The sequence below is a fragment of the Triturus cristatus genome, chromosome 7 (assembly GCF_964204655.1).
Source record: "Triturus cristatus chromosome 7, aTriCri1.1, whole genome shotgun sequence".
NCBI classification, from domain to species: Eukaryota; Metazoa; Chordata; class Amphibia; order Caudata; family Salamandridae; genus Triturus; species Triturus cristatus.
This window is the reverse complement of record NC_140590.1, coordinates 1103106143-1103394500: the sequence shown is the minus strand read 5'-3', so window position 1 is coordinate 1103394500 and position 288358 is coordinate 1103106143. Positions and strand designations below refer to the sequence as shown.

At 43.3% G+C, this 288358-nt stretch overlaps 1 protein-coding gene across 1 annotated transcript; it reads left to right on the top strand.

Annotated features, from left to right (window-relative positions):
• Positions 1 to 70839: 70839 nt before the first annotated feature.
• LOC146811159 (uncharacterized) lies at positions 70840 to 254419 on the top strand. The gene is made up of 9 exons (XM_085618220.1): positions 70840 to 70985; positions 73989 to 74074; positions 88340 to 88405; positions 97897 to 97956; positions 142210 to 142260; positions 150968 to 151021; positions 180653 to 180715; positions 200068 to 200137; positions 254224 to 254419. The coding sequence occupies exons 1-8, from the start codon at positions 70937 to 70939 to the stop codon at positions 200092 to 200094; spliced, it is 456 nt and encodes a 151-aa protein (XP_085474346.1). The 5' UTR covers positions 70840 to 70936; the 3' UTR covers positions 200095 to 200137; positions 254224 to 254419.
• The last annotated feature ends 33939 nt before the right edge of the window (positions 254420 to 288358 follow it).

The following is a 288358-nucleotide window of genomic DNA, read 5'->3' as shown; positions in this document are numbered from 1 at the left end:
AGATGCATTTTAACATTTGAGTTCAGGCATACTAAATTGTATTTTCTACCTTGTTCCTAGGGTCAGTTATGTTTATAGGATGTTATAAACAAGCTCCCCATTCTGTCCAGTGAGGGCAAGGTTGACTTGCAATTGTGAAAAACGGAATTGGCAGTAATTCACTATCAAGACATGCCACACACACCAGGGCCTGTCCTACCTTTTACATACACTGTACCCTGCCCACAGGGGTACCTTGGGCCTACCTTAGGGGTGGCGAACACATTGAAAAAGGATGGTTTAGGGACTGGCAAGTGTGTGCACTTGCCAAGTCGACATGGCAGTTCCAGACTGCATACAGGCTCTGCAATGGCAGGCCCGAGTTACATGTTACAGGCTGCTTCTGAGGGTGGCACAATCAGTGCAGCAGCCCACTAGCAGTATTTGATTTACAGGCCATGGGCACACACAGTGCACTATATTAGGGTCTGATAAGTAAATCAAATATGCCAATCATGGAATCACTAATCCATAACAACAATTTACAAAGGGAGCACTTGTACTTTGGCACTGAACAGCAGTGGCAAAGTGCCCAAAGCATCCAGACCAGCAAAACGGAGTACAACACACTGCAAAAACACAGGAGTTAACAGCAAAAAACGGAAGGGAGACCCACACCAATGGTGCCAGGTATAACAAGGATCTTGGTGATCAGCATTATGAGGAGAAAGAAGAGGAAGTTACGTGCCTGCCCATTGATGATCACTTCTGTCAAGTGATGAAATCTTCCATCCTCAAGGCGGTCTCAAAGGTGGTAGCGCCCTTAGAGAGGAAAATCAACCAGCTTCTGGCCCAGTGCCTAAAACCCCTTGAACCGAGGGAAGACCAAACTCTGGCCCAAATCCCTCCTCCTCCAGGGCAGCCTTCCACCACCACCACTGACCCCAAAAGGAAGCATGCCGAGGATGCTGGCATAGATACCGACACATTTGTGTGCATGAAAAAGGCTTATTTAGATGCCCAAACCCCCTACCTTACTCGACCCTCTGAGCACCTGGCAGAACCCTCTGGATACCCCAATACTTGACCGGTATGGGAACTGGACGAGTCCCCGCAGACCTCAGATGGTGATGGTGACTCGGGCAATCCTTGGTACCCAGCAAAGGTGATTCAGGTAACGGATCCCGATGCAGGCAGCGACATGTTGAACCCGGATGAGCTACTGCATCCCAGGTCAGCGGAATGGGTTCAGGCCCCAAAAGTTGCAGCGTACATGACTGCCAGGCTGCGTAAACTACTCGACAAGGAGTTTAGGAGTTGCCGAAGAGCGGAATGCCCGAGACCTACTTTGGAGGGAAAAGTTGCTCTCACACCAGAGGTAGACCCTAAGATGGCTACGTTCCTTGCCAAATTTATCAGAGACCCTAGGAAGGCCATAGATCGTTCCTGGAGATTGTGCCAGGATAAAAACCTGGACATGGTGAGCCCCTTAGCAAAAATTCTAGATATGGTGGAAGATGCCAAGTCCTCAGGCACGATTACATTCACTTCCTCAGGGACCTTCTCCAGAAAGAAGACTGGATGGTCTGCCTGGACTTCAAGGTTGTGTATCTTAGGATTCCAATCTTTCCCCCTCACATACGCTTTTCTTCATTTCCAGTGGAATTCACAGATTTTTGAGTTTTCATCCCTCCCTTTTGGTCTATCATCTGCTTTGAGGTGTTTCACCAAGGTGATGAAGCCGGTGGTGGAGCGCCTCAGATCAGAGGGGATCCGGCTGATAGTTTACCTGGACGATATCCTCAGAATTAATCAGTGTCCTCAATGCTTGATTGTCCCGCTACAGGTTTGTGATCAATGAAGCCAAGTCAGATTTCAATCCCTCACAGAGGATGCAGTTCCTGGGTTTCTTGGTAGATTTGGTCGAGGTGACTCTAAGCCTTCCTTCTTGCAAACTGGCCGAAATCAGGCATGAACTGAGACGAACTCTAGCCAAGTTCACGATATCTCTTCGCCAAATAGCCAGAGTGGTGGGCCTCCTATCGTCATCAATTTAGGCCATACACTACAGGGCCCTTTAATGTCTCAAATGCTCTCACCTTTACAAGGGCCTTACTTACTCACAGGTTTTGCCTCTATCGGAGGAGGTCAAAACCAAGTTGTGATGGTGGATCTCCCACATGGAGGCATGAAACGGTCGGGCGATTTTCGGATCTCAACCTGACCTAGTGATAGAATCCGACGCCAGCGGCTCAGGCTGGGGTGCCCGGTGCAGAGCTATTTCTACTGGCAGAAAATTGTCCTCCGTGGAGCAGGCTCTTCACATAAACGTCTTGGAGCTGATGGCTGGGTCCTTCATGGTGAAATGCTGGACCAAGGACAGGACCCATTGCTGTGTCGTTCTCAGTAGAGAATCACGTAGGGTGTGCTGCAGGGCAGTGGGGCTGGGTGGGGGAGGGGCAGGGTGGGGTGGTAGCAAACACGGACATAGGACAGACGGAGGAAAGTACCTATTACATTCCTCCGTCCCATAGTATGTCTGTTTTTGCTACCCCCACCCAGCCCCTCCTCCACCCTGCCCACCCCCCTGCAGGAGGCCCTATGCGGGCCGCTACTGGTCCTTCTCAAGATGGACAATGTGGCAGCAATACGTTATATCAATCATGTTGGGGTAATAAGACGCAGAGCTTTGTTGGATCTGGCGTGAGACCTCTGGGAATACTGCCTGTCCAACTAGATTACGCTATCGGAGGAACATCTTCCTGTCATGCCCCGCGGTCCGCGCTCCTCGACGCTGCAGTATTTAAAGAACCCCGAGGCAAGTAAACGCGCTTAGCGTTCTTGCCTCGAGATTCACTTCTGTCCCAACGCTTAGCTGCCTTACTTCCGTCAAAGCATTTCCTGTTTCCGGCTTCGTTCTAGTGAACGAAGCCGGCTTGCTGTATCTTCGCCGCTTTCTCCATCCTACGCGGCGTTCCGTCCTGCCCTCCGCCACACCACCACTATCTGGGCGGACATTGCCTCTCTCCCCTTCGAGCATAAGAGAGAGAGATACTCCAGTGTTTCTGTCTTTTTGTAGCGCTTGGGGATTGTGGTCCTCTTTAGGGGTGGGCGGAATTTGCGGAATTAACCTTCGCAAATTATCGCGAGAATGTTTAAAATTATCGCAAACAAGCAGAAATATCGCGAAGATGCGGAAGTTTTTTTCCGGCATGTTCGCGAGATTTTCTGCATGGTTGCGGGTCGCCAACTTACCCATGTGGTTGCTTGCGGGCGCGGCCATCTTGTTTTGAGTTGTTCTCGCGGTGCATGATCGCGAGAAGAAAGACGTGATCGCGCGACGCATGACGTCACTGCGGGCGCGAACTGTCGCGAGACAGCGCAAATGGCTAAAAACAATACAACATCTCATGGAGAACGCGACCGGATCAAGAAAACTTGTCGGCGAACGCAGGGATTCAGGTAAGGCGATCGCGCGCGCGCGAGAATGTATCATTTTACAGCGCGAGCAAGAAACAAATTATCGCCAAGCTGCGGAAACCGGAATTTTTGACATTTTCGCGCTCTCCGCGGAACGCAAAAATGTCAAATTATCGCAATTTCCGCGAACGGAACGAAATTTTTGCCCAGGCCTAGTCCTCTTCGGTACTCCTGGCGCCATAGCTGTGCTGAAATCCAAGCGCTTGCTGTCCTATCATGCCGGGCGGTTTCCAGTGCACTCCACGTTTTCTAGGGAGTGTCTTGCTCCGCATATCCCAGCACCTATTGTATTAGTTTTTCCCCTTCTTATTTTCTCCCATTATTCCCTTCTTGTGACACGCAAACCATTGGCTGATGCTGCTCTTTCTACCGGCCAGGCGTGGTTCAGTATATTTGCATCCTGATAGTGTTCTTTTGAGTGGCCCACGCTTGTGGGGGTGTTTCCATTCCCTCTCCTCTTACAATAGTATCCTGTCGCTCCCTTGGGATATTTGCATGGATCACTGTGCTGATTGTCCTCACGACAGAATCACGAACAACTACCTTCCACAGTGGTCACAAGGCAAAGTAGGACCTGGGGAGTTGGTGGTCCCTCAACAGAACTACTAGGGGACATTACAGTAAACCTCTTGACGCCTTCTCGCTACAAGATTAGAAGCCACAATACAGGGGGTGTGTGCCAGGTGTGAATCCCCTTATCTTCAGAACCAGACGCCAGTCACGCCATTAAAGTGCGAACCCACCTTCCCTTGTTTTGTTTCCCTGTTTTCCCCTGTCGAGTCTTCCGAATCTCTAGAGTCTGATAGAGTCGGAAAACCGCTGGGGAAGGCTGAGGTATTCTCATCAGGTTCCTGATGCTCCTGCGGAACTTCTGGCAGCCCTTACACTTCCAGGAACGTCCAATCATGTTGTGGATTGGTGCTCCCATCACTGGAAGGACACCAGCCTATGGAAACTACATCCGGGGTATTCCACAAATTTCAATCTCTTTAGGGCCCCTTCTCGACATACCTCTTTGCCTCCTCACTGGATACCTAGATACAGAGGTATTACAGTTGGCACCCAGATGCAGAGGCATTGGCGCTAGATGCGTTCCTGCAGGACTGGAGTTTGGAACAGGGTTAAGCCTTCCCCCCATTGTAATGATAATGAGGGTGTCCACTCAACTGAGGAGACAGCGGGCCGATCTAGTGGTGATCACCTTAACCTGGTGGTCGCAAGCAAGGTTTCCAGTTCTGATGGAACTTTCTTGGGATTTTTCAATCGTCTACCCCAGTTTCCGGATCCCCTCAGAGATCACCAAGTGAATCCCCATCATATCCTTCTCACAGGCAGTCTTCACCTGATGGCCTGGCAGGTTACAGGCAACGTTGGAAGGTGTCAGGCCTATCGGCAGATGCTGCCTCGCTACTTGCGAAGTCTTGGGCAAACAGCACTTACAAGAGATACCGCTCAGCTTGGTCTAGATGAGGGAGTTGGTGTCTTCGACAACAGGTGGATCCGATGGGGGCCGAGGTTGTCTATGTCCTAAATCTTTTAGCCTCCCTGGCAAACGAGGGCTTGGCCTACAGAACAATCAACACCTTCCGATCGGCAATATCGGCAGGTCATATGCCAGAGGATGGTCATCCAGTAGGGGAACATCTACTAGTCTGTAGCTACTGAGAGGCATCTGGCTATCCATTTCCCCGGAACCTCAGTATTCCCCTCTTTGGGATGTTAACAAGGTTTTAACCCTGTTCCGATCTAGGCCATCAAATAAGTACTCTCCTAGGTTTGATATCCTGCCGCAGGGTGTCCGATGTATGGGCTTTAGATCTCACACGCCGAGTCTTTACTCCAGAAGGAGTTACATTTCATATTTCCAGAAGAACTAAATGCCATTCAAAGTTAGTGTCCTATCCTGCATTTCTGAATGTCCCCAAAAATGTATGGTCAGAGCACTTTAAGCCTGTGAAGTGGCAACGGGCGAGAGAGGTCCTCAGGGCATCAGGCAATTATTTATTGCTTTTACTAAGCCACACGGGGCAGTTACTTTCCATACCATTGTGAGATGAGTTTGATGGGCTATGCAGGAAGAAGGGATAGAAACCTCTCATTCTGGAGCTCATTCTGTCCAGGGTAGAATGGCAATAAAAGCCTTTTCTCTAGGGGCGCAGCTGGAGGATATCCTTAATGATGCAGACTTGTCTTCAAACTTCACCTTCAAGAGATTCTATTTCAAGCCAGTGCTATCACTGGCCTCCCTGGTGGTAGACAAGCTATAAACTAGCCAAATCTGAAGCCTACGGTCCTGACATAGAATATAAAATGTCCTAGTTATAGTAAAGGATAGTTTAAATTCTATTAAGGATGCGGAGGCAAGGATTAGCCCTCCCGATTTGAAAACCTCCCAGAACACCTACGTAGGCATGGTGAGTAGCTTGTTTTGAATTCCTATGGTTATTCTTGGTTAACCTGCTTGTTTTCTTGATTTGCGCTGGTTGTGAACATCACCGCTGTTTAATGATGTATATGTTGTACCATATTCTGGTATTACAACACATCCTTATTTGATTTAGGTTTGTACGCCAACAGCAAGGAATAACTCAAAGACTTGCAGGCTGAGGTAGCACGAATAACGAGGAGGATAGAGCGTCCTCAAGGGGAAGTCATAGGTGATCCTGGACACTTCTGTTGGACTTTTTTCTCTCTCCATTGTCCGTGGCATCATGGGAAATGTAGTTTTGTTTATGTTATTTATAATGGCTGCTGAAATGAATAAAGTAGAGAAAGAGCAGCCTAATCCTCGCCTCCGCGTCCTTAATATAATTGAAACTTTCCTTTACGATAGCAAGGACATTTTTTATAGTGGTCTTGAAACCAATATTATGGCCTACAATAACAATATGATTTCCTCTGAAACATAAAGAAGCATGAGTTAGTCTCATGACAGTCTGGGGATTGATTGTGCTATCTACCCAAATGAAATCAGAAATATTTTCATCCTGGATATGTGATCATTTCCCTATTGCTTCTTGACTAACATCAGAACCTTTCCATAAAGACATAACCCTGCAGGAATTTTCAAAATTGGGATGCCATAAGTCATTGGGAAAGACTGGCCAGGTGACTCTAAATCCTGGCCTGTGAACACATCTGGGAGCAAAGGGTTCACAAAATACTTGTCACACTCGATGGACAGACTTGTCACTCCTTTTCAGTTTGGAAACATCATTATATGCTCGTAAGGAGAAAATATTTTGGAAAAGAGGGGAGCAAGTATGGGATCATCCCTTTAAATGGAAACAGGGACAGCAATAATTAGGCAAGGAATAAATCATTGTGAGTTGCTAAGAGAGGGTCATTGATGTCATTGAGACGGGTGTAACTAGTAGGGTTTAAAGGAAGGCATTACACTTTGTTATTGCTGTATTACGATGGTATAAAATGGCACCTTTGAGGGTATATTTATTGTTTAGGTAATAATACTCCAATGATTTATTTAAATAACAATATGGATGTTCATTCTTAAAGGAATCTTTTCTCTCTGTGTAACAGGGGAGGGGGTTCGGGACAGGGGGGAACTCTTGTCAATTTTAATAAAATAGATTTACATCAATAAAGGAAGCACAAAAAGCATGCAAGTGATCCTATGTGCTAAAACCATAAATATTTTTATACTTGCTAAACATGAGTTAGCTTTCAACTGAAAACACGTTCAGTTATTTATTCCACTGTGTCCACTAGTGACCTTTTCATCTTACCCTTTTCAGCGCAAGGCATGGGCTTAAACTGTTCTCTCCCCATGTACCGTTGTGTATTTTCTACTGGTGTCCTTTGTTGTGCTATGTTTTCACTGTTTACATTTTCTTAATTGTGTTCATGTTTTACCTTTCCTACACCATTCCCTAGTTGACATTTTAACTACTTCATGCAAACCCTGGTCTGTTCTTGGCACTAGGTGATACAAGTTGCCCTGGGAATCTACTACTTGTGTTGGTGTCCTAACTGAAAACATCCCTCTCACGTTTGCACTTATTTCCTAAAACATGCTAGGATTATTATAAAACAATGTTTCAGCAATAAGACCATAATTGTTGGAATCAAGGCTCCCAAGATTTACAAAAATCTGGATGGCAGTGATAAAACACAACCACGAAACCAATTGTCTTGAGCACCTGGTTTATCTGCCATTTTCCATTGTAGATTATGCAATATCTGTATAGCCTCTGACAAATTTCCATTATCTGCATTAGATAAAAGTGCAGCACACTTTTCCAATTTTCTTGAATACTACTCCTGCAATTACCACCGCAAGTTTAAGTACATAATGGTGCTGCGTTATCATAATTCTTATGGCACACAGTTTTTCATTTGTGACAGTAAATCAATTGTTGGTAGTGTTGAGGACCTTACTTGTTTTGGTATTCACAGAAGGCATTTAGTAGTAATAAAGTTAGTTTTCTACTACTAAATGCCTTCTGTGAATAACAAAATTAGTACGATTAACCAAAAGTAGTAAGTTTAACCAAAAGTAGAAAGTGTAACCAAAAGTAGTAAGTGCATTCTGTGAATACCAAGAGTAGTAAGTTAAGGATTTTGTCTCAGATTAGTTCTGAGAACCGGGCCCCTTCTCCTTGGTTACCTGTTTAGAGATAAGTCTTGCACATTTCATGAGTTCACAAAGCTACATATGCATGTCATTGTTTAGGACCTCAGCAAAGCGTTCTCACTGTACATTACGTCTAGCGGTAGGGACTTGAGTATTTATGGATCTCCTTTCACTATTTGATGGAGTGTCAAGTGATGGTCAGATCTAGGTGTATGCCTAAGTGAAAAAAGTGCTATTGGTATGCAGTACAACCATTTCTAGTGCAATGTCGCACATAACTTACTGTTGTTATTCTTCAAGAGGCAATTCAGACACTCATAGATGTCATTACGTTGAGGATGGTACACAGAGGACAGTTTATGTTTTATCCCTAACAGTGTTGTGATATGCATAAATATTGTGTTTACAAAATGAGTTCCGTTGTCTTTTTTGGTATTCCCCATTTTCAAATTACTATTTAGAAATGTAACTACTGCTTTAACATCACAATAAATGCATGGTCCTGCTTCAATCCGTTTAGGAAAAGGACAAACCACATCTATGAGGTACCTGTAGTTACTGCACCTACCTATTGTATCTACAAATTCCATGTGAAGTAACTAAAAAGGGATCTTGTTGTCGTGGGATGGTAACACTTATTACTTCCAATGTGGGGTTACAGGAAAATTGCTGAAAAACAATGCAGTTATGAATAATATTATCAAAAATAATAATAGTAATAATAATAATAACAATAATATTTTCATATTGGTAAAGCGCAAACTTATCACCCTTAAGGATATCCAGGCACTGGTGGTGGTCAGAGATATTAAGAAAGCTATTGCCCAGAATCACATGATGCTGAACTGTGCTGCCACCGGTGATTGAACCGTGAGCCCTGCACTCCGGAGTCAGCCGCTCTGGCTGCTGCACCATGGTAGGTGTTCCGTGTAAATTGGGAATAAGACAGTTCTGTTCTATTTGCATAGACATTTTCTTGAAGTATGAGCTGGTAAATGGAACTGATCAAGAGCTCTCGTAAGCAAAGCCTGTGGCATCACTGGTTTACCGTTAGATTGTCGTCTATACGTAAAGTCATTCCCTGACTAGGCACACCCTCTATCCTCCCATAACTGTTTTTCATGTGGGGGAGCAGCTTTTTGCAATTCTTGCAGATGTAAGCACGTTGTCTCGGCGAAATTAGATGTGTCATTGTCTATGGTAGTTTTGGGCTCAGAATCAGGTGGTGAGGCAATCTTGGCCAGTAGAACAGGGACATGTTCTGAACTAGATTGCACAGACGGAGGTGTGCACCTCACTGCATCTTTAGCTGCCTAATCTGCAAGTGCATTAACCTGAGAAACCAAATCCTGTCCACTTCTATGTGCTGCACAGTCAGTCATTCAAAATCACTATATTCGGTTAATTAAAACCATAAAAGCATACTAAAAATATTTGTTTTCAAACTGTAATGAAGCATAGATAAAAAATGAAATATAAAAAAGACATTCATAGTACATCAAATAGACCAACAGTTCAGCATTGCAATAATTTTAAATATATTAAAAATGAGATTTATTAAATTATTCCAGATCAAGGTATCCTTCTCTTCCTTTTCCTTATTCTCACAGCCGCAGTTAAAAAACTAGCTATGTTAAAAATTTCTAAAATATTGGTCATCATCTGTAAATATATGAGCTGGCCTCACCTTTAAAAAACCTTTGCCCATTAAAATTGGAAGTATAAAACGTTTTTGAATGTACTAAAAATGCTCTCAGAGCAAAACAAAGTGCAATGTGTCCTGGGTGGAGACATCATTGCATGTACAGGGACCTAAATCCTCCACCTTACTCCATCCCAGGTGTTCAGCAAGTAGAAAGTGCAACTGATGCAATCTAAATCTTACCAGAAGGAAGCGATGATGCGATTTGGTAACTATGTTTAAATAGGGTTCAATGGTATCTGTGGTTTTTAATAATTGATGGGCTCGCATCATGGGTTTCATCAGCTCCCTGGCCTCTCTGTCTGTATGTGTCATCTGTTGGTAAGATTTCTTGGTTAACAACTGTTCTTCCTTCCGCAGCTTTTCTGGAGAGTTAAATAGCTTGGGCGTCCTGATTGCACTGCTAACCTTTTGACATAACTCAGCCAGGGGATACTATTTGCTCTGTCAAGCGCTATGCAATCACACATACATTTATGGTTAATTTCTAATTCTGGATTTATCCAGGTCGCTATCCATTTAAGTAGGGGTGCCATTCCAATTAAATTAGACACAAAACCTCTGCCAGTTTTTTTGGTGAATAATATAGGAAGATGTTGATTGTGGCACCGATATCAAATTTCTTTAAAAAAGACTCCACCACTTGGATGTCTTTAACATCTCTATATCCCCATATATTAGAACCATAGTTAGAGATAGCAACACATTTGGCTCTATGTATTTTTAACATGGCTTGTATTGACTTTGCCCCTAACCTGCATGCAAAGTCAAGAAAAGCTACAGTAGATTTGGCCATAACATTTCTTTTGGCCTTCCTTTGCGGGCCCCACATGCCCCTCTCATGAAATAGGACACCTAGGTAAGAAGATGTTGTCACCCTAGCTAATTCATTCCCTTCACAGTACTGCATCTTGATTCTTCTGGGTTCAATACCCAAAATCATTATATGAGTTTTACAAAAGTTTACATTTTAGTCCAATGATTTCATAAAATTGACAAAGGTGCTTCAAAGACACTTTAGGCCAATCACTGTTCTAGCTAACAAAGCATCATCATCAGCGTATAGGAGAGCTGGGATCAACCGTTCCCCCACACGTGGAATGTCCTTGCTAGCACCCCCTAAGACTGAATCCAAGTTTTTAATATATAGAGTGAACAATAGGGGGGCTATAATACATCCCTGTCTAACTCCTTTTATGATGCGTATTCTCTGAGCGTGGTTAGCCCTTTGATCAATTCTCACTGTAGCTGTTAAATACTTATGAAGGTCAGCCAGGAAGTTTACAATATTCTTATCCATGCCAAGATTTAATAATAATGCCCATAGCTTAGATCTGTTTACCTGATCAAAAGCCGAGCGCAGATCCATGAGCGCCAAATGTAGCTTCCCTTTCTTGGCGATGGTATATTTCCCTACTAACAGATGCAAGTTGAGAAACTGATCCGTTGTGTCCCTCCCTTTCCTGAACCCATATTGTAGGCCTGAAAGTATGTTATACTCATTGAGCCAATCAGTGAGTTTACTGAGGACCACTCTACCTAGCACGTTAACTGCTGAATCAATCATCAAAATTGGCCTATAGCATCGAGGATCTCCTCTCTCCCCTTTTTTAAAAACTGGGATGATGGTTGACTGAGACCATGATCTGGGCGGGCCATATTTACAGGCCATGTTCAAAACATAGGCTAGTAATTTTTACCACAATGTAACATTCCATTTAAAAAGGTCTGACTGAACGCCATCCGGCCCTGGGGCCTTGTTACTAGTCATTTGTGTAATGGCCATGGATACTTCTTAAACAGTAAAGGCCAGGGTATAATCCTCGACTACAAACGGAGTACCTGGATCTCCTTGGTCTTCCTGGATACCATATATACGTTTAAAATAGTTTACCCACTGTTCCTCAGGGATATTACATTCCAATATTCTACACTTGGTATCAGAAAAGAAAGATTTGTTTACTATTTCCCAAAATGTTGCACTGTCTTTAATAACATCTATGGACAATAGATTGTTCCAGGCATCATGTTTAATTTCAGATTTACGTGTATGTATAGCCAATTTATATGATTTCCTAAGGGCGGCTATTAACATTTTATCTTGTATTTTTTGCTTCAATGCAATAAGTAGCTTGTGGTGGTCAACTGTAAAGGCATCAACTGACAGGTTGCTCCTGTTGAAATATAACAGGAAGGTATTTGAGATCACACTTGAAACATGTCCTAATTTTTCTTTCTACAGCACTAACCATAATTCCTATGACACAATGAACCCCATCATTATGTTCCTTTTTAAATTAAATGTTTTAAGTGTTACCAGTTTATTCCAATCAAGATGGCTTCAGGTGTGCCATACTTTTGTCATAGGTAAGTCTGTTATCGCTCTAGTTGTTCTTTAGAACACTCTGAGAAGCTGCAGTAGAATACAAAGGAATCAACTGACAGTCTCTGCCCTTGTTGGATGTACATGATTTACTGAGAATGACAGACTTCATTCTCACATGACTGAGAAAGATAATGTGAATTTACAGAAAATATGCTCTCATTTTAGCTTCAGTTTTATTTCAAATATTATTCATGATATCCCAGCAGAAGTTTTTTCACAGGGAATAATCACCTTAGAACGCACCACAATTCCTGAAATTAGTATGGTACCATCAACAAATGAATTCTAATGTAACTAAAGTCTGTTATCACCCTTTATATTTCTCCTTTTGGTAACCCTCAAAATCTTCGATTCACCACAATGCCTTTCAATGGGATACTGTCATGTATATCGGTCCCAAGATGGCTGCCAGCAATTCCAGGATGAAGTGCTGACAGCCAATCAGATCTCACAAAGAGATGTGTCATTAGGCTCCGCCCAGATATTGAAACCTTTTCTTTTTCTAATTTCTCATGAACTACTGAACGGATTTACACCATTTAACAAAAATGGATCTTTCTGAACCCCAGGGCTATCTTCTCGCCAAATTTGGTGTAATTCCGTTCAGCAGTTCGGGCTGTAGCTGTGTCTAAAGTTTCCTATGGGAATTAACATGGAGAAAACTCTTTTTGGGACCCCCCTTTTTATTGGCCCCTGCTTGCGGAATCACCCTGAAACTTTTAAGATAGGAGAGGACCGGAGCGCCACACGAGTTTTGAAAATTTCGCGAGGATTTGTCAACCTACGCCAAAGTTATTGGGAAAAGAATGTTACGATTTTCCTATGGCTAATAGGTCCTAACTATAACTACCTTCTGGCGACCGCCAGTAGGTAATATATATATATATATATATATATATATATATATATATATCCACAGACAAAAAATGCACCTTCTGGAAATGCTGGGACCCGGGAGAGGTGGCGCACACGCCGGCGGAGCACGCCGGCAAAGACGATATTCACGTGAACAAGGTTCTGTACCGAAACGCGTTGTGTGAATTAAACACTCAGATTTATACTACCTCGCTGGCTGCCTGAGTCTCACTGAGAGTGCACGTTCTATTTGCTTTCTCGTTTGGATATATATATATACATTTCAGAAAGCTGCTGATCCAGCCTGCTACTGACGAGTGTCCATAGATAGTTATAGTTAGGACCGTGTTTCCATAGGAAATCTGAAAATTCTATTTTGAATAACTTTGGCGCCGGTTGACGAATCCTCACAACATTTTCAAAACTAATGGGGCGCTCCGCTCAGCTCCTACCCTGAAAGTCTCGGGGTGATTCGTCAAGCGGGGGTTGAGAAAAAAGGGGAGTCCTAAAACGCGTTTTCCCCATGCATTTTCCCATAGGACCTTTAGTCGAAGGTACAGCCCGAACAGCTGAACAGAATTACTTGAAATTTGGCAAAGAGGTAGTCCTCAGGTCAGGCATGTGCCTTTTGCATATATGGGGTCAATCTGTTCAGTAGTTCCTGAGAAAATTGCAGTTAAAAGCACATAAATATCTATAGCCGCGCACCATGCGCGCACCGTACGCACACGGTGCCGTGCGCGAGCGTAATTCTGATTGGTGGATTCATGTCAGTCAACATTCGAATCGGTCGAAATCGGGAAATATCGACCGCCATTTTGTGTGTGACAGTGAACAAGAAAGGTTGAGAACGTGAAAAGGGGGCAGGGTACAGAGTTCCTGACCCCTTAGCTTTTGTCAGGTGGTCACTGAAGGACCATGAAGGGTAAAAAAAACATTTTTTTTTTTTTTTAAACGCGAGGTGTGCGTACGGTGTGTCATCAGTGATGTCATTTGAGATGTCATCAGTGATGTCATGAGTGATGTCACTGACCATGTCATGAGTGATGTAATATGTGACGTCATCAGCAGTGGATTGCGGGCGTGCGAGTTATAGTTAGCTGAACTAACTATAATGGGGGAATTTCATTAGTTTTTTACGAGTGAAATGTCCAGCTAACTATAACATGTGTGAAACCTAGCTCACACTTCTCCATCAAAAAAGAAGATACTGCACTCTCGGGTGTTTATTCAACAAAAAGTGGGAAACGTTTCGGCTTGTGTCTTTTTCGACCACAATGATTACCTTAATGGGTTGCGCCATTTTTATTTTACATTAGCGCATGTGCTATATATATATATTCACTGAAAAAACCATGGGTTTCACACACGTTATAGTTAGGAATTAGCATTTTAAAAACCTTAGAAATTCAATGAAAAAACCAAAGGTTTCACACATGTTATAGTTAGCTGGACATTTCACTCGTAAAAAACCAATGAAATTCCCCCGTTATAGTTAGTTCAGCTAACTATAACTCGCGCGCCCGCAATGCACTACTGATGACATCACATATTACATCACTCATGACATGGTCACTGACATCACTGATGACATCACTGATGACATCATCCAGTGAATGTGTATTTTTCAGAAAATTAAATATGTTTTATATATGTATATCTCAAGGTCAATGGAAGAATAAATGGGTATATAAGTGTCTAAATGGATGATTTGTTTTTGAAAAATTGATTGTGTAACTGACTGATTAAGTGTTTCATAGTGAATACATGGCTTACTGAGTAATGTTTATATATGTAAAAATCTGTATTAGTCTCTCACTTTGTGTATAAGTGGCTGCATGGGTTGGTGAGTAGCTTCATGGGTGTCTATATAGGTTATTAGTTGTTTTTTTAAGTATCAGTCTGAGTGTCTGTATGGTTCGGTGGGGGGTATTATGTAGTGCATAGGTGCATGAATGAGTGACTCACTCTTTGTATGTGTTGAAGACAGCATGTGTGCAGGACTGTATGGGTGGATGAGTGTGTGTATGGGTGTATTAGTGAGTGAATGACTGTCTCAATAGTGTCTTTATGAGTAACTACATATCTATTTAACTAGTAAATGTGACTATTGGTGTATATAAGTGAGTATATGTAAGAGTGAGAGATTGGAAGAGTTCCTGTATGAATAAGCATGTGTTTCTATAAGTTATTGTTTAAAAGAGTAAGTATATGTAAGTTTCTGTAGAAGTAAGTGTGGTGGTGTGTGTATAACTGTATAAGCTAATAAATGGATGTTTGATTCTTTATTAGCATGAGTGACTATGTGTGTGAGTAACTCTATGGATGAGTGGCGTTGTGTAACAGGATGTATAGGTGTATGAATACATATGATGAGTGAGTACATGTATGAGTGACTGTAGAGGACTGTTGGTGAATGACTGTATGTGTATGTGGTTCTTAGAATTACTGAATAGGTTGTTGTAACTGATATTGATATGTTCATTATTTTGAACATTTTAGTTTATATTTTTGAATGTGTGTTTCAATGGTTATATTAGGGGAAGAGGAGGTCTGCCACTCTATCACAAGGATGATGTCATCAGTGATGTCATCAGTGATGTCATTTGAGATGTCATCAGTGATGTCATGAGTGATGTCAGTGACCATGTCATGAGTGATGTAATATGTGACGTCATCAGTAGTGCATTGCGGGCGCGCGAGTTATAGTTAGCTGAACTAACTATAACGGGGGAATTTCATTGGTTTTTTACGAGTGAAATGTCCAGCTAACTATAACATGTGTGAAACCTTTGTTTTTTTCATTGAATTTCTAAGGTTTTTAAAATGCTAATTCCTAACTATAACGTGTGTGAAACCCATGGTTTTTTCAGTGAATTTGCAAGGTTTTTTAAATGCTAATTCCTAACTATAACGTGAGTGAAACCCATGGTTTTTTCAGTGAATTTGCAAGGTTTTTTAAATGGTATTTTTTTTTTTTCTTCTTTTTTTTTTTACATATTTTTATTTTAATTGTCTATTCTTTTTTAAAGACTATGGTTAAATTTTAAAAATTCTACAATATGTTTTTATTTTACAATTTTTTTAAAATAAACAGGTAAAATTTATTAGCAATACGTTTTTTTTTTTTTTTTACCGTGCGCGTACCGTAAGCGCACGTCGTGCCGTAATTACGCTAGTTTTCTACGCTGTTTGCGTTTAATTTGCGTAGACGCGCGTCACGCGCGCACAGCGCGTAACGCGTACGCTGCACGCGCACGTTACGCGGAAGTGAAGGGGCGTGCCAGTTTTGCGCATGTGCGCGTGAGCGTGTCTTTTTTACGCGCATGTGTACTTTTTGCCGTAAGCGCACCGTAAGCGTACCGTAAGCATACGGTAGGTATTGTGATCATGAAACACAACTTTTGATTGGTTGAAACTACTTTCAGTTCTAGAACTCTCCTACACCACACCCATTCCCCTCATTTCTGCTTGTGATCCCTTAGGAGAAGGAGCTGGGTTGTCTTTGTGATACGATGGCAGAACAGCAGAGCTCTTCTGAGAGTGAGGCTAGCAGCACTACCTTGAGGCAGAGAGCGAGGAAACAAAAGACCTCTTATGTATGGGAGTATTTTACTTTTCCAGAAGGCCAGCAAAAGGTAAATGCACCCTTAGTGACTTGTAAGCTGTGTAAGCGTGTACTTTCAAGAGGGAATCCTGACAGGAAGTATTCCTTTGGGAATCATACCATGATGAGACACCTTAAGGATGTACACAGAAGGACACATGCTCGACTTACTGGAGGTAACCCTTCAGTAAATCAACCAAGCACATCCACAGCAGCTCAGCCTGGACCATCATCTGCAGGGCCGAGTCCTTCTTCTGCAGGTCAGGTGAGCCCTTCATCTGTGGGGGGAGCATCTCCTTTTTCTGGCCCTCTGGAAATTAACCCTCGGTTTCTGAGGGTTGATATACGGTGCGCCACTTGTCATGATCTAATTTGTCATAGGGAGACCAGTATTTCCCTAGTGAACAATAAAATAGATCAGCACATTTGTCGTAGAGACTAATATTCCCAATCTTTCTTTCCTCTGTCCCTGCATGAACACAACGGCTCTTTTAGGAGCCAACCTTACCTTTCATCTATTTTTTATATATGTTTTTTAAAACTTTTTTTAATTTTTTTTTTACCGTACGCGTACGGTACGCCTAATTTTTTTTTTTTTTTTTTTTAAAAACACTAAAAATCAATTATCACATTACAAGGTCCTTGAGAGACTACAATTAAAAACTGAAAATGTGATTTTAGAGAAGTAGAAAAAAAGGAACCATGATATTATTGACTTACCATACCCACTCAAAAAAATATTTATTCATTCATTTTTTTTTTAAATTGCTTTAAAAATGGTTCTAGTTTTCGAAAATTTTCTATATCAATCTGAAAAAAAAGAAAAAAGTATTAATATTTTTTAAAACATTTTATAATACAGTACACATATTTACATATTTATCAAAAAATATTTTTGCCTTATTTTTGCTGTTTTCAGAATATATTGCATTTAACTATAAATTGTGAAAGCAATTGCATTCATCATTTAACAGCGGGCAAAAAAAAAATAACAATCTCAAAGATTGTATTAAAAAAGCCCAGAATCTCTTTTTACTTAAACATAACATTATAGAAATGCATAATATTCTAAAAAAATATCATCTAATATCAATACTTATTTCTTTAAAATACCGTCTGATATTTTTGTTTCAGAAGTATAATCACAATAATATATCTCAAATAACTCCACAATACATCTGGTTCCATTTCCTTTAGGCCAAATAGTAATTTTAAAATTCTTTTTTGATTAAATTTCCAATGGTAATCCAATAAAATTCTAAAGTTTAAATTGTACAGATCTCACCGATTCTCTGTAACATTTTGGTTTCGGAAAAATGTATTAATAATTAAATAAGTCCACAATAGAATTGTTTACTTTTCCTCATGGCCAAATAGTAATTTTAAAAATCTTTTTTGAAAAAATTTCCAAAGGCAATCCAATAACATTCCAAAATTTTAATTGTGCAGATGTTACCGTTTTTTTCTAAATTTTTGGTTTTCCAAAGTTTCCTTAAAAAATGGAAAAATTCCACATTACAATTGGTTACCGTTCCATTAGGCCAAATGATAATTTGTTAAATCGTTTTATTTGTAAATTCCAAATGGTAATCCAATAAAATGGTAACATTGTTTTGTCCAGATGTTGCCAAGTCTCTCTAAAATTTAGGTTTCAGGAAGATTAGATAGGAATTTGCTAAATCAAAAGGCAAACGTTGCTTAAAAATCAATTGGGAATCATTACACAGTGTCCAGCCTTTTTCACATTTAAGATAAACTGTGTAATGACCAGAAGCTACAGTAGGTCCATCATGGAAAATTATTGCAACTGTTTTTCCTGAAATTGATAATTGCTGTCCTGTAAACTTCTTTATTAAAGTATCCAATTTTGAACCATCAGCTCTACATCGTTGCATCATTAAAATTACATACTGTCCGTATTCCTTTAAAATTAACGTTGAAAACATTTCAGATTTACACTCACCGCATTGCATGCTATGATTAGCATCTTTAACTAATTTAGCAAAAGTGACTGTTTTACTCTCTGGCAATGTTAAATAAATAAACCTTTCATTATCAACATTAGAGCCACATATATTATAACAGTTTTCACAACTATGTTCCCATTTATAAGAGAGACCAAAAACATTTTCAATGGGAACCCCTTCTTCTTCCAGTACCTGAAGAAAATACATCAAGAATTCCTGTGCGTCTTGCTGTACATTTTGAGAAAACTGTGTTCGTCCTGAACATACATCTAAAAGTTTTCTAATTTCAGTAGCACTTTCTATTTGAGTTTTATCATTACTCAGCTTTTGAAAAAGGAGACTCAGCACAGAACACAATCTTTTTCCCTGATTTACTATTATCTGCTCTTGCACACTTTCCAGATAAAATGCAACATTCAGCACTACATTAGCGTAGCAGTTGACACCAGAGCTATTTTCAAAAGGACATCCTACAACCTCTTCTTCATTTTCCTTTTTCTTTTTGCTTGCAATTACATCATTCCTCTTTTTTTTCTCCTCTCTATATCTTCATTACAGATATTCTCATTTCTCATTTTACGAGAAACTACACGTTTCTCCAACACAGGATACTGACCTAAATGAGGAGCATAGCTTCTTCTTAATCTATTATACTCCTTTACACACTCCAGCAGGGGCAACCAGCCTTAGTGATGCTGAATGTATTTGCATTACTGACTGAAACCTCAAACCCCAATCGCTTGTGAATACTGTGCATGATTCCACATGGTAACCAGCTGGGTGTGTGCTAAGAGTCTGCTTCTGCACCAAATAATGGCTCCCCCTTTCCTTCTAATGCAACTGTGAAATCACCATAGCAATACGCAATAAATCTCTGCCTGTAATTTCTCTTTGCACACAGAGTCATGTTTTCACATTAGTCACAAAACGTAATTTCTTTGCCAATTTGAAAGCACACTTACTACTCTTTTTTTTGGCAAGTGATAATCACTTTTACAGACTGACACATTATGAATCCACTTTTCAGTTTTTAAAAAAGCACATGTCCAAACTGCTTTTTCACACCAGTACCATTTGTAACCTGGGTGACTGCCTACACTCCAGCAGGGGCAACCAGCCTTAGTGATGCTGAATGTATTTGCATTACTGACTGAAACCTCAAACCCCACTCGCTTGTGAATACTGTGCATGATTCCACATGGTAACCAGCTAGGTGTGTGCTAAGAGTCTGCTTCTGCACCAAAAAATGGCTCCCCCTTTCCTTCTAATGCAACTGTGAAATCACCAGAGCAATACGCAATAAATCTCTGCCTGTAATTTCTCTTTGCACACAGAGTCATGTTTTCACATTAGTCACAAAACGAAATTTCTTTGCCAATTTGAAAGCACACTTACTACTCTTTTTTTTGGCAAGTGATAATCACTTTTACAGACTGACACATTATGAATCCACTTTTCAGATTCTTAAAAAAGCACATGTCCAAACTGCTTTTTCACACCAGTACCATTTGTAACCTGGGTGACTGCCTACACTCCAGCAAGGGCAAGCAGCCTTAGTGATGCTGAATGTATTTGCATTACTGACTGAAACCTCAAACCCCACTCACTTGTGAATACTGTGCATGATTCCACATTCTAAGCAGCTGGGTGTGTGCTAAGAGTCTGCTTCTGCACCAAAAAATGGCTCCCCCTTCCCATCTAATGCAACTGTGAAATCACCATAGCAATACGCAATAAATCTCTGCCTGTAATTCCTCTTTACACACAGAGTCATGTTTTCACATTAGTCACAAAACGTAATTTCTTTGCCAATTTGAAAGCACACTTACTACTCTTTTTTTTGGCAAGTGATAATCACTTTTACAGACTGACACATTATGAATCCACTTTTCAGATTCTTAAAAAAGCACATGTCCAAACTGCTTTTTCACACCAGTACCATTTGTATCCTGGGTGACTGCCTACACTCCAGCAAGGGCAACCAGCCTTAGTGATGCTGAATGTATTTGCATTACTGACTGAAACCTCAAACCCCACTCGCTTGTGAATACTGTGCATGATTCCACATTCTAAGCAGCTGGGTGTGTGCTAAGAGTCTGCTTCTGCACCAAAAAATGGCTCCCCCTTTCCATCTAATGCAACTGTGAAATCACCATAGCAATACGCAATAAATCTCTGCCTGTAATTCCTCTTTGCACACAGAGTCATGTTTTCACATTAGTCACAAAACGTAATTTCTTTGCCAATTTGAAAGCACACTTACTACTCTTTTTTTTGGCAAGTGATAATCACTTTTACAGACTGACACATTATGAATCCACTTTTCAGATTTTTAAAAAAGCACATGTCCAAACTGCTTTTTCACACCAGTACCATTTGTTACCTGGGTGACTGCCTACACTCCAGCAAGGGCAACCAGCCTTAGTGATGCTAAATGTATTTGCATTACTGAGTCCAACCTCAAACCCTTAAACTATTCTTTTTTTATACCAGTACACCTTAATTTATCATGAAAACATAGTCCATATTATTTTACATGTTCCTCACATTTAAATTTCTCCCAAAACAGAAAATAATAAACACAACTTCAACAAAAGGAAATCCATTTCTATTATTCATTTCTTAATTTACCATATACATCCCCTCTCAAACTCTTAACTCACCTTTAAAATTAGTTAGTTGTGAAAGAAATGTGGCACTCAAACAGCAGATTATCAGAGCCAGGATCTCTGTTCTTTACACCTCTCTCCTCTCAGCAGAACCAGATAATGGCAAACTTTCCCTCTCTTTTTCCACACTTATACATGTTAATTTCAAATCTCAGTGCTTCCCCCTTTTTTTCAAATGTAATCACACATTTCTATTGGTTGAAAACCAACCCTTTTCCAAAAGTACCCTTCCCCCAACTTGACTTCTGCCTAGTACCCTTCCCCCAACTTGACTTCTGCCTGCTACCATAGCAACAGCTCATGGAACACTGCTGTGTGGAGTTAGGTCAGAAGTTCGCCAAACAATGTTTCAATTCCACAGAGCAAGAGTGCTTGACTTTTCAAACCTAACAGCAAATCCATAGTACTGTTCTTTGGTAACACATTTTTCTGTACCAATACAAAACATGCTTCTATAAATTTACACATACAGCCTAGTTTTTATTCTAGAATGGTATGAAACAGCCAATCAGTTCTTTTTTTTATGAAAAAAATATGTATGCCTCCATTTCCAAACTGTCTTTCATTTCTTTTTACCATTCTACTGAAATACACCTCCTGAGTGCATCCAGATCTCCTTGAAAGATGTTCACAGTGTGGATTGTAGGGCACAGCTATGTCTTCTGGAGTGAAAAGTACACAGAGAAAACAGGTATGGTGAGAGACCTTGCTTTGCCAAATGTAGACATTAAATGGATTGGTCAGAGAGGGTTAAAGTGGCACCAATTGGTGAAATCCTTCATGCAAAACCAACACCCTGACCTCATAATAGTGCACTGCGGTGGCAATGACCTAGGCACTTTGACTGGGGTAGGTCTGGAAATGCTTATGAAGGACACCTTTGCACAACTGTTTTCACTTTTCCCTAAAACCGCCTTTGTGTTTTCTAACATATGCCAAAGGCAAAAATGGAACTGGTCCAATCTTTTCTGTCCACAGATTGACAAAGCAAGAAAGCACGTCAACAAATCTGTTTCTGCTTTCCTCCGTGACTATGGTATGGGTTCCATTTACCACAACAACTTGCGTTACGACATGCAAGACATTTATAGAGGAGATGGTGTGCACTTCAATGATGAAGGGAACAGAGTCTTCCTCTTGAACCTTAGACTCTGCATCGGTACTTACTTGTAGGTACCACTAAAAAATAACTTCATAAACACAACGGCTCTTTTTAGAGCCACATAATATATAAACTCTTAAATCTGCATTTCATTTCATTTTTTTTATTTTTTTTTACCGTACGCTTACCGTACGCGTACCCCGTGATTTTTTTTAAAATCAATAAATGTTTTCTTTGTACTTTTCTGTCCTTCTTTGACCCCCTTACAAATGTTAGGGGGTCTGTAACTCTCCTCCTTGCCCCCTTTTCTTGTTATCACTCTTTTTTTTCTGAGTGAAACACACGAAATGGCGGCCGCCACTTCCTGGTTTCGGCCGATTCGAATGTTTACTAAGATCTAAGAGCCAATCAGAATCGCGCTCGCGCACGCCACCGTAAGCGTACGGTAAGCGTACCATAAGCGTACCGTAAGCTGGCTCAGATATATATATTGATTTAAAGGCTATTTTCTCTGAATCTACTGAACAGATTTACACCAAACCTACAAAAGGCACTTCCTTGACCTGAGGACTACCTCTCTGCCAAATTTCAAGTAATTCTGTTCAGCCGTTCGGGCTGTAGCCCTGTCTAAAGGTCCTATGGAAAAATGCATGGGAAAAACGCGTTTTGGGACCCCCCTTTTATCTCAGCCCCCGCTTGACGAATCCCCCCGAGACCTTCAGGGTAGGAGCGGAGCGTAGCGCCCCACCTATTTTGAAAACTTCGCGAGGATTCGTCGACCGGCGCCAAAGTTATTCAAAATAGAATGTTGCGGATTTCCTATGGAAATGTGGTCCTAACTATAACTACCTACTGGCGACCGCCAGTAGGTAATATATATATATTATCTACTGGCGGTCGCTAGTAGATAGTTATAGTTACAACCTAGTTTCCATAGGAAATTTCAAAATTCTATGTTGAATAACTTTGGCGCCGGTTGACGAATCCTCGCGACATTTTCAAAACTAATGGGGCGCTCCGTTCAGCTCCTACCCTGAAAGTCTCGGGGTGATTCATCAAGCAGGGGCAGAGAAAAAAGAGGGGTCCCAAAACGCGTTTTCCCCATGCATTTTTCCATTGGACCTTTAGACACAGCTACAGCCCGAACGGCTGAACACAATTACTTGAAATTTGGCAGAGGTAGCCATAAGCTCAAGGAAATGCCTTTTGCAGGTCTGGTGTAAATCTGTTCAGTATTTCCTGAGAAAATAGCATTTAAAAGCATATATATATGTGGGCGGAGCCTAACCACACATCTCATCCTGAGATCTGATTGGCTGTCAGCACTTCATCCAAGAAGTGTTGGCAGCCATCTTGGGACCAATATACATGATAGCACCTCATTAAAAAGCATTGCAGTTAATAGAAGGTTTTAAGACTTTAGTTACATTATAAATCATTTGTTGATGGTACCATACTCATTTTAGGAATTGTGGTATGTTCTAAGGTGATTTCACCATGTGAAAAAGCCTTCTGCTGGGATATCATGATTGAGAGAAAAATATTTTCTCATGCTTTTACCACAGAGGTTTGGAAGGTGATCTATAAGCTAAACTGAGTGCTTATTTTCTGTAAATTCACATTATCTTTCTCAGTCATGTGAGAATGAAGTCTGACATACTCAGTAAAACATGGACATCCAACAAGGGCAGAGACTGTCAGTTGATTCCTTTGTGTTCTACTGCAGCTTCCCAGAGTGTTCCAAAGAACTACTAGAGCGCTAACAGTCCTACTTATGATAAACGTATGGCACACCTGAAGCCATCTTGCTTGGATTAAAGTGGTAACACTTAAAACATTTAATTTAAAAAGGAACAAAATGAGGGGGTTCATTTTTCCATAAAAAGTCTGATTAGGGCTGCAGAAAGAAAAATTAGGGCACATTTTGAGTGACTTCTCAAATCCTCTTCTATTTAATTAAAACATTCTGACATGCAGACTGAAACATGCACTTTCAATACCAGCAGCAGTTTTCGCTGGTGAGCAGTAGCTTTACTACAGTGATCTAATGAGCAAAAAGAGTGCTAACATTCTGAATTTATGGCAAATGTGTGACACATCTGAATGCCTTCTTGATGGAATCAAAGTAAAAAACTGAAAGTATTTCCTACTGAGGAGACTGCAGTAAATGAGGAAATTAGGAGACTTCATAACAAATAAGTCTCCCAAGATGGCCACCAGAGACAAAAGAGCCCAAATGTAGCCCAAATATCACCCAGATGTAGCCCAAGTATAGCCCAATGACAGAATGTCCCAGAATGTTCTTAAAAACCACCAGAGCGCTTACTGTCTTCATTGTGACAAAAGTATGGCACACCTGAAGCCATCTTGATTGGAATAAACTGGTAACACTTAAAACATTTAATTTAAAAAGGAACACAATGAGGGGGTTCATTTTGCCATACAAATAATGATTAATGCTGAAGAAAGAAAATGAGGGCACATTTTGAGTGACTTCTCAAATCCTCTTCTATTTCATTAAAAAATTCTGACATGCAGACTGAAACATGCACTTTCAATACCAGCAGCAGTTTTCCCTGGTGAGCAGTAGCTTTACTACAGTGATCTAATGAGCAAAAAGAGTGCTAACATTCTGAATTTATGGCAAATGTGTGACACATCTGAATACCTTCATGATGGAATCAAAGTAAAAAACTAAAAGCATTTCCTACTGAGGAGACTGCAGTACATGAGGAAATTAGGAAACTTCATAGCAAATAAATCTCCTAAGATGGCCACCGGAGACAAAAGAGCCCAAATGTAGCCCAAAATCACACAAGAACAAATTCATTTTGGTTGTAGACATGGGGAGACTAAGTGATTTGACCAGAATCACAGAATGTCGAGCTGAAGCAGAAACTTCAACCTGGTTCCCCAGATGCAAAGTCTGCAGTTCTGGAAGTAACACCACATCCTCTCCCCTAAGTGCAACATTTAATCAAGTGGTCAACTGGATAAAAAAAACATAAAGATAACAAATAATTTAAAAGTGCTTTGTCGCTATTTGAAAACTCAGAAAATCTGTCCTTATTTTAGTCTTTTAGAGCACTAACCATAATTGTGATGCCAATAAGACCTTCTCATATATGTAATTTCTAAAGGAAATGCTCTAGGTATTACAGTTTTGATTACATCAAGATGATGTCAGGCGTTCCACACTGTTGTAATAAATATAGAATGTTAGCAATCTAGTTGTTCATTAGGATACTGTTGAGAGGCAGAGGCCAGGGGCACAGACTCTGAAAATTGAAGGCAGGTAGGAGGGTGCAAAGGCAACAATTTAACCACACTGAGCAGGCAGGAAGGACCGTGGAAGCACAACAGACTATGGAGGGCAATGGAAAGGGGGGCAGGGGCAACAAACCAACAATACAGGACTTACAAGAGAGGCTGTGGCAATGTAATAGTTTGGGCAGAAGGAAGAGGCAATGGTAGTACAACCATACATGCCAACAGACCCGATTCAGCCAGGAAACGTCCAATGTTTTTAAGCTCAAATGGGCTTTATTTGATCTGTCTCCTGTCAACAATCTCCTCTTTTTCAATGTAACTCAAAGGGGAAAATCAATACGCCAGTTTTTTTTCACAATCTCCCTCTTACCAAGTTCAAAATGTTCGCAAGTATGGTACATTGGATCATGGAAGGAAATGGGGTAAGGACATGGACTTGGATAACAGAGGACAGGAGGGACATGGAGAGGTGCACCAAACTGACCCTGCAGGGCAGGCATCAGGGTTTGCTGCAGCACAATACACCACACAGGGCATGCAGGACGGGAGTGCAGCACAACAATCCATAGAAAGCAAGAGGGAGGGGACAGGCCCATGCACATGGACAACAGAGAACAGAGGGGCAAGAGGCAATGGTAGCTAGCTGACCATAATGGACAGACAGGAGAGAAAGCTGCAGCATAACAGACCATAAAGGGCAGGAGGGACGGATCAGGGGCATTACAATGGAACTGACAAGCCAGGAGGGAGGGAGTAGGGGTCTGCACATGTAAACAGAGGGCTGGGGGCAAGAAGGCAGGGCAGGAGCAGCAAGATAGCCATGGAGGTCAGGCAGGATGGGCACTAGAAGCAAGACACACCATGAAGAGCAACAGTGAGACTGTGATGGCATACACACAGACCATGGAGGGAAGGTGGGAGGGGGTCAGGGGCAGCTAACTGACCACACAGGGAAGGTGGGAGGGGCCATGTCAGCACAGAAGACCATGCATGGCAAGTGGGAGGGTTAGTGGCAGCACAATGGCTATGATGGGCAAGAAGGAGGGTGCAGGGGCATGCACAAAGGACGATGGAGGATAGAAGGGAGGGTCAGGACCTGTGCACAGACAAGAAAGTTCAGGGGAAGGGGCCTCACAACAGACCACACGGGGCAGGCAGGAGGAGGAGTTGCAGCACAACAGACCAGGGAGAGCAGAAGGGTGTGGCAGTACAATGGACCATGTAGGACAGGAGGAAGAGGATAGGGGCATGGCATGTGGACAGGCAGGATGGAGGTGGCAGGGACAGGTTACAGTCATCTGACAATGCTAGGCAGGTGGGAGGGGAGTGGCAGCTCAACAGAACACTCAGAGTAGATAGGAGTGGCAGGTCCATGGAACATGGTGGGCAAAAAGGATGGAGCAGGGGCATGCACAAAGACATCGGAGGGCAGGGGGAAGGAGAATAGGGGCAGCAAGGTAAGCTCAGAGTTTAAGCAGGAGGTCAATGATTGGGCATAGAATTGGGCAATGGAGGGCAGGAGGAATGGACTGGTACATCATACTAAATTGAGGGCAGTGGCAGCACATCAGACCATGCATGGCAGGAGGGAGGAGGCTAGTCCATGGATTCACACAACAGAGGATAGGGAGGAGGGGGATGGGGCAGCAAGCTAACTGTTCAGAGAAGGCGGGTATTAGGAACTTTATTGTTTTTAAAACATTGTGTCTGTGCGAACTACTTAAAATATGAACAAGTATGCAGCATAATCTCACTTTTATTCAGGAAGAAGAGGACGTTTGTGACTGTGACTCTGGGCTCACTTGGCAGAAACACCCCCTGACCCTCCACCCCCTATCGCAAAATGTAATGTCCGTGAAAAGGGTAGGTGAACACAGTGTTATATAGAACATAGTCCTGAGAGCACGATTGAAAATGAAATCTAGATATAGTGTATGGTATAAACTATGCACCAAAAAGGGTGATATAAGATGAACCGGGCGTGAAATATAATATGCAATACATTGTGCGCAATGACAGATTCATTGGAGAGTGCGAGATAGCACAGGCACTAGCGCGTGCTATGCGATATGCGCCTTGGAGTGTAATATGCACAGGGCAGTATTGTGTAACCTAACTAGTCTCTAAAGTTGTAATATAAAATATGTGCTGGGGAGTGTAACGTTACATATGCACTGTGACAAAGATATGGATCCCAGATTGTAATATGTATGGCATAGCACTGTGCGTTATAACATAGGCATCGAGGAAGGGCAATATAACCCGTGCGAAGACAAGTGTGGCATGACATATTCACGGGGTGGTGTTACAGTGCACATGGGCTAGAGAGTGTCATAGCATATGCACTAGCTAGTGGAATACAACACAGAGGTGTGTGGCACTCGGCAGGCAATGGCGGGTGTAACACAGCATTGGGCTCTGTCAGGAGCGCGCTGTGACTCTCAAGTGATGTTCGTCCCCTTTCCAGAGAGTAAAATAAAAAGTATTACACATCCGGCAGTGAATGTGTGTTTTATTAACCGTGAGGAGGGTTTCTTGCGTAGTTTTGGTCGAATTTTTTTCGAATCCCCTTTGAATGTCTTGGTGTGCATGTGTATTAAATGTGCCCGTCAATAGCTACCCATGTTTGTATAAATAAACGACAAGGGTGTCTACCGGGATTAGGAACGGTAGGGCATCAGACATGTCAGAGCTTCACTAGTGGTGTAAATACATTCCACGTGGATTCATTGTATGCATAGTCGCCTTTTAATGAATATCACGCAAATCGTCATGGTGATAGGTACGTACGGTTTGTCCAGCATGTCCTAGGTGTGTCTATAAATATATATTTTTTAAAAATAATAAAAAACAGTGGCCGGCCCTGGGGATTGGGGTCAAAAAAATATAATTAGGAGACAGGCCCTGGGGGATGGGGTCATCAGGGCCAATACATTAGAATAAGAAGGGGAACCGCACAGCCCCCCTTCTTAAAAAATTCAAATAAATAAAAGACTGGCATCGTGCCGGAGGCCATGCCCCCTCCGTGCAGCACTCTGCAAACGCGCCCCCAACAGGCATCTCCAGTATGCGCCAGGGAGCTGCGCTGCAGACAGGTGTTCTGAGGCCAAGCTCCTTTTTACACCTCTCTGCAACGCAGCTCTGTGGCGCTTACTGGAGGTACCTAGTGGTCTAGTTTGACCCTAGGGACCCTTAGGATGCAAGAGGACTTAATCTCTCAACTTAGAACAGCCACAGGGCGCGTTTACACAGTGGTGAAGGGAGGGGACGGGGCCTGAGGTGACGTGTGCAAACACGCACTATGGCACATTTTGAATTGGGGATATAATTTCCCTTCAATACTGAGGGCCCCTGGGGGCTAACTAGCCCACCAAGTGCTTCCAATAAGCGCCACTGAGCTGCATTGCAGAGAGGTGGTCCAGGCCGTGCCACTTTTTACACTTCTCTGCAACGCAGCTCTGTGGCACTTACTGGAGGTACCTAGTGGGCTAGTTGGACCCTAGGGACCCTCAGGATTCAAATGAACGTAATCTCCCAACTAAAAACGGACACAGGGCGTGTTTACACAGTGGTGAAGGGAGGGGACGGGGCCTGAGTTAACGTGTGCAAAAACGCCCTGTGGCCTGTTTTAAGAGGTAGTTTTAATCCCCATGCCCTATTATATACTAGGGGCTTACAGAGGAGGTCATGCTAATCAGAGGGGGACCCCAACGCATAATGTTCCCTAGTGTATGTAGGTGTTTTCACTGTATTCTAAGTGTCTTTTAACATAGCACTGGCTCTAGGACTGGTTAGTCAGACTCAGTTACCACCAGTATCCGTCTGAAAAAGTTGAGGGTACAGGATGAGTTTGCAACAAGGCTTCGTTCTGCTCTTCTTTTTGTTCTTTCTGCACGTTATCCTTCTTCCTGCACTTTTCTTCATCTTTGAGGACTTCTGTTGCTTCTTTCTGCACTTCTTTTGTTTCTTTCTGTGCATTTTTTCTTCTTTCTTCACATGTCCTATCTCTGTAGGCATAGTTAGAAATTAGCATTTAAAAAACCTTTGAAATTCACAGAAAAAACCAAAGGTTTTAGGCACGTTATAGTTAGGAATTAGCATTTAAAAAACCTCAGAAATTCACTGAAAAAAACATAGGTTTCAGGGGTGTTATAGTTAGCTGGACTTTTCACTTGTACAATACCATTGAAATTCCCCCGTTATAGTTAGTTCAGCTAACTATAACTCGCGCGCCCACAATGCACTGCTGATGACGTCACATATTACATCACTCATGACATGGTCAGTGACATCACTCATGACATCACTGATGACATCTCAAATGACATCACTGATGACATCATCCTTGTGATAGAGTGGCAGACCTCCTCTCACCCTAATATAACCTTTGATACACACATTCAAAAATAGAGACTAACATTTTCAAAACAATGGACATACCAATACCAGTTACAACAACCTCTTCAGTAATTCTAAGATCCACATACACATCCACTCATTCACCAACAGTCCTATACAGTCACTCATACATGTACTCACTCATCATATGTACTCATACACCTATACATCCTGTTACACAATGCCACTCATCCATAGAGTTACTCACACACATAGTCACTCATGCTAATAAAGAATCAAACATACATACTTGCATATACAGTTATACACACACCACCACACTTACTTCTACGGAAACTTACACATACTTAGTCTTTTAAACAATCACTTATAGAAACACATACTTATTCATACAGGAACTCTTTCAATCTCTCACTCTCACATATACTCACATATATACACCAATAGTCACATATACTAGTTTAAAACATATGTAGTTACTCATAAAGACACTATTGAGACAGTCATTCACTCACTAACACACCCATACACACACTCATCCACCCATACAGTCCTGCACACATGCTGTGTTCAACACATACAAACAGTGAGTCACTCATTCATGCACCTATGCACTACGTAATACCCCCCACCGAACCATGCAGACACTCAGACTGATACTCAAAAAACCAACTAATAACCTATATAGACACCCATGTAGCTACTCACCAACCCATGCAGCCACTTATACACAAAGTGAGAGACTGATACAGATATTTACATATTTAAACATTACTCACTAAATATATTCACTTAAAAAACCATAGGTTTCACACATGTTATAGTTAGCTGTACATTTCACTCGTAAAAAACCAATGAAATTCCACGTTATAGTTAGATCAGGTAACTATAACTTGCGCGCCCACAATAAACTGCTGATGACGTCACATATTACATCACTCATGACATGGTCAGTGACATCACTCATGACATCAATGATGACATCTGAAATTACACATTGTGGATTGCGGTCGCGCAAGTTATAGTTACCTGATCTAACTATAACGTGGAATTTCATTGGTTTTTTACGAGTGAAATGTACAGCTAACTATAACATGTGTGAAACCTATGGTTTTTTAAGTGAATTTGCAAGGTTTTGTAAATGATAATTCCTAACTATAACGTGTGTGAAACCTATGGTTTTTTCAGTGAATTTGTACGGTTTTTTAAATGCTAAGTTATGTATTTTTTTTTTTTTCTGGTTTTCACCGAGCACCCACGTTGCGCAGTCCATGCTGTGCGCGCCTCGCCTTTTTTTACAAAGTAACATTTGTTTTTTTCTCCCTTGTGGGTCCTTTAATTTATTTAATAAATGTGATTGTTACTTCTTTATTTTTTTTTTTATTTTTTTTTGCCGTGCGCGTACGGTAAGCTTACCGTACGCGCACTCCGTGATTTTTTTTTTAATTATTAAATGTATTTTTCGTACTTTTGGGTCCTTCTTGGACCCCCTGACAAACACTAGGTTTGTCCCCTTTTCACGTTCCCCACCTTTGTTTCTCAGTGCGAGAGACAGAAAATGGCGTCCGACACTTCCTGATTTCGACCGATTCGAATGTTTACAGTTATGTAACCACCAATCAGAATTGAGCTCGCGCACGGCACCGTACGCGTACGGTAAGCTTACGGTAAGCGCTCGGAGCGCGCCCATAGATATATATATTGATTTAAATGCTATTTTCTCAGGACCTACTGAACAGATTTACACCAGACCTACAAAATGCACATCCTTGACCTGAGGACTACCTCTCTGCCAAATTTCAAGTAATTCTGTTCAGCCGTTCGGGCTGTAGCTCGGACTAAAGGTCCTATGGGAAAATGCATGGGGAAAACGCGTTTTGTGACCCCCCTTTTTTCTCAGCCCCCGCTTGACGAATCCCCCCGAGACTTTCAGGGTAGGAGCGGAGCGTAACGCTCCATTAGTTTTGAAAATTTCGCGAGGATTCGTCGACCGGCGCCAAAGTTATTCCAAATAGAATGTTGCGGATTTCCTATGGAAACACGGTCCTAACTATAACTATCTACTGGCGACCGCCAGTAGATAATATATATATATATATATGTATACCAGGATACCAGGGGAGTATTAGAAAAGATGTGCTGATCCAGCTGAATTTCTTTTTTGGGGGCCTCTGAGACCCCCCCTAAGATTCCTATGGGTTCATGGTATTCCTGCCCTGACCACTTCTAATTTTTTTACTGTTTGTTGTGGGACTCGGCTCAAGCCAATTCCTAAGATGTCTGACTGCACATCCTGGTTTGAAGTGTTGGCAGCCAATCAGATTTAGGCACGGGGACTGTGGGTCCCCAGAGGATTCACATTCCTCTACATAGAAATTTGGATTTTGCTTAATATTTCCAAAATTACTGGACGGATTTACTCCAATTGATAAAAAGTTCGCTTTCAGGTGATGTAATTCCATTCAGCGGTTTGGGCTGTAGTCGTGTCTAAATTTCCTATGGGAATTTTTTTATCCCACACCCTTTTTCTCGTGCCCTGGTTGACGGATCACCACAAAGCGTTCCTTGCAAAAAAGAATCACAAGTGCACTTTTTGGTGAAAAATGTATCCACACGAAAACTCCTGTCGGCCACTAGATCTGACAGAACCACCAGGCACGAACCTAAGGCATCCTCAATGAAATTGCGATTTACAACGCAACGTTGGTGGATAGGGCAGTGAATTTATTGGTAAATAGTCCACAAAGATAAAACAGGCATAATGCCTGCCATGACACGTTTCACTCGACACTGCAAGCTTGGTCACATATAAATATATATATATATATATATATATATATTGTAACAAATCCTCCCTACGGAAGAAGTAGGTCGCACTCCAACAGCTTTTCCTCCTTGCCATTCCATACAATTAAAAGGTCGTCTATGAACCGAACCCATGTAACTATGTGTTTGGTATATCGATGGTGTTACTGGCAAAAGAAACAGAAGGACAATAACTAACAAAAAAATTAAATGTTAAAATGTATCTCTGTTGAATGTTCTAATGCGAACCACAAGACCCATAAACCTGTGGGGTATCACAAGGGTGGGAACAGGAAATTGGTGTCATGGGACTTCCTTCAAATATCTTTATTTAAAACAGTTTGTTTAACATTTGTAAAAACGACGACCGTGAGCAAGGTAGCAGAGCTTACCGAACCGCGTTGGTCAATCTATTGGTTTTGCTAAACTATGGATTTTTGGAAATAAAGAAAAGTAAATTGGAAAGCTGTTGGAGTGCGACCTACTTCTTCCGTAGGGAGGATTTGTTACAATATTGGCGGTTTGGTTCAACCGCGAGGCAACGCACCCGCCGAGTAGCGCCCGGAGCAAAGTAAAACGGAACCACCTGTGAGGATATATATATATATATATATATGCAAATCCCTTACGTCTTGCAACAATAAGGTAAAGCCGCACCCAGGATTGAATTGTAGAGAGAAGTTTTATTGACTGACGCATTTCAACCACACGGTCTTTGTCAAAGTCACTTCCAAAACCGGAAGCGGCTGTATTTAAGTGTTTCCAAAAAACAATGCATGTCCTAGCATATATATATATAGACATAAAAGAAATACACCAAAGTTAGAGTCCAAAATAACATGAAGACAGACTCCAGTCACGTTATTCCTGCAAATGTAATAAGTATTAACAGAGACCTTAATGCAACATATATATGTATATAACGTAAAACAGCAATTAAGAACATTTTTAAAATTAAAAGTAAAATATACAAATTGAGAATGATAATGAACCATCTGTAAAGCGCAGGCATTGACTGATAAACTCAAAAGACGCCTCCCAGGAGTACTAAAAAACCAAGTGGTACTAAATAAAGGTGTAGGTTGATAAAGCCATCCACATGCAGTAGCAGCGGCAAGTGGCTGTGAGTATCAAAGATAAGGGGAAACAAAAGGTTTCACCCCTAATTATATGGCATTTATTAAAAGTAATAGCCTGTAGGTAAAGCAGTACTCTACTGGTAACGGCTGCCTCGGTATGTCTGCTTTACAGTCCTGCTACAAGATGGAACAAATAAAATAAAATAACAGTGTGAATAAAGAATAAGGAAAACAAAAATATTACTGGCCTACACTTTGAAAATCCACACCCGGTGCTATACATATAGAACCTGATGATGTGTACACTACTGGTCCAAGGAGCCGCTTGAAAAGAATTGCAGTCCCATAGTGTTAGAAAAAGTCTATAAACAAACGGGGGTAAGGAAGGGAATTACAGCGATACACTGAGGGTAAAACAGAGACTAATATTAAAGATATCAGTATAAACAGTGTCCAAGGGGGTGTTAGGGCATCATTTGTATATAGTATCTTCTCTATCCTAGATGGACATGAAGGTCTTCCTCACGATTGAGGTCTCCGGGAGCCTTGCTTTGCAGGTGAATGATGTACTCTGATTCCAGGCATCGCAGGTGGCATTCACGGTCACCTCGACGGGGATGCACTGCAATCCTGTCAATTCCAAAATAAGAGATTTTAGAGCTGATATCAGTAGTTTCCCCATGCTCCAGCGTGCAATGCTCAGCAACTGTGTAAGTCAAATACCTGTTCCTAATGGCGCACAGGAGTTGTAGTATACGATTTTCTCAGAGGAAACACAGTGCTACCAACATAGTTCAAGCCACAGATCCAGATCAGGACATAAACAACAAATTCAATGTTGCAGTTGATAAATGGAAGTATTTTCTCGCTTCTTCCAAGGGGCAGTTGATAGCTTTTCAGATTGTGACTGTTGGCGCAGGCCTTTCACAGGCCACATTTGTGAAAGCCAGGGAGTTCTCTTAGCCATGTGCCTGTTCTGCTGCACTGTTGCGTGAAATGACTGTGCACTAGTGGATCTTGTAAGGATTTGCATCTGCGGTATGTGATATGAGGTTTTGGACTGAATAACCTACCTATGACCACATCTTGTCTAACTAGGTGCCAATGTTTGCTCACAATTTCGTGGAGTGCCTGAGAAGCGTTGGAAAAAGTGGTGATGAGTCTCACTTCCTGTTTGCTCTTGTTATGTGTCTTGGGGGTCAGGAGACTATCCCTGTCCCTTGTGGAGGCCTTCCGTATTGCCATTCTAATGGTTTTCCCTGAATAGCCTCATGCTTTAAAGTGGCCAATCATGTTCCCTTGCTCCCTAGATAGTGTCTGTGATGAATTGCAATTGTGTTTGGCTCTGAGGAGTTCTTCATAAGGGATACTCCTCTTAAGTCCATCTGAGTGATGGCTCGGTGCATGTAACAGGCTGTTCACGGCTGTAGCCTTTCTGAACAGACTTTCGAACCTCCACTAAGACATCCAGGAATTCAATTGTTGTTGTATGGACTGCGCTCATGAATCTAAGATTTAAATCATTGGTAGATAGTCCTGCAATGAAATTGTGTAGCGAATCCTGTGGGCCATCCCAAATCAGAAAAATGTCATCAATGTAGCGAGTCCACAGGATGAGGTTATCTGAATAACACTCATTGCCTTGATGTCAGAGGTGCTCCGCCTCCCAACACCCCATAAATATACAGGTGTAGCTGGGGGCGAAGCAACTCCTTATTACAGTACCTGTGTACTGTTTGTACCATGTATCTCCAAAGAGAAAACAGTTGTTGTGCAGGCAGAAATGTAGCATATCTAGCAGTAACACAGTGTGGTCAAACATAGAAATAGATCAGTCACAGCTAAAGTATTTACATGCCTCCAAGCCTAAGTCATGTTTGATGCAGGTGTACAGGTACACCACATCTACTGTTGCAAGGACATATGAGGCTTTCCATGGAATGCCCTGTATTTTTTTTTTTAATCCATGGTGTCCCTGCAATAAGAAGGTAAGTTAAAAACATAATCACAGATGAAGTAGTCAAGGTATATGGAAGAATTTTCTAGAAGGCTTTGGTTGGCTACGATGATCGGTCTTCCTGGTGGTTCAGTGACACTTTTGTGCACTTTGGGGAGCATGGAAAACACAGGGGCAACCAGCTTTTTCACCATCAGTAACAGAAATTCGTTGTGTCTCAGTGTCCCTTGCCTGTGCCACGTCTCTAAAAGTTGGTGATTCTGGTCAATGGTTCTGCTGTATTCCTCTTGGCTAGACCTCAGATAGCTACCTGAGTATTCTAGCTGCCGTGTGGCTTCCACCCTGTATTTATCAATATCCCATTTGTCGGAGGGCTTTACAATAAAGGTGTCGGCCTGTTGGAGAGATTGTAAGCCCACTCTCTGTGCAGGTGTCAAGTTGCTAGCAAAAGAATTGTTTTGTTTCTCCCAGAGTTCCATTAACTCAGTTAATACTGTCTCATGGTATGTGTCTATGCCATCATGTAGTGTGACAGGATTGAACCTGGATTTAGGTTTGAAGTCATTTCTAGACTTCTGATCGGTAGTAATCCCCATAATTGTCAGAAGTTTGCGATCCGTGCCCCAGTCCTTGCTACCCTGCTCAATCTCTCTGATTGTAGTGAGTGTCTCAATGTCACACATAGTCAAAGGGTTGTCATCCCCACTCACGGCACTGGGTTGTGGGGTCACCATATGGGTGATACCACCTTGTTTCAGAGTGTGCACTTTGAGGAGCTTTAGTTTCCTTGTAAACGAGAATATATCAATATGGGCTCTTGGAAAGTTAAAATTGGCAGTGGGGCAAAAAGACAAACCAAGTTCTAAAACTGCGCGCTCCTCAGTCGTGATGTTGTGTGAGGAAATGTTAATAATAGAATTTTTTTTATTGTTTTGCTCACCCATTATTTGTTGCGCTTGGATTGCCATTGTCCTATCCCATAAGGCGTCTCGTTGTCTTTGGCTTTTGCCTCCTCTCCTGGTTTGTCTTTTTCTTGTGCGTTGCTTACGCCTCTTCCTCTTCCCCGGGGTGGTTTCTTTTTGCCACTCACGGTTTCCCATAAAAAATTGTATAAAAGCGGCACCCTGCCCCTCGTCCAGGTCGGGTGGGGCATCTGAGCTGGACACCAAGGTTTCAGACTCCTGCATTCATGCTGTCTTGGTTTGTAGGAAATCCATCCTCATACTTCCGACCAAAGGTCAATATGTGTCCCTGCGCATAGTTGTTGCGGTCCCTGATAAATTTGCAGCATTTCTTGGACTTGATGCCTTCTTCCTACTTCAGTAGTCTTGCATCCATATCCTTTAAGAAGGATGTGATCTCACTCTGGGACTCATGCTTGTCTAGCATCTCATGGAGCACTTTGATCTCTGATTCGACCTGTTCCAACTCGAGAGATGCATATTTGGCCAAGAGATCCAACATCTGTCTGCACATGGATGCCATAAGAGCTGGCCATTCCTCAAGGATCTTAGGGTTCAGATTTTGGTAGGTAGGTGTTATCAGGATACCAAGCCCTCGTGGGACCCGCTCAACCTTGATGTAATTATTGAGCAAAATAACTTCCCAACTCCTGTTAATTTCCTTCTTATACAGCTTTTCCAGCCTGTATAAGTCTTGCATTAATGTTGTTGTACCTCCGCTGGCTGAAATGCCTCCTCCGCTCCCACTTTGGTTTGTTTCACCGTTGGTCACAGTGAAGAGCCATTTTCTAATTGCCTCACACTTGGTTGGCAAGTCGTTGTATAGTCTGCTTTGGTAGTGACAAAACCAGCCACGTTCTCATAAATCAAAAACTCTGTCATGCAATCCTCCTCCGTAATCACGCCTCTGCCCAGTCAAACACAACTGAGCCGGACAATGAACAGAGCACCCCTGCCGCTTTCAAATGTAGACACGGGACATACCAGACGTGTTTGTGCTTGTGTAACAGGAGAGCCAGCAGCCGCTACTTCCGGATTTCCTTTGCTTCCACAAAACGCCCCTGTAGCAAGCTCCTCACATTGCCTGGCAACCAGTGCCGGTGCCTCAGTTCAAATATATATAATATACTTGTGGTCACCAGTAGGTAGTTATAGTTAGGAACTAGTTTCCATAGGAAAAGCATTTTTTGTTTTCCCAATAACTTTGGCGCCGGTTGACGAAACTTTGCAAAATTTTGAAAACTAGTGGGGCGCTCCGTTCAGCTCCTGTCTTGAAAGTTTTGGAGTGATTCGGCATGTGGGGGCTGAGAAAAAAGTGGGGTCCCAAAACGTGTTTTTCCCCTGTAATTTTCCATAGGAAACTTTAGACAAAGCTACAGCCCGAACCGCTGAACTGAATTACACCAAATTTGGCGAAAAGGTAGCCCTTGGTTCAGAAAGAGTCCTTTTTGTCAAATGGTGTAAATAAGTTCAGTAGTTGTTGAGAAATTTGAAAAAAAAAAGTTTTGATATCTGGGGCAGCAGTGGGTTCACCTTCCGAGCACAAGCTTCACTGTGATTGGCTGCCAACACTCCAAACCAGGCTGTGTTGGCAGCCATCTTGAGCCTCGGTGGAACCGAGTCACAAGAAAACAGTGAAATAACTGTTTACAAACAAGAAAAGGGGGCAGGGTAGAAACACCCTGACTCTCTAGACCTGCTCAGGGGGTCCAACAAGTACCCCCAGGGCCACAAAAAGCATTTTTTTAAAATAATTTCTGGGGTCACGAATACCGCCAAAGTTATTTTAAAAAAATGAAGCACGGGCTCCCGCGCTTCATTTAAACGGGGCCCTGGGTGGGCCGGGTCCCGAGGGCAAAGCCAAAATGAAATAGCTGGGCTATGATAATTATGACAGGGCCGCAAGGAGAGACAATATGGTGCCTGTAGCTCTGAAATAAACTCCCAGAGTGGGAGTTACGGATAGACCCCTAGGCAGAGAACAGTCAGCGGGGACGGAATCGGACCGCGGGCCGGTCAGTGGAGCCCCGAGAATCAGTGCACGGGCTAGAGGAACATGCCTGCAGTGTGTCGAGTTGAGGAGTGTTGGGCGACAGCGGCGGCGATAGCCAGAGTGCTGTAAAAGTACCGGAAGACAGCAAAGGTGCAGGTATAGATCTCACACAGAGACAGTGCAAGGAGCAACAAGATGGCACTAGCGCCAGTGAGGTGAGCATGGAGTGCAGCCCCTAAGGCCCCCGGGCAGTGGCCAAGTGCAATCCACCAGAGATCCACAATCAGGCTCCAATGCCAAAGACTATATGGAAATCTTACCATGTTATAATGATGCATCATTTACATCCCATTTAAGAGACAAGTGCCTCTGATTGTTTGCTACTTGCTTATCGTTATTATGATTGCAAGGATAAGGCATACTTATATGACGATCTTCTCGAGGGACAATGAGCTTCATATTGAAAACCTGAGCATCACTAATGTTAATGTTTGGAAACACTTTAACACTTCAAGGGATGTTTCATGGATTATTAGGGAAATATATCTCAGAATTTCTAAAGTTAGTATATGAACTTTAGGCAAAGTAAATCGGAAACGGTGAGCAGAGATTGGGTCTCTCTCTGTCTGTAATGTCTAAAGTTCATGCATTAACTCGTAGATATTCTGAGGTATATTTGTGAACTTTAGACACCTCAGACTTCAAAAATGGGCATTTGACTCTGTGCTGAGCCGGCGCATCTCATCATGATCGGGCCCCAGGTTGTGGCATAGTTATACTTACGTACTATATGTAATTGACTTTTTAATTCTCTGCTCGATTATTGCATTGGTGAGTGGATAGAATGGAATAAATATGGTTAATTCATGTATTTCCAAGGGTTAAAATATTTGTCATTTGAATTCATAAATGTATATCTGCGTCTTTCAAAGTAGGACTCTGCAATCTGGTGTCAACAGTGAATCTAATTTAAATGTACCTCTGCAAGTATGGTAAGAGAGATTCCAGACTTTGCTACCAAAAAGGAGTAGCAATAGTATTATTGTTGTATTTCCCTTGCCGAGCTCTTTGTTTCATGGTGTTAAGAACATCCCTATCTACAGTGCATCCAAAAGGCATCTCCAGGGAAAGAGACCTTGAAAGACAGAACCTCTGGGAGCCTGAAGGGAATGTGCTCTTTCGCTCAGAGTGAGATAGATTTGGTAATCGTTACTCCTTGGAGGATGTGTTTTTCATTTCAGTTTTAAAACAGGATTGCTGCATAGAAAAAAAGTTCAGTATGTTTATTATACAGACATACTTTTAATAAACCTCAGGTATAATATATGCATGTAATTAAGGAATGTGTGTACACAATGGAATTAAATTTAAATTGCATGCTATTACCTGAAATTGCCTTTAACAGCAAAACTGCTTTCCTGCACATACATTCAGACATCTCCAGCCTTATATGCATCCTACTTTAAATGGAATACCTCCAAATCTGGCAAATCGCACTTGACGATTTAGCCAGCACCAAGGAGCAGATATAAAGTGCATTACTTGTTCTGTTTTCTAGGAACCACGTGGCCTAATTTCACCATTTGGAGCCTGATGTTTGAATGTGACTTCACCCGCACAAGTCTCTATTGAACCAAGTGGCATATTTTGTCATGGTTAAAACACAAAATGTACCAAACAGACATTGCGAGTTGCAAACACGTTTTCAACTTACAATGTCAATATTTAGTTTCCTTGAGAATCTCAACGAAAAGGTGACAGCAAAGGCATGTGCCCCTCACTTCGCAATTCACAAGGAAATGTGTTAATTAATGATATGCAATGGTTCTGCCCCTAGCAAAGCAGTGTAACTCTGTGACCATAGTCACAGCGGAAGCTGTCTGTGAGGGAGAACAAATGCCTCGGTGTGGGCACACAGAGGAAGCGATGGAGCATGACCAAAGCCTCTTGGCCATTAAGGCCTTCATTTTGAAACGTTGCAGAAGCAGAGCAGTCAAGAATTTGAGTAGCTCGGGTTGAAACGTGGTGGGATTTCTCTGACCCATTGTGTTCAAGGTGCTGTGCATGGAATCCTAAATCATTTTATGGAAATATTTCTCTTCCAGGTTTATCGTTTCAGTTTGTCTCCCAGACCCTCCATGCTCCTTCGTGCATTGCAATTCTTCAAAGCCCCCTTCTTTCGCTGTTGCACCTTCCCTTCGAACCTGGATAGCTCTCTTTCCTACACTTGCACACCTCACACTACAGCTGGAGGTCTTCAAACTGTGGGGCGCGCCAGCCCCTGCAGGGTTGTAGGTGTATTTCCGAAGGGGCACAAATGCCTCAGCAATGCCTAAAACTAAAGAGGCCTGGAAGCGCGACCTTGTTTATTTGCATGTTTCCAGGCAGTCTTCATGTACAAGCAGAGCTGAAGTTTATGTAATAGGGTAATGGAACTGTGACCCTCAGTTCAATGGGGGTTAGTTCAGTGCATTTGATGATGGGATCAAAAGAACAGAATTTTTTGTGACTATTTTGTTGCTAACACACACACCTTAAACAAAAAATAAATGCACGTTAAATTAATGTTTAGGAAATTAACTCCTATCTTAGAAAACCTCAATTGGCTCATGCGATCACTGCAGATGTCTGTGTGTGTGACCAGAGAGTCACCGAAGTGAATCCAGAATTGCTCTTTGGGAAACCGTGACTTGGATATTTGTTACAGAAAGCACTATGAATTTGAAAGTCATCGTTTTGAAATTTTATTATACACAGTTTAATATGGGCTGCTACAATATGATGTAGTGTTTAGGATACAAGTGTTTTCAATAAATATGTTGTAGTAAAACACAATCAGGCTGCACCTAGTGCAAACATTTTCATGAGTGCCCATTAAAAGGACACACTCCGGAATTCTGCTGGTAGCACACTTGCATTACCTCTAAAAAGGAATAAATCTTTGTGACTCCATCAATTGAACCTCTATAAGCTCATTAGCAGACTTTGCATTTGCTGATTAATAAATTGCACACACATACATTTCTTTTAGACAGCAAGCAAACTGGTGAGGTCTGTCTTTTTTTTTGGTCTCTACCCCTTCCACACAGCCAGGAGCCCCTCTCTCCTTTCACTTTCAGGCAGAGGCACTACAAGGTGAGGCCCGGCTGTATTTTTCACAAAAAATACAGGGAACTGTTTTTGGAAAATTACAAAAGCATGGACTTGGGTCCGCCCAATATAATCTCTATTTATATGCAGATTTCCTTTCAGGTGATTAGAGTGGGTGGCAGGGAGGAGAAGTAGTGGTATGGAGGATGGCAGCAGGGTTGATATTGCGGACAATTTATGTTTTTTTTATGCATGTGCTCTTTTATAAGTCTGATGTTTAGTGTGGATTATGAGCTACATGAAATGAACTCCTGAAATTATCTGAAAAAACCCATTCCTACACTCAGCACTGTCCCTTCCGCTTCCACAATCCTTTCCATAAAGCTTTGAAGGAGGCTTTACATAAAAAAGAAAATATATATATATATATATATATTCACTGAAAAAAACATCGTTTTCACGGACGTTATACTTAGAAATTAACATTTAAAAAAACATTGAAATTCACTAGAAAAAACCATAGGTTTCAGGCACATTATAGTTAGAAATAAGCATTTAAAAAACATTGAAATTCACAGAAAAAACCATAGGTTTCAGGCACATAATAGTTAGAAATTAGCATTTAAAAAACCCTAGAAATTCACTTAAAAAAAACATAGGTTTCAGGGAAAATTATCGTTAGTTGGACATTTCACTCCCATCCGATAACTTATCTTCCAGCGATTCCGAGGAACACAATATTGAAAGTCTGTTCAGTGGGACTCCATTTGCAGGTTAGACCAACACAGAGTGCAGGCAAATGCCACAACAAGCACAGATGGAGTTCTCTCTTGGCAGCCCACCAATTTCGTACTCCCCAAACTTTATCTTTCACTGGCGACACTTTATGTAGGGCTGATACACCCAACAATTTGCTAATTGACAATGTCCATCTCTTTTGGGAAGTTGACTTCCTTGAGCAAACTGTGTATCAAACAAATCTGCGTGCAGAACAATTTTTGAAGGAGTGTAGAGGCATTCTAGGACCTCGTTCTGGGGCTCATCAGTTGACTCTACTTCGCTTGAGGTGTTAAAGATTTTTTGAGGTCTTACACTCAAAATAAGATTAGTGCAAAAACCAACCTTGCAGTCCTACTCATATACTTGCATGGTTTGGGTAAGCCCCATCTTTGCACCGTACATGAGCAGAGATTGGTTTTTTGCTATTGCAGTGCATGCTGCATTTCAATGACAATTCTGCTGCATTACCCCAGTACCTATAAACAATGACAGGTTGTTCAAAATCTGACTAGTCGTGGAACTTTTGTATAACTGGTTTCCAGAGATTTATATTCCTGGAAAGACTATAGCCATTATTGAGTCCTTGATTATGTACAAAAGGTTGGCTACTATTCAGGCAGTACACTGCAAGCAAAAGAGCTCACTATAGCATCAATCTGTACAAGCTGTGTTAGAGCTCTACTGGGTATGTGTTAAACTTTCAGAGTGAGTTCAGGGAAGGACTCCACTCTAAACCCTGTAGAATAAAGATCTTTAAACTTAAAAATTAAAAAAAACTGTAGGTTGCCCTTCCAGTCTAGGAGTGAAAGGTAAGATTTGATGGTGCTGTCCAGTCACTCCTTCACAAAGGTTATAGCATTTATGGGGATGATTTCTATATGGGGTTAGAGCTGTTCGGTGAGCTGTACAAGTTGGCACTGTGGCCTGTGGTACAGTTCATTGTCACTGCAAAGCATTTCCACAGCAGCTTGTTTGTAAGAAGCTCCATAAATCCCAGAACACTGTGTTGTGCTCCAACAAACGACATGCAGTCAAGTTCTTGGATAGGCGTGATGTGTACATGTTCGCTACAATTCATGATGAAAGCACTTCCCCTGTCACAGTTTGGGGTCAGGTGGCTGAAGTTCACATGCCCACCCATATGCTTGATTGCAACAAGTGCATGGACAGAGTGGATAAGAACAACCAGATTCTTTAGCCATAAAATGCAAGTCGTAAAGTTTGACTTGGTACAAGACACTGTTTATCCACCTGATCCAGATGGCAACACATAATGCATATGTTGTTTATCATCAGAATACCACAGGAAGACTCATGTATTTTTTTTTACTTTAAATTGTCTTATATTGAAAGTTGTACTTGTATAGAAGCAGCAGCCGCCACTTCATGTGTTCTGGAGGATGTGGAAAGGCTACAGGAGTGACACTTTGCTGATTGCCTTCCTGCAACACCAAAAAAGGTTCAACCATGTCATCATTGTAAAGTCTGCTCTAAGCAGCGAAAGAGGCAGGAGATTCATGTTTACTGTCCCTAGTGCCCATCTTAGCCAGCCATGTGTTTTTCTGCTTGTATTATGGGGTATCATACTAAAGTGAAGTACTGGGAAATTGATTGAGGTGGAGCTGCCATTAGGTAAACCGTTCAATGGCTGTGAATGGATACCTACCATCCATAGACAACTACTTTTTCTAAGCAAGCATCCACGGAATTTTAGTTCCTCTACTGCAGGAAATCACAGATTTCCTTATGGCCTGCTAGACACCTTTACCTGCTGTCAGAACGTGGTAGGTGTTCTGTTAGCCAGTTGACAAATGCATAAAGTCCACACACTGGACACATAGGTGGACAGAACATATGGCACTTTGTCAGGGAGTAACCTGCGTGGCAAAGTGTTAAAGTCTTGAATAGATTTTTATGTGCTTGTTAGGGAAGTTATGTATTCATTCACGATTTGTGCCATGTACCCCTTTTCAATAACATTGGTTATGATACAAGTTACTAATTGAGTGTGCACACTTTCAAAGCAAGTATACATCTTAGTGAATAAGTCCCACAGGACCTTTGTTTGACACATTACACTTACATGATTGTTTTCACATCTTTAGGATAAGATGTGAAGAAAATTATCAAATAATATATTGTGTCCTGTACACTTTTTCAATAACATTGGGCATGATACATGTTTGTAATAGAGTTTTCACACTGTCAAAGCAAAAGTAGAAGTGTCACCTGAATGAGTCCCACAGGACATTTGTTTGCCTTATTCCTCTAGGGTACTTATGCAGTATTTCCCAGCATGTTTGCCTTAGTTTCAATGGTATATATACACACTCAGTAGGAGGAATGAGGCCTCAATTTGCATCCACAGACTGTAAGGAGTTGGATTTAGCACAGTAAGAGCACTAATAGTGCATGAAAGACACGGTTTCCTGCGCTTCAAGGAGCTGGGGCGGAAGGCATTAGTATAGGTTCACTTGGCAATTATACAGGATTCCTCTGGACTCTGATGAGGACAGAGACATGAACCAGTAGGAAAAGCTTATGGTAGGTGTGCTTTGCCAAGGTTACTGCATAGGTAGAAAGCAGATAGTAAAGGTGGTACAGATACCCATGCCATGACTTCATCTATAAATTCAAACCCATAGGTGCCTCTCTCACCCCGATACTGAATTACTATGAGACATATGGGTAAATGCCTGGCCCACTTGCCATGTTCATCCTCTGTCAGAACTTAGTAGATGTTCAGTTTGCTGTATGATTGTATTTCTTTTCCACAAACTTATTTGCATTTTTAAATTGCACACATTCAACATCATGCAATAAACATCAATAGATTATAACAGTTTATGAAATAGGTAGGATAATGGTCACAATAGTTGTCTTTCTTTACAGTAGAAAGCATGACATACTAGAATATAGTAGATTATTTACCTTTAGTAAGCATGTTATGCAAACTGTGACTGTATGAGAACTAATTAGACCCCAAATATCCTTCCCTGAACTGGACATCATCACTGTGGGCAGTAATTATGTCATATTCTGTAGATGTGCCTTGGTATTGTTGCCAAAAAACAAGAAAGGGCTTGATAAAAAACTTGGACCAGTCCTTAGCTTCAGTTCCACTATTTGCTTTTAAAAAAGATAGAAGCATTTCAAATCAAGTGGTAAGAGCTGCAATACCTTAAACAAGGAAGAGCACAGTACGGGATTTTGTAGGCTTGCCTCCAGTCTCTGGACACCATAAATGTGGTACCTGTGTATGTTACAAATCTACGCAAGAGGGCTCGTTGTTCACCCATAATTCCATTAATTGGAAACATGATTCTTTTACAAACTGTAAATCCAAAAATGTTGTCTATGGCATATTATGCCCTTGTATGAAATTATACATAGGCAAAACAAATCAAGAAGTGCGATATAGAATCTCTCAACACAAATCGAGGATACGTAAAAATGTCCAGACGACACCGTTAGTGAACTATTGGAGATTGAACGTACACTCTGATAAGGAATTAAAATGGACAGTTATCTCGAAAGTGGAACAAGACTGCCGAGGAGCGGATTTGGATGCAAAACTGATTCGGAGAGAGGTTACGTTGAATTCAATACAGCGGTTGATGGATTGAAACAAATTGTCAGAGATTTTTAAATTATGATTTGTAGACTTCTGCCACATATGAGATTAATCATATTATGATTCAAACCATCTTACTGTTCCAACCCGCATTTTGACATCGGAGAGAATAATATAGATTCCAGCATTTGCAAAGTAGGGCTTATAAGAATGCATCCACCTATGCATGTCATTGGAACCTTTGCATGTTACTTTGCATGAAGGAATATCTTTATGTGAAACATTGGCTTACAAACTAAGAGGCACTAGGGGTTTCACTAATAGAATGGATGACTTCATCATCCAGAATGCAGTGTGAAATCGCAGAACCTCATTTCCAGCGCTTCTGCAAAAAATCATCGAGTATTGCTCATGATTATTTATTGACCTCCTGATCTTAATGGTACCTACAAACCATGACAGGTTGTTCAAAATCTGACTGGTCGCGAACTTTTGTATACCTGGTTTCCGAAGATTTATACTCCTGGAAAAACTAAAGCCATTAATGAGTCCTTGATTATGTACAAAAGGTTGGCTACTCTTGAGGCAGTACACTGCATGCAAAAGAGCTCACTATGGCATCAATCTGTACAAGCTGTGTGAGAGCTCTACTGGGTATGTGTTAAACTTTCAGAGTGTGTCCAGGGAAGGACTCCACTCTAAACCCTGTAGAATAAAGATCTTTAAACTTAAAAATAAAAAAAAAACGGTATGTTGACCTTCCAGTCTAGGAGAGAAAGGTAAGATTTGATGGTGCTGTCCAGTCACTCCTTCACAAAGGATATAGCATTTATGGGGGAAATTTCTATATGGGGTTAGAGCTGTTCGGTGAGCTGTACAAAGTTGGCACCATGGCCTGTGGTACAGTTCATTGTCACTGCAAAGCATTTCCACAGCAGCTTTTTTTGTAAGAAGCTCCAGAAATCCCAGGACACTGTGTTGTGCTCCAACAAACTACTTGCAGTCAAGTTCTTGGATTGGCGTGAAGTGTACATGTTTGCTACAATTCATGATGAGAGCACTTCCCCTGTCACAGTTTGGGGTCAGGTAGCTGAAGTTCACATGGCCACCTGTATACTTGATTGCAACAAGTGCATGGACAGAGTGGATATGAACAACCAGATTCTTCAGCCATAAAATGCAAGTCGTAAAGTTTGCACTTGGTTCAAAACACTGTTTATCCACCTGATCCAGATGGCAACATATAATGCATATGTTGTTTATCATCAAACTACCACAGGAAGACTCATGTATTTTTTTAACTTTAAATTGTCTGTTATTGAAAGTTTTACTTGTAAAGAAGCAGCAGCCACTACTTCATATGTTCTGGAGGACGTGGAAAGGCTACAGGAGTGACACTTTGCTGATTGCCTTCCTACAACACCAAAAAAGGTTCAACCATGTCATCATTGTAAAGTCTGCTCTAAGCAGCGAAAGAGGCAGGAGATTCATGTTTACTGTCCCCAGTGCCCATCTTAGCCAGCCATGTGTTTTTCTGCTTGTATTATGGTGTATCATTCTAAAGTGAAGTACTGGGAAATTGATTGAGGTGGAGCTGCCATTAGGTAAACCGCTCAATGGCTGTGAATGGATACCTACGATCCATAGACCACTACTTTTTCTAAGCAAGAAGCCACAGAATTTTAGTTCCTCTACTGCAAGAAATCATGGATTTCCTTATGGCTTGCTAGACACCTTTACCTGCTGTCAGAATGTGGTAGGTGTTCTGTTAGCCAGTTGACAATTGCATAAAGTCCACACACTGGACATATAGGTGGACAGCACATATGCCACTTTTTCAGGGAGTACCCTGTGTGGAAAAGTGTTAAGGACTTGAATAGATTTTTAAGTGCTTGTTAGGGAAGTTATGTATTCATTCACAATTTGTGTCATGCACCCCTTTTCAATAACATTGGTTATGATACAAGTTACTAATTGAGTGTGCACACTTTCAAAGCAAGTACAAATCTTGGTGAATAAGTCCCACAGGACCTCTGTTTGACATATTACACTTCATGGTTGTTTTCACATCTTTAGGATAAGATGTGAAGAAAATTATCAAATAATATATTGTGTCCTGTACACTTTTTCAATACCATTGGGCATGATACATGTTTGTAATAGAGTTTTCACACTGTCAAAGCAAAAGTAGAAGTGTCACCTGAATGAGTCCCACAGGACATTTGTTTGCCTTATTCCTCTAGGGTACTTATGCAGTATTTCCCAGCATGTTTGCCTTAGTTTCAATGGTATATATACACACTCAGTTTGAGGAATGAGGCCTCAATTTGCATCCACAGACTGTAAGGAGTTGGATTTAGCACAGTAAGTGCACTAATAGTGCATGAAAGACACGGTTTCCTGCGCTTCAAGGAGCTGGGGTGGAAGGCATTAGTATAGGTTCACTTGGCAATTATACAGGATTCCTCTGGACTCTGATGAGGACAGAGACATGAACCCGTAGGAAAAGCTTATTGTAGGTGTGCTTTGCCAAGGTTACTGCATAGGTAGAAAATCATATAGTAAAGTTAGTACAGGTACCCATGCCATGACTTCATCTATAAATTCAAACCCATAGGTGCCTCTCTCACCTAGATACTGAATTACTATGAGACTTATGGGTAAATGCCTGGCCCACTTGCCATGTTCATCCTCTATCAGAACGCAGTAGATGTTCAGTTTGCTGTATGATTGCAATTTTGTCCACAAACTTAATTGCATTTTTAAATTGAACACATTCAACATCATGCAATAAACATCAATAGATTATAACAGTTTATGAAATAGGTAGGACAATGGTCACAGTAGTTGTCTTTCTTTACAGTAGACAGTATGACATACTAGAATATAGTAGATTATTATCCTTTAGTAATGAAGTTATGCAAACTGTGACTGTATGAGAACTAATTAGAACCCAACCATCCTTCCCTGAACTGGACATCATCACTGTGGGCAGTAATTATGTCATATTCTGTAGATGTGCCTTGGTATTGTTGCCAAAAAACAAGAAAGGGCTTGATAAAAAACTTGGACCAGTCCTTAGCTTCAGTTCCACTATTTGCTTTTAAAAAAGATAGAAGCATTTCAAATCAAGTGGTAAGAGCTGCAATACCTTAAACAAGGAAGAGCACAGTATGGGATTTTGTAGGCTTGCCTCCAGTCCCCGGACACCATAAATGTGGTACCTGTGAATGTTGCGAATCTACGCAAGAGGGCTCGTTGTTCACCCATAATTTCATTAATTGGAAACATGATTCTTTTACAAACAGTAAATCCCAAAATTTTGTCTATGGCATATTATGCCCTTGTATGAAATTATACATAGGCAAAACAAATCAAGAAATGCGATATAGAATCTCTCAACACAAATCGAGGATACCTAAAAATGTCCAGACAGCACTGTTAGTGAACCATTGGAGATTGAATGCACACTCTGATAAGGAATTAAAATGGACAGTTATCTTGAAAGTGGAACAAGACTGCCGAGGAGGGGATTTGGATGCAAAACTGATTCGGAGAGATGTTACGTTGATTATTAAATTCAATACGGCGGTTGATGGATTGAACAAATTGTCAGAGATTTTTAAATTATGATTTGTAGACTACTGCCACATATGAGATAAATCATATTATGATTCAAACCATCTTACCGTTCCAACCCGCATTTTGACATCTGAGAGAATAATATAGATTCCAGCATTGGCAAAGTAGGGCTTATAAGAATGCATCCACCTATGCATGTCATTGGAACCTTTGCATGTTACTTTGCATGAAGGAATATCATTATGTGAAACATTGGCTCACAAACTAAGAGGCACTAGGGGTTTCACTAATAGAATGGATGACTTCATCATCCAGAATGCAGTGTGAAATCACAGAACCTCATTTCCAGCGCTTCCGCTAAAAATCATTGAGTATTGCTCGTGATTATTTATTGACCTCCTGATTTTAATGGCCACCTCTTTAGGTCCCCATAACAGAAGGCACATTTGTATTATGTGTCATTAGAGGCTCCGCTTTACAGAGCCAACTCTCTGTCCCAGCATGCATTGCGACTAATGCTGAAACCTGAGCGTAGATAATTACCGGCTTCCGCTTCCATGTCAAGTTATCACCAAACTTTCTGGTGATCCGCGGAGAGGTTTGGGGTGGATTGATTTGCGTTTAAGGTATGTGTGTCCGAGAGAAAAAGCGTTTTAGATCACATGATAGATTTCTGTGCATGACAAGCTAAGTGTGCTGTTAAAGACAGAGTGCCCTTGTATAATTCTAGCAGTTAGCATCAAGCAAGATGATGATTTTAAAACTGCAGGTGCCCAGTTTATGTGTTAATATAGGGCTCTGTCCTTTTTCTCCTTCACAGGAAAAGGGACGCGAGCCACACCCAACTCTAAAAAAAGTAACCCAGGCGTCTACGGGCGTTTTCAACTGAAAAGGTAGAGTAGTCTCTTTAAAAGTCTGGTTCCTTTCCATCCCGGCTGATGTGAATCCTAAATTCGTAAATATTCTTGTTCCTTTTCCCCTGGGTCAAATGAAGGATTCCTAGTTGAAAACAATTTACACAATGTATCGGGAAGAACAACTTGCGGTTTATGACCGACCGCTGTGAATAATGTAAGACCCTTTGGTTTTTTTTAAGATTGTTTATTAACACATTATGACCAACATACTCATTGGAGACATATTGTTGTTTTTTCAGACAAAGTTTGGTTTGTTTTGAAGCTTAGATCGGTTGATCTAGCGATTTGATTGAGGTAAGCTGATGGTGGGAAACGGGGCAGGGCAGAAGAGAGGGGCCATTGATGTTATTTAGTAACAACGAAGGTAAATGTTGTGTGTGTTTTGTTGCAGCTTTCTGGTCCTGAGGAGAACCCCGGATTTGGGGGGTTCGAAACACGTCAACCTTCGTGTGGCCAATTGAGTGTATCTAATATGTAAAGAATTGAAAAATGTATAGGAGTTCTTCAAACCTTTTCTTTTTTGGCCTTTAATTTAATTGTATTTTTCATTGGGTATTGTTTTGTTATTGTGTAAAGAGGGCAGGGTGTAGGGCTGCTGTAATGTGTGGGGAGTGCAAGTAGTGGATGTTTGTGAAAGTATGCTAGAAAAGGTTGGATGGAATGGGTGTGCAAGTGATGTGACGCTGGGTTGATGAATGCTGTAGTAAGGAGATTTTTGTGATGTGGTGAGAATTTTTTTTATGTGATTTAATTGTGTCCTTGGAATTCATACATGTGATGATGTTTATGAATACATTCTGATTAATTTGTATGAAAACAGAGGTTTTGTGCCTACATTGTTTCATTTCATTGTGTGGCCATTGTGAGATGAAATTGTATATCAGTATTGGCATTCTGTTGTTTATTGATATTTTTGTAGCACAGTAACCAATGGGTGCAAGGAGTTAGCCAGATGCCTGCAGAAGTTTCAATGTGTGTTAGTGATCCTAGCTCAGTCCCAGGGACATTATAACAGGGTGTGCTTTCAGGAGGGGTGTAGGCACCTCTATAATTAAAATTAAAGAGCGTATCTGAAGGAAAGGTAGGTAGTGTAGTCTAAGTATCTGTGTTATCTAGGGCCTTGAAGTATTCCAACAATGTATCCCATTCCAGTGCTATAGGTTTCTTCCGAAGGGCCCAGTACTCTTCTCGGCGCAGTGCACCACTCTCCAATAATACCCATTTATCCACTTCCTCCTGCTGTTAGGAAACCATGGGCACCGTTAGGAATTTTCACCTCCTCATCAAGAGGCATTTTGCCAATAAGAGCGCTAAGTCTACAAAGCTAGACACCATTTTATTTCCCTTGAGCCTAAGGAACAAACCTAAAATACAATGATCCACCAACTGAATATGATTTTGCACAGTGAGTTTCAACAGGGTTGCATTGATTTGATTTCAGTAAGAGGATAATACTGGGCAGTCCCATAAGATATGTAGGCGGATAGTGTTAGGGGTGTAACAATGGAGACATGTGGAAGGGCCTGTGAGGAACATTGTGTTGAGTCGATGCAGTGTGAGGGAAGCCCAATGTAATATGGAGAATTGAATACATTTGAAGTGGGAGCTGCGTGAAATTTTATGGGGCTATTCTATAGGGAAGGTCCATTCCTCATCATGAAGACTGCCGGCCAGGTAATCCTTCCCTTAAGCCTACAAGGGTTCAGAATGACTATTGGGTGTGCACGGAGGCCACGGTATAACCAACGGACTAAGTGTCTGCCATGATGATTGTATACATTGCCTAAACTAACTCATGTGTGGGAGGTTCGGTGCCTCACAGTGATAGTTACATAGCATGTGACGCTAGTATGGGTTAAAACTAGTATATCTGATAGGCCCTGTGTATGTATAAAATCTGTATGATTCAGAAGACATCACCAACAGTGGTGAGCCCTCCCTGCATCCAGGGGTGTATCCTGTTTGCCATTAGAATCCCATGTGTTATGGGGAGGTTGAGTAGAGGTTTTTTTGGTGGCATAAAGAGCTTGAAGGTCAGTATAGCTTAAAGCCATCTTCCAATATGCAAGGGTGATCTGTAGTAAAGGAGGCTATCAGTAGGCAAGGCAGAGCCCAGGCAGATCAAAATGTGGAGTTTGACTCAATTAAGCATAGCATTTCTATTGCCAATCTCTGTCAGATTTCATCCATCTAGCCAAGAGGATAGCCTTTTCACTTGCCCTGCCAGCCAATAATTTAGAAACCTGGAGCACCCATCCCTCTCTTGCTGGCTGGTAATTTTAGTTTGAATAGTCTAACCCTGTGGTGTCTGCTGCCCCAACTTGAATCAATCAATAGGCTATTAAGTAGTTTAAAGATACAAACAGAGATAATAACTGGTATCTTTACAAAGTGGTAGAGGCACAGTAACATACCCATCCTGGTGGGGGCCAGTCAGTCCGATCCAGAAGTGGCAAAGTAACCCAGAAAACTAATCTGTGACTTGAGGGTTGTTATAGTTTTTGGGAGAATAACTTCCAGTATATCCACAGCATCTTAGTAAACTTGTATTCTCAAGTAAAGGACTGTCCGGGGAATGACTTGGATCCTCAGTTCACTGAAGGTTAAAAATGGTCTGTCATAGATGTCATCGAACGAGAATGCATAGGATTTTTCAACATTAATATATAGACCAGATATTGTTGGAAATGTAGTAAACAGTCGGGCCATTTCCGCCAGGTCTGTGTGAAGGTCTTTCATATACAGTGTGATATCATCGGCATATAATGATATTGCATGGGTCATGGGTCTTACAGGAATCCCTCAATCCTGCACATCCTGCCTTATTTGTTGTGCTAAGGTTTCTAGTACTAATACAAAAAGAAGCTGTGATAGCGGACAGCCCGGTCTGGTGCCGCAATTTACCAACTATGAATCGAGATATGTTGGCCTGTCTGCACCCTCAATGTGGGAGAGGCCAAAAATAATTGCACTGAGCAGATATAAGTAGAATGTGAATAGAAGCACTTGAGAGCAGCAATCATAAAATATCAGCTTAATGTGTCAAAGATCTGTCTAATGTCCAAAGAGAGACAACCTACCCACTAGAATCGCCCCCTGAAGCTGTATCCATCTCCAATTGGGTGGTGACCTGACTATTCTGTGGTGTAGTTATAGTGAGGATTGAGATAGACGGTTGTGTTGGCCTGATCATTCGAGCCAGTAATGCACTCAATTTATAGGCTCAGGTGTGGGTCTTCTGCAGATATGTTCTATAATCAATGATTTATAAGTGTTCCAAAAGCTCACCATATTCAACGCTGGCTTCTTGTAGCTTTGGGGCACTTGACCCACCCACAAAAGTGAGTTAGCATTTATACTAGAAGACTTGGAGGAATGCTGGGTTGTAGGAAATTCATGGCAGACCAGTGACCCCACAACTTTCCTACACAGAAATATGGAGAAAATGTGACTTTTTAGCTAAAGTTGAGGTTTGCACTGGATTCTGGGTAAGCAAATAATAGAGGATCCACGCAAGCCACATCTCCCTGAGCTCCCCCACGTATCTCGTTTTCAGAATTGTCTGTGTTTGGTAGATTTCCCTAGATGGCCTTCAAAAAGGGAAGTGTCCCCCTTGCAAAGACAGGTCCTTCCCTGCCTTGGACACTTGGCTTACCCACAAAATTGAGGAAGCATTTTTATTGGGAGACTTGCAGGGAACGCTGGGTTGTAGGAAATGTGTGGCTGCCTGCCGATTCCAGGATTTATCCTCACAGAAATGCAAGGAGAATAGGTTTAGGCAAGGAATTCTGGGTGAACAAAACCTGTTGAGGGGCATGCAAGTCACCCTACACTAGACTTCCCTTGCTATCTAGGTTTCCCTAGGAGTTGGCTGAGCTAGGGTTCAAAGCTACCCACATTGGAAACAAGCGCTTGCAAGGCAATAGGTCTCACAATTGTGAGATTTTGAGCTATTGGCACTGTAGATGACAATGCATTTTTTGTGTTTAAAAAGCCTGCAATAATAAAAGGCATTATCATTTACAATACCAATAGGTCAAAGTTTCTAAAGTGCTAGGCCTATTGCATTGCAAATGCTTGTTGTGTGCAAGTGCCCCATGCTGCGCTTTCACATTAATAGAAGCCATGCCCCTTTATTTGGATGAGCCATCTCAAAAGAAAGGTCTGTGTCCGCTATTAAAATGAAAGCATGGTATGGGGTGCTTTTACCAAAAACATAATTTTTTCCAAAAGTGCCCTGCAAAAGTGCGCATGGCAAGCTGAATGTTGCAGGAAAGCATGTTGTGCCTGCAGTAGGAGAAACTCATTAAAGAAAATAGTGCCTACAGACGAAATAAGACATATCGTGTAACAACCAAAGTAAAAGGGCCAGTCCTCATGGGGGTTACAAATGAAGACAAAGCGGTACTAAGAAGGGACTAACAAGCCTACTAACGAATCAGAAGCCAGCATTTATGAAGGACAATGACTCAAGCCAATGACAAATATGGGTGGAGAGTGGAAGGGGCCTTAAGTCCATACTCCAACACAACATGCCAAGCAGAGCAACGCATGCGATGGCCAGGCTCAACCTAAAAAAGGGTCAATTTTCGGGAGAAAAATTAGATGCGTCCTTGATGCATTTTGGACCGTTTTCTGTTGCAGGCACTATTCCTACCCACACAAGTGAGGTGGCATTTGTATTGGGAGACCTGAAGGTACGCAAGGTGGAAGGCAGTTTGTGTCCTCCCGCAGTTTTCAGAACTTTCCACCACGGAAATGTAAGAATAATGTGTCTTCTTCGTCAAAGGTTGAGGTTTGCAAGGGATTCTAGGTAAAAAAAACATGGTGAGAGCCATGCAAGTCAGCCCACACTGGATACTCCTCGTTGTCTACTTTTCTAAAGTGTGCAGGTTGTATAGATTTCCCTAGGTGCCGGCTGAGCTAGGGTTCAAAATCTAGAGCTGTCCACATTGAAAAAAAATGGTGGGTTTTGGGAGGAAAAATATGATGCGTCCATGTTGCTTTTTGGGCTGTTTCCTCACGCTGGCACTAGGTCTACCCACACAAGTGAGGTACCATTTTTATTTCAAGACATTTGGAAGTTCTGGGTGGAAGGAAGTTTGTGGCTCCCTACAGATTTCAGACCTTTCCAGCAGAGAACTTTGAGGATAATCTGTTTTTGGAGTTTGCAGTGGATTCTTGGTTAAAAAATAAAGGGGTAAGAGCCTTGCAAGTCAGTCTTCCCTGGATACCCCTAGGTTTCTAGTTTAAAAAAATGTACAGGTTGGCCAGGTTTTCCTAGGTGATGGCTGAGCTAGGGTGCAAAGTCTAGAGCTACCTACATAACAAAAGCATCTGTTTTCAGTAGAAAAATGAGATGCATCCATGTTGCATTTTTGGCAATTTTTGTTCCACCACTAGGTCTGCCTACACAAGTGAGGTACCATTTTTATTGGAAGACATGTGGGAGCTGTAGAACAGTTGTTACTACCATTTGGAATTTGCTGCATTTGTGATTTTCAAATGTAAGACTGTGTATAAAAAAGAAGAAATGTAGAAAAATACACACTACATCATATGCTAGTACTGGTACCAACAAGTTCAGAGAAGCACAAATAAACACGCTTCCTAAACTCCAGGTCTTGTGCCTATTTCAGAAATACATAGCTTTCCTATTTACCTGATGTTCACTCTGCCTATGTTGTTATATGAATTGCTCTATACCCAGTACTCATTGAAAAACCATTGTAAAGTGCAGCTCAGTTGTGGCTCTGTGCACCTTAGGTTCCTGGAGATTCTACAAACACTATATATCCCCCCAAAATTGAAGGGACATGGGGAAAAAATGGAATATAGATTTTTCAAATTACTAATTGTTACAAATGTTACAGATGAAAATGTTATCAAAAATACCTTTATTTCCTTCTCATTTTCAATATTTCTTAATTTCAACTATTAATTGCCCTAGAAAACCTTAAGGGATCTACACATATGACACCTTGATGTATTGGGTATTTTGTCTACTAAAAATCTATAGTTTGTCTAGATCACTCATGGATTTCACACTGGTTTCTACAGCAAAGTGGAAGTGGGTTGAGAGCAGCAAAAAATTAGAAAATAGACTACCTCTTAAAAATGCCTTATCTGGAACACTTTTTCCTATTTTTTTCAATAAACTCAATATTTGTTATTACTTTGCCTTTTCTCTCAGACAAACCCTGAGTACCTTTAGAATCCACAGGGTGTTGGAAAAAAGAACACAAATTTGGCGAGGAAAGCTTATGTGGAAAAGTTATGGAAGTCAGAACTACCCCAAATAGCCAAAAAAGGGCTCAACAGTGGGTGGGAAGGTCCAGCAGCTAAGGGGATAAGTATAAATCCTTTGAGCGAAACACGGGCATTTGTCAGAGATGCCAGCTGATAGAAGCTGGCTTTTTATGTAGCATACCAAAACGAGGTATGTAGAAAGTCCAGATGACCCTTAATGGCTTACAAGGTTTACATTAATAATCCCAAATGCTCTCTTTTGTGGTAGTGTGGGCAGACAGTTTAGGCTTATCAGAGGGTAGTTCTAATGCAATTGTTGAACACACACAGAGTAAGTGGAGTTAAGGGTGTAGGGGGCCAAGGTAAAATGTACCACCCTGTATTTCAAGTTTACCTGCCCTGCAGTACCTGAGTGCAGACGTTCTGGATGGGTTGGTAGCCTTGCATACTACACTGTAAGAAAGAAGGGGGCACCTATAAACAGGCTGCAGAGGGGGACTTGGGGACAAGTCAGTGTGCTCCAAATGGGGGGGCTCTGTTTGTCGGGTCCAAGAAGCACGATGACCTCTACCTGGGAAGCTACTGTGTCTGTGAACTTAATGATAAGCAGAACGGTGAACCGGATATTGCAATTGTTTTCTGCAGCTTGGAAAACTGCTGGAGGCCCTCTGAGTCTGTTGGAGGAAGCACAAATGCAGGAAGAGTCAGATTGTTGCAATTATAGGAACAGAAGCAGGTAGGCAGACAGGATTAGGCACCAAAGTCCACCAGTAGTCTGCAGTTCTCACTTTTTTGGCTCCTTTGTCCTCTTATATCTTCCGTCAGATGAATCTAAGGTCCTGGTGTCAAGGGGCCACCTAAATACTGTATTTAGGGTCACTAAGGGGAGTGCAGGGACTTGCCCTTGGAGTCAATATGCCACCTATATGACCACTTCCAGTGGGGAGTGGGCATAATCCTGGCCCAGAGCTCCTATTTCCACCAACATCAAGGTGGCGGACTCCTTATTTCATGGGGCACATCAGGCAGCTCACCTTAGGGGTATGACTGTCCTGGCAGGCTGGAAGATACCAGTCAGTCAGCGCACTAAGAGGTTGGAAGGTTTCAGGGGGCAACTTCAAGGTGCCCCCTCATACACGTTTTGATAAATCCACTATTGGCATCAGTATGAATGACAAGGTAGTTGATAATAAACATGTTCCCTTTGGATGCGATCCTATATCACACTATTCACACCTGATATAACAATATTCACACTTCACTCATACCTCACTTATCTTTTTGTTCAGAATGAATTAAGTCACTTATAAGTCTACGAATTCTTTAAAATATATATATGTATTTTAATCAATGTGAAACTGTACAGTACAGTGGCATATCTGCTCATGCAGATATGTCCTCACATAACCTGTAATGCACTCTGCCTTAGGGCTCCTAAGTACTGCTGTAGGGGTGACTTACATATAGTTCATGCAGTGTTAAGGCATTGCACACAGGCAGTGTGCACTGTTGTATTTTCAGAAGTGGTTGCACCCTTTCATGCATCGTGAAATGGTAGTTTTCATGTAGGTTTTGAGGGGGTCCCTGTGGTTTGCATAAGACATGCTGAAGCCCATAGGGAGCCGCTTTAGTACCCATGCACTGGCTACCACAGGTACCATTTGCTAGGGACTTACAAGGGTGCTAATGTTCTTGCCAATTGGGTTACAATTAGACATTTAGGTGCCGATTACGATCCGGTAAAAACCGGGTACGAACCGTCGGTCGGAGCGTTTTCCCCGTCCGACTCGCACCCGGTCGTAAAACTTTACAAACATGGAATTACGATTCGCACGGAAACACCATTTCCGTACGAATCGTAAAAAACACCGACCGACGAAAATATACATACGAATGTGATCCGGGAATGCTGTGACGTGACGTCGGGACGCTTTCAGGCAGCGATTCACGACCCAGGAATTACGATTCGAACCGACAGCAGTCCGGACGGCAATATTTTCACGGCACCCAAAAAGTGCCGCAAAAGCGAAGTACGGCGCGAATCGACCAGAGTAGGTGGCCCGGTACGCACCGTACCCCCCCCAGCCCCCGTACGTATGCGCCGACCCCCCCCAGCCCCCGTACGTACGCGCCGACCCCCCCTCAGCCCCCGTATGTACGCGCCGACCCCCCCCAGCCCCCGTACGTACGCGCCGACCCCCCCAGCCCCCGTACGTACACGCCGACCCCCCCCAGCCCCCGTACGTACGCGCTGACCCCCCCCAGCCCCCGTACGTACGCGCCGACCCCCCCCCAGCCCCCGTACGTACGTGCCGACCCCCCCCCCAGCCCCCGTACGTACGCGCCGAACCCCCCTGTATGTACACCCGTGTACGTTCGAGTCGAACCCCCCCGTGTACGTTCGAGTCGTACCCCCACCCGTGTACGTTCGAGTACACGGGGGGGTTCGACTCGAACGAACATGGGGGGTACGACTCGAACGTACACGGGGGGGTACGACTCGAATGTACACGGGGGGGTACGACTCGAACGTACACGGGGGGGTTCGACTCAAACATACACGGGGGGTACGACTCGAACGTACACGGGGGGGTTGGACTCGAACGTACACGGGGGGGTACGACTCGAACGTACACGGGGGGGTTCGACACGTACACGGGTGTACATACAGGGGGGTTCGGCGCGTACCTACGGGGGCTGGTGGGGGTCGGCGCGTACCTACGGGGGCTGGGGAGGGGGTCGGCGCGTACCTATGGGGGCTGGGGAGGGGGTCGGTGCATACCTACGGGGGCTGGGGGGGGGTCGGCGCGTATGCGGGCACGTCTCCATGGTTGCTATGGGAGTTCGGTGCGGACGGTGATTTTTCCATCCGGTTGTAACCTCGGACGCACGGGATGGATCGTGATTCCTCGGTCGGACTTCACCTTTCACGTTTGTACGGTAAATCGTACGAGGACGTGTCGGACACATTTTCCGACCCAAGGACGTGTGGGGAATGATTCCCTATGCGGTTCGTATGGACTTTTTACCATGCGAATCGTGATTGCCAGTTCGTACGGCACTTGTACGATTCGTACGGTAAAAAGACCGGATACGAGTCGCACGGGGATATTTTTTACCGGATCGTGATCGGCACCTGTGTTTTTAATGGCAAGAAAACTGGCACTGGAGCACTTTGAAACTGTCAGAATCCAAATCCATCTAGAAGTTCAGATAGGGGCAATGAGTGGGGGGACATCTGCAAAGGTGTCCAGCTTTCTACACCCCACCAGTTAAAAACTACAACCTCAAACTTTTTCAAAACACAAAGCTTAGCGAACATGGGGCTCCAGTCACCAGGGACATGGAGAGCTACTTCTCCTAAGTAGCCAGTGTGACCGCTGTATCATGTCCAGCCATGAGGGGTTCAAATGCAGCAGGGACTTGATTACAAGTGTGCATGAGAACCAGCAATGTTCTGGCAACACAGACAGGAGAAAAATGTTCTGTCCAAGGTATGATCCTGAAAAAACAGTGCACTCAAGTGCCCTTTCTTTACTGGCAGAGCAATCAGCTGAATATTTTCTCTTATGTTTGTTTTTGTCTCCCCGCCATGTGCAAAGGCTGATTTCAGAGCGCTACAATTAAAGAACCATGAGCATGCACAGCAATAGCCTCAGGTGATAAAATATGATAGGACAGGAAAGATTTACATATGTTTATGTGTGGCATCACCCCTGGCTCCAACTAGCATGCACTGTTATGCATTATATCATTGTAGAGGCTGTAAACAGGAAACATTGGAAAAGGGGGCCTCTACACCAGGGCTCAATATAACAGCATTTTTTAAGAAGATAAGCCACTTTGTCCATGAAGTAAGATACACTTGACCACCTCTGAGTTTATTTACCACACTAGAACAAAGGTCACAAATTAACTATTTGCCCACCTGTTCTTTCCTCCTTTCTCACCTCTCCAGAAGCTGTTCTTTAAAGGCGGAGTACCCTATCAACCCATCAAACAACCCAGAATGTAACTATCTCCACAGGGGAGATAACCATTGAGTGTTGACCTATATGATCCCAGACCAAAAGGAATGTGAACTTCTAGGACTACCTGTCTGAATTCTGAGGTGTACACAATTAAGAGGTTTCCCACTCATTTTCAAAATGTGACACACGTTTCTTGATTTTTGTTTTATATGTAGTGTCCTCCATAAAAGCCTGTAAGCCCTGAAGAAGACCTTCATCAAGTAAATGTCTGGCACACCTAGAAGGATGAAACGCGTTGGCATCAAAGGTTTGTTATGAGTGCACATACACCCTCACAAGGTAATTAAGTGGCAAAGGACAGTAATTAAGAGGCCTCATACATCTCTTACAACTGACTAAGAGTAAGTTACTGTGTCCCACCCACATAGGGCCACCTGTTGTTCTTACAACAACACACCAGGAGGATACTGTTGTATCTCCGCTGTCAAAATATTATTTATGTTGGACACTTTTCTATGTTTATATGAAAGTATTTATGTAATATTTTTGTAAATATGCAAATGCATATGTTTTATATTCATGTCTGTTGTTTGACTGTGGAGTCAATTGTCATTTTGATATGTATATTTAGTTGAATACACATTGTGGACAGTCTATATGCGCACAAGAAAGAACACCCACCTCTTGTCTATTGTTTTGTGTTTTGATCAATTTAGTATGCATCCAATATAAGGTTGTAGCGCAGATATAGATATGTGGGATATGTGAAAACCCTTTTAAAAATTCAGGTAACATAGGTCTAAAAGAATAAGGCGGGTAACAGTAATGCTGCCTTGGTAATTTCTTAACAAATCCATGTTATGGGGTCCTCTCTTTTATATATTGACTGCTTATGGATCCCACCTCTATCTCCTTAACAGTATGTCTCTCTGTCAGGTTATAAACTTTCTGAAAGTGACATTTTCAGAACTACAACTTAAAATCGGACATTACCATTTAGGAGGAGGTTAAATTATGAGTTATTTGAGTCCAAACTTGACATTCATATCTGCTCCCAAAAAAAAGATAGCACTTATTAAATGTAATAAGTTAATCCAATATTATTCACTGGGAGAGATAGTCCTTACAACAGTGAAAAACGAATTTAGGAGTTTTTGACTACTAGGACATGTAAAACTTAAGAACACGTGTCATGTATTTTAAATGCAATGCACCCTACCCGATGGGCTTGTAATTCCTACCTTAGGGGTGACATATGTATTAAAAAAGGGAAGGTTTAGGACTGGTAAAAGGTTTTGCTTAAGTGGTAGATTTATCAGTTTAAAACCACACTAAAGGCTGCAATAGCAGGTCTGAGACATTTACAGTGCTACTCTAGTGGGAGGCACAATGGTTTCTGTAGGCCCACTAGTAGCATTTGATTTACAGGATCTGTGTACATGTAATATCACATACTATCATATCATATACTAGGGACTTACAAGTACATTAAATGTGTCAATAAGGTCAATTTCACCAAGTTTTAGGGAGAGAACAGTGGTAAAATGCAGAGACCTAAAGCCAACTAAAACTAATTAAAAAAACAGGCTGGATGAAGGTAAAAGGTTTTGGGGAAGACCACACAAATGATGTCCCGTCTGAAAGAGACGTTTCTGGAAAGCCCAACAGCCTTTCTCCAAATTCAAATTTATGTAAATTCATTGTGACTTATCCTTGCCTAGATAGTAGGGGCACTAACTAAAGAATACATTGCCTAAAGTTAAAAAGCAACTAAAGAACGCATTACCCAAAAGCTAACTGACACTTCCTACAATCCTAGTTGCAGCCAGTAGAGCAGATGGTGATTTACGTGAGCATAACATGCACCTTCAGTTGCTTGTAAATTTACCACTAATTTATCATGCGTCCTGTCCTCAAAATCTTTAAATGCCTGATGTTTCACCAGGGTGTTTTGTTTATTTGTTTCCTGTTTCAAACTTTGAACTAAATGTTTGATACCAGTCTTCATGCCAAAAGTCTACTTTTCATTGATTTCTTTGTTGCGCACTTTTTTACCTGTGGCCGGGCCCTTTAAGGGAACCTTTATGTGACACATGAAGGTTTAACAGTCACATCTCAACCAATGTCATAGAAGCTGTGAATCCCCTGTGCCTGGACCTCTCTGGTTGTAAATTGAGCGTTGGAGCTGTTTACAAGTGCCCACTCCTTGCGTGGCTGCTACGGGAGGGCATGTTGGCTGTTTCTTCCCCTCTCACACTCCGTTTCATTTACAGTGATTTCCTCTTCCTTTGGGTTAGAGACAGTAGCGGCTGGTGGAGGGAGTGCTGCGTAGCGGTGGGGTAGGGCGGGGAGGAGCAAGGTGGGGAGTAGTAAACAACAGAATAGGGCCGAACAGAGGTAAGTAAACAAATAAATAAATCAAACAAATTTCGTTGCGCATGCTGCATCGCATTTGGCATTGCAGCGTGCGCAATGAAATTCATTTTATTTATTTATTTGCTTACTTACCTCTGTTTGCCCGTATTTCGTAGTTTACTACCCCCCACCCTGCTCCTCCACCGCCCTACCACACCACTCCACAGCACTCTGTCCACCAGCCAGTGGCGGTGCGTCCATTAGGGCGTGGGGGCGTAGCCCCCCCCACCCGCACCGTCGCCCGCAGCATCGGCGTCTTCTTTGATCTTAAGTAAACTGAATCAGTTTACTTAAGTTCAAAGAGGAGAACTGACAATCATGTGGTCGCCCGCCCACCCGGGGGTGGGCGGACCGACGTCATGTTGACTGACATGATTGTCAGACAGACCAGGCAGGGGCAACAGGCAGCAGCACAAGTGCGCATGATTGGGGAAGGTGAGCAAATTTTCGCTCTGTGCCCAGTCATGCGCACTTGTGTCTGCTCTGGTTGGCGCATGCCCATTAGGAGACTGAGGGTTGAGCAAAGGCTCAAACCTCGGTCTCCTAATGGGCAGGCGGGCGAGCCGTAACCATGCCCTAAGCCAATCCTGGCGCTGCTGGCAGTGCCAGGATTGGCTGAGAGCCTGAGAGGGGCTGTACCGCTGTAGGCGCCAACGGACGGACCCGAGGCGGCGCGGACGTGCTCAGGAGTCAGACCTCAGGTAGGATAAGGATTTTTAAAAATGTATTTGCACCCCCCATGCGCGATACCCCCCGCAAGACACATACCCCCCGCGCGACACATACACCACCCCCCTTCCCCCCCCGCCGCAAGCCGCAACTGGGTGCACGTAGTGATTGATGGTCGAGAAAACTCAACTCTACTTCTCTGCCTCAATTTAAATGGCTGTGGTATGCAGTTTGAAATGAATGTTAGCGAGTTTTCCTGTATTAAAATAGCGGCACTTTTCCGCTCATTCACACCTTTGCTTTGCTGAAGATAACAAGACCGAGAGTGGGCGTTAGTGGTCCTGTCCTCCCAAAGTTCAGCCCCTCTCTTGGGAGCGCAGCGCGCTAAAGATAGAAGCCCAGCATGCATGGCTCCATCCTGGAACAATGGCGCCTGCACGCAGGAAGCCCTCGGACGTGGAGAGCGGTCAGCATACATCACAGGCACCGTAGGTATCGGTGGAGAGCAGACTGCTGCAGTCTGACACGTTCACTACTGAGGAACACACGACGTAAACTGTGTAGGTAGGGAGGAAATGGGCCTTTTTTGGTATGTTTAGCTCCTTAGCCTCTCGGATGTGGCTGAGAGGACTCTGGCAGTTGGCACCGCTCGGTCTGAGCATTATCATTGCTTGCGGTGGGTTACTTGGTGTTTTAATCTCAAGGTTTCAGAGCTGGCCGAAATACAGAGAGCGTGTGTTTATTTATATTGCCCTCCCCCCGTCCAGCCACTGATTCCCACTGGTGAGTAAATGTTGGTGGTAACTATATGAAAATCTATTCTGATAGCACATATGCAAGAGTATGTTCAGTTAATGGCACACTGCTGTATATAACTGCCAGGTATAAGCAGTTTGTAATAGGCAGCGCAGCCCGATACACAACTCTACACACCATGGAGTGCAGACGGCGCTAGACCTACAATTCTGTGCCTATACTACTTAATAGCCCTTGCTGGGTATAACGTTCTTCTGGGTACACACAGGTCAGCCCTTTACACGCTGCCGGTGCACAGCGCTGGATACACACACCTGTGGTAACAATTACTAATTAATCAGGATATTAAACATCTCTCCTGCTCAGCGCCTCATACTTTGTTATAAATGACAGCGCTATATCAATAATCAGGAGTGCACGCACCTGGAGAAGCGGATGGACTGCGGTATTGTGTTTAAACAAAGCCTTCTGAGATTTGCTCTGCTTTATTTAATCCTGTTGGTGCTACTGGCGGCGGGCACTTTAAAAGCATAAATAGTTAAGCAATGCACATGGCTGGAAGTCATGAAGCGCTGCAGCTGACTGCTGCCCTAGCTATGATCCAAGCAGGATATCTATATTCGATTTTATGATGTTGCACATGTAAATTATTTTTTGTCTGTTTCCTGTTTCACATAAGTTTATTTTTTTAAATAATTATTTTCCATAAAACCAACATTGGAATGACTGAATTTTTGCAGGACCGAATCAGAATGATATAAGGGTGTTATCATTTCCACTGTTGTTTTAATGCTTTGTCTATATGGCACATTATGGTCACCGTGAGCAATGTAATTGAAGGAATTCTCTGTATACTGTTAAATTTTTTTTTTTTTTTTAAAATAGTATCACAAATACCTAGACTGTAATAAATTAAACCTATTGAGTGCAGTGCAGAGAAGGGTGAGTGATGTCTATGTGAGTGCAGGTTGAGCAGTGTGCCTGTGAGAGTCCAGGGTGAGTGATGTGGATGGGTGAATGCAGGCTTAGTGATGTCAGGGAAGGGTGAGTAATGGGTCTATGAGTGTAGGGTGAGTAGTGTGCCTATGTGAATGCAGGGAGAGTGATGTATCTGTGCAAGTGCAAAGAGACTTGTCTGGCTACTCCCAGAAATGTGTTCGCCAAGCCACCTCCTTCTCAAATTTGCTTTAGAATGCAACATTTGCCCCCCACTTTTTTCAATATTTTCTCGGGGGAGACCCCCTGAAACCCACCGTAGGTGGTTCGTGCTCGCTCGCCCGCCACAGTATTTACGCCGCACCACTTTCAAATGTCACCAGCCGCCCCTGCCACCAGCCACTGCTGGTTAGAGAGCGTGGGCAGACAATGGTGCGGGGGTGCCAATCCCCCGCTATAGTAAGCCACATCTGAGCGCATGGACTCTCTCTTGCCTGAGGGTGTCCCTTGGCTTATTTTTTGTGTCACTAAACGCAGGGTCAGACTGGGACTGAAAACAGGCCCCGGGCACCAAAATAAAAGTGGCCCCTTTAGCGAATCATACAGCGAAAGAGTGGCCCACATTTGAAGATCAGGCCAGTTCTGAACTTGTAAAGACACGCTGGTTAAGTGTTTTGCAAGGTATGGTGAACTGCATGCATGTGTACTTGCTGTAGGCACTGTTTGTGGCAATTTCATCGAGATCAAAGTAAAAACTGCCTCACAACACCACAAAATATGCCCGAAAGACTCAGAAAACGGGCGCTCACACTGACCGGTCAGAGAAGCCCTTCAGGCATTGCCAGATCGCCGGACAGGCCAGTCCATAAGAATTGGGCGCCTGTCCAGAGCTGAATGTGAGATGGAGGGCTGTGCTGTATGTGGCCTCAGAAGCGCATTCCCCGTTCGCTCCCTTCACTAGCTTTTGATCGCACGGGGACACTTCTGGCTTGTTGGTGCAGTACAAAACCATAGCTGACTGAAGCTACCCTGCATGTAGAATTAAATACAGTTGAAGCAGATTACGGAAAAAATGTTGACAGTATGAGAGAAGGCAGATACTTTGCCACTTGTGTTGGCTTCTTCAGTTTTGTTATTGTTCGCATTATTCTTTGCAAGTGTCTCATAAAGAAATGGGAAACTATGCTTTTGCGAGTATTCATTTCTCTGTAACCTTGGCCAGCAGCCGCCGTAATGCTGCAGCAGCGATCCTCACTATGCCAGCGCCATCTAGTGGATCCACGGCAAAAGTTGTCTCTTGAATTCTTCCTGAGGGTAAGTTATACATCAACATTGGCCCTCCTTGAAAATACTGCAAACAACGTGATCAAAAGATCCCGGATTCCTGTAAAATCAGTTTATAGCATCCTTTCTCAGACCAGATGAAAAGTGAGGATGCAGGGCAAAGTCAGAGATACAGCAACTGGTGTCAAAGGAGGCCTGTCACTAACAGCCCGTTTCTTTTAGGGGAAAAGGACTAGTCACAAATGTAAAGAGAGTAATCTGGTCCCTGGGGTCCATCAATTAAAAGGCCTCGGTTCAGAGCAAGAGGCCCTGGGCTCTTGCAGTGTGATTCCTATGAAAGGTGGGCATGCAGGATTTATACCTCCATGTCCAAAGCGCCCATCTCCTCCGAATAACCTGCGGCTTCAAGGCACAATGGGCAGACTACAGGTTTTCTGTCCTATTGTTACATCTAGAAAGGACTTATCGTTGAATTTCACAAGGGTACCGGCATTCCCGGGATCCCAGTCTCTTCTCCGGTGTCATTCCTCCTCGGTAACTCCGTGGTTGAGGAAACACGGAAACAAGGCCAACTCTCTCCATGTCACCCCATCAGCCAACCTCCATGGAAGGCCACTGTGCGTCATCCGATATATGAGGGCAGCAGGTCAAATGGCCATAGCTGACACGTGGAGTCACCTTGAAACCTCTTTAAATACTGACAAGTTCAGCTCAGCCAGATCATCAATGCGTCTGGGCAAAGTAACACGATTTATTTGATATAAAAATCTATATGAAGTTAGGTGTTATTAAGCACAATTTCCGTCCGTCATCTTGTCGTACTTTTATGAATGAAATGCATCCTCTCGTCCATTTTGGACACGAGAATGTATTTCACGGTGTTACCAACAGCTGCTCACATTGATTCATTTGTGTTGCTCCCCTGCAATAGTATGTTTCCCAAACAACATTCCAAATATGTGACTTTATTTATTATGACATTTTGCATAATATTCATAACGTAAGATTATGCGAAATTACACGAGTTTAAACAACAGTTCACCAAGCCTAATCAATCATTGAGTACGTGTAAACTGGGCAATTTGAATCACTGTTAATTACTGTAGTAAGAAATGTCAAAGAGCTATTTATTCATTGCTATGAAAAACAAATATGAGTGGGGAACTGAAGTGCCTGCGATCCAGATTCCAGAACCACACTCCATGTGTGCATTACCGTCTGATGATTCTAGTGAGAGTCAACAACATACAGACTGGAGATTATGTCAAGAGAAGATGGGACATTTGCTATTATATATAACATTTCTCTAGATTTTTGGGTCCCAAATATAAGGTAGTGTGCATAAAGAACACTATGAGAAAGTGGATTATTAGTTGGAGTGGATGCTAGTCCAACATAAGTGACAATGTCCTTATTCTTGCTAGGTTCAGTAAAGGTTTCCGTTATTTAAACCTCAATCAACCCTTGTTAGCTAGAGCATACAGGCGTAAAGTAAGAAAATGTGTAAGTTAAAAAAACAAAAATAAAGCATTTAGTAGTACCAAAACAGTTTAAAAAGTATATTTTAATGACCAAAATGACAGAAATTCAAAAAGGGGAACCAAAGATATGACACTTTAAAGTTTTCAATAAAAACAGTGCCAACAAGTTTGCTACTTCTGCCCCTCTGCTTACGAAAAACAGGCTAGCCATCAGAACTAGAATGACCAGACTCCATTGCTAGAGCCAAGAAGGCCACACAACATGCAAGCATGAAAGAAATCACCACCTACAAAAGCTACAGCACAAAAACACACCAACGAGCTTGGGCACATATGTTTGGGAAGAAAACTCAACGTTTAGACTGCTTTACCAGTCCATGGACTCCTGGGAAATGAGCAAACTAGGAGGGTCAAGATTTGATAACAGATTATTCTGAGCTACATATGACAAACAAAAAGGACATGCAGGAAAACTCAAAAGGAGATGCAGTCATGAGGAAAAAAATAGGTCATCTGGATATATTCCCGGAAAACTCCTATGCAAAAAGACTATTAAAAGCAATGCTAGGATAAGTAATGTTGAGAAAATCAATGTAGGCACAGCCTTCTTCCAAGTTTGAATCTCTCCAATGAAAAGATGGAGGACACTCTGGGAAAGACTGAAGCCCTTGCAGAGGTGTGTGGTACAGTAGTGGGCAGAGTTACTTAGTTCAAAGATATTGTGAACAGTGACTTACCATGAGGGGAGACATAAGAATGTTAAAAAGAGGCATGCAGATTGAGAAACTAGATCTGGATGCACAAACCTCTGCAGAGCTGGGATCCAGAGGGGTCTGATTGGCTTGACCCAGGACTAGAAGAGAGAGTGTGGTCATTTATTTGGTAGGGAGAGATGAAATGGGAGATGAGAAATCAATATTTCTGCATTACTTCATTGCCTGTGTGCACCCAGTACCACTAAAAGCACCGAGAAACTGTTGACCTCCAAGAACATGTATTGTCTTTTCCATTATTTTTAATAGAGCTGTTAGCTAAAGCACAGGAATAAAGTCATTCAATTGTCCTTGTGCGTTACACCTTCCCTTAGTCTGCACTGCCAAGAAGTTAAAAGACATGACACTGTTAATTTTGGAATGTGAACATTTTGTTTAGAGTTTCTGTTTCGATAGTTGTAATATCAAGCTAAAAGTCCAGTGAAAAGGTTCCTTCCCTCTAAAGCCAAAACTAGAAGAAAAGCTTAATCTTCTAAGGCAGATCCTAAAGCCCGGGTCTATAGGAGAACAGCACATTGAAGGGGAACGAACGCCCTCCATAACTCATCCTCTTCCTTCCCTCCCTCTTTGGCTCTCTTTGCCTTTCCCGATATTGCTTTCTAGAATTTGTAACTTTGGCATGGAGTGCAATTGAATAGGGAAAGGAGAAGATGTTAAATTGCCAGCAAGGTCTATTTAGACATGTGTAGCACATCGGGTGCAAGGGAATAAACCAGCTAACCACATAATTCCCAAGGAATGCAAAAAAAACACTAGTAGGTTTTCTTTACTGGCAAACATTTGATAGAGAAACTTAACAATTAGAGTGGTTTTTACTTGGCTCCTGAAGGTGATTGAAGATCCTTTTGCATGAGGGTGACAGCAAGCTGACTTACACCATTTTAGGAACTAAAGCCTGAATATTTTTTTTGACTTTGGTTTGGCCATGCATGGCGTGCACTCACTTGGAGAGAGGATGTGGTCCGTCGGCTAGACTGCCGACCTTGGTGCTGGAAACCAGGGTTCGAGCCTCGGGGTCGCGTCCACATCCTGTGATTCTGGGCAAATCACTTAATCTCCCCGTGCCTGAATGTGTAATGTGAATACGGTGCTCATGTAAAGCGCTCCAATACCTTCGGGTCAAGTTGGCGCTATATAAATATGCAACAAAAAAACCTCACTGTACTGTCTTCTTTTCTGAAGCTCTGCATTAAGATTTCAAGTCCCAGGGGGTGTGCACTTCCGAAAGTGCAAACTTGTAGAACCTTTGCAATCAGGGATAGTGTTTAGCCCGGTAAACCATGGTTATGCATCCTTCCCACTGCAATGATGATATAAAGAAAATTGCAAAAAAGAAGAAAATTAAACAACATGCAAAGGAGATCGTTTGTTGGTGTAAATATAAATGTCCGCCTAGGCTTACGTGTCCTGTTCTTTAGAACAAAAAACAGAGACCTGACAATTAGAGTTTTTAGCTCCTCCCTTTAGATGGAACATGAGAAGGAAGGTGGCACCTGTTGAGTCAACATTGATTGATGCCACGGCCAAGAATCAAACTGGTTCAATTGTCACGTGACCTGACATCAGACCTGCTGGGAGGAGACTGACTGGTCGCTTCCAGTATAAAGAGAGGAGCTCTGGGCTGAGAGAGACACCTTGAGATTGAACCTTGTGCACTCCAGATCGCATCTCGATACCCAGCCATCTCTCAGCCATGAAGATCGCTCTCGCTTTTCTGTTGGTGGCAGTCAGCTGCCCCCTTGGTGAGTGTCCATTCTATGCTCAGGGAGTGGGGTGAGAGAATGTGGTTTTGAATGGAACTGTATTTAAAAAAAATAACTTCTATAAAATTCTTAAGCACACCTCCAGGACTCAATAATATCTGTGAAAGCGGGGGTCATCGAGAGCCCCACAGTTAGAATAATATATACAATGTCTGCTTGGAGCAGTCTATACACCACTATAACTGAATACCAACTGCAGAGGTCCAACTTCAGCTCAGAACTGACTCATTGTTGGAAGTTCACCGAGTATTTCAAGAAGGACCATAATACTACTTCACTCTCCTCATTCGAAGCCTTAGGCTCGCATCACACTCTTTACGGACACTATTTGAGGCACCTTTTGTTGGGGCGGCTATTATACCTCTGCTGTGGGGCGGAAACCAGGTTGTCTGTCACTTCTTAGTGCAGAGGCCCCTGCTGAGAGAAATGCTCCGTTTCTGGAAGGCCAGCCGGTCCTCCTGTTTAACCCAATGACACACGCTTTTTCTTAGTTGTTTTTTGACACATTACTTTCCTTATAGCCTCCAGCTCCTAGCTGTCACTTCTGTGACACACAGAGTATTAGTGCTGCAAGAGCGTTGAAGCAACTTGTGCTGACACGGGCGCTTTTCACCTTAAAATTATACTTTGTGAGGAACTGGTGTCCCGTGTTGTGGCAACGGCTTTCAACTCCCTCACAAGGGTGGTTATTCCAGTAATTACAGTGTCATGATTACATCGAGTCATCCAAGATTTACTTTTACTTCTCCTTCGTTTCATAATAAGCCACTGCTTCTTATATTCTTATTTATAACGATCAATAAATCCGACCCTTCTTTCTTTATTTTTCCCAACAAACACATACAGACATACCATGTTTGCTTGATGGCTTTATTTTTAAAAGTAAATAGGAAGCTCGTTAGTTTCTTCTCTTATATGTTTCTTTACATGTTGGAGTTCTCGTGTTTAATGTTCCATACCCTCTGGACTTTACGTTATCATAACTGATAGGGGAGTGTGGCAGGAGGGTGAGAGTTAGGGTGGGGATTGTGAAAGTGCATTGTTATTTAACCCTCTCTTACTTTATACGTTTGCTGAACATTCTCAAGTGATTTTTTTTAACAATTTGGTAAACAAAATTGATGACAGTATTCTAAATCTAGTTTCAAAATCCACTCTGGAATCATTCCTTCTCAATCACTCTTTTAGGCGTTTGCCAAGCACACGCTAAAACGATTAGACTTTTTATGATCCAGAGATACATTGATTGCTTCAGGACTTTCCAGCAAACCGATTGTAATCAAGAGTCGCCAAGAAAACATACAATACGCTTCATTTAAGAAATAAGCAACAATGTAAGCAAGATAGCTTCCCACAAGCCCAAGCAAATAAAAATCATGAGGCAGGTTGGCAGTCTATTCCTGGAAGTCACCAAAACTATGTCTGAGGCCAGCTAACAGGTTTGAAATGAAAGACAGTGGAAAGCTCAGAGGGTTTGCTGTGGAGGAGGTATCTCGGTAGCTACATCCTAGGTTCTCATGGAGGCCAAACATGAGGTACTGGTTGAGCCGATAGGAAGACTTTTTCGAGGTACCTTTACAGATGGTTAAAGTGCTGGAGAGGACACATATGGGGCCTGATGGAAAATGTAATGGTATACAAGTGAATATGCAAATTAGTAACAATAGGTTTGCCTTGAATGGAAAGTTAAATATTAGAAGATAAAAAGGAGGATTATATTGTAGAACGTGCAACCAGTTACGTCATTAAGCAGGAGCTGCAATTGACTGATAAAAACACACAACAAACAAATGTGATTGCTGCCATAATAAAAACACGTAGATAGATTGCAATTTCTTTTTCTTTCGACAGCCTTAAAATAGTTGCTGACGGGTCGTCAGAGTAACAAACAGAAAGCATTTTCGTTACAACTTCCTTAGGAGTGGTTAAAGTGTGTTAGGCGGCCAGAATTTAAGAGCAATGCCAACATATCAGGGTCAAGCACGAGGCAACAGAATCATGAAAACTCCGATTCCTGGGTTTGCCACTAGCAACAATAGTGTTTAGCCTATGTAGCATGTGCTATCTAGGGTGGGACGCATTACACACCTCGTTTAGTTTGGGGTGCCAAGGCATGCAATCACTACTATAGGCATTTTATTGACCTTCCTTGAGGCATGTCCTTCAATGGTAACTGGGCACTGTCGCTCTCCTATTGGAGAACTTTGGGACACGTTTTTGCCACGGCTCCTCCTCCTTCTCCTCACCTCCATCATTAATCACTCCAGCAAAGCAGCCCCAGCAGGTGGCGCCTTTCTAGCCCGTCTCCTCAAGCACAAATCCAATCGCCCAAAGAGCCCTGAGTAAGACGAAATGGCAAGGTTGATATTTTTCCTAATGTATTCTCCCATAGTACATTATGTCTTTTTACGCAATTGTGAGTTGCCCCATCTAAGTATATTAATCATTGTAATGCTCCATTTTTGATTATTTCAAAATCATCCAATGGTGTGGGCTGCATAATAAACAGCAAATTTAGTGAAACGCAGATTATAATTTCAAGCCTCCTTTACATTAAAAACATTTTACATGGAATGACGGTGCCAAATACATTTGTTACCCCCCCCCCCCCCTTCGTAATCTCTGCCCTAAAATCTTCCTAAAACCTTTCATGCATTGGTCACCCTTTAGAAGCATTACATGCAAGGTGGGCAGACACATCTTCAGGCCCCAGACACATAGAACAACCAGACCCATGTACAGCACCCCACAGAGCCGCCACTTATGAAGAATACACAGCACTTCAACACAGGGCCCCAAATGTAAAACACATTCTCACTCATGAAACATTGCAGTCATTTTGGCACCTCGAATAAGACATGTGGTAATTACAGGTGAGAAAGAGGAAACCACAGAAGGAAACACATTCTTCATTGTTATTAGTAAAACGGATTTCTGTTTGTGATTGCGCTAATTATGTGTTTTCCCTCTCTGTTATTCTAGATGTGTCTTCTCAATTAATTGGTGGTCTGGATATACCTGTTGTCGGTGACCTCCTCGGTAAAATCAATGAATGTCTCAGTTTATTGGTATGAAATTTTAATTAAAATTTTATTTTAAAAAACATTCTTCTACTTTTAAACTGTTGACCTACATTTTTGGAAATTAAATATTTATTACTTTTTTGACAACCTGAAGTATTCCTGCAAGTGTTTGGGGATGGGTGCGGGGATAAGTACCTGATTGGCCTTCACGACAGGTGCACTGGAGGAATATCCTTTGGGAGGGGGGTGCTATACTGCTCTGGGCCGTATGAGTATTCTAGTAGTTTGGACTGGGAAATTACTGGTGCCACCAATACGGGACCTAGTAATCCTCGATTTGCAAACTCAGGGTGAGTTTAAAATAAGACAGGAGGCACCTGGAGAAGAGAGACGTGGCAGGTCTCTGTCTGCTAGCAATAGCAACAAATAAGTCCACACATCTACTGCAATAGTACGGGAACTAGTCATGCTCCCTCCTGCCTCCTCTCAATAGATGTCATTTAGGGGTCACCATGGGTAGCAACTGCAACTCCTGGCTTGCCACTTGCAACTCCTGGCACTGTCTTTGTGATCCCTGGCCTCAGACGTGACAAAGTCAGTGGCAAGAATTCCTACATTCCTTATTTTCTGTCCATTAATAGTTAATAATATTCTATTATTTACTATTAGTTTAATAAAAAATGGTGCACACTCTGGACCTTTGGTGGTAGCTGTGGGAAGTGCAAAATGGTTTTAAATGTATGTTGTGTGAGTGCTTGCGAGTGAGAGTATTCTTAAGGGAGATAGTTTGTGTGAGAGTGCGTGTGTATGTGTAAGTGCGTGTGGATGTGTAAGCATGTGAGTGTGAGTAAATATGAGTGAAAATCATTGATTAGGTGAAACTGATGGTCAGATTTACTATTCTTTGACAAAAGGCAACTCTGCACCAGAGTTTCTCGATGCCTTGCGTCAAAGGGTGAGAGAAACATTGTGCCCTATCTATTGAGATATGGTGCCTTTTTACTCTCCAACACACACACCCTTGCACCAAAATGCATGGGTGTGTGTTCTCTGAAACATAGGTTTTATACTGAAAGGTGACCCTTCCAGTACAAAACTATGCTTTAAGGCTTGTCACACTTTGTATGTCTGCTGTACAGTGTAGCACATATAAAATATTTCTCCTTCTTAAAACTGCCTCAAGGAGGAATACGTGTTTGGTGCAAGTTCCTGTCTGTTTATAGATAAGGGTTTGTGTCAAACCTATTTCAATGCCCTCTTGATGCAAAATAATGCAAAGAAGCGTAACATTGTGTTACTTTGGGATATTACCCATCACAAATCCAGGATTCTGTTGGATAATACATCCTCCCCAACAATTTGTTCTATATTTGTGTCACAATCCTGACACAAAAGATCATATACCTGCCCCTGACTGTATGAGTGAGAGAGAAAGAGTGAGATTAAAATGTAATACAAGTGAGTGACCATAAATAAAAATGAGGGTAAAGGAGTGTAAGAGAGGGTGCGTGAGGATGAATGAGTGTAAGTGAGAGAATGGGTATGAACGTGCGAATGAGTGTGGAAGACAAGGCAAAATACTGTTCCTAGCACACTTGCAGCAATTCGTAGCGTGGCAGACACCCTTGACAAAATACTTCCACTGGCACACTGTGGGGGTAATTCTTGGTATAAAGGGCACGAATGGAAAATTTGCTGGTACTAGAAATGATTCATGGCACTGGGGCATCCATTGAAAAGTACTAGCATACTTGAGGAAATGCTTGGCATATGTACACCAGTTGCATAATGCTGGTACTAGCACACTGAGGGGACATTTGGCATAATGGTGGACAACCTGACATATGGAAGGGTGACAAAAGCTGGTTCTGACATACTGAGGACTTTTTTTACATAAGGGTTATCTATGGTATTTGGACGGCATACATTACTTAATTTTAGCACTGGCATATTTTATGTTATTTTTTATATAAGGGGGTAGTCATTGAATATGGGGCATCTATGACAAAATGCTGGCCTGGGCACAATGGAGGTCATTTTTTACTTATAGGGGGCACCCATACTATATTTGGGATTTGCCCACAATGAAAGAATTTGAATATTTTGTATGGGCCCTTTCTGCACCAATGGCATTTTAGCAAACTTATGTGGAAATTGTTTTTAAAAAAGCGTGGTTTTACCTATGCTTTTCAAAATGTTCTAAGAGGGAGAAGCCTGCTAGAAACGGACTGCATTATTCACTTTCCTCGCTCGCTCTAAGTTAGGGCTAGTATCATGCCCCAGAACTTTCAAAGATAGATCAAGCCATCAGCATCATAAATATAGGTGGTATCTAAAATAGACATTTATCGTTATTCTGTTAAACTAATAATCCAATTATAATGGCACTTCCACGAGGTCACGTGTTGTGATGTTAGTATCACATGACATGTCTTCCTGGAAATAATCAGGGTCAAGGGTCATATAATGTCACTTCCTGTGATTTCATTAAGAGCAAAGGGGATGTGATGTCACTTCTGCTATCCCTAGCATTTTGATAAATCAACACGCATGCTCCTTTCCCTCATATATCCCCTGCACCAAATCCTCCATCCCCTTCAGCAACATTCCCAGGTACTGCCAAAGCCCAGGGATGAACAATGTCTTCCCTAACATGTGACTCGTGCAGTGGCAGAGCCCAAGCCTGACACAAGACTATCTACTCCCTAAATGCTGTGCCTATGCCACCCTCCCCAGTCTGCAGGAACAGCTGAGTGCTGCAAACAGAAACCTTTTTTTTTGAGTTTAAAGAAAATGTTATTGGGTAGGAGCTTAGGATACATCAGTAATACAATACATTATATAATAATAGGAAAATGGAAAATATGTTGTAGACAACAAAGAAAAGAAAATAGGCAGGAAGGGAGGTAAAAGCAGGAAATAAGCATATCTTATATTGATACAACTAAAATAATATACAAATATAACTTATATAAAATATTCAACTCACTGCTACAAATCCAATCCTATATTGATAATAAGAACAGACTGTAATAATAGTTAATTAACAATACTCTAAGGAGGTTTGGAAACTTCTTCTATACTTGGAATATGGGACGGTATTGATTGAGCAGACATATTTAGAAAATTAGTCACAGGTAACCATAACAAGTCACGCTTAATGGCAAGAGTAATCGGGTGAACATAAGCTCTATCCAATCTGTGATTATAACAAACACCATACCACCAGGCTTGAAAAGAGACATTTGAAGCATTTTTCCATGATTTAGTAATTTGTTGAAAGGCAACAGCAAGAAGCAAGTCAATGATAAGGGTATTAAGGGAAGTGGAAGAGGACCAAACTTCCGCAACACTACCTAGAAAAATATGAGAAAAAGAAAAAAGGATATGCGTGTGATAAATGTTGTTAATTTGACGCCATACTGTAAACCAAAACTGGTGTATAACTGGACATGTAAATAACATATGTTTAAGATCTGCAACAGGAGCTGGACAGGACCAGCAGGTAGAGGGAATGAGAGGGTTAATCTGATGCAATTTGGCCGGAGTGATTAAAAGTCTATTATATATGAAGAATAACGTTTGAGTAATAGTTGCTGCCCTAGAAGACTTCCTTATTTTGATCCAAATTTTATCCCACACTGACACGGAGAAGGATGTGCCTAAGTCAGACTCCCAGCTGAATTCTACAATGGACTTATCACGATTGTGACCAATGGTTCTCAATTTATTATACATTTGAGAAGCTGAAGTGGATAATTTCAAAAACGAAATTTGTACAGAAGAAGGGTTAATCTGCGTGGAAGAAGCCATAAGCTTATCATAAGAACTTTGAGCAGCTAGGGTTAATAATGTATATTTAGAATGATAAGAAGAGGGAAGTGAATATCGCATTTGCATTGTTGAAAAGGGATACAAGTATCACCTAGAAAGAGTTGATGAGTCCACTTAAGACCAAGATTGAACCAATCTTTCCAAAAAAGAGTCCTATTTTTAAACTTAATGTGGTTATTATACCAAATTGGGGATTGTAGAAAGCGATCTCGGTCATCTAGACCATCCAGCATAAGAGGGTGAAGAATTTTGCGAGAATGTTTAAGAATAGGGAGAGAAAATGTTTGAGGGGTATTGGATATGGAGAAAAATTCCTCAAAAGAAAGAGGGTGAATGAGATAAGATTCAATGTCTACCCACAAAGGTAAAGATAATGAGTCCGTCGCATTCTGTGATAGTAATGAAGAGGAGTTCTTAAGAAAGAAGGAAGTATGTTATGACGCAAAATAAAATTATAGGAACCAACATCATTTTTACAGAATCTAGCCTACCCCACCAAGATAAAAATAAAGGATGCCATTGGGATGTAGAATTAAATAAAGTTGACTGGAGGTTCTTAAGATTGAGTGATACAGTATCTTTAATAGAATGAGTAAACCATAGGCCTAAATATTTAATCTTAGTAGGGCTCCAGTGAAAAGAAGAAGACACAAAATCAGCATGAAAACAATATTTATTTAACGGTAGAATTTCACATTTGTCTACATTGAGTTTGTATCCTGAAACTGAAGAAAAAGTAGAGACCTCTGAAAGAAAAGCCGGTAGAGAGGTCTGAGGATTAGAAATAAATAAAAGTATGTCATCGGCATATGCCCAGAGTTTTAGATGCTTATCGCCATAAAAAAAACAGTAATATTTTTGTTAGTTCGGATTTTGGATAAGAAAGGTACTAAAGCCAAAATAAATAAAAGAGGAGAAAGGGGACATCCTTGCCTAACACCTCTGAGAAGTGGGAATGAAGAGGAAACAAGGCCATTAGCTAAAATAAATGACCTTGGAAAAGAGTAAAGAAGTGAAATATAGGAACGGAATTTAGGGCCAAAACCAAACCAAGAAAGTGTTGAAAAAATAAACTGCCAATTGACCCTGTCAAAAGCTTTTTCAGCATCCAAAGCAACAGCTGCTAATGAGAAACCATGGCAGTGGGATTTACTGTGTACGTTGAAAAAGAGACGAGTGTTATCAGAGAGGTGACGACCCTTAATGAATCCACATTGTTCTCTACCTATTAATTGTGGTAAAATATTGTTTAGACGGAGCGCAAGAATCTTCGCAAAAATCTTATAATCCAGATTGATTAAGGAAAAAGGCCTGTAATTTTTGCATAAAGTATGGTCCTTATTCTCTTTAGGGAGGAGACAAATCAAAGCCTCCTGAAATGAACCCTCAGACCTCTGGGAAGATATAAAAAACAAGAATAGTTTATGCAATTTGGGAACAAGTAAGTTAGAAAAATGAGTATAAAATTCTATAGTAAAACCATCAGGTCTGGGAGCTTTCCCTTTTTTAAGTGATTGAATAGCTTTGATAATGTCTTTAGTGGATATATCACTTTCTAGAGAAGAGAAATCTACATCCAAAGGGGGAGGCGGGGTAATAGAAGCTAAATATCGATCAATGACAGATAAAGGGGGTTGAGATTCAGGAGTATATGTGTATGTATGTATGTATGTATTAGATTCTTGTTGAGCGCGACTGTCACCCCAAGGGTATCCTGGCACTGGACCATAGGTGAGTCATCAGATAATGATTTGTAAAAATTGGAGAATTCTAAAAGAATGTCCTCGTCTTTGTGGAGAGTAATATTAGAGGAGGATAAAATAGACTCAATTCTAGTACGTTCTTTTTTGACTTTGAGATATTTAGCAAGAAGGTTGCCAGATTTATTTTGTGCACTATAGAATTTAGCGCTGGATTTAAGTAAACATAAATTCGCAGAATTAGTAGAAATTTTATTAAAAGAAAGTTTGGCGTTAATAAGCTCCTCTAAGGTAGATTGGCTTTTTGTTAGATAATAAAGATGTTCTAGTTTTTTAATTTGCAAGTTAAGTGACAGGGATGAATGAGAGGCTGCACGCCGCTTTTGAGCAACAAAGGAGATAATAAAGTCCCTAGAGGCAGCTTTAAAGGAGTCCCAGACAAGTTGAGGAGACACCTGAGGAGATTCATTTTCTACTAAAAATAAGGTAGCAAAATCAAGAAAGTCCGGTGTGAACTTAGGGTCTAATAAAAGGGAATTATTAAATCTCCAGCATCTAGTGCCTTTAACGGGAGGAAGTAGATCTAAGCTTAAGGAAGCTGGGGCATGAGCATAAATTAGAATAGATCCGATGTCTGAGTGAGCAATATGCTGAAGTAGAGCTTTGGAAATAAAAAGGTAATCTAATCGGGATTGCGAAGAATGAGCAGTTGAATAATAAGTGTATTCCTGTAATGTGGGGTGACAGAGCCTCCATGAGTCCACAAGAGACCTTTGAGAGATAGTGGAAGTAAATTGAGAATGCATGAGGGAAGGGACGAATCTGGAATTGGAATTCCTGTCAATAAAGGGGTCTATGATCATATTACAGTCACTACCGAAAACCAAATATTCATCATTGCATTGCATTAAAAGGGAAAGGATTTGGGGCCAAAACAGCTTATCTTGAGTAGTGGGAGCATAAATATTAAAAATTGTAATGGGAATCTTATTAATCAATAAGGAAATAACAACCCATCTACCCTCAGAATCGTTATCCTGTCGTATGAGCTGGACATCCAAACGTTTATGACAGAGAATAGCAACGCCATTGCATTTACCTGAACCTGGTGATGCAAAAACATGGCCTACCCAATTCCATCTTAACTTAGCTACTTCAGTAACTGGTATATGAATTTCCTGTAGTAAAGCAATGTCTCCTTTTAGGTTTGCAACATGTGACAGAACTCGCTGACGTTTGATAGGAGAACCCAAACCTTTAACATTCCAAGTTATAATATTTAACAACATTTAAATCTTATAGAAAATTAATCACAACATTTCTTTAAAAAATGCGCCATGTTTAAAAGCAAAAACAGTGTGAAATATTCAATAAAATATGAAGAAGAAAGCTGGATTGTAGAGAAATAACAGTGAGAGAGATATAAAATCATAGAATAGAGAGAATAATGAGGGAGAGAGAGAAGATGATAGAAAAAAGAAGCATAAAGAAAATTTGGAGATTGAGATGAAACCGAAAAGTGGGGAGAGAAAGAAGGAAGAAGTGAGGATAACAAGAAAAAACAAGACAGACAAAACAAAATTAGCAATCGATAAAACAGTACAATACTAGAAAAACATACCACAAAAGAACGAAAATTCTGGGGTAGGTGGAGCCACATAGGAAAGGCCAAACACCGGGCGGGAGAACACAGGATGAGAGGCACACAGAAAGAACATCATCCAGGCGAAATGAGAACACTGAGAGTAAGGGAGCAAAGAAACCACGACCTAGTAAAAAGGAAAAAAGAAGGTAATAGTTAATGGGAAAAATTACGATAACACCAAAACTTACAATATGACTGAGACAGAAGAAATTCACAATTGTGGGGAAACAAATAACAGACATGGAACGTTTGAAACAAAAATAGTCATGAAATGTTTATGATTTAGAAATGTCCATAGAGACTCCTTTACAAGAGTCCAAAAATCTTTGAAGCACAGCAGGATCTTCATAGTTGGTTGTTCTGTTGTTATAAGTCACCTTGAAAAGGCAGGGGTGAAATAAGCCATAACGAGCGTTCATGTTACGAAGGGCCGGTCTCATCTGGAAAAATTTCTTCCGACGCTCAGCAGTTATTTTGGCATAGTCTTGAGCAAAAAATAGATTGGAACCATTCCAAGAAATCCTTCCTCGCTGTTTTGCTGCCTGCAAGACTTTAAGTAGATCTGTGTATTCTAGGAAATACAGAATTACACCTCTGGGTTTCGTTGAGGAAGAAGAAGAACGGGGACTCTGGCCCAAACGGTGCGCACGTTGAATATTTAATGGCGGAGATGCTGGAAGACAAAGAAGGGTTGGAAGAAAGGATTGAAAATAGGAAATTGCGTTAGTTCCTTCAAGACCTTCTGCCAGACCATAAATGCATAGATTATTATGCCTATTACGGTTTTCTAACTGTTCAACTTGTTGCTTAAGATGTTCAACTTCTTTATGGAGAAGGGGAACTTGAACAGCGACCTCCTGAACAGACTCAACACGCCTTTCCAGACCATCAACCCTCTGCTCAGTGTGAGACCAATTATCCTCCAAGCTCTGCAAACGTAGGTTGGTTTCTTCCATATACGGTTTGAGGGCACGAATCTCTTCAAGAATAAGTTCTAACGAAAGGGGCGATGAGGAGTCAGTAGGAGAGGGCGGATTTGTTTTCCCTCGCTTTCCAGGTGTAAAGGGAGCTGAAGCTGGTATCTTGGACCCCTGCTTGGAGCCCAATCGAGACGTGGAGGGAGAGGAGCCCTTTATAGCCACAGAGTCACTGGGGATATCCTCTGCACCTTCCTGTAGAAGATTAAAGGGATTGAAATCTTCTAAAGATGCACCCTGAGGTTGTAAAGCTTCTTTACGATTAGTCCAAGATGCTGCCATGGTCTAAATCGAGAAAAAATAATCTTCAGCAGAAGTTCAAGAGAGCACAGTATAACTATATGAAGTTACTAAAGGCAGGCCAGTACACAACGCCACTTTATGAAATACACATGAGAGGATGAGACGTTGCTGACGGTTCCAAAAATTCTGCGTGGTGGCAACAGTATAAAGTCCTGGAAGACTGGTGCTATGACGAATAAGACACTTCCCTAATATAGAAGACGCAAGTGTGAGGAGAGCAAATGACAAAAATTGTGACCACGAGGTTGAAAAATAATCCAATATAATAAGTCAGACAAAAACAGTTCAAAAAGGAGGTAAAAAAAAACATTTTAAGGCAGGCCCTCCATTAAAACAGCGTCCCCTGAGGTAAAAGTGGCAGCAAACGCGAGGAGCTCGCTAAAAATGGAAACAAAATGGCGGCCGCTAGTACATTGCAGCCGATATAGAGCCAAAAGACATCCTTGAGCTCACCCTTCACCAAAAGTTGAAGTGCGTTAGATGGAGCAACACTTCATACAGCATTAGAGGCGGTTTCCGCATCCCAAGAGAAACGGAGAAAGCCTGGAAAGATGCCGCTGCCTCACGTCGCCGCAGAGCTCCCGTAAACGGCGGCCATTTCCGAAGGCGCCTAAGCCACGCCCCTGCAAACAGAAACCTGATGCTAACAAGGCTCCCATTCGAAGGCAGGACAAGATGGGCAGTGCAGACAAATCTCCCCCAAGATGACTCCTATCCTGCTCTCCATCCTCCCATCTACCCACCTGCCACCACTGACCCAGATATTTACCCAAAGGCCCTGCACCTATACACCACCTGCCCCACAGGTGGCACATATATGCAGATTTGTGCTTGGTATACAAACTGTTAGGGGGTAAAACATGGATTTAGATCCTGTATTCCTGAGCCTGCATGATGTTCCCCTTTGCAGAGGAATATCTCATGTGCACAGGACATAGATGCAAGCATACTGTCCGACATTAGAGATTCCCACCCTCCTTCCCACACATCAGTTCCCTCACAGCTGAAACCATGGATGCCATAAGGATGCCTTGTGTGTTCTTCTTTAATATATCATCAGCACCATGTAAATGACAGTTTTCTTTCGACCCATTTACATCTGTTTTACTTTGGGAGCCTTATTCAAGGGCGCTGCTGCTTCCCATTTGGCTTCCTCTTCACATCTTTTGGTCCACACTTGCTTCCTATTTTGACTTTGGATGTAATGTATTTACATTACCTTATAGAATGTAGATTGTAGGGGTCTATATACCTTGGTCCTGATTCACAAAAGTAAACTTACACATCTTGTGTAACTTTACGCTTGTTTGAAGTTCATAAAAATGCATTTTATTCATAAGTTTACACGTGGTGGGGCTCCACAGTCAGGGCAGAGAACTCAGCACATAAAATGAATGTGTGTCTTATCTTTTTATGTGTGGAGTTCTCCGCCCCGAATGTGGAGTCTCCGCACTCATAAACGTATGACTAAAATATAGTTTTGGGAATTTTAAACAAACTTAAACTTACACAAGAGTGCAAGTTTAACTTTGTGAATCAGGCCTTGCATTCTTTACAAAACTAAGTAGTGGTAATGTGAAATAGTTATTTAATAAGAGAAGTAGTAAGAGATGTGCTGTGGTGAATATCCTTGTCCACAGTTGTGTAGGTATCAATAGTGCAGCTTATGCAGTTGAACCAAGGCCTTTAGATTTGATGGGCTTGAGCTACCACAATTAATGACACGGGCATCTCAATTCTTACCACAAAGCCAGGGGATGAGGGGTGCCATTTTCTTACTTTCATTAGGGCCCCTGGAAACCTCACCACTGCTTGTCTATATGTGCTGCAGGCTGAAATTAATGACCTGGAAGGGAATCCAGTGTGTTGCCTTAAAGGCCGTCAGGCAAGTTCTCTGGGGGCTATTGCAACTTAGCAAAAATGCAGATCACGTGACAATGACAAGCAATGCCTGTTTACCTTAAGAATACAGGAGCAAGATGCAACCTGGATAACAATATACAGGAGCTTAGTTTGCATTTCTTATCTCACCTACATACACAAATGAAAACTGTTTCATTGCTAGCACAGAGTGGGAACCAGCTGGACTTCATTTCTGGTAGGCATTCTGATGACAGCACCAACTCATTGATGCCCCCAGCAATTCTTGCTCCAGTGGCATCCCAAGGCAGTGTACCAGCATCACTTTGGGTTGGCTTTGAATTCTACAATTTCTTTTTGTGAAATCTGTTTCCTTTTTCTGAGAGCTGGTTTTAGGATTCAAATTGAGCATCCCATCTTCAAAAGCTAAGCAACGGAAAACAAGATATGTCACTTAACAAATTGCCAGAAAAACTGAAATTCCAAAATGTTTTAGAATTTCTCAAGCTCTGTTTTCTGTGAAATGTGTACCCTAGAGCTGCCGGCACCTAGGCAAACCTATCAACCCTGTACATTTTTTAAAACTAGACACTAGGAGGAATCCAGGATGGGTTGACTTTTGTGGCTCTCACCAGGATATAATACCCAGAATCCCTTTCAGAGCTCAAACTTTGTCAAATATAGCACATTTTCTTCACATTTCTGTGATGGCAAGTTCTGAAATCTGCATGGATCCACAAAATTCCATGCACCTCACATTCCCCAAAGTCTCTCAATAAAAATGGGACCTCACTTGAGTGGGTAGGCAAGGTGCCCGCGGCAGGAAACAGCCAAAATGCAACGTGGACACATCACATATTTAGAGTGAACTCTTTTTTGGCTATGTGCCTAGCTGTGGATTTTGAAGCCTAACTCAGCCAGCACCTAGGGAAACCAAGCAAATCTTTATATTTTTGAAAACTAGCCACCCAGGGAAATCCAATATGGGTTGACTTGTGTGAATTTCACCAGGTTCTGTTACCCGGAATCCCTTGCAAATCTCAAACTTTGTAAAAACAAAAACAAAGTTTTCTGTGATAGAAAGTTCTGGAATCGGCATGGATCTGCAAACTTCCACACACCCCACATTACACACATTCTCCCGATAAAATTGGTACCTCACTTGTGTGGGTAGGCCTAGAGCCCGTGGCAGAAAACGGCCCAAAATGCAACATATACATATCACATTTTTCCACTGAAAACCAACCCTTTTTTGCAATGTGCCTAGCTGTGGATTATGAACCCTAGCTCAGCCAGCACCTAGAAAAAACTAGCAAACCTTTACATTTTAAAAAATTTGACACCCAGGAGAAAAACTGATGGGGTGATGTACGTGGCTTTCAGCAGGTTCTGTTACCCAAAATTCCTTACAAACCTAAAACTTTGTGAAAAAAACCACATTTTCCTCACATTTCTGTGATAGAAAGTTCTGGAATCTTCATGGATCCACAAACTTACACACACCTAACATTTCCCAATGTCTCTCAATAATAGTGATACCTCACTTGAGTGGGTAGGCCTAGGGCCCGCAACAGGAAACGCCCCAAAACACAACGGCGACACAACACATTTTTCCAGTGAAACTGACCCATTTTTTGCAATGTGCTTAGCTGTGGATTTTGTACTCTTGCACCCACGACACCTAGGGAAACCTTTCAAACCTATACATTTTTTAAGACTAGACACCCATGGGAATCCAGGATGGGGTGACTTGTGTGACTCTCACCAGGTTCTGTTACCCAGAATACCGTGCAAACCTTAAAATGTGTCAAAAATAGCACATTTTCCTCATATTTCTGTGATGGAAAGTTCTGGAATCTGCATGGATCTACAAACTTCCATGCTTCCCTTATTCCCAACATTCTCTCCATAAAAATGGTACCTCACTTGTGTGGATAGACCTAGTGCCCATGGCTGGAAACAGCCCAAAAAGCAACATGGAGACATCACATTTTTCCACTTAAAATGGAACCTCTTTTTGCACCCCCAGGTGCTGCAGCACCTGGGGGAAACCTAGCAAACCTATACATTTTTGCAAACTAGACACCTAGGCGAATCCAGGATGGGGTGACTTGTGTGACTTTCACTAGATTATGTTACCCTGAAACCCTTGCAAACCTCAAACTATGTCAAAAATAACACACTTTCCTCACATTACTATGATGGAACGTTCTGAAATCTGCGTGCATCCTTACATTTTCACCTACCCCGCATTCCCCAAAGTCATTCCACGGCAGGGAAGGAGACATCAAAATTACCTATCACAAAACGCCATGGTTTTACAAGGGGGCCACAGCCACCTGGATTTTTTTCCACGGCTTGGTGGTCATCTAGGGAATCTTACCAAACCCAGAAATTTCTGAAAACTAGATACCCAAGGGAGTCCAGGGAGGTATGGCTTGTATGGATCTTCCAACATTTTCTTCCCAGAATCTACTGCAAACCTCAAATTTTGCTAAAAAAAATCTCATATTCGTCACATTTCTGGTATGGAAAGTTCTGGATCTGTGTGCATCCACAAACATCTGCCCACCCGGCATTCCCAAAAGTGTCCCAATACAAATGGTACCTCATTTGTGTAGGTGGGCTAAGTTCCCATGGCAGGGAAGGGCCCAAAGCTTATTGTGGAGACATCAAAGTAGCCTATTACAAAGCAACCTAGTTTTGCAAGGGGTTCACCTGAGTTTGTCTGCCATCTAGGGAAACCTACCAACCCCAGAAATCTCTGAAAACCAGATACTAAGGGTAGTCCAGGGAAGTATGGCTTGCAAAAATCCCCCAACATTTTTTCTACCCAGAATCCCCTGCAATCCTCAAATTTAGCTGAATAAATCTCAGGAACATTCTTGCGTTGCAGATTTACTTTTCATGGTCACAGGTCATCATACCAGAGAACAGAGAGATGTATCTGAATGGGTCCCATCTAATTCCCAACTCTACAGAAATGCATGCGACAATAAGGGATCGACGCCTCTAGATCTCTGACAGAATTGTTTATAGGTGGGAACAGAAATGCTCTTTCAGTATTATTATTTAGAGAAAACTGCATACAAAGTGGTTTATGGGCAATTCACCTTCCTATTAATCAGATGTTGTTTCGATTTTCTGGTCATGGTAAACTTTTCCTGCAGTCTAAATCATTCAGGATCTTCTCTTACATCATGAATTTTGAGAAAGGTTCAGAAGTGTTCTGGCAGTTTCAGATATAGATCCTCATTTTGAGGTAGACTTACACAATTTTGACAAAATACAGAGCAGCACATAAAGCTGCTGACCAGTGTTGCGGCAATGGGAAAGGCAAAAACAGTGCTTGATCTTTCCAGCACCATAGTGAAAAAGTGTGCGTGTTCCTTGAAGCATTTGTTTTGTACTGGAAGGCGATTGTTTCAGAAGAAAATCATGCTTTAATACGTTTCCCTCTTTGTAGTTGTGCAGTACTTTCCAGCACACAAGCAAAGTTTGAAAAGTATCGAGAAAAGTAAACTTTTCTCTTACCTTACACTTACTTTAAGAGGCATACGTTTTTATCTCAAAACATAGTCTACCACTGTAAGTAGATAGGTTTTTACATCAAAACTCATGGCTGGTTAATTGTAAATGTATATGTACCATCCATTTGAATGAATTTAACAGAAAGTCGCCCAAAGTAGCTTTATACTGCTAATTTGCGTTACTTTAGCCACATTTCAAACACAAATTAGGAATTCATGGTGGTCTTGGGAGTCAAATACTAGGAGCAAACCCAACATGCAGGCAGCAAAATCTGTGCTCATCAAAAGCAAAAAACACTTTAAGTACCTGTTTCTGAAATAAAAAAAAAAAAGGTTTTGCAAAACATGAAGAATAAAAAGTACCAATAATGTTGCAAGGTAAAGTCATTGAACAAACAAACTGTTTCATATAATGTTTGGAGAATTCTTCTGACCACTTTGTTTCTTCATCTCTTTTGTAGTTAGGCCCTACCCTCCAACAGTTATTGTGCAAGCTCAGCGAGCTCGGCTGCGCACTTGAGGAGAAAGTAAGTTTGATTTTTATTTACTTCTATTTACGTACAGTCTCTAACTTTATTTGAAATGGTGCCTCAGATCATAGCGATTAGAAATCAAGCATGACAGGGATAATAAAATTAATGGATGGCCTTTACACAAATGTATGTTTTTTATACTTTTAACAAAAGAAGGGATTGATTTGGGATTGCACAGGTTGCTGACCCCCCCACCCTGGTAGAGGAGTGCCCTTCATGCACATGTTGTTGGAGATCTCTTCAAATAAATTGCTTCTGCTAATGTGATGGAAGTACTTTTTGCAAGCCTGAATCTGGATGGCTGCCATAATTTGGCAAAATCCCAGCATTTTGTTCTTTAGAAATAAACCAAGCACATGCGTTTATTTCTGCAAAATAACAAAACAATGGGCCTGATGTACAAAGGACTTTCTACCTATTAAATTGTTATAGTTGATTTCTGTGCCCACGTCAACTATACTTTGCCAGGCCATAGCAATCACTCTGATTCATGCTAGTGGCAGGACTTATTCTGTTAAATCTGAAGCAGGTCTTTGTACAGCAGTTTTTGCTTTGACATTCTGCTTGAGGTGCTATGTACCCTTTGACTTTCCCTGCTTTCCCCCCACTATCCAAACTTTTGCCAGTTATCATTATCTTCTTTTTCACTTTTTAAATACAAGACAATAGTCTGTCTTTGAATCTTGTAGTGAGTGCTTTGACAACATAAAAAAACATACTCTGTTTTTTTCTGAGCACACTGTCTTAAATCTTGTAATCACATCTTCAAAACTATCAACTGTAGTACCTGTGTCCTGTTCTGCAGCTCCTCCTATTATCAACTCTTCATTTTCCCTAGTGTCCTGTTCTGGACCAAAGAAACAAAACTGGGCATCATCACAAACCTTTCTCACCTCTGCCACATTACCATGCAAAAGTGCCCTCTTCAATTCTTCTAAACATAAAGCAGGAGTTTTCACAAAGTACAGCCTCCTAACAAAAGGTTGCATTGTTGAGTGGTGTATAGCTATCATCCTGAAAAGATAAAAGGTGCTTTGGCACACTTTCCTTGATAAACATGCAAGGTACTGTCCCTGTAAATTTGTAAGCTGTATAACCTTACAAGGATCCAATACTTGTAAAGTACTTATTTTGTGTTTGAAACTTCACCTTTGAAAGATAAGTAGAAATATTCTTAATATATCAATGGACTGCTGTCAAATACTACAAACAGTACTACAATTCCATTTGTATATAGGGGTCTAATTGTGCGATCCCTGTACCTCTTCTGCAATAACTTGTGTTACATTTCTAGGTACAATCACCTCTTTCACTATAGGAGTGCCATTCTTCATTTCATAATATTGTCCTGTTTTATCAATAGCATGAACTAATGTGTTATCCTGGAGATGGCTTGCTTCATCAAATAAATGCTCTATGCTAGAAGTATGTATATATTCCCCACTAAAACCTATACAAAAGTTGTTTATATTCACTAATCTTCTCTTCTGGTTTTGTCTCCTCATACACAACACAATTTTAACAAGTCTTCATTTTATTTATAATCCAAATATAAAGATTTCTCTTCAAAGCTAAGGCCTTATCACTTTTCCCTCAAATCTTTCTTTCTGCTTCAGTGCCTCTCTCCTTCTACTGAACTTCTTCATATGTTTCAGTAGATTTACAACCATTCCAATACAAAACATCCTGGTTCTTATTTCCTTAAACTGATTCTGTCTCTTGGTTAAGATGTGTCCACCTTTGTTACATTATTTCCTGTCCTTGCACCATACAATTTTTCCACTCTTATTCTTTATCATAGTTTGGTTTTTACTTTCATTATTTTGTAATCTTAGCAAATGGCTGCGTACATTTTAAAGAAATGTCTTTGTTCTCTTACTAGTAGATCTTTTTTCTTTCACCACTTATTCTACATTTTGCCCTTTTTGTGTCTTGGTTCTGCATAGACCCTCTAGTTGCTTGTGTTGCTTTTCACTCCAAGTTTTTGTAGGCATTCTAACTGTTTGTAGTTATGTAGATATTGTTCTGTAAAAAAAGGATATTTACAATTTTATTCTAGCCAACACACCAACTACTTTACTCCTGACTTACACATAATACAAAAACAGTTTTTATGTTATCCTGCAGTTTTAAATATGCAGTTAAGCTAGCTATATAACTACATACGCTTACTTCAATATACCAAACACAAACCAAAACACAAAACTCAGGGGTATTTGTACAAGAACAGCCGCTAACTAACGCTAACGCTAGTTAGCAGAAGTTTTCTTAACGCGGCCTATCACCAAAAACTATCACCCTGTTAGTGATGTATTTACAATATGTCGCTAAATGGAGATAGTTTCAGGTAGCCACGGTGAAAACTGCCACTATTACTAGTTTGAAGGCGATACAAATTCTGATGTTAGTGGGTGAAAACTGACGAAAGGCCCAATAGCGGCAATAAAACTCACGTTAGGCAGCCCAATGTGACTTTTTTTTTGCTTCTAAAGGCAAAAATAGCCTATAAGTCCACCTCCAAGTAAAAATAGGAAACAATAACAATGGAATGCAGAATGCAGCAGCTAGGACCAAGTGCAGCACAGATCAACAATCCCCCAAAGTCCACCAGCAGCCAGGATCACCAGCCAGAGTCCCAGAGGAAGAGGAAATGCAGGGCTACAATCATGGAAAGAGGTGCATCGCTGGGGAAAACACATGATGCATCACTTAATATTGCGCACTCCTTGCAACACCATAGCATCTAAAACCTTGAAAGGCCAGCCAGTCTCTGGGGTCCGGAGGCCTCGCTGGGCCTGCACATGGGACCTGGAGTAGGATGCAGAGGTGCTGTGGATTTGCTGGGCCATGGCGGTAGACATTGAGGCATAGGCAATCAACCTTACCTGGTGGTGAAGTCTGCCAGGTCTCACGGAGACACATTGCTGACCTGTGTGAGAAGACTGCCTGGTGCCTATTTGAGCTGTGATTGGTAGAGGTGCTCCTACGTACCAACATAGGGAGGTCTGCATCTCATACCACGCACCACCACCACACTGGGATGCATGGAGGAGATTACCAATGGTGGCCCGTGCCTCTCTGCATCACAGGCCGGAGTATGTTGCACTGGCTGGACGCTGGGGAGGGTGAGGCCACTGAGCTGCACCAAAAATGTGTGGCAGGAGCGCTGCAATTTCACACCTAATGGGGCCCTCTTGCATCACCTGCATTGGGAGGTTCCCCAGTGGACTTGGTGGTGACTGCTATACCGAGGCTTGTGAAATACCACCTGGCTGAGGCTCTTGCTGGGTGAGTCCTGCTGGCTGTTGGAGAGAGTGCTGCAGATTGCGCAATGATGCCAATGTCCAGGTGAGGAGAAGGCGGGACATGTAGTGGAGAAGGTCCGGGTGTCGAATCGGCCCCAGGCCAAGCACCTGTGGGTGACCACCCCCTGTGGCGGGTCCTCCCCTGTGGCAGAAAAGCGTCACCCCACTGCTTTCAAGCAGTGCAAGAAGAGAAAACATAACATGATTTTCTGATGTACTCATGCTATATTTACTTTGCTGGCAGGAGGGTGTGTGGGGCTGCTCTACTCACAGAGCAGGTCAAGGGCGGGGTGGTATGCCCACTCAAGTGTGCAATGACTGTTTGGTTGGCCCTCTCAAGCCGCCCAAAGCAGTCATGCACACTTCCCTGTTTGCAATGCAGGCTGCATTACAACTAGGCCTGGGCGGTAAATTCCGTTCCGCTCGTGGAATTTGCGGAATTTCGGTAATTTTGCGTTCCGCGGAGAACGCGAAATTGCCCAAAATTCTGCTTTCCGCGACTTCGCGAAATTTTTTCTTGTTCGCGTTCTCAAAATGCGTGTTCGCGAGATATTTCTCCCCGAGCATGCAAACAGCAACTGTGAACAGGAAAAAAGCATCGCGATCAAGCAATTCCGCGTGTTCGCGGAATTTCTGCAACTATAAATACAGAGTACAGCTACAGCTATTTGCCACACTACATTAACTATTACTCGCCTCTCTACCATGCACTGTGTTCTGGCTAGAAATATAATTTCTCATGTCATAAGTGTTTTATGTTCTCCAATAACTTCACAGGCTATAACTTAGGTAATATCCAAGGGTGTAGGTAGTGCATGGAGAAGGGGTGAGCTATAGTTCATGTAGTGTGGCGAGTGAGGTGACAAGACTGTGTACGGAAGTGCGTGAATGATATTACCTGAAAGGTGGTGTGTAAGTATACATTTGAGTGAAAAGTATGGTGTACAGTAATATGAACATGGTGTGTAAATGCTAATTTCAACATTTGGTTGTGCATTGTAAGATGTGTCGGTTAGAAAGGAGTGCTGTGTCAAGTGAAAGTGCCTTTTCAACTCACTCATTTGTCCATATGAATTCTGCAATACCCCTTTATAACAGGTTTGCAACACTACGAAATCTGGAAGCATGCGACTGACTAAACAATTCCTTAAAAACACCATCTGATCCAGATAATACCAACAACATAGCAATAAATAGTTAATGATTTAAACTACTTAAAAATTATGTCCTGGAATAAAGCGGACTATAATCAGAAAAGAGCTGACCCTGATTAGCTAGCATTGGTACTACAGCATGATATCAAATGCTTCCAAGAAACATGGGAAATTGGTGACATCCATATAGATGGCTAGTCCTTCTACCTCACCCTTACACCACCCTCTGCTGCTGGTCGACACAGTGGGGGACTATTAACCCTTGTGTCTAATGCAGTGGGACCTAAGATAAAGATGTTTGTAGCCACCTCACCGTACTATCAACTACTATTATGTGAAGTATCTAAAGAGCAGGACTGGTGCTATTGGATTATTATCAATTTCTACAACAACAACTTAGGTATTAATATGCCAACATTATTTTCCCCCCTGGAAAGGGATATTAACCTGCTCATTAATTCCCATCCCAAAAACCTTGAAATAAACCGGGTGTGTGATTTTATTTCCCATAACTGTAGGCAGATGGCCACTACAGCCTGCAATATGATTGATAATTATGGGGAGAGGCCTCTTCATTTTAAACATAATGAGTATGGATATTGTCTTAATAAACTACTAATAACCCTCAATCTTGAGATTATTAACCCCCACAACGATACCACAGGCCAGATACATTCTACGTTCTCTTCTGGGTCCTACTACTCAGTATAGGACTATTTACTGACCTCTGCGATTATTAGAGCATGTTTCTTGCATACAAAAATAACTTTTTATGCTTTTATTGACCATACGGCGATCACTACATATATCCAATTTGCCCAATGACCAAAATCCACTCAGAATCCTTTACCTCGACCCCTTATTGGTAAGAAAAATTGAGTCACTCTAAAATTGGAAAACGTTAATACCCAACATTTTATTGGAGTTGTTCTGTTTAAAATGAAAGAAGACATTTATTAGTGCTTAGATTTAAATCCATTTGATATAACAACACTTTTAGCCTTTAATCACATTTTAGTGGAAATCAAATGAAAGTATTTTTTGTCCAAAAACACACAACCCACAAAGGTAGGCAAGGTAGTTTATTGGTGTTTGTTCAAAAGCCCTAAGATTACTCCATACGGCTTTGCGATCGATCTCACGAGACATCACCCTGGTGAGATCCCTTTGCTATAAATACAAATCGGCAAGATCAGCAAGAGTACGGGCATTGAAAAAGGAGGAATGGGAGAAATTACGAAAAACAGCCGTAATGCTAGATAGCAAAGGGTTCTGGAGTGTAATCAATGCAAATTTTTTAATAGTAAATACAGACATTACCCTAGATATGCATGTACCGAAAGATATCTTGGTGGCCCACTTCAAAACAGTATTTAGAAATGATGGTGAGGTACCCACTTTGCCTACACCTCTTACAAAGCCTCCTACCATTTAATCTTGAATTAATAAATCATGCCTTGACACAGTGCACTAGGCTAAAAGCACCGGGCCCTGATTGAGTCCCAGTAGATTTCTTCCTAGATAACCAGGAACTTTGGGACCCACTCCTTACTAATGTTTTAATGTCATAATAAGGATGGGTGTATTACCCTCTTGGAAGAAGACAGGTATAATACCTATTTTTTTTAAACGGGATATGGCCACCCCAAAAATCTACAGACCAATCTTGTTATTGGATTCTACGGCCAAATTATTGGGCTGGCTTCTTTTTAAACAGATTGGAGGACTGGGCTTCTGAAAGGAATATCATAATTCCCTCAAAATATAGGGTCAGACAAGGAAAGGGAACATTCGACCAATGTCTAAATCTTAATTTGATCATAGCTAAATATATCACAATCAAGACCGGCCATTTGTACATGGCCTTAGTGGACCAGTTGGCCTCCTTCGATTTTGTTGTCCATTCCAAGTTGTGAAGTGTTATGGAAGAAATGGAAGCCGAAGTAACAATATGCAATGTTATCCATGGTATGTATGCTGACACTACTGCTTGCATCAGATATGGTAGAGAGGGTGAGTGCATGAGACACTTTTAACATTACCCGAGGAGTAAGACAGGGATGCGTTCTTGCCCCATTTTTATTTGCCTTACACATGAAGACCCTGAAGGGATCCACTAGGGACGTCCCCACTGTAACTCATCCCCTATTTGCATCCTGCATTATGCAGATGACTTGGTGCACATACCGGCAGTGCAGTTAAAAAACTTATAGGGGATTATACAAACTTTATTGGGAACCTGGCCCTAAAATAAAATGAATCAAAGTCTTTTGTTCTTGTTGCAGGCAAAAAGTTTAAGAATTATCCCAAAATGTGTATCAAAGGGGAAACGCTTGAGGTTGTGGACTCTTTTTAATTACCTGGGGGTGACGTTTGACCAGGAGAATAATTGGCAAAGTATGGTAATCAACAGGGGCCTGCAAATGGAAAGAACCATTGGAGGGCTCTTCAGCTTTATACAAAGACTTGGTTCAAAACCAACTGACACTATAAAAAAGATTTACCAGGCAAAGGTAGTGTCAGTTGCAACATATGGGGCAGCTATATTGGGCCTATGTGATATATCTAAACTCCAAATTTTAGAGGATAACTTTTTGCGGAGACTAGGTTCTCTTCCACAACCCTGCTCTTCATATAATATAAACTGCAAATGTAATTTCGCCTATATTACAGACCGGATTCGAATTGTCCCTATCTTACTTTGGCATTCAGTCTGGAAAAAAGAAAAACTCAATCTAACCAGGGACATTGTAAAAGATTGCCTGAAACCAATACCTTTTAACACAGAGGATAGATGATTTCATATTTTCATATTTAACATCAGTCTCCAACTATCAGCATAGATACATACTGCTGCAAATCCGGTTGCAATGTATTCCCTTGATGCTAGGCCATTCTGCCAACACATATTCTAGTAATGCACTGCCACCTTGTCTATGTGATGGTCAATCCTCCCAGAATGACCTCAATTTCCTGTTCTTTTGTGACTTATACGTGGATGAAAGGAAAAGATATATTCTACCACTCATGCGTAATCTCAATTTTAGCCAAAGACACCCAGCGTTGTATTATCTTCAACTATTGTCACACCCTTTTGTTTGATATTGTGTAGCCTCATTCCTCCTGTCTGCCATAAGAAGAAGAAATATAATAGCACATTAATTGAACATGGATGATTGTTTGTTTACATAGAGAGAGGGGCGATGCAAAGGATGAATGTCATAATTATGAGATACATTTTACAATTTGTACAATTTTAACATTGCTAACGCTCTGCACATCATTCGATATTTTAATATTCATATTGTAATTGCTCAATTGTTCTTAAAATACTTTTTATGCCATATTTAGGTGCCGATTCCGATCCTGGAGAAACCGGGTACGAACCATCGGACGGAGCATTTTCTCCGTCCGACTCGTACCCGATTGTAACACTTTACAAATATGCAAGTACGATTCGCACGGAAATACTATTTTCGTACGAATCGTACAAAACACCGACCGACGAAAATTAACATACAAATGTGATCCGGGAAAGCGCCGACGTGACGTCGGGATGCATGCAGCCTGCGTTTCACGAACCAGGAAGTACGATTCGTACCCACAGCAGTCCGGACGGCAATATTTTTACGGCACCCAAAAAGTGCCGGGAAAGCGAAGTACCCCGCGAAACGACCAGAATAGGGGGCCCGGTACGCGCCGTACCCCCCCCAGCCCCCGTAAGTACACGCCGAACCCCCCCAGCCCCCGTAAGTACGCGCCAAAGCCCCCCAAGCCCCCGTAAGTACGCGCCGAGCCCCCACCCGTGTATGTACACCCCCGTACGTATGCACCGTACCCCCACCCGTGTATGTACACCCCCGTACGTACGCACCGTACCCCCACCCGTGTTTGTACACCAGTGTACGTACGCACCGTACACCCACCCGTGTATGTGCACTGGGGGTTTGTGCCGTACATACACGGGTGGGGGTACGGTGCATACGTACACTGGTGTACATACACGGGTGGGTCTACGGGCGTACGTACACTGGTGTACATACACGGGTGGGGGTACGGTCCGTACGTATGGGGGTGTACATACACGAGTGGGGGTTCGGCGCGTACTTACGGGGGCTGGGGGGGGTTGAGCGTGTACTTACGGGGGCTGGGGGGGTTTGGCGCGTACTTATGGGGGCTGGGGGGGGTTCGGCGCGTACTTACAGGGGCTGGGGGGGTTCAGCACGTATACGGGCACATGTCTCCATGGTTGCTATGGGAGTTCGGTCCGTACGGTGTTTTTTCCATACGGTTGTAACATCGGACGCACGGGACGGATCGTACTTGCGCGCTCGGACTTCACTTTTCACATTTGTACGGTAAATCGTCCGGGGACATGTCGGACACATTTTCCGACCCGAGGACGTGTGGGGAAATGTTCCCAATGCGATTCGTATGGACTTTTTCCCATACGAATCTTACTTGGCAGTTTGTACGGCACTTGTACGATTCCATGGTGGTACAGACATTTATATCCTATGAAGTATTTCAGCTCCACCGAATCTTAATCACATGGAGCCATGTCTGATTTCAAATGCTTAAATGATACATTAAACTACCACAGTAGAACAAATAGAGTACCATTTTCTCATAGATAAACAACACTGATTAGTGAATAAAGAACTAAAAAAAAATATCCCAGTGATATTGAAGCTTATAATAAAGTGATGCAAGTTAAATTCACATATATAAATAGAAATTGAAATACTCGCATAAATTATTCACAAAGAAAACAATGATATCAGCTCCACAATCCATATTGGAACATGTCTAGTACCCCAATCAGGATGAAGTATTCATATAAAGGCAAATGCATAAATCACCAAAACTCTCTCAGAAAATACGTATCTGATTACTTTTTATCTTTCCTGGTATCTCTCCCTCTTCCCTCTTTATAATATTATGTATAAGTATAGCTATGCATTGCAAAAATGTAATTTTATTCTTTATTTTCTGGATAGTCAACTCTCTTATCTTTCTCTTTAAGGATCCGGAAAAAGCAAAGGAAAGGACAATAGCAGTTTTGGAATCAATACAGGCCTTGATTGTAAGTCATCAATATTTTATTATCCATTCTTAAAGATTCAGTGTGCATATATGTCAATTGAAGGAATGACTCCAAGAGTCAGGATTCTCATCCAGACAATACTCACACCGTATTATGACTTTGATATCATTGAAATCTTGGAATTCTAAATGTTAGCTCTATTAAATGGAAAAGTACAATATTGTGCATTGGCCATTCGTATGATTTGTAATGCCATCCCATGCAAGTACTTTCACTAGATGTCATTACTGTAGCATATGTCTTTCTACTTTCATGATGTTCCATTCGTCTGCGTATTGCAGCAATACACACAGACTTTAAACAACCATTGCAATGCAGTCATTAAAACACACTACCTTTACAACATGACTGCATTTACATTGCATGCCATTACAACGCAGGCATTACAATGCATGTCACTACAACGCATGCCATTACATTGCATACCATTACAACGCATGCGATTACAATGCATACCAATACCAGGCATGCCATTACAACGCTTTATAAGGTAAGTAATGGTGATTGTTTTTGTTTTAGGGTGGGTATGGGCTTGGGGGTATATGGGAATAGTGATTTTTACCCCTAAACTATCCAACACTTACCCTACTGTTACACGCACTCGAGTGGGAATAGTAATTTTTACCCCTGCACTATCCAACACTTACCCTACTATTGCACTCACTGGAGTGGGAAAAGTATTTTTTACCCCTACACTATCCAACACTTACCCTACTGTTACCCTAAAAGTATTATGCTTTGTAATGGTATACATTGTAATTGAATGCGTTGTAAAGGTAGTTTCTAAAAATGCGTAGTATGGCATGCGTTGTAAAAACATGCAATGTAATGGTAGTTGCAATGTAAAAACTGCATTGTAAAAGCATGCGTTGTAAATGTTTGCGTTGTAATGTCATATGTTCTACCCAGACACAAGCAAGCACAGCCACACATATTCACGGATGCACTTTTACACATTAATACATGTATTCACACAAATGCTGAATGAAAGGGTGAGTTACTAAATACTTAGATTGACAACCACTTGAAGAGTGGGTGATTTGTGTATGATTTCAGTAATTTTCTGAAAACACATGGCACATGGGTGTCATAACACCTTTCAGAGGGCTGGGGGCAAGCAGGAGCTACTGGGACCATCCATATGGGTTAAGGCCTTTTACGCCTGATGTCCTGGAGCTCGGGTTTCTATTGATCCTGATCAGCTAAGCCTAGTACCCCTTCAGCACTTGTCTGTCAATAGTAGTGTAGGTCGAGCCGCCCAAGGCTTTTCAGGGGCTAGGTAGATGCATCAGGTGAACACAGTCTAACAACTCAAAATATGTTCAATAGCAGCAATAAATGATTGTCCATACAAATCCTTGCATTTATATACAATCACAAAGTATAACATGGCATACACAAATAATACACACAGTCTCATGAAGTTAGGGCTCTAGTGTTCAAAAATGGGTCCTTGAGTCCACTTACCTCTCACTACTGGTAGTTGCTATTCCCCATTCGCTATAGGTGACATTCAAGTGAAGCCCCCATAGTAATCAGAGTCTCAGGAGTCCCACTCCGACTCTTCCAAAAGTCAAACATGTTCCAGCACCCAAAGCACTATGTAGCAGAACAAAGTTCTCTGGCGCCTTACGAATTAGTCTTCTAAGCTCCTACAGGGGTTGCTCTACTGGAGTCCTTAGAAGCATTTCTGCATCATACGTTGCAGAGGGCTGCAGCAGATGCTGATGGTGAGTAGAACTCAGCTCTGCATGGACAGAGGAAAGGCTTCCATGGTGCTTCCTCCGGTGAGGTAGTAAATTCCTCTGATCCTCCTGGTGGGGGAGACAGTCACTTGGCTTTTGATCCTCTGTTGGAGCTCAAGCCCGCACATGTCAGCACAGCACCCTCTCACCTCGACAATAGCTCAACTAGGCAACGTCCCTTGTTCTTCGCAGTTTCCCCATCCGGTGTATGGTGTCAATGACCTTAATCCACACACTGGCAACAGCTCGATCAGCATGGCAGTACATTTGTTTTCACGGAAATCACTATAGCAAACAGGGTCCCTGGCTTCACTTAGCACATGGACTATGGCCCCATCGGCGTGACAGTAATCATCATGATAGCGCCCTCTGACAAACGGGGTCACTGACTTCACTCTGAACATAGGCTAAAGCCGCGATTGGCATGACAGTAATGTTCACAGCGGCCCCTTATGACATACGGAGTCACCAACTTCACTCTGCACATGGGCTACGGCCCAATTATTGCAGCAACTATTTACTCACTTCTCACTGTGGTGATCGCCTTGCCAGGATCCCGTCTGAAACACTCTCCCTCCAAGCACTCTCCTGATCTTCATTGGGCACATTGATCTTGCAAAACAGACATTGAAGGGTGCTCCAAGCTCCAGGGGTAAGTGGTCTTGGATTCCTTTAGTGATGTCCCAATACCCAGTTGGGAGGCTGGCAGGCCTTATCCTCCATCACAGGCAGAAGTATTACAGAGCTACCCTCCTCCACAGCCCAACTGACTGTTTGACATTTGACAATTTTGGGGGCATCAAGCTCCCCTTCCTATAGTCCATTTACAAACACAAAATGTGATTTAGAGGCTTTGAAGTTAGTATTGGAGGAGTGCTTCCCCAATATCTATCCTGCTTTTTCACCAGAAAGCAATCTATCACATCAGGAGTGACTCCAAATCTAATAGCAGCACAACACAGGCCATTGGAGTGACTAGAGGGTCATATCTGGATGTCGGCCAGAGTGGTATGTTCATCACAATGCTACACCAAGCCACAGCGTTACTTTTTATGATTCTTTTATCTACACCAGCTCCTCCCTCAGATGTGCCCAGGCCACTTTCCAGTCACATATCCCTGAACCAAAAGCTGTTTGAAGTGTACTAAAGAGCCTGGCTCTTCTTCTTCCAGGGTGTGTTTCTCCCAGCTCTCAGGAATGCAGTAATATACAAATCTGTCGGGGAAAATACTTCTATTTCTACATGCTTCTCCAGTCAGTCCTGGGTCTCTCAAATTTGAATCCAGTTTGTATCCTTGGCAATAAAGGGAAAGCTGAAGGTGACAAAGAGTGGGGTTCCTACTACTCAGGGTATAAAACGTACCACCGTTGGTCACTCTTATTTGACATTGTTACATTTTTACAATGCTCAATACCACCCAAACAATCTAAGCACATTCAGGTTATGGGGTTGTTACTAAGAAAATTGCAGGGTACTAACATACTATCAGTGGACATTGTGGTGGCTAGAGACTTTAATTACTTTTGTGTGGGGATCTCAGGGTGAGGGGGAACAGGAGGTGGCTACAGCCTGTATGTTACTATCAAGCCATCAATTTGAACATACACCCCATGAATTGTAAATATTTCTTTATATTGTGAAACGTTTATGGTTCTTTGAAACAAAATAAAGGTATTTCTGACTTGACTTGAACATATACTTCAAGTTTTTTTGCTGAACAGATTGTTGATTGAGTTTAATCTAGTATTTATCCTGGAGAAGATTGTCCCTACTGTGAGAGCCTTATATACAACATTTATAGGGCAGGGCTGTGAGATATTTATTGACTGTTTGTACTTTGCTCTTCCCACTAATTACTAAGACAGAGATACCTATGAGCCCCTTCAGTGACAATAAACCAGTGTGTATGTGTTTAGGTCAGCCCACCTTGCTTCAAAAATGCCCAGTGGGATCAGGTGGTATTACTGCCATTATTTGGCAGGGGAGGAGATTGACATGGTCTCAGTTGGACCCTGATATTCTATAGGGCATTATATACTCGCTATTAACTCAGGGTTTTTCTAGAGGATAGCAGTTTGCCTGGGGATGTTTTGGGGTATTTGCCTTTATTTCCAAAGTGACGTCTAGTTTTCTGGAGGCCCAGTTATCTTGTGGCACCAAGGAAGGGGCCAGATGGTTTGATAATGGGTCTATCCAAGCACAAAAGTGGCTTATAAATGCTTTGAGTACCAACCCTGGAGATCCCACCCTTGTGAAAAATAGTCATTTCCAATATAGAGAAGAGCTTGTGCAGAGGAAGAATGTCTTAAGGGACATGGGATGGGAAGAACTGCTTAATGCCAGTACCCTAAGAAACATTTTCAAATTCTGGAAAATTTGTAAATAGCACATTCATGGCCTCTGATTTCTGGGGTTACATATCACAGAGGACAGTTGGGTTTCCTTTTATGAGTAGTGTTTTGTATCTAAGATGTGTCTGAAGGAATGGAGGAGGGGATGTTAGTTGGGACTTCCAAATTGGTATTCTCCCTTTAGGAAGTGAAGACGGGAATAGCAGGGTTAACTAGGAGGAAGGCCCTTGGTCCCAATGACATCTCGCATATGTACATTGAGGATGCCGAAGTATGGGCCCCGGTTTTAGCCGCACTGGCTAATGTGGCAGTGAGGGAGAGACGGCCGCCATCATGGGCTTGTTCTCTTACTATCCCATTCTTTAAAAAGGGAGATAGGGACAACTCGGTGTGTTACAGACTTATTTCTTTCCTTGATTCTGTTGTGAAGATAGTTGGGTGTATGCTCTTGGACAGATAGGGGAAGTGGGCTGAGGACAATGATGCCCTACCAGATGTGCAGTTTGGTTGTCGCACTAGGAGTTCATTAGTTGACCAGTATTTAAATATTTTTATGATCTTAACTAAATACACTATGATTCACCCAGATTCTATCCATTTAGATTGAGTTAATTGACGGAAATTATGTCGGTTTATATTGTCCAAGGGATTGGACCACGATATTGTCCTTGTCTTAAGAGATTTACATATGAATACCGCTGCTTCGGGTCATTATGTTAGTGATTTCAAATGTTCCCATAGATGTTTTATCAAAAGGGGGGTTAGCCTGGGCTGCATTTTGGCCTTATTTCCTTTTAATTTATATATCAATAGTTTGGAATAGGCCTTGATCGACACTGTTGCAATTGCCTGCATGTGGGAGCCCTGTGTTTGCAGGTGCTCTTATAATTCAGATGATACTATGCTCATGGTAAAAACAGCAAAGGGGTCATAGCCCCTGTTGGAATCATTTGCCAACTTCATGGAAGACATGGATTTGACAGTGAACATTCAAAAATCCTATATGATGGTGGTAGGTCCACGTAAGACTAAGACATGCTTCTTTATGTTGGGGTACAGTGCTATCCCAAAGACTGGAGTTCTTTCCTATTTAAGATTGCTCTTTGACTCCTAAATCGTTGGCACCCATTGGTGAACAGAAAAAAAGGAAGATTTCATAAGGGCAAACTCAGCAGTGTGCAATTTTGCCTCTATACTTGGGAGGAGACCAATTCAGGCCCTATTACAATTGTATTTGGCTAAGAGTATCTCTAGTAGTTTAGGGAAGTGAAGTGTGAGAGTTTGTCGATCAGGCTGACTTGCAGTCTCTGGGAAATTCTTTTAAAAGATGTCTCCTATGTGTTCAGCACAGTGTTCTGCCATTTTCAGTTCATGAAGAATTAGGGTTGGGCTATATACAGACTTTGCGCCCACTTTCGTTGTGGTTAGACCCATGGCAAAACTAAACTAGGAGATTTTAAAAGACTCCATGTCCATTGATAGGTCTTTTCAAATTCATTGGCTCCAATATATTAAGGATCTTTCTCAGAGTTTAGGAAAGTGTGAGCTGTATAGCTCACTGTAGGGAATCATAAAGATGGAACGCAAATGGACCAAATCATTTGTTTTTTTCCATAAGTCTTCGGCTAGAGAAGAGGGCGCTCCTATGAAACCTTGTATACGCAACAATATTTTATTAAAGTCTACCCTTGTTATTAATCCTTATCTTTCTATTGGCACATACAAGTGATTTTTATTGACTAGATTTAAGTTTGGGCTTTTACATTTTTGTGTTGACATATCCCCGGTGGAAGAATTAGGGTCACTCCCTTGACCTCTGTGACTGTGACGGGTTGTCTCCACAGGATACCCTGCATTTTAAAATATTTTGTCATTTTTATGAGGTTCCAAAGAAGGCATTAATCATACCATTGTTAAAAGAAACGGAATTTCTGACAAGTGTGTACCACTTTCTTGTATTTACAATTGTTACCCGAAGTATTCATTTCTGTTGTGGTATGTTTTCTGAATGGCGCTATGAGATTGAGGAAAACTTTATCATCAATAGATTTTTATGAGCTTCTTTATTTATTTGTTTATATAAACATGTATTTTATTTGAAGTATTTTAATGTCTATGTTTGTGCATTTTTATGGATCTACTGTTGATTTAAGCTTTTATGGTTTTCTGCAAAGAACCGTATAAGGCGTGTTTTGATTTGATTTGAAATACAGTGTCTTCCATGTGTTGTACCATTCACAAGCATACATACAAACTGGCACATCCATGCAACCATGCAGCACTACACACTAAGTTGAAATAGGCTAAGGGTAAGTTAAGCATAGAGACGAGGAAATTTACATGAGAGAGCATGGAGGACTCTCTCCAGTGACACAGATAAAATGTCTTATTCACTTCTGGTGATCATTACAATCTTTGATGCATGGACTGCTTGTCTGTTCATTTTGTTTAAACTTAGCTGCACAGACTTAAAGTATCAAGCTTTTTAGTGTCAGAGAGAATGGGAGGATCAGGGGAAGTGGTATTATGGTTCCTGATGCATTTCAAGATACCGCTGGTGTTGATTTAGGTTGTTCTGAAGCATCCTGTTGGGATAGTAATGTCCCTACATAGTATATGAATATATGGGTGAGTACCTATGACCTGAAGGCCTCTTGCATCTCTACCTAGCACCCTAACTTCTACTTTAGACCCTGGCATCATGCTAATCTACTGGGTGTGCAGTGGCCTAGTCCAGTCATTGAAAAAGTGAGCTACTGTGCTGTGGTCCAATGAGCCACACTACCCGTACCCTCAAAGTGAACAGAGAAATTCTGTGCCTGTTTGGATTATAGCATGTACGAAGTTGGTTGCATAATTTAATGTTTAGTAGTCTTATATCCTTGACCAGCTCTATATATCTGAGTAAAAGTCTGATCCAATCCCTCTAATGCAAATTTCTGCTGAAATGTTAAAACAAACAGCCTTGCATTGACATCCTGTGTGTATGTCATTGTGTGTGTGATTAAGTAGTATGTGTGCAGTAGGATTTAACATAGCTTAAATGACGGAACAGTACAACATTCTCAGAGAGTGGAAGTGTATTGCATATTTTGCTGTGGCTCTGAATGGATATCCAGACATCAAAATAAGGAGGAATGAAACAGCGCTACCTTTCAAAAAGTCAATGAAGACTTTATTATCAAAGAGCTGCTCATTAGTTCTTCCTAAGCAATGCCATTTGGTAGATTGTTTGAATGAAGAGTGGACTGAAGTTTCTGCTGTTAAAAGCAAGTAAGTCTCTAGATCAGGTGTGCCTTTTTGTCTGTTCCTTATTGCTGCTCAGAGGGGCTGATCAAAGCAAGATGCAGAAACCTTATAGTTCTGTGTGCCTGTTTTCGGATTGAAGACCACCCCAATACAACCTGCTGTGAAAAACATTACTTTACATTAGATTGCGTCTGGAGAGTTGACTTAGTAGAACACTTTCAAGATAACCACCTCAAAACAGTTCAGAAGTTTGATATAGTGGATCCACATTGTGCTCAAGAAAAGGCATATGAAAAATGGAACCCAGACCACTGAACTTTGTTCTAGTTCCATATTCTCAGAGACCAAGAAAAGAAGGGATCTGCAGAGTATTCGAAAGGCTATCGTGAGATGAAGGTTGCTATTTGACTACTAGCAAGTATCCAAGAGGTGAGGATCATAGTCTGCTCATTTTTTGGATGATCTAGGTGTCTGCCTAAAGCCTAGGAACTTGGTTGACGATTGAGAGGGAGAAGGAATGTGCATGGCCTTGCAAGAAGAGAGACTGCCCAGTTGGACTAGCCCAGCATGTTTCTGCCTGGCAAACCCCATAGAAAGTAGACTGACTGAGAAAACAAAGCCAGGAGTGACCTGTGCTGTAGAGGGTCTCCTAGTTTCTCTCTATAGTTCCTGGTGAGAACTGTGGAAGTCTAAGTACATCAACATATCAGCTGGAGGTAGCCAGTATCAGCCCAGATCAGGGCTGCATCTACCTTGCTGTATATATTGGCTGGCTTCTATCCTTTCTCTGCTCACTTTTAGGGATACATTTTTGCCTTTTAGTCTAAGCACTAAGAGTGGGTGTGTTTTCCAGCTTTCTTCTTCTCCCCTCATCTTTCCCTCTCATTGTCTCACTCCCAACTCTTCTGTAGTATATTATTCTCTTCCATTCTTTTCTACTCATCTTCATCCTCTCTTTGCCTCTCACCTCTTCTTGTATCTCTCCTTTGTTCTCAACCTCATATTTTGTTTTTCTTTTTTTCCACTCAGCAGTTTTCTTATTTTGCCCCTCGCTTTCTTCTCCCTTCCTCTTTATTATACTCTCCCCATCTCTATTTTCTGTCTCTCATCTTCTTCCGTCTCTGCCTTCCCATTACCCGTCTTTCTGTATCTCCCCATCCCATCACCTTCTGATTTTTACTTCTGCACACCTCTACTTTCCTTGCTCTTTTCATACATACATCTGTACTCAATCCAAAAATATCCCCTTAAACACATGCCAAACATCATATATATATATATATATATATATATATATATATATTTTTTTTTTTTCCTTTCTATCTCTAAACCAATCTCAGTAAATGCAAATAATTACACGTGACATGCTTAAGTTCTGACCATTGTAACATATCCCCCTATTTCCTTTCCATCTAAATATAGCACCTTCCATGTTTCATCATTTCCATCTTGTTACCTCCCAACTCCGCCCTCATCACCGAAATCCACCACAGTACCTCACATGGCAATAAAATCTACAACATACAATATCAGCACAATATATACCTCATCCAGATAGCACACATCTCTGACAATTCCACACATACCCCAATACCAGAGGGTATATTTACTAATGTTTCATGCAACGGATCACTGACAGAATATCAGAAACCAAAATATTGTGTGGACAGAAAATGGTGTCAAAAATATAGAGGACCAAACTATCAAGAAGGTAAGTGCAAATAAGTAAGTATAGATTTACTATTCTGAACTCTATGTACATAGAGTTGACTTTTCTGTGCAATATAAACAGAAAGGTTGCACATATCGTAACAATAGCTGCTACGAACCATGCTTGAGATACATACCCTCTATTTGGTTTAAGACAAGCCTAAACATTATATCTTACAAGATTGCCACCATAGTATCCCTTCTAGGACTCTGACTTTCAACTCCTTCACTTTCACTGTCACTGATTTCCATTTACAAACATTATTTAAATAAGGACTGAAATTAATGTATTGTTGACACTGAGGAAGGCGACCGAGCCGAAACATGTCCATCATCCTGGCTGTAGTGGAATAAACTATTGGAAGTTATAGTTGCTCCAGAGTGCGCTCAGTTCTTTCCTATTGTCAGGATGGACGATAGTGTTTTATATTATCTACTGGCGGTCGCCAGTAAATAGTTATAGTTAGGACCGTGTGTCCATAGGAAATCCGCAACATTCTATTTGGAATAACTTTGGCGCCGATTGACGAACCCTTGCAAATTTTTCAAAATCGGTGGGGCGCTCCGCTCTGCTCGTACCCTAAAAGTCTTGGGGGGATTCGTCAAGTGGGGGCTGAGAAAAAAGGGGGGTCCCAAAACGCGTTTTTCCCATGCAATTTTCCATAGGGACCTTTAGTCCAAGGTACAGCACAAACGGCTGAACAGAATTACTTTAAATTTGGCAAAGAGGTAGTCCTCAGGTCAGGGATGTGCCTTTTGCATATCTGGAGTGAATCTGTTCAGTAGTTCCTGAAAAATCAAAAGTAAAATCATATACATATCTGGGCGGAGCCTAACCACACATCTCATCGTGAGATCTGATTGGCTGTCAGCACTTCATCCAAGAAGTGTTGGCAGCCATCTTGGGACCAATATACATGATAGCACCTCATTAAAAAGCCTTGCAGTTAATAGAAGGTTTTAAGACTTTAGTTACATTATAAATCATTTGTTGATGGTACCATACTCATTTTAGGAATTGTGGTGTGTTCTAAGGGGATTTTACCATGTGAAAAAGCCTTCTGCTGTGATATGAATCATGTTTGAGAGAAAACTATTTTATCATGCTTTTGATGAATACAAGCCCCAGCTAGGCCCGCAGGACACAAGGGTTCGCTCTCCTGCAATGGAATCTATAAGGAAGTTGGCACGGAAACTGCAAAGTACAAAGACAAGGTTTATTAACCCTTAAGGGTGGTCCTACAATCCATACAATACTCTTCAGTATTGCATAGAGTAGCACAAAGAACTTACATACATGGTCCCCTTTTATACACAACAGAGGGGCTCATAAGTGGGTGGATACAACATAAGACAGAGAATATTACCTTTTATGGTCATTTTCGATACTGAATCAATATATGGGCGGAGCTGACACACTCCTTGAGCCCGCGAAAACATGGTCAAGCAAGGCTAACTGGTAACAGATGTGGTCAAGTCTGGGCATGCGCCAGATGGACAAAGGAGCTATTTATAGACTGTTACTAGGCAGATTACAAAAGCAACTAACACGGAGGTAGGATTTTTCTCGTGTTGAACACGTGGAGACATGACAATACAAAATGGAGTCCGAACTTCAGTCAACATAACAGAAGAGGCATACGCTAAAGAAGGGGGAATTCATGTCTTTAGTAAATGCTTAATCACATCGTTGTTTCAATTTACAACAGACGACCCTTTCAGCATTTACTGAAGACATCCGGTTTGTTAGGATAATCATCATATATGTCAATTGTCATCATTTCTTCGACTTCTTTAGCTAAACGTTTCTGATAAGCGACATCGGCAATAGCTTTCTTATCGGGAATACAGAATGATACACATAAGGAACAGAGCAAGGGACCACATTGGACACAGATACAACAAGAAAACAAAACTGCTACAATGATACAGAGACCAGTTAAGACCTTCCATCCCCAGGCAGTGATCAATGCCCAGAACCATCCAGAAAAGGACCAAGTGCCGTTTTCTGTATGGATTTCAGCTGCAATTTTATGCAGCCTGTTAATAGCATTATAGACTGATGGCGTGTGATCAGGGATAAACACACAACAGCTACTTCCGATAATTTTACAAGCTCCACCTCGGTCGGCTAACATAACATCTAGCACCATGCGATTCTGCAATGCAACAATTCTAGTAATTTGCAATTCTTCCGTAAGATTCCCAAGAGCAGCAGCAGTTTGGTTTGTCACAGCCGCTACCACTCTTGTTAACCTTCGAACCTTCCTACTGTTTAGGGCAGCTCCAACAAAGAAAAACAATCCTAAATTAAAATCAATATACTGTTGCAGACTGGTGTCAGTCTGATCTACATCATCAATTGATAGAGTACGTTTATACCTATTTACAGTCACATTATTCAACAATTTCAGATCTTTATGATAGGATGCTGGTGCTAAGAATACAGGAGGTAATAGGAATGCCACATAGCATACCCCAGACCAACCAGCTGGCAAGCGGTAATAACCTTTATTTCCACATACAAAGTATGTATTATGGGAGGCTAAGAAGGTACTATTGTTCAACCCATCGATGTTCAAAACGGTAATACAATCACTAACGCTAACAGGAATAAAACCCACACTCTGGACACACAGGTTCGCTTGAGCTTGTGCCACTTGAATCACAAATTTGTCCTTTCCCACAGTGTCTCTGGTGTTCGTAAAAATATAGGGAATCGATTCATTGTCTGGTCGGTACTCTTCCCATTCCCAAATTGTCCCATTCGCTTGCGGATACCCGTTTTTATCCTGGTGACATTCTTTGTTGAGTCTGAAGAGTAATCGTCCCACTGTGGGTTTCCGAGTGGCAAAAAGCAAAGTGTACCATGCTCTACAAGAGCCATTATGAGAGAAAGGAAGTGGTATGAATGGCGTTCCTCCTTTCTTCTGATGAGCTGGCATCATCCCACATATCCAACAGTTCGTAGCGTTTGTAGCAATGTGGGTATGATGCAACATCTGGATGAAAGTGTTATTCAAATAAGACTGTCGATGCTTCAACTCTTGATACGGTAATGTATAAAAGTAGTGCACCTCAGGCACCGGGGTTGTCAACACAAGTAGTTTTCGAGCGGGAGTCACGTCCTCCACAAACCATGTGGTTATCCCAACAATAGCTACTGTCAGCATAAACCCTGACGCACAAAGGATTTTCTTTCTCTCCATGGCAGAATAAAAAGTCAATATCTTCCTGAAACTAAAAGTTTGTCAGAACTCTTCCCCTTGGGCAGCGGTCGATTTCTTCACCAGCGGGCCAAGACGGGTGTCGCTACACTAATGCAGGGCTGATCCCCCCCCCCTTGCCTCATTGGCTCTCCGTTTCACTAACCCAAGGGCCGTTCTGACAACATGTCCCGGTACTAAAGAACTCACTTCCTTGGCCTGCCTGAGATGATATCGCTTTCCTCCAGGAGTCTCGTGGTCCGGGAAGAGCTCCTCAGTGGCGTTTGGCTCCGTAGCACGGCCTGTCTCTGCAGCCAGAATTTCTCGTTGATCGGTCAATACAGCGGGTTCCACCAATCCAGGCGGTACTTTCCGACAGTGCAGGGAATGGATCCAATTCTTTCTGTTGGAAACTCGCACAGCCGTCCTCGTTGCAAGGAGAACCTGCTCAGGACCCACCCATCTTGGTTCCAAGCTGTTCGTCCTGTCGAAAATCTTCACCATAACATAATCGCCAGGTCGGAGACTATGTCCTTCACCGGTAGACCGATCAGGGAGCGCCTCCCGGACCTGTTGATGAATAGAAACCAAGTTATCCGTTAACTGTGCCAGATAATCATTCATCATTACACAAGGTACATCGTACACAGTCTTAGGTTTTGGTGGACCCCAAATATTCATTGGGCGTCCAAAGACAATCTCATACGGTGTAAGACCGGATCGAGAGTGTGGTACCGATCTAATTGACAATAACACCAGCGGTAAAGCATCTGGCCAAGTCAAAGACGTTGAAGCTTGAATTTTAGCGATCTTGAGCTTCAGTGTACCATTATACTTCTCGACTAGTCCCGCAGATTGAGGGTGAAACACTGCGTGGAACTTCTGGGTGATGCCCAGGCCCTTCAAAACATACTTTATAACATCCGCTATAAAGTGGGGTCCATTGTCACTCCACAGAAGTCTACAAACACCATATCGAGGGAAGAACTCCTTCAATAGCAGCTTAGCGGTAGTCATTGCAGTATTGTCTTTCGTAGGGTACGCTTCAACCCATTTACTGAAGGCGCAAACCACTACCAGAACATACTTCAAATTATTACAGCGCTCAAGCTGGATGTAATCCATCTGCAAAACCTCGAAGGGTGCAGTAGGTGTCGCAAATCCTCCTGCTGGAGTTCGAGTACCTTTCCCTGGATTATACCTCAGGCAGATCATACAGGTCTGCACCACCCTCTTTGCCGTGCTAGAAATCTCTGGATGCTCCCAAACTTGAGTAAGCAATTTCACAATTGCGGAAGCTCCAACATGTGCTAGCCCATGTGCCATCTGAACCATAGGTTGTACAAAAGCTGTGGGTAATTTCCATCTATCCATCTGCTTATTTCTCCAGCAGCCCTCATCATCCAATTCTCCCTCGCTGGACCATTGCTCCCGTTCTTTATCAGAAGCGGTCCTTTGCATTTCTCGCACTTCTTCCTTCGCCTCATGCCATCTTTCCACCTGTGACTTCACTACATACATGGCAGTAGCACCGGGCTGCATCGCAGTCTCCCGTGCCACTCGGTCTGCTAACGCATTCCCTTCTCCAACTTTATCGACTACTTTCCTATGGGCGCTACATTTAACGATGGCAATTTTCTTCGGATATGTCAATGCAGTTAAAAGGTTGTGAACTAACTCTCCATGCATTATTTGTACTCCATGTGACGTTAAAAACCCTCTCTCCTTCCAGAGCAGGCCAAAGTCATGCGCTACTCCGAAGGCATAGCGGCTATCTGTATAAACATTCACACACAATCCTGTACTGAGCTCACATGCTCGTGTTAATGCTATCAGTTCTGCTGCTTGAGCTGATTTCTGTGGTATGCGTGCTGTCTCTACTATCGTTTGCAATGTGGTAATTGCATACGCTGCTGAAGTCGTACCATCTGGTAGCTTCAGGCATGATCCGTCCACCCACAGTTCTCCATCTACATCTGGAAAGGGCGTATCCTGGAGATCAATACGACCCTTTGTTTGTTCCTCAGTCACAAGAATACAATCATGTGCTTTCCGTGCTTCAGACTGAGTCTCGGGGTATGGCAACAATGTGGCCGGATTTAACGTTACGCACCTCTTCAACTTAATATGAGGAGCCAAAAGCGTCAACTCATATCCCGTTACACGGGCACTGGTCAAATGCTGCGTCTTTGTTTGATTAAGCAGGGCATCAACAGCGTGGGGGACTAATACCAACAACTTATGAGATAACACAATTCCCTCGCGTTGGCGTATTGACACAGCTGTCGCCGCAACCGAGCGAAAACACCCTGGTAATGCTCGGGCAACAGGATCAAGTACAGCCGAAAAATATGCACAAGGGCGCTGCTTATCGCCGTGCATCTGCACTAAAACTGATAACGCACATCCATCTTTCTCATGCACATACAACGAAAAGGGTTTTGTATAGTCAGGGGTCCCTAACACTGGTGCTGAACAAAGGGCCTGTCGTAATTGCTGAAAAGCAGCGTCACACTCATTTGACCAAGGGATCGGGATAGGCGTGTCTTTTGTCAAAAGGGCTAATAATGGCTTAGCTATGTGTGAAAACCCCAATATCCACTGCCTACAAAAAGAAACAAGACCCAAAAACGCACGCACGTCCTTCTGCGTGGACGGCGTCGGCGTGTCCAGAATTACTTGGATACGATCTGGTGTGAGTGCACGCCCCTCCTTAGACAAAAGGTGACCCAGATAAGTCACCTTTGGTCTACAGAACTGTAATTTCTTCCGAGATACTTTATGATTGTGGGATGCCAAAAAGGAAAGCAAGGATAACGTACTCTTTTCACACAACTCCGGGGTGTCGGCCGCCAGCAAGATGTCATCGACATATTGAATGAGGGCGACCCCCTCGAGCAGAACAAAGGAATCCAATTGTCTTTTCAAAGCTTGACTGTAAATGCTAGGGCTTTCTGTATAGCCCTGAGGGATCCTACAAAATCGGTAAGACCTATTATTTAAAGTGAACCCAAAGAGGTATCGACTATCGGGATGAATGGGAATGGAAAAGAAGGCATTTTTCAAATCAATAACTGAGAACGTGGTCGCCGTAGGCGGGACCAAAGTAAGCAACGTCGTGATATCAGAAACCACTGGGTACTGAGGTATCACGATCTTGTTCACTTCTCTCAAATCAATTATAAACCGATAAACTTTGGCATCCGTATCCTTTTTCAAAATGGGGAGAATCGGACTATTACAGACGTTGTAGGGAACTTCCTTCACTACTCCCACCTTAATCAAATCCTGCACAATCTGTATAAGAGCCTCCTCCCCCTCCTGGGAAATACGATACTGTGGGAGGCGTGGTAACACCGCCCCCTCCTGAACACTAACGTGAACCGGCGGAATCACCATCTGTCCCACATCAGTATCCGAAGTGGCCCACAAAGCACGAGGGAGAGTAGCTAACAGAGCATCCTCTGCGACCACACACATCCGTTCAGACCGGGGGTAATTGTCATTCAATATCACCCGCACACCAGCAGGGGAGCAGCGGATCGTAGCTCTGAAATGCTTTAACATATCAAGGCCCATAATGTTGTCCGGCGTGTGCGGGGCAAGCAAAAACGGGCAGGGTGCAGAAAAAGAATCAACCTGAAATGTGAGGGGCCGCGAAAGAGGGCTTCGGGAGAGTGTACCATCAAACCCTACCGATGTAACCATTAAGCCAGATGGGGGAGCCCTCGGAACCAATTGTTTAGACAGCGCACTACGTGTTGCTCCTGTATCCACTAGGAACTGATCAGTAGAGCCCAAAACCTCAGCTGATACATAAGGACCCTTCTGATCAACCGGCACCTCAAGTGATTCTAACCCCCATCCAAAGCATTCCTATGCATGCTGAGAATCATGGTACCCAGAACGGTCAATCCCCGACATTTGATACTGGTTCTGTCGATCGAAAGCATTAGGTCTATCTCGTTGTTGCCTGGCAGGGTCAAAACGAGCGTGATCGTTAGAATTCCCTCTAAAATTCGAGAAACCGCCTCTACCTCTCGGGCCACCCTGACTATGCCCCTGACGCGAAGCATGCAACGCCGGGCAATCCCTAGCCCAATGTCCCGATTGCTTGCAATACGCACATTGATTCCTATTCAAATCAGATCGGCCCGAGGGAGGACCATAAAATCTTCCCCTACCTCTATTAACACCCCGTCGGGGCGGGCCATATACTTGTGCCAACATCACCTTTGTTTTTAAATCCTTCGATTTCTTCTCCTCCTGGCCCTTCGCTTCTTGCTCCTGACGTTCATAATACTGAGCTATAGTCAGAAGGGCTGTCGGGGTCGCAGAGGACCAAGAACTCTCACTCGCCTTTAGACGGGCCGCAACTGCCGGCAGTAAATTCGCCACATATTTATCAGCAAAAAGGTGTCGACCCGTATCATCCGTAAGCGACTGGCCACTAAAGTCATGAAACGTCTCCTCAAAGCGCGTAAAGAAGTCTGCAACTGACTCGTCAACTTTCTGCTTACATGAAGCTAACATATTCCAGTCAATCTTTTTAGGGGGGATGATTGTCTTCAGCTTAGTCAGAATAGCAGCAGGGAGATCTAAGATAATCTGTGGTGGTTTCTGCGCGGGCTTCCGCTCCCTATCCTCATCCTCAAGCTCAGACCACCGAGCCTTAAAAGCGGCTGGATCATCCACCTTACGGACAGATCGCCACATATCCGGTGGTAGAATAAGGCCAAAGAACAGATCTATATCCGCTAAGGTCATAACGCAAGAATTCAAGGCCCCTTCGACTTCTTCGTAAAAGGCCGCTGGATTCTTGCGGGGGTCAGGTAATGCATTCTTTAATGCCATAACATCAGCTCTATGCCAGGGAGTATAAACCCAATTATACACAAAATATCCCTTAGCATCGGCGGAGGTAATGTCCGGACTAGTCCCCGCTCCTTTAGGAGGAACATACAAAGGCGCCGCCTCTCGCATTGGTTTAACATGCACTATATCACTCTTATCTGACTGGGAGGTGGATGAGTGGCCATCTGCGGTACACGAATCCGACTGCTTCTCCTCCCCAGCTTGTTGGCGCGCTTTTTCTTTAAGGCTCCTCACCGCGTCCCGCAATGCAAACAGCCGCCGAGCCGCATCAGGCGCCTTAGAGGGAGAGAAAACACCGTTACGCAATGCTTTAGCATCTAATACCACATCATCCGGCTCAAAGACACTGGAATATTTCCGGAAAGCAGTAATCACTTCCTCAGAAAAGTGGCCCAAAAAATATAATTTTTCTCTATCCTGCCACAGCTCCCAAGAGCGCAACAATTCATCCAGGGACACCTTGCCCTTGAGTGCACGGAAAGAAACTTGCCGAAGCTCACCCATTCGGTCAGTCATTAGCATGGACCGCGTGTCTACCTTACCCGGAACCGATTCAGAATCTTGTGGCCTCGGGGCAGACGCGCCAACATAAGGGGGCGGAGAGTGATCTAATAAATAAAAATCATCATCAAGATTATTAAGGACAGGATAAAGTGGCTGACGAACAGCATATTGACCCGAGACTTGCAGCCTACGCTCTTTCTCTTGTCTCTCCGTCTGTTCTCTTTCCTCCGACGCTTCGCTTCCTGTGCTCGCACATGATCATTCTTCCGCTGCTCTTTATCAAACAGCGCTTTCTCACGTTTCTCTCGCTCACGTACTTCCTTCACCCACAACCGCACACACTCAAACATATCCTGACGAGCACGCCATTTACACATACACTGTTCCACATACTCAATCTTACGCATATCAAACGATCCATACAAGGGCCATCGTAACTCAGGATCCTTCTTAGTATATTTCCTCCATACTGTGCTGTACATTATGGAAGAAAGACCATGCTTCACATACATATCCCTATTAGGAGTCCCCTCTGGGGGAGCCGGAGCAGATTCCTCGAGGTTCAACCGGTTTCCAAAGCAGCAGCACCACTTACGGAGTGCGCTAAAAGCAGGCATGCTCAGAAATAATGCAAAATATGCAATATTATAAAGAAAATGGCACTTAATCGTTGCGCCGTTCAAAGTTACACAGCTCCGGAGAAATCTCTCCACATTACCTGCCTATATGTGTTGCAACGCATATATTTTCACAATAACCAATACAAGATATGACCAGTCATCACAAATCAAACTCAAATAGCCAGACCAGGCTTCAAAAACTCGGAGCAAGTACCGTACAACGGTTCTTACCAATCAAGAGTCCAGATTCCAACTGCCAAGCTCCAAAATTCGCCCAAACGGCTTTCACGGCAGGACCGACAGAAGAGGTCTCAGTCGAGGACAGGCGCCACCCAGACGGTCAGCTCGGAAGGGAAGGAAGAAAAACCTCGGGATGCCAGGGCTAAAAGACGCCGCTGGCAGTGATCACATCCTCGGCCAAATTCCTCACCTTCGTTGCGACCAGTCCTTCGAGCATCCGAGTCGCCGATGAGCCCCACGTGACGGGCGCCAATTGATGAATACAAGCCCCAGCTAGGCCCGCAGGACACAAGGGTTCGCTCTCCTGCAATGGAATCTATAAGGAAGTTGGCACGGAAACTGCAAAGTACAAAGACAAGGTTTATTAACCCTTAAGGGTGGTCCTACAATCCATACAACACTCTTCAGTATTGCATAGAGTAGCACAAAGAACTTACATACATGGTCCCCTTTTATACACAACAGAGGGGCTCATAAGTGGGTGGATACAAAATAAGACAGAGAATATTACCTTTTATGGTCATTTTCGATACTGAATCAATATATGGGCAGAGCTGATACACTCCTTGAGCCCGCAAAAACATGGTCAAGCAAGGCTAACTGGTAACAGATGTGGTCAAGTCTGGGCATGCGCCAGATGGACAAAGGAGCTATTTATAGACTGTTACTAGGCAGATTACAAAAGCAACTAACAATGAGGTAGGACTTTTCTCGTGTTGAACACGTGGAGACATGACAATACAAAATGGAGTCCGAACTTCAGTCAACATAACAGAAGAGACATGCGCTAAAGAAGGGGGAATTCATGTCTTTAGTAAATGCTTAATCACATCGTTGTTTCAATTTACAACACTTTTCCCACAGAGGTTTTGAAGGTGATCTATAAGCTAAACTGAGAGCATATTTTCTGTAAATTCACATTATCTTTCTCAGTCATGGGAGAATGAAGTCTGACAGTCTCAGTAAAACATGTACATCCAACAAGGTCAGAGACTGTCAGTTGATTCCTTTGTGTTCTACTGCAGCTTCCCAGAGTGTTCTAAAGAACAACTAGAGTACTAACAGTCCTACTTATCACAAAAGTATGGCACACCTGAAGCCATCTTGCTTGGAATAAAGTGGTAACTCTTAAAACATTTAATTTAAAAAGGAACAAAATGAGGGGGCTCATTTTGCCATAGAAAGTATGATTAGTGCTGCAGAAAGAAAAATTAGGGCACATTTTGAGTGACTTCTCAAATCCTCTTCTATTTCATTAAAATATTCTGACATGCAGACTGAAACATGCACTTTCAATACCAGCAGCAGACGTCCCTGGTGAGCAGTAGCTTTACTACAGTGATCTAATAAGCAACTAGAGTGCTAACATTCTGAATTTATGGCAAATGTGTGACACATCTGAATGCCTTCTTGATGGAATCAAAGTAAAAAACTGAAAGCTTTTCCTACTGAGGAGACTGTAGTAAATGAGGAAATTAGGAAACATCATAACAAATAAGTCTCCCAAAATGGCCACCAGAGACAAAAGAGCCCAAATGTAGCCCAAATATCACCGAGATGTAACCCAAGTATAGCCCAATGACAGAATGTCCCAGAGTGTTCTAACAAACAACTAGAGTGCTAACAGTCCTACTTATCACAAAAGTATGGCACACCTGAAGCCATCTTGATTGGAATAAAGTGGTAACACTTAAAACATTTAATTTACAAAGGAACAAACTGAGGGGTTCATTTTGCCATAGCAATTATGATTAGTGCTGCAGAAAGAAAAATTAGGGCACATTTTGACTTCTCAAATCCTCCTCTATTTCATACAAATATTCTGACATGCAGACTGAAACATGCACTTTGAATACCAGCAGCAGACTTCCCTGGTGAGCAGTAGCTTTACTACAGTGATCTAATAAGCAACTAGAGTCCTAACATTCTGAATGTATGGCAAATGTGTGACACATCTGAATGCCTTCTTGATGGAATCAAAGTAAAAAACTGAAAGTTTTTCCTACTGAGGAGACTGTAGTAAATGAGGAAATTAGGAAACATCATAACAAAGAAGTCTCCCAAAATGGCCACCAGAGACAAAAGAGCCCAAATGTAGCCCAAATATCACCGAGATGTAGCCCAAGTATAGCCCAATGACAGAATGTCCCAGAGTGTTCTAACGAACAACTAGAGCGCTAACAGTCTTACTTATGACAAAAGTATGGCACACCTGAAGCCATCTTGATTGGAATAAAGTGGTAACACTTAAAACATTTAATTTACAATGGAACAAAATGAGGGGGTTCATTTTCCCATAGAAATTATGAATAGTTCTGCAGAAAGAAAAATTAGGGCACATTTTGACTTCTCAAATTCTCTTCTATTTCATAAAAATATTCTGACATGCAGACTGAAACATACACTTTTAATACCAGCAGCAGACTTCCGTGGTGAGCAGTAGCGTTACTACAGTGATCTAATGAGCAACTGGAGTGCTAACATTCAGAATTTATGGCAAATGTGGGACATATCTGAATACCTTCTTGATGGAATCAAAGTAAAAAACTGAAAGCATTTCCTACTGAGGAGACTGCAGTAAATGAGGAAATTAGGAAACTTCATAACAAATAAATCTCCCTAGATAGCCACCAGAGACAAAAGAGCCCAAATGCAGCACAAATATCACCCAGATGTAGCCCACATGTAGCCCAATGACAGAAGTGTGCAAAACACTTATTTTTTGTGTATGTGCAGTTTCATATAGTGCAGACTTGTCAGGTATTGGAGTGCTTTACATGAGCATTGGTTACATCACACAAGATCAAATTAATTTTGGTTGTAGACATGGGGAGATTAAGTGATTTGACCAGAATCACAGAATGTTGAACTGAAGCAGAAACTCCAACCTTGTTCCCCAGTTGCAAAGTCTGCAGCTCTGGAAGTAACACCACCTCCTCTCCCCTAGGTGCAACATTTAATCAAGTGGTCAACTGGATAAAAAAACATAAAGATTACAAACAATTTAAAAGTTCTTTGTTGCTATTTGAAAACTCAGAAAATATGTCCTCATTTTAGTTTTTTAGAGCACTAACCATAATTTTGATGCAAATAAGACCCTCTCATATATGTAATTTCTAAAGGAAATACTCTAGGTATTACAGTTTTGATTACATCAAGATGACGTCAGGCGTTCCACACTTTTGTAATAAATATAGAATGTTAGCAATCTAGTTGTTCATTGGGATACTGTTGAGAGGCAGAGGCCAGGGGCACAGACTCTGAAAATTGAAGGCAGGTAGGAGAGTGCAGAGGCAACAATTTGACCACACTGGGCAGGCAGGAAGGGCAGTGGCAGCACAACAGACTATGGAGGGCAGTGGAAAGGGGGGCAGGGGCAACAAACCAACAATACAGGACTGGCAAGAGAGGCTGTGGCAATATAATAGACCATTGTGGGCAGAAGGAAGAGGCAGTGGTAGTACAACCATACATGCCAACAGACCCGTTTCAGCCAGGAAACGTCCAATGTTTTTAAGCTCAAATGGGCTTTACTTGATCTGTCTCCTGTCTACAATCTCCTCTTTTTTAATGTAACTCAAAGGGGAAAATCAATACCCCAGTTTTTTTTCAAAATCTCCCTCTTACCAAGTTCAAAATGTTTGCAAGTATGGTACATTAGATCATGGTAGGCAGGATGAATTGGGGTAGGGACATGGACTCGGATAACAGACGACATGAGGGACATGGAGAGGTGCACCAAACTGACCCTACAGGGCAGGCATCAGGGAGTGCAGCACAACAATCCATGGAAAGCAATAGGGAGGGGACAGGACCATGCACATGGACAACAGAGAACAGAGGGGAAAGAGGCAATGGTAGCTAGCTGACCATAATGGACAGATAGGAGAGAAAGCTGCAGCATAACAGACCATAAAGGGCAGGAGAGACGGATCAGAGGCATTACAATGGAACAGGCAAGCCAGGAGGGACGGAATAGGGGTCTGCACATGGAAACAGAGGTCTGGGGGCAAGGGGGCAGGGCAGGAGAAGCAAGATGACCATGGAGGTCAGGCAGGATGGGCGTTAGAAACACGACACACCATGGAGAGCAACAATGAGACTATGATGTCATACACACAGACCATGGAGGGAAGGTGGGAGGGGGTCAGGGGCAGCTAGCTGACCACACAGGGAAGGTGGGAGGGGCCATGGCAGCACAGAAGACCATGCATGGTAAGCAGGAGGGTTAGTGGCAGCACAATGGCTATGATTGGCAAGAAGGAGGGTGCAGGGGCATGCACAAAGGACCATGGAGGATAGAAGGGAGGGTCAGGACCCGGGCACAGACAAGAGAGTTCAGGGGAAGGGGCCTCACAACAGACCGCACGGGGCAGGCAGGAGGAGCAGTTGCAGCACAACAGACCAGGGAGGGCAGAAGGGTGTGGCAGTAAAATGGACCATGGAGGACAGGAGGAAGGGGATAGGGGCATGGCATGTGGACAGGCAGGGTGGAGGTGGCAGGGACAGGTTACAGTCATCTGACAATGCTAGGCAGGTGGGAGGGAAGTGGCAGCTCAACAGAACACTCAGAGTAGATAGGAGTGGCAGGTCCATGAAACATGGTGGGCAATAAGGATGGAGCAGGGGCATGCACAAAGACATCGGAGGGCAGGGGGAAGGAGAATAGGGGCAGCAAGCTAAGCACAGAGACTAAGCAGGAGGTCAATGATGGGCCATAGAATTGGGCAATGGAGGGCAGGAGGAGTGGACTGGTACATCATGCTAAATGGAGGGCAGTGGCAGCACATCAGACCATGCATGGCAGTAGGGAGGAGGCTAGTCGATGGATTCAGACAACAGAGGATAGGGAGGAGGTGGATGGGGCAGCAAGCTAACTGTTCAGAGAAGGTGGGTATTAGGAACTTTATTGTTTTTAAAATGTGTGTCTGTGCGAACTACTTAAAATATGCACAAGTATGCAGCATAATCTCACTTTTATTCAGGAAGAAGAGGACGTTTGTGACTGTGACTCCTGGCTCACTTGGCAGAAACACCCCCTGACCCTCCACCCCCCCATCGCAAAATGTAATGTCCGTGAAAAGGGTAGGTGGACGCAGTGTTATATAGAACATAGTCCTGAGAGCACGATTGAAAATGAAAACTAGATATAGTATATGGTATAAACTATGCACCAAAAAGTGTGATATAAGATGAACCGGGGCGTGAAATATAATATGCAATACATTGTGCGCAATGATAGATTCATTGGAGAGCACGAGATAGCACAGGCACTAGCTCGTGCTATGTGATATGCGCCTTGGAGTGTAATATGCACAGGGCAGTGTTGTGTAACCTAACTAGTCTCTAAAGTTGTAATATAAAATATGTGCTGGGGAGTGTAACGTTGCATATGCACTGTGACAACGATATGGATCCCAGATTGTAATATGTATGGCATAGCGCTGTGCGTTATAACATAGGCATCGAGGAAGGCACGTTAGATGGGGCAATATAAGCCGTGCGAAGGCAAGTGTGGTACGACATATTCACGGGGTGGTGTTACAGTGCACATGGGCTAGAGAGTGTCATAGCATACGCACTAGCTGGTGGAATACAACACAGAGGTGTGAGGCACTCGGCGGGCAATGGTGGGTGTAACACAGCATTGGGCTCAGCCAGGAGCACGCTGTGACTCTCAAGTAAGGTTTGTCTCCTTTCCAGAGAGTAAAATAAAAAGTATTACACATGCAGCGGTGGATGTGTGTTTTATTAACTGTGAGGGGGGTTTCTTGCATAGTTTGGTTGAATTTTTGTTGAATCCCCTTTGAATGGCTTGGTGTGCGTGTATATTAAATGTGCCCGTCAATAGCTACCCATGCTCGTATAAATAAACGACAAGGGTGTCTACTTGGAGACTACCCACCGGTGGGGGCGCCTGGATTAGGCACGGTAGGGCGTCAGACACGTCAGAGCTTCACTAGCTGTGTAAATACATTCCATGTGGATTCATTCTATGCATAGTTGCCTTTTAATGATTATCATGCAAATCGTCATGGTGATAGGTACATACGGTTTGTCCAGCATGTGCTAAGTGTTTCTATAAATATATAATAATAAAAAACAAAGGCCGGCCCCGGGGTATGGGGTCCCCTGGGCCATAAGTGGCCTGAGGAGGGGGGCAACGCAGCCCCCTCCTAAAGATTTTTTTTTAAAAAGGCCATGACCCGGGGGTTGGGGTCCCCTGGGCCGATTAAGGCCTTGGGAGGGCCGAATTTTTATTTTTTATTTTTTTTTAAATTAGGGTGCAGGCCCTGGGGGATGGGGTCCCCAGGGCCAGTAAATTAGAAAAAGAAGGGGGGCAACACAGCCCTCCTTCTTAAAAAAATAAAATAAATAAAAGACTGGCATTGCGCCGGAGGCCACGCCCCATCCTAGCAGCACTCTGCAAACCCACCCCCTGGCCAGTTGTAAGTTGGGGAATTAATTCCCCTTCAACACTGAGGGTCCCTGAGGGCCAACTAGCCCAACAGGTATCTCCAGTATGCGCCAGGGAGCTGCGTTGCAGACAGGTGTTCTGAGGCCATGCCCCTTTTTATACCTCTCTGCAATGCAGCTCTGTGGCGCTTACTGGAGGTACCTAGTGGTCTAGTTGGACCCTAGGGACCCTCGGGATTCAAGGGGACTTAATCTCCCAACTTAAAACGGCCACAGGACGTGTTTACACAGTGGGGAAGTGAGGGGACGGGGCCTGAAGTGACTTGTGGAAACACGCCCTGTGGCGCGTTTCAAGAGGTAGTTTTAATCACCTGCCCTATTATATACTGGGGGCTTACAGAGGAGGTCATGCTGATCACAGGGGGACCCCAACGCATAGTGTTCCCTAGTGTATGTAGGTGTTTTCACTGTATTCTGAGTGTCTTTTAACATAGCACTGGCTCTAGGACTGGTTAGTCAGACTCAGTTAACACCAGTATCCGTCTGAAAAAGTTGAGGGTACAGGATGATTTTGCAACAAGGCTTCTTTCTGTGTTTCTGTTTGTTCTTTCTCCACGTTGTCTTTCTTCCTGCACTTTTCTTCGTCTTTGAGGACTTCTGTTGCTTCTTTCTGCATTTCTTTTTTTTCTTTCTGTGCGTTTTTCTTCTTTCTTCACATGTCCTATATCTCTAGCCATAGTTAGAAATGAGCATTTAAAAAACCTTTGGAATTCACTGAAAAAACCATAGGTTTCAGGCACGTTATAGTTAGGAATTAGCATTTAAAAAACCTTAGAAATTCACTGAAAAAACCATAGGTTTCAGGGGCGTTATAGTTAGCTGGACTTTTCACTCTTACAAAACCATTGAAATTCCCCCGTTATAGTTAGTTCAGCTAACTATAACTCGCGCGCCCGCAATGCACTGCTGATGACGTCACATATTACATCACTCATGACATGGTCAGTGACATCACTCATGACATCACTGATGACATCTCAAATGACATCACTGATGACATCATCTGTGTGATAGAGTGGCAAACCTCCTCTTCCCCTAATATAACCTTTGATCCACACATTCAAAAATATTCCACATAACTAGTTGCATAGTAATACTACATTCATAATGCAGAGTGCAGATTTGTAAAATAAGGCAATAAGCACTAGCCCAAAACATTCTTTACATCAGGAGAGGGTAACGCAAACAAAACGTTTTGCCCCTAAGATGAAGAATACCAACCTTTGTCTCTCTAATATGCTCCAATAGTGCCCACCATTGGTAACCTGTGAGGGGGTACAGATGCCTTCCATTTGATGGCAAAACATAAGCGAGCTATGACTATTGCAATAGAGATAGCTACAGTAGTATGTTGACCTATATCTTCTTTTCTGTCCAGCATAATATCTCTAACAGTTAGCAGTACCTCAACCTGAAACAGCTGAGACAATTGTAATGCTGCATCACTTTAATACTGAACTAATCGCAAGGAGCCAACAAAAAAATGAACTATATCAGCAGCACATAGTCCATACCTTAGGAAGCTACAATTACTGTCAGTCTTGTTCGAAGCCCATTTAACTACCCTTTTCAGCATATAGTACAACATACAGGGGTTCTAAATTGTTGGAACTTCAAGTTGACCAAATCCACAGACAAGTAGATAGTTTTGAAGGAGCCCTTAATATCCGATACTTGGATAGGCAAACCATTCTTGGAACTCTATTTTTTCCAAGGGTATGAAGTTCCTCCTCCTTATATACAGTCATTAGATGATAAAGTATCCTTATAGTGAGTTTGTTATCACTTAAATATATATATGAGAGAAGCGCCAAATCATTATTAATGATCTTACTTACAACATTATGTTGGAAATAATTCCAAATCTTAGGATATTTAAAAAAATAATTATAAGAAAATCTATATTCTTGCTAAAGGGAAGCAAAATTGTTAAAACCGACTGTTCAAATACCTGCCCTAGGATGTTGATGTCATGGGTGTGCCAAGATCTAGCAAAATAATTTTAAAAGATAGACAGTAGATATAGCTTGCCCAAAGAGGTGCAAAGAAATGTAAAGAAGTGATTTGAAAAGAAGAACAGATATCTCCCCATATCCAATGGTCATCAATTGTCACCTTAAAAAGTCCTTTTTTTAAATAATTGTGGTTGGAGTGTCGACACAGGTAAACTTTCCAGTAAGACCCAGCCCCTAATTCATATACGAACGAGTTGCGGTCTATTTGACAATTAGTAAGCAGCAAGAAGATATCTAATACAAGAGACACAGACTGCCCAAAAACACATCTTAACATCCAGTAACAACAACCCCCCCTGATTGGGAGGAGTTTCAAGAGCCTGAGAGTTCACTGGGCCCATTTATACCCCCATAGGAATCTAGATATTCCTCCCTTGACCCAACTAAAAAATCTATTAGGTACACAAAGCAGAATGGCACAGAAAAGCTATAAGAACAGGAAGAATGTTCATTTTCATAATGTTGCATTGGCCGATAAGTCTGATGGGATGTTAATTCCATCAGTGCATCTTGATTATAGCCTATGTAAGTAACTGATCATAATTTAGTTTGAATATCCTTGTAACAGCAAAGTGATCTTGACTCCTAAATAGGTAAAAATGGACATAACACTTTTGGAGCGGAAGTAAAGTTAAGAATGGTTTAGAGTCTTTTGATGATTCAAACAGTACCTAGAAACTGCACATATCTCGCACCCTCCTTAGCAATAGATTGAATTGCCTGAACTAGTTCTGAAGAATACACCCCTATATAGTCTACATAGGAAATAATCTTGATCTCAGGATTTGGTGCAGTGGCCTGAGCTGAAAGCTGGGGATCCAGGTATGAGTCTCTGTGTCAGAACAACATCATGTGATTCTGGGCAAATTGCTTAATCTTGGACAGCGCCTGGATACCCTTATGGCTGATAAGTTGCGGTATATAAATCTACAAACCTTACAAAATTTAATGCCATTCAAAGCTGCAAGCTTTATCGGAGGACTATGAATAAGAGACCTTAAGTAATGTTCAATATAAGAGCAAATACGAGCATAGATAATGGGCAGCCCTGGCTTGTACCACATATGATCTTAAAGACAAAAGAACTATGTCCAGCCAGAACTACATAAGTGAATGAGTATCGATATAAACACTGGTCACTATTGACATATCTATCTGCAAAGCATGTTAACTACAGAGTTCCCCCCAAAAAAGACCATGAGACCTAGTCATACGCCTTCTCAGCATCTAATAATATCATTCCAATATGGCTACATAGGATTTTTGTGGCATCAAATAATGCTATAGCAGCATTGATTCGATTAGTAGTGTCTTTTCTTGGGATAAAGTCACGTCAATGTGAACATACCAAATATTCACTACACGAGGCGAGAGTTTAGCCAATAATTATGCATATATCTTGGCATCTGCTTTAATTAATGAAATAGGGAAATATGACTAGGGTAAGCAAAAAGGTCCGCTCCACCAGCAGAGTTGCTCCATTGCTCCATTATATGTCCAAAATCTGGGAAAGTCTTGTCAATACCCAACTCAACTCCTTTCTGGAAGATAACAACTTGCTGGAGCCATCCCAGACAGGATTCAGAGCTAAAAACAGCACAGCACAGAGGGGCATATTTACAAAGAAAGTGGCAAAGCGATCCGTAAAGCCTATAAGGCTAACAACACACTCCATTACTTTAGAAACTCAGGGCTGCAACATATTTACTAGAATGTGCTGCAGCTCTGGATTTCCCCCTGTGCCGGTGCTAAATGTTGCTGCCTAGCACCAACGCAGGCTCCCTTGCACCATAGTGCAAGGATGCCTGCATTGTCTGAGGGGAGTGATTGTTTATGTGCAGGAAGGTGTCCCTTCCTGCACATAAACAATCTTTAAATGGTGTTTTGTAGCTTAATGCAGCACACATCAAAGTTGCAAAACATCATTTTTAAAAAAATTATTGTTTATGTGGAAAAAGGGACATCTTCCTGCACATAAACAATCATTGGCGTTTTGCTTTTTCCATGTATGCTGCACAACAAAGCACACATTAAAACAGCAAAAAGTGATGAAAAATGTAAAAATTCTCCTCATTGGGACAGGGTAAGACCAGGTTTTCCCTGGTCTTAATTTTGCCGCTGCCAGATATTTACGCCACCCTTTTAAATATGGGGCAGCATCCAATTCAATGGGTGCTGCTGTGCAACGCCCACTGAACCACCGATTGCCCTCCCGATTCAGGCCAGTTATAGCGTGAAAGGGTGCCCCTATTTATAAGGCAACGTTAAGCCAAGTTAAGTGGCTTAATACTGCCTGATAATAATGTGAAGTCCTTATCACCAGCACAACATCGTTGAAAGTAATGTCGTGGTGACAACAAGGTTTGTAAATATGCCCCAGAGTCTTCTCCCCTCACAGTTCTGGACAACATTAGACTAGAAGTAGATCAGGGCAAGGCCATTCCCCTGATTCTACTTGACCTTTCTGTTGCATTCAATATCGTCTCACATAGTCTAATGATTACTACACTGCATGAAACTGGACTACACTTAAAGCCCTACAATGGTTTGGTTACTTTTTAAGTAACAGAACTCAGCCTGTTTACCTAAAAACGTCTCAATCGTCCTCTCAGGGATGCAAATGTCGCTCCCCCTCAACTCTCGTCTGAACCTGACACGTTTTAATGTGCTTATTTCTTCCCTCACTAATCTGGTCAGATTTGAGTTTTACTCATATGCCGATGACACCCAACTAATTGATCCCACTGTACTGGCCGAGTCTGATTCTTAAATAAGCAGTTACAGTGCTCACCTTGTGTGAAATGGCCCAAAGAGTGATTTGTGAGCAACCCAGCTAGAAGTTGCATGTAGATAAGTGAAGCGAGTTGGAGAGAGCGTCAACAGAAGGGTCGGGGGAGTTAATAGATAAGGTCTCAATAAGCCAGCTTCAATCATCCTTACAAAAAGGCCCCATTCACTTTTTAACAATTTCATTGACCCAGGGCACTCCTTTCTAACTCTTACAGTCTCACAGCAGGGTATTGCCCACCTTGCCAAACAAAGGAGAAATAAGGATCAGTTTACCGAACTCCACACTGATGGTTTGTCTTCTGTCTTTCTTTACTAGTATCCTACTAATTAACATATATTGGATGTTTGCTTTTTGAAATTGAGTTTTTGTAACGAGGATAATATTGACTTTTCCTCCCTTGGTATCAATTCCTCACTTTTAGGTTGAGCCTACCAGACAGTGCAGATGTCTGGTTGAGCAAAACATATTGTGGACTAGAGAGGCCCACCCATTATATACCATTGGGTGGCTTTACTGTGAACCTCATTTGCCTGCTCCTTATCCGGAGGTTTGTCTTGCTCATTTTATGTTTCGCTTCCCTGGATCATTGAATATAGAATATTCCACAGTAATAACATTTCCATAAAAGAAAATATATAGAGAGTATATATATTTTAAAAACATAATCAATATAAAGCAATATAATTGTTGTATTAAATGGAGACATTTAATTTATAGCAGCTTACCCAATCAACTGTTCGTGTATCAAAATAACCCTCTGCAAAAATTTGGAGAAAGCAAAATGGACTTTATGGGAATGCAGTTGCAAAAAGAGCATTGCAGGTCTGCACTGTCTAAAATAAAATTTCTGTAATAGCGAAACACCATCACACTGAGTTATAAATCAATTTGGATGACCAATCATTTACTCGAGAGATAGAGTTAAAACAGTGAATAATATAATGTCTAAGAGGGTCAGCACAATCTGTGCTGCAGGTTGTAAACTTGTTTCAATTAAACTGGGTATTTTTATTTGTACACAACAAATTATAATCAACACTCGCCTTTGCACATTCCTTGGCAGACCTGTCCTCCTCGAAATTATTCATTGCTAGTTGTTTAATCTCAGCCTTGGAAATACCAAGGATGGATCGGTAAAAAGAGGGGGTCTTCCCAAACTATAAAGAAAGCCTTGAAATATTTCAAATATGGTATTCTTAAGGCATAATCCTGTTATAGGCAGTCTGCAATTTTTAGCCTATTTAGAAGTGCCTCAGGTTGTGACCAAATTCTTTGCCACAATAATATAGGGGCGAGTCCTAATGAGATCTTCTAAAAAAGGGAGTCCCAGCTCTTTATGGCAAACATACACAAATACAAAATTCAGAACTGCAAGGTACTTCCTTAAGCATGCATTTTCCGTGAGTTGACATATCCCAACACAACAGCCCCATATTGTGCCAAATGAGGTACATTTTGCTTCATAATTAGTGCAGAGTTCTTTGAGTGTTCCCCTCAATCTGGCTGCAAATCTATGAGCCCTGAAGCAGATCTGTTCATCAGCAAGGTTCTAGATGAAACAAGCTGTTTCCATGAGCCATGGGCCTCAACAATAAGCCCAGGTAACAGATGGTGGAAGATACCGCAAGCTTATTTTCTCCTATCCTAAATTGCTAATATTTGTCAGCCGTACACCCATATTTCATATGGAAAGATTTAGACAAGTTAACTCTTGGATCTATCTCGGCCACATATTCCACAAAATTATTCATCAAGTTCTGTAATTCGTTTGGGGTGCGTGCCATAATTACTACATCGTCCGCATACAATAATATGATTATGGCTTTTTGGTTGATATGTGGAACATCATGACCTTTCTCTCTAAGAACCTGCTAAGATTATTAATGAAAGGGTGAATAAAAAAGGGTCCGGACCATAGCCCTGCCATATCCCCAGTTTAACATAAATTTTTCAATGCATTCTCCAAAGATTCCGAACCTGAGTCCGGCCTTACCATTTACATAAATATGCATACTGAAATTCAGTAAAGAGAAATCAACACCCATCTTGATCATTAAAGTCTATAGTTTATCAGAATTTACCCATTCAAAGGTACCGCAGAGGTCCATAAGTGGCAAATAGATTAGAGTGAGTGAAAGATTCTGCTCCGCTTGCGGAGTTTGTAATGTTTTACCCTTGGAGTGTGAAGTTTCGGCAACACTCCGCTAACCAACAGAGTTTTTCCTCGCACGTGGCTCACAAACATTAAGTTGGCGAGTGCACCCTAGAATTTACATCCTCTAGCTTGATTTTTGAGTGCTAGAATGCCTCCCACAAGATTCCTTAATGTAGGCAGTCACAGCAGGTCGCTACCTATCACGTTGAGAGAGCTACTGTTCAAGTAGAAAATCTTTGGTGCTCTGTTTGGTTCCCTTCACTAAAAATAAGTGTGAGAAGCTCAACATGGAAAAACTCCACAGCACCTCACAAATGTTTTAATTGGAATAAAACTTCACAAGTTCCACCCACCCATAAAACATCTCTTTGCTATTGCATATTTAACAATAAGTAAACTAAAATTAAGAGACTGTTCTAGAGTACCCACCCCCTTTCTAAAACCATGTTGATTAATTTGCATGAAAGAGTTTTCCTTTGCCCAATCCTCCAATTGTCTTAGTATTATTCTCCCAGCCACATTTATTAGTGAATACAACATGGAAATTTGCTGATAACAAGTTGGAGCTCCCCTTATCTCCTTTTTTTGAAAAATGGAGTTATCATGAAGGAAGAACAAGATTCAAAAGGACCTATTCTGCAGATCAATCCTAAAACATTAATCAATTCAGTTCCGTTCAAAACTCTTCATTTCGGCCACCAGTGCCATTAAAGAACAATTCATCACATAGCCACATACGTGATAAAACATAATTTAAAACAAGTAATTTTCTTAAAAACATATAGGTTATGAATCTATATACAGTTATAAATGGATAAATATAAATAGGGCATATCAAAAAATAAAATGGGGTATTGCAAAAGATAACCCAAGTAGAGCACATATAAGACAAACTGAATGGTGGTTTGCTAGGCAGATAAGTGACCTAGGGCTTTCTTATGGAGAATCCACATTGTACCCAAAAACGTTGCGAGAGTGATGACCAGTTGTATGGAAGGGTCTGATCTGAGGCTGCAAAGGGCATCTTGGTTGTTCTGCATGCCTAGTAGCCTACATATCAGTGCCAGCCATTTTTTCTGGGGAATGAATAACCTGGACAAGTATACATAGCATGTGAAACACATTCCATCAGATGATCACATGAAGGGAAGGAGCTACCTCCTTCACCCTTCGAACCAGCAGTGAATGACCTAAGGGGCAGGGTGCCTATACAAAACTGGAAATAAAATTTCCTATGCAGTGGGACCAGTATTACATCCCAGAATAATTCCCGCCCACACCATAACTTGATGTCCATGTGGTCGCTTGCCAGCTTGGCACTAGCTGACTTCCGAACGACCTTGTCATTTCCAAGCGACTGGTATCTCTTTTTGAGCTCATCTTTGGATGTATTAGGTTGATGCCACAAATCATGATAGTCTAATTATTGCAAGGCTGACTTCATATTTGAAAGCCATGGAATTTAGGTGAATTGGTCATCCTTCATTACATTCCTCAGGCTGTCAGTATATTGTGCCAGCTCTGGAGTACGCCACAAGCACCTCCAATACAACAATGGCTGTAAACTGATGTTGTATCAGGCCCTTGTAACACCTAGGTCTTTAAACAATGGGAGTAACAGGAACTAGTTGGGAGGGAAGTAAGGTTCCTTAAAAAGACTATTCTCGTATCTTGTGATCTCATTTTGTTTGGCAAATCCCCACAGCTCAGCCCCATACAGGATTGTGCCCAGACCCTTGGCATCATAAATATTAAGTGCAGGAGTAATGGGTTTGGAAAAGGATGTCGAAAACTCCTTGAGTATTATGCCAGAGATCTGCTTTAGCCTAGTTGTGGCCTTGCTAATGTGTGGTTGCCAAGGCATACCCTTGACAATGATAACCCCTAGGTATGTAAAAGTATTGACTTGTTCAAGAGAAGAGTCACCCAGGATTAGGTAGCCCTTAAAAGATTTATGCTGTCTGAAAGACATCACATTATTCTTTGAAGTGTTAATTCCCAAGACTTGATCATCACAAAATTTATTGAGATGATCCAAAAGTTTTTGGAGTCCTGACGGAGTCTTGGAAATCAGCAAGTTGTTGTCAGCAAACAAAAGAACTGGAGTTTTAAGACCTGCCAACAATGGGGCATCTGCCTCCAGTTCAACCCAGAAGGAAGCTATGTACTTAATAAAAAGTGGGAACAGGATGGGTGTCAGCAAACATCGCTGTCAAACAACTTTGCAGACTGGTACTTTTTCTGTCAACTGAGTCTGGTTACCTCCCCATCTTACTTGCATAGTGGCCTTTGTGTAAGCAGATTAAGAAGGATAACATCCTGGGGGACATGTGCAAGTCGGACAAAATACTCCACAGTTTCGGTCTAGAAATCATATCGAAGGCCAATTTTAGGTCGACAAACACAACACAAAAGATGCCACCATGGATCAATACAGTTCTCCAGTATATTAACATGAATCGAAAAACCTGATCAATAGTTGAAACCTTGATGCAGAAACAAGCTTGAAAGTGACTTAGAATATTATTCTCGTATATCATTAGTCTCTAATGACCCTCACAAATCCAAATTACTTTTAAAGAGATTGATTGCATCCCATTTGGTCCCTGGGCCTTTCCTTAGCGTGATCCGCTTATAGCATCCAAAACGTCCTTTAAAGTAAAAACAAGGAGTGGTGTTCCCTTAGTATCCATGGATTCCTGGGCATAAATACTAGAAAAGTTTCTCACCCAGTCTTCTTGGTGTATGACAACTTCAACTGTTGGAATATCAGAATCTTTAAAATGGATTATTACAATTTGATACAAAGCACAGCTATCTTTACAAGTGCTGGCATTAATTAATGCTTTCCCGGCCACAGAATAAATGTATTGCTTCCTGTGTGCCAATGCAGTCTTTTTTGCCCACCTTCATGATACTCTTTCATTACTTACTCAAGGTAATCTGTTTAGTGCCTCTTTCAGTTTTTTTTATAGCTTTTGTACATTTGGAGTCAAACTATCCGTTATGGTTTGCAATTGATCTCAGTGGGTTGTGCGTCAGACTGGCTGTAACAAGCCTGCCATTTGAGAGGAAAGCATTTATAATATCCCCATCCTCAGCATTATCATCAAGGCATATATTCACTTGAGCATGATTTGCACAGAATAAATTTAAAAGAAAATCCTCAGTGATGACATTGCTCCATTTAATCCATATATAATTTCATGTAGCCACCTTGATATCATTGGTGCAAACTACGCTGCTAGTCTTTGCCTTGTTATCCGGACAAGTAATATCTATACATTGTGGATTAGGATTACTAAAACCATTTAGCTGTGTCCTGAAATTCATAATGAAAAATCTAAAAGCACATGTGACTAAGCTAATATCAATAGTTGAACTACAGTCTCCACTCATAAAAGTGCACCCAAAAGGAGTGTGCAGGTCAGAGATCTCATTAGCAAAAGCCAAATCAACATTTTTAAAATGCACTTTTTAGTTGCTCGCCATATGCATCATGACCAACTTGAGATAGACCCTGATGGTCTACATAGTCATATATTTCCCTGCCAGTGATGGGACAGAAGCAGTTGTTTAAATTCCCCCCAGCCCCCAAGCCAGCAGATTATCCCTACCTTTCACATAGCAAACTGTCTCAAATTCTCTCACAATACTATCAATTGCAAAAGCTTTCTCTGGAGTAAAATTTTTATTATAATGATTAGAAATATAAAAATGTATGCTACTGCAAATTTTAAGACCAACAACATGATAGTAAGATCAATGCAGCCTTTTTTTTAAAAACGTTCCCTTATAGCACAGTGGTAATATACATTGAGAGGCCTCCCTTTGGTCTCCCTGCTAAGAAGGCAACTGCTGGTGTTTGAAAAGTGGTATAGCCATTTGATATGGTAATCAACAGTGGCCCATGATTCCTGAAAACACAGGATTCCAAAATGCTTAATAAAGGAAAGAAAAACATGGTTCTGGATTTTGTTCTTAATACCACCTACATTCCTAAAATAAAAGTCTCAATTTTTGTGTTGAAATCTCTTTTATTACTATTGAATGACTTTGAACACTTTTATCACACATACATCATTTTGATCAATTGTGCAGTAAGTTAATAACTTAGCGGATCCTGTCAGCATGCTTCTAGTGGCCCACAATGCGACCAAGTGTTCTTAGCACAGTGCACTGCTTATACACATATAATTATTTCCCTTGGGCTCATACAGATGCTCCATGTTACAAAGAGTTATGAATATAAATCAAAGCGTTACACAGTATAAGCATAAATTGTCGTCACCCCATCTTGACTAAAGAGGGGCCTGCAATCTAGAGACAGGTATCCGATTATGCCACTTAAAACAAAAGGAAGAGGGATGGAGGAAGGAGGGAAGAAAAGGGGAGGGGCCCAAGGAAGTCATTGTGTAAAGACTAAGGATCCTTAATTTATGTTAGAGGGGCCGGTGCATTATGAGGGGTCAACCACTCACAGAAGGAGGAAATTGTCAAATAGTTGTACAGCTCGGAGGTGGGGGTAAAGCTAAAGTGTTCTAGTGTCGAGAGGTGGGCAAGCAGTGGCTGCCATACAAGTGTAACATTTGTTTCAGAGTGCGTGATATGACAGGTTAGGAGGTCCACTGTCATAGTGCGCCATAGACGGGTGAACCATAGTGAGGTAGGTAGGGTCGTGGGCTTTTCCACAGCAAGGCTATAGTTTGTTTTGCTGACCCCACCATATGCAAGATCAGGCGCCAGTCAGTGTGCGTCACAACTATGAGAGATTGGGGCCGGATCCCTAGGATGGTTAACTGTGGTGTACTTGGTATGGGAAACCCCACCGTGTCCTTGAAGTGACTCAGTACCTCCCTCCGAAACAAGTGGACAGGACCACCAAATATGGAAGAAGGAGCCAGTAGTAAAGTTGCATCGGCAACACAAAGGTGAGGATGCAGGAAACATTCTCTGAAGCTGGACAGGCATATAGTACCAGTGGGTCATAACTTTATAGGCAGTTTCAAGTTGAGAAGTGCTTCGATAGGTCCTCAGAATGTCGTGCCATAACTGTTCCCACTGCTCCGTGGGGATGGCATCTGGAATGTCTGAGTGCCGGTGGGTCTGGTAAGGATGGAGGGGCAAAGGGTGCTTTAGGACCAGATACATATGCGAAATAAGCCCTTGTGAGACATCATAGGAGTGCACAAGTGTTTCGAAGGAGGTAAGCTGACATGTGGCCCCATGTGTATTGGTGGGAGTGCAGCCAATGTCTGTGCTGGAAGTATTGTAGCCATGTGTAGCTGGGAGGCAATAGTCTCTTGTGCATTGGTTGAAAGTCTTAAAGGTTCCTCCCTCAAAAAGATCGCTGATTATGTGGCATTTTTCATTCCCCTGGTCCAAGAAGGAGTGACGCTGCAGTGTCGGCGGGAAGTCAGGATTCTGAAACAGTGGGGTGTTGGGAGGTGAGGTCCCATATGTCCACAACTGTTATTATTGGGGTGACAATGGTGGCACTGCGTGGTCCAAGCCGTTTAGGCAATCAGGCCAGATCTCAAAGTGGTCTGCATGCCATCACCCTGCCCATAAAAAAAACAATGATTTTTCTCTCTCGAACCACCCATTCTGGGATATATTGGATGGGGCATGCAAGTTTGCCCAATCTCGTGTTAGCATGAGTATCTTGTTGGAGAACCGTTGATGACCTTTTCTCTAGATAAAGGAGTTCACCTTCCTCTGGAGGCCTGTGATAGACATTTGGGGAAGGGGCGTAGGTAGTGTCTGAAAAAGATAGACCACTTTTGGCAGTAGTGACATCTTTACGTCGTTTAGGCAACCAAGTCACAATATAGGGAGGGTCCTTCATCGCCTCAGGTACTTTAAGACAGAGCGCCAACACTCCGGACAATTATTGGACCGAATGGGTTGGCCATTGGAACAAGGTGAGTGACTGCAACTGCAAAGCCTCCTGTGGTGGAAGTGTTAAGTTCAATGCTTGTGATTTGTTTGTGTTGATCGTAAGGCTCAAGATTTATTTGAATGCATGAAGGAGCAAGAGCAGGGTGGGAAATTAATCATTGGGGTTGGTCAAAGTAAGCAAAAGATCCTCCGCAAATAGCATTACTTTGTGCTCATTGGATCCTAAGGAGATACCTTTAATGTCGGGCGCCCGACAAATGGCTTTCTCCAGAGGTTCCATTGCGAGGGTGAAGAGTAGGGGGGAGAGTGTGCATCCCTGTCGGGTCCCCCTACGGATGTGCAGTAGGCGGGAGAGACGCCACTGACCCGGCTTTGCATGGTAAGAGCGACATTGGCTGCCATTATTCAGGATATCATGATAGGTCTAATCACAATTTTCAGGAGTACCGATCTGAGAAAGGCACTGTCCACCCTATCAAAAGCTTTCTCAGCATCCAGGTAGAGGAGGCACGCAAGGATGTCTTGTTGCTGGACCTTCTCCACCAGATGGGCCAGGCGCTAGATGTTGTCTGCCCCCTGGCACTGCCAAATGAACACAACCTGGTTTGGGTCGAAGAGACCCAGTAGATAGGGCTCCAACCAGTTTGCCAGGAGGTTGGTGTATATCTTGGCATCTGGATTAAGGAGGGCGATAAGGCAGTACGATATGTAGAGCAACGGGTCTTTGCCCAGCTTGGGTATTCAAACTATCTCAGCCATGGTCAGTGTAGGCATCAAGCTAGTAGTGTCAGAGAAGGAACTGTAAGTTGGGGCACAAACAAGTGGTAGAAAGACACTGTAAGCCCGTCTAGGCCTGGGGCTCTGCCCACCAGAAGGTCTTTCAGTGCCCGACACACTTCATATAGTGTAAACGGTGCCTCTAGACTGTGCTTGTGGACCCACTCCAGAGGTGGCCAAGGGCACGAAGCATGGAAGGGGCCCACCTCTCCCCTTGGCTATATAGGACAGAATAGAATACGTGGAATGCCCGCTGTTTGTCGTTTGTGGAGATGGCCCACGTGCCATCCTCATTTTTGACCTTAGCGATGTGGGAGCGGTAAATTCAGGTATGAAACCAGCAGGCTAGAAGGGAGTGGACCTTGTTCCCACCTTCATAGTATTTTTGTTTCAATATAAGGAAATGAGCGCTCTGCTTTGTTTACCATCAATGCCCACAATTGACCACGTAGCAAGGCCAGCTGCTTCTTTTGCAGCCTCAAAGGTGCAGTATGGTCCACGTGCCCCAGGCCCTTTATGTCCCTAGCTAGCCCGTTTTCTAACAGCCGGGCCTCCCTGGTATGGGCAATTATGATTGAAGTGACAGTGCCGCAGATAGCCGCCTTAAAGTATGCTCATCAGTGTTGGTGAGGGCATTTGTCTCAAAATAGGCTTGAATCTCTCTCCAAATTTCTGCAATGTTCCCCGGCTAACTTAAGATGTGAGAGGGGAGCCGCAAATGCGGTGCAGAGCAGGGTGCCACCCCAACACCCGTCAGGGTTTTCTCAAGGTGTGCATAGGCTGAGATAGAGATATCGAAGATGCTCGCTGCTTCAAGGAACCAGACAAGTGAATGTGATAAGAAGAAATAGTTGATGCGTGAGTACGAGCGGTGGACATGGGGAAAAAAAAGTGTAGTCCTCTCCATCAGGGGACTTATAGCATTATGCATCTACCAGGCCTAGGGTCATAATGTCCTTCTTCAAAGCGGCCGACATCGCCCTCATGCCCTGAAAGGAGTTCTCGCTACGGTTCAGCTCATGATCCTAAACCAGATTGAAGTCCCCCCTTAAGAGCAGCTGTCTATCTTCTTTTGCAGCTAAGTCCTTGAGGAGTGTCCTGAGATATGTGTCCTGAGATTGCTTGGGGCATAGATATTTATCAAGGTAAGGGATATGGTGTTATGCTGAGCTCTAATTTTAAGGCAACGGACCAATTTAGCAACCTGTAATTTGAAACCCACCTTAAACAGAATAGCAACTCCTGCCATCCTGGATGTAAAAGTCGTCCAGTATTGAGTTGGGTGCTTTGGATGTGCCATGCGGTGTGTATCTGAGCGCAAGAGGTGCATTTCATGTAAGAAAATAACCTCAGGGTCTTGCAGCAAGAGTTATCATCAAACCTGCCTGTGCTTATTGGGGGAATTGAGACCTTTCACATTAAGTGAAAGAAATCTGACCTGTATCATTGGTATTTGTGTGGGGTGTGTCAGAGTGGAGTGTAGTTTGCCAATTATTGGCCGACAAGAGAAAGCACTGCCACCCGCAGAGGTAAGGATAGGAGAAAGATCCTAATATGTTGTATCCCACTTATTTAGCAGGAGGCAGTCTGACAGGCCCCCATGACAAAAGAAAGTAGCAAGAAAAAGTTGCAGTAACCTTCTAGTTCACGTAGTAGCGCTACGCGTAGCTACGCGAAGTGCACTACGCGAGATACGCATAGCACTATGCGAACTGCAGAGTGCTCTGTTCGCGATGATTGCACAGTGCCGGATGCTTGTCCGCACTGTGCAATCATTGAAAATGGCATCTTGCACAGTGTGATCTGTCCTTCTCTGCCGCTCTAGTAGATTTTTACTCGAGCGGCAGCTTTCTCAACGCAGACTGGTAGTTTCTCAGCGCGAGCAGTCGCGAGCATACGCGACCACTCGCAATGAGAAACCTGACCTCCCCGCATTGAGAATCTCGCCCGGAGGTTTATTTTCTATGCTTGCGATCGGCAACTTGATGTTGCTGATCACGAACGAGGAAAAAGTCTCGCTGGGATGTTGTTTTGTTTGCTCTCTGTCGCTAATTTGATGTTGAGGACCGCGAGCAAGCAAAAATTGTCAACTACGCTACGCTGTGTGATTTTTCACTGTGCTATGTGCAAATCGTGTAGCGCAAAGTAGCACAAACTACGCAAACTTAGTTGTCCGCCCAGGGTTACTTCTAATCCCAGGGCTTCAGGGACAAAATGGAGAGGAAAAAGAGGAGTAAGACAGCAAGAACAAATTCAATAATGCCAACAGGGCCATAACGAGCCATTCAAGTCCTGGAATGTTCCATTGGTGGAAACCAGGTCTATTCTGAGGAAGTCACTCCCCATGGGGACAAGTTGAACAGGGGCTGAGAAAATCTTCTTTGCAAGTCCCAGCCTCTTGTCCTGGCGGCTGACCACATAACACAGGAGTCCTTTCTTGGACCCAGGAGAGCATTGGGTCAGCTCCAAACATGAACCGCTCTAAAGATGGGAAGTGGAGGCAGAGGGAAAGCTACTGAGGCTGACCTGAAACCAATCAGGGGACAGCCCTGTCAGGTTAGGCCCAGGAATTCCAGCTTGTGCATCACTTGTCTGCATATCAAGATGACGAGGCCACCAGGGCAGACACCAAGGGCCAGGTGGAGCATGTTAGTTGGCTGCAACTGTACTCAAGGTGTTTGTAGGAAAGTTGCCACAGAGGCCAGAGGAGAATGAGTGGGAGATTGAGCGCCATCTATGGAACGGAGATGCTGTATGATGTCTTATTTAGCCTGGGAGGTCGACTTTTCCTTGGACTGGGACATGTGCCTTGAGCGCGGTACAGCTGTCCATTCCGGGCATATAGAGATCCTGGGTAGAGCAGTGCGCAGGTCAGGGCTGCTGGGGCAGGAGTCCATCATGAGGTAGAGCAGTTCCCGAGCCTCTGGCACCAACTATAGAGATCTGTCCTGAGCAGCAGGCCTCAGCTCCTTCGGTCACTCAGGATGAGGCGGTGGGAACACCTGCCATCCAATAAGGCAGCCAATCACACCGCCAGGCACTGCAAGTCCTATGCCGCAAGCAGGTGCACAGATGACATGTCAAGGAAGTCTCTCACCTTAATGCTGGAACCCCAGTCCCAATATCAGACCCAGGGGTGGGACATCTTCAGACCCCGACACCAGCACACTCAAGGGGGCCCACAGGCTCACCACCGCTCCCTCACTGTACCCTGCAGTCAGGCCCAGACACCTTGGGGAAAGCCGAAGCATGGGCCGCCCACCCAGAGCTTTCCTATGCGAGCAACAGGGGGTCCGATGTGTGCCCAATCCTGGCCGGATGGCTACATCTGCATCTTAGGGTGGCCACAGCAGAGGGCCCGATGCACTTTAAAGATTGGCCCCTGGCCCTCAAGAGCCCCTTGCCCCTGCCTCAGCCTGGTTTCAAGATGTCAAACCCAGGCTTTTCTGGCTCCCAGGCCTCGATGTTTCAGGTCAGCAATTCACCCCCAGGGGCTCCAGGCACTCACAATGGGCAGCAGGCAACTAGTAGCTGGTCAGCACTAGTCCCGCTATCCCCTCCCAGGTCCCAATGCCATCAGATAAGTATAGTCCGGCCACAGGGAAACGGAGACACAGTGAGGTGCGTCCTATTTCATCGCCAGCCAAAGGCGCCATTTTTTATTTTGGTTAGAAATTGGTTCAGTGGTTCTGGAAGCTAACTGATTCAAATTACTTAAACCACAAGTAGCAGTTTTCTGACAGATAACCTTTTGCAATGCTATTGAAATCGGTTCAGTAATACTTGGAGCTAACTGATTACAATTGCTTTGATCACAAGTAAAAGTGTTCTGGCAGGTAGTGTTTTGTGATTGATGTTACTTAATCATGGCTAATACACTTGTAATTATTACACATGAACCTTTCCATTTCTTTGTTCCTAAGGCTCAACATAAGTACATCAAGGTCAGTTTGTTGGATCATTGAGGCAATCGTTTGCATCCAAATACCCCAGACCAGCAAATCGATTCATAATAGTGACATTGTATAGGGAGTAATCATGCCTCTGATCAACCATCTGCTTGTTGGCAAAATCACTTATCTCTGGAGTTTTATAAATGAAGCCCACAGGTAAGGCACTACCCTTGAATTTACCAGTAATGCCCCTCTGAGATAAGGAAAAACATGCCTGACCATATAACGTTTGTGCTGAAAATAGAGACCCTTGCCCCCGGCGACCACTCCACCCTGTTTTCCATGGTGTGGCTCATCAATGAAAGCACGTCAACTGACTGGCCCATTCTTTTGTGTATTTGTGTGAACCTTACCCTGAAAGCCCAGCATATGCTTAACTTTCTGGGTCACTGTGAGACAGGTACTAGCAGCGTTTTCAACCACCTGGGTTTGTTGATACCGTCTCAGTCACAGCCTTCTTGCTACCAGGTAGATTTGGAATAGAGTTTATTGATGGAGTTTCGAACATTTCTTCAGTTGAGTTTTGCATTGTAGGTTTGCGCTCTTCAGTACTGCTAATTTCTCTTTCAATCACACCCTTAACATTACTTGAATTATTAGTCATAAACTTAGATGCTTTGCAAAGGATGCTAGCATGGTACACATTAATTTTCCTTTTGCCCATTTTGAAGTTTTTGGGGGACTGTAGGCAAAGCTGGATACTGTAGTCAAGAGAGGGGGCCCAGTCTCTTCCAAGCTCCATTGGTGCAGGCGTGTCCCACGCTGTGGGTGTCACAGAGCGGGACAGAGCACAAAAGATAGCTGGCGCCCTTCCTCCTGTCTGTGGGCTGCTGGGTTATGTAGTCCCACTGCAACAGCAGCAATGCTGCTAGAAATGCATCCCCTGGATCATTGTCAATTTACTTGTGCCCATGTAGTACTCACTTTCTGGGCCCTACTTTTGCATTAAGCACTCCATGAGAATGCATGGAGTGCTTAAGTATATTTGACTTCCTCCTACATGCTGCATATTATTCTTACTTGCTAATGTACTTGTCCCCTTTATTCACTCTGTGATGTGCTTATCCTTATGTGGTTCTCCCCATATTACTTTCTTGCCCTGGTCCTTTTCCCCCTGCTTTCCACATTGCTCTCTACCTCTCCCTCTCACCCGTTTGCTTTGCATTGCCTCCTAACTATGGCCTCTGTGTTGCTTCCCACACTCGCTTTAAAAGTTAAAACTCTATCACATATTCTGTTTTTTTTTAGCGATTCAACTTGGATTAGCAAATGAAAAAAACAAGGCTATTGTAATTTTGTAGGCGCATACGTGTTCTGCTTGCCTTTAAAATAAGTTGAGCTACAGCATCACAGGCTTTTAAAAATATTCTGCCTTAGCCATATTGAAAAGTATTGGGGAATGCTCTACAGCTTTGCTAAAACAGCTTGCATAGCCAATAGGTCCCAAAGACGGGAACTATTGGCTTTCCCAAACCTTGTTGCTATATTATCTACATGCCAATGATTTATCATACAATGTTTCATGCCCCCTTTCAGTTAGAGGTAAGAGGTATGTATCTAAAAAAATTAACACTGTTTTTGAAAACTGAAATGGTATCTTACACAAATGAAGTTGTCCTTTTTGTTCTTTCTTGTAACTATTTATTTTACATTGTCTTTTAGAAAGATGTGGGTTGTCTTCTTCCGGTTCTTGAAGCAGTAACTGAAGCTTTGGTAAGTGTATTTTTGTCAACTCCATAATGTAGTCCTTCATCTTTATTTAATCTAAGACCCTGGTCTTTTTTCAAACACATGGTATTTTTTCCAATAGATAGTGTAGTTTGTGTATGGCCTGCTTGATCTACAGATCCAACTGCCAAAACAAGGAGCTTATGCGTTCTATCCTGGCAGTGCATTTGTGCATAATATACTTCACCCTCTCTCACTGGGTCTTCACAGATCATAGGAATCTATGTAAGTGTTGCTGCTATAAAACTGCTCTCCTCTGTTACCCATTTCTCACTTAGCTACCCATAGATGACTAACTGTACTGCACTGTGAAGTCAAAACCTTGTCCTGGAAAACATGACAATCTTTTTGACTAACCAGCAAAGTAAATTACACTATTAGATGTACATTTATGGTGATGAATAATCTTCCCCTATTTTGAGAGTCTCTCTGCGGTCTCTAAGGACTTAAGGTAAGTGGTAGATGGTAGAAAAGTGCAAGTGTACCCTTATAGTGTTCAACTCATTTCCACAGACTTGTTGGATATCAATGGAAGCATGAATCTCTGCTACCCTCTGTTTCTTCTCTATGTCAGAAGAAGGCTGTATGAAAGCATAGAGAAGGAACACCATTAGAATAATTTATCAATAGTCTACTTTAATTCAGGAAAGGCAGAGCTCACAATTAAAAGCACCCCCAGCATTTAGGCATTGAAGAGAATACAACCATAATCAGCAAGTAAAGTAACACATATGTATTTGAATATCTCCTACCACTCCCCAGACAAATAACTCTTTTTCTTTCGGTTGGAAAGCACCCCCCATTATATTTAGGAATATGCCCAGGATCCCATTTTTTCATCTCTATGATCTCCAATTCTTTAAAACAAGCTTGGACTAACCAATTTGATGTCACTGACCAAAACACACACTCTGTTCATCTCCTATCGTGCAATATTGATAACCAATGTCTTCTCAGACACTCTCCATACCAATCTCAGTATTAGCTGTTTCAAGATCATTGGTGCTCCTATCGAACAAGTTTTTTTATCTTAAATTGCCCTTATTTAGTCTCAATAGTCAGTTTCAGTCCTGCCTTCTGTATCCATTTGATTTAAACTAGATGTACAGCTATCAAAAACAACTGTATTTTTAACTTCTCATTGTAATTCCACATCTTCAAGGTACCACATTGTCTCTTTCCTGTAATTCAGTTTGTCTGCATGTTCCCATGACCACCTAATAATCACACGGTCATATGTACATATTTCCAGCTTTCCCTTGCTAGTACACGTCTTCTCTAGTCAATGACGGAAAATAATAATCTAATAAACACGGAGGTGGGAAAGTACTCCTCCCTACAATTCATTGTCCCCTTCATATACTCCTAAATCTTTCTACCTTACTGACCAAACCACACATGCAGGCAAAGCGCTTTCACCTATCGAATATGGAACCTGAGGTATTTATGCCTTAACCTAGGCATTTTGATATTATTTTCCTTGACTTCCTCAGTCCTGAGAAGGCATTTAATTGCATTGCCTGAAACACGTCAACCTTTCTTGTTGGAAGGAGTCCTGTGAATTTTTGATTTAGATTCAAACAGCAATAGGAGGAACATGTAGTTTCTTTTGACTCTTGTCAAGTTAAGATATTCGATGTTATACATGCTTCCTGTGCATTATATCCTCATAGGCTTGCACTATATGGCCAGCCTTTGTGTAGTGTGTTTAGGGTGCAGTATAGTACATACTTTGTTATAGTTCTACTTTTCTTTTTCCTGTTGAAATAATAGACTGAGTAGGCTATTCACAAAGGTAGTTCCATTTGTGAGTAAGATATAAGAGTCATTTTACTGGTACCATTTTGAGAACATTACTACTTTTAGATATTCACAAAATTCTAGTGTAAAATAGTGGTTGCTTTGGCATATGGAGCACGGCCGCATCAACTCATACATATAATAATAGAGAAGTTGCCTCTCACAGCTAAAGGAGCAAACATTAATACAAGTGAACGGACAGACCTGTTCATTTGAGTGCTTTCATTTCTGTTGTCTCTGTGCTGACAGCATTAAGGGCCATCAGCAATGGGAAAGGAGTATGAATATAGTATTGTGAATTGAGAGCCATGCTACATGTGAGCTCCCCTCAAACATTTACAAGCCATGAACATACAATGCATGTCCAAATCAGTGCAGCATGCCTGAAGCTAGAGACCGGCTCAGGAGGTGATGCTTTTTAGATAGCACAGGTTGGAATTTGGTGAAGCAATGTCAGCCCCATTCCTATACTAAATTCTGATTGGGCTTTCAACAGACCCATTTTCAGTTGGGTTTGTTGCGCATTGTCCCTTTAGACTCCTGCAGCGAATATCCATGGAGTGCATGTTCAGCGGTAAAGGTAAACAGTACGAGTCGCTCAACAGTAAGAGATGTGAATGAATGGCAAAAACATTATAACTGGAAAAACAAGAAGAGGGCGAGGGAAAGAAAAGGGGGTACGTCCTGATCCCCAATGTAATGCTAGACTTAAATAATGTGGATGAGCCCACTATGCATGTGTGTTGCAATCACTATGTGTGGTAAGTACATATACCCATTAGGTGTACTTAAAAGACCCCTCACACACCAACCTAGTTGGAGTCATGCATCATCATTGAGGTCCCAACCGGTTTGCCGAATGTCCCCGGGGTCGTGCTATAATGCCTGGTTACAGCGGAGCTGGTGCGGTGCAGATATGTGATGTGACGTGAATTGATTATGTTAAAAATATCTCTGAGAATCCTTGCCTTTAGACTTTAATATTGGCGGCTCAGGATATGGTTAAAAGATATATATGTGATGCAGCTATCAGGAGATTATTATCGTTAGTTGACTATTTGTTTAGGTATACATGTTTCAGCCCATTAAAGACGTGTGATAGGGCTTTATTCAGGACCAGGTGAGTGAGAGTAGTGAGTGGCAAAGGTGAAAAATGCCACATGAATCCAGTGAGGTACCTACACATGCGCTAAGGTGTGTGGTGTAAGTGTCAGCGTACTTAATGACACTTGTCAAAAAAACCTGTTGGGGGAGAAAAAGGACAAGACACATAGATTATAGCAACATAAAATGCAATCTTAAAAGGTGCTGTAGTCATTGTCTTGGTGACTACCACAGTTATTGTTATGCTAAAATGCGGCACATGCTGGCAACGACGTGCAATGACTCGTGGCATGCTGCACCTGCAAAAGAGTGGTTGATGGCTTCCTGTGCCACCTCGGTGAGTGAGAGCACGCATATGTCTAGACAGATGGTGGCCGCATTGAAGTAAGCGTTCAAGTGGCTATGCGCTCTAATGTGATATATTAATGGGGCCACCAAAGCTGACTTAATGTTGAAAAGTAGACTAACTATCCCTTGTTTCACAAAGGATTGAGGAAAGAGAAGAATTCATTTAAAATAAAAAATATATTTTCATTAAATATAACATAATGATACTAGTAAATTCAGATTTTTGCAACATATTTACTAGTGGCTATCATTACTAGATGGTTTCTTTTCATCATCTGCAACATATTTCAAACTAATTGTAGATAATTGGCACATATTTGAGTTGTAATTCCACATCATAAAGAGTTTTCTGTCACTAGAAGGTAACCAGCAGGAAGGGCAGATCTTTGGTGTAATTTAAATTTTACTCAAGTCTCCCGTCAACTGACATATTGGGCCACATGTGTTTATAATGCTCAGGAACATAATGTTTACACCCAGTATCTTTCATCTACACTCATCTCATTTTCTATCATGTGTGCGTTATCTACAGCACAAGATACATGCATCGCCAAGTAGTCCGATTACATCATGAGTACAAAATCTGTTTGAAGGGGAGACTTATTATTAAAAATACTTTACAGTTGAAAGATAAAGGAAATCAAAACCGCATTACAAAATAAATATGAATTTCTGTTAGTCCTGCCTGCCTCATTGTGGGCTTCCCTCCAACATTTTTCCTATCTCCTCTACTTTTTCTGACCTCGCTTTTGCTGGCTTTAGGACTCTGTTCACTTTATTACTAGTAACCAGTGCTAATGTGCCTGTGCTCTCTCCTGTAAACATGTTAACATTGGTTCTACTTGAAAGTCCTTCGTAAAGCGCACTACATGTGCCCAGGACCTGTAAATTAAATGCTACTAGTGGTCCTGCAGCAATTATTGTGCCACCCACTTAAGTAGCCCTCTAACTATGGCTCAGGCCTGATGTAGCAGGGCTTGTGTGTGCAATGTAAATTGCTATTTCGACCTGACAAGATAAACATCTTGCCAGGTATAATCCCTTCCCTTTTTAAGAATATTAGTCACCCCTATGGTAGGCTGTGGACAACCCAGGGGGCAGGATGCAATGTATTGTACCTTTAAGTTTAGCATTTCCTAGTAGGGAAAAGCTCTCAAATTCGTTTTTTACTAATGCAAGGCCTATCTATCATAACATTGGGATCACCTTATTACATTTTTAAGTGTAATTTTCAATTGCTAAGAGAAATACTTTTTGATTGGCGTGTCTCTGGACTCACAATTTAAAATCATAACTTATGGTAAAGTTGATTTTAAATTGCTAGTCTGAAAATGTCACTTTTAGAAAGTTGGCCTTTTCCTACTTTAGCAATTTGGTTGCTGGTGCCTGTCTCTGATAGATGTTCGGGGAGGGTGACAGCTGGGCTTTGTGTATTTTCCCTGGACAGCCATATGTAATGGGAGCTTAAGTGTGACTTGATGGGCCATCCTCGGAGATGGGAGAGAGGAACTGAGCAAAGCCTTACACGTACACCTGAACAGGATGTGTCCTGTCCCCACACAAAGGTCAATATACCCTCCTGTAGTGTGTCTGGAGCCAGGGCAGTAAAGGAGGACCTCTGTGCATTTCATACAAATATCCTTGAAGTCTCCCCCACTTCAATGGAACAACTGCGCACAAGTACTGGAATTCTTACACCATGACTTGAGTACTCTTCTGGACCTGTGACCACTCTGCCAGGAAGAAGAACTACTGTGCTGCTAAAGGAAAGCCATTCTGCTGGACTGCTGTTTGCTCAATTCCTGCCTTGCTGTGTTGACCGGCTGCCTGCTGATCTCTCTTACCTGGGTGAGAAGGACTGGAGCTGCATCACTTGAATGCAGAGTCAGTCAAGGGCTAGCTGGCTGGCCTCCTAATCTGAAGTCTCGGGGATATAAAAAACTTTAAACCAGTCTCCGACGACATTTCGACAGTGCCCTGCCAAGGTGTGGCACCCCAGTCCTGGACCCTTTGAAGTGGGCCTAAAGTGACCATTGCATCGAGAGCAGAATCAATGCATCACCGCTGTTGCAGAAGCAGGATTGATGTATCATACATGGATCCTGAGTATCACCTTCAGTACAGCTGCTTCAGAACTGCTGCATTGCCACCACTGTGTGGAAAAGATCAATATATCACCCCTACTGCATGGAGAAACACAGTACATCACCTCCAGAACTGCCCCGTCTCAGAACCGGTACATCACCCTCAGCTCAGAACTGACGCATTGCTGCCCTCGCATGGAGCGCGGAAGCCGCCATCAGCGAGAGGCAGCACTGGAGCTACAGCCACAGCCAGCAGCACAATCCAGGGGGGACTGCAAGCCCCACAAGTTAAGCGCCGGGAGGTGCTGACATCACTGTGTTCACGCCCGAAGGCGTGTAAAAGCCCATCGCAGCTCCCGCAGCGCAGGAGCCACCAGCAGCGAGAGGCAGCACCAGAGCTACAGCCACAGCCAGCACCACAATCCAGGGGCGACTCCAAGCCCCACAAGCCAAGTGCCAGAAGGCACTGACATCACTGTGTCTGTGTCAGGCGGTGCGGAAAAGTACATCGCCGCTCCAGCAGTGCAGGACATGCGCGGGCGTGCCCGGGCCACACCCAGGGTGGGCCCATCTGCGTCCTTCAGCGACAGGAAGAGGCAGGGCAGTGCCACCCCCTTACGAGGCCTTCAGATGCAATGAGGTGAGTGCCCCCAAGTTCAAGTTTAAATTCCTGGCTTACCCTGACAGCTGCAAACTGTTTTATTTGTTTTAAAACATATCATGGGGAAGCGCATCGGGCAAACAAATGCACGCCCTGTCACCAGTAGCATCAATAGCATGCTTAAAACGGTGGTCACCATTGTGTCAGGGGAAATCAAACTCACCGAGTGTCATTTGTCTCTTGGTAATGATTAACTTACACACCAGAGGGGCCCCATCTGACCCTGACCCTTTACTTGAACTGGGCCCAGCTACCGCATAGGACCCCCGCAGCCCCACTTTTAAGGCACTAATAACAATAATAACACTCTGGGACATTCTGTCATTGGGCTATACTTGGGCTACATCTGGGTGATATTTGGGCTACATTTGGGCTCTTTGTCTCTGGTGGCCATCTTGGGAGATTTATTTGTTATGAAGTTTCCTAATTTCCTCATTTGCTGCAGTCTCCTCAGTAGGAAATACTTTCAGTTTTTTACTTTAGTTCCATCAAGAAGGCATTCAGATGTGTCACACATTTGCCTTAAATTCTGAATGTTAGCACTCTAGTTAGTTGCTCATTAGATCGCTGTAGTAAAGCTACTGCTCACCAGGGAAGTCTGCTGCTGGTATTCAAAGTGCATGTTTCAGTCTGCATGTCAGAATTTTTTTATGAAATAGAAGAGGATTTGAGAAGTCAAAATGTGCCCTAATTTTTCTTTCTGCAGCACTAATCTTAACTTCTATGGCAAAATTAACCCCCTCATTTTGTTCCTTTGTAAATTAAATGTTTTAAGTGTTACCACTTTATTCCAATCAAGATGGCTTCAGGTGTGCCATACTTTTGTCATAAGTAAGACTGTTAGCACTCTAGTTGTTCGTTAGAACACTCTGGGACATTCTGTCATTGGGCTATACTTGGGCTACATCTGGGTGATATTTGTGCTACATTTGGGCTCTTTTGTCTCTGGTGGCCATTTTGGGAGACTTATTTGTTATGAAGTTTCCTAATTTCCTCATTTACTACAGTCTCCCCAGTAAGAAATACTTTCAGTTTTTTATAGGCCTGGGCGGTAAATTCCGTTCCGTTCGCGGAATTTGCGAAATTTGGGTAATTTCGCGTTCCGCGGAGAACGCGAAATTGCAAAAAAATCTACGTTCCGCAACTTCGCCAAATTTTTTGCTTGTTCGCGTTCTCAATATGCGTGTTCGCGAGATATTTCACCGCGAGCACGCAAACAGCGATTGCGAACAGGAAAAAAGTATCGCGAACAAGCAATTCCGCGTGTTCGCGGAATTTCTGCATGTTCGCGGGGCTTTTTTACCGTTTCGCGGAGATTTGCGTAACGCGATTACGCAAATTCCGCCCACCCCTGGTTTTTTACTTTGCTTCCAACAAGAAGGCATTCAGATGTGTCACACATTTGCCATAAATTCAGAATGTTAGCACTCTAGTTGCTTATTAGATCACTGTAGTAAAGCTACTGCTCACCAGGGAAGTCTGCTGCTGGTGTTGAAAGTGAATGTTTCAGTCTGCATGTCAAATTTTTTTTAAACAAATAGAAGAGGATTTGAGAAGTCATTCAAAATGTGCCCTAATTTTTCTGTCTGCAGCACTAATCATACTTTCTATGGCAAAATGAACCCTCTCATTTTCTTCCTTTTTAAATTAAATGTTACCACTTTATTCCAATCAAGATGGCTTCAGGTGTGCAATACGTTTGTCATAAGTAAGACTGTTAGCGCTCTAGTTGTTCTTTAGAACACTCTGGGAAGCTGCAGTAGAACACAAAGGAATCAACTGACAGTCTCTGCCTTGTTGGATGTACATGTTTTACTGAGAAGGTCAGACTTCATTCTCACATGACTACGAGAGAGATAATGTGAATTTACAGAAAATATGCTCTCAGTTTAGCTTCAGGATCACCTTCCAAACCTCTGTGGGAAAAGCATGAGAAAATAGTTTTCTCTCAAACATGATTCATGATATCACAGCAGAAGGCTTTTTCACATGGTAAAATCACCTTAGTAGAACCCACCACAATTCCTAAAATGAATATGGTACCATCAACAAATGATTTCTAATGTAACTAATGTCTTAAAACCTTCTATTAACTGCAATGCTTTTTAATGAGGTGCTATTATGTATATTGGTCCCAAGATGGCTGCCAATACTTCTTGGATGAAGTACTGACAGCCAATCAGATCTCACGATGAGATGTGTGTTTAGGCTCCGCCCAGATATATCTATATTTTTAACTCTAATTTTCTCTGGATGTACTGAACAGATTTACACCATTTAAGCAAAAGGCACGAGTCTGAACTGAGGACTACTCGTATGTGTGGTAAAAATTTGTGTGATAAAAAATGGATGGTAAAGGCACTGCGTGCTAATTAATGCAATGTAAAGGCTGTTTCCCAGGGTGGTTGCACCTTTGCTTTGAAGTATTTTAAACTCTTTCCCACCTACATAAAAACAGAAAATGCAAGGTAACTGCATCTTCGTGAGGAGCTGAACATTTCAGCAAAATCCCGGCCTGGGCTTTGGCCCAAGGTGCATATTATCTGATACTCTGATATGAATGTAGCCAAATGCAAGGAATGCTTTTATGCTGATTAGTGCACTTTTTGCAGATTGGGGGGAAAACTGTCAATATACTTGTTAGCTTTCAAAGTACTTTATAAACTCATTAATTGTTCGACTTTTTGTGTTTTAGGAAAACACAGTAAATAATGTGGAGAATCCAGCATCGAATCTGATCAAGTCACTGGTAAAAATCCTTTATAATTAATTTGTGTTAGGGATTTTTCAGCATAGTTTATTTTTATATATGAAGTGTTTGATTTACAAAATGTTTGAAACGCCGATCTAGAATAAATTAAGCAAATTGTTTATTTTAAACAGACAAATGCGTCAATTTTCAATATACAGCACATATTCCTATATACCCTTCTGTGGGGATGCTGTGTGTTACCAATCAATATGGTGGAAGGCATTGGCTTAACCCTATGGCGACTGATTGCACAGAATTGTTAGGAATGTTATCTGCATTAGCCCAATGGTAGAGGCTCAGCATAAGGGTTTAAGTTAGGCTTAACAGCTAGATGCTAGAAAAATGAACGTATCTATCAATCAATCAGGATTTGTAGAGTGTGGCTGCTTCACCCATGAGGGTCTTGAGGCGCTGTCAGATAATGCTGCCTGTTCTCCTATTGATTGAACATCCATGTCATGAGGTCCTAATTGAATTGCAAGAGCGATGGTGAGGCTCTGATATGCAGGGGGAGGTAATTCCAGGTCTTAGCACCTAGATGGGTGAAGGAGCAGCCTCTGCTGTATGTCTGGCAGATGCGACAGAGCAAGGAATCTGGATCTGAGTTTCCTAGTGGGCTGGTAAATGGTTTTGCGTTGGTTAAGGTACACCAGTCCTTATTTGTATGATGCCTTGCATGAGTGGGTGAGTAGTTTGTACTGCTATCGCTTCTCTTGTAAATCCTCTATGATAAATTTAATCAATCTTGCAAATGAATGACAGAAGAAAAGGTAGAATTTAGTTCTTACTAAGTGGAGATACTTGAGTGTATGAGCTATATTTGACTTAACCTTGACTCACCTATAAAGCAGTGATTTTAAAGGTGGTTGGCAATAAATATCTTTGATCCTCATCATGTGTATCAGCGGTTATCAACACTTGTCAGTTTTTGCTTTCTTTAATTTTGTATTTTCATCTAATGATTGGATATTTTTGCTCAATTAGGTGATTCTATAAATTCTAACCATCTTTATCTAGCACAACTTTGTCTTAAAAATTGAAATTCCGATCTTCAAATCTTTGGGCAATTAGTTCTGTTTTTCCTATGAGAAAATGTCAGCCCTTTACTCCTGTCTGTCACTTGATTTAAGGTGACAGATAGATTAAAGGTAATATGTTAGGATAAATAAAGAGTTCAGGTTTGGGAAAGGATAGGGAGCAGTAGAGAGGGTATACTATTTTTTGTTTAAACAAGGGAAATCTCAGAAAAATGATTTTGACTAAAATTAAATGTCTGTGACTTCAAGGAAAAACTTAAGGAGATTAAGGCTCAAATTTGAGTATTGTTTACCCCAAAAGTAATCTTCTAATGTTAATGTTGACTCATCAAGATTTAATCTTCACGGATGAATAGCATTGTGGCTCTGAAGCTGGTTTGTAAGAGCCTTTTTACATTTGAAAAAATACCTTGAAGGAAGAACAAATAATAAGCTAGAAGTAGGTGCTGCAGTTACATATTGCTCCCAGGGTGTGTTTAGTTTCCTGAGAGAATTTGTATTGACAGTAAAACACATGCAGAAGGCAGCCTGTGCCACATTTCTAAATGCAGTGTTGCACTAAGATGTTGCAACAATATCGCATTACCTGCTTTGATTGTTATGCCCAAACACAAAAATGGTGGTTTTCTTAGTTCTTAACTCTGACTGGACATGCTTCAACATCATTTTTTAGCTCAAATACAGTGATAATTGGCAAAATGCCTGCAAAAAGAAAAGTTTTAGCCACTGGTAGTTGAGTCCACTTTCCAGTCCATGGTTTTTCACCTACTGTGCCACTTCAGACAGAGATAAGGTACCTGAAAATCAACCTTGGTCCAAAAGGAAATGTCCCATCCATAATAACAAGCCAGGTCCTCTCTGAACAAGAACACTTCCAATCCATATCAGTTTTAACATACATTTGCCTTGTTAGTAAAGAATTGTTTGAATCTTGGGGGGTATACAGGACTCACATCTGAGCATACTCGCCACAATTAAGTGTCACACTCATCAAAACACAAAGATAATGGAAATAATGCATGCAGAAAAAGTCACAGACTCTGGCAGTCAACTTTTCAATTCATCATTTTTTACCCACTATGCCCCACCAGAGATCTGCATACAAATCATCATTGGTCCTGCTTTGATAGGAAAGGTCAAAACAAACTGTGAAGTCTCATCTTCAGTTATGGGAACACAAGCAACCCACGGCCTGTATTAGCTTAATTCGACATTAGCATTGTGGTATTGTTTAAGTGAGCATGAGACTCACATCCCCCTCCAGTGATGATATTACCACTAGAAGAGCTTCTGGACCAGATGATATTCCAGGTGACTTATTTGTCTATGATTGAGAAAATTGACCCAAGTATATTCTTGCCTTTGTCAATGCCAATGCCATAGTAGAGGGAGCTTCCATCTCGAGTTCATAGAAGGGAGCAGAGATTATTCTTGTTTCTAAAAAGGGGGACAGATCCTTACCTGCCAGGACCAATAAGGCTTATAGACTGTATCCAAAAAATTCAAAACCATGACTGGGTCGCAAAATACAAGATGATAACTCCCTTTAATCTGTTTTCACTAGAAAACTAGCACTATTGTTCAGGGTTTTCAATTCATTCAGAAATTTTGGAAGATGGTTCTTATCATCAGAGGCAGCTTATATATTGCCTTCATCGATCTCAAGTCAGAATTCAACCTAGTTCCCCACTTTAAATTATGGCAGGTTCTTCGAGAAATGGGTATGCCCCTTGATCTCATAGTTTTGGTCATCTGTCTGCAAAAAGAAAATTATGCCAGAGTATATCGGGGTAACCTGGGCAGGCTTACTGATTGGATTCCCGCAAATAAAGTAGTCTGTCAGGGCTGTGTCCTGGCTCCCACTTTGTTCCTTATATCTTAATGATATAGTCCACTATTTATATCAGCACACCACTACTGCCCCATTCTAGCGACACCTAAGACACCTATGTTGCTACTTGATGATGACACCTAATTGATCTCCAAAAATCTTAGTGGACTCCAACACTAACTAACTACACTGTTTTGAGTAGTTTGCACCTCCTGTGGTTTGAAGATCAAAGTAGCAAGGACAAAGTTATTTACTTTCAATCAGCATTAAACCTTTAAAAGTAGATTACTGCTATGGGGCATGACACTTGAGAGGGTGGATTCATTTAACTGTCTGGGTATCACATTGTCCTTATCCATGTCTTGGAAGCCTCACATTGAGAAAATGACTCTTAGACCCAAGCAGATCACAGGTGCTATTTCCAAGGAACATTCTGCCTCCTTTAGGAAACCAATAGCACCCTTTCCCCAGATATACAAAGCTAAGGCTGTGGGTTCTTCCAAGTATGGTTTTGAATTACTGTTCAGATATTGTAATATTGAACTCCAATATCAGTGTCCTAGTATAAGCAGCAAAGAATAAGCTCTCCTTCCTCTGAGCACTCCAACCTTTCCATTGTTGCTTTATATGGGTAGGAAGGCAATAGATGATAAGCCCATGTATCGCCCACAGCCATTCTGGAGGAGTATTTAGTTTTACTCCAGAACTTTTTCATTATGCTGCTGCTTTGCAGGTTGTTCTGAACACTGATAGTATCAACAAAATCATGTGATTCACCCATAGTAAAATAAATGCTGAACTGTTAGAAACGGGATTCTCTAGTTGGCATAGTTGTGCCTTTGTCAAAGTAGGGACCCTTCTTCCTAGTCAGGAACCCCTGCTTGCCCCCTTGGTAGCTTGGCATGAGCAGTCAGACTTGCCTCAGAGGTAGTGTGTAAAGCATTTGCACATAACTAACAGTAATGCGGTGAAAACACTACAAAAGGACACCACACAAGTTTTGAAAAATATCCAATACTTTAGATAGTCAAAAAAGACAAAAGCGGTAAGAATCCACCATACAGTACTTAAAAATATGCACTTTACAAGATTAACCTTAAAATTCAGTTCCTTGGAGTCGGTCCGCGATACCGAAAATGACAGAATCCAACAGTTCTGTCTGACCACTCCAGTCCATGTGTTGGCAGACTAGTGAACAGTACCTTTTTGTTGTAGCTGACACGTTGGCGCGAGTCAGTTGTGGTAACTGTTGTGGTTGCAATACAAAGTATAGCGGTGCAGCGTGCAGTGCCCTCAAGGCATGGTGCAGGCAGCGGCTCGGTGATGCTCGTCCAGCAGTGTTGTTGATACCAGGGCTACGATGCAGAGTGTGGCGGTGCTCATTGCAGTGCTGACAGGTCATGGTGCAAGTGACAGAGCCGGTTAGCGGGAGCTGGCACCGGTCAGCCCAGACTGCAGTGTGGGACGAGGAGGTGCCTCATGAGACATAAAGCGGTGCCCCCAGCCATGATGCGTTTATAGGTGTCCAAGTCAGCAGGCAGCAATGGCATCGGTGAGACCAGTGTGGTGTACTGAAGTGAGGTGGTGCGGAGTACAGTGCCCACAGGTCACGGTGCAAGCATGGCTTGGTTGGCGACGGTGGCAGTCGTATTCAATGGTGAGACCAGGGTTGTGGTGCAAGATGTCTTGGTGCACTCTGCGGTGCCTTCAGGACACAGAGATGGAGGTGGTTGCTTTTCCCTCTCTGTGGCAAGTTAAACCATGGTTCCTGAGGAGGAACCCAGAGGTCGGTGAAGTCTTTGCGGTCCCTGAGACTTCAGAACAGGAGGCAAGCTCTACTTAAAGCCCTTGGAGATACTCATCACAAGTAAAGAAAGTTCAGCCCAGTCCTTTCACTGCCCAGGGCATAAGCAGCAACTGCTGGCCAACCCAACAAAGCACCAACAAAGCAAAGGGGCACTACTCCTCCAGTCCAGCTCTTCCAGCTCATCTTTTTGGCAGGTTTCTTGATTCTCTGAAATCTTCTATCTCCCTGAGACTTCCAACAAGAGTCAAGCTGTACTTCAAGCCCTTGGAGAGAACTCTAACAGCTGGATGATGAAAGTACAATCCAGTCCATTCCCTGCTCAAGACAGAAGCAGCAATCAGCAGGCCAACACAGCAGAGAACACAGCAAAGTAGCAGTTCCTCCTGACAGCTTTTTCAGCTCTTCTTCCTGGCAGGTTCCTTAGTTCAGCAGTGATCTACATTTCTGGGGTCTGGGCCCCAATGTTTATACTCAGTTTTTCTTTGTTCTTTTGGGCTCAGAGTATCTGTACTGGTCCCAAACCAGTTCTTTCCTCTTTGGAATAACTTCCTGGCAGGAGGTGGAGACAGCATTGTACAAGGCCGAGAGGGCCTATTCATGTGCTAGGAAAATCTCCTCCCACCACTCTAAATACAGATCAGGCCTATTCAGGTGATAGTGAAAACACCTCCCACTAGACTGAATGCAGCCCAGGTCTATTCAGTCCAGTCCTGACTTATTCAGGAAGGGCAGGACACACATCAACCCCCCCCCCAGTGGCTGTCTGAGAAAATGCACATCTCCAGCCCCTGTCACTCCAAAGCCAGACAGTCAATCCACAAACCAACAGAGGCACACAGGTGGGCTAAGCATAAAAATACCTACTTTCTAAAAATTGTATTTTCAAACACACTATATAAAAATCATCGTTACTAAAATATTCATGTTTATATTCTGAGTTCTGGCATGATAAACTCCATCTTTCTATCTTGTCCCAAAGCAAGTTATATGTATAAGATGTTATAAGTATACTCCCATTCTATCCTATGACACAGATAGCCTTTCAATAGTGAAAAACAAAATACACTGTATTTCACTATCAGGACATGTCCTACACCTCAGTACATGTCCCATCTTTCACATGCATTGCACCCTGACCCTGGGGCGACCTGGGGTCTACCTTCGGGGTGTCTTCAATGTAAGAAAAAGGAAGGTTAGGGCCTGGCAACTGGGTGCACTTACCATGTGGACATGGCCGTACAAAACTGTGCACAGACACTACAGTGGCAGGTCTGAGTTACATTTAGAGGCTGCTCATATGGATGGCAAAATCAGTGCTGCAGGCCTACTAGCAGCATCTGATTACAGGCCCTGGGCACATACAGTACACTAAACTAGGGAATTACCAGTAAATAAATCATATATGGCAATCATGTAATCACCAATCCATAAACACAATTTACAGGGAGAGCATTTGCACTCTAGAACTGGATAGCAGTGGTAAAGTGCCCAGAGTCCTAAAACCAACAAAAACAGGGTCAAAAACATGAGGTCAAGAAGCAAAAAAGTCTGGGGGGCAAACACGCTGAAAACGCCAAGTCTAACATGAACTCTGCATGAAGGAGCTCTGGGAGATTTAGTCTCAAATTGCTGTTGAAAAAGCAATATTGGTCTTGGCTTATGCAGAGTAACATTGATATAGCTGCCCATATGGATAGCAAAATCAGTGCTGTAGGCCTACTAGCAGCATCTGATTACAGGCCCTGGGCACATACAGTACACTACACTAGGGAATTACCAGTAAATAAATCATATATGGCAATCATGTAATCACCAATCCATAAACACAATTTACAGGGAGAGCATTTGCACCCTAGAACTGGATAGCAGTGGTAAAGTGCCCAGAGTCCTAAAACCAACAAAAACAGGGTCAAAAACAGGAGGCCAAGAAGCAAAAAAGTCTGGGGGGCAAACACGCTGAAAAAGCCAAGTCTAACATGAACTCTGCATGAAGGAGCTCTGGGAGATTCAGTCTCAAATTGCTGTTGAAAAATCAATATTGGTCTTGGCTTATGCAGAGTAACATTGCTATAGATTCCAGAGCCATGTTGCCAGAAGGGTTTCTTGATTTTAAAATAACTAGTGTCCTGGAACACTGTTGGGACTGTATAAGTGTCCCACTGGTCAGGAAACTCTACTTTCAACCATTGAAAGCGTTTACCTGTAAATGGGCATCTTATGATAACTCTGCTCTGTGTCCTGTTTGTAATAATGCTGATCAAACCATAGCCCATGTCTTGTTCACCTGTCCAGCCTATGCTGGCCTGTATCAAGAATGGATCAAGCCTCTTTGCAAGTAGCTGGGGACATGTAGTCATAGTACTGCATTAAGAATTCTTAGATCAGATTCTCGTGCAGTTGCCACATTTTTGGGTTGCATGTGATTCCTCAGAAGAAGGCTACTTTCTCCTTAGTATCACCAGAGGCTTTTTTGTAAATTAGGCAATGTAATGTTTTATGCACTGTACTGTATTTTGCATTTTAGGTTCTTATGTCTTATTGTTGATGATATCTGTGAGATCTACTGTATGCTTTGGAATCCCAACCCTCATCTCACTTATGAATTGATCCACTTTCTCTATCTTGTGGCGCTGTTTATTTCATTATGAAATATATATTTATAGAATTAGTTTATATTGATTGTATTGCCTAGTGGATTTTAATATTTTATTAATTCACACTGTGTGCTACTTTTCATTGCATACTTTTATAGCACAGTCTGCCAAAATAAAGTTATTTGATTTGACTTGAAAACACAACATTGATGCCATTTCAGACACAGATCAGCTATATATCAATCATCCTTGTTCCTGCTTTATGGGAATAGTCCTGTCCGAATGGCCACCTTTATAGGGGACATAGCATGTTAGTTCAACTGGACTGTCTCACTGTAGAAATACCAAGGCTAATTTGTATATGGCTAGATCCTGCCTGTGGTTGCATGGTGATCAACATTCGATGGACTGGAAAATGCACCAATAATTGCTAGTGGCTAAGATTACTTCAAGCATTCCATTCTTTATTAGTTCTATTTTCCTTAGATTCATTTTTTGATTAGGGGTTTCAGTAGTTATACAAAAATGTTTTTTTTTAAATGTTATTTGCTAGGGCATCTGCACAGGTGTTCACAATTTGAAAAACTCATTTATTGCAGGGCTTTAAGGCTGCCTTTTAGCTGCAACCTTCTTCCTTCTTTGTATGCTGCTGGCATTTTGACAGGCTGCAATGGACTTGCAAGTGAAGCATCTGAAAATAGTCCTGCTCTGACTAAACTTTTGCAATATGCAGTTGAAAAGACAGTGCTTTACCTCACAGGGTCTCTTCTACTTGCAAACCTCTCTCAAAATTGGATCATAAGAATTATGAATTCTCTCTCTGTGAAGGTCAGCGTTTGGGTTTCATGTGAGTTAAAGGAGGAAAGTAAATCAACAAGTGCACATTTGGTGCAGTACTATCTCTTAGCTATTCAAGCAGAGAGGCAGGGATCATTCTGTAGGAAGTGTGGAGGCAGAAACATGTTGGTGTTACACTAGGGTATGCATTACACAGGCTCCCTAACACAATGATTTTACTTATACCATAGGGAGAACTCCATCACTTTTTACTTGCATTTACTTTATATTTACAAATATAGAGCAATATTAAGGAGACCTTGGTATATCTGTGGAATTTGATTTTGATGCTCATAGTAGTTCATGTAATGGTTTTACATAAGATAAGAAAGGTAAGGGTCAGCCAAGAGCCACGAAGGCACCCAAACATGACCTTTTCTTGGAAGAATGATGTATCTCCTCTACATGTTCTGACCAGCCCATCCCCTAAAAAGGACTGAACCAATGTATCTGTTCCCCCAGCAATCTCTATCAACTCTCTTATTCTTTTAATCAGAATATTGTGATCAACCTTGGTAAGGGCCTCCAAGAAATGTAGTAACATGAACAAAGCACAATCCCCACCATCCATAATGTCTAAGATGAGTAGATGTACATCTAACAGTCCTATCCAAGTCCTTTTGTTCATACTAATGTTTGACTGCCACAAGCCTCAATGAGTTCTTACCTCACTATAATTGATGTAGAAATATATTAATTATAAATTCCATGTTATACCTCATTTCAAGTAAAAAAAAACTTCAATAAGTAGATATCTGCCTCACCCCTTAGGTACCTCATCACTGGGCAATGGTACTTACCAGGTCCTGTGAATACCTCAACAATGGGTAATTTTATTTACTGGGTACCGTAAATGCCTCAGCCATTGAGGTCTTAAGTTTGGTTGTTTGTCCTGAATAACACATAATTTAAAGCATCTACAATAATAGAATACTAATTTTGTGCAAAGTTAACCTCATGATATTACAAAAGAAAGCATCATGAATGCATCATTTTCACATACTGCTGCATTTACAATAAAGAATCATCTCATGGATAGTGAACATTTGCATTGTGAAAGTCACCACTCTTTAAAACATATGAACTTTGACACTTAGGGCTCTATTTACATAATACATTTACACATGTGTATTTACTCATGTATAAATGTATGCAAACTCCCAGGTGTAAATCTATACTTTGTTGCTAGCAATCTTTTCCAAGTATAGATGTACACCTTAGTACAGACCTACAAGTCTCCACCTCCTTAAACCATAGGAGTGTTGGGTAGAGCTATCTAAGATTGAACTTTCGAGTGTAAAATTAGTACTAGTAGCTTTTTTCACTTGTAAGCGGACACAGTTCCGCCACCACCAGTGTGGGGAAGTCCCTATGATACATATAGGGAAAAATAATAACTGGCACTTATTTATAAAAAAATAAAATATTAAAACATGTTTTCATTAATTAAATAACTACTATTAACCTAGAACTAATCAAATAACATGTTTCAACATACTAACTGTTCATAAAATAATTCAATAATTAAAATATATTGTTTAATTTATATATATTATTTCATGATAAGTATCATTTTAAAAATGTTAATAATAGTAAAATATAAGTAAATATGTTTTTAATTAATTTAAAAAATGTTAAAGTGTATTTTTATTTGCTTTTTTCTAAGTTATCAATATGATGTTTACATTTAAATCTAAAATAACCATTTAAAATTTAATTCCAATACATATATCTACATTAAAAGTCAAAATAATTTAATTATTTACATTATTTCCAATAGGGTGATTTTTAAGTCCCTGTCACCATTATATTCTAAGGCAATATGTTGCAGTACATTTGAGTAGTACTAGACATACTGCAAGGTGGGACTGGATTAAATGTACAACTGTTTTGTTGTATATTAGGCCGTAGTTAATTTAAAAGTGCTGCCTCTGAATAGTAATGGTCTATTTTGTGACTGGTTGTTTGTATGACTGTGTCCCTACACAAATCCCTACTATTTTGTTGTAGGCATTCACCATTTTCCTGCCACAGTTCCTGGTCTCTCTCACATTATTGTCTAAATACAAATTTTACTCATGTGGGGATCTCACCATTAAAAAGATGGTGGTGCAGATTTCCACCTGTAGGATTGTGAGATGCATTTTGTAGTAAATAAGTAGTACAATGGTAGTAATCCTTTCATACTACTAAATGCAGCTTGTGAATAAGGCTTTTCAAATTTTTGTTTTAAAAGACCTGTTATGTTTGAGACACGGAGGCAGAAAGAGCAGAGTAAAGAGGACCTGCACAAGACACATAAGAAAGATACGGGAAACCACATTATTGCTGAAATTTCTACACAAAAGCCACGGGTTCAGGCCTGAAAAACAAGCTGTTTAAATAATGCTGTACCAAACCACTCTAATATGACAACAGAGTGGGGTATTGGTAGAATCATGGAATGCTGTGTCATCACCAGCAGCCTATGTGCGGACTAGAAGTTTCTACTTTAAATGTTCTGATCAATTGTGGAGCAATATGATGAGCATTGCCATGTGCTCATTACACGAAGTACGCTAAGTGCTTCTCCAAGGCCAATGACTGTCATGCTGGCAAACCAAAAGACAGAGACAGCCTGTGCTGCTTAGATAAATGTTAATTAGGCTCGCTTATTCCTAGATTTGATGTAAATGTTTTGGGATTTTAGCAAAGGGAATTGGCTTGCATCAATTTAGTAATGAGGTGGTTTAATCCTCACTGACTCTCAGACAACTATGAATATGTTGACTCTAAATGACCAGGAGTACGATAATCTCAATATGTGTTAACATTCTAAATGACTCACAGTTTCTTTTACTAAGAAAGCAATTTAAAATCAAACTGTTTTAACAATATAGAAGGTGTTTCAATTGAGAGAAGCCACCTGGCTCTGTTCCAACTTCCAAAAGTACAAGCCCAAAATTAAACCACCCTCCTTGTGGCCCTAGCAATTGTAAAACTAAGCTCAGACTTTATCTGTGAATGGCACAGTCCAGAGAGAAATCTGATGTCATCTCGTAAAACTTAAAAATCTTTCACTGATGACAATCTCACCACATTTGTGATGCTTGAAGGTGCAGCTACAGTATCCTCAACAGGGACTGACATAGCTGAAACACCTCAGGTATTTCTAGTTTTAAGGCTAATAGGGATAGTCACTGTTATTTAAATATGACATTCACTACAAATACTACTACAGTACACAAGAAAAACTCAAGAAATAGCATGTACATAAAAACCCATACCTGGCTTAGTGGACTTACTCTAAAATGTTTGAGTTATCCCGCAAACTTGTCTGCCAACAATAATCCTACCTAGGACTGAATATATTGAGCATCTAATAGTACTTTCAACTATGCTTGCTAGCTCAGTCATGTGATTATCATTTCCATCAAACTAAGTTTACTTGAGATTGATCAAAAAGTGAAAGCCAGTTATGTTATGTTATTTGCACTTGTAGAGCGGGCGATTACCCTTGGGTGTCCTGGCGCTAAGTACTGGTTGCCTGGGGAAGCTGAAAGAGTACTACTGCGAGAAGAGCCATGTCTTCAGGCCCTTCTGAAATGAAAGAAGATCCGGGGCAGTCTTAAGAAAAAAGGGAATCTCATTCCAGGCTCTCGAGGCACAAAGAGTAAAACTCATGCCTCCCCAATTAACTTTTTTTGACATGGGGACTTGCACTTGTTTAGCACTGGTAGATCGTAACGTTCTACCAGGAACATACCAGTGGAACTTTTGCTTAAGAAACTCAGGACCAATTCCATTGATGGCCTTAAAAACAATACAGAGTGCCTTAAAGCGAGCTCTTTTTTATCGGAAGCCAGTATAGATTCTTAAGCTCTCCTTTCACAGAGACAAATTTAGGTGTTCCGGACAGCAGCCTGGCCGCTGCGTTTTGGACCAATTGGAGCCTATACATATGTTGTTTTTGTATGTTCAGATATAGGCTGTTACAATAGTCCAAACGTGACGTTATAAGGGCCATGACTACTGTCTTGAGATTGCTCTCGGTCAAGAAGATCCTGATTTTCCTTATGATTCTAAGAATCATAAAGCAAGTTGAGGTCACCATGCTTACTTGATCATCCATGGTGAGTTTGTTGTCCACTAATACCCCAAGGTTTTTGGCCTTCTTAGTGGGTATAGGGCAGGAGCCCAGTTCTTCCGACCACCAGTCCGGTGTCCACACTTGTGGATTATTCCCAAACTTTAAGACCTTGGTCTTGTTGGAATTAAGTTTTAAGCAATTGGAGGGCATCCAACAAGATATTGCACTCATGCATTCATGGAAGCGGTCCCCAGTTTCTTTCTCACCTCCCCTAGTCAATGACAACACTATTTGTGTGTCGTCAATGTATGAGGTGAGCTGGAAGCCAAAAGATATCATAACTCCTGCCAATGGTGCCACGTATATATTAAAAAGGGTTGGGCTAAGAGAAGAGCCCAATAGCACCCCACAAGGGAGTGTAGATGGTTTAGATGGATTACCATCCAGGTCCACAGTTTGAGACCTGTCAGTTAAGAAGGATTGTAAAAGTATCCATGCTGGGCCTTCAACACCGATCTCAGACAACCGGTCCATCAATAATTTATGATGGACCGTGTCAAAGGCCGCGGACAGGTCTAATAAAATTAGTACCGCACTACATCCTCCATCTACGGCCTCTCTAATTTCCTCAGTGGATTTCAACAGAGCCAGCTCAGTGCTATGATCTGCCCTGAACCCATATTGCGATGGGTCCAGAGCGTTATTACAATGGAGAAATGCACTGAGTTGGATGTTCATCACCTTTTCCAAGATTTTGGCAGGAAAAGGGAGCCGCGAGATTGGCCTGTAGTTGTTGGGGTCTTTTGGATCCAGATTCTTCTTCTTCAAGAGTGGGAGAACAGAAGCTTGCTTCCAGATTGTAGGGAATATGCCAGATGCAAAAACAGCATTTAACAGGGGAGTCAAGGCCATTCCTATCACTTCAGGTATTTGTTTAATGACCCAGGCAGGGCAGGGATCACTAGGGGCTCCTGAACGTATCAAGGTCAGGACCTTAATTGTCTCTGATACCTCCAGTGGTGAGAATTGGTCAAATTCCAATGAAGGACCACTCCTGCCTGATCTATTCATATTAGAGTTTAACTGTGCCATTTTATTGGCTTCAGTGAAGGAGGAAAATATAATTTCAACTTTATGTTTAAAAAAGTTAGCAATTTTTTTGCGAAATGATAGATTGCTATGGCTCCTGGGGGCAATTGGCGTAGACAATTTTTTAATAGTGCTAAAAAGTTCCTTTGAGTTGGACTTGGCCAATGCTATCTGAGTTGAAAAAAAACTTTCTTTTAGCTTCCAGTAACAATTGTTTGTAAATAGTGATGCAGTGTTTGTATTCTTTCTTATCTGCTTCACCATATTTTTTTCACCATGCCCTTTCTAACAATTTACAATCCAATTTTTTAGCTCTAAGTTCTTCCGAATACCAGGGAGCTGACAGTAAGGCTCGTTTAGGATTCCACTGTTTCCTAGGAGCTAGTTGATTGCAAGATATGGCTAGCCATTGATTATAGGCCACTGCGGCATTTTCCACTCCCATGGGAGGGATCGCATCGAGCTACTGAGGGAGTTTCCGAATTTATTAATATCCATTTTCCCCAGGCTCTGGTCCCAATCTCCTGGGCTGGTTTAGTATTAGCTAATTGGCTCCCATAGCCATTCAATTCAAACTGAATGGCAAAGTAGTCCGACCATGAGATGGGAAGGACTGAAGTATAGACAAGATCATGGTTGTTCGAATATATGCCATCAAGGGTATGTCCTTTTTCATGCGTAGGGGCCTTCACCAACAATTGAAGCCCTCCAGCCCCCATAATTTGCTCCAACCGATTAGAATCAGAATCCAAATGGCTTTCTAAATAAAAATTAAAATCACCCATTACTGTGTAGGATTCTAGACATAATCCTTCTTCAAGTAAGGTGCCTACTGTCTCCAAAAATCCATTTTTAGGACCCGGTGGGCGATATAATAATATGCCTTTAAAGGTCCTATGATTTATTGAATGAATGTTGAAAGCTAATGCAGTCTGTGTCTTTCTAATCCATGCATGTTAAATGCTGACAATTCTTTTCAAACTAAAACTTTAATAAAATGCTCTACATCACAAGGCACAGCCCCCCCTTCTACTCACCTAGGACTGATCCTCCGACCAGTCGAAGCCCTTCCAGATATGGCTTTTGTACCTTGAGGACCCCAACCAGCTCTTCCTGCAGCATTTTCTCACCTCTCTCACCCTCACTTGCCTCTTCTGGGCTCTTGGCCCTCCCCCTCAAACTGCCTGCTCACTCTGTCATTGTCGACTTTTCTCTATTTTCACCCTTGGCCCTCCCTGTGTGCTTTTGTGCTAATTTGTGTGCTTTTTGGGCTCTCTCGTGGTCTTTCTGTGCTCTTTTATGCTCTTTATGGGTTCTTTTAGGAGATTTTTGCTTTTTTGTGCTCTTTGACAACTACTAAACTTTTCCACTTTTCCACCTTCTACTCTTGTTCTCTCTTACTGTTGGAACTCTTTTGCAACATGTTCGCTTTTCACCTTCTCCCTCTTCTACTCTTTTACTTATCTTGCGCTGGTTTTTGACTTTACCTTTTCTCTTGTATATCTCTTGCCCCTAAAGCCCCTCCACCCACCTGCACTTTTTCTTCTTGCCTCCACAGCTAGTACCTGCTCTCTTGAGTCTTTTGTCTTCTTTCAGCATCTTCTTCCTGCCCTAGCCAGACCCACCAACTGCACCCTGTGCTCATTCCCACTCCAGGGACCTACTTAATAGCAGTAGCTGTGCAACCAACGCAAGCAAGCATGCCTCTGTTTGCATCTCAACCATGCCCACCACAACAATACCCCTGACACCCTTCACTCACTTGACCCAAAACAAAACCACAATCACTGCTACAGTGCCCCACCACAGATCACAGTAGGACCTTTCACCTGTACTCAATTCACCTACTGCAGTACTTCTACATGTGCCACCCTCACACAGTCTATGCCACACACCACACACGCACCATTAAAAGTCGAGTGCATGATTCTTAGCACACACCCATTTTGCGGACATGCCATTGAGGTCTGGCACCTCTTTGAGACTCACCCATCCAACCTGCTCTTCCTCACTGAAACCTGGCTCAAACCAGCATCTGCACCTGACATCGCCAAAGCCATCCCAATGGGGTAGAACACTGTGCACCAAGACAGACTTGCACAATCCAGGCAGAAGTCTCACCATCATTCACAAGGACACCATCAAATGTACCACCTCTGCAGACACCAACACACTGTTCATGGAACACATGCACTTCAAACTACAAACAGATGGTTAAACCACTATCAAAGGATGCCTCATGTACCGATCACCCGGACTCCGGACCAATTTTAGCAACTGCATCAGAGACTTCATAGCACCTCTCCCCATCATCTACAAGGATGTCATCCTTCTCAGTGACCTTAACTTTCACCTGGATGACCCCAGAGACACCCACCTCCATGGCCCTGCTGAAAGCCTCAAAAACCTTGTCCTTTTCAGCTCGTCCAGGGCCCAATGCACACCACTGGAGACACACTAGACTCCATTTTCAACAAAATAACAGAAGTGGACGCTCTCAGCATCGTCAAATACAACCAACCTGTCACAACCAACAACCCAGACAATGACGTAAGAAAATTCAATTGATGGATTTCTGACTGCACCAATACCTTTGTACCCATCAAGATCATCAAACAAAGGAGAACTAACAAGCAAGCTAGATGACCTCAGGAAATCCAAACACTACTGCATGCATATAGAGAGGAATTGGAGAACTAGCCAGGAATCCTTCAACAGAAGCAACTACATACCTGCACTCAGGCTCCCCGTTACCAACCAAGGGGATCAAATAAAAGGGCCCCGGCATTGAGAATTGAAACCAGCTCTGACAACTGCAAATAAGTATTCCCAATCTTTAAAGGATTCTCCAACCCTGCAGCCTCAACCAACCTCCTTACCCCCTCCCACTAGCTCTGTAACAACATCTACCATTTCTCACACAATAAAAAAGAGAAGATATACAGGGACGCTGATCCCTAGCCCCACCCAGATGACCTCACTGACCAGATGTGGACCACCACCAACAAGGACAAACACCTAACCAACTGAAGCCCACTCACCAATGAAGACACAACCTCTATAAAAGAAAGAAAGAAAGAATGAATGAATGAATGAATGAATGAATGAATGAATGAATGAATGAATGAGCAATTATAATGTGCACAGCTACTCAGAAAGAGTATCCTGGTGCTCAAAGTCTCAATGAGACCTATTACTGCCCCACGGGGCAGGAGACCAGGGGTTAATTCCAAAAAAGCCAAGTTTTGAGCATTTTCCTAAATATGTTAACATCAGACAACTGCCTGAGTGTCAAAAGTAAGAGGGTCCAGGCATGTGCACTCTGCACTTGGAAGGAGCGGCTACCTGTGCGGACGTGGCATATCTTAAGAATAGAAGCCAAAGTCAGTGTGGAGGACCTCAAGGTTCTAGGAGGCACACAGTGGGTAACTTTCCTTCTGAGGTACTGCATACCGGTTCCCTGCAGTGCCCTAAAGAAGAGAACCAAGGCCTTAAAACAAATGTTCTCTTTTACGGGAAGCCAATGTAAGGCCTCCAGGTGAAGAGAAATATTAATCCTTTGTTTGAGCAGGAGAACCGCCCGTGCGGCCATGTTCTGGACCACCTGTAAGCGGTTAAGCAGATATTCAGGATGGCCTAGATACAAGCAGTTAAAAAAGTCCAGTCTGGAGACAACCAGAGCCTGGACAACAGTCTTCCTGTGATAAAGAGGCAAGAGAGAAAGGAAATTCCTAAGCATCTGTAATAGCCCAAAACAGGAGCCAGCAACTGACAAGACCTGCGCTCTCATTGACAGGGCACTATCCATCATGATGCCTAGATTTTTGACTGTGCTAACAGCGGAGAGTGGAGCTGACATATCTGATGGCCATCACAGTTTCCACCCATCCACGGGTGGTGAGACAAAAAAGATTACCTCAGATTTCTCAGGGTTACATTTAAGCTAGTTCGACCTCAGCCAGGAAAATACCTTCGAAAGTCATAGATTAATCTTTCCACCTTTGAAGTCTGCTCCCTTCTCGCAGGCGAACAGAAGCTGCGTATCATTTGCGTAAAAGATAATTTTATCACTGCACGCTTCTGCCAGAGGAGCCAGGATAGGCATGTAAATGTTGAAAAGAGTGGAACTCAATATCGAGCCCTGAGGCACTCACACTTTCAGGGTAGGGATGGAAGTAGCGAAAGGGGGAGTCCAAACCTCCTGGTGTTCGTCCTCCAGGAAGGAGGCAAACCACTTCAGAACCGTGCCGCCAAGACCACAGTCCTGCGACCTGTTCAGGAGTCTATCATGCAGCACAGTATTAAAAGCTGCATAGAGGTCCAATAAAATAAGCATGGCTCCCCCCCCCCCGGTCGAACTTCTCCTTGATACACTCAGAGACTTCAAGAAGAGCTGTCTCTGTACTATGTATGGATCTAAAACACAACTGACTCTGATGAAGGAGATAATTGTTTTTCAGCGTAGTCAGAGATCACTGAGTTGACGTATTTCTCCAAGGTCTTGTAGAAAAAAGGCAAAAGTGAAATGGGTCTATAATTAGCTGACACCGAGGGGTCAGCTGAGGGCTTTTTTAGCAGCGGGAGAATTTTAGCGCTTTTCATTATGACAGGCACATGGCCAGTCGTCAGAGAAGAGTTAAGGACTTTATTCAATGAAGGCTTGATAGACTTGGCCACAGAGGCCAGCAAATTAGCTGGGCAGAAATCCAAGGGGGAGCTGAATTTCATGCTTTTTTTGATCCTCAAGGACACTTCCGGTAGGAGTGGGAGAAACTGTACTAGTGTTTGGCCATCTATGGGTGCCACAGGAGCTAAAAGGATGGCATGGGCGGAGTCCGTTGGGGGCCCCCTGGCGAAGGGGTCCAGAATGGTCTTGAGCTCATTGTGAAAGAAAGACGCAAGTTGGTTAGCCAGTCCAAGGAAGGTAGAAGAGCCATGTCAACAGAAGATGGAGAGGAAAAGGCTTTCACAATTTAAAAAATGTCCTTGCCCTTATTGCACAAGGTCTCAATTTTGGCTGCAAAATACCTTTTTTTATCATCCCGTATTTTAGTGTGGTGGGCCTTCAAGGCTGTTTGTATTCAATTGTATCCTCTAAATGAAAATGTTTGCGCCATAACCTTTCCAGGCATTTGCAGGAGTTTTATTCAGCCTCAGCACCTCATTAAACCAGAGAGCAGAGAGTCTGGCTATCTTGAGGGAGTGGGAGGGCATAGGGACGAGCGCAGGAGTGCAGTGCTGCACCCAGGTCTCGAGATAGAGAGCATCACTCTCAGGATCACCACAAAGTGATGGAGGGTGGTTTTCCAGTGCATCACTCAAAGCAAATGGAGTGATCCGATGGAAAGGTCTTTGTGTATTTACCCATTTCGTGACTGAGGTCTGGTGACCCCTTGCAAACCTGTAGACATTGAAACCGATAACGTGGTGTTCTGACCACACTAAAGGAAGGGGCGGATGCACCTCGATCTCAGAATTTGAAAACATTTGGTCAAGGGTATGTCCCTTAATGTATGTGGGATGGGAAATATAAGGGGACAGGTTGAAAATGGCAAGGGACTCGGTCAAGGAAATAGCCTCGGGCTTTGTGGGTAAGTCCAAGTGGATGTTAAGGTCTCCCAAAACCAAGAAGTGATTATATCTGAGAACCAGGGGGGAGATTGCCTCATTGATGGATTTCAAGAAATTTCCAGCTGCACCAGGAGGCCTGTATATTAGGACCCCTTTCAAGGATTGATCTACTGATACAGCACAATGAAATCCAAGGCATTCTGCATCTATCATGAAGTAAGTCCACTCTTGGTGCCCCATAGACCCATGACCCCACTACATCTATAACCTAGGAGAAACCATGATGAGCTATGCGCTCACATCCATCATCAACTCCTCCATCGAAACCTCAACATTCCTGGAGAGTTAGAAACATACAAAAGTCAACTCCCAAATTAAAAAACAATCTGGCAGCTAAAGTGAATTCAGCAACTACTGACCCAACTCGCTGCTACCCTTTCCAGCCAAGCAACATCTTGGTAAAAACGACCAACAAGCAAATCTTCAGCCTCCTTGAACTTCAAAAACTTCTAGATGGCATGCAGTCTGACTTCAGCAGCACCAAAACAGCCTTAATTGTGGCCAACGACTACTTCCAGGCCACCCTCAACCACAAAGCACAATGCACCTGGTAAAGTAGAGAGTACAGATAGTCACTAATGAGTAGGTGTTGGGCACTTCTGCAGACAAGAACACCAGAAAGCCTTGAGATGTTTCAGTAAGCAATGATAAAACAACTAACTTCATTAATTTCTGGATCTCTCACTTCATTGTGCACCTTCAGAATAAGGCAACACTTACTAAAACAGTTAGGCTAAAACAGCAGCATACAATATTGGTAATAAAATGGTAGCACATTAAAAGTAAGTTTAAAGTTGTAGTAATGCTAACACTTTAGTGTGTTTTAAACAGGTATAAAACAACATTTACAATTGTTAATACAAACAGAACAGCACATGAAATGTTACATCCTCCATTATTTGAGAGACACCTCCCCACCACCCAGAGTATTTGCTTAAACAAATAAGGTAAAATTACTTAAAACTGTTGTTAAACAGAGACAAAATTCCAGCATTGTAAATCTCTGATTTGATATTGTCAAAGCACATATTATTCCTCCGTCCACACAAACCTTTGCACTTTCCAAAGACGTTTTCTCAAACACTCCGTCTTATACGCAAATCTGTCAACAAATTTGGCATAGTACTCTATGAGTCCAGAAAATTATATTAATTATATTTTTTTGTTGGAGCAGGTACCTTTCCCATTGCATTCAATGAAGAACATTTAGGTTTGACGCCATCATAGTATATAGTGTAACCAAGTGAATCTATTTTTCGGTCAAAGATTTACTCTTATCTCTATTAAGTGTCATACCAATTTCTCCCCAGTTCTTCAGTACCAACACCAACGTGAAGTTATGTTGCTCTACAGTTTTATCCATGACTTGAATATAATCTTGAAAATAGATAACATTTTTCACCTCCTCAAATATTTTCATCATCATCCGGTGCAATACACTCGCAGCCGCCGCTAAACCGAACAGCATATGAGTGAATTGATGCGTCCCTTCTGTAGTGAGAAAGGCTATCAACATTTAAGAATCCTCATGCAACTTCTCAAATCCATGGTTGAAAAATACTTGCCATCCTTCACCAATACCAGCAGCTTGCTAATATTTGGGAGAGGAAATCTCTCCATGACTATCTCCTGGTTGAGGGATCTCAGATCCACACAGAATCTCAAATGGCCATCAGATTTTTGGGCAATGACAACTGGAGATAACCATTGTCAAACCTATCCAGATTCAATTATACTCTCTTTTAGCATGTCACTCAGAAACTCTTTGACACCTCTGACAGGAAGAGGTACTCTATGACGTTTTTGATGCATTAGCACATCATTTTCCTTCAACATAATTTTGTGGATATACTTATTCAAGCCTCCTAGGGTGTTTCCAAACAACTTCTCTGCACCGTCCAGCACATCACTCAAGTTTACATCCTCCATAACCATTATTTGGTTGATTGCTCTGGGATTTATTACTATACTGACGTCAAAATGATACATCCACCCTAAAATTGTTTGCATCCCATAGTGCATGCTCCCCTCCATGTATCCCAAAATATCAGTGGGTTCCACTTGATATCCTCCAGGATTGATATCCTTTGCTGACAATGTCACGTTACTCCACTGTGCCTCGGAATGATGGTTTACATTGATCGCAAATCCACCATGAGCTTCACCTCTTTCTCACACATACTCTTCAACAGTGCCTTCACTACAACTAGTATTATATCACTGTAATCACTGTTCCTTGCCTCCTGCACCACTGCCACTTTTGATTTACATTCCTTGTTCCATATGTTAGTGTCTTTGTTGTTTTATATATATATATATATATGTATGTGTTTATACATACACATAGTGTCCTCTGCATCATCATCTGCATGCTATATTGATAGCAAAACACCGCTTTGAATCTGCAATGTGATATGTACAACTAACCTAGAGCACTCCTTAATTTTACCTTTGCCTGTGGGCACTGTTGTTCCCTTCCCATCTTTCTTTTTCACAACAAAATCCTCCTCGTCCTCTCCATTATGACTTCCATCATTAATGACGGAAATATCACCCCCTTTCTCTTTTCCGTTAAGTTCCTTCAGATATATTTAAGGCTCCTCAATAACCTTTGCCAAATCCATCACCTCCTTAGGAGAGGGGTTCATTGCTGCCCATAACCTCTCCTGAATTTTCTTGTCTTTGCACTGTACAATGAGCTGGTTCAGAATCAACTCATCTGTCATAGTGCCAAAGCATCATTTGATCAAAAGCTCTCTGAGTCATGCTACAAATTCATCTATCGATTCATGTTCTACCTAAGGGTGACTAAAAAACGTATACTGTACCATGACCAAATTGAGTTCCTTTGCTAACCTGCCCCCGAAGGCGTTTAATTGCCTCTATGGACACATTAGCAATGGGTTGGCCATAGGGTCCCACAGCTATTGGCAAATATTTACAAATCCTTTGCTCCTTTTTACCTTGTGCACTTATATATAATGCCTTCTTCCTTGCTGGCAAAAAGTCATGTCCAGCCAATGCTATTATAAAATTCTCCATCATTTCCACCCAATCCTCCAAGGTATTGGTGGCAACCCCGTTTGATTTACAGAAATAGTGGAGTTATAATGTTACTGTGAGCAGCCATGCCAGCTGAAACAAATCTTGGGGATTTCTGTGACCTTCAAATGATGTTGAAATGGTGTGCAAATCACTGCAAACGATGTATGCACAACACTGCCATGGCCCACTACTTCCGGGAATGCACATCTTATGCCACTGTGACTGATTCACTACATTGTTAGATGGCAAAATACGGTCTTGTGCAGCGTAAGGTGTGTTGCAGCGACGCGCTAAATCAGGGACTCAGATTGCATTCCTTGAGTGATGCAGAGAATGTAGGCAACACACTCTATATTACAGCAGCAAGTTCCAGGCCTGTGCTCTCACGGCTGCATTCAAGCATTCACCCCATCCGTGAGTTTGAAAATTAACCTTCCTGTTGGTATTTAAAAAACCACAGTACCTGGGCTTGCGTTGAATACTTCCCAAATATTCATCCAACTTCAAACGTAAACTGACGACGGTCCACTCGGCACTTCAAATCCAATCCGGTGTCAGTCCAATCAGCACCATACCATTGCCTCCCGCAGTAACATCTGCAGGACCACCCAGGTTATGTCTACCACCTTTCTCCACATCCCATCCTCATTGCCAAAATGTTATGATGAAAAGATGCCACTGCACACTAGGGTAGGTTTTCCAATTAGCTTTATCGGTGACACAACATGGTGTCAGCCCTCTCCAAGGTGCCAGCATCAACTGACCAAAATAGAATTCCTCCCACCTTACCATCTATACAAGAAACTTTAGCATAGAACTCAGGCCGATGAGATAATAGAACACATGCAAAGACACCCACCACATAACACACTCTGCACTTTCCTTTGCTAGAAAAAAACAGACAGGTGCTAAAGTCTGTGGCACAGAACCCAGGTACCAGAGGGTGCTGTTGAAGTGGAACAAGAACCAGGTCCTTAGGGGAGCAGAGAGCTAAAGTAAAGGGACTCTAGGTGCATGTGTAACCGTGGTGTCAGTGGGACCAAAATGACTCTTCTATATGTCACAAGGATCCCACCAAGTTGTCCAAGATAATCAGAAGCTGCTAAAAAAGTTAATGTCCGAAACCCCTGTCTCAGTGCACCTTTTGCTCTTTGTTTAGCCTTCCTCTAAATGTTTTCCCATTTCTTTCTCCCAAATCAATTATTCTGCTTTTACTTCTCCATTGTGCCTCTCTTCCTCTTATCTCTATTTATTTCGGTTTCTTAATTGATCTTTCCTCTCTTGTTTTCTTCCCCACTGATAAATGCATTGTCCAGTTGCTGGTTGGGTCTGGGAGCTGTGAGTTGGATTTGGCAATGTGTGTGCTGGGTTTCTCTTGGATAAATACACACTCATACCTCAAGCAAATATACCTCTTTACCTATAAGGCACTTGTCTAGACCAGCACATCCTTTTACTCCCACTCCACAAGGAAAGGATAAGCAAAGGCAATTATTAGAATCCATCAAGACCTTATGACTCTAAAATCATTTGATGTAGCAAAACTCTTCCCAGGTCAAATAGTGCTTCCCACTCTTTTGACACTAAGAGAAGAAATCTTCACTTGTTTATTTTTTGATCAGGGGTCTTATAGACTATTCAAAACATCTTAGCTGTGAATTGAAAGTGGAGAGCAGGGTAAATATCAATGAGCTTCTGTTCAGTATAACTTATGTTTTCTGGGAAGAGAGGGATTTGGAGTGTGAGAATGTGGGGGAAAAGTATGCTGTACCTTTATGTTTAAGTCAAACCACACACTGAAGGGTCAAGGCACGCTAGTCCGGCACTCGTCAACATGAAGTGATAGGAGTAATTATGAGCTATGCAATGGTGTAAAGAACCAGAGATGTGACCCCCTACGCCTCTAAACAGGATCAATGAGTTTCCAAGCAAATTTCTCAAAATGGTTCAGCACTCATCTATTCAGTCAATTATGTTTGTGACACATTATTTTGGTCCATATTGTACAGATATGAAAGATGACACAATTTTGTTTCAGAAAACAAATGAACCACACTGAGACCTGCCATGTCTGTAACCCATTATAGAGACAGGGATCCTCTGTCAATGCACACTTATAACTTGTTTTTTATAATGCACTTTGCATATTTCTGAGCACTATAAAAACATGATAGTAGCACATACTACATAGCAATTGGTTTTTGCAACATCGGAGGGATGCTTGGCAGATTTGAACTCTTAACTCCTAACACTCTTCATAGTAAGTGGTGAGCATTCAGAGTATTAAGTTGTTGAGACATCCTGCAGCTAGACATAGTACTCACCTTTTGGACTTGGCCCTTTTGGCAGGTTCACCCCGAAACTTTTTTGCATTCTGCTAGCCTTTTTCTGTAACCTGGTGGTGGTGATTTTAGGCCTCTGAGCACTTCAGCACTGTGGTCCAGTGTAAAGTGCGTGCGCTCTCTGTGTATGTGTGGTGAGATGGGCCTGCCCTCCCATAGGAATGCATGGGGGATATGTGTGTCCATGGTAATTCCTGGTATGAGAGGAGTGCAGGGTTGGGTTTAGTATGTGCGAACACGTGAGAATAAATGCTGCGCAATAGTGTGCGCAGATTTAGGGTGACTGGTGGAGAACTGCCAATTTTAGAAGTTGGCATTTCTGTGTGCTGCCTGATGTGGAGTGCATGTCTGGCTTGTGATTGAGAGGTGCTGGATGGTGTGGGGAATTCCAGGAGCCAGGGTGAGTCAGCCCAGTGGTGAATAGAGAGATCTGCATGCAGATGGGAGGGAGGAGTTGCACCAGGGACCTGAATAGGACTGTGCCTTCCCTCCACAATGCTGGCTCCGCCCCCTGTGGTGCGTCTAATCACCGAGCCTCACCTGACAAAGGAGAGAGGAGCTGAGCAAAACAAAGTGCTCCAAAGCTCCCCTATACCAGTACTAACTGGTATCCCTAAACCCTGTGCTGTGACACAAAGGGAAATTAAGTATAAATATAGAGGCTGTGGCCCCATTAAATTGTTCAGTTCTGGAGTGCTGTTCCTGCCAGGGCATTCTGCTGCTGGGACCCAGGGGGGGCTACCATGAGGACTTGCCTCCCTGGGCCCTGCATTGCTCTTTTCATCTTTAAGGACATCTTGCTGGACTTATGCTTTTTACTACAGGCACTTTGCCAAAGAGCTGTGGCTCCTAGCACCTCGTGAGCACTATATCTTAACTGATCAGGGGAGAATAACATGTGGGCCTTGCAGTGCACCGCTTCAGAGAGAGCAAGAGAGGGAATCCCCAGCGTAGGGATTCCCCCGTGCTGCAGTAGTGAGGCAGGAGTCCACCCTGCATTGTGAGGTATTTTGCGGGTGCCCACCCCGCCTATCTTCCATCACGGTGGGTGCCCACCCCACTAATATCTTTATGTGAAAACGGGAGTCTACCCCATATTGCGGAGGAAAAGTCACCGAGGGGAAACCGCCGGTCCGCTGCCAAATGCGACCCGGAAGTCAGGCAATCCTTGAGCGACGTCGGCGGGGCGGCGGCAGGACCGGGCGTTGTGGCTGTGTTGGTGCGAGGGGAGAATGGGAGCCCACCCCACCACCCGAAGCACCAAAGAGAAGTCCCGGGTCCCAGGAGGGGGCCCGAGTGAAGAGTAAAGGTGGCCGGGGATGCCAATGCAGCGCGGGGCTCCCAGGAGTGAAGGGAAGCCCCGCGCTGCAAGAGAAGTGCAGCCGGATCCCCCAGCGAGGCTCTCATGAGTGAGAGAGACCCACCCGCTGCCCAGTGGATCATGCGGCCCGAGTAGAGAGGAGAAGCGACCGTGCCATAATGCAGGCGGGGCTCCTGTTGTGTAAAGGGAGCCCCACATGCAGCAGTGTGACCGGGCAATGCGAAGAATGGAGTTCAGGAAAAGAGAGCGAGACCTCCCAAGGAGCGGGGGCTCTCCTGTGAATGCCGCCTGAGACCGGGAGAAGTGGTGCCAGTCCCGCCAGCAAGGAAGATCCCAGGGAGTGGAGATGGCTGGAGGGAGGACACAGGAGGAGTCCAGCAGACCCGGTTAGTGGGGGGCATTCCTGACCCAGAGAGCCGGTGAAGGATGGCTCTTTGTTGTTGGGGCACAGAGACTGAGCAGTCCCGCAAGGACAGTGGGCTGCTCCAACGTTACTGGCATAATTGTTTATAGTGGGCCTAGAAGGGCCCATGCTTCTCCCTGTGTTGGCCAGTTATGCAACAGCTGCCCCGCTGGACAGTGGGCAGCTGCAACGGTGGGCATGTTGGTTAGGAGAGAGTACTAGTAGGGGACTCAGGGCAGAGGAGTGCCCCTGCCTACAGTTTTCCACAGCTGCCCAGCAACTAGTGGACAGCTGCAACGTTTAGGCCAGTGCCTGTGCGCACTTTCTTCTGCTGAATGAGCAGCCGGCCCTGACATTGGGACATAGGGCATTCAAGCCCTTTGAGAAGGCCAGTTGGCCTGGGGGCAGTTTGGTGACGTTGAAAGAGCGCCAGGCTCTACCAAATTGCGTAATATGTCTATTACGAGGAGTGTTGCCAAAAGAATGATTTAGGCCCATGATATCTATGGTAATTTGTTTATGCTGGGGATACCTAATACGTACTGGGTTTATGCTAATGAGGTTTGGGCCTAATGTGTTTATGCCTAATGTCATGTTATGATGTTTCGGGGAGTGCCTATTTGCGTAATGTGTTTATGCTTATGGGGTTAGTGCATAATGTGTTTATGCTGGTGAGGCCCATTGCGTAAGGTGTTTATGCTGATGAGGTTTGGGCCTAGTGTGGGTTCATGTCTAATGTGATACTGCTTAGGTCATTATGGTACCAGTATTTACTGGTTGTGTTTTAGATTTACTTACCCGATCTGATGGTTCTGACCGTGGCCCAATGGGCCCCGTCTTGTATATAATCACCTGTAAATATTTCCTAGTGCCGGTTGGCACAATGTAAATGGGTGATTATGTTTCTAATGTGTTTATGGCAATACAAAGGCTATTTCTTATATAACCTTGTGTGGAGTTCCTTTTGTAGTGTGCCTGAGATGTTGTTGCTGTGTGCGTGCGCAAATGCTTTACACATGGCCACCGGGATAAGCCTGATAGCTCATGCCAAGCTATCAAGGGGGTTACCAGGGGTTATCTTTGGCGTGTAACTCCCTTGTCCTGACTAGAGTGGGGGTTTCTGCCTGGCTTTGGCGCAAGCCTTAGCCAACCAGAAATCCCATTTCTAACATCACCGCTCTGCCTTCCCTAAGCACAGCACACTTCATCTTAGGATGGTGCAACACAACTGTTACAGTTTACTTTCAAGCACCTATTTGTTCCATAGAAAGTGTAGCTGATATTGGGAGTGATTAATTGTGGCTGCTTTAATGAAATATGATTTTTAGGCAACAGAAAAATATGGGATCTGGTGAATTTACTTAAACACTGGTTTTAATCCTAGCTTTGGCACATTAGCATACACATAATCTTTTTCCCCCTACGCCTCAAGTTGTAAATACGTGAAATGTAAGGAGGAAAATACCTATACAGTACATTTCATAGTGAGTATATTTCACAGTACCTCCTCTTTCAATTACATAAAGCGTCCCTTAGTCCACTCTAGCTGCTCAACACGCTGTTCCGTCTGCAGGGCCTTGCAGTCAAGACTGTAAAATGTATTAAGAATTCCAGCCTCTAGTTCTCACCTATAGGCAGCTTTTAGGAATCTGTTGTCGGAAACCTATGGTGGACAATGGCAGAACCTATAGCACATGTGGCTCAGCCATTGGTTGGCTTTCTTCTCAACCTCATTTGCTTGCTTCTCATTTGACGGCTTTCTGATCTCTTCTTGTGTTTATACATCTCATGGAGCACAGCTTTTTATCATCCTTTTGACTGGATGTCTTGCATTTTACCCCTGCTCATACTTAGGGAACTTCTTATTTCTAGTTCTCTCACCACTCCATGGTAGTGCATCTGTTTTCTTGCTATCTCTGTTGTGTGCTGCTTTTCCCTCAAATACCCATCACCTCACTTTCCGTGTTGCTCCCTCCCCCTCCAGCTAACATGTTGCTACCCGCCCTGTCTGTCCTTTTTTACTTTCTTGCCTTGGAACAGTAAACTAAATGTTCCAAAAATGAAAATAAATCATGATGCATCATGATACAGACATCCAATGCGGTCCCGCAAGCAGACATGTTTTATTCTTTTTGTGGATGCACAACAGAATTGGCAAAAAGCACCAGCAAAGAAAAAAGGTAGGATAACACAATTGAAAGGCACAACCAATTACCTGAACCAATGTTTGTTCTACCAAATAAGGAAGTAGAAACGTGGCAGAAACTATCACAGCCTTCATGGCTAAGGTCACATTTTGTATCCTGTATGGGGCAGTCTATTTTACGCCACAAAATGTACTTGCAAGTAATGCAGTCCTGTGAGAGAGCAGAGTCCACATGTTCAAGGTTAAGCTTGGAGCACAATCATGTGAAGGGGTGATGAGTTAACTTGTTTCAACTTTAAACAATACTTTACTACTTTATTTGTAAACTATAATCTTGGCACACCGGATTTTTTAAGAAGTCTATCAAAAACAAACGTTCAAATCAATTTGAAAAAAATAATTAAACAATTCTCATTTGTAGTGTACTTACAGAAATGCAGAGAAATTAAGAATTGTTGTTATTTGACTGAAACATATTCTAGTGCGAGTCATCAAAGTATGGTGCCAATTTTAGGTACTATTGTGATTTAGGATTTTCTTCCTTTTCGACTTTTATACTTTCCAACACTTGGGGCCAGATTTACGACCGTATTTGAGAGTCTCAAACTTAGACACTGTTTGTGATTCCTAATGGGGTCGCAAACTGCCTGTCTAATTAATATTCATGAGGCAGGTGCAATTTGCGACCCCATTGGGAATGGCTAGCACTCCCAGGGATGGTGGCTTGCTGGGGTCAGCAAATCACCATGTCTGTTACTGCTTTCTTAAATATAGTAGTTTAAAAAAAAAGAAAGAAAAAAGAGATGCATTTAAGAAAGACAAATTAAATGTAAGTAGGCAATAGTCCCTGGGACCAATGCCTGCTCTATAAATATACTTCCAGTGCCAGTCCCATTTTTGAGTGGCTTACCACCCATTTAAAACTGGTGATAAACAATCTTACATCTTACATGCAACTCGCTATTAGGAAGGGTCACCCTTGTCACTGCTCTTCCTAACAGCGAGTCGCAAACCCAATTTTGTGAATCGATCATATGTTACTGACTCGCAAAATAGGGTATGTACATAGGGCAGACCGACTTTGCGGTCGCAAATGGGCGATTACCGGTTTGTGGCCACAAAAAATGGTCGCACATCTGGGCCCTAGTTTGATAAGCAAGAGCAAAAGTGTTGCTCATGTGCAATTGTCCTGAATCGTTAGGCCACTTGACTTGTATCTGTACTGGCCTATTAGACGCCAGGAGGTAATATCAAAAATGTATATTTAATTGTTCAATTTGAAATGATGCTCCTTTGCATGGAAGTATTATGTGCAACAAGCACTTCTCCTAAGAGGTCTTATGGAATCCAATTTTCATGTGTACTAAAATAAATGTACAGATATAAAAAGGTGAAGGTATTATCTTTTTGATGTATGAAGCTTTGCCTTAGAGGATGGATTCCTGTAACGTTTTCTTTTCTTTGTTTATGTTACAGGTTGGAGTAGAGCTTCTCAGTACTGTTCTTGGTGCGGGAGGTTCCTTGATTTGCCCTCTGACCGTAAGTCATGTGCTTGTCTTAGAAATACTGGCATTGGCTATCCTGAAAATGTAGGGGATTCTGATGTTGCTTTTTTACATATTTGATTTCCACTTATTTCATTCAGAATTAATAGTTTTGACTTTAAAAATTAGCTACTAAATCCCTGCATTTCCGCCTGAATGTAGTTCTGTCTCAGCTGCCATGAATCACCTCAGGGTTTGACTTGGGCAGATAAAACAAGGGAAGAAGGCTCTGTTGGCCGCACTCTTCATCTTTGGCTTTTCAAAGTCTTTTCTGCTCCAATCCATATTTGTCTGGTGTAAGAGTTGAATAACTAGGTCTGTAGTTTGTAATTGATAGAGAAAGAAAGTTTGTGAGCAGCAGAGTAACAGAAGTTTGTTCTCCCTCTTTAAAGTATTTCGAGGACCCCATACCAAATCACTCATATTCCATTATGTGACAGTAACCTAATGCAGCCAGTAACCTCATGATGTTAGAAGGAGTTCCACCAGCACAGTTAGCATCCAATGAACAACAGATCTCCGAGTTACTGCGGTCCATAAAAAGGGTGTAGTACCTCACAGAAACTAAGATCAATTGAGCCGTTAAGAATCTTTACTGGGCAACCACTGTCAAGAAAATTTGGACAAAAATTGAGCTAACAGTTTTTTCTTGCAACACAGTTTTTCAAAAAAATCAGTGCGTAATCTCAAGATTTTACAAACAGTTCTGAAATGGCACTTCCAGTTTAGTCCACTACTTCAGAGTCTGCCTTAGTACCCATAACCACCAGTTTAGTCCACTACTTCAGAGTCTGCTTTAGTACCCAGAACCATTATTTCCTTTGTTACAGTTCCAGATCATGTATGTGCCAGTGTAAATTACTGGATGCACAAAAGACATATATTTGTACCACAATAGAAGCAATGGCTGAAACTTTTTGTTTATCTTGCTAATACCTATATCAGAAAATCAAATACAATCAGATTTATGATATCAAATCAATCAACCAATTAGGATTTGTAGAGCACTGCTTCATCACCATGAGGGTCTTGAGGTGCTGGGAGCGCATGTTGAATGTTCTCCTATTGGTTGAACATCCAGGTCTTGAGATCCTTCCTGAACTGCTAGAGCAATGGCAAGTGTGAGAGGTTGTAGGGGGAGGTTTGTTCCAGGTCTTAGCCACTTGGTGGGATGGTGTTCGTCTGGAGGATGCGTCTAGTGGCTACTAGGGAGAGGGATTTTGAATGGAGTTTCCTGGTAGGTTGGTGGAAATACATTTGATTGCTGAGGTACGCCGGTTCTATGTTGCATAATGCCATGTAAGCATACACCCGAAATGCATTGGAAACACCAAATCTCGAGCTTGTCTACTACATGCAAATGCAATGTGAAGTTCAACATTCATCATTGAATCACGCTTTTGAATAAAAGAAGCAACAAAATACGTTGGATTGAGAATTTATTTTCACGCTTATGCTCATTTGTTTATTATGCAATGTTGAGTTGGTTTGCTTGATGACATTTTGTTAACGATTTTAAAACACACTCATGTGAGTGTCATTTAGGTAGTGCAGGCTTCGTCTAGGACATGCAGTCTTAGAAATTTTTAATGTAAGCATGGGTGAGCATCTTGAACTGGCATCTCATTGCCACTGGTAGACAGTGGAGTGACCTGAGGTTTGGGGTGAACTGGGTCCATCTGGCGGGGTCCAGGGTGAGTCTGGCTGCTGTGTTTTGGATAGTCTGAAGTCGCATCATGAGTTACGCTGTTATTCCTAGGTAGAGTGAGTTGCCATAGTCTTGTTTGCTGGTGATGATAGCTTGCTTGACTGTTTGCCTGGTGTTAGGTGGTAGCCATCTGATGACCTTCCTTAGCATTTGGAAGGTGAGGAAGCAAGCGGAGGAGACAGCGCTTACCTGCTTCTTTGTGGATAATGAAACTGTTTGGTAGGTGGATCTATAGGGTATTGGCGCTCCTGGGCAATACGCAGGTAAGTATACTCTGGCACTGAATGAGGATTGTGGTGCATAAGGGTAGGGAGAGCCACCCTTCTCCCATCTGTGTGGATATCCACTGGTAAAACAGAACAACAGTCCCCTGCACACGCTGGATAGCTGAGGAGGAAGCTGATTTTGTAGGCATGTTGGGTGGGTTTGGGCTCAACTTTGGTGGCCACCATACGTTGTTCCAGAGTGTGTCCTTTCCTTTTCCGAAGATGAGTACCTCTGCTTTGTCAGTGTCAAGTTTGAGGCAGATGTTGTTCATCTATACTGTATTAGCACCAAATCTAGTTGCTCGAAAACAGAATGACATAAGGTATTGGCATCCAATGTCAGAGTACTTCCAATATACGTCTGACTTGCATGAATAATCTAGAGGGTTGGTCAAATATCCTGGGATGTTGGTATTATCATATTTTTCAATGTCCCAAAAGCCTAGCAACTTAAGGTGTTCCCCAGTTGAAACATAGATGTCCACTTTGTTGGAGGTGCTGCTGGAATATCATGGCTAGCAACATTTATACATTACTCCTGTGTTACACATTTTACAGGAACCAGCAGCCTCCGTATCCATTCTGTCACATATAACAGCATGAATCTGCTTTTCACCCCAATATTCCACATAAGGTCTTCCACTTTTCCCCAATGAATGTATTGTACTTAACATGGCTTGGTGCAATGTCGGAAGAGTACATTAGAATGGCTTTTAGCTGTGGACACCACAGAAGATTAGAGTTTCAACTACGTTATTTACACCACACAGAAGTTTAACTTTGTTGTTTTTTTCTAAGATTGTGGCAGAAGCTGTCAAAGTTCAACTGTGCTTTGTTTATTGCTTCTACTGGACAACAGTGAGTGTAAGCTCAGTATTCTGGGCAGCATGCAATATTTTACTACAGGCGCAGAACGTGGCTGCCTGTATGCTTTTTGCACTACCTAAGTACTACCATGCCTCAGACCTTCTGAGCCTGCTTCACTGGCTGCAGATAGAACAGAGAGTCTATTTTATGACTCTCTGTACAACACACAAGATCTTGCATGGCCAAGGTCAAATTTTGAACAGGTTGTGCTCACCGTTTTTTCTGGCTCGAGCCCTGTGCTTCGCGGACCTGCATCTGGCCTGTGTCCCCCGGGTGCGCAGGGTAAGAGCAGGTGGGCGCTCTTTCAGGGCTATGGCACCAGTCCTATGAAATTCTATTCCTCTAGCTGCTCAGGGCACGCAAGACCACTGGGCTTTCAGAAAAATGCTCAAAACGTGACTTTTCTCTAACCTTTAGGTGAAATTTTTCCCTGCATGCTCCTGTCAGTTTTAGCACTGGGATGCCCCGGTGCTGGGGCAGCCACGAGCTTTATAAGAACTTATAACATATATACACCTACAAAGAGGAGAAATCCCAGGTGAAGTGTTGACTGTCCCTGGAACAGATACAGATACAGCTATACACACCTAAAACATCCCAATGATCAATAGTGCTTCCTCTGTGCAAAATGTATTTTCACTGCACTAATGCACAGATGCATCTCCGACAGCACCAACACCATAGTCCCCCTCAAGAAAAACAACAACACACACGCCAAGAAAGCTAGATGGTTCACCACTGAACTTCAAGGGTCCTGATGCACTTGCCGCCACCTTGAAAAGGCCTGGAGGAACACCAAATCCACAGAAGCCCACTACAGCTTCAGAGCTGCCACCAACGCCCACCACCACCTCATCAGAAAAACGAGGAATAAAGCAATTGAAGAAAGAATCTCCACTCATGCACACAGCAGAAAAGAACTCCTCAACATCATCAAGAAGTTCGCCCAACCCACCAGCGAGTCCACCGACATCCCTCACTCAGAAGACTTCTGCGACAAAACTCAGCACCTTTTTTCACCCCAAAATCAAGAGCATCTATGACAACTTCGACGAAGACAAGCAACACACTGAACCCTCACTAAACACCCCGACACCCTAAAGCCAGCGATCAACACATGGAAGACTATAAAGTCAATCCACTCCAGGGCCCCCACGGACCCCTGCCCCCACCACATTTTCAACGGAGCCGCTGAATCCATCACACCCATGATCTGCCACACCATCAACCGCTCCCTGGCAACCGCCTTGTTCACTGACGACTGGAAACATGCTAAGATCAACCCCCTCCTGAAGAAACCCTCGGCGGACCCCACCGACCTCAAAAACCGCAAACCCATCTCCTTGCTCCTATTCCCAGCGAAAGACATCGAGAAAGCCATCAACAGCCAACTCGCCACATTCATCGAAGAGCACAACATCCTTGACTCCTCCCAATCCGGCTCCAGAAAAAAAACACAGTACCGAAACCGCCCTCCTCACCACAACAGATGACATCCGTACCTTACTGGACAAAGGAGAAACAGCAGCCCTCATTCTCCTTGACTTCTCAGCGGCATTCAACACAGTCTCTCACTACACCCTAATAGGCAGATACCACGATGCAGGGATCCAAGACAAAATGATACCAAAGGGGATGATGGATGGAGCATCTGAGTGAATCAAACACTCAACCCCAGTCAACTGATCTGGGTTTAATCCATCATCATTCTTTAGCTCACTCCACCACCCCAGTTCAGACATGACCATATGCAAATCAGTCTGACCCTGAGCCTCATGGGAACAGTCCAGCCCAAACTGCCAAGCCATGTCTTCCCTGGACCGGAAACAAGCATCCTGAGACCGGATTCGGGTTCATAACCCTCATCAGCCAGGCTATCTTGAATCCAGTGGCAAAGTGAGCAAGGTACCCACGTCTGGGCATACCCTGCCAACTTAGAGCGAACAAAGCGATACCAAAGGGGATGATGGACGGAGCGTTTGAGCAAATCAAACACTCACCCCCAGTCAACTGATCTGGGTTTAATCCATCATCATTCTTTAGATCACTCGCCCACCCCAGTTCAGACATGGCCATATGCAAATCAGTCTGACCCTGAGCCTCAAGGGAACAGTCCAGCCCAAACTACCAAGCCATGTCTTCCCTGGACCGGAAACAAGCATCCTGAGACCGGATTCGGGTTCATTACCCTCATCAGCCAGGCTATCTTGAATCCAGTGGCAAAGTGAGCAAGGGACCCACGTCTGGGCATACCCTGCCAACATAGGGCGAACAAAGCGATACCAAAGGGGATGATGGACGGAGCGTTTGAGCAAATCAAACACTCACCCCCAGTCAACTGATATGGGTTTAATCCATCATCATTCTTTAGCTCACTCCACCACCCCAGTTCAGACATGGCCATATGCAAATCAGTCTGACACTGTGCCTCATGGGAACAGTCCAGCCAGAACTGCCAAGCCATGTCTTCCCTGGACCGGAAGCATGCATCCTGAGACCGGTTTCGGGTTCATAACCCTCATCAGCCAGGCTATCTTGAATCCAGTGGAAAAGTGGCAAAGTGAGCAAGGGACCCACGTCTGGGCATACCCTGCCAAATTAGGGTGAACAAAGCGATCCAAGACAAGGCCCTCAACTTGATCTGCTCCTTTCTCTGGCAGAACGCAGTGGGTCTGACTCCCCCCTTTCCTCTCGGATCCTACACCCACGACCTGCGGTGTCCCCCAGGGTCCTCCCTCAGCCCTACGTTCTGCTCGCCCCCATCGTCAGTCCCTACGGACTCAACATTGTGTCATACGCAGACGACACCCAACTCATCCTCTCCCTATCCAACGAACCCTACACCACCAGACACAACTTTCGAGAAAACAGCTGCCTACAACTAAAGACCAACAAAACGGAAGTACTCATCATGGGCCCAAACCCCGATGCCTGGAATGACACCTGGTGGCCCTCCGCCCTCGGAAGCCCGCCCAGCCCCACAGACCACGCACGTGACCTTGGAATCATCCTGGACTCTGAGCTCCAAATCGACCGCCGGATCAACTCCGTCTCGTCCTCCTGTTTCCACACCCTCCGCCTACTACATAAGACCTTCAAACTGATCCCTATCAAACACAGAAAGACTGTCACTCACACCCTGGTCATGAGCAGGCTCGATTACGGCAACGCATTCTATGCCGGAATAAACAAAAACCTCACCTGCAAGCTACAGAACGTCCAAAATGCCACCGCAAGACTGGTCTTCAACCTGCCAAGACACTGCCACATCTTCCAGCACCTGTGCACACTTCACTGGCTCCCCATCGAAACTAGAGTCAACTTCACGATGCTAACCCACGCTCACAAGGCCCTCCACGACACCAGACCAGCATACCTGAACAGCCAACTCAAATTTCACGCACACCAAAGGACCCTACGATCAGCCCAACTCTCCTACGCTTTGGTCCCCTGCAACAGAAAGACCAGATCAGGAGGCCGCTCCTTCTCCTTCTGCGCGGCCAGAGCCTGGAACGACCTTCCGCTCCACCTCAAACAGATAACATCGCTCCCCATCTTCGCAAGAAACCTCAGAACCTGGTCTTCGACAGACCCCCTCCTTGATGGACTGGAACCTGTAACCCCCCACGCCCCCCAGCGCCTTGAGACCCTTCTGGGTGGGTAGTCATGCTTAACAAACTCCTGATTTGATTTTGATTTGATTAATGCACTTTGTAAGAGGTTTTATCACTACTATTCATTTATATCAATCCCATGCTGTGTCGCCCTCATATCTATCTCACAATTTTGCCAATCAATCTCTTGTTCATTCACTTTCTATTCTACTCATTTTCTCACCAACATCTCTACCTCAGTACATCTCTCACCATCACTGCAATCTTCTCATCACCTTACATTTTAGCCCTGGTCTTACCTCCATATCTTCTTTTATCATACCTATGTTAAAATGTACTAGTTTGATTTCCCTATCTTCTCTTGCTTCCAGGCTGTGTCTTTTACCTCTGTGTCTGCACACTGTTACATCTGTTAATTTCTGTTTATCTTCAAATATATTACCCTCACTCTAACACTTTTATGCTATGTTCTGTCACTCTCTGACCTCTGATGGTCTCTCTCCTCTGTCTTCTGGTTTAACTTGTACCTCTACCTCTTTGATTTGTTTTCCCTTCTCTTAAGGTTTGCTCTTATCACCAGTTTTCCCACTTTTATTTTATTCATTCACACCTTTCTCTGTCACTCACTCACTCACTTCTAGCTCTTCTACCCACCTCTATATCTCTTATACCCAGCCTCAGTTTCCTGTGCCCTGCATATCTTAAACCCACAAAACTCTGTTCCATATTATCTTGAACATTCTGCTGCATCTTTGGTATTATCTAAATCTCTTTAGTATCCCTCTTCAGTTAATCTCATTCACATTCTCTTACCATTATAACTCTGTGTCATTCTCATTTCTATTTACACCACTCTAATCTACTCAACTCTATATCGTTCCATCTTTCTCCGAGTTCTTCCAAATCTATGTATTCTCTATGACCACTGTATCTTTCGGGTTCTCTCTCGCCAACCACACTCATTCATTTTGAAGTTTTCCTCTATCACTCTTTCTGTATTTAATCAAGTTTCTTTCTACTACTCCAGGTTCTCCATTCACACCCGTATCTTTTCATTTCATGCTTCATACCTGTGCCATCAGTCTTCAATCTCTCTTTGTCTCATTCTATCTTTCAGTTCATCTTGTTGTGTTACAGTTCACCTCTCTCACAGTCTTGTCTTCTTTAAAAAGAATAGCTGCATTTCACTCACTCCTTCACTATCTGCTTTTTGCTCTCTTTTTGTTTACCTTTCTTGGGCATCATCTTTTGGCTCTTTGTCCTGTTCTTCCACTTTTTTCGTACCCATTCTCTTGATCCTCTATGTCCCTCTCCTTTTTCTTTTTACATATCCACCATTTCTTTTGTTCTCTTTGTTACCTATTGTTTATTTATATCTTTCCCTCTACCGTTCCTTTCATTCTTTTATTTCTATTGGTCTCTTTCACCTTTTTCTCGTATTAGCTTTTTTATTTCTATATTTCACATAAGCTAATATTGTAGCCTCTTAATATATTTCTTTTTTTGTTGCTACACATTTTGTTCCCAGATCTGCTTTGTTTCTTTCTCATATAGAAAGAAAATTTAGGAAATTGAATCAATTTTTCTTGCAATTAAAAAAAAACATTTATTTCTAATTAAGTTATTTTGTTGGTCAGGTAAGTTTAAATATCTGTATTTCTCACCCCTTCACTTTCATGCTCCCTTTTCTTCACTTCTCCTCACTCTGCTTTTCTCATTCCCCTTCCCTCTCTCTTCTTCCTTTACTGCTCTTTCGTAACTCCCTCACTCCTTCTCTACCACTTCCCTAGGTTTACTGCCTCCATCACTATTTTTTCAACCATGTTTCCCTCCCTTTCTCCATATGTCTCAGTCATTCAAACTGCCTTACTCCTTCTCAGTTCCTTGCTCTCTGTCTCTGTTTCTGTCTCTCTCCCTTTGTCTGTCTTACCCTTAATTACCTTAACATCTCTGTTTCTACCACTCCTCCTCTCTCCATCACTCATTTTCCATCTATGTTAATTTTTTAACCTTCTCCGTCATTCTCCTTCCCTCACCTTCCCTAACTGTCACTATCCTTTACTCATAGTCACTCCTATTCTTCTACTTCACTTCCTCCTGTCTGTATCTCACAACCCTTCACCTTTTCGCATTCTTTCCTTCACTCTCCCTCACTCTCCTTTCCTCATTGAAATCCTGACTCCCTTTCTCTCACTCCAGTTTCCTAAATCCCTCCATCCCCTCACTCCCCATCTCTCACTTTCCCTTACCCCCTTTTCTAATCCTCATACCCCTTATCTCGCCATCGCTCCACTTCTCTTACTTTCAATCCCTTTACCCTGCTGTACTTCATCAGCTTCATCTGCTACTCCCTTTTCCTATCTCCGTCCCTTACTCCCCTTTTCTCACTCCCCCTCCCTCACTCTCCATTACTCACTGCCATTCCCTTACTTATTCACTCTTCTTACCTGTATCCTCTACCCTTAGTCCTTTTGTTGCAGTCAGTCTTTCACTTCCCTTTCATGACTGATCATACGTTCCTTTTCTCACTCATTCTGTCAGTCCTTTCCTCCTCTTCACTCAGTCATTTCAATCATTTCAATCATTCATGTATACACTACACATTCATTCAATAAAATTACAACACAGTATATTAGGAATATAGCTCTTCTTGGAAAAGTGAAGTGAGTTCTGAAAATAACTGTTTTTTTTTGTCTTTTTTGTTTTGTATTTTTTTTTAGTGTTTTAACAATTTTGTATTTTTTTGATTTTTTTAAAGCACCAAAAAAAACTGCCAATGAAAAACTGTTCAACAGGAACAAAAACAATAAATGAAAAAGATTATGAGCTGGAGCATGTGTGCTGCTGTATTTTGTTTTCAATCAAGTTAATACTGCTCTCACCGTAGCAAAGAACAGCATTGCACACATTACAATGTATGTGCACCTTCTGGAAAAGTGGGCGGATGTCCAGTGACCTGGTACACGGAGAATCTGCGGCCGCAGATGATCTGCTCGGCTGAGCAGGTGGAGGGTTGTCTCTTAGGGCTCTAGTTGTCTCTCAAGCATAATGTACAGGATGCACTGTCTTGAAGTGTCTCAACATTGAATAAATACTAAATGAGTATTTCTTGGTGGGATCTCCTCTGGACAACACACTTCCACAAATAGTGCATGTCACCTTCGGTGCATTGACCTTCTTTTGGCCCTCTGGAAAGGTGAAGAATTTCCAAATAAAAGAGTCTTTTTGTTTGGTCTTCCTTGGTGGTACCACAAAGGTCTCCTCCTCACTCCCTGAAGTAGACTGAAGTAGACTGCTGTTCTGCCATTTTCTATAACGTTTGATAGCTGTTCAGCTCCTTGTCCCAGGAAATGAGAAGAAATAGTGAGGGGAGTGGGTGTGGTGTTTGAAGATTCGGAACAGAAACTACTATGAACCAATGAAAAGTGTTGTTTCGTAATCACATGACTAGCCGTGCGCGCACGGTGTGCGCACGCACAACGGTGCACGCACAACGGTGCACGCACGCTGCAGAAATTAATTACTTTTAACCAGATTTCTAAAACATGAAAAGGAGACAGGGAAGACACTCCCTGACCCCCTAGACCTTCTCTGGGGGTCCCTAAAGGATCTCGTAAACATTTTGTTTATAAAAAAAAACCGCAGGGTGCGCGCACGGTGCACACACCCCCGCGGCAGAAGATAGCCAAAGAGAAAAGTTAAGAACGTGAAAACAAGTAACAGAAGACACTTCCTAACGCCCTAGGCCTTGTCACAGGGTCTCAAAAGGACCCACAAGAGCAAAAAAAATACTTTAAAAAAAAAAAAAAATTGCGGGTGAGCGCACGGTGAAAAACCCAACAAAAAAAAAAACATTTTAAACTGTTTATGAGTTTATAGAAGATATTTACTATGCTGTTCAACTGTATCCAAATTAAAAAAAAGAGCTGAGCCATTCCATATTACAGGATACAGTCAATCTATAACTATATACAAAGGTAGTTTATTGTACAATAAATATAAAGAAAATACAATAATACATACATAAATTAGCATTTAAAAAACCTTGCAAATTCACTAAAAAAACCATAGGTTTCACACACGTTATAGTTAGAAATTAGCATTTAAAAAACCTTGCAAATTCACTAAAGAAACCATAGGTTTCACACACGTTATAGTTTGGAATTAGCATTTTAAAAACCTTGCAAATTCACTGAAAAAACGATAGGTTTCACACACGTCATAGTTAGGAATTAGCATTTAAAAAACCTCGCAAATTCACTGAAAAAACCATAGGTTTAACACATGTTATAGTTAGCTGGACATTTCACTCATACAAAACCATTGAAATTCCCCCGTTATAGTTAGTTCAGCTAACTATAACTTGCGCGCCCGCAATCCACTGCTGATGACGTCACATATTACATCACTCATGACATGGTCAGTGACATCACTCATGACATCACTGATGACATCTCAAATGACATCACTGATGACATCATCCTTGTGTAAGAGTGGCAGACCTCCTCTTATCCTAATATAAACTTTGATACACACATTGAAAAATACAAACTAAAGTTTTGAAAAGTATAGAGATACCAATACCAGTTAGAACAACCTATTCAGTAATTCCAAAATCTACATACGCATCCACTCATTCATCAACACTTCTATATAGTCACTCATACATGTACTCAGTCATCATATGTACTCCTACACCTATACATCCTGTTACACACCTACACTCATACATAGAGTTACTCACACACATACTCACACATGCAAATAAACATCCATTTACTTGCATATACAGCTATTCACACACCACTACACTTACTTCTACATTAACGTACACATACCTACTCTTAAACAATCACTTATAGAAACACATACTTATTTATACAGGAACTCTTCCAATCTCTCACTCTCATATATCCTCACTTATATATATCAATACTCACATATACTAGTTTAAAACATATGCACTTACTCATAAAGGCACTATTGAGACAGTCATTCACTCTCTTACTCACCCATACACACACTCATCCACCCATACTGTCCTGCTCACATACTGTCTTCAAAACACATACAAACAGTGAGTCACTCTTTCATGCATCTATACGCTAAGTAACATCCCCCACTGAACCATACAGACACTCATACTCTAAACACAAACTAATAACCCACATACACACTCATGTAGCTACTCACCAACCCATGCAAACACTTATACACAAAGTGAGACACTGATACAGATATTTAAATATTTAAACATTACTCACTAATACTTGTATTCACTAAGATACTGTTAATAAGTCAGTTATACAATTAATTTTACAAAAAAAAACATCCATTTAGACACTTATTTACCCATTTATTCTTCCATTAACCTTTAGATATACATATATAAAAAATATTTACTTTTCCGAAAGACACATATTCACTGGATGATGTCATCAGTGATGTCATCAGTGATGTCATTTGAGATGTCATCAGTGATGTCATGAGTGATGTCTCTGAGCATGTCATGAGTGATGTAATATGTGACGTCATCAGCAGTGGATTGCGGGCGCACGAGTTATAGTTAGCTGAACTAACTATAACGGGGGATTTTCAATGGTTTTGTATGAGTGAAATGTCCAGCTAACTACAACATGTGTGAAACCTATGTTTTTTTCAGTGAATTTGCAAGGTTTTTTAAATGCTAATTCCTAACTATAACATGTGTGTCTTTCTGAAAAAAAAATATTTGTAATATATGTATAGCTAAAAATTAATGGAAGAAGACAGGGGTAAATAAGTGTCTAAATACAGTATTAGCATCAGCAGAGGATTGCGGTCGCGTGAGTTATAGTTGCCTGCACTAACTATAACGGGGGAATTTCAATGGTTTCTCACGAGTGAAATGTCCAGCTAACTATAACTTGTGCGAAACCTATGGTTTTTTAAGTGAATATATATATACATATATACATATTGAATCCACCTCTAAACCAGAGACTGGAACAACAGGGGCAGTGAAATGGCAAACAATGTTTTAATGACCTAGGCTATCATCTATGCATTTTGCCATAAGCATTGCTAATGATAGTTGTATTTAAATTACGTTCAACCAATCACTATCAACATTATATAACAAACAGTAAAGTAAGAATAAACAGACCACACTTAAACATTCAGCCATATTGTAGTGAAGCAGAGCACACATATAACATATATAGACTACAATGTTATCCAAAGCCATGAAACACCAGTAGAAAAATAATAGATGAATTACAAATACATTAATATCTATACATATATATGTATCTCAGGGAAAACAGAAATGCATAGATGTTGCTTTTACCTTTGAAACAAATATTAAAATAAAATAAGGAACTTATTGACAACATCTCGTGAGTGTGACCTAACTCCTTTTTGTGGGAGGACTTATGGGTATATATATATTCGCGTGAGTTATAGTTGCCAGCACTAACTATAACGGGGGAATTTCACTGGTTTTTTATCAGTAAAATTTCCGCTAGCTATAACATGTGTGAAACCTATGGTTTTTTCAGTGAATTTGCAAGGTTTTTTAAATGCTAATTCCTAACTATAACGTGTGTGAAACCTATGGTTTTTTCAGTGTTTTTGTACGGTTTTTTAAATGCTAAGTTACTTTACGCCATTCGTGGCGTGCGCGCCCACTTAACGCAGTTCGTTCCGTGCACGGTAATATTTTAATTTTTCGTAATTTTTATAAGCCATGCACAAATGGTGCCCTTTGGGCACCATTTGCACACGGGGTGGAGAGAGTGTGGATAATTTTTTCTTTTAATATTTTTGTTTAAAATATTTATTTTTTGTCAGCTCTAATAAGCCCTGTACTTTTGGTGACCTTCGGCCAACAAAAGCGCAGGGGGTGGGGTGAGTGTGGATAGTGTTTTTTTTATTTCCATTTTTTTACCTTACGCGTACGGTAAGCGTAATCGGCGAAATTAGCGAAAAAATAAAAATTGCATTTTTGCCCTTGGGGGGTCTTTGGGGACTCCCTCAACATGGCTATGTGTGTGGGATTTGTCTAAACAGCCCCTTCATATGATTTTTGACTTTATTTTACAATCTAACTCTCAGTGCGAGAGAGAAAATGGCGGCCGCCGCTTCCGGGTTTCGGCCGATTCGAATGTTTACTAAGATCGAAGAGCCAATCAGAATCGCGCTCGCGCACACCACCGTACGCGTACGGTAAGCGTACCGTAAGCGCACCGTAAGCTGGCTCAGATATATATATTGATTTAAAGGCTATTTTCTCAGAATCTACCAAACAGATTTACACCAAACCTACAAAAGGCACTTCCTTGTCCTGAGGACTACCTCTCTGCCAAATTTCAAGTAAATCTGTTCAGCCGTTCGGGCTGTAGCCCTGTCTAAAGGTCCTATGGAAAAATGCATGGGAAAAACGCATTTTGGGACCCCCCTTTTATCTCAGCCCCCGCTTGACGAATCCCCCCGAGACTTCCAGGGTAGGAGCGGAGCGTAGCGCCCCACCTATTTTGAAAATTTTGCGAGGATTCGTCGACCGGCGCCAAAGTTATTCAAAATAGAATGTTGCGGATTTCCTATGGAAAAGGGGTCCTAACTATAACTACCTACTGGTGACCGCCAGTAGGTAATATATATATATATATATATATATATATATATATATATATATATATATATCATACATACATATATATGTGTATATATATTTATAAAGTCCAAAGCTCAACCCAGATAAGAATGAGACCGACACACCATGGGAAGGACAACGGGATTTATTTCAGCAAATTGTTGCAGCGCGTTGTATGCACGATTCAGGAAACGCTGTGGCAAACACGTTTCAGCTGCTTAGGCTGTCATCAGTGCCTGGTTTCCAAGAAGGTTCTTTCGCCTGGGGCTGGTTTAAATCTTGTGATACAGTTGTAGCCACTCCCATTATTGCGATGTTTTTTGGCTCCTCCTTTGCTTTACTGCATTGTTCACCGTGCTGGCCTAAGATCCGCTGCATGCTGGGAATCGAGGTCCGATGCGGTTACCCATACAGTGAGGGGTTCGACCAAACACCAGTGGCGTCCCAATTCCTATTGGCACCCTGACTTTACTCACCACCAGCGACGAATCCTAGAAAATCTGGTATTGCAGCTGAAACCAGTAGATTCCCCTGTAGAAAATTCTACAGCCTCTCTCCCTATACAGTAGTTAAGACACTGTGGCAATATAACTGCACGGGGGTGACGCGTTGTATTTAGGTACATAGTCCAAAGTTGCTGGCTTCACGCATCACACCAGACCGAGAGGGGGTGTTGGAGACCAGTGCCTGCCTTCTGGTCAAAACATAAAGTCCAAAGCTCACCCCGAATAAGAATGAGACCGACACACCATGGGAAGGACAACTGGATTTATTTCAGCAAATTGTTGCAGCGCGTGGTATGCACGATTCAGGAAACGCTGTGGCAAACGCGTTTCAGCTGCTTAGACTTTCATCAGTGTCTGGTTTCCAAGAAGGTTCTTTCGCCTGGGGCTGGTTTAAATCTTGCGATCGTGTTGTAGCCACTCCCATTATTGCGATGTTTTTCAGCTCCTCCTTTGCTTTACTGCGTTGTTCACCTCGCTGGCCTAAGATCCGCTGCATGCTGGGAAACGAGGTCCGATGCAGTTACCCATACAGTGAGGGGTTCGACCAAACACCCAGTGGCGTCCCAATTCCTATTGGCATCCTGACTTCACTCACCACCAGCGACGAATCCTAGGAAATCAGGTATTGCAGCTGAAACCAGTAGATTCCCCTGTAGTGAAACAGAGCACACATATAACATATATATACTACAATGTTACCCAAAGCCATGAAACACCAGTAGAAAAATAATAGATGAATTAAAAATAAATTAATATCTATACATATATATTTGTATCTTAGGGGAGACAGAAATGCGTTTATCTTTGAAACAAATATAAAAATAAAATAAGGAACTTATTTACAACCTCTCGTGAGTGTGACCTAACTCCTTTTTGTGGGAGGACTTATGGGTATAGGGGTATATATATATTAAGCTTACAAAATATCATATCCTCAAAAATGCACAAGGCAAGCAAAATCTCAGCAATACCAGTGTGGATTCATCTAGCCAGTCGGAGGTTTCTATGGCGGATCTCTCCCTTGTTCGGGAGTTAGAGGACCTTTGGGATGACAATCCCAGCCAAGAACTCACATCTACCCCTGGTTTGAACACGACTGGCATAGTTATAGAAAAGAGTAAATTCACCCACTTCAGGCCCAAATCCACCTTCACACCTATCGCACTACACGAATACATCGATGCGTTCCATGATATAGTGACTACCAAAATTAAAAAACTCAACAGGTCAGTCAACATGGCCAAACGACATTATTGTGAACAAGATCAAAAATATCATAAACTAATGACTAAATTGAAAACCAAAAAAGTTCTAGTCATTCGCAACCGCGACAAAGGGGGAAACATAGTCCTGTGGTCCCAGCAGGACTGCAAAACTGAGGCTTTTGGTCAACTCAACGATCGTGAATGCTAAACTCACTCGAACATGGCAACTCTTAAATTGACATATCAGACATTTCACAACTAACTTACAATGTGGAGGAAAAAGGACCTTATATGTAAAGATGAGTACAAATTTTTAAAGAAAGATAAAACAACTACTCCTTCCATTTACTTTATTCCGAAGGTCCACAATCACTAAACCGCCAGGTCGTCCCATCATCACAGCTAGGGACAGACTTCTTGAAAACACCTCCGTTTATATTGATTTCTTTTTGCAAGATTTTGTAAAAGCATTACCCTCATATGTGCGGGACACCAGTGACTTCATTAGAAAGATCACAAATGTTAATTGGTGTACAGATTATTTGCTAATGGCACTCGATGTATCAGCTCTCTACATGAGTATCCAATATAATGATGGCATCAATGCAGTTCAGTTCTATCTGTCCCAAAGATCTGCACTTTACAGGTCACACAATGAGATGCTTATTTCTATGATTGACTTTTGTCTTCATAATAACATCTTTATGTTTAACTACCTCCAATATCAACAAACTAGGGGGGTTGCTATGGGGGCTATCTTCTCCCCCAGCTATGCTTGCTTACACATGGGCTGGTGGGAGGAGCTGGTCCTGAAGGCGGTGTACACTAACATTATGAAACACAATGTACAAATTTGGCTCCGCTTCATCGATGATTTGTTTTTAGTATGGCATGGGACCAAACAACAGGCTTTGCAATTTGTTGAACAGATTAACTGCAATTCCCTCAATTTGCATTTCACAGCCACGATCAGTGAGACTAGCGTTAATTTTCTAGACACACAGGTATTTGTACAGAACAACAAACTACAAACCCGCCTGTACCATAAAGAAACGGCTGGAAATTCTACACTGCACGCAACCAGTTCTCACCCGCGACATTTAGTGAATAGCATCCCATATGGTGAGATGCTTCGACTCAAAAGGATTTGCAGTACCGAGGTTGATCTTAAGATTGCACTGGAATTGAGCAGGCAGAGGTTTTTGGAAAGAGGTTATTCACCCAAAACCATTAACCAGGCAATAGCTAAAACCCAGATGCTTGACAGGAAAGATCTACTTAGAGATAAGCAGGTGGTGAATACCCCCATTGCAACCAGAACTGATTTAAACCCCAATGCCATGCAGAAATTCGGCCTTATCATAGGATACAGTAGACAGCACAAAGAAATCCACAAGATCATACAATCAAGTTGGCCACTAGTACTGAATGACCCAGTGTTAGGACCCCTGCTTCCTCAGAGGGTGTCCATCACCCATAGCAAAGCTCCCTCCATGAGGGACCGTTTTGTCACAACTAATCCAGAGATCATTGAAAACACCTCCTGGCTGCAGACACACAAGGGTTTTATTCATTGTAAAACATGTAAAGCATGCATTCATGGTGTTAATACTGTATCTTACACTGTCCGTTTCTGCCAAAGAAAGTATAAGATCACAAAACAGTTAACATGCAAAACTGAATACGCAGTTTATGTACTCACATGCTCGTGTGGCTTAAAGTATATTGGGAGTACAAAACTTCAAGTACACAAGCATATTCTCCAACACCTTCGCGCTATCACAAACCAAGACAGCACTTATCCAGTAGCCAGGCACTTTAGAGAAGTACATCAATCTAACAACAAGGAACTGAGCTACTATGTGATAGACACAATTTCTCCCAGCAGAAGGGGTGGAGATAGAGATTACAAACTCAGGAGGCTAGAAACCAGATACATCCTGCAGTTTGACACCAAGCACCCCAATGGGCTCAATGTCACTGAAGACCTCCATACATGTTTTTAAGATTGTATAGTACGATAGACAATTGGGTATTTTTACTTATGTGTACAATAAAGCTTGGTGAGGACAATATCAAATGTGCATATGACATTACATTGCTACTATTTATTATAGATAACTGTACTATTTATTAGGCAAGTTCCATTTGTAGTGGATGATTTTAGCTAATAACTCAATTTTATATATGCATTTATATAATTATATATTTATGATGAACATACGATTTTATTCATATTCTTTGTATAGTTTTGATATGGATAATCCCGTATTTATTTATTTATTTATTTATATGTTCATATATCCCTGCTCTATGAGTTAGCGTCGAACTTGTGAGAAATCCTGCCCACCTATCTTATACGAACATATAGGATGCATGCAGTACATGTCCTTTTTCATGTATTATACATCTATTTTTTGCACATGCTCTCTTGCACATATTTATACCCACCTGAATACACATATTTATTACCTGCCAGTCTGCGCAACAACAGACAAGTATATCAGCCGCAAATGTACTTTAAGCTAACTAGGAGGCAGTACCATTTGAAAAAAAAACATAATGGGGAGTCTTTGAGCCATGTGACTTTCACCAACATAACTCTTGTTCTGACATGGATCTACTACTTCCTATGCCAGGGAATCACGGGTATTTTACTGTAACAAGCCTGAAACGCAGAATGGCACACATCCCCCAGCAGATTCCTTTTCCACATCTCCTTGTAGAGTGTTCCTATCATATGAAACCATATTTGGCCTCAAACACTCTTTGATACTATATGGAGCTATGAACTTAAACTCTGTTTGGTGCCATTTTGGTGTGATTCATAGTCCATAATGTAACTGCTGTTTTTTATGAAATCAACTATTTATTTTGCACTTTGCACTTCTCAAACACTTTTGCACTGATTGTTGACCGCGTGGCTTACCAGTACGACCCTATTTTCAAAAACAGGGACAATGTATTAAGTTTATGTACCTTACTATGTGACAGGACTGTTGATTGAAATTATGATTACCAGCCCGTACAGCATTTTATGATGTATTTTACTGCCATTCGGTTATCGCTATGTACAAGTTTAGTTTGCCTCAACATTTTATTGTAAATATTTGCATGGATAATTTTATCTTTACATATCTATATCTATTGAATCATTGGAGGCTACACATAGAATGATGTGTTAGGTACTTAACTTTGTGAGTATTTTCTCCAGTTTTATTGTACTGCCGGTCACGTGGCCATCGGATTTCTGTTGCACTGCCACTTTAAAAGCACTGAAAAAATGTCTTGCCATGCCGAGTGAACAAGGCTCGTGTGAGCTGAAACGCGTCTTGACATCCGGAAATAAAAATAATTGAGCACGAATCTGGGTCCGTGTCCGCCATTCTTGATTCCAGAGAGTTGGATTCAGGCTGGAACTATGCAATATATATATATTCCTGAAGCAGCTAACTCACAGTTAGAAACTTACAATTGCAGGTTTAAGTAGGAAAAATGGCACAGTCCGGTATTTGTTCTTCATAAATATTTTTTTTTTCTTTTTTCAGCCAGCTGCATCGTGTGTGACAATATAAGACTACGTGTAGAGGCCGGACCCTTCAACTGGACCATAGAGTGGTAACTATTAGATTGTCTATTTAAATGACAACATCCCTTATTCTCTCCACCTACTTTAAAATCAGCACAAACCTACATATGTTATTTCCTGTTTTAAATCAGTGAACACTGCGTGCAATATGTTTCGAGTAATTCACAATGGAAATGCATTTATACAGAATCAAATTATATACAACAAATTTTCCACAGCAGAGTTTATGATATTTTCAAAAATGCAACAGAAAATTAACTTTTCCATTAATGCCTGTTAATTATCAACCTTTAACATTTTGATAAATCTTTGTGGTAAAGAATCATGCTTAAAAACAACAATAGGGCACAGTCCATTTCAGTGCCTTTGGATATTTACTGTAGGCAAATAAAATACTATTGCAACTAGTTGGTTTAATATGCAGTTTTGTTCACATTTTTTCATTTTTAATGTACGCTTAAATGTCCAAATAATTAATGGTCTAATTGTTCATTTTATATTCAAATTGTAGCTTTTGGACATTATTGTTTGAGAGGTTTTAAATCCATTATGTGTCTTGTTATTTTTTCTTGTTTATCTTTTCGATAGTCTTAGGCACCAACAAATCCTCTCTGTTTCATGCTCTTTGACTCTTCAATGCATCTACAAAAACAGATACAGGATAGCCTTGTGTCTTAAATCTTACAAGCATCTCTTGTACCTAAGTTTCAAACTCCTTCTCCTCAGAAGAATCTCTTATGAGTCCTAAACGTTCTCTGTAGTGCAGTTGGTTGGTTTACAATGCAGTTATGGGCATTATATATTCTGTCTTCCAAATAATGCCATTAATGTGATTTAAAAAGCCCATTAAGTCCCTGATATAAGATGTGAGGTTTGCTACATATGGAACAAAAAGATATCGACAAACCTGAATGCATTGTCAAATAAAGCATCATAGGAACTCACAATCTGTCACCCTGGGGGATATTATACCTTTAATAATATATATATCGTTGGTGTGGTGGGCTGGTTCTTCTTCAAATATTGGAATTCCTCATCTTTGAGCAGCCCTATTTTATGCCAATCTTGCAGTTGTTTATAAAATTCCATCATGATTTTATTAATCAGATTCTCTTCCAATCTTTCATAGTAGTTAGGATCAGTAGGCTGTCTTTTTACTTCCTCATAGTATTTAATGTGATCCACTATGTTTCTTCCCTTATCAGAGGCTTTTATGACAATGTACTTGTCTTTTTGCAGATCTTTTAATCCCCATCAGTCTTCCACAGCCATATTTCTCCATTGTTGGCAACAGTTCTTTCTCTCTTTTAGAGATATATCTTTTAATTCCTCTGCCATCAATTTCTGAAATAGATCTAATGCATTGCCTTGTGGAAGTTGTGAGCATAACTTTGATTTTGGGATACAACTACTGATGATCAATTTATGGGTTTGTGTTCCCATTATTTAATAATACTCCTGATCCGATATTTCTTCCAAATTTTCAACTCTCTGTGATGTGCATGACTCCATTTCTATGCTAGATAGAACTTTCATGGGGGCAATATCTTCTGTTATCAAAGTTATACATATTTGAGGAGCACTAGACCTTCTCATGTATGTTTTCATAGCAAAGTATTTTTTAAATTTTCATTTTCTACAAAATTTGTATCAAGCCACTCTTGCTGTGGCGAAATTAATTTCTGTACAGGACCAAAATGTGATACCTTTTGTTTAGCAAATTTCTATACTTATTGTTCAAACTTTTTGTTGATAAGTTGATTACCAAATCATCCTCTGAAATGCATATGTTTGTGCTGTACACTTCTTTGTACCTCTGACACTTTTGTCTTTGACTTTTGCTGCTCCCCCTTGTTCTTTTTGATTTCCAGTAGTTGGAGCTCTCTTGCCTCCCCTCAAATTATCATTCGGAAGAGGCGCATTTCTCTGGGCAAACACAATTTTAACTGCATTGTAACTGGTCCTTCATCCCCTGAACTGACTTCAGAGCTTTCTAAGCTTGACGGGGGTCTACTATTATCCTGCATTTGATCCATTGTTTGTCTGCTATAAATTGCATCAAATCATCTGGAAAAAGTGAAATTCTTCCAGTAGTGTAGTCTGTGTTGTGTTGAATGTTTTACATTTTTGAAGTTGTGCTTCTTTTTCATGCTTTTCTAATTTTTTTCTCTAGTTGCTCAAAGGCTTTTTTTCCCCTCTTCTTTTTCTTGATATTTTTCCAAGGAGTTTTCTAAATCCTAGATCTTCTCAGTTGTTGCCAACAATCGGCATGAATAATGAGTGTGTTTATTGATTTCATTGAATAATCTGTGGTATCAGTCTGTCATTGTTTAAGCAGATTCTGATCCATATCGCTAAGTGTTCATAGAACAAAAATCCTTGAGGCTGTCGGAATCTGACTCCATTCATTATACTTCTTCATATATATATATATATATATATATATATTTATATATATATATAACGTGGATTCCGCTGTAGGTATCGTTTCTTTACCAAATGACGGACACGGACCCAGACTGGTGCTAGAAAGTGTTTATTCCACCGTCGCCATAACGCGTTTCAGCTCCGTAGAGCCTTGATCACATTACGTGTCTTATTTAAAGTCATGCACAACACTTTGGGAACATCACATGGTCATAGATATAAAAGACAGACATAAAAGACAGACATCATTGTGTTATCGTAATCGGCATATTTGTAAACCCAGTGTTTAAAATTCTACTTAAAATTATACACACAATGGATGCCTCATTGGCAATCAAAGTTATATATATTTATTTTATACTTGCTGTTACAGATAGTAAATGATATTTATATCCCATACTGATTGCATTGTCACATTTTATAGGGTTAAATCCCTGTTTGCACACAATATATAATCAGACAGTCCGGACCCCTACGTGTCAACAAAGTATGTTGTGCAAAATTATGCTGTGCAAAACCGTGCATTGTATGTACAAAAAGTGCAATGTGCTTAAGTGCAATGAGAGTTGGGCATATCAGCAACCTAAAACCATAAAGAATAGCATCTAAGTTCTCTATGATCTTACAGACATATTCAATAATTTTCTATTTTGAAAGTCTCTTACATGATTTAAGGAAGATATCTATGGATACCGGAATACCTCAACATGGTTAACCTATTTAGCAGCTTTAAAGTGCAATGTGCAGATTCCAATAAGTTACGGCATATATAAATACAATATCAATACAATACAATATAGATAAATATATAAATACATAAATATATAAATAAATACTTAAAATATATACATATTAATATGTATACCCCATTTTAAAGGAATCAATTTAAAGCATTAATTAGTGTTTTTATGCAGTTTCTAATTCTTGCCATTGTGTTTCTTAACTTGCAAATTTTACTAATAATACAGTGATAGTTTTCAACTTAGACATGTATGTAGATCTTCTCAGTTTAGTGATACTGTCTCCTCCTCGTCTGCTAGGTGGTACTGAGTCTACAACAAAGTATTTGAGGGCTGTGTTGTCGGAGTAGTGTTTCTCTTTAAAGTGATGTGCCACAGGATATGTGTTATCTTGATTTGTTATGGCACGTAAGTGCTGAAGAATGCGTTGATGCACCTGCAACACAGTGCTGCCTACGTATTGCAGGCACAAGTGAACTGCAACACATACACAGCAAACTCCGTTTTACATGTTAGTAATTTGTCTATTTTGTATTCCCTATCGCTGAAAGGGGTGTTATAAGTGTTTTTATTAATACCATGTGTGCACGCCTTGCACGTTTTACATCTAAAAAATCCCCTTCTCATTTGTAGCCAGCTGCTTCTGTCAATGATTTCAGGATTTGTCTTGACGACTTTGTCCCTGGTTGATGGTGCTCTACTATAGGTGATGGGGACACTTCGAGGCACTAGAGGGCCTATAACAGGGTCACATAGTACCAATTTTTGTGAATAATTTTCTTAATCTCTTTGTGCTGATTATTATACTTTAAAATCATACACAAATCTGCAGCTCATTGTGTTTTTGTATCCTCCTCTGTTCCTTTTTCTTTTACTTTTAAAATGTAATTTCTACTTTTCTCGCATGACCTTTCAATGGCTCTGTCTATTGTTCTTTCCTGGTACCCTCTCTGTAGGAATCTACCTTTGCTCTCTTTCAGAGCTGCCACCAAGTCATTGTTATTACTGCATATTCTTCGCAGTCGTAACATTTCACCATACGGTATACTGTTGACCAGATGTTTTGTATGCATACTGCTTGCTTGAAGCGTTGAATTGCCTGCAGTTTTCTTCCTAAATAATCTGGTTTGAATTTTGTGATTGTCAACAAATACCTGGGTGTCTAAAAATTCCACAGAACTAGAGCTTATAGTGGCCGTAAATTTGAGATTGATATCATTGATGTTAAGATTTTGCACAAATTCATGGGCTTCACTTTCTGTTCCCTGCCATATTATAAAAAGGTCATCAATGTAACGTCGCCACATTTTTACATTAGTCACCATATTATGTTTATGTACGTCCATGAGAGCCAGTTCCTCCCACTTACCCATATGTAAGCATGCGTAACTAGGAGAGAAACTGGCTCCCATGGCGACTCCTCTCGTCTGTCGATATAGTTGGCTATTGAACATGAATATGTTGTTGTGTAAACAGAATATTATCATGTCAATTAACATATTGCTATGACATTTCAATGAGATAGATCTCCTAGACAGATAGTGTTTTATTGCTGCTATACCATCCATGTGTTCAATACTCGTGTATAACGAGGTTACATCCAATGCCATCATCAGATAATCGTCTTGCCACTCAAATTCAGAAATTTGTCTTCAAAAATCGCTTGTATCCCGAACATAGCTGGGTAGGTCTTTGACAAAGTCTTGAAGGAAAAAGTCAATATATCTAGTAGTATGTTCTAATAATCCATCCATGGCTGAGATGATAGGGCTGCCAGGGGGATTATCTCGGTTTGTATGTATCTTTGGGATGAAGTAAATTAAAGGGGTAGTTGGATGTTCATTCCTAAGGTATTTATATTATTCTCTTGTGATTAGACTCTCCTGTTTCCACCCAGGAAGTTTCACATAGTATTCCTTGTATGACATAGACAGTTTTGCTTGATTGCTACGTTCATAACGTGATCTGTCATTCAGTTGACTGTATGCTTCTTTGTCATACATGTTTCTAGGCCATAGCACAATGTTACCACCTTTATCGCTACTGTGTATTACAACATCATCATTTTCTTTCAATTTTTTGATTAGGTTTCTGTATTGCAAGTCTTTGTTATTGGAGGTGGTTATTTTGCCTGCCACACTTTTGTTTAGTTTTTTTTATATCTGCTGTTGTTGATTCATGGAATAAGTCAATCGAGTCTCTCATCATTATTGGGTTGAAGGTAGATTTTGTTCTAAATGGAGTAGATATAATTTCTCTCATAGTGTCAGTTTGTCTTGTTTCAAAATCAGTGTTATTTGCCGAACTGCTAACATTTTCGTTCCATAGCTCTTCCATTGTCCGAAGGAGTGTTTGATCAATTTGTGACATGCATGAACTGCTGCTTCCATCATTAGACATTTGATTTACTTCAGTTACCTTTTTTTTGTCATCATTATCTTTTTTGGTTTTCATAAGATAGTAATATTTTTTTAATTTCAATTTTTTTTGTAGATGTCCAATCTTGTTGTAGCATAGTCAAAGTTCACTTTATGAGCAACTTAAAATGTGCCATAGGGCGTGTGTGCACACGTCACCTAAGGCCCCGTCCCCTCCCTTCCCCACTGTGTAAACACGCCCTGTGGCCGTTTTAAGTTGGGAGATTAAGTCCCCTTGAATCCAGAGGGTCCCTAGGAGCAAAATAGCCCACTAGGTACGTCCAGTAAGCGCCATTGCAGAGAGGTGTAAAAAGGGACACGGCCTGCACCACCTCTCTGCAACGCAGAGTAGTGGCACTTACTGGAAGCACCTGGTGGGCTAGTTGGCCCCCAGGGTCCCTCAGGATTGAAAGGGAAGTATTTCCCCAACTTAAAACGCGCCACAGGGCGTGTTTGCACACGTCACCTCAGGCCCTGTCCCCTCCCTTCACCACTGTGTAAACGCTCCCTGTGGCCATCTGATACTACTAAATTGAGAAAAATCCTAATTTTAAGACTTTCGGTATTCACAGAAGGCATTTAGGAGTCCTAAAGTTAGGAGTCCTAACTATACTACTACTAAACTGAGAAAAATCCTAATTTTAAGACTTTCGGTATTCACAGAAGGCATTTAGGAGTCCTAAACTTAGGAGTCCTAAATTTAGGACTACTAAATTGAGAAAAATCCTAATTTTAAGACTTTCGGTATTCACAGAAGGCATTTAGGAGTCCTAAAGTTAGGTGTCCTAACTATACTACTACTAAACTGAGAAAAATCCTAATTTTAAGACTTTCGGTATTCACAGAAGGCATTTAGGAGTCATAAACTTAGGAGTCCTAAACTTAGGACTACTAAATTGAGAAAAATCCTAATTTTAAGACGTTCGGTATTCACAGAAGGCATTTAGGAGTCCGAAAATTAGGAGTCCTAATTATACTAAAACTATACTGTGAAAAATCCTAAAGTTAAGACTTTCGGTATTCACAGAAGGCATTTAGGAGTCCTAAAGTTAGGACTCCTAACTTCTGTGAATACCGAAATGAGTAAGTGCCTTCTGTGAATACCAAAATGAGTAAGTGCCTTCTGAGAATACCAAAATGGTAGTAAGTTTAGGATTTTGTCTTAAGTTAGTTCTGTGAATCGGGCCCCATATCTTTGTCACAGTGCATATGCAACGTTACACTCCCCAGCACATATTTTAGATTACAACTTCAGAGACTAGTTAGGTTACACAACACTGCCCTGTGCATATTACACTCCAAGGCGCATATCCAATAGCACGCGCTAGTGCCTGTGCTATCTCGCGCTCTCCAATGAATCTATCATTGCGCACAATGTATTGCATATTATATTTCATATATAGTTGACTGTATGCTTCTTTGTCATACATGTTTCTAGGCCATAGCACAATGTTACCACCTTTATCGCTACTGTGTATTACAACATCATCATTTTCTTTCAATTTTTTGATTAGGTTTCTGTATTGCAAGTCTTTGTTATTGGAGGTGGTTATTTTGCCTGCCACACTTTTGTTTAGTTTTTTTATATCTGCTGTTGTTGATTCATGGAATAAGTCAATCGAGTCTCTCATCATGATTGGGTTGAAGGTAGATTTTGTTCTAAATGGAGTAGATATAATTTCTCTCATATTGTCAGTTTGTCTTGTTTCAAAATCAGTGTTATTTGCCGAACTGCTAACATTTTCGTTCCATAGCTCTTCCATTGTCCGAAGGAGTGTTTGATCACTTTGTGACATGCATGAACTGCTGCTTCCATCATTAGACATTTGATTTACTTCAGTTACCTTTTTTTTGTCATCATTATCTTTTTTGGTTTTCATAAGATAGTAATATTTTTTTAATTTCAATTTTCTGACACCTTTGTAGATGTCCAATCTTGTTGTAGCATAGTCAAAGTTCACTTTATGAGCATATGAAAGTCCTAGATTTAACATGTTCATTTCTTGATTCGTCAAACTGATATTTGACAGATTGATTATAGTATTGTTGTTATCATTTAGTTGTTGTGTAGGTATTACCAATTTCTTCTGCCACCTCTTCTGTATGGTCTGCGCGTGCCTCTTGTCTGCTTTTCGCCTCTGCCTGCGCTTGTAGTTGGAAAATCATCTGCGTTGTTCATTTGTTGAGCTCGTGGCCGTAAGGTTTGTCTCCTCTCCTGGCAGATAAAATGTAATTCTTCCCCCGGGGAGGGTTTAGATATGTATGTATGTATGTATATATTCAGTGAAAAAAAACATAGGTTTCAGGCACGTTATAGTTAGGAATTAGAATTTAAAAAACCTTAGAAATTCACTGAAAAAAACATAGGTTTCAGGGGCGTTATAGTTAGCTGGACTTTTCACTCATACAAAACCATTGAAATTCCCCCGTTATAGTTAGTTCAGCTAACTATAACTCGCGCGCCCACAATGCACTACTGATGACTTCACATATTACATCGCTCATGACATGGTCAGTGCCATCACTCATGACATCACTGATGACATCTCAAATGACATCACTGATGACATCACTGATGATATCATCCAGTGAATATGTGTTTTTCTGAATATTACATATGTTGTTATATATGTATATCTCAACGTCGATGGAAGAATAAATGGTATATAAGTGTCTAAATGGATGATTTGTTTTTGAAAAATGTATTGTATAACTGACTGATTAAGTGTATCTTAGTGAATACATGGCTTAGTGAGTAATGTTTAAATATGTAAATATCTGTATCAGTCTCTCACTTTGTGTATAAGTGGCTGCATGGGTTCGTGAGTAGCTACATGAGTGTCTATATAGGTAATTAGTTGGTTTTTTGAGTATCAGTATGAGTGTCTGAGTGTCTGTATGGTTCGGTGGGGGTATTATATAGTGCATAGGTGCATGAATGAGTGACTCACTGTATGTGTTGAAGACAGCATGTGTGCAGGACTGTATGGGTTGATAAGTGTGTGCATGGGTGTGTTAGTGAGTGAATGACTGTCTCAATAGTTTCTTTATGAGTAACTACATATGTTTTAAATTAGTATGTGTGACTATTGGTCTATATAAGTGAGTATATGTGAGAATGAGAGATTGGAAGAGTTCCTGTATGAATAAGTATGTGTTTCTATAAGTGGTTGTTTAAAAGACTAAGTATGTGTAATTTTCTGTTGAAGTAAGTGTGGTGGTATGTGTGTAACTGTATATGCAAGTAAATGAATGTTTGATTCTTTATTAGCATGAGTGACTATGTGTGTGAGTAACTCTATGGATGAGTGGCGTTGTGTAACAGGATGTATAGGTGTATGAGTACATATGATGAGGGAGTACATGTATGAGTGACTGTATAGGACTGTTGGTGAATGAGTGGATGTGTATGTGGATCTTAGAATTACTGAATAGGTTGTTGTAACTGGTATTGATATGTCCATTGTTTTGAAAATTTTAGTTTCTATTTTTGAATGTGTGTATCAAAGGTTATATTAGGGGGAGAGGAGGTCTGCCACTCTATCACAAGGATGATGTCATCAGTGATGTCATCAGTGATGTCATTTGAGATGTCATCAGTGATGTCACTGACATGTCATGAGTGATGTAATATGTGACGTCATCATTAGTGCATTGTGGGCGCGTGAGTTATAGTTAGCTGAGCTAACTATAACGTGGGAATTTCAATGGTTTTGTACGTGTGAAAAGTCCAGCTAACTATAACACCCCTGAAATCTATGGTTTTTCAGTGAATTTCTAAGGTTTTTTAAATGCTAATTCCTAACAATAACGTGCCTGAAACCTATGTTTTTTTCAGTGAATTTCAAAGGTTTTTTAAATGCTAATTTCTAACTATGCCTACAGAGATAGGACATGTGAAGAAACAAGAAAAAACGCACAGAAAGAAAAAAAAAGAAATGCAGAAAGAAGCAAGAGAAGTCCTCAAAGACGAAGAAAAGTGCAGGAAGAAGGATAACGTGCAGAAGCCAGATACTGGTGGTAAATGAGTCTGACTAACCAGTCCTAGAGCCAGTGCTATGTTAAAAGACACTCAGAAAACAGTGAAAACACCTACAAACACTATGGAACACTATGCGTTGGGGTCCCCCTGTGATTAGCATGACCTCCTCTGTAAGCCCCTAGTATATAATAGGGCAGGGGATTAAAACTACCTCTTATAATGCGCCACAGGGCGTGTTTGCACACGTTAAATCAGGCCCTGTCCCCTCCCTTCACCACTGTGTAAACACGCCCTGTGGCCGTTAGCCCCCAGGGTCCTCAGGATTGAAGGGGAATTCATTCCCCAACTTAAAATGTGCCATAGGGCGTGTGTGCACACGTCACCTAAGGCCCCGTCCCCTCCCTTCCCCACTGTGTAAACACGCCCTGTGGCCGTTTTAAGTTGGGAGATTAAGTCCCCTTGAATCCAGAGGGTCCCTAGGAGCAAAATAGCCCACTAGGTACGTCCAGTAAGCGCCATTGCAGAGAGGTGTAAAAAGGGACACGGCCTGCACCACCTGTCTGCAACGCAGAGTAGTGGCACTTACTGGAAGCACCTGGTGGGCTAGTTGGCCCCCAGGGTCCCTCAGGATTGAAAGGGAAGTATTTCCCCAACTTAAAACGCGCCACAGGGCGTGTGTGCACACGTCACCTCAGGCCCCGTCCCCTCCCTTCACCACTGTGTAAACGCGCCCTGTGGCCGTTCTGATACTACTAAATTGAGAAAAATCCTAATTTTAAGACTTTCGGTATTCACAGAAGGCATTTAGGAGTCCTAAAGTTAGGAGTCCTAACTATACTACTACTAAACTGAGAAAAATCCTAATTTTAAGACTTTCGGTATTCACAGAAGGCATTTAGGAATCCTAAACTTAGGAGTCCTAAACTTAGGACTACTAAATTGAGAAAAATCCTAATTTTAAGACTTTCGGTATTCACAGAAGGCATTTAGGAGTCCTAAAGTTAGGAGTCCTAACTATACTACTACTAAACTGAGAAAAATCCTAATTTTAAGACTTTCGGTATTCAAAGAAGGCATTTAGGAGTCCTAAACTTAGGAGTCCTAAATTTAGGACTACTAAATTGAGAAAAATCCTAATTTTAAGACTTTCGGTATTCACAGAAGGCATTTAGGAGTCCTAAAATTAGGAGTCCTAATTATACTAAAACTATACTGCGAAAAATCCTAAATTTAAGACTTTCGGTATTCACAGAAGGCATTTAGGAGTCCTAAAGTTAGGACTCCTAACTTCTGTGAATATCGAAATGAGTAAGTGCCTTCTGTGAATACCAAAATCAGTAAGTGCCTTCTGTGAATACCAAAATGGTAGTAAGTTTAGGATTTTGTCTTAAGTTAGTTCTGTGAATCGGGCCCCATATCTTTGTCACAGTGCATATGCAACGTTACACTCCCCAGCACATATTTTAGATTACAACTTCAGAGACTAGTTAGGTTACACAACACTGCCCTGTGCATATTACACTCCAAGGCGCATATCCAATAGCACGCGCTAGTGCCTGTGCTATCTCGCGCTCTCCAATGAATCTATCATTGCGCACAATGTATTGCATATTATATTTCACGCCCTGGTTCACCTTATATCACACTTTTTGGTGCATAGTTTATACCATATACTATATCTAGTTTTCATTTTCAATTTTCAAATCTGCGTCCACCTACCCTTTTCACGGTCATTACATTTTGCGATGGGGGGTGGAGGGTCAGGGGGTGTTTCTGCCAAGTGAGCCCGGAGTCACAGTCACAAACGTCCTCTTCTTCCTGAATAAAAGTGAGATTATGCTGCATACTTGTTCATATTTTAAGTAGTTCGCACAGACACACATTTTAAAAACAATAAAGTTCATAATACCCACCTTCTCTGAACAGTTAGCTTGCTGCCCCATCCACCTCCTCCCTATCCTCTGTTGTCTGAATCCATGGACTAGCCTCCTCCCTCCTGCCATGCATGGTCTGATGTGCTGCCACTGCACTCCATTTAGCATGATGTACCAGTCCACTCCTCCTGCCCTCCATTGCCCAATTCTATGGCCCATCATTGACCTCCTGCTTAGCCTCTGTGCTTAGCTTGCTGCCCCTATTCTCCTTCCCCCTGCTCTCCGATGTCTTTGTGCATGCCCCTGCTCCATCCTTTTTGACCACCATGTTCCTTGGACCTGCCACTCCTATCTACTCTGAGTGTTCTGTTGAGCTGCCACTCCCCTCCCACCTGCCTAGCATTGTCAGATGACTGTAACCTGTCCCTGCCACCTCCACCCTGCCTGTCCATATGCCATGCCCCTATCCCCTTCCTCCTGTCCTCCATGGTCTATTTTACTGCCACGCCCTTCTGCCCTCCCTGGTCTGTTGTGCTGCAACTGCTCCTCCTGCCTGCCCCGCGTGGTCTGTTGTGAGGCTCCTTCCCCTGAACTCTCTTGTCTGTGCCCAGGTCCTGACCCTCCCATTCCATCCTCCATGGTCCTTTGTGCATGCTCCTGCACCCTCCTTCTTGCCTATCATAGCCATTGTGCTGCCACTAACCCTCCCGCTTGCCATGCATGGTCTTCTGTGCTGCCATGGCCCCTCCAACCTTCCCTGTATAGTCAGCTAGCTGCCCCTGACCCCCTCCTACCTTCCCTCCATGGTCTGTGTGTATGCCATCATAGTCTCACTGTTGCTCTCCATGGTGTGTCTTGTTTCTAGTGCCCATCCTGCCTGACCTCCATGGTCATCTTGCTGCTCCTGCCCTGCCCCCTTGCCCCCAGCCCTCTGTTTCCATATGCAGATCCCTATTCCCTCCCTTATGGCTTGTCTGTCCATTGTAATGCCCCTGATTCGTCCCTCCTGCCCTTTATGGTCTGTTATGCTGCAGCTTTCTCTCCTGTCTGTCCATTATGGTCAGTTAGCAACCATTGCCTCTTTCCCCTCTGTTCTCTGTTGTCCATGTGCATGGTCCTGTCCCCTCCCTATTGCTTTCTATGGATTGTTGTGCTGCACTCCCGTCCCGCATGCCCTGTGTGGTGTATTGTGCTGCTGCACCTCTCCATGTCCCTCCTGTCCTCTGTTATCCGAGTCCATGTCCCTACCCCAATTCCTCCTGCCTACCATTAGCCAATGTACCATACTTGCAAACATTTTTAACTTGGTAAGAGGGAGATTTTGATAAAAACTGGGGTATTGATTTTCCCCTTTGAGTTACATTGAAAAAGAGGAGATTGTAGACAGGAGACAGATCAAATAAAGCACATTTGAGCTTAAAAACATTGGAAGTTTCCTGGCTGAAACGGGTCTGTTGGCATGTATGGTTGTTCTACCACTGCCTCTTCCTTCTGCCCACAATGGTCTATTATATTGCCACAGCCTCTCTTGCCAGTCCTGTATAGTTGGTTTGTTGTCCCTGCCCCCCTTTCCACTGCCCTCCATAGTCTGTTGTGCTGCCACTGCCCTTTCTGCCTGCCCAGTGTGGTCAAACTGTTGCCTCTGCACTCTCCTACCTGCCTTCAATTTTCAGAGTCCGTGCCCCTGGCCTCTCCTCTCAACAGTATCCCAATGAACAACTAGATTGCTAACATTCTATATTTATTACAAAAGTGTGGAACGCCTGACGTCATCTTGATGTAATCAAAACTGTAATACCTAGAGCATTTCCTTTAGAAATAACATATATGAGAGTGTCTTATTTGCATCAAAATTATGGTTAGTGCTCTAAGAAACTAAAATGAGGACATGTTTTCTGAGTTTTCAAATAGTGACAAAGAACTTTTAAATTATTTGTAATCTTTATGTTTTTTATCCAGTTGACCACTTGATTAAATGTTGCACTTAGGGGAGAGGATGTGGTGTTACTTCCAGAGCTGCAGACTTTGCAACTGGGGAACCAGGTTGGAGTTTCTGCTTCAGCTCAACATTCTGTGATTCTGGTCAAATCACTTAATCTCCCCATGTCTACAACCCAAATGAATTTGATCTTGTGTGATGTAACCAATGCTCATGTAAAGCACTCCAATACCTGACAAGTCTGCACTATATAAAACTGCACACTTCTGTCATTGGGCTACATGTGGGCTACATCTGGGTGGTATTTGTGCTGCATTTGGGCTCTTTTGTCTCTGGTGGCCATCTTGGGAGATTTATTTGTTATGAAGTTACCTAATTTCCTCATTTACTGCAGTCTCCTCAGTAGGAAATGCTTTCAGTTTTTTACTTTGATTCCATCAAGAAGGCATTCAGATGTGTCACACAGTTGCCATAAATTCAGAATGTTAGCACTCTAGCTGCTCATTAGATCACTGTAGTAAAGCTACTGCTCACCAGGGAAGTCTGCTGCTGGAATTGAAAGTGCATGTTTCAGTCTGCATGTCAGAATTTTTTAATGAAATACAAGAGGATTTGAGAAGTCACTCAAAATGTGCCCTAATTTGTATTTCTGCAGCACTAATCATACTTTCTATTGCAAAATGAACCCCCTCATTTTGTTCCTTTTTAAATTAAATGTTTAAAGAGTTACCACTTTATTCCAATCAAGATGGCTTCAGGTGTGCAATACATTTGTCATAAGCAGGACTGTTAGCGCTCTTGTTGTTCTTTAGAACACTCTGGGAAGCCACAGTAGAACACAAAGGAATCAACTGGCAGTCTCTGCACTTGTTGGATGTACATGTTTTACTGAGAATGTCAGACTTCATTCTCACATGACTGAGAAAGATAATGTGAATTTTCAGAAAATATGCTCTCAGTTTAGTTTATAGATCACCTTCCAAACCTCTGTGGGAAAAGCATGAGAAAATAGTTTTCTCTCAAACATGATTCATGATATCAAAGCAGAAGGCTTTTTCACATGTAAAATCACCTTAGAACACACCACAATTCCTAAAATGAGTATGGTACCATCAACAAATGAATTATAATGTAACTAAAGTCTTAAAACCTTCTATTAAGTGCAATGCTTTTTAATGAGGCGCTATCATGTATATTGGTCCCAAGATGGCTGCCAACACTTCTTGGATGAAGTACTGACAGCCAATCAGATCTCACGATGAGATGTGTGGTTAGGCTCCGCCCAGATATATCTATCTTTTTAACTCTAATTTTCTCAGGAACTACTGAACGGACTTACACCATTTAAGCAAAAGGCACAAGTCTGAACTGAGGACTACCTCTTTGCCAAATTTGGTGTATTTCCGTTGAGCAGTTCGGCTGTAGCTGCGTCAACAGGTCCTATGGGAAAATGCATGGGGAAAATGCGTTTTGGGACCCCCCTTTTTTCTCGGCCCCCGCTTGACGAATCACAGTGAAATTTTCTGAACCGGAGCGGACCGGAGCTGGCCAAAAGTTTGGAAAATTTCGCGAAGATTCATCAATCGGCGCCAATGTTTTTCCAAATAGAATGTTGCGGATTTCCTATGGAAAATCGGTCCTAACTATAACTACCTACTGGCGTCTGCCAATAGGTAATATCTATCTATATATATATATATATATATATATATATATATACGCGTGTGTGTGTGTGTATATATGTATGTGCATATATATATGTGTGGATATATATATATACACACACACACACACACAAAACAAATCTCCCTAGGGTAGTGAAACTGTACAGGAATACACAGGCACGTTTCTCAATTTGTTTCAGCAAAACGCGATTCGTCACCATTGCCTTTATCAATTGCTGAAAAAGAAAAAAAGAAACATGGTTGAGTGATGCATTTAAAATATCCAAAAGATACTCCTATTGGCTGGTGACAGGGAGGCAAAGAGAGAGCTGTGCCATCTAGGTGCAATACCATATTTTGGCTGCCATTTTGGGTGTAATATTACAATTTTTGCTATGTCATCCTACTGGCTTCCTTGATCTATAACCTTGACCTTCTATGATTCAATCGATATTTGAAACTTCACAGTTATAGCTGATCGAGACTAGCAGGATTGGGTGTCTAGTGCCCGATGAACAGCAGCAACTATTTTGAATAGCTGCTCCTGGGAGTGATGGGGAGGCGGCTCATACAGAGCATGATTGTTACTGAGAGGACTAATATTACTTACTTACTTTTAACTTTATTTCGATTGAATTTACAATCATAAAAAGTACATTTAAAACATTACAACATTATAAAAATTCAGTTTGCTCATTGACTGCTAAGAAAGGCAGGCATTTTACATGTAAACACTAACACTCTAAATACAAGAATAATAACACAGTAGTCAGTAAAAATTCGGTTTGCTCATTGACTGTTAAGGAAGGCAGACATTTTAAAAGTAAACACTAACACTCTATATACAAGAATAATAGCACAATAGTCAGTAAAATCTTAGGAAACAGTTGCCAATAGTTGAGAATGAGTTTTCAAGCAGGCTTTGAGAAAGCAGGCTACGGTTTTGGCAACGTATGGGGTGTCTAGGTATTGAAGTGCCAAAAGGGCCGGTCTGCATCTTCTCAGTCCTAAGTGTCGGAGCAATGGAACCAGCCATCGTTTCCGCGGAGATTTATAGAAACCGCAGAAAAAGGTTACGTGCAGGGTTGACTGGCGAGTAAGACCGTCACAGGGACAGTTTGTTAGTTCCCGTGACCAGTCAAAGGGCACAGGCAGTGAGACAAGGCGATAAAATACATCAAACCGAAATCTGGTTAAAACATACCTCTCATAATTTGACAGAAAAAATGACAAATAAGGTTGAATGCCATAAGAAGATTGGACCATCGTTAAATGAACATTTGACTTTTTGACAAGTTCAGAACACAAACGAAGATCGCTTAGGTGGTCAGCACATAGCTTTTTCAAAGATTTTCTGGATATATCCAATAGAGATTCAGGGTCAGTGAAATAAGCAGGGTGATTCAAATCTGTCAAAAATTTTGAAACATATAAGAGCCAAGGAATCTTTTTCCAGTGGGACAAAGTGAGACAGTCAGATATTAGTGACCTAGTTAGATGGCATTGCTCCTGAGTCCATATACGGTGCCATAGTAGAATCGGCTGGTAACTAATGATGTCAGTCAGATACTCCCAACCAAGTTCCACATGGGTGCCGAAAGTAGGAGCACTACGGGGGAGGGCTAATATGTATTTCAGAAAGTAATTTTCTATAATTTGTAGCTCGTCTGCGGACACATAGCCCCAGACTCCGGCGCCGTATGTAGCCACACTCATGCATTTAGCTTGGTAGATCTTCAAAAGCACAGTAGGAGCGGGCTTACCCAGTTTCCTAGAGAACGAAGTCAGTGCGGATGTTGTGCGTTGAAACTGCAGTTTTTTGCTGGATATGGCAGGTTTCCAGGACAGGTGGTTATCAATGAGGATACCTAGATAGGGGTAGGTAATGGCAGTTTCTAATCTGGTCTTCTCAATAAAGAGAGATTTACATTTTTGGGCTCTCTTCCCGATATTCATAACGAAAGTCTTGGACTTATTGACTTTGAGACCAAGAGAAGACATAAATTCGCAGTATTTTTCTAGTTGGATCTGAAGTTGATTAGGTGTCCTTGCTAGGATAACTGAATCGTCTGCATACAGTAATGCAGGGATAGGGCGGGAGCTTATGCGGGGGAGATCTTTGCTATCAGCTAACATCGCTTGCTCCAGTCCATTAGTATAGATGTTAAATAGGAATGGAGCAAGGACGCATCCCTGCCTTACGCCTTTTTCGATGTTAAAGGATTCAGTAAGCTCCCCTTTGATACCGTATCTCACACAAGCTTTTGCATCCGAGTATAGCTCTCGGAGAAAATTCAGCAGTGCAAGATCTATGCCCAGATTTTTCAGGATCGCCCATAGCTTGGAATGAATTACGCAATCAAATGCGGAACTCAAGTCCACATAGACTAGATGAAGTTTACCGCCTTTGGCCCCAGCGTATTTGCCTATGAGTAAAGTCAGATTTAAGGCCTGTTCCACAGTGCCCAGGCCCTCCTGGAACCCAAACTGTAAGTCAGTTAAGATCTTATTCTCTGTGGCCCAGTCCCTTAATCGCTCCAGAATTAGTCTGCCAGCAACCTTGCCTAGGGAATCCAAAAGGGAGATGGGCCTGTAACAGGCTGGGTTGTCCCGATCTCCCTTTTTAAAAATGGGCAGGAGCACAGAAGTAGACCAAGAGTCAATAAGGCCGATCTGGGTAACTGCAGACATGACCTGTGTGACAATTGGAGACCAAAGATCTATGTTGCTCACAAATATGTCTAGGGGGACCCCGTCTGGACCGGGCGCCTTACCGGTCTTTGAGGCAGTCAGTGCTGTGATTATCTCCTCTAGATCGAAGTGGAGGTCAAGATGTTATTGCTAGTGGAAGCTTCCGCATCTGGTCTGGGAGCCTCGGTTGTCAAGGGGTTGTCCCCGAAGATCTGCGAGTAGTGTGCTACCCATTTATCGGCGGGTACTGCCACATCTAGATGCTGTATCGCAGTTTCATCAGCTAGGAAAGGGGCCTTAACTGTTCTCCAAAACATGGTGGAGTCCTTGGTTAGAGTGCTCTGGTGTAGTTGGGCCCAGAGATTATTTTTTATTTCCCGTTTACGGGATTGCTGTGCCATCTTATAGTTTTTCCTTAAGGAGGCGATTTGGGGCTGGTCCCTAGTCTGATTGTGTAGAGCATTTTTCAGTGCACGCTGCGCTTTACGGCAACGGGAATCAAACCACCCTCTTGAGTCCTTATCATTGTCGTGAGTCCTATGGGGACGGGTAAGCTCTTGTCTGATGACTTCTAATATCTTGATAAAGCTGGAGAGAATCAGCTGGGGGGAAGATGACGTCTCCAGACAGTGGCGGATTAAAGGAAGGGTTTTTTGGATAATCTTACTAGTGATCTCTGTGGGGTTGGTCATCGTCCACTTAACAGTATAACCGTTAATTTTATTCATCTCCAGAGAGTGCTGTGCTAAGAGGCTTGTTTTTGGGCGGGCTGAGGATGGAGTATTTAATGCTATGGTTATGCTATTTGAGTAGTGGTCGCTTGAGGGGTCTGTGCCAGTTGTAAATTGCTTCAATAGGTTGTTTAGAGGTTGAGAGCATAAAATAAAATCGATGGTTGTAGTAGCACCTCTACCATGAAAAGTCGTCTTGAACTCTACAGCAGGACATACTAAAATGTTCGCGAATTCAAGTTCTAGTGCGAAAATACAGGTATTTAGTGCGTGACCCACTGTACTGTGGGTGAAGTGGGCCAGGGGGACATCATGCTCGTCTAAAAGCCCACAAATACCTTTGCTATGATTGTTACACAAATATACATTGAAATCCCCACCCCACACAATATGACAATTTAACTCTTGACTCATAGCTTTTTGGTCTTGTAAATACAGGGTAATTTCCGACAGAGATTTTACACAGTCGCTGGGTGAAGAGTTATTATACATATTGATGAGATAATAACAGGAGTTATTGTCTGGAACTATTTTAAGGATTTGAAAAATTGACGAGACTAACGGAACTTCCGTGATCGTAAAGGGAATTAAGTTGGAAACATAGATGGCTAAGCCGCCCTTGGATCTACCATGAGTGGACGGTAAGGAAGGGAGGTGAAATGTTTTAAAACCCTGAATATGAATAGGGTCAATTGCCCAAGTTTCTTCTAGGCAGATTAACTTAAATTTGTTAGTTACTTCCACCCAAGACTGAAGATGGATTTTCGATCTTAAGCCAGCTACGTTCCAGAATAAAATTGGAAGGTCCTGGGTTGATGAAAAGGTAGAATTTGGAGGCTGAGGTTCAGCAGAGGAATGTGGGAGTTGGAACGGAGACTGAGTGGTTATAGCAGAAAGAGGAGGGTTGGGTTTAGGCTTACTGGGTTGGGGAGTAGTAGATTGTAGATTGGGGAACGGGTCTGCGGGGGTAGCTGACATGGTGTAACACGCGACCTGGTGAGGAGAAGATGACTGCTGTTGGGTCAGGGTGTACTGGGGAGGGGAAGACTCAAACTGGGTACCATACAAAGATGACGAGAAGGAGTCAACCGCCCGAATGCTCTTACAGGGGTCTTTTGGGTTAGGAAAGACGCTGTTGTAACTGCTGTCTGTCATGGGTGGAGATGGTAGTCAGTCCACCATATCCAGGCAATCATATCGATTGGATAGTAGTGGACCTCTCCAATTGCTAAAGTGGCCTGGTGGTGGGTTGCTAAAGCCATACCCCGACCACTGGTTTCGGTCTCTGATTCCGCCCCAGTTTCCTACCCTCGTCCAGGACCACGGAGGACCTGCGTTACGTCGTGTATTAGGGGGATAGAAATACGACAAATTATGGGTAGCTATCCCTTCAGTAGAGATTTGATCACCCCAGGAGCAAATATGCTCGACTGTATTTGGATCTTCAAAATTTACTATAATACAGTTGCCCTGTGTGTTTTTTGGTAGGTTGCCTAACCAAGGCACTCTACGCACTGTAGTAACTCTGTTGTCCATAAAGATTGGAAGCGGTCTATTGTTGGACAACCAGAAGATTACTTTATTTTTTAGGGACCAAACCGGTTCATCTTGGTTTGGGGGGAGTTCCGGAACCCCAGTCATTATTACTACATATGGAGAGGCCTCAGGTGGGAGATGGATAGGGGGAATCCTTCTCTTACGATTATTAGGAATGGTGTTGAATCCAGTAGCATTATTGGATTGGACAGGAGCGGGAGTGGGGGCTGTAGAGGTGAGAAGGGAAGAAGGAGGGTTTGGTAGGGAAAGTGCTGTTGGTTTAGGATTGGTTACGGGGCGGGGTGGTAAAGGATTAGAGGATTTAGGAGGTGGTTGCGGCTTGTATGTAGATACTAGGGAATAATTTTGAGTAGGCTTCTCAGGGACTTTTTGTTTGTTAGAATTGGGGTTCTGCGCGAAGGTTCCAGGTTTTAGCGCTTTGGCGTTTGGAGTGTTTGAAGTAATGGGCCTGCCTTTCGCCAAATTAGGATCCTTCTTGTTTCCTGTACTTTGGGATAGTGCAAGGGACAGTTGGGTAAGTTGAGACTGAACCATGTGTAAGGCCTTTTCTATGGGTTCCAAGTGAAATTTAAATAAATCGCCAATTCTGGTGAGCAATAGGCTGTCGTTGGTACATGCATTGATTGTAAGATTACCATTCACCATATCTCCTCCGCTGTAATTGCTACTTGAGCTGGTGCAGCTGATGTTCAGATCAGCAGGAATAGAATCCACTATTTGAACATTTGACAGTGAAGGAGAATGATGGAGGGATGAAAGGTTAGGGTTTTGCGGGGGAAAATTAGAGGCAAGAAGAGTTGCAGGGATGGTTGTGACAGGAGGAATGGTGGAATGGGGGAGTTTAGTGGTTGTCTTCCTCTTTGGTTTTTTAGGGATAGCTCCTTCTCGTATACCCCTAGCCATTGAGGAAGAGGGGGTGTTATCTAGTTGAGTAACAAAAATAGCAGGAGATTTTTCCAGGAATAGATGGGAATCAGACAAGTCCAAAGATGCAGAAAGGTCCACTGTGCAGGGAACATTGTGCGTTTCTGCATGCACTGTCACTGGAGGAGGTAGATCAGCAGGACGTAAGGGGGTTTTTGCAGTGGCCAGTAGGCCCATCGAAGAGCGTCTGGCAATCATCAGGTCCTGTGAGATCCTCCGATCCAGTAAGATAATGCCCTGCTCAATAGCATCGTTGGCTTTAGTTATAAATTGGTCAATTGGGCCAATGACCTCGCCAGCGGATTGAGCCTGCTTTTTAACTGTGTTCCTAGTGGTTCTCGGGGACATTGTACCGAGAAAATTATTACGATAGTGAGGAACAATGAATATTCTCAAGCCAATAGTAAAAAGTTAATATGAAATGACAATGGCAGGATATTAAAACACGAACTGCAAATGGGGTGGCCCAGTCCAGTCCTGCCCAGTCTTGAACGGGCTTAAACGGGCCCGCCCTTGGCCCGGGCTTCGCCCGCGCTTCTCCCCGCGTGCGTCCCGCGTTGCGTTTGGGGCTGGTCAGTTTATAATAAGACAATTAGGGGGCGTAGCCTCCGGGGGAAGAGGCACCAGCTGTTGGATGTAGGTGCTGCTGGTCCTCGCAGTCCCCCGGTGAAGCCAACAGGTAGCCCTGAAGTCTAGTGCACGCTGGGAGCGTGCAGGCTGTCCGCCGAATGCGGAGAAGCTCCCACCAGCGGCACGACCCTTCGTAATCAGAACAAATGGCAATGCGCCCTCCGTGGGCAGCGTTCCGTGATCCTTCCTTGGCAGGTAGAGTGATTACAAAATGAGCGGCACCCGCGAAGCAGGTGTCGCGAAAAGTAAGTAGGCGTCTGAGGGGGGCGTGGCCTCCGGGGGACGAGGCACCAGCTGTTGGATGTAGGTGCTGCTGGTCCTCGCAGTCCCCCGGTGAAGCCAACAGGTAGCCCTGGAGTCTAGTACACGCTGGGAGCGTGCAGGCTGTCCGCCGAATGCGGAGAAGCTCCCACCAGCGGCACGACCCTTCGTAATCAGAACAAATGGCAATGCGCCCTCCGTGGGCAGCGTTCCGTGATCCTTCCTTGGCAGGTAGAGTGATTACAAAATGAGCGGCACCTAATATATAAAGCCAGTGGAATGAATAAGTGTAAACTGTCCATCCTGGTAAGCAACTACAGCAAGTGTACAGTGTGCAATTTGGCAGGTCAGTGATAAAACAGTTATTACAGCGTAAGACAATCAAACATACATTAAAACATTATAAGAGAAGAGGAAGGGGTGTTGCAAAGCCTCTGCGTGTGGGGCCTCTTCAGTTTGACACAGTTTGCAATCCCCAGCAAACCTTTTAAGATTTTTGAACCCTCCTCAGGACAACATTGTGTGGAGACTAGAGGCAATAAAGTGCACATGCATAGCATATACGTAAAACATGAATTACCAGGTTCAGAGCACTGTAGCAGCTACGTGTGGTCCTCATACTGCCGAAAGCTGTAGCATTCCCATTAGAGCCTTCTGCCTTATGAGCCATGCATGGCTTAAAAATTTGGCCATGCTAGAGGCAAAGAGTGGTCTAGGAGCTGTTCTAAGGATGCGCAGGGCAACCTGGTCGTCCCATATGCCCAATTGCTGGAAGGTCGGTTTTAGGCATTTCATCCTCGGTGTATGCCTGGCAAACAAACATAACGTGGGCAACACTTTCTACTGGTGCCTTGCAACATTGGAAGTCCCTTGGTGTTGGATTGCATGGGTGCCATTTAGCTGTTGTCTCACAAAAGGGAAATGTGACAAACCTAAAAAGGATATATAACATCCTGTCCCGAGGGACCGTTAATTATATCTGAAAAGAGCTCTAAGTATCTGGTCTGCTTGTGGAGATCCAATTCTGTGGTTTGGTTTGCTAAATTTGTGTTGTTCCACACCAATTCCAGTAAATAAGTTTAAGGTCTTCTTTCCTAAGTGGGTCCAGCTTGACCCAATGTGCTTGGAGCCCTAGTGCTGACATCATCTTCATAACGATGGAGATCCAGCCTACTTTGTTACTATGTGTCTATCCGGATGACCTCAGATAAGGCTTCTGCATAATGTAGGATATCTGGGATCCACCTAATGTGAGCCCAAAAGATCAGGGGACGAAGCCTCGCAATGCCACCAATGGATCGCCTACCCATGTCAAGCATGAGGGAGGTGAGGGGAATCTATTGTGGCAAAATAACTAGATCCTTTAAAAATGAAGGCTCAGATCTGCATAGATTGTGAACCCTATCAAATCCCCACAGCTCTGCTCCATACAGTGCTGTACTGACTGCCTTTGCATCGTCGGCCTGGAATGCAGCGGCCACCGGTCTGCTATGTGAAGAGCAATGTTCCTTTCCACGTAGCCCTGTTACCCTCTTGTGGCCATTCAGCATCTTTGTTAGCTGGGGCTTCCACAACATTTTATCTGATATTCGATCACCAAGGTAATCAAAAGTGCCAACCCTTTACAAGAGAGTCCCACCTAACAAGGGGCTGCCTTTGTAGGACATATGGGGATTTAAGGCCATAAATGTGTTTTTTGAGGTGTTGATAACCAATCCCCTGTTATTGCAAAAGAGTTGAAACCTATTGAGTAGATGCTGCAACCCCACTGGGGTCTTTGACACCAGCAGGGTGTCATCTGCGAATGAATGGGTCGGTACCTTATCACCTCTGAGAGTTGGTGCATCAGTTTGTTCTTCTTGCAGGAAGCTGGCCACTCCATCCGTATAACCTCTTCAGTGCCCATGACGAGATAGTCTCGTCATGGAGCACGGTAGCGCTGTGCCCATGACGAGACTATCTCGTCATGAACCCCACCCACTAATAAAACGCCCGGCACAGGAGGGGGAAAGGGCGTGGCACTGAAGGGGTTAAAGGGAGAATAGGGTGGGAGTGAAAACACAACCCTGTCTAACTCCCCTACTGACAGGAATGCAATTGGTCAATTGCCCCTGCACCCCTCATCTAATCTGTGCTAATTGCGTTATCACCCATTGTGGATTTTATATCAATTGAATCATACACTGACTCACCCTCTCTGACATTTATATCATAGCTTCTCTTTATCCTATGTTGAAGTATTGTTTTTCATTGCTGAATGTTGTATGCATTTATACACTACCTATTCATGCACATACATTGTTACAAAATCATCATGTAAGTTCAAGCCACAATCAGTGAATACAATGGGCCTGGAAAAATCATCAGCAAATTTCAAGCCCACTAATTTGCATTAGAGTCAGAAATGTGTGAAAAATTAGAAGTGTGCTGTTTGCACCTGATTACAATTTCCATAACCAGTAATTGCACATCTGCCTATTTACATATGATTCTGTTTAATATTGACTTCACAAAATGCCATGTGGTACAATTTTTTTTTTGCAAATTTGCTTAAACTTTTCCTTGTCTTCCATGGTGGGGTAAAGTGTAGCCATATTGTAATCATAATTTATATGCAAATGGAAGTCTGAACCCAAAACAAGGAAACAAAGCCCATTGTAATCATAGCCTTTGTGTTTTTAAAGTAGGTTTAAAGGGGGCTTTGCAGGAGCCATTCTAATGTTTGATGTAGGCTGGTTCACCTCTCTCTTCTGGCACAGTCATTCTGTGCACTCAAAGCTCCATCATACCGTTATAATATCAAGTGTGGTGTGGTGTGGGGGCAATGGTAGGCCTGAGACATGTTTGAAGCACTACTTATGTTAGTGCACAATGAATGCTGCAAACCTATTAGTAGTACCACTTCATTAGGGACGTTTAAGTAAATTAAACATGCCAGTTGATTATAAGGTAATCCTACCATGTTTTAAAGAGAGAGAACAAGAGCGTTGGTGCTGGTTAGCATTGGTAAACTGAGCAGAGTCCTAAAGCCAGCAAAATCAAATTCAGCAAACAGGAGGGTTGTAGGCAAAAAAGGGGGAAAAGATCCAAGGATGCTAGGTGTAACATTTATGAAATACGCAGGCTTATACATTTGCTGTACATAAGAAAGCAATAAAGCATGCATTCGGAAGCTAACCTCAGTTTTAATATTTTCTGTAAACACTGTCCTTTATCTCCATTTTCGTCTGGTTGTCACTAAGGATAGTATGGTTGCTGGAATCCAACAAGTTAAGGTGAAATTAAGATATCGTCTTACATTTGTGTACTTCTAAGCTTTTATTACAGTTGAAAGCCACAGATCAATAAGCCTTGTTTCAATAATACCTGCCTGTGAAGATCATATAGTTCTAATAAAGACCTTGGGTGCAATGGCAGTACTAGAAGGGGCATGTGGGACCTGAGCCCTAGTCATATTTGTCCTTGCCCCCCTTGTGCCCCACCATCACAACTGCTAATGATACCAGGAGATGACACAAGCAATGCACTGCACGTTGCCACACACATTAATTTGCCCTATCACTTTTCACTGTAAAGCAGAGTTGCTTGTTTAAAATATTTAAATCTGACTTTGTATGTGTTTTGGGTATGTGTATATGTTACTATCATACTATATATATATATATATATATATATATATATATATATATATATATATATATATATAAACATATATTGTTCATGTGAACAAGACCTCTTGAAGGTCGAAACGCGATGTGCCAGAGGTGCGTGAGATGAAATAAAAATGTACGAACTGAACATTGGGTCAGTTTTCGTCTGTATCCAAGAAATGGATGATGTGTGGCGAAGTCCTAAAAGGAAAAATATATATATATACACACATGTGTATGTATGTATGTATGTATATATATGTATATATCTGGATAATTGGATATATCTGTGTGTATATATTACCTACTGGCGGTCGCCAGTAGGTAGTTATAGTTAGAACCTAGTTTCCATAGGAAAAGCATTTTTTGATTTGCTAATAACTTTAGCATCGTTTGACAAATGTTCGCGAAATTCTCCCCAAAAAGGTCTATCCAGGTCAGCTCCTATCCTGAAACTTTGGGGGTGATTTGTCAAGCGAGGGCTGAGAAAAAACAGGGGTCCCAAAAAGTGTTTTCTCTATTGTAATTTCCATAGGAAATTTTATTGGAGGCTACAGCCCGAACTGCTGAATGGACTTACACCAAATTTGGCACAAAGGTAGAGCTTGGTTCAGAAAGCAACCTTTTTTTTTTAAAAGGTGTAAATTCGTTCAGTAGTTGCTGAGGAATAAAAAAAAAAAGTTTCTGTATCTGTGGCAGTGGTGGGTTCGCGCACCCTCCCGACTGCGTTCTTCACTGTGATTGGGTGCCACGACCACGGGCTTCACTGTCGTTGGCTACGAACACTCCAAACCAGGAAGTGTTGGCAGTCATCTTGTGACTCGGTAGAACCGAGTTACAAGAAAACAGGCGAAAAAAGATTAAAAGAGAAGAAAAGGGGGCAGGGTAGAAACACCGTGACACCCTAGAACTGCTAGGGCCACAGGCCTAAACATTTTTTTTTTTATAAATAAAGCATCAGAATTGACCCAGGGCATAGTTTGCGAAGTAGCACTACGCGAAAATACGCAAAGTGCACTTTGCACTACGCGAGCTACGCGTAGCACTTCGTGAACTGCGTAGTACCCTGTTCGCACAGTGCAAGATGTCGTTTTCAATGATTGCACAGTGCGGACAAGCAACTGGCACTGTGCAATCATTGAAAACAGCATCTTGCACAGTGCGAGCTGTAGTTTTCTGCTGCTCGAGTAGATTTTTACTCGAGCGGCAGCTTTCTCAACGCGGACTGGTAGTTTCTCATCGCGAGCGGTCGCGAGCATACGCGACCACTCGCAATGAGAAACCTGACCTCCTCGCCTTGAGATTCTCGCCAGGAGGATTATTTTCCACGCTCGCGATCGCCAACTTGATGTTGCTGATCGCGAACAAGGAAAAAGTCTCGCCGGGATGTCATTTTGCTTGCTCGCGGTCGCCAACTTGACGTTGAGGACCGCGAGCAAGCAAGAAATGACCGCTGCACTATGCAACCCTACGCTACACGTGTTTGCACTGTGCTATGTCCAATTCGCGTAGTGCGAAGTAGCGCAAACTTCGCAAACTACGCGAGCGTAGCGTAGTGCTTTACCCAGGATTAATCAGAATGAGCATTCGTGCTCAAATCCGGAAAAAAAAAAAAATGAAGCGGGGGCTCCCTCTTCATTAAAATGATCCCCCGGTTGGGCCAGGTTCCGGGGGCAATCCTATAATTATATTGCTGGGGCCTGAGGGGCCTCTGCAGCCCTGGGGACCACCACCTCCCATGTAAATTAGGTGCGGAAGGGCACACGGCCCTCCCGCAGCACAGGGGATTGACACCTCCCCAGGGCTTGTTTTGTAATTGTTCAGGGGCCTCTGAGGCCACCCCAAGTCCCAGGGATTGCACCCTCCGGGGCTTTAATTAAATATGCAGGGTGGGCCTCGTGGGCACCCGAAGACCCGGGGACACCCTCTTTCCCAGGGCTTTGAAAATAGAGGGAGAGGGGTCATGCCTTCCCCCTCCTGGAGCGCTTGATGGCCTTAGGGATAGCCACCTCCCAGGGCCCGCTCCTGCAATGTCCCAGGGTGTGCATCCCCGGGACATTGCCATTTGCTATGACAGGGCATGACCATGGCTTCCACCCAGTGATAGCAAACCCTAGTTTGCGTTGTTGAAGCAAGAGGAGGAAAACCTTGTCTTGCTTCAATAAAGGAAGGAGAATTAATTTTGGGCAAGGGAAGCTGCATGTTAGCAGCTCCTGTTGACCAAAAGCAATGCCGGCTTCCGTAGGAGTCGGGGAGCCGGGAGAACGTGGGGACATTGGGGCTCCCCCCACAGTCCCCAACAGAGAGGCCAGGCCCTAGGGGGATGGGGTCCCTGGGGCCAGAAGTGGCCTGGGAGGGGTGCCACGCTGCCCCCTTCCCCTTTAAAAGAAAATTAATGAAAATTAATGAAAATGAACGTTTGAAAAAAAAAGTTTGGAGTCGCGACCCCCCATGTCCACCCCTCACAAACAAATGTGATAGCAACCTTTCTAAATCTGGAACATAACAAATTGGCTGATGTCGTACAATTATATAAGTCAAGATGCATGTGAGGTTGGCCAATTGAGAATGATAGTCATCTATGGATTTACATATAAAACATTTTATTTATACAAAACAACAAATTAAAAGTAGGTACAGCCACGGCGTGTCATCCCGTGACAATCTGTGAATCACATCCTGCAAGACAAAAAGTAAGGTAAGATTGTGTGTTATGAGTCCATCAAAAGAGAGAGAGAAACAGAGAAAGAGTGAGAGAGAGAGAGGGAGAGAGAGAGAAAGAAAGAGTGAGAGAGAGGAAGAGAGAGCGAAAGAGAGAAAGAGGGAGAGAGAGGAAGAGAGAGAGAAAGAGAGAAATTGTGAGAGAGAGGAACAGAGAGAGAAAGAGAGAAAGTGTGAGAGAGAGAGGAAGAGAGAGACAAAGAGAAAAAGAATATGAGAGAGAGAAAGGAAGAGATGGAGAGGGAGAGTGAGTTCCGAGATTGCGGACAAAACCCTCACAGCTCACCTTTCCGCCACCGGTGTGTCTCCAACCACGTGCTGGGACATACTCTAGCCCTCAAGCTCGCTCATCTGAAACATAGTTTAAAATCAGTAATGGCAGAGTACATACAACTGCACACGCCTTCATCACTGCCTGCCCCTGCGCACCCAAGCTGCTATACACCATCCGCTCCCACCGCCCAGTGATGACTACCCGCCGCTGCGCAAACAAGCATCTCTGCTCACCTTCCGCCACCGGCGTGTTTTCAAGAGAGCCTATGATGTGAAGGTTGCACATTTTATTCTGGGTCTTTATATCGCAAGGGCCGAGAACATATCAATGCACAGCGACGAAGAGTTTGTGGCATACCTGCGGTCCAGCCAAGCTCACAATTCAGATCGGGTCTTTATTGCCAGTATGTTGTATCGGGGCCATGCATCATCGCAGGCTGTACACCCGGTCAGCTCTGGTGGCACTAACTCAGTGGAACTCAATTCATCGCCACATGGCGGGAGGCCCGTGTTGGGGTGGGTCGACAATCTGTTAATCACAGCAGGCAAGACAAAAAGCAAGATAAGATTCTGTGTCATGCACCCATCAAAGGATAGAGAGAGAGAGAAAGAGAGACAGAGTGAGAGAGAGGAAGAGAGAGAGAAAGAAAGAGTGAGAGAGGAAGATAGAGAGAAAGAGTGAGAGAGAGAGGAAGAGAGAGAGAAAGAGTGAGAGAGAGAGGAAGAGAAAGGTACAGAAAGAAACAGTGTGAGAGGAAGAAAGAAAGAGAGAAAGAGTGAAAGAGAGAGGAAGAGAGAGAGAAAGAGTGAGAGAGAGAGGAAGAGAGAGAGAAAGAGAGAAAGAGTGTGAGAGAGAGAAAAGAAGGGATGGAGAGGGAGAGTGAGTGCCGACACTCCGGACAAAACCCTCACAGCTCACCTTTCCGCCACCGGCGTGTCTCCAACCATGTGCCGGGACATACTGCAGCCCTCAAACTCACTCATCTGAAACATAGTATAGAATCAGTAATGGCAGAGTACATACAACTGCACACGCCTTCATCTCTATTCCACAAATGCGTACCCAAGCTGCTGCACACCATCCACTCCCACCGCCCAGAGGTGACTGCCTGCTGCACAAACCAGCATCTCTGCTTACCTTCCACCACCGGCGTATGTCCAAGAGGGCCCATGACGTGAAGGTCGCACATTTGATTCTGTTGATTCTGGTTCTTGATATTGCAGTAGCCCGAGAACATTTCAATGTACAACGCCGAAGAGTGTGTGGCGTACACGCAGTCTAGCCGAACTCACAATTTAAATCCGGTCATGATTGCCAAGATGGTGTATCAAGGCCATGCATCATCGCAGGCTAAACGCCCGGTCAGCTCTGTTGGCACTAACTCAGTTGAACTTAAGTCATCGCCACATGGCGGGAGGCCCGTGTTGGGGTGGGTCGACAATCTGTGAATCACAGCCTGCAAGACAAAAAGCAAGATAAGATTCTGTGTCATGCACCCATCAAAGGAGAGAGAGAGAGAGAAAGAGAGACAGAGTGAGAGAGAGGAAGAGAGAGAGAAAGAAAGAAAGAGTGAGAGAGGAAGATAGAGAGAAAGAGTGAGAGAGAGAAGAAGAGAGAGAGAAAGAGTGAGAGAGGAAGAGAAAGATACAGAAAGAAACAGTGTGAGAGGAAGAAAGAAAGAGAGAAAGAGTGAGAGAGAAAGGAAGAGAGAGAGAAAGAGTGAAAGAGAGAGGAAGAGAGTGATAAAGAGAGAAACAGTGTGAGAGAGAAGAAGAGAGAGAAAGAGTGAGAGAGAGAGGAAGAGAGAGAGAAAGAGAGAAAGAGTGTGAGAGAGAGAAAAGAAGGGATGGAGAGGGAGAGTGAGTGCCGACACTCCGGACGAAACCCTCACAGCTCACCTTTCCGCTACCGGCGTGTCTCCAACCATGTGCCGGGACATACTGCAGCCCTCAAACTCACTCATCTGAAACATAGTATAGAATTAGTAATGGCAGAGTACATACAACTGCACACGCCTTCATCTCTATCCCGCAAATGCGTACCCAAGCTGCTGCACACCATCCACTCCCACCGCCCAGAGGTGACTGCCTGCTGCACAAACCAGCATCTCTGCTTACCTTCCACCACCGGCGTATGTCCAAGAGGGCCCATGACGTGAAGGTCGCACATTTGATTCTGTTGATTCTGGTTCTTGATATCGCAGTAGCCCGAGAACATTTCAATGTACAACGCTGAAGAGTGTGTGGCGTACATGCAGTCTAGCCGAACTCACAATTCAAATCCGGTCATGATTGCCAAGATGGTGTATCGAGGCCATGCATCATCGCAGGCTATACACCCGGTAAGCTCTGTTGGCACTAACTCAGTGGAACTTAAGTCATCGCCACATGGCGGGAGGCCCGTGTTGGGGTGGGTCAACAATCTGTGAATCACCGCCTGCAAGACAAAAAGCAAGATAAGATTCTGTGTCATGCACCCATCAAAGGAGAGAGAGAGAGAGAGAGAGAGACAGAGTGAGAGAGAGGAAGAGAGAGAGAAAGAAAGAAAGAGTGAGAAAGGAAGATAGAGAGAAAGAGTGAGAGAGAGAGGAAGAGAGAGAGAAAGAGTGAGAGAGAGAAGAAGAGAAAGATACAGAAAGAAACAGTGTGAGAGGAAGAAAAAAAGAGAGAAAGAGTGAGAGAGAGAGGAAGAGAGAGAAAAAGAGTGAAAGAGAGAGGAAGAGAGAGATAAAGAGAGAAACAGTGTGAGAGAGAAGAAGAGAGAGAAAGAGTGAGAGAGAGAGGAAGAGAGAGAGAAAGAGAGAAAGAGTGTGAGAGAGAGAAAAGAAGGGATGGAGAGGGAGAGTGAGTGCCGACACTCCGGACAAAACCCTCACAGCTCACCTTTCCGCTACCGGCGTGTCTCTAACCATGTGCCGGGACATACTGCAGCCCTCAAACTCACTCATTTGAAACATAGTATAGAATTAGTAATGGCAGAGTACATACAACTGCACACGCCTTCATCTCTATCCCGCAAATGCGTCCGCAAGCTGCTGCACACCATCCACTCCCACCGCCCAGAGGTGACTGCCTGCTGCACAAACCAGCATCTCTGCTTACCTTCCACCACCGGCGTATGTCCAAGAGGGCCCATGACGTGAAGGTCGCACATTTGATTCTGTTGATTCTGGTTCTTGATATCGCAGTAGCCCGAGAACATTTCAATGTACAACGCCGAAGAGTGTGTGGCGTACACGCAGTCTAGCCGAACTCACAATTCAAATCCGGTCATGATTGCCAAGATGGTGTATCGAGGCCATGCATCATCGCAGGCAATACACCCGGTCAGCTCTGTTGGCACTAACTCAGTGGAACTTAAGTCATCGCCACATGGCGGGAGACCCATGTCAGGGGGGTCGACAATCTGTGAATAGCAGCCTGCAAAACAAAAAACAAGATAAGATTCTGTGTCACGCGCTCATCAAAGGAGGGAGAGAGAGAGAAAGAGTGAGAGAGAGGAAGAGAGAGAGAAAGAAAGAAAGAAAGAAAGAGTGAGAGAGGAAGACAGAGAGAAAGAGAGTTACAGTGTGAGAGAGAGAAAGAGAGAGGGAAAGAGTGTGAGAGAGAGGAAGAGAGAGAGAGAGAGTGTGAGAGAGAGAAAGGGAGAGGTGGAGAGGGAGTGTGAGTGCCATCACTCCGGACAAAACCCTCACAGCTCACCTTTCCACCACCGGTGTGTCTCCAACCACGTGCAGAGACATACTGCAGCCCTCAAGCTCACTCATCTGAAACATAGTATAGAATCAGTAATGGCAGAGTACATACAACTTAACACGCCTTCATCGATGTCCCGCTCCTGCATACGCAAGCTGCTGCACACAATCCACTCCCACCGCCCATACGTGACTGCCCACCACTGCGTAAACAAGCATCTCTGCTCACCTCCATCACCTGCGTGTAGAAAAAAGGGCCCACCACGTGCCGCTGCAAGCACCAAGCCCGGGGTCCACGGACAGGGCACCCTCCACATCATGCAGCCCCGCTCCGCAGGCCACCAGGTCTCACATTTGGTGCTGTGTCTTGATTTTACCATGGCAGAGGACATACCAGTGCACCCGTCATCATCTCAGGTTGCATACCCATTCAGCTCTTGTGGTGCCACTAACTCTGTGACCAGCGAGGCCATGCCACATGGCAATAGGCCCCTGCTGTTCAATGGCTCAGGCCTACACTGCGGTCCAGCAGGGCACACAAAACCTGACCTGTCCAGACTGCCGGGACGGAGCATCATCGCAGGCTGCACACCCGCTCTGCACTTATGGTGCCCCTACCTCAGTGCACCGAAAGTTACTGTCCCATGGCGGTGTGCCTGTGTCGGCCGTAGTGCATCCGGTGCCAGCAAGTCTGAAATACAATGGCAATGGCGTAGAGCTCATGCGCATGGTCTTTTTTATTGGCAGGGTCACATGTCCTGTAATGCCTGTCCTTGACGGGTGGGGTGTGGGTGTAAACCAGCTGTGAGGGAGTGGCTGTGGCGTACTGACAAATAGACCTGTGACCAGCAGATCACTGCAATGAAAACCTGGACCATGTAGTGTTGTCATCCCTCGCTGTAAGTGTAAGCGGAGTGGGCTGGCCTGGTTTATGCCAGTCTTGCGTGAGGGAGTGAAGAATCACTCCGGAGCTATTGGCGTGGTTCCGTCCTGGCCTGTATGAGGAATCAACTGATGTGGGTGTCCCTGTTATAGTGCTGCCTCCACCCAGGTCGCAAGTGCCAATGTGTCACCCTCTGACCCAAGTCCCACAACATGGCCAACATGGAAGGTAGGGGGAATCACAGACCCTACATCCATCCATACTTCTACACATGAAAGATGGTGGACATGACACATCTGTGTGGATATGAATGTTTATTGCACATTCAGTGGAGTGTTGCAGCTGCAGCAATTCAGTGCCATACAATGTCCAAATTTCAGTTTTTGGCACATGGAGGGCAGCCAAATAGGGCCAAATCGTGCTCGGGGTTAGGCTGCACCAACATATATACTTATCCAATCACTCCACAAATCCCTAAGCACTTATAAATTCACTATATACTCTCCTTGCAATACTGTAATGATCCAGTCTATACACATGTACTTATAAAAATGACCGAGACAAAGTTACATAACCAAAGTGTTCTCCACTGTCAGAGGTAACATGGTTGCGTACGCTGTCCACAGCACAATGTAATGTGGTAGGGCCCAGGGCCAGCATCATGCATACATAATGAACACACAGACTGAGTTAGAAAGATAGTGGAACTGGGTACGGGCATGTGCGCTCAACTCATTTTTATTACCAGGGTCACATGTCCAGTAATGTCTGTGATGGATGCGTGTGGGGTGAGTGTAAGCCAGACCTCAGGGAATGGTTGGTGCTGGCAAAAAGTACAACAGTAATCATTGGATCACACAAAGAGATTCAATCATAAAGGGTCAATGATTTGTGCTGCACTAAGGTAGGGGCACCAGATGTGAAATAATACACAAACGATTCAATCGTAAAGGGTCCATGACTTGTGGTGCACTGAGGTAGGGGCAGCAGATCTGAAAATATACACAAAAGATTGTATCATAAAGGGTCCATGAGTTGTGGTGCACTGAGATAGGGGCATCAGAATCATTCAGCATATGCACAGGCAGCGATGATGTGTGGTCCGGGAGGGCTGCACTGGTAGCATTGTCTGTTGCCTACTGGGCTGCGTCATCTGCAATCATAACTCAATCTGAATTGTGAACCATGCTGTCCATAGTGTTGATGGAAGGTAGTAGTCAGCACAGACATCGAGGAATGCTTTTTGTCACTTCCTCTTGACAAAATCCGAGGACATAGAGTACAATTCTCTCTGCAATTAATAAATGAAGGTTCAATTCAAATTGTGAGCCCTGCTGACCGCAGTGTAGGCGTATGGAACAAAAGATGAAATATGTATAGAATACATTGTCGAAATGTGTAGGTTTCAGGGACGTAATAGTTGCCTACTGGATTGTGAAATTACTGAATCAAGACTGAATTTTAATGGTGAGCCCTGCTGACCACAGTATTGGCTGGAGGCAGCAGTCAGGAAGGACCCACAGCAACTTGGTGTTGACTTGAACTGCACAGTTAGTGTTACCTGAAGCACTCAGTGTGTGCGCAGCCAGCGATGATGCATGGTCCGGGCAGGCCACACTGGGAGCAATGTCTGCTGCCTATTGTATTGCGCCATCTGCAATCGTGACTCGATCTTAATTGTGAGCCCTGATGTCCGCAGTGTAGATCCAAGGCCGTAGTCAGCACAGACATCGAGGAATGCTTTTTGTGACTTCTTCTTGACAAAATCAGAGAACATAGAGTACAGTTCACTCTGCAATAAATAAAGGAAAAGTAAATTCGAATTGTGAGCTCTGCTGTCTGCAGTGTAGACTGCCATTCAGTGTTCCTTTGGAGTTGCAAGATGAATTAGGTCATTGTACTAAAGCTATAATTGATATAAAACAAGTTCTTGAAGCAAGGATACTAAAAGGGTATTATGTAGGTTTTAGGGACGTTATAGTTAGTTACCTACTGGACTCTGTAATTAATGTATCAAGACTCTATTTTAATTGTGAGCCCTAATGACCACAGTGTAGGCCAGAGGCAGCGGTCAGCAAGGGCCCATAGCCACGTGAGCTTCACAGTTAGTGGCACCAGAAGCATTCAGCTTGTGTGCAGCTTGAGATGATGCGTGGTCTGGGCGGGCCGCACTGGTAGCAATGTCTCTTGTCTAATTATTTCTGCTTTAATAAGGCTACCTGGTGATGACGTGTGGTGCACTAAGCTAGTGGCACCTGAAGCAACATGCGTGTGCGGGAAGCACTGGTAGCAATGTCTTTTGTCTAATTAATTCTGCTTTAATAAGGCTACGTGGCGATGACTTGTGGTGCACTGAGCCAGTGGCACCTGAAGCAACCAGCGTTGCCAACTGGATTGCTTCATCTGCAATCGCGAGTCGATGTGAATTGTAAGCCCTGCTGTCCGCACTGTAGGCCGGAGGCAGCAGTCAACAAGGGCCCGCAGACACGTGGCATTGAGTTGAACTGCACAGTTAGTGGCACCAGAAGCATTCAGCGTGTGCGCAGCCTGCGAGGATGCATGGTCCAGGAGGGCCAAACTAGTAACAATGCCTTTTGTCTAATGAATTCTGCCTTAATAAGGCTATGTGGCAATGACTTATTGTGCACAGAGTTAGTGGCACCTGAAGCACTCATTTTGTGTGCAGCTTGCCATGATGCGGTGTCCGGGCGGGCCGGACTGTGAGCAATGTCTCTTGTCTACTCGACTGCGTCATCTGCAATTGCGACTTGATCTGAATTGTGAGCCCTGCTGTCCGCACTGTACATCGAAGGCAGTAGTCAGTACAGCCATAATTCTGCGGTGTTGTGCTGCTGGGTTCACAGGAGGCCTTTATGGAGGAGGTTGGCGATCACGTTGGCGGCCTCGTGGCAGGGTGAGGGCCTCTGCTGTGGCATTCCCAGAATTGAACCATGCCTAGAGCCCCGGCCTATTTATTCACACTCCTGCGCTGGAGTGCCGTACTTTGGACCAGCCCACTCTGCTTCCGCTTACAGGGGGGACAACACAACTACATGACCGAAATCTTCCCCACTGCCTGAGGTATCATTGTTGCGTCCACTGTCCACAATACTACAAGCACCCACAGCATATGTCCACATGAAGAGGTTTCTGCTCTGCATAGTGAGGTCTGTCCAGCACATCACCTCTACACTTGGTATTGTGTGCATTGTTATTGATGGGTGACTTGCGTCCTTCACACATACTTAGTTGCCACATCTCCCAACATTCAGCTATTGTGTGGCTAAGGTGCCATGCCGTTTTTGGAAGGCCTGCTGTCCTGTTCTGCGCTGCCTCAGTGGTAGTGGCGGGGTGGTCTGGGGGGAGCTCCTGTGGGTGGTAGGGGTTGTGGCCTTCTTGGGTGTCAGAGCTGCATGATCAGTAGCTCTATGACATGTTTTGTTCTTCAGATTTGGTTCTGGGCTGGGCTCCCTTTCACAATGTAGGTAGTCGTCCTGCTTTATACCAGTAAAAGGCAGATGTTTAATTCTTACTGCTAACGTTGGTTATCGCCTGTTTTTGGATCTCATTGCAGATTTGGCTGGTCATTGAAAATATCGGGAAGTGGTGTTTTTGTGGTATTTTTGCACAGGAACGCCTACTCTGCATATCGTTAGTTGTCAATCTCATTTGTGGCGATTTTTTTGGCGGAAGCTATTGCTGGAAAACTGGCAATATCGGCTGGTTTTACCAGTTTGAAAAAGGAATAATAATTTAAAATCACTGAAAAACATAGGTTTAATGAACATTTTAATTAGAAATTAGCATTTAAAAAACCTTTGAAATTCATTGAAAAAAACCATAGGTTTCAGAGATGTTATAGTTAGAAATTAGCATTTAAAAAACATTAGAAACTCACTGAAAAAAAACATAGGTTTCAGGGATGTTATAGTTAGTTATATATTTCACTCGTACAAAACCAGAGAAATTCGGCCGTTATAGTTAGAAGAGCTAACTATAACTTGTGCCCCCGCAATGCACTGCTGATGACGTCAAATATTACATCACTCATGACATGGTCAGTGACATTACTGATGACATCACTCATGATATCTCAAATGACATCACTGATGACATCATCCATGTGATAATTGCATGCACCTCCTCACTCCCTAATATAAGCTTTGGTACAGCCACTGTAAAATACAGACTACCATTTTTGAAACCATAGACAAACCAATATCAGTTACTACATACCACTGACTAATTCCTAGGTATACACACACATTCATTCATTCACCCATACAGTCACTCATACATGCAGTCACTCATCAATACAGCACTATCATATGCACTCATACACCTATACAGACACTCACACACTGCCACTCATCCATAAAGTTATTGACACAACTAGCTAGTCATGTAAAGAATCAATAACACTGCCATTTACTCACCTATACAGTTATACATTCACTACCTAACATATTCATACAGATACTAACATATACTTACTCTCTTATACAATCACTGACACAAGCACACACTCATTTATACCGCCGCTCTCACAATCACTCACTCTCACATATAGTCATTTATATACTCCAAGACTCACATATACTGCCTTTTACATATGTAGTTACTCACACATGTACCACTGAGACATCAATTCACTCACTGACACACCCATGCACACACTCACTCACCCATACACACAAAAACTGAGGCACCCCTACAGATACTCATGCAACCAATAAATAACCCATAAAGACACTCATGTAGGTACTCACCAACCCATGTAGCAGTTTACACAACAACAGACAGACTCATACAGACATTCACACAGTTTAGTCACTAACCAATGCATTCAGTAAGACACAATGAATCAATCACTTATACAGTCAGTTACACACCTATTAAATCCTCCACCCAGACACTTATACGCCAACTCATTCTTCAAAACACCTTGGCATTAACATATCTAAAACATATTTAAATTTTACAGAAACACACATTCACTGGATGATGCCATAAGTGATGTCATTTGAGATGTCATCAGTGATGTCATCAGTGATGTCACTGACTATGTCATGAGTGATGTAATATGTGATGTCATCAGCAGTGAATTGCTGGGGAGCGAGTTAGAGTTAGCTCCACTAACTGTAACAGACAAATTTCTCTGGTTTTGTACGAGTGAAATATCCAACTAAATATAACGTCCCTGAATCCTATGGTTTTTTCTGTGAATTTATAATATATATATATATATATATATATATATATATATATATATATATATATATATATATATATATATATGTGTATGTGTATGTGTGTGTGTATATATATATATATTATATATGCAGAAATGAAACAGAGAACTCTGGGTGGTTCTCAAGTTTAGGTGGAAAGCAGCTCCTGTATAGAAGACTCTCAACACCAGTGACACTCTAGATCTGCTCACCTCAAATGTCTGCTTTTCTCTCGAAGTCTTTAAGCATGGGAGGAGTACACTGCCATCCATACCGAGATATGGCCATTTTTACAGCAAAGTCTTTAAGCATAGGACTAGCACAGTGCTGTCCATGCCGAGCTACAAAATGACACAAGTCTTTTACCACTCCAGGCACAGTATTACAGTTTTGAATTCCTAAAATACCAACCAAGCCAACCTGAAATGAGTAAAAGCAACTGCTGACACAGTGTTATGCTCTTCTTAGAGCTTTTCAGAGAGGTATAGCTTTGTCCAGAAACATTTTGCAGCTATTCAATAAAAAAACAAAGGCTAAAGCTTAGTTATAGTATGTTTCAAGCAGCCTGTACATCAAAACAATTACCTGCAGATGCTTAACATAAGGATCATGAAAATCAGAACATGTCAATCATGCCATTATGATTCCAATATTAACATAATGGATAAGCACAATCCCAAAAATGAAAAAAAAATGAAAAAAGCCATCATCTCTGCTCAATCGCTCATGCCCAGCTCCATCCATTCTCAAAGTACATTAGGAGTCAGAACCTTAGAACACTCCAATAGGCAGTAAATTACTCACGGCTACAGCCAACAAGCGGCCTTATGTCTAAGATGTAGTAGCATTGTCTGTGAGGGAAAGAATTACATTTTGCCTGGCTAAATACTCATTCCATTGCTCCTTGACATTACATCTCCCATCCCGTGCTCTAGCATCTATCCAAACCAATAGCTCTGCATTTGCCCATGGAATCACTTCCCTTTGCTACACAATCATGGTAGGGGTGAGTGCACTCCTCCATGCCATTGTGATATGCCATTTTGCTCATACCAATGTCAACATTTGGAGACCCATCAGCAGTGTCATGAAAGCATCTGACACGCAGGCAAACACTGTCTGCCAGAAGAACTCAGTTGTTGGACACAGCCATACCATTTGGAGGAGGTGTGGATTAACCTGTTGGCATCAAGGAAACCTCTTCCCAGTGCCGTGGAAAACACTTTCTATTCTGTCTGGATAAAGGTATGTGTGGTGCAAATAATTGAATTACGTAAATCTAAACCTTGCGTTCGGCATAATCATTTTTATTGAACCCAACCTCCTCCATGTGGAATCTTGTAATTCCACATTTAATTTCTCCTCCAACTAGACCTTGAGCCCTGGGAACCTCTCATCAGTGCTGTGATCTTTGAGTGCCCTGCATGTATGTGAGATAGCCTGTCTGATTCCAGTCAATGTCAGCATCAGGTCCAGCGGGCCAGCAATCTGTGAAGGGTTCCCCTCCAATCTCCTCAGGTTCCCCACCACTCTCCTCAGTGCAGAGTACAAAAGGAACAGCCCTGGATCGAGTCCATCTCCGGCCATCAATTGTTCGAAAGTGCAGATACTACCATTCACTATTATATCCCCTGAGGTCTTCAACCCAACAGCTGTACAAGAGTCCACCGGGAAGGTCCTGGTTAAGTGTCTGTTCTGTGGGAGGGGCCAGAGTGGCAGGCCAGGCATATAAGGAATATTTTGTTTGCCCCAAAATATATATATCTTCCAAGTCCACGCTGGCATATTGGTGACTGCAGTATGGGGGGAAGTCAAAAGCCACTCCAAGGGTGAGCAGGCCCCAGAGTCCCTGTCAGAAGCTGTTCTGGGTTGGCCTCATCCAGTATCCATTGGAGGGGCCTCTGGAGTTGGACTGCGGCTTAACAGAACTTGTAACTGCTAGCTTCCAACCCAACATCCTCTAGTGTGGCATATAACGTCTCTAGTTTCACTTTATGCCTTTTATTCGTCCAGATCAAGGCGGCCAGTAACCACTGAAGGTCCACAAAAAAGGCTCTCTTCAAAATCACCTGCACCACTATCAAGAAATACGGGAGACACAGAAGGACTAAAATTTTAGCAATGGACATCTCTCACCCTAAGTGATAGAGGTTGTTGTGTCCAGAAGGGCAGCGATTGTCGCATCGAGGATCATGCCCTTCCCAGGTTCCCCTCCACCAGTTTCTGTCATACTTCCATAACAATGGGGCATCAGGGGTCTGCAATAATGGGAAGAGACATAATTTCCCCCAGTTAATTTGCAGTCCGGATATTTGGTCAAAGGTGTCTAAAGTCGACATTCACATGGGAGAATGAAAGAGTCCGCTTACAAATATTTTAGTATGTCATCCGTGTAATGGAGACTATGTTAGGATGGCCTCCAACTGTATATCCTCAGTCACGCACCCCCTTATGGAGCATAAACACCAGTGGCTCCATGGCCAGGGTAAACATCAGGGGGGACATGGACACCCATGACTGGTGCATCTCTCAATCCTGAAACTCTCAGAAACGAGCCTCCTACTGCGTACCGTAGAGATGGGGAGTTCATACAACACCTGTGTTCAGTTACAAAACTCCTGGACCAGGCCCGGCTTTCCAGGGCTGCCTGTATACAGTTCCAATCCAGGGTGTCAAACGCCTTCTCTATGTCAAGAGAGGCCCCTAATCCCTGATTATTTGTCTGGTGTGCCCAATCCATAATCCCAAATTACAGATGCAAGTTGAAAAACGTGTTCCAGCCTGGAATAAACTCATTCTGGTCTAAGTGGATTACTGTGTGGACCATAGGCATCAATCCATTGGATTGTGCTTTACTCAATACCTTATAGATAAGATTGAGTAAAGAGGGAGTCTATATGATGTTACCTCCAGGGGTTCTCTACCAGGTTGCAGGGGTACTTCTATTAAGGCTTCCCTCATGCTGCCTGACAATCTTCCAGCTTCTTAGCTCCACTATACATTTTCAACAGACAGGGCATGCCACGCCCGGTATGTGGAAGAAACTGATCCATGCCAGGTATTTTCCCTCTAGCTATCTGGTTAATAGCCAGGATAATTTCTTCCAGTGTCAGTGAGTCATCTAGTTCTTGTTTCAAGAGCGGGTCACGTCTCGGCATATCAAGGGGTCGTAGGTATGCCACTATGTCGCTGGGGTGTGTTGTCACTTGTGCACAGCAAATTGTTGAATAAAATGTCTCACATTCCCTGTTGAAGCTAACTGGGAATTCACCATTTGGATGGCCCATATGACAAATTGGGGTCACTCAGAGATAAGCAACCAGTCCAGTAAACTGCTATCCTTATCTCCCAGTTCATGTTGCATTTTTGTGAATTACCTGCAGTTGAAGATAGAGAGGCATTGCAGTGTCTAATGTCCTGTAGTGTATAGAGGCACTCCGGATCTGATTCCTATCGCTACTCCGCTTCCCTCAGTGGACCCCCCAGCTTGAGTAGTTCCCGTTGAAAACTCCTCCTAATGCCGAAATGTGATGACATACATTCCCCTGTATCGTTACCTTGAATTCATCCCATTTTACTCCTACATTTGTAGCTGTGTCTTTGTTTTCCATGATGTATTGAGTAATCTGTTCTACCACCTGTGTCCTGTATGGTATATCATCTAGTACCCTGGGCTGCAGTCACCACTTAGGTATCAGTGATGGAGCTCAGCCCCATCCAAATATTACCCACAATGGGTCCAATAATGTCCCTGCTAAATATTTGGCCCCTGTACAGGCAAGCTTCAGTCCCTTACTAGCATACATCAAATGAATACATGTGTGGAATACATTTAGATGAGAGTAATAGGAAACGTCATGGTGCAAAGATAAAGGGTATGCCACACATCCACAGCTTGCCTTTTCATGGGCCCACTGTTGCAGTTGTCTGGAGTTTATGTGCAATTGAGCAGTCGGTATTGGGGGAATCAAGCTGTCCAGTACCAGGTCTTGATCACAATTAAATCCCCACACCACAATGCCAGACCCATGGCTGACTGCAGGATTGCAGGAGTGAACCAGTTAAAAACCATGGGTTATCCCAAGTTAGGAGCATACAGTACCACCAATGTGAAGGGTTCACCATCCACCATACCCTTTACAATGACATAACGGCCCTTTGGATCAATCAGAGTGTGCCCGAAAACAAATGGAACTCCCAGAGCAACCCATAGTAGCTCCCTCTGGCGCATGCTGAATATGTGGTGCCCAACACCTGTCTCCGCCACCTTTTACGTAGCCTGATAAGTTTCTCCTTGATCAAGTGAATTTCTTGAGGGAAAGCAAACTGAGCAGTGCGCCTCCGCAAGTAGAAATAGATCCTATGACGCTTAGTAACATTTCCCATGCCCCTCACATTAAAGATCAAAACCATGTATTCTCTGAAGGTCTTGTTCTCCCTATTAAGTGCAGTAATGGCGCTACAAATCATCATTCAAAAAGTGAGCAAGACCACAGAGGACCTAAGCAGTAAAGCAAATGAACACCAACAAATAAACTTTCAACTATCATGGAACTGTTTCCCGCAACTCCCACTCCTTGGGTGCACCCTCAATCGGTCACAGCCATTTAACACTGGTAATTATTTGGCTATTACTACTGAGCTTCTGCACTGCTGGTGGTAATCTATCCCAGATACAAACACAGCCAAAAGCCTCCGCTGCTTCATCTCCCGCTATCATCATTATGTCGAAGCACACCCTCGCTCACAAATATTGGTGCAGGACTGCAAGTGTCTGCCCTTTAACCACTGCCTCTATCCCTCCCCATCCCCACTCTTGCACGCATGCCACTGCACTGCATGCTCAATGGTTAGGAAGAGCTATGGAATAAGAAAGGAAGAAGAAAAAGAAGACATATACCATACTCAAGTAGAATGAAATAAGTCCACAGTCAGTGGGGTGATCTACGGACCACTCCACAATTCCTCCGGCAGCTCCAGCACCAGTTTGTCTTCTCGCTGAGTCTCATTAAGGTCCTCAGAGTTCCTGTACATCTGGTCAAAGGCCAAGGTTTGTCCCACCACTGCTATCACCTCCACTACGCCCAAGCCAGCCTGCGCCTTGGAGGGACTGCCTCGTGCGGGCTACCTTTTTTAGTGGCTCATCTCATGCACCTCTGGGGCTGCCAGCCACCTTCATTATCCGATGGAGGTGTGCATTGTTGATCCTCCCTAGACTCAAGCCAAGACCACGTTTCCTCAGAAGTGGTGAAAAACAATGTCTAAGTGTCAGATACCACCCTCAACCTTGCTGGAAGCAACAACGTGTACGTGGTTTTCAGTGTGCGGAGCCAGTGATTCACTTCACAAAATGCATCATGCAGCTTGCGGACATCCATGGTGTAATCTGGGAAAATAGTGATCCTGCTGTTCTGCAGCATCCAGGGCCTTCAGCACAAGAATGCTACCACCGGTCTCAGAGGTGCCTGATGCTAGAGGGTGGCCACGTTTATAGGTACAGGTCCATGCTTGGTTCTTCTGCCCCCTCCAGCAGAACACCTACCCTGATATTATTCCATTGTGAGCATCATTCAAAATCATCTGCTCGGGCCGGTGGTTGTGCCACCTACTTCTGCAGCAACTCTATCTGTGCTTGATGATCTGTGACCGTGGGCTGGGCTATCTCCAGTGCCTGCTCCACATGCTGCACTCAGTCTTTCAGTTTTTTATGATCATCCTTCAAAAGCACCATATCAATTATAAAAGAGTCCAGTTTTGGTTCAATGGAGGACTTCAGGCTGCTGACCACCGCCAGCAGTTCTGAGAACTTCTGTGAAAATGGAGCTCAACCAGGGACAATGACAGTTCCACCACAGCCTGGGCCTGTGAGATATCACCACCTCTCCCTTACTGGGCTTTAGCTATTTGCGAAGGATAGTTAGTGAGTCCAGGAATACAGATCTAGCTAGAACAACCTGCATTATTAGGGGTATAAAAGTCCCCCCTCAGTCCTGTGGCACACAAGGGGGGGCCAAACTGCAGCTACAATCTCTGTGACTATGATGACATGTTGGTACATATAGCCCCATAGGCAGCAGGCCAGCCCAGGTACTTCAGGGTATATGCAGCACCGCACCTCACAATTTGCTGTCTCACCAGGTATTGGGAGGAGATGTCCTGAATGACCAGTGGGCAGGCAACAGTAACTATGCGTCCCCAATCCTCCAGGCAGCTGAGAGGGGGATAGAATCCAGTGACGGGTTATGCAGGACAGCCATAGGGCAAGCAGGGCAAAAAACAATTAGACACTTTCCTCTGGGCTTCAGCAGAGCCCCCACCTTCTGCAGCCACCTCATGCTACACTCAGACTCTATCGGGGAGGTGGTCTGCTCCTTCTGTCACCATCTCCATCACTTTCCCTGCAGGAGCCTCATTAAGCCGGCAAGCCCGCATCGACCACTACTGGCGTTCCCTGCTGGGTGAAGGATTTCCTTGGTTGTGCTCCGCAGCACAGCGTGCGCCGACCACCACATTCCCCAGGGATGAGGGTACACCTGTCAGAAAGCCCAATCTGCCACCTCTACCCTCCACCTGGATCTCCTCCTCTTTACAGTGTGGCTGGGCACAGCCGGATGCCTCAGTATCATCGTGGTCCCGGCCAACCATCAACCGGTTCCTTCATTGGTTCCAGCCTGCCATCTAGTGGCCACCCTCCTGTCACAAAACATACTCCTCCCCCGCGTCTAAGTGACCATCCCATTCGCCATCTTGTACACGCCCCCCCAAATCACCCGTCTAAATAATGCAGAATGAGTGTACTCCATTTTTCCCAGGAATGTTCTCCTGCCCATATCAGTTTTATTACTAAAGACCTCAAGTTATCAAAACACTAAAAGAACCTAGTACTACCATCCTAATATTGACGATACGAGACCAGCGAGGCTGATCCATTGGTCACCTTACTCAGTCAGCTTGTCAAGTGCTTCATCAAGTTAGCTCTTAATCCTGCCAATGCATTTAGATGTTCTCAGCGGTGTCACTATGGGGGTGCGGGGGGTGCGGACCGCACCGGGTGACACCCTCACATGGGGTGACACCCAGCAGGGCGCAGGGGGAGGGCGAAGGCAGTGTGGAGCGAGGTTGCCTGCCTCTGATCACCGAATTGTGGGCCCATCTTTTGAGCTGTCGGAAGGCCTGCGAAGACGACTTTCAGGAACAGCAGCTTTGTGAACAAGCTGAGGCCTCTCGCCTGCTTGCCCGGCAGTTCTTCTCTTACTGAAACAGTGGCTGCAAGACGGGGTTCTCACTCTCTTTCCTCTCCTTTCTTTTATTTGCTACCCTGTGAAATGGATCCAAAAAAGAAAATCACTTTTGCTGGAAAATCAATGTCGTATTTTTCTGACATTTAATTCCAAAGTGCAGCATCGGGAATAAAAGTTTAAAAATATGAAAAATAAATAACTAAATAAAGTAAGACAGAGTGGTAGCAAACTGGCCAGATTGATTTTATACACACCCGAACACATTAGCGCCACTTTTACAGAGTTTGCAGTGAAGCGCTATTTTTGTTGTCTTGGCTTTGTTTTCCCAGGGCTTGGAACTAGTGCACCAATCCTGGAGGTACTGCAATGTGACGATTGAAAAACAAAATTTGTACTGCTGCTCTGCATCTAGGGATGTTGTCTTTTTTTACCATACTGCTTACGTTTTGTAAGGATATAAGCAATGGTCATTGAAATAGGTCCATTCAGGGCCCTGTTGTTATGACCTTAACTTATCAGGCAAAAGCACTCACTGATTTCTGAACAGTGAGTGTAAAAACGTTAAGGTAACCATGTTGTTCCTGCTTACATTTCACATGGTTTGCAAAATTTTGCATTCCCTATGATTGTTTGCTTTTTCCAGGATGCTGTCACTTTTTACTTGTAGGCCACATATTGCTCTTGCCCAGTGCGTAATTTAAATTGAACCGCATCCAGGTGTTTATAGCTGGCAACAATTGGGTTGTAGTTGAAGGCAGTCTGAGATTTTCTCAGTGGGGCAGTATGGTGTTCAGTGGGGGAGAGGATGTGGCACTATGGCCAGAGCTGCTGAATTTGGAACTGGGGAACCAGGTTCAGCCTTAATAACCAGTCCACCAGGCCACTCTCCTGAGAGAGCACTATCTCATGCTAGACCTTAGAAGGCTTCGCAAGACATTAGAATCCCTGGTATCGTAGCACCAGAAGGTGGACCCTAGCATGACAAGTGTAGGTTAACCTTCAAGGCTTGTCCACCACTATTCATACTGAAGTTCACCTCCAGTCTTGCGGGCAGGCCTGTGAAGCAGCACACCCTAGAACAACAATGACCCTGTCACTGAGATCACAGGACCCTTGAGAAGGGCCAGCTCTAGGGCGGTGCAACTGGTGTGACCGCACCAGGTGCTGACTTTAGATGGAGGCATCATTTTTGCAAGTATGTTATGGTTTTAAAGGCGCTTGCTGCCTCCTTCCTGGCCTCCAGCAATTTTCAGTAACAATAAAAATGTCATGATGATCGGAATTTTGTCTAATGGAAGATTTGGCTCATGGAAAGGTAGCTCAGAGGGTTAATGTACCTGCTGCAAAGAACATGTACCATGCAGATCACAAAGTGCACATAATGTAAATAGGCCAGTGGGCTACTGCTTTTGTCAGAGAGATCCTTTTGTTACTTGCAGTTTATAAGTTAAAATCCTAACATAGAACAGTGAGCTATTAACTGTCATTTACTCCGCAGCAACACAAGTCACATTTTTTATTAACTTTTGATACGTTTGAGCTACAAACAATTTATTAGTTTAAATGGTCAGATCATGCTGCAGATCTTGCATTATGAGGTAACTATGGAAGAGCCATTATTATTTAGAAAACATTTGCAAACTAGGATTGTTAGCCATTCATGTTTGAACTGCTGTTTTGGAAAAGGGAGAAGTGCTGATGACAGAAACTCCATGGCTCGGAGACAAATGGCTTGTGCTTCCACATTTTATCGTATTTGGGGACATTCTGTGATTCAAAGCATATCCCACTTTGTGAATACGTTTTACTGTCAATAACTCATTAATACCTTAAATATTCATGTGTATCCATTGGTTGATAAAACTGGGCAGTGAAACCAAACAAATAAAAAAAATTGGGATGTTTGCGCATTCTGGCCACACCTAGGGCTCCGCCCACTGATCCAATCCTTGGATTATTCCCGCCCTCTGATTCTCCACCCACAGTTCCCCTACTTTTTTACCTCCACTTCGACCACTGATATATAGTGTTGCTGGATAGTGGGAACATCACACCAGTACAAAGTACCATACCTATGATATTATAAATTCCAATAAACTGTTGACCAGCAGGCAGCCCACTGTACAACCTGATTAATGAGTCATTATCACACTGTTGTTAACAGGCACATTTTGTAAATATAGGACCTACATTTACAAACGTTACTAAGGATTCTGTATGGTCCCGTTATTTGCCAACTGTGTCCACTGACGGACTCGGAGCGGAGGAGGTCCATGCGGTAAGTCGTGAGGGGGTGACACCATGAGTTACCCGCACCTGGTGACACCAACTATAACAAAATGTAATCTGCCTAGAGAGAAATGTTGATGCACATTTTGAGAGGGGAAACAACCATTATAACACAGTCATTACAATGCACTACCTTTACAGTGAATCTGCATTTACATTGCATGCATTACAGCGCAGACATTACAACACATGTCACTACAACACATGCCATTACAATGCATACCATTACAATGCATGCCATTACAATGCATTTTAAGGTAAGTAATGGAGAATTTTGTTGTTTTAGGGTAGGTATGGGTTTTGGGCTACATGGGAATAGTAAGTTTTGCCTCTACACTATCCAACACTTACCCTACTGTTGCACTCACTGGAGTGAGAATAGTAATTTTTACCCTTACACTATCAAACAATTACCCTACTGTTACCCTAAAAGTATTAATGGTATGTGTTGTAATGGTATGCATTGTATTGGAATGCATTGTGAATCTAATTTCTAAAAATGCATTGTAATCATAGGGATTGTAAAATCATGCAATGTAATGGTAGTTGCGATGTAAAAACCACGTTGTAAAAGTATGCATTTTAATTGTTTGCATTGTAACGTCATATAGTCTTTGCGAGTTGTGTTATTTTAATGCACACACTAGTGGCTCTGTTGCCAGTGTCAGACTGACCTATTGACAGATCAGCATGTGGGCAGGCTGTGTAGCTGTTTGTGGGCCTGTTTTATGGCCCTGTGTGTTGGATTTTACGTTATAGTCCCTAATATTACCACAAACATTTCCCATAGCAAACACAAATGCATGCAGTGTCCAATACCTTGCAAAATACCCATACAGCATGACGTTACAAGTTCAAAACTGGCATGATTTCCAAAGGTGGCACTATATTTTATCTATCTGATTCGCTTTGCGTGTCACTTTTATTTTGTTGCCCGGGCCTCTTTTTGGTCCTAATCTGACCCGGTCTGTAGCTAATGCATAAAAGTGCGGACAGTGAGCAACAATGGTGAGTTTCTTGCAGCATAATATACACTTGAGGAAAAGCCCCATTATTTTTGTTTCTGGCGCTGGGGATAAAGTACAGGAGTGAGATCCAGGACAAAATCAAATCTCCCACTCTTGTTATTCTTAGCACAGTGTGTATATATATCCACATTCAAGCAAGGTTGAGGTTCCAAGTTTGTCTAAAAGAAAAACAACTCCAAAGCAGAGACTGGGGATTTATAAGAAATAACACAAGACTACAATGTACTAAATTCCTGTACACCTTCATCAAGGAAGGTGTTTATTATATCAAGAATATACCCTGTCAACATTTTAGGTTACTAGGAACATATCTTTATGTTCCCATTATAACTTTCTGCCACATCAAATAATTATTTCAATTTTTGGGAAAGGTAAATCAGCATGGGGGTGAATGTGGAAGTTAGAAGGAGACTGCCAGAAGGTTATGTTCATTGATACAGTGGGAAATTATTTTGAAGAGTTAATTCTGTCAATCTTGTCCACAGAGACTATTAAAGGACACTCAACATGCCTCTTACTTTTAAATTAAATAATCATATCAAACACATCTATAAAGTCCATCATAAACCTTTCTTGGTGATGTATTCTGTTGTTTAATCAGGTTGCCAGTATGTTCCACTCTCATCCTTCCTCAGTAGATGGAATCACAGCACAGCAGGCCAGAAATGTTGGCATTGAAATCATCAGCTAACAAAAACAAATCATTAGCACAGTATTATTACGCACCCGGCCAACCTTATGTCTATGCCAGACACGTCTGACAGCTGTATAAAATGGATACATTGAGAAGTTCTAAAATAATTGCTGTGAAAGTTGTCATGCAAGATCATTTTTCCAATGGTAATTTTTAATATAGTATACTGTTTTTGTTAATACTCACAAGTCCAACTTTAGGAAAGAGTGTGCAGCAACACAGTGCAAATGCTGAAGCCACCTTTAGCTCAACCCAAAGTTGAAAGTGCAACTAAAATAAATGATGGATACCGTCTATATGTTAAGGTGTGGTGATCTATGGCTGTGAGAGCAACATAATATCAGTGACCCACCAACATTATCTAGTTTAGATTATCCTGCAAAATACTGTAGTAAAGCGGGTGGTGTTGGTAAGGACAAAATTGTTTGGGGTATCATTATATTTAATTTTATTGTTGCCTTTGTACACCACCCAAAGGATTAATAGAGTGCATTTTCACTCATCCATAAAGAGGCAGAGTCGACATGTTTCAGAACTACAACATATATGCCTCTTTTCACAACTAGTAAGTGTCCCAGTTTGTAAGTGCCCAGATGGTATGGAAAGGTTTGCCTTTAGCATTTGCAGAAAGCTGTGAAAATTAGCTATATTCCACAAGTAATGTATAGACTGCTCCTTTCTCCATAGGACCAAAACTTCTGATGTATATAGCAGAGAAAGATGAAAGGCTTAATTTGGTCAAAAACTGGTTGTCAACTGGAGGTTAACACCAGCCAAATGTGGTTGAGATGAGAAAAACACAACTATGATACCAGCAATGCGATGCAGCGCGCGCAACGAAATTCGTTTTATTAAATGTTTTCGTAACTTACCTGAAATCAGCCATATGCCGCATTTTGCAACCCCCCACCCTGCCCCTCCTCTGCACCACGTCACCGCCCCACCAACACGCCCTGCACGGGCCGTGGCTGTATGATACTGTTCAGAACTGTCAGTGTGGTTTTCAGTGACCCCAGGCATAGAGCTGGCTAACTGAGTTTGAATGGCTGCGGTAGTCACATCAGAAAGAGCAGTCATCTTGTTTTGGGCCTGACTGCCAATATAAAGATTGCAAGCATTTCTCTAACCAATCTCAGGGCAATTTCCATGAACTAATCGAGTTTCACCACTCTTTCACATCAGACATTGATCAGATCAAATATAGTCCACTACCCGGAACACAGATGACTGCCGTGAGGAGTTGACAGCATACACGCTTCGGATTACCCTAAAGACGCGATCTCAGTTTTAATCACGTTCCCCCTCAACCTAACGAAATTCACCACCATTGGTCACTATAATAATTCTTGAGTCCAGCACCTTGGGACTTTTTTCTAGCTAGCCTGTGAGCTATTTCACCAGCAGCGCGGTCAACATCTATCTTCTTTGGTCATATTAAAGAACACTGCTGTGGCATGCCGGAGAACCTCTGAACCGGCAGCCCGGCGTTCCTTCAAGATTAACTGTGCACAGATACTGCTTAGGCCCAGTCGGGTTGGAATTATCACCGGCAATGCGAATACAAAGATTTAGACTTCAATATTCAGCCCTGAGGAAGTCGCGGAATTGCTTTCCACATGCGACGAAACACGGGTTGGCTGGTTTCTGTTGTGGCTTAATGAAAATCGCATTAATGAAACAGCAACACTACTGCAGCATGATTATGGATCGTTCTTGATTGAATCAAATTGTTGTAATAATATTACATACTGTTTATTATCTAGTTGTGTGCCTAGGTCTTGTTAGAAAATTGATCAGAATAAATTAGTTTGTTCAGATATTTAAAAACATCCAATAAAATAAAAAAAGACAACAACATACATACACTGTTCTAAATGAATAATAAATCATTTCAAATGTTCAATAAACATCAAATTAAAACAAAATTGTTTATACCTGCTAGAAATGGTTCCAAGTCGTGACATCTCCTATTTTGCATAATCATTGCCATCAGGCAAGTGGTGTGACGTGACCTTTTATACAAATTAAACCACGTGACATTATACAAATTCCATGTTATATAAATTCAACATCATATGAATTTTTGTGACTTGCGCTGACTTGATGTTACCTACATGCTATACATAGAATAAATAACATACCATACCATAATGTAACGTCAACATCAACCATTTTTGCGAGCGCAAACTGTGCGATTCGCAAAAAATCGTCCGTTTGCATCCGCAATAAGGGCTTCTGCGATGCATTAAACTGTCAGCCTCTCACAATTTGAGAAATCGCAATTTTTTTTAGATTTCTTAAATTGCGATTGCATTTAAGGAATCACAAATTGCTAATCCTTAAATGCAATGCATGATGGAATAGCAAATTGCAAATTTGCTAAATGGGGGCGCAAATTACCATCAATTTGTACTTGATGGTAATTTGCAAAAACTTTTAAAAATGCCTTAAAGTGCTTTTTTCAAAGTTGTAGGTTACACTCACACATGCTTTTGGGGCATGTGTATGCGCAGCATGTGTGCACAGGTCAATTTCAGGGTGCAACAGGGTGTCCTTTTGACTCCCTTGCACCCTTGAAATTGCACACGCAATTTGCGAGTAACATTGGTACTCGCAAATTGCGTATGCAATCTCCCATTCATGAATAGGAAGGCATTCCTTATTTGCGACTCGCAATTTGCGAGTCACAATTAAGGAATGTTTAGAAATCGCTAATTTCATAGCGATTCCTACATGCATTGGCTTTTGCAATTGCTTAATTGCGATTCCTTAATATTCGCAATTAAGGAACCGCAAAAGTCTACATTGATGCATGTGCCCCATAAAGTTACTGTTTAATGGCCACCACAACAACATCAGGGTTCTGCTGTTTAATGGGTGGTTAAGTCACAATCAAAGGGAATAAATCACGTGTGTCAGTTTTTCAGAGTCAAAATGTCTCCGTCAAGGGTGCAGTTTATGTTTATACCCCGTTCCTTCAGTTAGATGAGCAGTGTCATTATCGGGTCTTAATCACCTGGGTTCTCCAGGTAATCTGTTGTCCTCCACCAGGAGGGAGACTGTTTGGTTTAGGAAGCCTTAAGTGATAGGTAGATAGTGAAAAGTGTGAGTTAAACTTACCTCAGTTCAGGTAGGAAGTATTTTATTAGTCAGAAAGGAATAATATTAAAAAAGAATAAAAATTGAGCTTTAGTTGACGTGTTAGTGATCCAGAGCACCTAGTGGTTGGTTGACCTGTTTTGCCCTAGGTCGCCCTTGTGGTTCAGGGGGTCTTCATCAGGATCAGTGTGAGAGTGACTTTTTGGGGGATCGCTCAGTGTGTGTAGGTAGATTGACTTACGACTCTTCGTCTGTGAGCTTGATTGCTCAATCTCTGACGGTGTGTTATAGGTCCAGACTCTGCCCATAAATATGGACGACAGAAAAACAGAAAAAGACACTACATTCTGACTACATGCAATGATAGGTACTGTCTTGCCCAATGTGGTGCTACAATGAATAAAAACCTAACTAAGGAGCAGGGGTGCACATACAGACTCTAGTAATCTTGCAAAGGATTTGTGAATATACTCTTTATGTATCCAATGTTGTATTGGTGTCCTCTAGGAGCCTCACAAATTGTTGTTGGAAACAACGGTGTCATCATAAATGAAGCTGTGTTTGACTAGGGTGGCTAGAGCAAAGGGAAAAGGGAGCGTATAGGCAGCACCCCCGATGCTTGGTTAATTCAGAGAATAACACAGCTTCCCATCTTAGTACGCAAATGTTAGGTGATTACACACCCCGCTGTCAACAGCGGACTATCGCTCAGAGGCAAGAACAATATATGGCTTGGACATGCCCAATCGTTTTCCTCACCTCATGTAAGCAAAACTGCAGGGTAGAGGTGTCACTGTGAGGCGGCGTTTTGTGAATAAATATAACCTCTTCAGGGCTGGGACAGACAGAACACTGCCCTGTTCATAAATGTTGCGAAGGACTGAACACACGCTTTTATGAGCGGGCTGTCACTTTAAAAAGCCACTTATAGACTGAAGAGTCTCAAGGCAACTTACATGTGTGTTAAACCGAGTGCTTGCTCCCCTCCCCCCGTAAGTGTGTGCGACCTTAATTGGGTTAAGCCTAAATGATGATGTTTATTAGGGAACTGAGTCAAACACACTAAGAACCCGGTTTCATAAGTGCACACGACCCAAAGTTCACTCATTTGCAGGTGTGCATTCACAGGGCTAGAGCGTGAACTAAAAATGACAATCTCTTCAGTAGGCAGCATGCACACTACCACTACAAGCCATCGATCAATCTAAACAAATACAAAGGCTGGTATATTAATTTTCAGATCAGGACACATTTCCTAAGATATCCGGTTAAATGCCCCTCTGAACTGTCATTCCCTGTCTAATGTATCAACTTGATGAAGGGCAAAATTATGCCAGCTTATGTTGACACACCATGCACAAAGAAGTCTGCTATCACTGCATCAGTTGGTTTTACAGTGATCTGCTTAGAGGGGTTTGCATTTCATTCATACAGTAGTAAGTTATTCACCATTGTCTGTTTTTCTCTCTTGCAGGGTAGCACTGCCCCTGGTCTTCATGCTACTTGATGAATTCTGCAACAACGCTGATTGGTGGAAACAGGCCCTTTCCAACTTTCTACACAAGGGATCAATTTCTCTTTCTTCGACTTAACACGTTATTCTCTAGGAACCTCTTGTGATTCTGCTATTCCTTGTGCCACTTTTCCAATAAAGTAGAAAGAGCATCACAGTCACTGTCTCGACTCCATCATTTATTAGATCTAGGAGGATAGACTGAGCAGCCAGAGACTGCATTTGAGAGCGGACGTTGGACTTTTACGCAAACTTTGTAAAATATTACTATCAGTGGTAAGAAACCATCCAACACATCATGGTTGTTCAGCACTGTTCCTTGTGGAGGCGGGAATTCTTCTGCCAGTTTCAGCTCTACAGACATTGCTGGGGTCACTTGGGGACTTACTGAGCAGAGAACCTTTACAATACTAGCACAGCTACTGGGGGGATTCTGAGCCAATTGCACACCAGGAAACACATTCAAACTGCACCGCACAGCCAATAGGACTGGCCGTCACACTGTTTATTAGTGGATATGTTAGTTAAAGTAGAGTAAATCTAACTGCCAAATAAAACAAACATTGTGTTATAGCTCTTAAAGTGAAGTGATTAACATAATGACCTTGGCATAAAGCAGATGAATTCATGATAAAATACAGTGCCTAAAGCAAGATGAGGCACTTTTATCACGTGTGTATTAAAACAGCAAACTTAAAAGAGGCACTGCTTAAACTGTCTCCGTACCATGCAGAAAAGAATGACATTAACCACACCTATTTTCATCAAAATCTAGATATTCAAATTAAAATCTTTTGTGATCATGACAATATGTAGCACGTCATACGAATACAATATGTTTTTACCAAGTGTGCACTATGATAACAACTGCATGACAGGTAATAGTTCAATTATATCTGTAGACAGCAAGGTAAAAGCATATACACTGCCATATTATTGCTAAGAAATTCAAACATCCAGCTGTTACCAGAGGAATAAGAACAGGATGATGAATTAGAGCGGGAAAAATTAAAGTAGGTTCTAAAAATGGGCTGAACAACAACAAAAAAACACAACCGCCACCATTAAATGCTTTTTTGCAAGTAGAAAACAGTACAAGTGAGCACAAAAACCAAGAAGGCATTGCCACTGTATCATAAAGTATTAAAATCTAACGTTATATTTTCATATTAAAAGTCATGCGCTTCACATTGCCTAAGATAGGAACACGAGGCGCTTTCACCATCCATGCATTGGCGCTGCAGCATCGACAGAGGCACTTGCTAACATGTTTGCTTGCAAAGTAGAGACGAGGAAGAACCCTGACCGATAAGTGCTATTGAAAGTCAAGCATTCCGCGGGTGATGGAGCCGGCCAGTCTGGAAAGCATCAGTGCTCATCTGTCACCCAGCTCCGAGATGCCCTTCGGGTTGAACGTGAGCTTTACAAATGTTTATATAGATTTAGGTAAAGTCCGACACAGTTACGTTTTTTTCAAAAGTGCTTCGCCTGGACTACTGTGTAAACTCAAGCAACCGTTTGGTGCATACATACATGTTTTGTAAACAATTTCAAAAAGTGAGCAGTACAGTTGCCAGTAACATGCCATATATCACAAATGTCTTCACAAATTACATCTTAAAACATGGTTGTTCTCTAAATTGTTCCGAATGTTCCCTCCTTTCCTCTTGAGGTAAACTTAGAAATGTCTATTTCATGGTCCGTGACTGGCTACCCTCCCCTCCCAGCTTCCCACACCACACCTTGAAGGATTGACATAGGCAAGTTGTCTTTGGAAGGCGGGGGGTCAGGGACCCCCCGGCCGTATTTATTATACAAAACAATAAAGGATGAATATCAGCATTACATCAATATGTTAAGAACCGCAAAATTCATAACATTAGATCTACAGTATTGAAGACAAATATCAAAGGCTAACCTTAACAAAAGTCTAATACAGCGTGTTTCCTATCCGAATCTAACATCCTGCCTGAATTTTGCATTCTAACATTTCTGGCCCGACGGCAAGGTCGCTAACCGGTGTCAAGTCCTACTAGCCACGCCCTTACCTACAGGTGCGCATGTGCGACAGGGGACCGCCTACCCCGCCGGCATCGTGAACTCCATTTAACCAACAAGGAGGGCCCTTACACTCTGCGTCATTTGCTGACGTCATGATGTATGTGCGGGGTGGCTACCAGCCTAAGGAAAGCGTGATTCCCTCCCCCGCATCTTAAGCAGCTAGCGGATATTCCTGCCCCTGAAGTTCTAGGAGGGACCAGTGGCCCCTCCCCCTGGGCCGCCCCCTCCGTGGATGGTGACGCCCCCCCAGGACCTTAAACTGCTGCTCACCGATCATGACATTACCGCCTGACCAACCCTAATAAATACGACGATGAACCTAGGGAAAAAGGGAAAAGAACTCGCTAAAGGACAACTACACTAACTAAAACCAGACCATAGTAATACAAAGCATGCTGTACTAATGGGAAAAAAGGCCTAAGTACACACAATATTACACTTTTAATGACAACATAATCACAGCCATAACGCGAAAAAGGCCTAAGTACACACAACATCCATATTTGATCACAACCAATCACAGCTAAAAAACGGGAAAAAGGCCTAAGTTCAGATATGACCAAGGAGAAAAATGGGGGCCTATGTAAAACCATACAATCACGTCAACTTCCTACACATGTAACGGGAAAAAAGGCCTAAGTCAACTTACATAGTACCTTCGACTAGCATTGTTTTGTAGCTTGTATTTTAGGGCTGGTGGGTGGGGAAAATTAAATGCCCCGAACGTGGGGCACACGAGGTATGCGGGGAGCGAGCCAGGGGCAAGAGGGCGCCCAGCTTGCTCCTCGGGCCTCTTAAGGAGCTGTGCCACCAGTGGGTGGCCGGCCCAGTCGGCCCGCCCCCCCTCCTATTTTGCATATTCATTGCCATCAGGCAAGTGGTGTGACGTGACCTTTTATACAAATTAAACCACGTGACATTATACAAATTCCATGTTATATAAATTCAACATCATATGAATTTTTGTGACTTGCGCTGACTTGATGTTCCCTACATGCTATACATAGAATAAATAACATACCATACCATAATGTAACGTCAACATCAACCATTTTTGCGAGCGCAAACTGTGCGATTCGCAAAAAATCGTCCGTTTGCATCCGCAATAAGGGCTTCTGCGATGCATTAAACTGTCAGCCTCTCACAATTTGAGAAATCGCAATTTTTTTTAGATTTCTTAAATTGCGATTGCATTTAAGGAATCACAAATTGCTACTCCTTAAATGCAATGCATGATGGAATAGCAAATTGCAAATTTGCTAAATGGGGGCGCAAATTACCATCAATTTGTACTTGATGGTAATTTGCAAAAACTTTTAAAAATGCCTTAAAGTGCTTTTTTCAAAGTTGTAGGTTACACTCACACATGCTTTTGGGGCATGTGTATGCGCAGCATGTGTGCACAGGTCAATTTCAGGGTGCAACAGGGTGTCCTTTTGACTCCCTTGCACCCTTGAAATTGCACACGCAATTTGCGAGTAACATTGGTACTCGCAAATTGCGTATGCAATCTCCCATTCATGAATAGGAAGGCATTCCTTATTTGCGACTCGCAATTTGCGAGTCACAATTAAGGAATGTTTAGAAATCGCTAATTTCATAGCGATTCCTACATGCATTGGCTTTTGCAATTGCTTAATTGCGATTCCTTAATATTCGCAATTAAGGAACCGCAAAAGTCTACATTGATGCATGTGCCCCATAAAGTTACTGTTTAATGGCCACCACAACAACATCAGGGTTCTGCTGTTTAATGGGTGGTTAAGTCACAATCAAAGGGATAAAATCACGTGTGTCAGTTTTCCAGAGTCAAAATGTCTCCGTCAAGGGTGCAGTTTATGTTTATACCCCGTTCCTTCAGTTAGATGAGCAGTGTCATTATCGGGTCTTAATCACCTGGGTTCTCCAGGTAATCTGTTGTCCTCCACCAGGAGGGAGACTGTTTGGTTTAGGAAGCCTTAAGTGATAGGTAGATAGTGAAAAGTGTGAGTTAAACTTACCTCAGTTCAGGTAGGAAGTATTTTATTAGTCAGAAAGGAATAATATTAAAAAAGAATAACAATTGAGCTTTAGTTGACGTGTTAGTGATCCAGAGCACCTAGTGGTTGGTTGACCTGTTTTGCCCTAGGTCGCCCTTGTGGTTCAGGGGGTCTTCATCAGGATCAGTGTGAGAGTGACTTTTTGGGGGGATCGCTCAGTGTGTGTAGGTAGATTGACTTACGACTCTTCGTCTGTGAGCTTGATTGCTCAATCTCTGACGGTGTGTTATAGGTCCAGACTCTGCCCATAAATATGGACGACAGAAAAACAGAAAAAGACACTACATTCTGACTACATGCAATGATAGGTACTGTCTTGCCCGATGTGGTGCTACAATGAATAAAAACCTAATTGAGGAGCAGGGGTGCACATACAGACTCTAGTAACCTTGCAAAGGATTTGTGAATATACTCTTTATGTATCCAATGTTGTATTGGTGTCCTCTAGGAGCCTCACGAATTGTTGTTGGAAACAACGGTGTCATCATAAATGAAGCTGTGTTTGACTAGGGTGGCTAGAGCAAAGGGAAAAGGGAGCGTATAGGCAGCACCCCCGATGCTTGGTTAATTCAGAGAATAACACAGCTTCCCATCTTAGTACGCAAATGTTAGGTGATTACACACCCCGCTGTCAACAGCGGACTATCGCTCAGAGGCAAGAACAATATATGGCTTGGACATGCCCAATCGTTTTCCTCACCTCATGTAAGCAAAACTGCAGGGTAGAGGTGTCACTGTGAGGCGGCGTTTTGTGAATAAATATAACCTCTTCAGGGCTGGGACAGACAGAACACTGCCCTGTTCATAAATGTTGCGAAGGACTGAACACACGCTTTTATGAGCGGGCTGTCACTTTAAAAAGCCACTTATAGACTGAAGAGTCTCAAGGCAACTTCCATGTGTGTTAAACCGAGTGCTTGCTCCCCTCCCCCCCTAAGTGTGTGCGACCTTAATTGGGTTAAGCCTAAATGATGATGTTTATTAGGGAACTGAGTCAAACACACTAAGAACCCGGTTTCATAAGTGCACACGACCCAAAGTTCACTCATTTGCAGGTGTGCATTCACAGGGCTAGAGCGTGAACTAAAAATGACAATCTCTTCAGTAGGCAGCATGCACACTACCACTACAAGCCATCGATCAATCTAAACAAATACAAAGGCTGGTATATTAATTTTCAGATCAGGACACATTCCCTAAGATATCCGGTTAAATGCCCCTCTGAACTGTCATTCCCTGTCTAATGTATCAACTTGATAAAGGGCAAAATTATGCCAGCTTATGTTGACACACCATGCACAAAGAAGTCTGCTATCACTGCATCAGTTGGTTTTACAGTGATCTGCTTAGAGGGGTTTGCATTTCATTCATACAGTAGTAAGTTATTCACCATTGTCTGTTTTTCTCTCTTGCAGGGTAGCACTGCCCCTGGTCTTCATGCTACTTGATGAATTCTGCAACAACGCTGATTGGTGGAAACAGGCCCTTTCCAACTTTCTACACAAGGGATCAATTTCTCTTTCTTCGACTTAACACGTTATTCTCTAGGAACCTCTTGTGATTCTGCTATTCCTTGTGCCACTTTTCCAATAAAGTAGAAAGAGCATCACAGTCCCTGTCTCGACTCCATCATTTATTAGATCTAGGAGGATAGACTGAGCAGCCAGAGACTGCATTTGAGAGCGGACGTTGGACTTTTACGCAAACTTTGTAAAATATTACTATCAGTGGTAAGAAACCATCCAACACATCATGGTTGTTCAGCACTGTTACTTGTGGAGGCGGGAATTATTCTGCCAGTTTCAGCTCTACAGACATTGCTGGGGTCACTTGGGGACTTACTGAGCAGAGAACCTTTACAATACTAGCACAGCTACTGGGGGGATTCTGAGCCAATTGCACACCAGGAAACACATTCAAACTGCACCGCACAGCCAATAGGACTGGCCGTCACACTGTTTATTAGTGGATATGTAAGTTAAAGTAGAGTAAATCTAACTGCCAAATAAAACAAACATTGTGTTATAGCTCTTAAAGTGAAGTGATTAACATAATGACCTTGGCATAAAGCAGATGAATTCATGATAAAATACAGTGCCTAAAGCAAGATGAGGCACTTTTATCACGTGTGTATTAAAACAGCAAACTTAAAAGAGGCACTGCTTAAACTGTCTCCGTACCATGCAGAAAAGAATGACATTAACCACACCTATTTTCATCAAAATCTAGATATTCAAATTAAAATCTTTTGTGATCATGACAATATGTAGCACGTCATACGAATACAATATGTTTTTACCAAGTGTGCACTATGATAACAACTGCATGACAGGTAATAGTTCAATTATATCTGTAGACAGCAAGGTAAAAGCATATACACTGCCATATTATTGCTAAGAAATTCAAACATCCAGCTGTCACCAGAGGAATAAGAACAGGATGATGAATTAGAGCGGGAAAAATTAAAGTAGGTTCTAAAAATGGGCTGAACAACAACAAAAAAACACAACCGCCACCATTAAATGCTTTTTTGCAAGTAGAAAACAGTACAAGTGAGCACAAAAACCAAGAAGGCATTGCCACTGTATCATAAAGAATTAAAATCTAACGTTATATTTTCATATTAAAAGTCATGCGCTTCACATTGCCTAAGATAGGAACACGAGGCGCTTTCACCATCCATGCATTGGCGCTGCAGCATCGACAGAGGCACTTGCTAACATGTTTGCTTGCAAAGTAGAGACGAGGAAGAACCCTGACCGATAAGTGCTATTGAAAGTCAAGCATTCCGCGGGTGATGGAGCCGGCCAGTCTGGAAAGCATCAGTGCTCATCTGTCACCCAGCTCCGAGATGCCCTTCGGGTTGAACGTGAGCTTTACAAATGTTTATATAGATTTAGGTAAAGTCCGACACAGTTACATTTTTTTCAAAAGTGCTTCGCCTGGACTACTGTGTAAACTCAAGCAAACGTTTGGTGCATACATACATGTTTTGTAAACAGTTTCAAAAAGTGAGCAGTACAGTTGCCAGTAACATGCCATATATCACAAATGTCTTCACAAATTACATCTTAAAACATGGTCGTTCTCTAAATTGCTCCGAATGTTCCCTCCTTTCCTCTTGAGGTAAACTTAGAAATGTCTATTTCATGGTCCGTGACTGGCTACCCTCCCCTCCCAGCTTCCCACACCACACATTGAAGGATTGACATAGGCAAGTTGTCTTTGGAAGGCGGGGGGTCAGGGACCCCCCGGCCGTATTTATTATACAAAACAATAAAGGATGAATATCAGCATTACATCAATATGTTAAGAACCGCAAAATTCATAACATTAGATCTACAGTATTGAAGACAAATATCAAAGGCTAACCTTAACAAAAGTCTAATACAGCGTGTTTCCTATCCGAATCTAACATCCTGCCTGAATTTTGCATTCTAACATTTCTGGCCCGACGGCAAGGTCGCTAACCGGTGTCAAGTCCTACTAGCCACGCCCTTACCTACAGGTGCGCATGTGCGACAGGGGACCGCCTACCCCGCCGGCATCGTGAACTCCATTTAACCAACAAGGAGGGCCCTTACACTCTGCGTCATTTGCTGACGTCATGATGTATGTGCGGGGTGGCTACCAGCCTAAGGAAAGCGTGATTCCCTCCCCCGCATCTTAAGCAGCTAGCGGATATTCCTGCCCCTGAAGTTCTAGGAGGGACCAGTGGCCCCTCCCCCTGGGCCGCCCCCTCCGTGGATGGTGACGCCCCCCCAGGACCTTAAATTGCTGCTCACCGATCATGACATTACCGCCTGACCAACCCTAATAAATACGACGATGAACCTAGGGAAAAAGGGAAAAGAAATCGCTAAAGGACAACTACACTAACTAAAACCAGACCATAGTAATACAAAGCATGCTGTACTAATGGGAAAAAAGGCCTAAGTACACACAATATTACACTTTTAATGACAACATAATCACAGCTATAACACGAAAAAGGCCTAAGTACACACAACATCCATATTTGATCACAACCAATCACAGCTAAAAAACGGGAAAAAGGCCTAAGTTCAGATATGACCAAGGAGAAAAATGGGGGCCTATGTAAAACCATACAATCACGTCAACTTCCTACACATGTAACGGGAAAAAAGGCCTAAGTCAACTTACATAGTACCTTCGACTAGCATTGTTTTGTAGCTTGTATTTTAGGGCTGGTGGGTGGGGAAAATTAAATGCCCCGAACGTGGGGAACACGAGGTATGCGGGGAGCGAGCCAGGGGCAAGAGGGCGCCCAGCTTGCTCCTCGGGCCTCTTAAGGAGCTGTGCCACCAGTGGGTCGCCAGCCTAGTCGGCCCGCCCCCCCTCCTATTTTGCATAATCATTGCCATCAGGCAAGTGGTGTGACGTGACCTTTTATACAAATTAAACCACGTGACATTATACAAATTCCATGTTATATAAATTCAACATCATATGAATTTTTGTGACTTGCGCTGACTTGATGTTACCTACATGCTATACATAGAATAAATAACATACCATACCATAATGTAACGTCAACATCAACCATTTTTGCGAGCGCAAACTGTGCGATTCGCAAAAAATCGTCCGTTTGCATCCGCAATAAGGGCTTCTGCGATGCATTAAACTGTCAGCCTCTCACAATTTGAGAAATCGCAATTTTTTTTAGATTTCTTAAATTGCGATTGCATTTAAGGAATCACAAATTGCTACTCCTTAAATGCATGATGGAATAGCAAATTGCAAATTTGCTAAATGGGGGCGCAAATTACCATCAATTTGTACTTGATGGTAATTTGCAAAAACTTTTAAAAATGCCTTAAAGTGCTTTTTTCAAAGTTGTAGGTTACACTCACACATGCTTTTGGGGCATGTGTATGCGCAGCATGTGTGCACAGGTCAATTTCAGGGTGCAACAGGGTGTCCTTTTGACTCCCTTGCACCCTTGAAATTGCACACGCAATTTGCGAGTAACATTGGTACTCGCAAATTGCGTATGCAATCTCCCATTCATGAATAGGAAGGCATTCCTTATTTGCGACTCGCAATTTGCGAGTCACAATTAAGGAATGTTTAGAAATCGCTAATTTCATAGCGATTCCTACATGCATTGGCTTTTGCAATTGCTTAATTGCGATTCCTTAATATTCGCAATTAAGGAACCGCAAAAGTCTACATTGATGCATGTGCCCCATAAAGTTACTGTTTAATGGCCACCACAACAACATCAGGGTTCTGCTGTTTAATGGGTGGTTAAGTCACAATCAAAGGGAATAAATCACGTGTGTCAGTTTTCCAGAGTCAAAATGTCTCCGTCAAGGGTGCAGTTTATGTTTATACCCCGTTCCTTCAGTTAGATGAGCAGTGTCATTATCGGGTCTTAATCACCTGGGTTCTCCAGGTAATCTGTTGTCCTCCACCAGGAGGGAGACTGTTTGGTTTAGGAAGCCTTAAGTGATAGGTAGATAGTGAAAAGTGTGAGTTAAACTTACCTCAGTTCAGGTAGGAAGTATTTTATTAGTCAGAAAGGAATAATATTAAAAAATAATAAAAATTGAGCTTTAGTTGACGTGTTAGTGATCCAGAGCACCTAGTGGTTGGTTGACCTGTTTTGCCCTAGGTCGCCCTTGTGGTTCAGGGGGTCTTCATCAGGATCAGTGTGAGAGTGACTTTTTGGGGGATCGCTCAGTGTGTGTAGGTAGATTGACTTACGACTCTTCGTCTGTGAGCTTGATTGCTCAATCTCTGACGGTGTGTTATAGGTCCAGACTCTGCCCATAAATATGGACGACAGAAAAACAGAAAAAGACACTACATTCTGACTACATGCAATGATAGGTACTGTCTTGCCCAATGTGGTGCTACAATGAATAAAAACCTAACTAAGGAGCAGGGGTGCACATACAGACTCTAGTAATCTTGCAAAGGATTTGTGAATATACTCTTTATGTATCCAATGTTGTATTGGTGTCCTCTAGGAGCCTCACAAATTGTTGTTGGAAACAACGGTGTCATCATAAATGAAGCTGTGTTTGACTAGGGTGGCTAGAGCAAAGGGAAAAGGGAGCGTATAGGCAGCACCCCCGATGCTTGGTTAATTCAGAGAATAACACAGCTTCCCATCTTAGTACGCAAATGTTAGGTGATTACACACCCCGCTGTCAACAGCGGACTATCGCTCAGAGGCAAGAACAATATATGGCTTGGACATGCCCAATCGTTTTCCTCACCTCATGTAAGCAAAACTGCAGGGTAGAGGTGTCACTGTGAGGCGGCGTTTTGTGAATAAATATAACCTCTTCAGGGCTGGGACAGACAGAACACTGCCCTGTTCATAAATGTTGCGAAGGACTGAACACACGCTTTTATGAGCGGGCTGTCACTTTAAAAAGCCACTTATAGACTGAAGAGTCTCAAGGCAACTTCCATGTGTGTTAAACCGAGTGCTTGCTCCCCTCCCCCCGTAAGTGTGTGCGACCTTAATTGGGTTAAGCCTAAATGATGATGTTTATTAGGGAACTGAGTCAAACACACTAAGAACCCGGTTTCATAAGTGCACACGACCCAAAGTTCACTCATTTGCAGGTGTGCATTCACAGGGCTAGAGCGTGAACTAAAAATGACAATCTCTTCAGTAGGCAGCATGCACACTACCACTACAAGCCATCGATCAATCTAAACAAATACAAATGCTGGTATATTAATTTTCAGATCAGGACACATTCCCTAAGATATCCGGTTAAATGCCCCTCTGAACTGTCATTCCCTGTCTAATGTATCAACTTGATGAAGGGCAAAATTATGCCAGCTTATGTTGACACACCATGCACAAAGAAGTCTGCTATCACTGCATCAGTTGGTTTTACAGTGATCTGCTTAGAGGGGTTTGCATTTCATTCATACAGTAGTAAGTTATTCACCATTGTCTGTTTTTCTCTCTTGCAGGGTAGCACTGCCCCTGGTCTTCATGCTACTTGATGAATTCTGCAACAACGCTGATTGGTGGAAACAGGCCCTTTCCAACTTTCTACACAAGGGATCAATTTCTCTTTCTTCGACTTAACACGTTATTCTCTAGGAACCTCTTGTGATTCTGCTATTCCTTGTGCCACTTTTCCAATAAAGTAGAAAGAGCATCACAGTCCCTGTCTCGACTCCATCATTTATTAGATCTAGGAGGATAGACTGAGCAGCCAGAGACTGCATTTGAGAGCGGACGTTGGACTTTTACGCAAACTTTGTAAAATATTACTATCAGTGGTAAGAAACCATCCAATACATCATGGTTGTTCAGCACTGTTCCTTGTGGAGGCGGGAATTCTTCTGCCAGTTTCAGCTCTACAGACATTGCTGGGGTCACTTGGGGACTTACTGAGCAGAGAACCTTTACAATACTAGCACAGCTACTGGGGGGATTCTGAGCCAATTGCACACCAGGAAACACATTCAAACTGCACCGCACAGCCAATAGGACTGGCCGTCACACTGTTTATTAGTGGATATGTTAGTTAAAGTAGAGTAAATCTAACTGCCAAATAAAACAAACATTGTGTTATAGCTCTTAAAGTGAAGTGATTAACATAATGACCTTGGCATAAAGCAGATGAATTCATGATAAAATACAGTGCCTAAAGCAAGATGAGGCACTTTTATCACGTGTGTATTAAAACAGCAAACTTAAAAGAGGCACTGCTTAAACTGTCTCCGTACCATGCGGAAAAGAATGACATTAACCACACCTATTTTCATCAAAATCTAGATATTCAAATTAAAATCTTTTGTGATCATGACAATATGTAGCACGTCATACGAATACAATATGTTTTTACCAAGTGTGCACTATGATAACAACTGCATGACAGGTAATAGTTCAATTATATCTGTAGACAGCAAGGTAAAAGCATATACACTGCCATATTGTTGCTAAGAAATTCAAACATCCAGCTGTTACCAGAGGAATAAGAACAGGATGATGAATTAGAGCGGGAAAAATTAAAGTAGGTTCTAAAAATGGGCTGAACAACAACAAAAAAACACAACCGCCACCATTAAATGCTTTTTTGCAAGTAGAAAACAGTACAAGTGAGCACAAAAACCAAGAAGGCATTGCCACTGTATCATAAAGTATTAAAATCTAACGTTATATTTTCATATTAAAAGTCATGCGCTTCACATTGCCTAAGATAGGAACACGAGGCGCTTTCACCATCCATGCATTGGCGCTGCAGCATCGACAGAGGCACTTGCTAACATGTTTGCTTGCAAAGTAGAGACGAGGAAGAACCCTGACCGATAAGTGCTATTGAAAGTCAAGCATTCCGCGGGTGATGGAGCCGGCCAGTCTGGAAAGCATCAGTGCTCATCTGTCACCCAGCTCCGAGATGCCCTTCGGGTTGAACGTGAGCTTTACAAATGTTTATATAGATTTAGGTAAAGTCCGACACAGTTACGTTTTTTTCAAAAGTGCTTCGCCTGGACTACTGTGTAAACTCAAGCAAACGTTTGGTGCATACATACATGTTTTGTAAACAGTTTCAAAAAGTGAGCAGTACAGTTGCCAGTAACATGCCATATATCACAAATGTCTTCACAAATTACATCTTAAAACATGGTTGTTCTCTAAATTGCTCCGAATGTTCCCTCCTTTCCTCTTGAGGTAAACAGAAATGTCTATTTCATGGTCCGTGACTGGCTACCCTCCCCTCCCAGCTTCCCACACCACACCTTGAAGGATTGACATAGGCAAGTTGTCTTTGGAAGGCGGGGGGTCAGGGACCCCCCGGCCGTATTTATTATACAAAACAATAAAGGATGAATATCAGCATTACATCAATATGTTAAGAACCGAAAAATTCATAACATTAGATCTACAGTATTGAAGACAAATATCAAAGGCTAACCTTAACAAAAGTCTAATACAGCGTGTTTCCTATCCGAATCTAACATCCTGTCTGAATTTTGCATTCTAACATTTCTGGCCCGACGGCAAGGTCGCTAACCGGTGTCAAGTCCTACTAGCCACGCCCTTACCTACAGGTGCGCATGTGCGACAGGGGACCGCCTACCCCGCCGGCATCGTGAACTCCATTTAACCAACAAGGAGGGCCCTTACACTCTGCGTCATTTGCTGACGTCATGATGTATGTGCGGGGTGGCTACCAGCCTAAGGAAAGCGTGATTCCCTCCCCCGCATCTTAAGCAGCTAGCGGATATTCCTGCCCCTGAAGTTCTAGGATTGACCAGTGGCCCCTCCCCCTGGGCCGCCCCCTCCGTGGATGGTGACGCCCCCCCAGGACCTTAAATTGCTGCTCACCGATCATGACATTACCGCCTGACCAACCCTAATAAATACGACGATGAACCTAGGGAAAAAGGGAAAAGAACTCGCTAAAGGACAACTACACTAACTAAAACCAGACCATAGTAATACAAAGCATGCTGTACTAATGGGAAAAAAGGCCTAAGTACACACAATATTACACTTTTAATGACAACATAATCACAGCTATAACGCGAAAAAGGCCTAAGTACACACAACATCCATATTTGATCACAACCAATCACAGCTAAAAAACGGGAAAAAGGTCTAAGTTCAGATATGACCAAGGAGAAAAATGGGGGCCTATGTAAAACCATACAATCACGTCAACTTCCTACACATGTAACGGGAAAAAAGGCCTAAGTCAACTTACATAGTACCTTCGACTAGCATTGTTTTGTAGCTTGTATTTTAGGGCTGGTGGGTGGGGAAAATTAAATGCCCCGAACGTGGGGCACACGAGGTATGCGGGGAGCGAGCCAGGGGCAAGAGGGCGCCCAGCTTGCTCCTCGGGCCTCTTAAGGAGCTGTGCCACCAGTGGGTCGCCGGCCCAGTCGGCCCGCCCCCCAGCCGACCCGCCCTCCTGCCCCGGAAGCTGTCCAGCTGCCTCCGGGTCACAGGGGAGGCATCAGCCTATCGGTGGTGGGGGGCGCGCCGCGCGCGTCATCGCCCCGCAACGCACCCCCACCACCGAGAGGCCGGGGGAGGGGGGGAGTGCCGCACCGCCATGTGGGCGGGAGGGCCGAGCGGCCCCCCTTTACACATGGTCCGCGACTGGCTACCCTCCCCTCCCAGCTTCCCACACCACACCTTGAAGGATTGACATAGGCAAGTTGTCTTTGGAAGGCGGGGGGTCAGGGACCCCCCGGCCGTATTTATTATACAAAACAATAAAGAATGAATATCAGCATTACATAAATATGTTAAGAACCGCAAAATTCATAACATTAGATCTACAGTATTGAAGACAAATATCAAAGGCTAACCTTAACAAAAGTCTAATACAGCGTGTTTCCTATCCGAATCTAATATCCTGCCTGAATTTTGCATTCTAACATTTCTGGCCCGACGGCAAGGTCGCTAACCGGTGTCAAGTCCTACTAGCCACGCCCTACCTACAGGTGCACATGCGCGACAGGGGACCGCCTACCCCGCCGGCATCGTGAACTCCATTTAACCAACAAGGAGGGCCCTTACACTCTGCGTCATTTGCTGACATCATGATGTATGTGCGGGGTGGCTACCAGCCTAAGGAAAGCGTGACTCCCTCCCCCGCATCTTTAGCAGCTAGCGGATATTCCTGCCCCTGAAGTTCTAGGAGGGACCAGTGGCCCCTCCCCCTGGGCTGCCTCCTCCGTGGATGGTGACGCCCTGCCTAGGACCTTAAATTGCTGCTCACCGATCATGACCTTACCGCCACAGGCCAGCATTGTTTCCCGACGATCTGGCCACCCCACAACTCCTGCCTGAAGGTCATCCCTACCTCACAAAGCCCTTCAACCAAGCTAGGATATAATCACACCATAATGTATTCCCTGCCTCAGTCAAATGGACCCCATCCTGTAAGTACAATTCATCCCCCCAAATAGTCCCATGTGGGATGGTCTGTAAGTGCGTGGTTCGGAAAGGTTTTCTAACTTGGTATTGATCCTCTTTACCGAGTGATTCAATGCCCTGACGGAATCACCCCCATGCCACTGCAGCCGCGGTATCAGCTGGGACCAGACTACAGTGCAGTCAGGGCACACCCTCCATACCCAACCTGCTGCTGAGATGATCTCTTCCAGGAGGACCCTCAAACCCAGTCTAGCAAGGTCATTTCCCCCCAGATGAAGAATCACCACCGCTGGTGGTGCTGCATGTTGGGCGACCAACTCTGCAAAGAACCCCCGAAACTGACTGAGGCAGAGACCCCCCCTCCCAAAGAAGGAAATGGACAAACCTTTGCGTTCTAGCTCCCTTCTACCCTTGCCTGTAAAAAAGACATGTTTAGCACGATTAACATATGAATGACCAACAATCCAAACCCTGCCTGACCGCGTCCTGTGTTCCTGACTGTTCACGCCGCGATGAGTCGCCGATGAATCTTGATGATGACCCGAAGCGAGTTCTGCGCCTGCGTCACATAGCGAAGAAACTGCAAAACCAGAAAAAACAACCCAATGTCAGCAAAAGCTCTAGGTACTTTACAACATGTGTACCCGCACATACCATTTGTAGCAATTGGAATTGGGTAACCATCTCCCAATTCTTTTAACACTGTTCACATGCAGACCCCTTGTGATTGCCTCAGTGGCTGTGCCTATCCTAAAGGAGTGTGTGCCAAATTCCTTCGGGTCAAGGCCCACCCTGGTAATAGACTCCATGACTCTTCTGAACTGGTATTTGGTTAAAGGGGGTGCCATCAGCATGTAATAAGAGCGACTCACCCAACAATCCACCTCGCTGCCTGATGCAAGTCTCCACATGGTGTACCAGGCCGCAAGGATTGGCCCTCGCCCTGTGCAGTACCACAGTCTCCCCCCATGCCCCCTGATCAGTTTTTGATCTCAAAATTGTCACCCACCATGTGTCTCCCTGTATAGTTGTGTTCAGGAATTGGATACCCCCCTGCCTATCTGCCTTGGAGGCTGCAACCAACTCGCTCAGCCTCAAAGCACCATACAAGGCTAATGTGAAAGCTGCTTTAAACAATTGTATCTCCCAGTCTGAACTACAGACGTCATGCAATGCAGGCAATAATGCCGTCAACCTCCCCAAGCCTATTGGTTTCCTAGTGTCAACCATGCTGCCCTGTAAACGGCGCCAACCCCTCAAACCCTTCCGCACCACAAAGCTGTTAGTTGAGTCTTTTACTCCCTTTGCCTGTGCTTAGAAGGAGACAGCTGCCCTATGCCTGTTAGCTGTTGCGACTAAGCGACCCTCCTGATGCAGTTTACCAAGATAATCTGTAAAACTATTCTCTAGAGCCCATTTGGATTCCCAGTCTCGCCCCAAGAAAGTGTAATATGAACCAAATGCCCCTTCATACGCTGTCCTTGTCTTGGGGGCTAAGCTAGCCGCCACGAGGTCCTGTAATTTGGGGCACCAATCTGCCAGAGTGCTGATGGGAAGTGTATCAGTGTAGGCTCTGCTGATGGAAGATGTTCCCTGAATACCTGCATTTTTTGGCGAGAGAGTGCATCAGCTGCATTATTAAGGACACCTGGTACATGTTTTGCCCTGAATATAACATTCAATTTCAAGCATCTCAACACAATCTCCTTCAAGAGGCAGAGTATGAACCTATAGCGTGCCGATTGCTGATTAATACACTCCACCACCGTCATGTTGTCTGACCAGAATATCACTGATTTGTTACACAGAAGTTCTGGCCAGACCATTAATGCAACCCATATGGGGAACAGCTCCAGAAAACCAATGTTGGTTGTCAACTCACTGTAAACCCATTCGTCTAGCCACCTGTGGGTGACCCACTTGGTTCCCAGGATGGCACCAAGCCCAACACTCCCCGCAGCGTCAGTCCATAAACCTAACTCTGCTGAAGTAGTGGGGGGGGGCCGGACCACACAACCCTGCCGTTGAAGTCCTCCAGGAATGCCATCCATATCTGCATGCCCTGGCGTACCTCAAGCGACAGTCTAGTGCTGTGGTGTTTTTCCCGCAGGCCCTTCATAGCCTGCGCGATTGAACGAGAAAAGGGGCGAGCCATTGGTATCACCCTCAATGCGAAATTCAACTGGCCCACTGTTTCCTGAAGCTGTTGTAAAGAGACCTTCTCTTTGGCCAGGCACGCGCCTAGTGCCGCCTTGAAATTTGACACCTTCTCTTTCGGGAGCCTGAAACAACCCTCCACCGAGTCTTTTTCAATGCCCAGAAATTCTAAGCAAGTAGCTCGCCCCACTGTCTTCCCCGGCGCCAGCGGGACCACAAAAGCCCGCATGAGCACGCAAAATTCCTGCAATGCCCGCGCACACTTCTGAGACCCAGCCGCGCCCAGGAAGAGAAAGTCATCCAAGTAGTGCATGACCTGCTGATGCCCGGTTGCGTGCCTCTTTACCCATTCCAAGAAGGAACTGAACGTCTCGAAATAGGCACATGAGATCGAACAACCCATGGGCACGCATTTGTCCATGTAATACTTCCCATAAAACTTGAACCCCAAAAGGCGGTGATCCCCCTGGTGTACAGGGAGAAAACGAAATGCATACTCTATGTCAGACTTGGCCATCAATGCCCCTGAACCCAGGCCCCTAAGCAACCCCACCGCTTGCTCAAAAGAGGCATATTTTACACTGCATACCTTCTCATCTATAGCATCATTCAGAATGCCCCCCTTGGGGCTGAGAGATTATGAATGAGTCTATATTCGCCTTTCTCTTTTTAGGGACAACACCAAGTGGGGATCAAACAAAGTTGGGCACTGTCACCTCATCAAATGGTCCTGCTATCCTACCCAGGCGTAATTCTTTTTAATTTTTGCCGCCACTACCCCTGGGTTATGCTTTACAGACAGTTGGTTCCTGCACTCAACCCTACCTGTGTACCCTCCTGGCGGAATCCTGAAACCCCAAGAAAATCCCTCCTGAAGTAATTTAGCCGCTGCGTGATCTGGGTATCTGTTCAGCCAGGGAATCATTGCCATGACATCAATGGGAGTGTGAGATACTAAACCCTCCTCTTGTCTATTCAGGTTTCTTTCTCCCCCTGGAGCCCTGGTTGCCACCCTTAAATCTACAGGAGGTCTGAAATACATGTTTTGCCTAGGATCCCACAATTTGAGACGAGTTTAGGGGTGAAGGGCATTATACTTAGTGTAAGTAGATTATTCAAGCCACTAGACCTGCAAGTCTGGTAACATTTTCATAAATGTTTGTGGCCTGATGGAGAAAAGGGGCTGGCTGCAGTCATATTAATGCTGTGTGAAACCCGGAGAGAGTGTTCCAGATATGTTAAATATCCTTGATAAGGAAAGAGACTTTGGCGTAATATTAAAATTAAGATGGTTTGCTTTAGCCCTCATTCACAGTAGAAAGTTAATCTTGAAAATGGTTCTCAAAAAGAGGGACGTCAGGGCCCCATTATTCAACCTCTTCTAATGCGGCTGGGTTTTGCCAATTGGCACTGGCATAAGGGAACGAAAGAAAGTAATCGTTCTGATCTGGCTGCCATCCCTTATGCTTGCATCTACATAATTCTTAACTTCCAAAAACACAGTAATGTTAAATTCTTCCAGGAATTAGTAGCAATGGCACTCTATGATGGCCCCTGACCTGTCCACTCTGTTGGCGCTCCTTTCAACATCTGCAGCCACCTAATTTCACAAATTGAGGACTGTACCACTGAAGTAAAGGTTAATTACTTGAATGCAGTATTTGTGCTGGCTACATCTGTGTAGTTGACCTATTTCGAGTGCATGCGTTACAAGAAAAGATTAACTAACTTGCTCTTTACTCGCTAGAGTCTTATTTTTCTAAATCAAAGTAGCAATCTGGATTTGCCGATGTAGGCTAATCAATTATAAAAACAGTTTTAGAAAGTACCAAAACATAAGAAACGAATGTCATCTTCTTATTTGTCTTATTAGCCCCTACCATGGAGCACTTACTGTTCACATCCCATTTAGATGCACAAACATATGTAATGTTTTTCAGTCCCACAATACGAATATTTTCTGCTTTATTTTGTTTATTGTTATTGACTAGTGGAAGCAGGGTGTACTATTTCCCTACTTTGTAAGTAGTGTATACCGCAAATCTGCAATACAGAACGACCAAAACCTCAGAAGCGAGCTGGGAAACGATTTACGGAATGGGGACGCTTGTAACTAAACTATTTCGAGGTTCCCTAGGGCACTCGCAGACAACACGATAAAGGTGGAAGCGCGCACATATTAAGAGTGCAATAAAGCACTGCGTCCTCTGTGGCAAGCAGAACCAAAAGAATCACCACAAAAGGGGTTACGTTACGAGCAGTGAGCATTCCTAAAAAACTGTATTATGCATCGGAAAGGGGAGGCTACAATTTAGGCCTGAGCACATTTTGACCATCTCCTGGGGCGGAGATGCACATGTATCTGTAGTAAACCTAGAATCACAAACTAGCAATGCAAAAAGAGAAATAGCCCCACGCTCACAGCCATCAGTTAACCAATCATGCTAGGCGTTTCCGTTAAGCAGCTTATTAAAAATTCACAGTGCACGTTCGTTTAATTCAACAGTGTGTCTTTGTTCAACGCGTGAAAACGACAAAAAAAGGGCCGTCAATCACCCTGCTGTCTGTCCCGCTGCTCGACCGGCACCCCTCCACACCTTACCGGAGTATGCACCACTCAGCATACCACAACGCCGTTCTCAATGCTCACGCCGATCCGCCCTCAGCTGCTCCGCAAGTCACTGGGCTGCTCCGTCTTCCCGAACCACCGCTGTTGCTGCTGACACGAGATGCGCACAAACGCACACGACACGAACCTGGAGAGGGATAAAGGAAGAAAATTAAACGCCCCGAACGTGGGGCACACGAGGTATGCGGGGAGCGAGCCAGGGGCAAGAGGGCACCCAGCTCGCTCCACGGGCCTCTTAAGGAGCTGTGCCACCAGGGGTCGCCCCCCAGCCGACCCGCCCCCCTGCCCCGGAAGCTGTCCAGCTGCTTCCGGTTCACGGGGGAGGCATCAGCCTATCGGTGGTGGGGGCGCGCTGCGCCCGTCATCGCCCCGCGACGCACCCCCTCCACCGAGAGGCCGGGGGAGGGGGGGAGTGCCACACCGCCATGTGGCGGGAGGGCCCAGCTGCCCCCCGTTTACACATTTAGCTCCCAAAAAACTTTGGTTTACATGCGCTTTACACATTTCATTAATAATAACAGTAACATGATCAAATGTATATAAAGCTACTGTTAACAATTATTATTAAGCAAAGGGACCCACAACGGAAAAGGAAAACATTAGGTCCGTTCCTCCAAAAAGGTATATTTTAAGTCAAGTCAAGTCAAAAAAGCTTTATTCAGTATATTGTATATGACCATAAAAACATTCTAATCACGAAAAAACTATTTAAATTAATAAAACGAATTTCGTTGCGTGCACTGCATCCCCAAATGCGATGCAGTGCACGCAACGAAATTCGTTTTATTAATTTATATGTAAACTTACCTGTAAACCTCCGTAATCCATAGTTTACTACCCCCCACCCTGCCCCTCCCCCTCCCCACGTCACCGCCCTGCTGTTACTCCTACTACCGACCGTGGCTGCTCTCTCTACTGCTTTCGTACTATCCTTTGCTGACGGAGACGACGGTGACGGCTGCATTCCTGAATCTTTGACAGACTGAGTTGCTGCCCAATTTCTTGATGAACTAAGGACTACCAAAATTCTATGAGCACTGATTGATGCTTGCACGTCTCTGGTCCTTGACCCAATCTTTGGGACTGTAGCCAGCTGCATGAAGAACTTTCGAATTCTGACTGATTGACAACAAATTTTGATGACTTAGAGGACGACTGATTGCCAGATTAGGCAAATACGGTGTTCTGTGATTTGCGTAGTGATTAATACATTTATTAGATGGAACTAAATTCTTGTATTAAATAGATAAACAAAAGTATTAATTAACAAGAAATTGTGTCTGGTCATTAGTTGAAAAGAGATAGATCAGGATCTTTGAGTATGTTTAGTGGGAATAAATCATCACTCCAATCTAACTAAATGATCCATCGATCATGTGGGAGGAGTATCTTAATGTTGAGGTTTAAGGTGTAGAAATAAGAATATTAGTGTATAGATGTGTAAATAATTATCTCTCCATAGGTCATAAGGTATTCTTTCCATGTCAGCGCTTGGAACATTTATCTCTCCTATCAGTGCAGTCCAGTAAGAAGGTCCAGTAAGAAGTGAAGTGTGAATGTTTTTGGTGTTATGGGCCCCACCAGTGATTGAATGAGTGAATGTGTTGACGTGACGTCTGGACTGTGATGAAAGGAGGATTTTAGGTACGGATTTCGCCTTGAATCCCGTTACCCAGGTTTCCGCGCTGCAACAGTTTTTCTGGTAGCAGAGTTATGGTTTTTATTGTTTTGGTTTGGTGATTATTGCTTGCACATTGCTTACTGATTATTGATTATTGATTGTTAATGGTTTATGTATTAACACTCTATGTTGATTTACTTTGAGTTCTATGTTGTTTGACGGCTTCTGGGATGTAGGAAGTCAGAAGTTTGTAACGGTTCCGTAGTAGAGCAGAGGTAAGCGCTGCTCTCGGGAAAGACGGAATTGTTGTTGCCCGTAGGTACACGGGGAAAACGTGTGACGATTGAAGTTGCACAACACATTGTCTGGGTTCGATTTGGTGACATCGTCGTGTGTTGCCATTAGAGATATTCTTGTATGAGAGGAGTGTATGGTAGCGAAGGTCACCTGTGAAATTTTGGTCTTAAGTAACAAGAGTCCAGAAGGTACTCTGATAATGCTTATCACTGAAAAGGTAGTAGGTGCTCCCTAAGCTTGTTAGAAGGATAACGTAGAGGGAAGTGCTACTTTGTTAACGAGTGTCATAATTCTGTAGTAGGACAGACTGTTTGCTGTTCTCGGAAAAGACAGAATTCTGTGTGAATGTACTAAATTTCTCCCTGTGAAAGTGCGTGAATGAAAAGGCATTCAGGTTAATTGTGAAACTCTGGTTTTATTTCTCAAGAGCATTGGGTCTCCAACTAGGGTGCCGATCACGATCCGGTAAAAACCGGGTACGAACCGTCGGACGGAGCATATTCTCCGTCCGACGCGTACCCGGTCGTAAAAATATACAAACATGGAATTACGATTCGCACGGGAACACCATTTCCGTACGAATCCTACAAAACCCCGACCGAACAAAATAAACCTACAAATGCGATCCGGGAAAGCGCCGACCTGACGTCGGGACGCTCGCAGCCTGCCATTCACGAACCAGGAATTACGATTCGCACCGTCGTCATCCCGCACGGTGATTATTTTCCGGCTGGCCAAAAACTGCCGGGAAATCAGGACGACGCGAACAAGGACTACCAGTACGCGACGGACTGACAGGACGACGCAAACAAGGAGGACCAGTACGCGACGGACAGACAGGACGACGCGAACAAGGAGTACCAGTACGTGACGGACAGACAGGACGACGCGAACAAGGAGGACCAGTACGCGACGGACAGACAGGACGACGCGAACAAGGAGGACCCGTATGCGACGGACAGACATGGACCCGAACCTACGTGTCATCCCGGCCCTCATAGCAGTCGACCTCCTCTACAGGTTCGGACGCAGACGCCGCAGAAGGTCAGAACAACTAAGGGAGGGGGGAAAGTGGGGTGGGGTGGGGGTGGCAGGACCAGGGCAGGCCACAAACCCCCACCAAAGTCACACAGCACACATGCCCTGGACATACCTGACTCCCATGCCCTGGTCACTACGAGGGGGTGGGGGCGTGTCCAGCTAAGCCAGCGACCGCCACAACGGAAGTCCGTCACGACGCGAACCGGCAACACAACCAGACATGTACGTCCCGTACCCACGCCTGAAGAGCGTGGTTACGAGTCGTACCACGCCCACACCCACGTCACCCCAACAATGGCGGGACGGCTCGTACCCACGTGACAAAGGCCTGGGTACGGGCCGCACAAGCATCACATAGCGTGGGGATGGATATGTACGGACCCTACCCCCACCCCGTATGCATGGAGCGTACCCCCACCCCAACAGTGTAAGTACGACCCGTACCCCCACCCGCGTACGTATGGAGCGTACCCCCACCCCAACAGTGTAAGTACGACCCCTAACCCACCCGCGTACATATGGAGCGTACCCCCACCCCAACAGTGTAAGTACGACCCGTACCCCCACCTGCGTACGTATGGAGCATACCCCCACCCCAACAGTGTAAGTACGACCCCTACCCCCACCCGCGTACGTATGGAGCGTACCCCCACCACAACAGTGTAAGTACGACCCGTACCCACACCCACATACATATGGAGCGTACCCCCACCCCAACAGTGTAAGTACGACCCCTACCCCCACCCACGTACGTATAGAGCGTACCCCCACCCCAACAGTGTAAGTATGACCCCTACCCCCACCCGCGTATGTATGGAGCGTACCCCCACCCCAACAGTGTGAGTACGACCCCTACCCCCACCCGCGTACGTATGGAGCGTACCCCCACCCCAACAGTGTAAGTACGACCCCTAACCCACCCGCGTACGTATGCAGCGTACCCCCACCCCAACAGTGTAAGTACGACCCGTACCCCCACCTGCGTACGTATGGAGCATACCCCCACCCAACAGTGTAAGTACGACCCCTACCCCCACCCGCGTACGTATGAAGCGTACCCCCACCACAACAGTGTAAGTACGACCCGTACCCACACCCGCGTACGTATGGAGCGTACCCCCACCCCAACAGTGTAAGTACGACCCCTACCCCCACCCACGTACGTATAGAGCGTACCCCCACCCCAACAGTGTAAGTATGACCCCTACCCCCACCCGCGTATGTATGGAGCGTACCCCCACCCCAACAGTGTAAGTACGACCCCTACCCCCACCCGCGTACGTATGGTGCAAACCCCCACCCCAACAGTGTAAGTACGACCCCAACCCTTACCCGCGTACCTATGGAGCGTACCCCCACGCCAACTGTTTAAGTACGACCCGTACCCTCACCTCGAATGCATGGAGCGTACCCCCACCCCAACAGTGTAAGTACGACACGTACCCCCACCTCGAATGCATGGAGCTTACCCCCACCCCAACAGTGTAAGTACGACCCGTACCCCCACCTCAAATGCATGGAGCGTACCCCCACCCCAACAGTGTAAGTACGACCCCTACCCCCACCCGTGTACGTATGGAGCGTACCCCCACCCCAACAGTGTAAGTACGACCCCTACCCCCACCCGCGTACGTATGGAGCGTACCCCCACCCCAACAGTGTAAGTACGACCCCTACCCTCACCTCGAATGCATGGAGCGTACCCCCACCCCAACAGTGTAAGTACGACACGTACCCCCACCTCGAATGCATGGAGCGTACCCCCACCCCAACAGTGTAAGTACGACACGTACCCCCACCTCGAATGCATGGAGCGTACCCACATCCGTGCATGTCATGAGCGTACATATTGTGAAATTGGAGAGGTGGGTGCAGAGTCCTCCCAGCAGTGCCCTGAGACAGGAGGGGTGGGTGCAGAGTCCTCCCAGCAGTGCCCTGAGACAGGAGGGGTGGGTGCAGAGTCCTCCCAGCAGTGCCCTGAGACAGGTGGGGTGTGTGCAGAGACCTCCCAGCAGTGCCCAGACACAGGAGGGGTGGGTGCAGAGTCCTCCCAGCAGAGCCCTGAGACAGGAGGGGTGGGTGCAGAGTCCTCCCAGCAGTGCCCTGAGACAGGAGGGGTGGGTGCAGAGTCCTCCCAGCAGTGCCCTGAGACAGGAGGGGTGTGTGCAGAGACCTCCCAGCAGTGCCCAGGCACAGGAGGGGTGTGTGCAGAGTCCTCCCAGCAGAGCCCTGAGACAGTAGGGGTGGGTGCAGAGTCCCCTCCCAGCAGTGCCCTGAGACAGGAGGGGTGGGTGCAGAGTCCTCCCAGCAGTGCCCTGAGAAAGGAGGGGTGTGTGCAGAGTCCACCCAGCAGTGCCCAGTGACAGGAGGGGTGGGTGCCTATCACTCCCAGCAGTGCCCAGTCACAGGAGGGGTGGGTGCAGAGTCCTCCCAGCAGTGCCCAGTCACAGGAGGGGTGGGTGCAGAGTCCTCCCAGCAGTGCCCTGACACAGGAGGGGTGTGTGAGAGTCCTCCCAGCAGTGCCCTGAGACAGGAGGGGTGGGTGCAGAGTCCTCCCAGCAGTGCCCTGAGACAGGAGGGGTGTGTGCAGAGACCTCCCAGCAGTGCCCTGAGACAGGAGGGGTGTGTGCAGAGTCCTCCCAGCAGAGCCCTGAGACAGGAGGGGTGGGTGCAGAGTCCTCCCAGCAGTGCCCTGAGACAGGAGGGGTGGGTGCAGAGTCCTCCCAGCAGTGCCCTGAGACAAGAGGGGTGTGTGCAGAGTCCACACAGCAGTGCCCAGAGACAGGAGGGGTGGGTGCCTATCACTCCCAGCAGTGCCCAGTCACAGGAGGGGTGGGTGCAGAGTCCTCCCAGCAGTGCCCTGACACAGGAGGGGTGTGTGCAGAGTCCTCCCAGCAGAGCCCTGAGACAGGAGGGGTGGGTGCAGAGTCCTCCCAGCAGTGCCCTGAGACAGGAGGGGTGGGTGCAGAGTCCTCCCAGCAGTGCCCTGAGACAGAAGGGGTGTGTGCAGAGTCCTCCCAGCAGAGCCCTGAGACAGGAGGGGTGGGTGCAGAGTCCTCCCAGCAGTGCCCTGAGACAGGAGGGGTGTGTGCAGAGACCTCCCAGCAGTGCCCTGAGACAGGAGGGGTGGGTGCCCATCACTCCCAGCAGTGCCCATGGAACGCAAAGGGTGGAGTAGTCACAGATACCATGCCCACAAATGTCAGTCAGGTGCACAAAGACCCTGCAGTACATGTACCACATGTGTGCGAGACTGGGAGTATACGCATGCATAGCGCAGAAAAGAAAACATGTCCACATGAAGTCATGTCAATAGGCCACATACACAAGTACAATGACTACCAAGGATGCCACGAATGATGCAGGTGGAGCCATCGCTCAGCATGCATGTGCAAAGGTGAAGGACTAGGTCACACACCCAGCTAATGGACACACAGCTCTGTGCTAAAGTCAGGGGACACCCTGCAGGGAAGAAGTCAGGGTACACAGAGGAAGGAATACACCTTGGGACAATTGCAACATGCAGCAACTGCTTACATGAATGGAGAAAGGTAGCTAACACCGTGTGAGGCACACAGATCCCAGGGTCCCCCCTATGAGCAGCACACTACTACATTTCCCACACACCCAACACATGACCAACACCCACAACCATGTAGCAGCCCCACCAACAGCAATGCCAGCAATGCAGGAGTGTTCCAAGGGTAAAAAATAAATAGCTTTATTCAGCATGAGCAAAAAACTAGTATGACGTAAGTCCAATATTAACAAAGGCCATAGGGCAGTCCAGGAGTCCCAGCTGGATGGGGGACACAGTGGGATGTGTGTCCCCTAGCTTGCCTGCACAGTTCCAATCCATTGTCTTCCACAGGGGTGAGGGCATCATGTGGGGGGGGAAGAAACAGGCACCGCAGGGAAAGGAGGGTGAAGGGTAGGCGTCGTGGGTGCAGGGATGGAGGACTCCACCACAGGGGGTGGGGCAGGGCCAAAGGCGGAGGCCAGGATCTCGCTGCACACCTTAGCAAGGTCCTCCAGGGACTCCCCTGCACCCGAAGGAACCACAGGCCCCAAGGAGGGGGGGGGGTCAGAGGGATGGGTCGCAGCGCCACTGGGGGAGGGTGTGGACAGGGGGGGGACTCAACCACCCTGACCGAGGACTTCCTTGACCGCTTGCGTGGTGGTGTCACTGTGGGGCTCAGGGACAGAGCGGCCATGAAGGAGTCTTTGGGGGAGATGTGGCCAGGAGTGCTGAGGGGAGGGGATTTGGAGGGAGTGGATTGGGTGGAATGCGGACTCCCACTCTGGCTGCGTGTCACACGTTTGCCCCCCGACCCAGTGGGTGTGCCTACTGCACCCTGTGTGTGCGTGTCAGGAGGTGTGCGGCGGACCTTCCCTGCTGGTGTAGTGCCTGTGTCTGTTGTGGTGGGTGCATGCTTACGTCTGGGTGTATGTGGGACAGGCATGGGAGTGGGAATTGTGGAAGGAGCAGGGGTAGGGGGTGGGACGTAGCGCTGCAGGAGACCCACTGCTGCAGTCAGTGTGGAGTCTATGGACCTCAGCAAGTTGCGTTGGTCAGCCTGCGATGAATGAATACCCTCCAAGTATGCCTCCATGTTGTTGAGGACCTGGCTGTGGCCATGGAGGACATTAAGGATCGCAGTCTGACCAATCTGCAACTGCCGCTGGATGTCCACAGACTCAGCATTGGCGGCAGCAGTGGAGACAGGGGCAGGGGGTGCGGTGCCTGGCAGGAAGGAGACATGTGGTGACCGGGCACGTTGGGAAGGGACACGAGCACGTGGGAGGCGGCTGATGCCAATGGAGGGGGCGGTGCCAGATGTAGGGCTGCTGTCAGATGGTGGTGCAGCCACGGCCCACTCGGAGTTATCATCCTCGGACCCGTCAGCTTCATACTCTGTTGTGCCAGTCGACAGGTCCCCGGGTTCACTCTCCACCGGCTCAGTCCCACTCGAAGTGCCAGCCCCGATGTCACCGCTGGCACTGGTGCTCGGTCCCTCCGCGCCGTCTGTGTCCATGTCTCCCTCCGTGTCCCCCGACGATGCTGTGGGCAGGGTGAAGAGACAGAAAGTAATCATACACCTGTATACATATGTCACATGAGTCAAATCTACGTAGGTTACAGTGCATAGCCTGAAACAAAGGAAGAGTTACATCTACAAAACAAGGTACATATGTAGGGCATGCAAGACACAGTTTTTTGACCCACCATGCCATGGAAAAACTATGGAGAGCATGACACAATAGCAAATGAGATGATATGGAATTTTGACTGAGGAGCAAGGCCCTGGGGACAATCCAGCACTGCATCTGCACCACACAGCGTGGCAGCAAATAGGGATGAGCAGGGACCATAGGCAGGAACTAGAGGCACATGCAGCATAGGTAATACTGATAACATGCCCACCCTGACTGGCACACTGCACCTTAAGTGTATGTCCAGGCAAACATGACACACTGGCCAGTCCTAGCAAGGAGATATCAGGTCTTGACATGTCGGATATGCCCGCACCACCCACCCCCTACATGAGACAAATCTATGGAGACACAGGAAGCACGTACATCTCTTAGTCAGGGTGAAATACACATGGGATGCAAAACTTCTATATTGCACACAAACTACCCAAGGTGCGGCTGTGCAAATTATCATGTACAAATGGGCAGCATCAGATGATTGCAACAAGACACAAAGGCAATGGCCACAGTGAGTATGTAATAGGAAAATCAGATCAGGCTGTACAGTGGACACTTGTAATACATCTCACGTCAATATACATGTTGCCAGGGGACAATGGCACAGAGCACAACCTATGCTGTAGACACAGAGATTGTCGACATTCTCGGATTACACACATGATACCTAGGAAAATATGCCCCTGGGGACAGTAGTGGCCACACAACTCCATGCTCCTGAATGGGAATGACTGCAACACACGCTAACATCCCTGCACTATGCCTAACGCACACTCATGCACATCATGTCACAGGCAACCACATGGAACATGCCTGCTGGAAGGCCTGGCACTCGAGAGATTAACTCCCATGTCTGGACTCAGCATTAGTGCCAACTGACATGGAACCCACAAGTCCAGTACTGGACAGGGCACAGGCAAGGTCACAAAACCTGTTACACACCACCCCCACACATGATGCTGCAGGCATTGTAAACTTGTAGAAGGTGCCAGGCTACATAACCTTGTGATGGAGTGACTAAACACAGACCAGGGAACACATTGCAAGGAGGGGAAGGGAGGCAGGAGAGCACTGCAATACTGTGGGGAACAGGATCTGCACAACACCATAAACCCTGGAAGTGTATCCATGGAACAGTGCACTTACAAATGCTGGTGAAACACAACAAACACACACATGTACCTACCCCCTTCCGGCTGCTGCATGTCCTGTAGACGCCTGTCCAAGTCAGGAAAGACCACCGCCAGCACACGTTTCTGGATGTGGGAGAGACGGCGGCGCCCGCGGTTCTTGTGGCTCTCAGGTGAGTCCCCCAGCAGGACCCGTGCGATCCTCCGCGTCCAGCACCGGATATCCTGCCAGCGTTTCCTCACCTGGGACAGGCGCCGCTTCCGACCATCCGCACTCCTCACGGCGCTGACTGCGTCCAGCCATATCTGCTCCTTGGCAGAGGCGTCTACCTGTGAGGATGAACAAGTGACACTACATCAATACACCTTGCACATGTCACGGGGACACAGATTAGAACACATTTGCTGTTTACAACAAGGCATAGTGTGCATCCAACGCATTGCAACTTTGTCATAGGGACATGATCCTGTGGGGGAAGGCCAAAAGCAGTACGTGCCATTGAAAGGACACAGGTGGAATGAGGGCAACTACACAATCAATGAGCCAGGCTCACACTGTGCATCACACCCACCCCTCCTGTCTCTGGGCACTGCTGGGAGGACTCTGCACACACCCCTCCTGTCTCTGGGCACTGCTGGGAGGACTCTGCACCCACCCCTCCTGTCTCAGGGCACTGCTGGGAGTGATAGGCCCTCACCCCTCCTGTCTCAGGGCACTGCTGGGAGGACTCTGCACCCACCCCTCCTGTCACAGGGCACTGCTGGGAGGACTCTGCACCCACCCCTCCTGCCTCTGGGCACTGCTGGGAGTACTCTGCACACACCCCTCCTGTCTCTGGGCACTGCTGGGAGGACTCTGCACCCACCCTCCTGTCTTAGGGCACTGCTGGGAGTGATAGGCCCCCACCCCTCCTGTCTCAGGGCACTGCTGGGAGACATCAGGCATTCCCCCCCCTGGAACCCCCTCTACAGTACATAGCATGTGTGTCACACCTGGACACAATGGCAGAAGTCACAGTCACAAAAAAGGGACACAGTCTGTGGCAGTGGACACTGCACTCACCTGATAACCTGGTCGCCCATACAGCATGGGGTACCGTGGGAGGATCACATCCACCAAAGCCATGTTCTCCTCCAGGGTGAATGGCTGTGACCTCTCCACAGCCCTTGACATGGTTCCAGGGAATCAGTAGCAGCAGCTGGGTCGTGGAATACAGAGATGTGCAGGCAAGTGCTCCCTCATGGGACCTGGCTGCCTAATATCTGCCTTGCTGGCCCATCTCATGCACAGGAGTACAGAGTGATTGGTCACTCACATTAGCATCCTATGTTTCCTCCAATCCCTTCAAACCTAGCAGTCTGTGGGTTCTCTATCGGTTTCATTCTCCTGCATGATGTCAGCCCCACAAACACATTGCAACAAAGTAGAAGAATTCCAACTGACTTCTGCTGTGCACCTTCCAGAACAAATTCGAAATTTGACCTTGGTCTCCATGACAACCAGCATGCATGTAGGCCTTAATACTTGTCCCTCATGTGTCCCCTATGTAATTTGGAGCTTCACACACAGGTACGGTGCGTTCCGGGGCCCTAGGGCACCCCAAATGCATTGCAACGGCCCGTACACCCGTGCCTACGTTCACTATCACTATGGGTGTCCTCGCGTATGCGTACTCGTAGTGGTATGGGCCGTACACACACCTAGACGCTCCCTATCACTATGGGTGTCCTCACGTATGCGTACTCGTAGTGGTACGGGCCGTACACACGCATGTACGCTCACTATCACTACGAGTACGCATACGCGAGGACACCCATAGTGATAGGGAGCGTACAGGCGTGTGTACGGCCCGTACCACTACGAGTACGCATACGCGAGGACACCCATAGTGAGAGGGAGCGTACAGGCGTGTGTACGGCCCATACCACTATGAGTACGCATACGCGAGGACACCCATAGTGATAGGGAGCGTACAGGCGTGTGTACGGCCTGTACCACTACGAGTACGCATACGCGAGGACACCCATAGTGATAGGGAGCGTACAGGCGTGCGCACGGCCCTACCACTACGAGTACGCATACGCGAGGACACCCATAGTGATAGGGAGCGTACAGGCGTGTGTACGGCCCGTACCACTATGAGTACGCATACGCGAGGACAACCATAGTGATAGGGAGCGTACAGGCGTGCGTACGGCCCTACCACTATGGGTGTTCTTGCGTATGCGTACTCATAGTGGTACGGACCGTACAAATGCCTGTACGCTCACCATCATGATGGGTACACATACGGCAGCACTCCCATAGTGATATGGGAACGTACACAGGCCCTCTTAGCAGCAGTACGGCGGTTTTCACACATCACAGTGGTGATAGGCGGCACACAGGTAGGAATAGGGCGGACATACTTGTCCATGGATGGACATACTTGTCCATGGATGGACATACTTGTCCATGAATGGACATACTTGTTCATGAATGGACATCAAGGCATCGTCTGTGCATTACTACATGTGTGGGGCACAGGTGTGACAGGCTGTGATGTGGAACATTACTCCTGAGTGGAGAAGGCACCAGATGTATGATGAGATGTGTACAGATGTACTGTGTGACGGTGCAATGTGTGCCAGGCATGCCCTTGACTACTTCGACACGTGTGCATGTCGTACTGCACACTTGGGGTGAGTGTCACTGGCATGGCACAGACACCAACACACGGAAGTGTCCCCTGATGCCCGGTACAGGGGTTACCACACCTGCCTTGTCACTACCCACGGTGCACAATGTGACAATGTCATGTATGTGTGGGGGCTTCCCATCAGGTTGATGTTGGAGCACCCTCAAAAGCTGCAGCTGTTGCAGCAACCAACATGTGTCTGTGTGTAGATTGACATTGCACACTGTTCCGCACACCATGCCACATGTGGTATCGGATGTGAGGTGCACATGTATGCATGGGACACGGAGTAGCGTGACAAGGACATGTCTGCATCCTCACAATGAATGTGTGGTGAGTCATGACATGTGCACCTTCATGGCAAGGTGTGTGGGCTGTCCTAGTGTAATGTCATGTGACCTGTGGCTCTAGTGTTCCGCTACCAGTCTCTGCAATCGGCATCCTACTTCTGCTGATGTGTGGGTGTATGTCACTCCTGTCTTGCGTCTGGCTGTTCACTTGCACTGGGACACAGCTATTCCCATGGCATGGCATGGGGAGGTTCTCAATCTCCGTGTGTAGCTGGGTCTTGGTAGGAGTGTCACCTGGCAGCCATACGTGTCCTGGGCATGTAGCACATACCTGACTCCCTATGTAGCATATGTGTATTGACAGATTAACATGTGCTCAGTACATATGAATTGTTGTCGTAGTGCACTCACTCTTCCATGTCACTTCCTAATTACTGCAGAGCGCCGCCTCTTGCCCTACCAATTCCGGACTTGGCTGCCATGCGGGAGAATGACAGCATCCGTTGCTACCGCTTCCCCCAACCGTTGATTCTGGAGTTGACGGCGAGACTGGCACCACACCTGCAACCGCAGCACAGGTATCCTACGGCACTGACACCCCAGCTGAAGGTAATGGCTGCCCTACATTTTCTTGCCACGGGTAGCTTTCAATATACCATAGCTCATGTTGGTGGCATGTCCCAGAGCATGTTCTGCCATGTGCTGCATGATTTCTTAGAGGCCATGTTGATTCACCTGGATGACTTCATCAAGTTCCCAACCCCTGAACAGTTGACTGCGGTCAAGCGTGGATTCTATGCCCTGGGAGGGATGCCCCATGTCATTGGGTCCATAGATGGGACACATGTAGCTTTGGTACCACCACACGCACTGGAGGTAGCGTACCGCAATCGGAAGCACTACCACTCCATCAATGCCCTTGTGGTGTGTCAGTCCAACATGGTGATTTCACATGTCTGTGCTCGTTTTCCAGGATCAGCACACAATGCCTACATCATGAGGCGTAGCAGGATGCCTGAAATGATGATGCAGCTGCGCAATGAAAAAGCATGTGTTGTTGGTGGGTACAGTCTGTCTGTCCTGTATTTTGCATAGCCTACCAGCACGACCGCTTCACCAGTTCTAACGATGTCCATGTGCTTCCCATGTAGGGGACGCTGGCTATCCCAACATGCCTTGGCTGCTCACACCTCTCCGCAACCCCATCATGCCGGCCCAGCTCCGCTACAACACCGCCCATGGCCGGACAAGGCGAGTGATAGAGAGGACGTTTGGCCTGCTGAAGAGCCGATTTCGGTGCCTCCACAAGACCGGCGGCGCGCTCCCATATGCCCCTGCGAAGGTCTGCAAAATCTTCATGGTCTGCTGCATGCTGCACAACATGGCAGTTGAGAAAGCTGTGCCACTCATCCTGGATCAACATGACGAGGACCATCCACCCATGGAGGACGAAGGGCTTGGCAATGGGGCTAGTGATGTGGAGGATGTGGAGCCGCAAGAGGACATCCGGACTCGGCTCATACGCGACTTCTTTGCTTAGTGGTGAGTACCAGTGTCTGAGTGTGCACGCAATGGTCCCCGTGTGGCATGTGTTGTGATGTGTGTCTCCACCTGCATGTATGGCACGTGAGTCAGAGGTGTGTGTGGGTGTGTCACTGGAGTGATGGTGGCAGTGATGGTTGTATTTCCCCAGTCATAATTGTGACCTAGCATGTTGTCATCCATACATGTGTCGAGTAAATGCACATGCAAGTGGCTGTGCTTTTTGTGGCTGACTTCTTGTGTGTCACTCTTCCCCAGGTACTTGCGCATGCCGTCTGCTGGTTGCATTGTTGCGACACTGCTATTCCTCATGGACACGTCATTGTGGGCTGACTCAGCGTTACAGGCACGGACACGTTTGGAAGTCTCCATAAGGTAAGGGATGCATCAGGGGTGTATTGGGTGTGGCAGTTGTTCATGATGTATGCACACTGCCCCTGTCGATGTTTGGTTCCTCTGCAGCCATGTAGCATCACCATGGGACACGACATGCAGCTGTGTACACC

What these genes read in the sequence shown, in the direction of transcription:
- LOC146811159 (XM_085618220.1), top strand. Translation starts at nt 70,937, where the DNA reads ATGAAGATCGCTCTCGCTTTTCTGTTGGTGGCAGTCAGCTGCCCCCTT. An exon ending in GGCAGTCAGCTGCCCCCTTG is followed by an intron (nt 70,986 to 73,988) that starts GTGAGTGTCCAT and finishes CTGTTATTCTAG; the next exon opens with ATGTGTCTTCTCAATTAATT. An exon ending in ATGAATGTCTCAGTTTATTG is followed by an intron (nt 74,075 to 88,339) that starts GTATGAAATTTT and finishes TCTCTTTTGTAG; the next exon opens with TTAGGCCCTACCCTCCAACA.